General features: G+C 47.6%; 1 pseudogene; it reads right to left on the minus strand.

Annotated features, from left to right (window-relative positions):
- Positions 1-85,611: 85,611 nt before the first annotated feature.
- LOC147718122 (GTPase IMAP family member 1-like) lies at positions 85,612-243,281 on the minus strand (annotated as a pseudogene).
- Between the last annotated feature and the right edge of the window lie 512 nt (positions 243,282-243,793).

A 243,793-nucleotide genomic window follows, 5' to 3' on the forward strand; every position in this document is an offset into this window, starting at 1 on the left:
CGTCTGCAACAGCCCAATCCTACCTATTGTTAAGAAGCAAGGTGAAGGAGATGAGAAAGCGTACCGCTTCATCATCGACTTACGAGAGATCAACAAAGTGGTTGTACCCCAATATCCTGTAGTCTCCGATATCACCACCATTTTGACCCTCATCCCGTCCACTGCCACCACCTTCACTGTTATCGACCTTAAGAACGCGTTTTTCTCTATCCCCATCCATCCAGACAGCCGTTATCTCTTCGGCTTCACTTTAAAATCCCGCTCGTACCGATTTTGTAGAGCTCCCCAGGGGTACACTGAAAGTCCCAGCATTTACAGCCAGGCCCTCAAAAGGCAGCTAGATGCCTTCCGGCTACCAGATGGAGTGGTGTTGATCCAATATGTTGACGATATCCTTTTGGCGGCCGACACCACCCCACTTGCAACGACAGCCACCGTCCAACTCCTACACTTTCTTGCAGAAAATGGCCACAAGGTCTCCAAAAAGAAGTTGCAATTCTGCCAGCCACAAGTGACTTACCTAGGCCATCTCCTGTCCAAAGAAGGGAGGAAACTTACACCCGACCGAATCCAAACCATCCTAGACACCCCCATCCCAAAAACACAAAAGCAGGTCCGCTCTTTGGTTGGCCTAACCTCTTTTTGCAGACAGTGGTTGCCTAATTATAGCCTCATTGTGGAACCATTACTTGCCCTGCTGACCAAAGATGTCCCCTCCCCGCTTCCTTGGACCACTGAGTGTCAAGCCTCCTTTAAGGAATTACGGGATGCACTCTGCTCAGCGCCTGTCCTAGGAACCCCGGATTACTCCAAACCCTTCTCCCTCTTCACCCACGAAAGGGAGGGGTGTGCATTGTCTGTCCTAACTCAATCAATTGGTCCTAAGCAGCGCCCTTGTGCCTACTTCTCCGCCACTCTTGATCCTGTAGCCAGAGCCTTACCTGCCTGCCTTCGAGCGGTAGCTGCCGCTGCTGTCTCTATCCGCCAGAGCGAAGGAATCGTACTTTCAAACTCCCTCACTGTGTTAGTACCCCATGCAGTTGACACCCTCTTGAACCAGACAAAGACCCAACACCTGACTAGCGCACGACTGACAGGGTACGAGTTGACTCTGCTTGCACCCCACATCACACTAAAGAGATGCACGACTTTGAATCCCGCCACATTGTTACCCCTGCCTGAAAATGACCCCGACATACCTCCCATCCACGACTGTGTGACCCTCACGGACGAACAAACTAGGAGTAGGGTTGACCTCCGAGACACTGCTTTTACTGACCCCGATGGAGAGCTATGGGTAGACGGCTCATGCATCAAACTCGCAGATGGCACCACTTCAGCTGCCTATGCAGTAACGACAGCCCGAACAGTAGTCGAGACAGCCTGCATCACACAACGATCTGCCCAGGCAGCAGAGCTGATAGCCCTCACACGAGCATGCATCATAGCCGCAGGGACCACTGCGAACGTATATACGGACAGCCAGTATGCCTTCGGAGTGGTCCACCATTTTGGGCTTCTGTGGAGAGAGAGGGGATTCCTGACATCCCACGGCACCCCAATCCTCCACGGAGACCTAGTTTCCGCTCTGATCGAAGCAGTTCTCCTCCCCAAACGATTAGCGGTGATCAAATGTCAGGCACACAAAAGGGTGACAGACTTAGTCGGACAAGGGAATGCATTAGCCGACGTTACCGCACGAACCACTGCTGAGAATAGGACGGTGACACGCATGTACGTGACCAGGTCACAAGCAGAAACATGGAGTGACACAAGGGTAATGATCAGAGACATACAGTCGGCCAGCACCCCTCACGAGCTGACAAAGTGGGCAAGGGTGGGTTTGAAGGACGAAGAGGGCTGCTGGCGAACGAAGGATGCAAGCAAATGGCTGCTGCCCGACTCATATCTGATCCCCATACTGACAATGGCTCACTCCCCTGCACACATAGGATCTGCACCCATGATCGAACTCATTTCCAAAGTCTGGCACAACGACAAAATCCCTGACTCAGCCAGACGCCTAGTTCAGCAGTGCCTTATCTGTCTGCAACACAACCCCGGGAAAGGAACTGTAGTACCCCGGGGAGGGTTTGGGACCCCCAATCACCCCTTTGAGGTCCTTCAGATGGACTACATCCAACTAGAGAGATGCCGAAACCTGAAGTATGTACTAGTCATCGTATGTGCCTTCAGCAAATGGGTAGAGGCCTATCCAACCCGTGACAACACTGCCATGACTACTGCCAAAGTACTACTGAAGGAATTCTTCCCTCGCTATGGCCTTTGTCGAATTTTATGGAGCGACAATGGCCCCCACTTCATAGCTGAGGTTATCCAACTAATACTAAAAGGGTTGGGGGTGAAGCAACGGTTTCATGCGGTCTTCCACCCCCAATCCGCCGGTCTAGTGGAACGCCATAATGCCACACTGAAGCTGAAATTGTCAAAAATAGTGGCCACCACTGGACTTAACTGGCCGGATGCCCTCCCACTGGCCTTGTTATCGATGCGCTCCACTCCCACCAAGCACCATTTGACCCCCTACGAGGTCGTGTTTGGGCGACCGATGAATCTCTGAACTGCTCCCAAACCGACCTCCATTCATGACGTCCCAGACGTCCTACTATCTGATTATTTGTGCAAGTTAACTAAAACGTTGTCTGTCATTCATCAACAGGTGCAGCAGGCCATCCCCGATGCCTCCAGGGGCCCCGGCCACGACATCCAACCGGGAGATTTCGTGTTGATACGAAATTTCCAGCGGACCAAGAGTCTGGAACCGCGGTGGACGGGCCCCTGGCAAGTGCTGATTACCACCCGAACGGCTCTTCGAGTGGAGGGGAAGAAGCACTGGCTGCATGCACATCATTGCCGGAAGGTCTCTGCGAACTTGGCCACGACAGAAAACGTCAACACCCAAGAAGAGCTCCTGAGCAAAGATCGACCGATATTGGACTGTTATTCCGATACTGAGGCACTCGAACTTGCAAAATTCTCTGATCCCACTGTGCCATCCGGAGAAGGGTATTTCCTGCGACGAAAGGAGGGAGTTTCGGCTAAGTAGGCCACGGACTAAGTTAAATCTCAGAACGGTGACCTAAACACAATCAAGGGTTACCGGGAGAGAAGCTAAACGAAGTCTGTGGTTCTGCCCACTACCGAGCCCCTTGAAGATGATGGAAGCGCCAGACAAGAAGATGATGGAAGCAACAGGAAATACCCAGTATAGAAATCCAAAGACTGACAACCTGCACAAATCAAAGACAATCGCACTCTTCATTGTCTTCCTCTTCTGCCTCCTCCTCATGACCTCCTTCTGGATTCTGGAGGAAAGCACACCGGCCCACAAGGCACTACTACCTACTGCACAACCAACACCCCTGAAAGAGCATCACCTAATCTCCCTGTCGCCTCAGCTCCGAGAAAGGCGCAGGGAATTCTGGAACAATTCCTTCGTGCAACTGTTGCACCAACACAACCTTGCTGCAAATGCTACGAACTGTTGGATCTGCGGGTTGCTCCCGCATGCCACTGGACACTCCATCCCCTTCATCCCTTCACCCTTCTCAGTTCACGGCTCTTGCCTCGCCTGGTTGATCCTCATGCAAGAGAGCCACAAGGACAACGCCACCTCCAGCCGGACAGTGTCACACTTCTACTCTGGGTTCTGGTTGAACAAAACCGGAAAGACCCCTGCAGCCCTGTGTCCTGCGCTCGCAGGCGCCACCTTCCTCAAAGACATTCCAGCCAAAGAACGAGTCGAAGTACAGGTGCTCCACAATCCAGCCAGAACCACCTTCACTCATCTGCAAAAACAAACTACCGCCACTCTGACTGTGGCCCTGTCTGTTATCAATGTCACAGGTCTCGTGTGTCTCGAAGGCCATGGAACGCAGCTGGTGGGTCACAGCGCCTGCCGAATCACCAGAACATTGGACTCAACTGACCCCCCTTCCTTTGTTGCTTCTCCGAATATGTACTTTGTGTGTGGCACCAAAGCTTACACCTGGCTCCCGAGAGGTTGGAAAGGTACCTGCTACATTGCCTTTGTTCTTCCACCCACGTATGTAGCCCCTGCCAACCATCACCGGCAGAAGCGTGCAGACGACCTTGGACAAGCCGACTCCACCGGAACACAGGTCCTGGATGCAGCAAAGGGACTTGTTCCTCTGTGGGGCCCAATGGCAAACAGCCGTGCTATCCGACACCTGACCCAGGCAGTGGAAACAACGATCAACATCACGGCTGGCATCCTCGCCAACAACACGGCGGAGCTTCAGGCGGTCCGCCTTGTGACCCTCCAAAATCGTCTTGTCCTAGACGTGGTCCTAGCCGACCGAGGAGGAACATGCCGCATCATCGGATCCAGCTGCTGCACCTACGTGCCAGACAACTCGCCTTCAGTCTACAAAGCCATCGAACACCTCCACAGACTTTCCTCAGAGGTTCACCAAGAACAGGAAGGATGGTCGCTTGGGAACTGGTTCTGGGACACTTTGAAGAACTGGGGTTGGAAGTTGTTTTCCTTTGTGCTGATACCTGTTGTGATAATATGTGGGTGTTGCTTAGGTATCCAATGTCTGCCCCCTTTGTGCGGCCTTGTTTCTAACTGTATGTGCCCAAAGACTTTGGACTTCCGAAATGAGCACATGAGCCCCCTCTATGAAGTAGAAATACGTGGCCTTATGGGGATAAATCCAAACTGACAAGTTGGCGAGACATGTTAAAAGGGAGGACTGTGGAATTTTAGTTTGCGATCTGAACATCATCTGCGCCAACCTGTCACCTATGTATTACGTGCACGGCAGCCATTTTAGATATCATGGTCTCCCTGTCCTCGATCGATCGCCAGCGCACCCCTCCGACCCAGCAAGCATCCTCCGCGCACCCTGGCTCCCCCTCCCTCCCCCTCATGAGCATGACCCTTCTGCACGACCCTGTCCTTGGGAGTCACGCCAGCGCCTGACCAACACCTCCTCTCCTCCCATGAATGCCCCTCTGTTGACAAACCTTCCCTCCGCACTGGATTGTCCACGCGGCATGAATACCACTCCTTTGATGACCCCTTCCCCCGTGTCCAGCTGACCACACAGGTCCGAGGCCATCGCCTAAGCCGGCAGATATCATTTACTGCCCCTTATTGTATGAGGTCGCTCTCCTTCAAAGGACCCTCTATTGATCCAGGCCTCCCCACCCCCTGTGACATGATCAGGCGCACACATCCTAAGACTCGACGGAACACTCAGCTGCGTGATGACCCCCTCCTTTTATCAGCAGGTTGAGGACCTCTATTGTGAAGGTATATGGGGGTGGGATTGACACGAGGATTACGGGGATGTCTTTTCCTTGCTTTACAAAGTTCTGATTGTAATAAAGAAAGGTCACATGCCATAAACCAGTGTATAAGAGGCCAGGCCTCCGAGAGGCTGTTAGAGCACCTCGAGACGATACCTTGTTGTCTGATCTGATGTGTTCTGCTCCGTCGGAATAAAACTTCTGTTTCCTGCCTTCTGGTCTCCGGCGCCTGCCTCATTGCTTGGTAAACTTGAATGGTACCAGGGCGGTTAGCGCCGGGCAAATCTTGAGAAAGGTCCTAGCCCTACCTTTTTCCACACATGTGGCCAGAAAGGGCACTACATCAATCCCCTGACTCTGGAAAATATCTGCTTGATTTAGTATAAGATTCACTATCAGCTTGGAGTGAAACCTTACCCTGATAAATGACATGGCCCCAGTTCCTAGTATCGTTACTAAGTCAATATCATTTGATTGAAGTAGCTTCAGACACTCTATGTCCTTAAAGCATTTCAACAATAATGTTCTATTCAATACTAAATCAGGATCAAATAATGGGAGAAAATCTAGAATCAATGAATCCGTACAGATTTCAACAGAGTTATTAGAGGAATTTTGAGCAGAAACTACCCCTTCTGCCAATATATTGAAAGAGAGGGCAGTGGGGTTAAGAACGGTTGATACCACAGGAGCAGATTTTCTTATTTCCACTACAGGAAAGTGAACCAAGGGCCTTTCTTCTTCTACATCTAATTCTCCTGAAGTTGGATTAGAACAGTTGGTGGTAATTTCATTGATTTTAGCAGGATTAACCAGGGTATTGAATAACAAAATATTTGAATCATGCCTCAGAATCCCATTATCGGTCTCAACCTTAGCAGGGGGAGAGTTATGACAATCTTGGGAGTCCTCGAAAATTATTTGTCTCTGCCTCCTCTTTTTAAATCTACGGAGAGGCTTCCTCTTTTTTCCTTTAATCTTTTTTAGTTTTCCCACTTTCACCTCATCCTCCACCCCCTTGAATTCCGGCCCAAAAATGGGAAATAGTACTTTTTCGGCATTGGGATCTGGCAATTCAACACTTTTTTCATCCATTACAATGCCTAGTTCCGAATCCTTAATACAGTTATAAGCAGACATTTTATAAACTGGGCATAATTCCTTCATGACAGGAGCAACTGGCATATTCTGAGATGGCAAACAAGATAAATTCGCCGGTATTTTTTCAGGAAGTGGAGCAATACAAGGATCCGTGCAGAATTTTATTTTCCGGGGGTTTCAATAATAAAACCTTTAAAATTTGTGTAACAGATTCCAATACACAATCTGTACTGCCCACAAATTTACCCAATAGTATTAAAATAGAAAATAACAAATGTTCCAAGGAAATCAGAGATTCTGATATAGGTTTTTCAGATGCATTTGAGCTAGGAGCATTAATAGCATCAATCCCCGTTATATTTAGCATCGGGCTCTTTGACATGTTTGTCTGAAATGAAATATCTTGGGATTTGAGGGAGGGAGTACTACTATAGAGATGTAAACCAGAAGGGATAGCGCCAATTGGGGTCTTTATAACCTCTTGTAATTTCATGGACCCATCTACCAAGTAGCGTCCACACAACTCTAAGTCAATATCCAAAGGCTGCGAATCCCCGTTGATAACCTCCCTTAACTCAGGATGACCTATCGAGACATTGGGATTATAATTTTTGGACATTAATGGGGCATTAGTTTGATGCAAATTATCCAGGTTGGGAGCTGAACACTTATCATTCTCAGAGAATATTGGAGGAGATGATAAAACTCCCAAACTAGAATGTAAGCTTAAATTTAAATTATTTCCCAATTCCGTCTCCTTCTTCACCAGATCAGAAACTAAGTCATGCAAGGGAGTTGAACAAGCACCCTTATTAAAAACAGTTTTTTCCGGGACAGCCCCCTTTACTGGGTCCTTATCCACCGTTTTCTCCCACAACTGAAATATCTGGCTTTGGCCCTTCAACTGGAGATTGGAGGCATCTTTGTTTCGCAGGGGGTTGGATCTTGTCTTAGCGCATGACCTACCCCCCAACAATCTCCCAGAACGATGCTTTTTAGCCGTCATATTTCAGAGTATGCCTCAGAGGGGGTAAAACAATACACAATGCCAATAATAATAATAATAATAATAAATAAATAAAGCAAATAAAGCGTATCAAACAAATGACAAATGTTGAGGAAATTGGCAGAGTCTATAAGGGCTTGAATGGATTCTATAAGGGCTTGAATGGATTCTAAATAGTACCAATAAGAAGAAGAGTAAATGTTAATAAGTGGGCCCAGCCCAGCCTACTTCGGCCACAGAGGGTCCGCCCTTTGTCCGGGCTTCGTCCGGATATCGTCCCGCTCGCGTTCCGCTACGCGGAAATACAACCCTCGATTAAAATAGGTGAGGGAGAGGCGGGAAGAGGACCAGCTGCGGCCGATTCTCACCGCAAATCCGGCTGGTCCACGCAGTCCCGGTAGAAGCAGTGAGTGGGGTTTCAGTGGTCAGCGGCTCCTCAGTTCCCTGCAGCAGAGTCCAGGCTTCCACAAAGATTAAGGGGCGAGCGGCAACCGCGGAGCTGGTGGCGCGAGATGTAGCGTAGTGGCCCAAAAGGCTGCAAGGTCCCACCAAACAGCAGCCGTCGGTACACAAAAGACACGCAGCAGTTTGTCCTCCAGCACAAGCTTGGGTAAGTAGCAATCCACAGCAGATTGGCTCCCCGAGGACTAAATGCAGAGAGAGGCGGGGAGAGGACCAGCTGCGGCCGATTCTCACCGCAAAGCAGACTGGTCCTCGCAGTCCTGGTATAAGCAGTGGGTGGGGTTTCAGTGGTCAGCGGCTCCTCAGCTCCCCACAGCAGAGTCCAGGCTTCCACAAAGATTAAGGGGCGAGCGGCACCCGCGGAGCGGGTGGCGCGAGATGTAGCGTAGTGGCCCAAAAGGCTGCAAGGTCCCACCAAACAGCAGCCGTCGGTACACAAAAGACACGCAGCAGTTAGTCTTCCAGCACAAGCTTGGGTAAGTAGTCTGTGTTCAGCTCCTGTGTCTCGAATAGCTCCACAGGCTCCACCGGCTCCTCAGACTACTGCTACACTTAGGTCTCTCAAAGGCCCTCTGCACTGAGCCACAGCAGCCACAGAAGCCACAGCAACCACAGCAACTCTGGCAACCACGGCAACTCCTGCTGCACTCAGGCCTAACTCCTCCCCCAACCTCCCTCACTCAGCTCCGGGAGGCACCGAAACCGACCGGTAACAGGGTAGCAGGTAATAGCAAATGCCAGGAAGAGGCTACTCCCTCATTATCAGGCTTTACCAGCTCCCGGCAATTTCCTGGCGGCTCCAAGTGGTTCCTGCCACACCCACCTAGACCGCCTCCAATGCCTTCCTTAATTGTCTGAGCCAGAGCCTGAGCCTTAAGACCCCTGCCTGCTTTGAGGGGGCTCCCAAAGAGTCCAATTGGCCGTGCAGATTCCCACAGCTCAGAGGACGAAAATCACCTCCAACCCCCAGCAGCTCTGGGCATGAGACCTCCCCGGGTCCGAAGGTAAACTTTCCTCATACCTCATACCACGTCCCACGTCCCTCGTCTCTCACTCTGGCTGTCCGCCCTCGCGGCTCACGTTCGCGTTTGCGTCTCTCATTGCAGCCGTAATCACTCATGCCTCCGCCTCCAACGTCTCCAGTCTCCCAGTCACCTCGGGAGACTGTAGGTGAGTTTTACTTGCTTACTACTGCTGCTGCAGCTGCAGCTCACGGCTTACGGCTTTGGTGTATTTCGCCGTCTCTCACGTCTCTCGCGTCTCTGACACCGGAACCGGAACAATGTACTGAATGTACAGAACCTGGAACCGAGGACCTGGTCTTTTTATTTTTACTCTGAGACACAAATAATCAACAACATATCGCCAAATGAACAAACAGCAGCTGTAGCCATGTCCCCAAGATCAGTAGATGGCAACCTGCAAATGAATGGGATACAAATGACCCACAGAGTAAGGGGCGGAGTCAAAGAGGCGCCACGTCATGCACGAGCCGGAGTCCACCCAAGAGGCCATACTGGTGAGTTCATTCAGATGGATGGAGACGTCTGAAACTCTGTAATGTGGCCCAAGAAATGCTCCAGGGGTTGGTACAGTGGCCCCAGCACTTGACCAACAAATATGTGCATATTACTGCATCCACAGGGGCATCCTGCAATAAAACTGCCTCTGACTAGTTCTTCGCTGGTCCTTGGTCCTGGACCCATAGTTATGTGTTTGCAGTCTTAAAGGTAGTGTGTTAGAGCGCTCCAGATTGGGGGCTGGGTACACCCCAAAGATACACTTGTCAGTCAACTAATAAAGACATGTTATTTATTAAATCTATTATATACAAACATTAGATTTTTGCCCTGATGCTTAATGTCTGCAGAGTAGCATTTGGGGATAAAACGGAATTTGGAGATCACATCTGCAACCGTTTACTTGAACCAAAGAACGGTCTGTGAGTTCTCGCCGCTCAGAACCAGCTGTCAGAGGGCCCATCTGCACCCCCGGGCCCCTTGCATCAAGGGCCCTGGATGCCACATTTCAGGTTGGCACAGCAACATATGAGGAGAGGAAGGAATCACATTCATCTAAGAATTAAAAAATGAAGTAAAAAACAGTACAGGATACTTATTTAGGATATGATTGGGGGAGGCTGAGAATGGCCAACTGGTCTTAAATAGAAGTAAAATCAGTCCCCATCTCTAAGATGGCGCCCTTGGAGGCCCTCACCTATCCGTGCCGGCTTCTGCAGGTTCAGGCCCTTCTTGATTTTCACAAACTCCTCCAGAGCTTGGGTGAGGGCCCTTTGAGAGTCCGGTGCCAGGCAGGCCTATGCTCGGCTTCATTCCAACCTGAACCGTGTATTTAGGGCTGACGCCGGCTACAGGGTCGGCCAGGAATGGCTCCTTTGGAGCACAGCCAATTCCTAGGACTAAGGAATCTCTTGTTCCATTCAGTGTGCTCTGCCCTATGTTATATTATGTTATGTTGATTTGTATATGGAGGTGGGTGGCTCAAGGTCCTTATATGAAGAGCCAGGCCTTTAGCTTCTTGCAGCACTCAGTGAGTGAGGAGGCGGCGCGGTTGTGTTGAGGGAGGCCGTTCCATGTCTTGGGTGGTAGAGAGACAACATATCGAAATTAAAATATCGATATACAATAATATCGATGTTTTAAATTCGATGGTATAGAATATCGATGTGCAATAATATCGAAAGACAGAATATCGATATTACCAGTCTGTCGGTTACTAGGCACCAGCTCTGCTCTTGCAGCGTTTAGGATTCTTAAAACTGATACTTCCCCCTCCATCGCTATTGGTGTAGCAAAATTTGTGAGTTGGGCGTGGTCAATCCGAACCCGTAACCTTGGCAAATGACGTTTTTTATTATATAGTTTTTATGACTATTTGTTTAAAGTAGCACTGTTATTATGTAGCAAGGGGTCTTCTCGTTCATCAATGTTTAAAAATTTAATACTTTTCTTAACTTGTTTTTAAATGTAATGTATTTATTATCTTATATGCAAAATGAATCGTTTTTAAATATATATGTATTTGTCTTTTATGATGTGAATCGAATAAAGACCTCTTGACTGACTGACTGATATTAAGGTATGTATGTTACAAATATAGAAATTGTGTTTAGTGTTATGTATTTTATTATGTTGTTTATATGTTTGTTAAACATGTTTTTAATGTATGTTTAGAAATTAGTCATTTTTTTACATTTTGCGTTTTAGTATTAGAGTGGGTTGTGGGTTTATAGGGGAATAGGGTGGGAAGTAATTTAATTATAATTTAATATTTTTTTTTTTTTTAAATCATTAGTACATAATAATTAATAATTAATTGGTAATTAATTAATATTATTTAGTTAATTAAATTAATTGGAGTTAATGTAGTAATATTTATTATTTTTTGTTATTGTTAATTAATATTTATTTGGTAATTATTTATTATTAAGTGATTAAATGACAATTACATTTTTTATGTGATTTATTTATGTATAGTGGGTTGTGTGTCTATTGGGGAATAGGGTGTGACATAATTAAATTAAATTAATTAAAGAGATTGTATTTATTTATTGGTATTTATTAATTATTTGTTAAATAATTAATTGGTAATTAGTAGTTTTAATTATTTCATAATATTAATTATAAATAATGTATTAATAAATATTGTTTATTCTTGTAAATATCTTGTTAATCAATTATTAATTGATTATTATTAATTGGTAATTAATATGTGTTAATTAGTTAATTAATATTTACATCAATGTCATAATATTAATTGTTAATAATTGATTAATTGATATTTATATTAATTGTTTTTTTTTGTATGTGTAGTGTGTTGTGTGTTAAAGGGAGAGTAGTGTGGGAAGTAATTTTTACCCCCATGCTATCCAACGCTTTCCCTACTGTTGCACCCTCTGGAGTGGGAATAGTAATTTTTACCCCTATGCTATCCAACGCTTCCCTACTGTTGCACTCTCTGGAGTGGGAACAGTAATTTTTACCCCTACGCTATCCAACGCTTTCCCTAGTGCTGCACTCTCTGGAGTGTGAATAGTAATTTTTACCCCTATGCTATCCAACGCTTTCCCTACTGTTACACCCTCTGAAGTGGGAATAGTAATTTTTACCCCTACGCTATCCAACGTTTTCCCTACTGTTGCAGTAAGTATATATATTAATTTATATGTAGAGCTTTTAATTTATTTTAAATGTATATGTATTAGTTATAATTTTGTAAATATGTTTTAATGTTTATATTTATAATTTGATAAATGATATGTATTTAAAAAAAAATTTTACATTATTATTAATACATTTTAAAAAAACGATATTTTTAACTAACCCTGGGCGTAGTGTGCGTAGTGGGGCTACGCGAAGCTACGCAAAGTGGGCGAGAAAGTACGCCCACCCACGCACTTCGCGTAGCCCCACTACGCGCCGCATGCCTCCCTCCCCTACATACCTAAATTTACTAAATGGGCAATTAAAAAGAAATAAAAGGCACTTACTTTGTCCGCGGCGTCCCGGGGCTCCCTCTGCTCGTTCACACCGCAGTTTTGATAACCAATGCGCATTAGCGGCCACCCGCGCATGCGCATTTCTCTTGAGAAATGCTCATGCGCGGGCGGCCACGCATACGCATTGGTTATCAAAACTGCGGCGTTTACGAGCGGACAAGGTAAGTGCCTTTTATTTCTTTTTAATTGCCCATTTAGTAAATTTAGGTATGTTCGGGAGGGAGGCGGGTGGCGGGCAACTTCGCTACGCCCAAGGAGTGGGCGTAGTGTTGCCTGCTTCACCTACTTTGCAAAGGGCGAAGTAGGCAACACTACGCCCACTTCGTGGGCGAGGCGAAGTCCTTCGCCCAGGGTTTTTTTTAACTTCGATATTTTTGTACTCCGATATTTTTTTCCGATATTTTTGTACTTACCTTTATGTAGATAGAACTCTGATATTTTTGATGTCAATATTTTTGTGTCTATATTTTTGTATGTCTATATTCTGTCTGTCTATATTATGTCATAGATTTGTCTTGGGTGAGATGTAGGAGTCAGAGAATGATAGAAGGGCTAGAAGAGAGAGGAGAATGACAACGCGTAACAGGAAATGTCATCTCCACTACTCAGAATGTCTCCCATGCTCTTTGCTGTCCTTCGAGGAGGCATACTCTGCGGCTTTAGAATCTGTAATCCCTACTCTCGATCACCCCTCAATTACACCTGGCACAGAGAGTGCCGCAAGCACCTCAAAGTACAAGAAAGGAACATATTAGGTACAAACTTCTTTACCCATTATCTGAGGCAAACAACGACACATCAGACTCTGCTCTCTGGGCTGCTCTGCTTGTTCCTGGCTGTTCTGAACATGCTGTGTCGGCTTGCATTGTCCATGGACCCGTGGAGCCTGCTCTGTGTGTTCATGGAAGCATGCCCTATGGCAGGCCTTAACCAGCCTGTATGTACTGGCCAAGCTTGCAAATGGCGCCACTGTGCTCCTTCCATGTGCTTGGAGCGACTGAGAAGCACAATTCAGATTAGAAACTCCAAAGTATCCTGCACTATCAATGGTAATTACAATCAAGTGCAAGCCTGGAAAGGCTCCCTTGCTGCTGGGTCCAGATTTGAAAATAAAAACCCGCATATTCAACAGACATCGAAGTAGGACCACCATTTAGCATCGACCAGGAGGCCCGAAATGACGTAATTGACCAACTCCGAAAACTTCACCAACTCAGAAAACTCAGACACTGAAGCAATAAGGGGAACGAAATCCCAACTAATCCTGCAATGGAGCCAAAAGAAGCTGCTCGCCTTTGTGTCCAGTCAAACCTCCCTGACAAGCGGGACATGTGCTGAATTCAAGAGAAGAAAAAGAACAAGTCGACCTGACCATGGTCTAGTACAACCAAAACACAAGTGTAATTTATATAGTTTCTGGTGGCGCACACTTCCCGTGTCTGTTGTCCTAAGGCACAGTTCCGGTCAAATACTTTTATCAAAAGGCGGAAGGTGCACTCATTAAGATATGACAAAGACAATCTTCTTTAGTACAAAATAGTTCACTTCTTTATTTTGGTAATTATTCCAAGCGAATCGGAACTTTGTCAGGGCATGAACACCACTGCGTACAATAAGCCAGTGAAGCAATGAATATAATGGAAGTCACCGGATAATGCCTGTCGTGTTGTGCAGCCCCCAGGAAATACAGGACATGATGGTTGTTGGTAAGGCTTCTTTATTTGGTCATCGCTCTGCTTACATGTTCCCAGACCTCTTGTCCCGAGGTCCAGCTCTAGAGTGTCCCCTGTCCCCTCCTTTCCCCTCCCCTAACCGGAAGCAGTGTCCGGTGTCTTCTGGCCTCTGCCCTTTGCCCCAGGGTCCTGGTGTCTCTGGCCATGACATCGCCACCTGCTCCAACTTGCGATGAGAGAATCAGAATAAACTAGTAGAGTGTTTAATCCCAGGAAAAAAAAGGTGTGAAAAAATAGGGGTACCCCTGAAACAAGTTTCTAAATCAGGGAGAATTACTTAAGTGTGAAAATCAACAGTTAACAACGGGATAAGAGAGAGAGAGAGAGAGAGAGAGAGAGAGAGAGAGAGAGAGAGAGAGAGAGAGAGAGACACTTCACAGGCCTCCGTCTCTATACATCTCCTCAATTAGTCTTTTTGTCTTCTTGCATTCTCTTCTTGGTCGTTGTTCTCTGTAGTCTACTGGTGCTTCCTCCTCTTGTGTGTCCTCCTTTAGCCCATTTGTCAGCAACTCTTCTTCCTTTGTTTTCAGTTCTCTGAAGTGCGAGCTATTTCTGGTGATGTGGTATTGTCCTGCTGATGCAGTTATCATTGACCCTTTCACTTCGGTCACCGTCAACGGGTCTCTTGAGAATGCGCTGTCTGATTTCCGTAGTTGCCTTTGCCGTACTACCACGGTGTCCCCTTCTTTTAATTTTGTGTTTGTAGCATGCCTCCACTGATCAGCGTACGCTTTCATTTTTGTTTTCGCTTCTTTATCTTTCGCAGCTATGTCTCTTTGTTCCACGCTATCCACCTCTTTCACTTGTGGCAACCTCGTTCTGCTGGATCGCCCCAACACCAGTTCAGCGGGGCATCTTCCTGTGGAGCTGTGAGGAGTGTGTCGATAGTCTCTCAGTACCTGGCATAGTGCTTTTCCAATTGAGATCTGAGTTAGCTTAGCTCTCTGTATTGCCTTTTTAATTGTCCCCATGAACCGTTCGGCCATTCCATTTGCTTGTGGCCACAGAGGAGTTATTCTTTGATGGTGAATCCCGAGGTATCCCATGAACCTTTTGAATTCCTCACCAGAAAATGGTGGGCCATTGTCTGCCTTCAGTGTCTGTGGTGAACCCCATGCTGTGAATATGTCATCCAGGACTGGCAGCGTAGCAGTTGCTGAGGTTGACGCTACTTGTCTTACTATTGGGAACCTGGAGAATTCATCTATGACTACCAACAGGTAGTTTCCTGTCTCCAGGGGCCCATAGAAGTCAGCCGCCAGCTCTGTCCAGACCGCTTTTGGAAGTTTGGACATTTGCAGTGGCTCCGGCTTTGATGGGGGCCCTAATATTTGGCAGATGTGACAGTGCATCACAGTTTCTTCGACCATGCTGTCTAGTCCGGGAACCACACTTTTTCTCGTAGCATTTTCTTGGTCGCTACTATCCCTCGATGTGATTTGTGTGCTAGTTCTACTGTCCTTCTCCTCAGTGTTCGGGGCATCACTATTCGGGTGCCTCTCCATTCTCGCGTTCTGAGAGCTCTTCATTGATCTTTTTAAATGCCAGCAGTTTGTCTTTTATCACTCCTTCTTCCCTACTGCTGTTGTTGTCCAAATGCCTCCACCTTTGTTGTTTGGTCACTTTCATTATGGCTTGCATGGTGAGGTCTTGTTTTGTCTCCCGTTCTAGCTCCTCCATGGTTATTGTTGCCGGTATGTTGTGTTTGAGTGCGAAATTTAAATATTCCTCTGCCATGGTGGTCACTTGCAATGCTTGTGGTAGGGGGTGTCTTGATACGTAGTCAGCTGAATTGTGTTCCTTCCCTGGCTTATGTATTATTTTGAAATTGTAGTCCATTAGCCGTATCCCCCACCTCTCTATACGGGGTGGTATTTTTGCATTTGGGTTTCCGAATATTGTAATCAGTACTTGGTGGTCCGTTATTATTGTGAAGGGCTTTCCGTAGATGAACATGTGATAGTGCTCACATGCCCATACTAACGCCAAGCTCTCTTTTTCCGGCTGGGAGTATCCTTTTTCTATGTCCAATAGGCTTTTGCTCCCATAGGCTACTAAGCTGCTTGGAGAGTCTTTTCCTGGTTGGTGTTGTGCCAATATCGCCCCTAATCCCACTGGGCTGGCATCTACATTCAGTTCAGTGCACAGCCTCGGATCAAAATACACTAGGTGATCTACTGCTGTCACAGCGTGTCTGATCTCTTCAAACGCTTTGCTGCAATCTTCAGTCCATGTGAAACTCTGGCCCTGCTTTGTCAATTCTCTCAAAGGTGCGCTTACAGTGGCAAAGTCTTGAATATATCTTGCACAATCACTGGCAAGGCCGAGGAACGACCTTACTTCCGCCACGTCACTTGGTTGTTTTGCTCTTTCTAATGTTTTCACTTTGCTGCGATCTGGCCGCATGCCTTTCTTGGAGAAGATGTGGCCAAAAAAGGCTAGTTCATCCCGCTCCAGTTCACATTTTCTTCATTCAGTGTCAGACCTGCCTGCTCTAGGTGAGAGCATACCTCTCGCAATGGCTTGTCGTGTTCCGCATTCGACTTGCCAAACACCAAAATGTCATCGCTGTAATTTAAGCTATTTTTCACTGGCCTTATTACCTGTCGTATTGTTTCCTGAAATATCTCAGCAGCAGACAATATTCCAAAGCTCAAGCGTTTATACCTGAAGAGACCTAGGTGTGTGGAAAACGTTGTGATGTATTGAGACTGAGGATCGAGCTCTAACTGGTGATATCCCTTATATAAGTTTAGTTTAGAGAAACGCCTTGTGCCTGTTAGACAGCTGATCATATCATGAAGATGAGGTCAGGGGTGTCTCTCACTTTCAATTGCCTTGTTTGGTATTCTCATGTCAAGGCAGATTCTTATTTTTGACATGTCTTTCTTTGATACCGCCACTATTGGTGACACCCAAGGAGTTGGTCCTTCTGCTGGCTTTATTATGTCTTGCTTCAGTAGTGCTTCAAGCTCCTCCTCTACTTGCGGCTGGAGGTGTTTTGGCACTCTCCGATGATGTTGCACTATTTCCTCACTGTTTCATCAATGTGTAGCATTATTTGCCGTCCTTTTAACTTCCCTAGTTCTTGCAGTAGCTTGGGGTATTCCTTCAAGATGCTTCTTTTCTCTGACATGTTGTATGTCATCTCAAGGAGACCCATCATCTGGGCTGTGATGTTGCTCACTAGGCATGGTGCTGGAATGTCTCCCTTCAGCACGTGAATTTCTTCTTTTGTCTTTTGATCTTTGTAGGTTAGTTCCTCCGTACATTTTCCCATGTTTGTTACGGGTGTCTGGGACCCCCAGGTGAATAATTCAACTTGGGACAGTCTCAGTGTTGGTTTTACTTTCATTTTTTCGTATTCCGACACACACATGATGTTGCATGTTGCGCCGCTGTCTAGGACAAATTTTGCTTTGTGTGATCCTACACTTATGGTCACAGACTCATCTGAGTATTCGACAATGGCGTCCAACATGAGGTAGAGTCGTTCTGCCTTTTCTTCTTCTTCTTCTTCACCTGACTTCAGTGTGGAGCTCCTTGTTCCTGTTTCGACATGTCTGACATGCCTGCTTGGTGGCATTCATGGTCTTCCCGCTCTTCCTATGTCATTCCTGAAGTGCAGTACCTGACATACACTGGCAAAGTGGTTTCTTCCGTTGCATTTCCTGCATGTCTGGCCAAATGCTGGGCATGGGCCTCTATGTGGAAATTCAAGTGCGCACCTGTAGCATGTTACTTCCTGTTGTTTCTGTGGATTCTGTTCATTTCTGTCTTTCTTCCAGCCGCTCCTGCGGTTGTTGTTTGGTATACGATGTGCTTGGTCCACTCGTCTTTCTTTTCCTCGCTCCATCTCGTTTGCATGTGCTGTCGCTCTTGCCTCTACTCTTGCTAGTGACAGGATATTTTCTAGTGAGGTTGGTTCCTTTAGAATTCTCACATGGAACTCCGTGTCACGGCAACCCTGAATGATATGCAGTCTGATTGCTTGTTCATTATCAAATGTATCGAATTCACAGTGAGTTACGAGCTTTTGCAGTCTCGTTGCAAAGTCATCTAGCGTTTCATCCGGCTGTTGAAAAGAAATCGTGAAGGTGTATCGCTCAAAATCGACATTCCTCTGTGGGTCAAATTTGTTTGTTAGGCAAATTTTTAGTTTGTCGTACGTGGCAGTCTCCTTTTAGTTTGTCGTAGGTGGCAGTCTCCTCTTTTGTTAGTGTCACTAATAGATCTTCAACCTCATCACCTACTAAGTTTAGGAATAAACCTAGTTGTTTGACTTCAGTCACGTCGGTGGCTTCCATGTATCTCTCAAAACGCCTGACCCATTTCTCCCATCGTATGCCTACTTGTGGCTCAGATAAGTTGAATGGTAGCGGTCTTCGATATTGTGCACTTTGCCTTTCAACTTTTGGGTCTGCCATCCTTTTGACTTTGCTTGTGTTTTATTGTTTCTTTTTTTTGCTCTTTCTGGCACTCTTCTACTATTTCTTTTCTTTCTTTTGGTTTACTTTGTGCTTTTTTATTTCTTTGGTGCTCTCCCTGGCACTCTTTTGTTATTTCTTATCACTTTGCCTTGCCTTGTGCTTTATTCTTTACTTTTTGTGCTCTTTCTGGCACTCTTCCACTATTTCCATTCTTTCTTTTGCCTTTGCTTGTGCTTCTTTGCCTCTTTTGTGCTCTCTTCGGCACTCTTCGCTGTTTTTCGTTCGATTCCTGACCTCAAAAAGCCGCCACGCTGTTCTCTCTTCCTATTGGTCTATTTGCCTGACTTCAAAATGGCCGTCGGTAGTCTCGCGAGACTTTGTGACCAATGGGAGAGGTGCCTGACTTCAAAATGGCTGCCCGATTTCTCTTTGCGCTGATTGGCCCTTGCCGCCTGACTTAAAAATGGCCACCGCTCTTTTTGCAAGATCTCGCGTTTCAATTTACTCAATTCGCGCTTTCACTCCGCTTCTTCAGTCTTCTTACCTGAATGCTGCAGGACGCTTCCTTTTTCGTCAGCGACGGTCGGGGTGGGCTCCTGTGCCATTTTCCTCATGCGCACACGAGACAGGGTGGGCTCCTGGTCTCGATGATGTCGCCGCTCGTCCCTCAACGCAACACACAGCAGCTTTCCTTTTCTTTCTTCAATCCTGGGCACACGATGCACGTCCTTCGTCACCAGTTGTCGTGTTGTGCAGCCCCCAGGAAATACATGACACTGTGGTTGTTTGTAAGGCTTTTTATTTGGTCATCGCTCTGCTTACATGTTCCCTGACCTCTGGTCCTGAGGTCCAGCACTAGAGTGTCCCCTGTCCCTGCCTGTCCCCTCCCCTAACCGGAAGCGGTGTCCGGTGTCCTCTGGCCTCTGCCCTTTGCCCCAGGGTCCTAGTGTCCCTGGCCTGGGCATGACATCGCCACCTGCTCCACCTTGCGATGAGAGAATCCGAATAAACTAGTTGAGTGTTTCATCCCAGGAAAAAAGGTGTGAAAAAATAGGGGTACCCCTGAAACAAGTTTCTAAATCAGGGAGAATTACAGAGAAAATCAACAGTTAGCAACAGGATATTTGTGGTGGACCTAAACAAAAATACTAAACAATTAATACATTTGATACATGTCATCAATTACGTCTGTGTCAATCAATAGAGTTTTTTATATCTTTTTTTATTACAATTTGTAAGAATATATATAGTATACAATAAATACAGAATGATCAAAAATTAATTAACAATTCACTTTCAATAGAATACATCTATAGATATCAAGCCAAAATGGTTGGCAGTCACAATACAATTTGATTTTTTCACATTGATACAATTTTGAGCATGGCTAAGGAATACGTTCCTACACGCGTTTCGGCTCGGTGCCTTCATCAGGAAGCCATGTTTTAATAGATAAAAAAGTAACCTAGAAAAGAAATTGACAGACTCTGATGCATGTATCTTAAATTCATGTTTGATTTTAGCTAGACGGTCCTACACATTTTGTATGGGTAACATAGAGTCATACATTTAAATACTAGAAGAGGATAAAAACATTTGTCGCAAGCCTATTAAAAGGAAGCTTCAATGTGAAGCAGTGGATACCACGAGAAGTGTGACGCCACCACCAAGTCGTGTTGAAAACGAATACGGAAAAAGTGTGAGGATCAAGCCCAAAGAAGGTGTAAGGATCTAGTGGTATCTGTCATGCCTTTAGTCAGATGGAGGAAAGAAAATGGATAACCGGGTGTACCAAAATTAATAGAAAATAGCGCATATGGTAATGCAGTGGACCGATCATACCTTGTCTATAATCCTAAAATTGCTTCAATGGTAGAAGAGGACAGTGCCTATTTAAATTTCGGGTTTGAATTTAAATTATAAAAGAAATATGGCAGAATGAAGGAGCTTAAACATATGGGTCTGAATAAACTCATACGGTTGATTGCATGTTAATTCTCTTGCTATCTGTTTTATATGGCAGGATTATAAATGCTTGAATGTCTATGGCCTGTCCAAACCCCTTTAGTAAACAGCTTCTTAGGGAAGGGGTGGATTTACAGATTAAGGTTGGATGCTATCGCTGTCTATTTACGGGAGCAAAGCTGCAATTGCTACATAGTCTGTTGTCTGTCCTTCACCCTATGGTTCAATATTTCTTAGAGAAAAGGGGAAGAGGAAAAAAAGAAAAAAGAGGAACAAGGTTTACAGATTTGGGCTGTCCATATTCAGCGCAAGGAACTGAGGCTATATTGGGTGGTGGTATATTGCGGCGAGCATTACAAAGTTGATGGAACAGCAAAGGATAAAGACTTATTGTTTTATACATAGAGGCACATTAGGTGTGTCCTCATTATCTTTCTTAGTGGCGCTGTATGTATTTAAATTACCTATTTCGTGACTTGATGGGTCAAAGCGAGATGTGGACAGCCAGTATGTAAGTTTCCCGTAACTCTCTACAGGGAAGAGAATAAACACAAAGCGAGGAGTCTTAATGTGCCCCTTGTCTCACTAGTGGGTCTGAAGATGCCACATACAGAACAATGTTATCGGGGCTTACGGCTAAGTGAGCCGGGATGTATTTTGGCGCAACTCAGCCGTGCCAAGGTAGGTGTCCAGAACTCAGGGTAGAGTCTCTGGTGTGCATCTAAAAGGTTCTGCCATAAAAAACCGATGGAATAGAAATGTTAGGCATCTGGTGTTATCAGTAAACATACAGGTCAATGAAAAAGGTGCGTGTAGTTCAGCTCCTCCTTAATAATACAGGCTGTCTGGCAATAAATTATGTCCAATGATGACCATGGAACAGAGTAAGGGAAGCACTTATTTCGGCTCCTGTGTGGCAGTATCGACTTAGTCCAATACGAAGTCCCCCGGCAAGGTAACCATTTAGCATCGACCAGGAGGCCCGAAATGACGTAATTCCCCAACTCAGAAAACTCAGACGCTGAAGCACTAAGAGGAATGAAATGCAATCTTTAGATACAGAGCCCTTTGTGTCACTAAACTGCTTCCTGCCAGGCGCAGCCAACTAATCCTGCAATGGAGCCAAGAGAAAGAAGCTGCTCGCCTTTGAGTCCAGTCGATCCTCCCTGACAAGCGGGACATGGGCTGAATTCACCAAAGTTTGCTAGAACAGATGTTGAAAAACCAAGAGTGTTAGACAATCTGGGATGAAAGGCCAACCTGCTATCTGTTTGACATGGAGCCCTACTGTGCTTCCCTGTTTCTCAAAGCATTACAGGCTGCTGTGTTCTGACCTGCTCAGATGCTGCTCGTACTGCCGCAGCGTGTGCACCTCAGCAACCAGCAGGCTTACTCTGTGTGACTTACCACCCTCATTCCAAGTCCCACAAGCACAACCACTAGTGACCAATGGGAGCCTAGACTGCTGGGGGAGCTCAAAGGGCCAACTAGGGGCACAAACACAAATTGACAAACTTTCTAGAAGCATTGGTGCCCCCTAATCTCGCCTTGTCACTCAAAGGAGATAACTTTGCAGAAAGGAGGAACAAAATACTTTTGACATAATATATAACATAGAGATGTGATTTACCGTACTCACCAGTGTAATCGTGCGTTGGGTACAGCAGACAGTGGTCCGGCCGAGTGAAGATCCTTTCTGTATGTAAATCACTCTGTTGTGCGGAATGCCGAAACTCCACTCCCGCGTTGCAGTATCCCTGCCCTACGCCACACGCCTCGCCTCAGCGCCAGCAAAACCGTAAGCGACAGAGGGAACGCCTGTTCCGGCTCTGTACTAGCGCAATTGACGAGGAGGAAACAAGGAAACGACGACGAGGAGAAAAGCGTATGGGGCCCGGTTAGTAGCGGCCTGTGCGGCAGAACGCAAATGCCGCTTGGCAGCTCTGTAACCAGATACGGGCACGGGAGCAGGAAAAGCACAACAGAGATAAGTGCCGATTTGGGGGAGCCTGAGAAAACTGTACTGCCCGGAGCAAAAGGACAGGTTAAAGGCTACTGGACTTTAAAAGGGATGAAGGATTGAAGGATTGTACCCTAAAAGAACAAGAACCTAATTTGGATATTGTAGAGACTGTGAAACCTTAACCTAATTCTAGCATTAGGGATGGCCCCAAGAAATCCAAAAAGTACATGGAGCATAAACTGAGACCAACAGGGACCCTTGCTAACCAGAGTCCCTCAGAAGGAAGTGGAGAGAGCTCTGAGCCGAGCCCAGAGAAAGAGGCAAAGAAGAGAGCAAAGCGATGCATGGCCGTAAGCAAAAAACAGGGTGGAACCACCTCAAAATCGCTAAAAGAATTTGTGGGAAAACATTTTAAAAAAGTTTTCTCACCAGCAAAGGCCCCCGACAAAGAAATAATAGAGGCTTCCCGCTCAATGAGAGTGTGAGTAAAAGTGGGAACAGGATTGGGAACATCTCCCTACCGCTTGAGGATCACAAAATTGAATCATTAATTCTGGCTAATCAGTCTCTACAACTCTTAGTAGCTTCACCACGGTTGTCCTCTTCACCGTGAGGTCTTTTATTTGTGAACCGGAGTCAGGACACGGGGATAGCCTGATTTCAAAGGAGCACTCAAGGATATAAGATGATGATACACCTGGTAGAGAGCTAAGGCAAAGAAGAAATGAAAAGCAAAGCCTGCTTGAGAACTAAAAAAAACAGTGATAGAACAAAGCGTGGAATTGAATCTAACCTCTGAATTAAAGGTGGATCTTTCTGCTACACCCACTTCATCGATGCTGGACCTTATGTTAATACTACAGGCGTGGCCAAGGACGACAAGATGGCGGTCACACTTTAAGTGTGCTCCAGACCCCCATGCGTCATCCGTCCTCTCCCGCCACCAACAGCCACCTTCATCAACCTCCGCTGACACCCCTGCACTCGCCTGCCTGTGGTGTGCCCTCTGGTGCTGTTTGGGTCCCGACGGAGGCCGGAAACAATCACTGCTGGCTTTTACTTACCGGGCCGCGCGCCCGTCAAAATGGCGGTCCCCAGGTGAGGGTCGCGGCGACCCCGTGACGCGACCGGTGCAGCCTGCTTTTAGATCCTTGCCCGTCCTCCACCTCCGGCGGGCCGAGTGGACGGCGGTGGCGGTCGGCCCTGTCTGACGGCTCGCGGAGTGTCCTGAGTGTGCCTGGGCTTCCCGTCTGCCTTGAGTGTCCCTGTGCCTCCGGGGCCTGGTGGAGAGTTAGGAGGCCTCGGGGCTGACCCGCCCGGAATCCGGAGATCGGCGCAAGTTCAGCGACGGCGCTTGGGCACCCGCCGGTGGCTTGCCGACGAGCGGGACCGCCGTGGGGCTGCTGTCAGAGGGGGGCCGCTCCCTGCACCTAGGCCCCCTCGCCCGGCCCTGACAACCACTTGTAGAGGCTGGAGCCCGCGGACTGAGAGCCTCGCCTGGCAGCTGGTTCCCCTTTGTACCCTGGCGGACACGACTGGTGGGCCGTCCCTGCTGACCGGCGCTGCGGTGACCTGTTGACTGGCGCGGCTTCCTGCGGATGGGTGGCCGGGTCCAGCCCGGGGGGGGGCACTTGGGGGTGGCGATCCCTACCCCCCAGCAGTACTGTGTCCCTTCATCGTGGTTCCTGGGGATACCCTCCCCAGCGCCCCTGAGGAAACGCCCTGCCTGGCCCCCAGCACTTCCGGGCACTCCTGTCGGCCCTGCCCAACCAACTTCTGCTCTGGAGCGCACCCTGTGGGCCTATGCTGCGGACCTGGACACGAGGAGAGTGAGGCGAGGAGGGGGCAGGGAAGGGGTTGGTGCCCCTGGAGTTCTCGCCAGTGGACTGCTTCCTCGGGCTGGGAGACCGACTGTCCCTGCATCCCCCACACCGCATTGGTCGATAAGACTGCCCGCTGCGCTGTCCATTCCCGGGAGGACTGGCTTGGGACCCTCTATCTCGCGTCTCTCGGAGGCGTGACCTGGGCACCCCCGTGGTTCCCTGTTATCTCGCGCTGGAAGACCGCATGCCCTTGTGGCCCTTAACCACCAATTGACCCCTCGTTTGTCCCTGACTTGAGGCCCCCCCTGGACTGCCACCCACTGCACCCGCCCTGGTAACGTCGCTGCCCTTCCCCTGAGACGAGAGCGGCCTGCGGACTGGTGGGGGAGCCGTCCGGACTCCACTCTGCCCACCCGTGCCCGACTGGGCCGAACATCGCGGGGAATTGAGACCGAGACATCTGCTGAGGTGTTTCCCCCCCCCCCAGATTGACTCCCTCCACCTGGAACACAGCGGATCCCCCGATCTCTCCCTTCTGGCCCTTGGCCATCTGTGTTTCTTCCTCCATCGCTGGGGGAGGTCCCCGAGCCCGGCCGTGAGCCTCCATCTGTGCCGCCCCGAAAACTGGACTCCGGGGCCCACCGTGGGACTGTGCGACAACACCCATTTGACTGAGCGCTTCCAGCCACTGATGACCGCGGCGCCTCCCCCCTGGCCGAATCACCTGGAGGAGCCATGGTTAGGGGGAAAACCACACAGCCCTAGATCCCCTCCTCCCAACTGCGTATGGAACAATTCGCCAGGACGGCCCATGGCCCTGGTACCGGTCCACCTCCTCACTCTGGGGCAGAGGGAGAGGACTTATCGACCATCCTCCAGGCTATTAGCACCTCCCAGACAGGAGACCAAGATCGGGGAAGTACGGGTTGACGTCGCCCTAATCCGGCAGGACCTCAGAAATGCCACATACGGATACAGAATGAACAAGAGGCAGGTCCTGCATTAGATTTGGGGATGAAACCTGTGAGTAATTTGCTAGTTGTCTTTGAAGTGATTATTTCTAATGTTAAAAGTGAAGCAACGTCTTTGGCTATCTGCCAGCATCTTGCCACAGTGACTGTTGCGGACAATGAACGCAAGTTGCCTGTTATTACTGCTGTTGGACAGGCCACGTGAAGGGCTTGCTCCCTCCCCGCATGACAGGGCCCGAGCCCCGGCCCTCCAGGTGTTACCCACAGAAGCGACCCGCACCCCGTCCCCTACGGGACTCCTGACCCCGGACATCTTCGTATCATGGGGCCGAGCCACTACCAGCTCCATCGCCCGGCCCGGCCGCCATCTTGGATACTGCACCACGAGGCCGCGTGGCCTCAGCTCAACCCTAACCCTGGGCCTGGCCAGGCCCCGACATCCCGGCACCACCATCCACCCAGGAGGTGAACGGACCACTTGGCAGGTCAATGGGAGAAAGAAGTGTCGATGGCTCTCCCCCGCCAGGTGCCGATCGCCCCCAGCTCCCCCGGGCGCTGGCTCCACCCCCCTGCTGGGTGTCTGGACTCCCTCATCCCGGACCTCCCGACCTCCAAGTGCGAGGGTCCGGACATCAAAGGGTGCCAGACCTATAACTGGGGCAGCTTCAGAGCAGGAAGGCAGTTGTATCCTGGAGTCGAGAGACACCGTGACGAACTCATCCTTGACGGACTACTGGCGCTGCCATAGCCCTGCCTTGTGAACTATTGTCCTGCTTGCTGGTGCTGCCGCAACCTACTGCATCCTTCATCCACGTCGGGACCTGCTGGCGCTGCCGCGGACCGTTGTAACTACCACCTTCACCGGGACCTGCTGGCGCCGCCGTGGACCGTCGCTACCTACGATCATCTCGGGACCTGCCGGCGCTGCTGCAGCCCGTCCACCTAGAACGCTGAGCTCGAGGATTGTGAGCTATCCATCATATCATCGCATCTACCAGATTGGTAACAAGACTGTCCCGCTACCCCCTTTCCCGTCCAAAAGACTAGAATCGAGGGGACCCCTGAGTCCTGACCTCCTTGTACCATCCTATCATACTTAAAGATTGCTTATAAAGAACGTTAAACTTTATCTTTGTGTGGTGTACATCTGTGGGGGGGAAGTTACTCGTCTGTACGATCACTGGAGACGGCTCTCCCCGGAGACCTCTCCCCTTGTCCTCGGCCGACCCTCCCGGTCCGTCTAACATTGGTGGCCAGCGGCGCGTTCCGAATCAACGCGTAATCGTACAGAGAGTAGCTCACCCCACGACTAAACCACAATGACAACCAAAGAGAGCGGATCCACCGAGAAATTCCAGATGGAGAAATTGGAGGAGTACAACCATCGTGAGCTGAAACAATTCTGCATTGAACTAGGCATTGCTACCACCGGTCTGAGCACTAAAGACGATTTCAAGCACGCCATTGAGTCTTGGGCTGAAACCGGGGCCGCCAGACCCCCGGACCAAAACATTGCAGCATCAGAGAGGAACACCACGGCTCCCGAGGAGCGAAGAACAGGTATCTCGCAGGAGGAGATCCAAGAGAGAGAAAGAAGCAGACTACATGAGTTAGAAATGGCACGGCTCAAAATGGACGGTGAACTAAAATTAGCCGAACAAAAACTGAACCTAGAACATCTGCGGCTCCGAGAAGAACGGGAAGAAAAACAGAGGCAAAGAGAGCTCGAAGAAAAGAGATTAGCGTACGAACACGAGCGCAAACTGGCAGAATTAGACCTACGGAAGCAAAACAAAGAACTGGGGGTGCCCGAGCAACCGCGCACCCCAGGAGCAACAGAAAAAAGGGTCCACATCCCCAAGGATGTCGTCCGAGAGTATTTCCGAGATGACGACATACAACAGTGGTTCAAGGCCTACGAGATCGCCATGACCTCCCACAGGATCGACCGAAGTGACTGGGGAGCCGGTCTATGGGGGAGGTCCGTCAATGAAGGCCGCGATGCCCTGTTACAGCTCCCAGACCATCTGATGACATCCTATGACCACATGAAGGCTGCCCTCCTCACCCGATATGGGCTCACACCCGAAATTTACCGCCAGAGGTTCCGAGACTGCACCCGGATCCCGGGTACAACTTGGGTGGAATATGTGAACTATTTCAGCCGAGCCTTCGAGGGTTGGATCAAGGGGAGCCACGTAACAACCTACGAGCAACTTTTTAATCTCATGGTGTGGGAGCACCTCTCCAACAACTGCTTCGTCGAGCTCAGGCAGCACCTCCTCGACAGTAAATTGACTGACCCACGACAGCTCGCCGCCGAGGCTGACCGATGGGAGAGCACCCGAGTAGGCCGGAGTGGGCCGCACGAACAGAACAGGAACAACCAAGGTCAGCACCGTCCCCGAGGAGGAGGCCAGGGACGAGGAAGAGACACCGTCCCGGCCGCTCCCGCTGCCAGCACCCAGCCCCCGGCCAGCCGGGGCAACCCCCTGATGCGCCCGGTGTTCCGAGCCAATGTCACGTGTCACAGATGCCAGCGAGTCGGCCACTACGCCAATGACCCGAACTGTCCACAGAACCAGACTCCGAGGCCCCGCCAGGTAGCTGCCGCCGCCCTGGGGGGAGAGCAAATCTCCGAAGAACAGGAAGAATGCGAACAAGAACAACAAGAGTGGGAACCGGCCGCCATGGTTCTAGCGTGCCTAGGGGGAAGAGACATGATCCCGCGGGCTCCCCTACCCGCCAACACCAGAAAATATAGTCAGTGGGTGAACATTAATGGGCGCAGGGCCGAAGCACTACGTGACACGGGGGCCAGTGTGACGGCCCTCCGCTGTCACCTGGTGACCCCAGAACAGATCCTGCCGAACATCCTCTGCCCCGTCCGTTCAGCCGACAATTCCGAGAGTCTGTGTCGGATGGCCTGCGTCCCCTTCGAATGGGGAGGAGTCTCCGGCATGTTGAAGGTGACGGTCCGAGATGATGCCCCCGTGGACTGTCTCCTGGGGAATGATCTTGAGAGTTCCCCGTGGGCCGCCGTGGAAATAAGAGAGCACCTGGGGATATTGGGCCTCCCGGACTGGGCGTGCGTAACCACCCGGTCCATGGCCGCCCGTGCCATCCCCCGACCTGATGAACCCGAATGGCCAGCACCTCCTCCTCCGATCGCTCCAGTGGAGGACACCGACCATACCGACCCCCCAGAGCAAACCCCCGAAGGGCCCGCTCAGCTCCAGGACCTTCCCGATCTGGCTCAGTGGCGTCAGGAAGGGGGGACCACCCAGGAGCAGTTCCGTCAAGAGCAGAAGACCTGTCCCTCCCTCGAGGGACTCCGCCAGCAAGCCCTCGCCCAGAGCGCAGGGGACACCACCGGAGCCCATTGGATCTATTGGGACAACGACCTGTTGTATAGTGAACAGAGAATCGCGGAGTTAGGGGCCAGTCGAGTGTTGGTGGTGCCCCTCCGTTTTAGAGACTTCTTGTTAAATTTGGCCCACAATGTCCCCCTGGCTGGACACCTGGGACAAGACAAAACCTACAGTCGCCTGGTGACCCACTTTTTCTGGCCAAAGATGAGAAACGACGTCCTCAACCACTGCCGGTCCTGCCCCACGTGCCAGGCCAGCGGGAAGAGCGGCCGCAAACTCAAAGCACCTCTGCAACCCTTCCCAGTTGTCACCACCCCGTTCGAGAGGGTGGGAATAGACATTGTGGGACCCCTGGACCCCCGAACAGCACAAGGACATCGGTTCATCCTGGTACTGGTGGACCACGCCACCCGCTACCCCGAGGCTGTTCCCCAGCGAACTGTAACAGCCCCGGCGGTCGGCCGGGCCTTAATGGGGATCTTCTCCCGGGTGGGCTTCCCCCGAGAAGTCGTCAGCGACAGAGGCACAAACTTTATTTCAAAATATATGAAATCCCTCTGGCAACAGTGCGGGGTCACCTACCGATTCACGACCCCCTATCACCCTCAAGGAAACGGACTAGTCGAGCGGTTCAACCGCACGCTCAAGGGAATGATCGGGGGGTTGGAAGAGCCCCTCCGTCGCCAGTGGGATGTGCTACTCCCGTGCCTCCTCTTCGCATATCGAGAAGTCCCCCAGAAGTCCCTCGGCTTCAGCCCTTTCGAACTCTTGTACCGACACCCTGTTCAAGGGCCCCTCAGCCTAGTCAAGGAAGGTTGGGAGATGGCCCCCCTGAAGTCCCCTCCAGACGTCTTCAAGTACCTCCTGACCCTACGCAATCAGACCCGACGATTCAGAGAAATGGCAAAAGCGAATCTTGAGGCCAGTCAGGAGGACATGAAGAAATGGTACGATCAAAATGCCTCCTCCATCGAATTCGAACCTGGCCAACAAGTATGGGTGATGTCCCCCACCGAACCGTGTGCCTTGCAGGACAAGTGGACGGGGCCCTTCAAAGTGGTCGAGCGCAAGAGCCCCGTCACCTATCTCATCGATATGGAATCTCCCCGAAACCCCCTCCGGGTCCTCAACGCCAACAGACTCAAACCCCACTTTGTGCGCTCGGAGCTCAGCCTCCTGATGGCTACAGACAGTGGAGCGGAAGAAGACTCTGAACCTCTCCCTGATCTCCAAAAGACCCGTGAGAAAGATGGTTCCGTAGACGGGGTCCGACTCTCAGATGCCCTCACCCCGGAACAGCACCAAGACTGCCGGGACCTCCTGCTGCAATTTGCGACCCTGTTTTCCCTCACCCCAGGGGTCACCCCCTGGTGCTTGCACGACGTGGACACTGGGGACAGTCCCCCTATCAGACATCGGGCGTACCGCGTACCAGATCGGGTACGTGCCTGCATCCAAGAAGAAGTGTCAAAGATGCTCACGCTCGGGGTCATCGAGCCCTCGGACAGCCCCTGGGCCAGCCCGGTCGTGCTGGTCCCCAAAGCGGCTGCCCCCGGCACCACTCCTGAGCTTCGATTCTGCGTCGACTATCGGGGCCTGAACGCTGTCACCAGAACCGACGCTCACCCCATCCCCCGAGCAGATGAACTGATCGACCGCATGGGGGCTGCCCGCTACCTCAGCATCTTCGACCTGACAGCGGGCTACTGGCAGATCGGTCTCACACCCCGGGCTCAGGAACGATCCGCCTTTTCCACTCCCGATGGCCACTACCACTTCAAGGTCATGCCATTCGGCATGAAGAACGCTCCAGCTACTTCTCAGCGACTGGTGAACCAGGTATTGGCGGGACTCGAGGAGGTCAGCGCCGCCTACCTGGACGATATCGCTGTGTACAGCCGCCACTGGGCCGACCACCTCCACCACCTCCGAGAGGTCCTGCAGTCCCTCCAACGGGCCGGCCTCACAATCAAGGCCAGCAAGTGCCAAATTGGTCAGGGGTCCGTGACCTATCTCGGACACTAAGTGGGAAGCGGTCTGGTGGCCCCTCTTCAACTCAAGATTGCTGCCATCCAGTCCTGGCAGCCTCCAGTCACGCAAACAGAGGTCCGAGCCTTCTTGGGGCTCACCGGCTACTACCGGCGGTTTGTGAGGGACTTTGGCAGCATTGTGGGGCCCCTCACAGAACTCACATCCAAAAATCACCCGAAGAAGGTCAACTGGACCCCCGACTGTCAAGCGGCCTTCGAGAAACTGAAGGCCGCCATGTGCACTGCCCCTGTGCTCCAAGCCCCCGACTACAGCCGGGAATTCATCGTACAAACGGATGCCTCCGACCATGGCATCGGGCGGTCCTCTCCCAGTTGAACACCGAAGGACTTGACCAACCGGTGGCCTTCATCAGCAGACGCCTCCTGGCCTGAGAACAGCGCTGGAGCACCATCGAGAGGGAGGCCTTCGCCGTAGTGTGGGCCCTCAAGAAGCTCCGGCCCTATCTCTTCGGTACCCACTTCCGGGTGCAAACAGATCATCGGCCCCTGCAGTGGCTAATGCAGATGCGGGGGGAAAATTCCAAACTATTGTGATGGTCCATCTCCCTGCAGGGGATGGACTTCACTGTGGAACACCGACCTGGCCAGGACCACGCCAACGCGGATGGCCTGTCACGCTTTTTCCGCCGCGACGAGGAGAGTCCCCAAGAGGATGGGTGACTCTCCCCGCCTTCAGCTGGGGGGGACGCATGTTGGACAGGCCACGTGAAGGGCTTGCTCCCTCCCCGCATGACAGGGCCCGAGCCCCGGCCCTCCAGGTGTTACCCACAGAAGCGACCCGCACCCTGTCCCCTACGGGACTCCTGACCCCGGACATCTCCGTATCATGGGGCCGAGCCACTACCAGCTCCATCGCCCGGCCTGGCCGCCATCTTGGATACTGCACCACGAGGCCGCGTGGCCTCAGCTCGACCCTAACCCTGGGCCTGGCCAGGCCCCGACATCCCGGCACCACCATCCACCCAGGAGGTGAACGGACCACTTGGCAGGTCAATGGGAGAAAGAAGTGTCGATGGCTCTCCCCCGCCAGGTGCCGATCGCCCCCAGCTCCCCCGGGCGCTGGCTCCACCCCCCTGCTGGGTGTCTGGACTCCCTCATCCCGGACCTCCCGACCTCCAAGTGCGAGGGTCCGGACATCAAAGGGCGCCAGACCTATAACTGGGGCAGCTTCAGAGCAGGAAGGCAGTTGTATCCTGGAGTCGAGAGACACCGTGACGAACTCATCCTTGACGGACTACTGGCGCTGCCGTAGCCCTGCCTTGTGAACTATTGTCCTGCTTGCTGGCGCTGCCGCAACCTACTGCATCCTTCATCCACGTCGGGACCTGCTGGCGCTGCCGCGGACCGTTGTAACTACCACCTTCACCGGGACCTGCTGGCGCCGCCGCGGACCGTCGCGACCTACGATCATCTCGAGACCTGCCGGCGCTGCCGCGGCCCGTCCACCTGGAACGCCGAGCTCGAGGATTGTGAGCTATCCATCATATCATCGCATCTACCAGATTGGTAACAAGACTGTCCCGCTACCCCCTTTCCCGTCCAAAAGACTAGAATCGAGGGGACCCCTGAGTCCTGACCTCCTTGTACCATCCTATCGTACCTAAAGATTGCTTATAAAGAACGTTAAACCTTATCTTTGTGTGGTGTTCATCTGTGGGGGGGAAGTTACTCGTCTGTACGATCACTGGAGACGGCTCGTCCGTCTAACTGCTAATGTATATACGTCTTTAGGACATAATAATTTGCGAAACAGACCTTCAGTACCACCTCTTGGCAAACCTGGTCCAGACAATTATGCCAGCCCAGCCCGTGAGTTTCCTTAGAAACCACAGGATAAATCTAAACAACAACAGTAAGATAGACCCTGAGGAGGCTCTCCACCCCTGATGTCCTCTGAGAGAGGACACGATTTTCGTCATTGTACTAAAATTAAGATTCCTGATAGATATCAGATTCCTGATCCCCGTTGTACTTGTTCCTTCAGGACTCATCTGACCAATGTATGACAGAGAAGGGCGATCTGACCGCAGACAAGAAGAGTACGTGAAACATGAATGGGATGTGAAGATAAAGAAGGCCAATCGTCTTCCTCCAAATAAAGAAAAAGAAATTGGTGGCATTATCAGCTAATAAGGCTGCAGACCGTGACTCTCCTCGAAAGCATGGCAGAAGCCACCATAGTGTGCCGGAAACTCCACAAATTTCTAGTGGTAGAGCAACTGAAATGTTTATTACCGTTGAAACCACGTATACCCACGTAGCCCATCCAGAAAAACTATATAACTACTTCTTATGACACTATTTTGTCAGAGGTTGACTGTCCACCTTTTGTTCTTGTGGTCCCCCAAGGTGAGGATGTAATCCTCCCTTCCTTTTCACACATTGTGCCTGACTGAATTCAAACACGCATGTGCATCTGAATGAGTCTTTGTATTGGCCTCAGCACTTTATTGTAATCACAGTGGTTGGGATAAGGAGTCCCGTTACCACGTTTTTAGTATACTGTCCACTCCTCAGGTTTAACCATAATATCCAATAAATTTTCCCCAACTGGAATACCAGGGGGTAGTCGAAACATGTATCTCTCAAATGATTAATCCTCTTTTTCCTGTTCTGAAACCAGATCATTGATATTGTATAGTCTTAGATTATAGACATTTGAATAGCCATCCACACACCTTTGCAGAACAGAATACACACAGTACAGCAATCATTAATAACGTGGTCAGTAAAAAATAAAAAAACACTTTGGGTATCTCCAATGGTTTTTTCAGTCACAATTTGGGCCCAGGGAGCCATGGCTGGTCCCCATTTAGCGCCCTCGATTTTCAGATACCAACTTCCTATGGGCCTTAAGAATAGCCTGGGAGTTTTTGCAGCATAAATTGTGTCGAATCTTCATGAAACGGACTCCGGTGCACTTTCCTACATAGATGACATCTACCTAATGGACGATTAATTAAACCACCATTTGGAAAGAGTGGATCACTTAATACTGCCATTTGCTGAACTTGGTTACAAATTTAACTTTAAAAAATCTTTATAGCCTTTTTCAGTGTCTGTTTCTTTGGGTATACACTTTCAAATGAAGGCAAAAGTCTTTCCCTACATTTTTGGGGAATAATGCACAACTGCAGCCTCCCAGTACACTTGAAAAATTTCAGTCCATTCTAGGATTTCTATGAATTTTGGATGAACATACATATCTGATTATGCACAATGCATTAAACCGCCATCTGCCTTAATACGCCCTGATTTTTCCGTCTCTAGCTGGATGACAGATCACATTGAAACCCTCAGATCTTTGCAGTCTGATCTGCTGGAAACATGTAATTTACATACATGTGTCAATACTACAAATTTTGTCATCCGTGTTGTGCCGGGTGCAATTAGATTTACAGTTCACCTTAAAAGAAAGCGAAGCACTACCTAGAGCACATAAATTGCATTTACATTCGCCTGCAGAAATGCCTTATGCTTCTACTGAAAAAAGTCTGATTGCTGTGCAAATGGCCATACTCAGGGAATTAACATTTGCTCAAGGTAAATGCATTACTGCTGTTTCTCCAACGCCTTCCTTAGAGGCTGTCTTCAAAGCTAACATCCATTAGGGCTACGTCTTTAACAGCTGTGGATGAAGACTTTGTCTTTAACCCTTCTTTGAAAAATCAAGCATTTTAGCAACATGAACATGTTTATCCTGTTGCTTCTTCCATTTTACCTATTGATCTATATACATGCAATATTTATACAGGTAGTTCAGCAGGACCTGCAGTAGGTTCTTAGCACCAATATTCTGCAGCATGCTCCATTGTTATTGGCTCAATATCCGATTGCGTTTTCCACCCCCAACCTACTCATACACAGTTTTTAGGAGACTGTACAATGCAGTTGGTTGAACTAAAAGCTTTACTTCTTGCACTTAGCTATATAGATCCCAAATTCCCCACGCTTATTGTGTGTGATTTATATTACTGTGTCCAGTCCTTCAATTATGATTTACATTTTTGGTGACAACATGATTTCAGAGATATCAAGGGTAGCACAATCCAGCACAAGCAGCTTTGTGTTAAAGTGGCAAATCTTAAAGATAGATTGCCACAAACCCATGTCATACATGCCAGTCAGTCAGAATATCTTTATTCGACTTATTAAAGTCATACAAAGAAGGAAAAAACATTAAAACTACACGCTAAAAAGTATACATTACGGTCATAACATTAAAAAAGCTTATACTCAATACACATTTTAAGTACTATTTACACTTAGTTAAAAGGTATGTATATATATAAAACCATGCCTATACTACAATTTCATACATTTAATAGACTTTTTAGGGCGAAGATTGACCAGCAACTTTCGCCCTAGCGGCCGCGACTAAAAAATTTGCAAGACCAAATGCAATACATGGGTTAGTCATTAGCTGTAGATAGAGCAGTGCTGGTCTCACCTGTGTGAACCCAGCATTTTTAAGCAATGGAAGTAAGTGTTTTTTCCTCTGCTCGTGGAATAAACTACAGAACATAATGAAGTGCATGGTGTCCTGCACAGAGAAATGGTCGCAGCTGCAAGGGGCGGCTAGTTCTGGCTTCTGCCAACCTTTAAAAGAACCTAGGTGAAAATGAATAAGGTTAAACCTTAGTTTGGTTAATAAAAACCTATGATAAGGGATAGTTACGAAGCGAAGGTATGGGGCCAATTGAGAATCGCTCAACAATAGGAAGTGAGCCCTAACTGCCGGCTTCTGAAGCTCGACTGCCTCACAGCTTGCTTCCTTCCTTTCTAAAAAGGCTTTTTTAATTTGGACTATGTCGCGGGTCGTGATTTTCTCAGGGGAACGAAAAAGTTCTGGGCGACCCAGATCTGAAAATGATTTACTTAGATAGGCCAGCCAAGGAATTTTACTCTGATTGTCCAGTGATAGGACATCCCTCAAAATTTTATGGTTCAGAGGTAAATCGGCGTTTAGCCATATTTTCAGCCATAAAATCAGGGGTGCAACGCTCAACAGGTCCGATAAATATGGCAAGCCCACCTCCTTATGAATCGAGTAGGTAGGGGTTGATTGGGGGACAGAAAGGAGGGATCTTATGAATCTGTTTTCTGCTCTCTGAATGGGGTCGAGGTTTACATAACCCCACAGAGAAGATCCATAAGATGCGATGGCAACAGGCTTACTTTTGTATATCTTCAACAACGCTTCCATGGGTCTAGCACCCAATTTACCGGCAAAACCCACGAGTGCGGAGGAAGATCTAGTTACTGCCAACCTCTTTGCGTTGATCTGTGGGCCCCAAGTGCATTTTTGATCGAACAACACTCCCAAATATGGAAATGTGGTTACCTCGGACACAGCGGTCCCACTGCAAAAAAATGATTTGTGTCTTCTCTTTGCGCCCTCTATGCCCATAACCATGGTATGGGATTTAGATGCGTTGACCTTTAGGTCCAGATTTTCCATAAAGGCGCCAAAGGCATCAAGAAGAATCTGCAGGCCAACACCTGTACGGGCTATCAGCACGGCGTCGTCCGCGTACAGGAGTGCCGGAATATGGGTGTCTCCTGCGCGCGGTACGTCCGTGCCCCTGCCCCTCAGATGTGCCCCAAGGCCGTTAATATAAATGGTGAAAAGCGTAGGGGCCAGGATGCAGCCTTGGCGTACTCCTTTGAGGGATTTAAATGAGGAAGTACACCTACCATTGTTAGACACTCTAACAGCTGCGAAAAGCTCCTGGTGTAACGAGGCCATATACGTGACTAGGGCTTCGTCAATTCCCATGTCTAACAAGATCGACCATAGTTTGGACCTGTTGACGAGGTCGAAAGCCGACGAAAGATCCATAAAGGCCAGAAAAACTGAGCCCTCCTTAGCCATTGTGTACTTAGAGATGAGTAAATGCAGATTAATGCATTGCTCAATCGTGCCTTTACTCTCTCTAAAGCCATATTGTAGGTCGCACAGCCCGCCGCAACCCTCAACGTTCTCCCTTAATCTTACTAGAAGAACTTTCCCCAGAATTTTTACAGTAGAGTCCAACAAAGATATGGGCCTATAAAAGGCTGGGTCGTCCCTCTGGCCTTTATTTTTGTAAATGGGAACAATAATAGAGTTAGCCCATGAGGCGGGTGCTGTGCTGGAGTTTACTGCATTGAACACGTTAGATAGCACTCTCGACCACATCTTGGGAGAGAACATAAAAAAGTCGGCCGGGACTCCGTCCGGGCCCGGGGCCTTATGTTTGGTTGTTTCCATAAGTGCCTTTTCTACTTCTTGAGGATTAAAAACAATAGGGTTAACCATCTCAAAAGAAGGTGAATGTCTATTATTATCCTCAACGGCTGCATTGTCCCCATACACATTTTTAAAAAAGGATAGCCATTTTTCTTCAGTGATTACGCAGTCCATCGGTAAGTTATCATCTTCCATAAAAAGAGGATGCTTGATGATTGCCCAGAATCTTCTGCTGTCCTTAAGCACCGAGGCTGAGAGGAGTTCTTCCCATGTTTCGCGCTTAATAGCGTCTTTACGGCTCTTTACTGCTGATTTATAGATTTTTCTCAGCCTCGCAATTTCCTCTTTTGGTCTTGGTACAATTTTAAGAGCCACCAACAGATCTCTATGGGCCTTCGAACATGCAGCGTTGAACCAACGCTTATGAGCTTGAGTTCCCGAAAGAGGTTTAGCTATAAGATCTTTCGAGACCTGTGCACAAATTTCCTCGTAAGCAGAGACCAGTAGGCTCCCTTGGGTGTCGGAGTTCTGACACAGCTCGGTCTGCATTTTAATTTTGGGGAAGCATTTTTTATAGAAGTCTTCCGGGATTACCTTTGCCCATTTTATTCTTCTATCTTGATCTGTAGGCCTCAGAGAGGAGGCTGAGTTTACGAAAGATGGTGCTGTGCCCATCTGGCTGCCCCACGCCACTTCAAGAAGCACTGGGTTGTGGTCGCTGAAGTGGGTTTCCACCGTCCTATATGCTGTGATAAGGGATAGGATACCAAGAGAAACGAAAATATAGTCTATCACAGAACCATTCTGACTACCGTTGAAAGTTGGCGTTCTAGCGCCGAAATTGGGCTCATAAAGGTTATGATTAGCCAGTAGGTCTTCAAGCTCCTGTCCCTCTGTGGTATGTTCAAAGTGGGGCGCTTCCAAGGCGGCGTCCTCATCGTCACATACTGCTCTTCCCTTGCAGGTTAAATTGCATAAATGAATGTTAAAATCACCTAGTAAAACTAACTCAAATACAGAGGAGATATTCTGTAGGACTGAATTTAAAATGCTATCTAAGTTAGCAATATTTCGACCATTATAGGCACTGTTACTTGAATTATAGAAGTTGACGTATAAGGTCCTACTAGTTTTATTGATAGTCCTTTCAACGATCAATATGTTATCAGATTCAGACCTGATCTGTCTGTAACTTCCTTTTAAATCCGTGGAGAATAAGAGCACCAGGCCGCCTTTGGCTCTACCCATATTGCTAGGGACTGCAGGAATTGCAAAACTAGTGTATCCGTCCCACCAGAAATTGCTGGCAGTGTCCCATGTTTCTTGCAGCGCAATGATGTGATACTTAGAAATAAAGCTGCGCCATACTGGGTCCTGGCGTTTGGTGCTTAGGCCCGCCACATTCCAGCTTGCAATCCTGCATGACTCCCTGGTAGTCGTGGGTTCGCTGCCACACTCAGAGTCGCCTTCCTCGAAAACTTGCGCTAAAGTGGCACCAGTAGAATTCACGTGACAAAGAACCTGTCTCGTCCCGCTGATAGTGCCCATGTCAGGAACAGCGTCTGACCCGAAAGAAAGTATCTGCTGACCACGAGTGGTGGGTATATATGAATCTATGACTGCGTTAGACCTATAAAAGCTTTGGGGATCATTGGTGTTTAGACCCTCTTTGTGTGAGTTTGAGTTGAGTAGTCCAAAATTGACTGGGTTGGATCTTGATGCAAGTCAATCACAGGTGTTAAGGTCCGATAAAGGGCCAAACCTGTTACCTGTGGTGAAGCCCCAAGCAGAAGGGGTGGCTGGGTGAATCTGAGCGGCGTGAGCTTGATTCCACTGATGATGTGGGATGAATGGGTGGCCCATGGCCGGCTCCATACTCTGCCATCGTGTTGACCTGATGCCCCGTGCGCTAAATTCGTAACCAGGTTCGCCGTTCGACCACCCGTTAGGACCAAACCCATGTGGGTGAGCCGGGGGGATGAACCGCTCATATGGGTAAATGATTCTTCCTGGCATTTGCTGCGGTACAGGCGGGAACCGATCACTAGTGAATCCAGGGCCCTTTGCCCCTCCCCAGCTACTGTTGCTCCTATGCTTAGCTGGCCTGTTAGCATTGGCTAAGGTAGAGGATTGGGTCTCGTTGTTAAAAAATCTGAGTGTTAACGGAACTATGGATCCATTACGCCGTTGAGGCGGGAAGAGATTAATCAGGATTTCAGGAAGAACATCTGCGATGGAAAAATTTATGATGACGCAGTCTCCCTGAAATTTTTTTGGCTTATTGCCAATCCAAGGTACCCTCCTGGTCGAAACTATGACACCTGCCAATTTGTCCAACCCATCTTGCGCCATGTAAATGTTGTTAGAAAGCCAATGTAGGGCCTTATCCTTGAGATCCTGGTTGGACTCTGTTTTGTCTTGTGATAAAACTGGAACATTGGCCAGTACCAGGACTAGCGGTAACGCTTCCGCTAAAAACTGGACCGGTCTGGCCTCTTGGTTGAGTACCACTGTTGCGTCGGTGGTGATGACATGAGGACCCCCGGTTGCCGCACTCTGATTCGGGGCTATTGATGTTAAGGATGGAGGTGGGTGTGGCAGGTCTGATTGAATGGGCTGCGTGTTTCTATCCGTAGAGGGGACATCCTCATCCGTAGATATTAGGTCTGTGACGAGGTTTGAAAGATTCTCTAGTTCCTTAGCCAAATTACCGTGGACCCCTCCCAGTTTCTTAACTTCGGCAGTCAGTTTGTCCACTTTCCCGATCAAGGGCTTTATGATAGTTTTGATCTTGATATCTATCATTTCCTGGATCCTATTGAAGAGGTCATCATCAGATATGCGCCTGGACTCGAGATCTACCTCATGGTCTGTGGGATTACCCCTTCTTCTGGGAGGTGGAGTGGCTGGTTTGTTCCTCCCCTGTTGTTTCCCCCCTCTCTTAGCTGCTGTTTTCCTGCATGCTCTAACGGCACGATTGGGGGGGGACTGGAGCTGAGGGGCCTCATCTATGACGTCTGTCTGAATACTTGTCTCGATGGAGGCTTCGTCAGCTAGGTCTATCAAATCAGCACTGTCCTTAGCAGAAGTCAAATTTTCAATGGCTTCGATTTGGTTAATCATAGAGTTAGGTCCAGAGTCTGCGGCAATTAACTGTGTGTTACCTATCAGAGAATCGGACATAACTGTACTTGTAGACGGGCTATCTGCAGGCAGCACTGGTGATTGACTTAAGCCCAGAGATTGTCTTCTCTTGCTGTTAATGCTAGTTACCACTTGGACTAAATATGAGTCAAGAGTGTTCACGGCCTCTGCCGATTGGGGAGCCAGTCTTTTGACCATGTTTTGAATTAGTATTTGTAGGGTCGTAGACCCACACTGTCGGCAGAACTGTGATCGAGGGACTCGCAAGTCTTGGTAAATAATGGTGTATAAGGTGGTCAACTAAGGGGAACTGACTAAACCTGCGTTAATGACCGTATTTACTCCCGCCTAAAGGAACCAAGTAGCCGTACCTCAAGTCCGCGTGGTCGTCTTCAGGGTGGTGGCCTAGCCTGGCCTTGTCGCGCCTCGGAGGGCCTCAGAGGGCCCGCCCTTTGCCCGGGCTTAGCCCCGGGCGTCCCGCTCGCGTCCCGCGACGCTGAGGGCTGATGCTTTTCTAGAGCCCCTCCCGTCGCTTCTGCAGCGTCGGGGAACGCGCCGCCGCTGAGCCCGATGGGAAACGTAGTCCCAAGGCGGCGGCGCGACTGGTGGCGGTAACTCGGCGTGGGTGATGGTCTCTGGTCGCCTGCTCGGTCTCCTGACACAAGCGCTGTCTTACTGGGTAAGGCTCCGAATGCAAGATGCTCCGTGGGTTTGTGCAGCGTCTCCCGCCCGCTCCACCGAGGGCTGATGCTTTTCTAGAGCCCCTCCCGTCGCTTCTGCAGCGTCGGGGAACGCGCCGCCGCTGAGCCCGATGGGAAACGTAGTCCCAAGGCGGCGGCGCGACTGGTGGCGGTAACTCGGCGTGGGTGATGGTCTCTGGTCGCCTGCTCGGTCTCCTGACACAAGCGCTGTCTTACTGGGTAAGGCTCCGAATGCAAGATGCTCCGTGGGTTTGTGCAGCGTCTCCCGCCCGCTCCACCGAGGGCTGATGCTTTTCTAGAGCCCCTCCCGTCGCTTCTGCAGCGTCGGGGAACGCGCCGCCGCTGAGCCCGATGGGAAACGTAGTCCCAAGGCGGCGGCGCGACTGGTGGCGGTAACTCGGCGTGGGTGATGGTCTCTGGTCGCCTGCTCGGTCTCCTGACACAAGCGCTGTCTTACTGGGTAAGGCTCCGAATGCAAGATGCTCCGTGGGTTTGTGCAGTTGGTTGAACTAAAAGCTTTACTTCTTGCACTTAGCTATATAGATCCCAAATTCCCCACGCTTATTGTGTGTGATTTATATTACTGTGTCCAGTCCTTCAATTATGATTTACATTTTTGGTGACAACATGATTTCAGAGATATCAAGGGTAGCACAATCCAGCACAAGCAGCTTTGTGTTAAAGTGGCAAATCTTAAAGATAGATTGCCACAAACCCATGTTATACATGCATTGAGTCATCAACCTGTGGGAGCACATGCTGTAGGGAAATCTACGACAGATGAGGCAGCCAGATCTGCAGTAATCATGGCTAAAACAGCAGTAGTAACACGATCTGAAACTTGTATCGATAATTTGTATTTGTATTTGTATTGGGTATTTGTAAAGCGCATCTATTGCTCCGGAAGGAGCATCCTGGCGTTGAGAAAGTGTACAATACAATTATGGAAACTAGATAGCCGCCATTACAAAGGCATCTGGTAAATTAAAGATCCAGGTCTTTAATTGCTTCCTGAAGAGATTCTCCTGTCCCAGGAGTCTAAGGTCTATGGGTATGGCATTCCAGGCCCTAGAGGCCAAAACATCCAAGCCCCCCCCCCCCATTGGTTTTATAGTAGAATCTGGAGATGTTAATCAGATTACCACCAGATGATCTCAACTTTCTGGAAGGATTACAGCAGGTATACCGCTTAGATAGATACCTCGGACCGATGTTGTTAAGAGCTCGAAAAGTGGTCAGCCGGATCTTAAACAAAATCCTCTTATGCAGGGGTAGCCAGTGCAGCTGTTTGAGGGCCGCCGAAGCGGATGATTTCCTTGGTAATTTCCATACCAATCTGGCGGCTGCGTGTTGCACGCTCTGCAATTTTCTTAAAGTGGCCTTTTTTGCTCCAGCCAGCAGGCCGTTACAATAGTCTAAACGGAAGAGTATAAGGGCCACTGCCATGGCCTTTCTTGAGTCAGTGGGAAGGAAAACAAAAAATTTCTTCACAGATTTGATAATGCCGAAACAGCGTCCTGCCACATTCCTCACGTGCTGATCGAAGGAGAGTTCAGAGTCAAATAAGACCCCCAAGTTTCTAGCTGCTTCCACTGAGTGGGGCGGAGCGGGGGAGTCCTCTGCCCACCATTTATCAGGGCAGAAGTTGAAATTTTTCCCCATGGGCAAAATCTCCGTCTTATTAGCGTTACATTTTAAATGGTTGTTTTCTATCCACTGAAAAACAACCGTTCTTTAAGTTCGGTTCGGCATCAGTGGAGTTTTTGTTTAGGGGTACAATCATTTTTCAAACTCTTTATTTCGGCTTAAATGCCATAAAAGAACAATGCATACTTTACATTACATTTCATTAGTAAATAAAAACATATCACTACAAAAAACATAAAAGCACATTAGTTAAAAGTACAATTCAAGTTGGAAGATAATTTGAGCGGAAACATACAGTCATAAATCATAGAATGGACCGTCATGCCAATTCCAAGCAATCAGTTCAGTTATAATTGATGCCCCATTTTTTTCCTTTGATAAAAGATAGAAAGTAAAAATCTACTGACACTAAATATTATCTGTTGAGATGTGTTTGTTGTTAGGATTCTCAGAGCCTGTGAACATGACCTCAAGCCTAAAAGTAGGCATATCGGTTTTATCCATCTCTTTCTTGCCTGAACATAGAAGGGGCAGAAAAGGAGGATGTGCTGCTCGTTTTCGATCTGGTTGTGATCACACATAGGGCAAATTTCATCCATTACTGGGGATGATGAATCGCGGTTCCTAGCCCATGGAGCCAAGGTAGTTTTAATTAATAAGTTTCCATACCTAAATTTTAAAAATAAAGTTTTGGCAAGAGGGGGCTCTATTTCATCCATAAAAATCTCATAAAAGGGTTCGTCCTTAAAGTTTAGGAACTTTGCAACTAAGGTCCCACTAGTTGTGTTACTTACAGTCCTATTTAATATAAAACTCCAAAAGGCCCTTTTTAGAATTAATTTGGGATTGACGGGTAATTGCTCGGGGTTCTCCCAAAAATGTTTCAATCCTATATTATTCAACCATGTCTTGATGTGCCTTAGCCATGAGGTGGTAGTCTGACTGTCAAGTATCATAATTTCCTTCAGCCCGTCTCTGTAATCTTGAAGTTCAGGGACATGCCATAATCTAACCCACAGCATTAAAGGTCGAATCAGGACTTGGTGATCGGTTCTTTTGAAGTTTAGGTCCAGTTCCAAGGGTACTAGTGGGGTGCCTCTCGGGACCCTTACCAAACTACGCATAAAGTTATTATCTAGGACACTAAATGTCTCCCTGGACCCAGGACCCCATATTTCAGCACCATAAAGGACTGATGATTGGACCTTAAATTTAAATAGTTCCATCACTGGGGACACCGCTTTGCTGGTGCTCAGACTTTGGTTTAGCATTCTGAGCAAAGATTAATTTACTTTTATCCATTTGGGATTTCCAAGTAAAGTTTGAATCCAAGGTCACCCATAAATATGAAAAGTGAGGCACTGATTCCAGCTTTACTCCCTTTAATGTTAGGCAGCCCTTATCCGGTTTAATCGGATTTAGGGCCATACATTTGGTCTTCTTACCATTGATCTCCAACCCCTTTTGGCTACAATATTCACTAAAGGTGTCTAATAATGTCTGTAAGCCATTTTTCGTTTGGGAAATCAAAATGGTATCATCAGCAAATAGTAAGGTTGTCACCTTTTCGCCGTTCAGTTTAGGAGAGTCATTTTTACATCTCTCTAAAAAGGAAGGAATATCGTTTACAAAAAGGGAAAAGAGCGTAGGAGCCAAGACACAGCCCTGCCGGACTCCACGTTCGATGGGTATTTTTTGAGTTAATTCACCATTTGGACCCCATCTAACTCTCGCAAAATTCCCTTTGTGTAACTCTTTGATCTGAACGACAAGATTATTTGGCATGCCTGCTGCACTCAAGGTTTCCCATAGGAGATTGCGAGGCACCAGATCAAATGCTGCCCTTAAATCAACAAAGGCAACATATAGATGGCACCTTTTGATCACTACCTACTTCCAATAGAGGCAGCAGAATCTAAAGATTTGGTCTATTGTGCTGACTTTTGGTCTGAATCCGGCTTGGAATTTAGTTAGAATTGAATTTTCATCTAGCCAGTTACTCACGCGTAATAGAATGTGTCGTGAGTAGATTTTCTGTAGGATGTCCATTAGACTTATTGGCCGATAATTACATGGGTCCATCCTATCTCCTTTTTTAAAAATTAAAACAATTTCCGCTCCCTTCCAACTTTCAGGGAATTCTAAAGTGCAAGAAAATGTATTGCACAAGTAATTTATATAAGGTGCCCATACTCCTAGGTCATGCTTGTATAGGGTACAATCAATTGAGTATCATCGGCATAAGATGTTACAAGTATGCCGTATGACTCAATTAAGGCGATGAGGGGAATCATATAAACATTAAATAATAAAGGACTCGGAATAGAGCCTTGTCCATCACCACCCCCTTTTGTACCGCTTTTGGCCGCCATAAGTGTGGCAGGGTATGCTCAGACGTGAGTCCCTTGCTCACTTTGCCACTGGATTCAAGCAAGCCGGGCTGAAGACGGCTGGAATGCTGGAAACCGGTCCTCGGAAGCTTGTTTCCAGTCCAGGGAAGACATGGCTTGGCAGTTCGGGCTGGACTGTTCCCATGAGGCACAGGGTCAGACTGATTTGTATATAGCCATGTCTGAACTGGGGTGGCTGAGTGGGCTAAAGAACGGTTATGGATTAAACCCAGATCTTTTGACTGGGTGTGAGTGTTTGATTGATTCAGATGCTCCGTCCATCACCGCCCCCTTTTGTACCGCTTTTGGCCGCCATAAGTGTGGCAGGGTATGCTCAGACGTGAGTCTCTTGCTCACTTTGCCACTAGATTCAAGCAAGCCGGGCTGAAGACGGCTGGAATGCCTGAAACCGGTCCTGGGAAGCTTGTTTCCGGTCCAGGGAAGACATGGCTTGGCAGTTCGGGCTGGACTGTTCCCATGAGACACAGGGTCAGACTGATTTGCATATAGCCATGTCTGAACTGGGGTAGCAGAGTGGGCTTAAAAACGGTGATGGATTAAACCCAGAACTTTTGACTGGGTGTGAGTGTTTGATTGATTCAGATGCTCCGTCCATCACCACCCCCTTTTGTACCGCTTTTGGCCGCCATAAGTGTGGCAGGGTATGCTCAGACGTGAGTCCCTTGCTCACTTTGCCACTGAATTCAAGCAAGCCGGGCTGAAGACGGCTGGAATGCCAGAAACCGGTCCTCGAAGCTTGTTTCCGGTCCAGGGAAGACATGGCATGGCAGTTCGGGCTGGACTGTTCCCATGAGGCACAGGGTCAGACTGATTTGCATATAGCCATGTCTGAACTGGCGTGGCAGAGTGGGCTAAAGAACGGTGATGGATTAAACCCATTTTTTATGACTGGGTGTGTGTGTTTGATTGATTCCGATGCTCCGTTCATCACCACCCCCTTTTGTACAGTTATTTTGCCCAGCACTGGAAGGAGGGATATTGGTCGTAGATTGGATAAATCAGTAGTAGATTTATTGGGTTTTTTCATAAGTGGCTTGACTATTGCTTTTTTCCAGTCCGAGGGGACCACGCCTGCCCTAAGTGAGGCGTTGAGGATCCCATTAATAATGGGATTGACTACGTCGATCGTCTGATGAAGTATCGGCAGGGGACAAGAATCAGAAGGGGCCCCTGATTTGCAGGCCAGAATAACTTCCCGGGTTTGAAGCAAAGAGGCCGGTGTCAGGATCTAACTAGGCGCCTGCATTGAAAACCTGGTACATCGCTTAGAAACTACAATTCCCAGAAGCCTCGGCTGAGGCTATTTCAGGAAGAATGACATGCTTCCTGGTGCGTGTAATTCCGGCGTTTTGGGTGCTACGCGAGAGGGAAGCCTTCTCTCGCACTTTCGTTTGGTCTACGAGGATTCTCCTGCTTGGAAGAACTTTGCAAAGGTAGGAGCGGTATCCTGTTTCTGATTCCCGTCATTGAGCGGAGCGCGGTGGCGGCTGCTACGCGTTGCCGTCTTGCTCGTCGCGTGCAGTGAAGGAACTGCTCGCGTAATTGTTTTTGGATTGCTTTGCAGCCTATTGCGGAGCGTAGTGGTTCCCAGCCACACGTTGCCGTATTGACCTGGACTGGGTTTTCTGTACGATCGCTGATTGTCAGTTCTAGCCTGCTGAGGCATAGGTGGTGCACGGAGGTGATAGACGCTACGTGTCACCAGTACAAGCTGCTTGTTTTCTCTTTGGTTATGACCATTTCTGGATTCAGGTTAAAACGGAGCACCGTGGCGGTCTCAGCTACGTGTTTCCGTGAGGACAGTAATTAACTAACTGAGGTGTTGTGTACTAATAGTATTAACCAGTGGAAAATACTATCAAACAACAAATCGTTATTTCTTTTTGGATTCCTTTTGATTCTATCTGTGGAAAACTGACTGCTTGGTATTCAACAGGATCTGGCAGAGCGGAATGCTGTGGTTCTTGCTTCCCACGCATTGCCGTGTTCTGCGTTTCTATTCTCTGTGCTGCCGCTCTTTGGTTTTCCTCAGTCCTCCTCTTCAGTGTGAATAGTGGGATACTCTCCCAGGAACCCCCTTGTTTAGATATTGCATCTTCTTGTAGAAGGTATGAGAGGCATAGTGTACTAGGTCCATTGTTACTGTGGCACATGTGATTATTGGTCTCACTGTATTTATATCTCATATAGGACGAGAGTACCAAAGAGGGATAACAGAAATACATTTCCAGAACTCCTGTTTTTATATCCACAGGTATACAGTTTATATGTCTACTATATGAGTGTTCAGATCTTAGAAAGGAACAGTGTTCTTATCTCTGTGCCTTTTGTCGTTTCAGATATTCCCTTCCCCTGCAGACACCTCCCTTTCCTTCCCTGTTTATTATTTTGTATTTACCCCTCGCCTAATGGCTCAAATCCTCTGTTGACATATACTCAGAGGGTTTGTGACGTTTGGAGGTGGGCTGTATGATCATCATCCGGATCCTGTGGAGCGTACCTGACAGAATTACACGCCCACGAATTTAGCTACACCCGATCCGGGTGGAGGTCATATGGCTACTTTGGAGGACGTGCTTCAGGCCTTGGTACTGGTGCAACAAGAGCTTGTTGCCTCCAAGGCCGAGGCCACAGCTTTAAAGGAAAAGGTGGACAGATTAAGTAGGAACCCTTTCGATGCCTCTCCCTCGCAAATACAGGTGACTGTTCCACCTCCTATCCCCCTTGCTAGCCCAGAGAGATATTCAGGGGATCCTTCCAAGACTCAAGTTTTCATGACTCAAATCATGATGCACTTTTCGTGCAAACCGGCCTCCTTCCCGACCAATCATTCTCGAGTGGCTTTCGCTATCTCCTATTTGATAGGAGATGCGGCTAATTGGGCTGTGCCTTTGGTGCGTAACGATGACCCTGTGCTGAATAACTGGACGGCGTTTAGGGCTGAGTTCGAGAGGGTGTTCGATCGCCGAGCTACCTCTTTTAGTGCGGACCGGGAACTGTTAACACTTAGACAGGGGAAGAGGGATCTGATATCCTATTTAACAGATTTCAATCGTTTGATAGCTGAAACATCCTGGCCAGAGGAAAAAAGGATGTCCCTGTTTTATCAAGGGTTGAGGGATAGTCTTAAGGATGTTATCGCACAGATAGATCCCCAGCCAGTTACCTGTGCCGACATGATAAACCTGACCCTACGTCTGGATGGTCGGATAAGTGATAGAGGGAATGACAGAAGGCGATGGGAACGAGGGACCTTTGGGTCCGACTCTACACCCAGGAGAGCAGGGATGGCTACAGAACAGGGGGCTGAACCTATGGAGATAGGGGCGGTTAAGGCCCCACTGACCAAGAAAGAAAAGGAACATCGCCAAGCTCAGGGTCTGTGCCTTTACTGCGGGAAGAAGGGCCACTATGTTAGGGAGTGTCCTACTAAACCTAAGATGAGTGGTGGGTGGAATAGGAGTAAAAGACTGGCCATCACATCGATGGGAACTCCGGAGAAAGGCAGGCAGGTGGAGGTTGAAGTAGAAAAGGGTTCCCCGCCTTACCAAATCCCCTCCTTGACAGTACTGACATTGATGGAGACCGAGACACACATACTCCTTCCCATGGGCTTGGAGAGCCGGTTGCATACCCACCAGGTGAGCGTCATGATCGACTCAGGAGCCACTGGGAACTTTATTGATAGTGGGCTGGTTTCCGCTCTGTCTCTGGAGAGAGTGCCACGGGAGTTCCCTGAAGAGGTACTAGCTGGGGACGGAAAACCGTTAAAGTCAGGAAAGATTACGGAACAAACAGACACTCTTGTGTTGTCTGTGCCAATACCGGAAGGACTCCATAGAGAGGAATTAAAATTGAATATCATTGAAGCACCTCAATATGAGGTTATACTAGGAATGCCCTGGTTAAGCCGCCACAATCCGACGATTGATTGGAAAACAAAGGAGGTTCGGTTTGCTTCCGAGGATTGTAGGGAACATGTGATCATATCAGGTACAGAGAAGGCTGCAGTCTCGTATCTGGCGCTAGTAGTGGCTACAGCTGCTGAAAAGGTGGTGGTGTTGCCCTTACAATATAGGGGGTATGAGGATGTCTTTAGTGAAAGCATGGCTGAACAACTGCCTCCTCTTAGACCTGGAGTTCTGGACTTTTTGGTTCCGTCCAGAGGTGTCAGGGATAACACCCGAAGACCCCGGAGTTCTACCTGTCTCGGTGTACAAATAAACAGAAACACGGGCTTCTCGATGTTGGCGTCAAAGACCAAAGGTTTATTACTGCAGGAACACAGAAGTCACAGAAACTACACACGGGCAGTGTCTAGGAGCCTGTTCGATTTGTACAAAGAGGGTTGCTCCTTATATACTAAAAATTGGGCTTGAGGCAAATTCTTTACATGTTAGTACATTCCCAAACCTTTGTGTCCTAAACAATAAATATTTGGCGTTGCACAGGAATCGTTGACAATATCTGATGTCAAAACATTACGAACGAGGGGTTCTCACTTTTCCATCATAATCTCATGTCAACTTTTCATTCAAGACCCGGACCGCCTCATCGTAAATTTCGTTACCTCCCCCTAATAAAAGCCCAGAAGGAAAGGAGCAGAGCCAGGTGCAGAAGATAGAAAAGCAGGATAAGAGATGTTTGTGGGTCGTAAATGGGCAAGGCTACCAGCTTCGGCCGCCTAATCATGATCAGGCCAACGAACACGAGAACCAGTATAGCAGGACTAGCCTCGGGCAGAGGAGGCAGCTTCTGTCGAGTCATGCAGCCATGGCGTGTTCTGTTCTAAGGTGCACGTGTCACTAGAGATGTGAATCTCCGGCTAAAGCCTACGTGTCCTTAATCGAAATGAAGTAATCAGAGGTCATTGCGTGTCCATTGTCTATGTGAGGGCAAGAAACACAAAATGGCTGCCATAATCTAAGATGGATGCCATGGGTAGATCAGAAATGTGTTTGTAACAGGAGTACTCTTGCTCGTAGCATAGCAAAAACACCAGGATATGCTAAATGGATCATTTGCGGTTCACTGATACCAAAATTATGTATTTACGACAATGCTGAAAACACGGGTTCAAATCGTCACGGAACCTCAGACCCTACGATTGTCGGATTGATTTGGTGGAAGGGGCAACGCTTCCTTCCTGCAGAGTGTATGCCCTATCGGTTCCTGAAACCGCACACTTGAGGGAATATCTAGACCACTACGTGGCCATTGGGTTCATCCGACCCTCCAGATCCCCCGCTGCCTCCCCCTTGTTTTTTATCAAAAAAGCCAACGGTGAGTTGAGGGCATGTGTCGACTACAGAGTCCTAAATAAAAACACAGTGAGGAATAGATACCCTCTGCCCTTAATAACAGTCCTACTAGATCAGGTAAAAGATGCAAAAATCTACACCCGTCTGGATTTAAGGGGAGCCTACCACCTGGTCAGGGTTAGAGAGGGCGACGAGTGGAAAACGGCCTTTAAGACTCGTTATGGCCTATACGAGTATACTGTCATGCCGTTTGGGCTGTGTAACGCCCCTGCGGCATTTCAGTATTTTCTTAATGACGTCTTAAAGGAGTTTGTGGATGTGTGTGCGGTTGTCTACATAGACGACATTCTTATCTATTCCGACAACCCCAAACAGCATCATGTTCATGTCACTCAAGTGTTGCAAAAGTTGGGTGACAACAGACTTTTCTGCAAGCTATCCAAATGTGAGTTCAGTGTGCCTGAAGTTGAGTTTTTAGGGGTGGTGCTGAATCATTCTGGGTTGCAGATGTCAGAACGAAAGGTGAAGGCAGTGCAAGAATGGCCTGTTCCTAAAAGTGTTAAGGAAGTACAAAGCTTTTTAGGGTTTTCCAACTACTATCGCAGGTTTATAGCACAGTTTTCTCAGGTGGCAGCCCCTTTGTCCAGGTTGTTGAGAAAAGGGGTTCCCTTTCAGTGGAGTGAGGTTGCGGATGGAGCCTTTCAGTCCCTCAAAACTGCTTTTACATCAGCTCCCGTTTTGGCACACCCTAAACCAGAATACCCGTTCATTGTCGAAGCGGATGCATCGGATGAGGCTGTAGGGGCTATCTTGTCACAAAGAAATCATCTTACGGGACAATTACACCCTGTGGCCTATCTATCAAAGAAGCTTAGTCTGGCTGAAAAGAACTACACGATAGCGGAAAAAGAACTGCTTGCGATTAAAAAAGCCTTCCAGGAATGGCGACAGCACCTGTGGGGGGCGGCTTTTCCGGTTACAGTATTTTCGGACCACCGAAACTTACAGTACATGAAAACCGCCCGCAACCTCTCTAAGAGACAAATGCGGTGGATGCTGTTTTTCTCTGAATATGACTTTACTATCACCTTCCGTCCTGGGGCTGACAACAAGAAGGCTGATACCCTATCACGTCAACAACAGGGGGAGACATCCACAGAACTACCTAGACTTGAGGCCATTGTGGATCCAAAAAAGGTGGTGTGTGTATTACAGGCCGACTCTTTCTTGGATCATATCAGTCAGGCAAAGACCCCAGGGGAATGGATTGAGTGGGCAGCCCAGGGTAGTGGCCGCACGTTAAAGAAAGGACTTCCTTTCCAAAACAATAAGTTGTTTCTTCCGAAGGAACCCATGAGAAAGACCGCTTTCGAATGGTGTCATGATTCTCGGTTGGCAGGACATCAAGGAGTGTGCAAGACTATGCAGTTATTACAAAGACACTTTTGGTGGGACTCTGTCAAGAAAGACGTGGTCGCTTGGGTAAGGTCGTGCAGTGAATGTGCCATGGCAAAGACCGAGACTGGGAAAAAGAAAGGGCTGTTACTTCCTTTACCCACTCCCAAAAGACCCTGGCAGACTATAAGCCTGGACTTTGTTACCGGCTTACCCCCGGATCAAGGGAAAACCGCTATCTTAGTGGTAGTCGATTGTCTATCCAAATTGGGTCATTTTATTCCATGTGTAAACCTGCCCACGGCAAGCCAGACAGCGCAATTGCTGTTGTCCCAGGTTATCAGGCTCCATGGAGTACCCGAAGTCATTGTCTCCGATAGAGAGCCTCAGTTCGTAGCCCGGTTTTGGAAGTTTTGGTGTCAGGCTCTGGGTATTCGTTCCTCTATTTCAACCAGTTTCCATCCACAAACAGATGGACAAACGGAGAGGTTAAATCAAACCCTGAAGAAGTATCTGAGGTGTTATGCTGCAGAAGCTCAGGATTCGTGGGTTTCATTATTGTGGCTGGCTGAAGTAGCGCACAAGAACGCTTGGCACTGTTCCTTGGGGGTAACTCCATTCTGTGCTACATATGGGTACGACGCTAAAATCCTTCCCATTACCCTTCCTGAGGTGATATCCAACCAGCCTACTGTATTGGGTCAAATGCGTAAGGTACAGGCCATCCACAAAACGATCAGGTCCCATTTGATCAAAGCAAAAAGGGAGTATAAGAGATACGAGGATAGACACAGGAGACAAGGGCCATCCTATGCGGTAGGAGATAAAGTATGGCTTTCAACAAGAAACATCAGATTCAAGCTCCGCAGCATTTTCCACCCCAAATACATTGGGCCATACACGGTGGTGAAACAGATTAACCCAGTTTCCTACAAACTGAAGCTGCCTGGGTCTCTTCGTATACATCCGGTTTTTCATTGTCACCTATTGAAACCGGCATACTCGGCCAGGCGTAGGGCCCCTCCCCCTGTGTTGTGTGACGGCGGTTTCGTGGCTGTGGTACAGAGCATTAAGGATTCAAAGTTTCGTAGGGGGGTGTTATGGTACCTAGTGTCGTGGAAAGGGTATTCTGCTGAGGATGACTCTTGGGAACCTGTGACCAACATCCATGCACCTGAGGCTATACGTTCCTTCCATCGTAGGTTCCCCCTGCGGCCTGGTCCTAGTAGGCGCTGAGAAGGGGGACATACTGTCAAGATCTAACTAGGCGCCTGCATTGAAAACCTGTTACATCGCTTAGAAACTACAATTCCCAGAAGCCTCGGCTGAGGCTATTTCAGGAAGAATGACACGCTTCCTGTTGCGTGTAATTCCGGCGTTTTGGGTGCTACGCGAGAGGGAAGCCTTCTCTCGCACTTTCGTTTGGTCTACGAGGATTCTCCTGCTTGGAAGAACTTTGCAAAGGTAGGAGCGGTATCCTGTTTCTGATTCCCGTCATTGAGTGGAGCGCGGTGGCGGCTGCTACGCGTTGCCGTCTTGCTCGTCGCGTGCAGTGAAGGAACTGCTCGCGTAATTGTTTTTGGATTGCTTTGCAGCCTATTGCGGAGCGTAGTGGTTCCCAGCCACACGTTGCCGTATTGACCTGGACTGGGTTTTCTGTACGATCGCTGATTGTCAGTTCTAGCCTGCTGAGGCATAGGTGGTGCACAGTGATGATAGACGCTACGTGTCACCAGTACAAGCTGCTTGTTTTCTCTTTGGTTATGACCTTTTCTGGATTCAGGTTAAAACGGAGCACCGTGGCGGTCTCAGCTACGTGTTTCCATGAGGACAGTAATTAACTAACTGAGGTGTTGTGTACTAATAGTATTAACCAGTGGAAAATACTATCAAACAACAAATCGTTATTTCTTTTTGGATTCCTTTTGATTCTATCTGTGGAAAACTGACTGCTTGGTATTCAACAGGATCTGGCAGAGCGGAATGCTGTGGTTCTTGCTTCCCACGCATTGCCGTGTTCTGCGTTTCTATTCTCTGTGCTGCCGCTCTTTGGTTCTCCTCAGTCCTCCACTTCAGTGTGAATAGTGGGATACTCTCCCAGGAACCCCCTTGTTTAGATATTGCATCTTCTTGTAGAAGGTATGAGAGGCATAGTGTACTAGGTCCATTGTTACTGTGGCGCATGTGATTATTGGTCTCACTGTATTTATATCTCATATAGGACGAGAGTACCAAAGAGGGATAACAGAAATACATTTCCAGAACTCCTGTTTTTATATCCACAGGTATACAGTTTATATGTCTACTATATGAGTGTTCAGATCTTAGAAAGGAACAGTGTTCTTATCTCTGTGCCTTTTGTCGTTTCAGATATTCCCTTCCCCTGCAGACCCCTCCCTTTCCTTCCCTGTTTAATATTTTGTATTTACCCCTCGCCTAATGGCTCAAATCCTCTGTTGACATATACTCAGAGGGTTTGTGACGTTTGGAGGTGGGCTGTATGATCATCATCCGGATCCTGTGGAGCGTACCTGACAGCCGGTGTAAAGGCGCTGAGAGAATGGGCCTTCATCTCCATCTTATCAGGGCCATCTGACATGGGGGATGAGTGATGATCAAGGAAATTCCTCTGGAACAATTCGATTTTCTCCTCAAAGTAGTCAGCAATTTGATTGCATAGGTCTAAGGACGGCGGAATTTCTGGCTGAAGGGCTTTAGGGTGTGTGAAAGTTTTTTTGTTTTTGCTGAGCTTTTTTAATGGCTTTAGTATAGAAGTCCTTCTTCGCAATTTTAACACTAGAAACGTATAATTTTCTTTGTTGAACATAAAGGGTTTTGTCGATGTTGTCGTACGTTTTTCTCCATTTACGTTCACTTTTCCTGACCAGTAGGTGTCTTTCCGCCAGAACTTGTGAGAACCACGAGGCATTTATCTTTCCCCTTTTATCCTTTACAGGGGGACGTAAAGGAAGGACACGTTCCTTAATAACATGCTGCATTCAAGTATGAAAGAGTTTTGAGTCTTGAGCCACTTCTCCCGACATACTGGGAGTCTGTGACTGCTGAATAGGTTTAAGCTTGAGGCTATCCCCCACTGCCTTCCAATTTAAGTGAGTGGAAGGTTGTTGGCTAGCCTTTACTGGTCTCGCGGCAGGAGGAATGCATATATTAAAAGGAATAAGACAGTGATCTGTCCAAATTTGCGGGAGAGGCGTCAGAGTCACCAGAGGGGGGAAATTGGAACACACCCCGCCGAGTGTATGTCCAGCGCCATGAGTCGATTGCGATACCTTTTGGTGTAAGCCAAAAATCTCAAGAGTCTGGTGGAAATTGAGAGCTTGTACATCGATCTTGGATTCCAACTAGGTTAAAGGTATGACACTTCAGGGAGCTTCTGAGCACTACGGCCACTCCTCCTCCTCTTCCTTTTGGCCTGTCCTGTCTGAGAATGGTGAAACCTGGAGGGAGAGCGGTCGCTAAGTCCGGATTACTGGTATCATTCAACCACGTCTCGGTTATGAAGAGAAAATCAAAATCTAGATCAAGGATTAAATCCTTAATATCTTGGCTGTGGCGGCACATAGAGCGCTCATTGATCAGCCCTCCTTTAAAATGGGATTGCCAGCCGCAGTAGTATCTGGCTGATACAGAGACTCTAATGGAGACCATGATGAGGTCCATTTACAAGATCTGCATGAAAACGGGCCCCCTATCTGAGCCATGGAAATGCCACATGGACAGTTATTCGAGCGTTGAGCCTGCGGAGGTCATTTGCCTGATAGGTTTGTGTTAGGGGTATTTGTCCAGCCTGGCCCGCGCCGGTCGCGATCTTGGCGCGGACGGGTGCAGAGGGGCTTGCCTTTGGTGCACCTTCGGCGCGCTGCCGGCGGGCCCGCTGCGCCCGCCCGCTACACGGACGGGAGCCGGAAATCATTTTATAGGGCGGGAGGCAGCCGACAGCTGGTGCGCTTGCCCAATTTCCCACCTAAGATGGTGTCCAGCCCTGTCTCCAACCGTGACAGCGCCTGATCGTCTGCGCGGGGAGCAGGGTTCGAAATGCGGCGAGGGACAAGAAGGAGTTCCAATGTAAAATGCAAAAATAAAGTTTTTACAATTACACAAATTAAATTTTATAACGTTTAAAAATTACAAGCTGCCTAAACCCCTGGCTTTTCGCCTCAGGGGAGAGTACTGCACACTTAGTCTGTGCCCACGTGTCTCAGCATGCTTTAAGTACCTGGGAGAGCGGGAGGCAGCCAACAGCTGGTGCGCTCGCCTAATTTCCCACCTAAGATGGCGACCAGCCCTGTCTCCAAACGCGACAGCGCCTGATCGTCTGCACGGGGAGCAGGGTTCGAAATGCGGCGAGGGACAAGAATGAGTTCCAATGTAAAATGCAAAAATAAAGTTTTTACAAATACACAAATTAAATTTTATAACGTTTAAAAATTACAAGCTGCCTAAACCCCCGGCTTTTCACCTCAGGGGAGACTACTGCACACTTAGTCTGTGCCTGCGCGTCTCAGCGCGCTTTAAGTACCTGGGAGGGAGGGAGGCAGCCGACAGCTGGTGCGCTCGCCTAATTTCCCACCTAAGATGGCGTCCAGCCCTGTCTCCAACCGTGACAGCGCCTGATCGTCTGCGCAAGGAGCAGGGTTTGAAATGCGGCGAGGGACAAGAATGAGTTCCAATGTAAAATGCAAAAATAAAGTTTTTACAAATGCACAAATTAAATTTTATAACGTTTAAAAATTACAAGCTGCCTAAACCCCCGGCTTTTCGCCTCAGGGGAGAGTATTGCACACTTAGTCTGTGCCCGCGCGTCTCAGCGCGCTTTAAGTACCTGGGAGGGCGGGAGGCAGCCGACAGCTGGTGCGCTCGCCTAATTTCCCACCTAAGATGGCGTCCAGCCCTGTCTCCAACCGTGACAGCGCCTGATCGTCTGCGCGGGGAGCAGGGTTCGAAATGCAGCGAGGGACAAGATTGAGTTCCAATGTAAAATGCAAAAATAAAGTTTTTACAAATGCACAAATTAAATTTTATAACGTTTAAAAATTACAAGCTGCCTAAACCCCCGGCTTTTCGCCTCAGGGGAGAGTATTGCACACTTAGTCTGTGCCCGCGCGTCTCAGCGCGCTTTAAGTACCTGGGAGGGCGGGAGGCAGCCGACAGCTGGTGCGCTCGCCTAATTTCCCACCTAAGATGGCGTCCAGCCCTGTCTCCAAGAGCGACAGCGCCTGATCATCTGCGCGGGGACCAGGGTTCGAAATAATGATACCTTGACTGCCGTAAATGCATTAAAAAAAGGCACACCTTTCTGAACAGACTGTTCCTTTTGTAACTTTTCCTGGAGTTGGTGATTAAATGAGTCCCAACGTAGACTGCAGAAATGATTTAATTGTTGCCCCTCATGAAGGTTTTGCATCCGTGGGAATTGCAGCCACTATTCTGCTTTTATTGGTGGCAAGGGTTATATCAACAAACAAGAACATATGTTTTACCTTGTAACATATGCCAGCAAATCAACTTCCCCTGTGTCTCGTTCACCAAAGAGACATCTCATTAATTCTAACCAGAATTTAGGCGGCATTTACTTAGATCATTGTGGTCTCTCGATTTCGGATACTGAGTTCAAATTTATTTTGGCTGCAGTTGATTCTTGCTCTAGATTCCTCTGGGTTTGGCCACTGCACTCAGCTGAGACTCAAACTGTTCTTAAAGTCTTGCAAGTCTTCATCAGGACTTATGCCTGTTGTGCATTCCATTCGGATGAAGGACCAGCTTTCGCTTCTAAAGCATACTGCGATTCAATGAAGTCAATAAGTGTGCGATTACATTTTTCTTCTCCATATAGGGCCTGGGGCAATTCTGTTGTGGAAAGAATGAAGAATTGTGACTTAAAACAGAACTTAATAGCTAGAGTATAGGGTACAGGGCATGGTTGGTTGAACCATTTCTACGTGGATCAACAAGCATTACATAAACTCCCTGAAAGATCTCTAGGGGGTGAACGCCTTAAAAATTACTTTTTTCCCAGCAAGATGCATGCTCCAGTCCTTGATGGTCCAGATGTTGTGGCAGCCGCAACAGCTGCAACATTTGACGTAGTTAACCATTGCCCTGTCCTACAGGACCTACAAAAATTCCTGTGACATTCAATCTTGCCAATTTTTTGCTACATCTTAATCTTCGAGTCCTGTGGATCAAATTTCAATTTCAGGCTGGCTCCTCAAAATTGAAAACCTAGTTCAAGAAAAAGTGGTGCTCAAAAAGAAATTCAGCCCAACGTACCATGCTCCTCTTCCGGTCCTTGGAGTACAGGGTACACAAATTGTGATTTTGCCACCACTTCCAGGTTGTAAATACAACCAGTTTGTCTCTATTAAACATGGCAAACTAGACCATGTGGCCGATTCTCCATAGTATGCCATGGAGTAGTCAATTGTTTTAGACAAAACATAACTATGCAGCTCGTGACCAACAGCTGTGGGTCCTCCATCGATATTTAACTGACACGGTACATGTTTTACTCAGCCACAACCCAAGCAGGTAAGAGCAGTGGCTCCCAGTGGGGAGGGAGGGATTTTGACGGACGATGACGAGGGAAATTTAAATAAAAAATCAATTTTCCCTCATCATTGTCATCAATATCCCCCCTCCCGGCCCCACTGCTCTTACCAGCAGAGCCTCAGCTGTTTATACTATATTTTCTACAACGGATGTCATTCATACTTTAAATCCTTTCAAGTTGGATATTTCGAGCCTTACTGCTAAGGCACAGCTTCCTGTTTTCCAACTGAGTACTTCGGAATACTATATTGATCAAGATGATTTGTCTTCAGATAGTTATTCTGTTTTGCATCTACCTCAAGCATGGATTTGTGTTTTTATTTCTTGGTTGAAACACACATGTATAGTCCCTCCATGGCTATATATCTGGAACACACTTTCCTTGACTTTTTTGTGTATGGGGTTTGGATTTATGACAGTTTTGTGCTGCTAATCAACGGCCATTACCTTCAGCAATGTTATGCTACAGAATTGGTTGACGGAGTGTTGCTCCCCCATTCTCCCTGACAGAAACTGAAGAGAGACTTGTCCCTTGTCAACATTTCTGCTGTCCCGATGACTGATGGAATTGTTTGGAATAAATTTCCTTTCGATAAATTTGTTCCTACAGAGATCCTGCAGATACCATATGTGTTTAAAGTTTCCATGGCTGATGTAATAGTACCTGGGTTACGTTCGGATGATTGCGATTTTGACACTGTAAATTATATGCTTTCTGATAATACTGTTTTTGAATTGGATCATCTATATCTTAATTCTACTAATTATGCTGTTATGTTCAGTTACCATCATTATGGATATCCTTTTCGGCACAGAGCCAATGGTCAGCATCCCCATTTCAATTATACACAATGGAACATTGGCCGACTCCCCCACAAGGGAGTTGCAAAAAGACAAATTTACATATTTCACAGGATATGACACTTCAGACCCCATTTCATATTATTTTCAACTCGGTCCCACACCACCCAAAAAATGTATGCTAACTCCAACTAAGCTCATATATACTAATATGTTTGTGAATCAATTAGCCCTTAGGTTATAATTACTGTAAGGACTCTGTCAATTTAAAATGGATTATGGATACAAAATCCTGGGAGGTCCAAGGAACAGAGGGGCATTTGCATCAAGCATTTTTCCAGTCGCAAACGGCCAATTCGCAGAATCTGCCCGTTTGCAACTGGAAAAAGGCCTTTTCCAATGCATGTACCTTTTTCCATTCAAAATATAGGAAATCACAATTTTTTTGCAATTACCTAAATTGTGAATGCATTTAGGGAATCGCAATTTTTGATTCCCCATTTGCAGATGCATAACGCATTTCCTAAATGCAAATTTAGAAAAATACTAATTACCTTCAAGTTGATGGTAATTCGTGCATGCTTTAAAAAATGAATTTGTCAAAGTGCTGTGTAGTGCACAGATGCCCTTAATTCCCACACAAATGATTATCTTGAATGAACCGATCCAGCAGATTACCTGTCTGGGATTGACGATATTAAAAAAAATGAACGCCCCAAAACTATCTCTGCTGCCCTCTTTGATAGTTAACAAACTATACCGAAGAACAATCAAATAGCATGGTGCAGAATGGTGCATTTAATTCCTCATTTTTGAATCCGGGCAGGTGGTTATTGTGGCCAGTGGACATACATGCTTTTCATGCTTGTTTTCTTAATTCAGCAGCTGGGTTTCAATCAAACAGACCTGATCCCCGATACCCAGTCAACACACTGCAATTATTACCACCTATTTCATTCACCGCGGGTAAGGCAGCGAGCACGGAGTGAGTGCTGACTGGTGTGCCATTGCTCGTGTACGTGCCTGGCCTCATTCATGTTTTACGGCGCTTCACAAGGGTGCTGGCGATGCCGGTGTGTGGTTTACACTCCTTGCACAGTACGGCAAGGGCAGCTTAACTGACGAGCATGTTGATGGCGAGGCACCATGGTGCTGCTTCACTGGGGGGTGCGTACTTTGCTGGGAGGTCGCTCCAGATCTTGCCATCATCCGGCTGCGGCATGAGTATTGAGGAGGAGGCCCGGTCATACATGCAAGTGTCGGGCTTGCTGCCTCGATGTCTGATGATCGGTGTCGTGGGCACAGCATTCCCTTTCCTTGCGGTAGCAGCAGGTTGGGGGCCGCATCGGCTCTCAGGGCTCGTCCTGGCTTTGCGGGTCGATACTCCCACACTGAGTTGCCGGTGTGTGTGCCTCAAGCGTGGAGGGCTCGCAGTGCTGGCTGCGGTACACTGCAGGCAGATGGGCCGGTGCAAGGGCCGCAGCTGACGGGAGCCATCGGCCCAGCTCACCAGGCGGTCCTCGGCTTGTCCTGTCCTGCCACTGTGCAAGCAGGTGGAGTGGGGGTTGCCTCGGGCTAGACTCCCCCCCTGGGGCATAGCAGAGTGGCAGCCACCAGGCACGCGGGTCAGACCCTCTCGTCACCAATGTGGTGTCGGGCCTCAGGTCCACATGACGCGAATGACTGACACGGACACCAGGAGATTGGGGGCAGTAACAGGCCATGAGCACGTGCACCCGGTCCCTTTTATTGGCAGGGCTACGTCACTCATGACAGCCGTGATGGATGGGTGGGGGTGCATGTGTGTCCAGCCCTCATGGGAGTGGCTGGGAATAGAGATGGCTGCTAAACACTAGAACGTGTTCTGCAGGACACTACGGTTTTCTGTTGCTAGACCTCCTTGTTCATGCACCGACACAAAAGGTAAAGCTATCTGTTGTGTCGGGTGATGGGGGAACAGGATAGCCCTAGGGAGATCTCTCTGGGACCTACACTCAAGGGGCATCTAATCCTGACTAGGCCTAACACGTGGCCCTAGAATAAACTCAGCCAGACACTGGGAATAAAGTTGCTTGCTCGGTCGACGCGTCTCTATCTGAACGCCCTCGCACGTGCTCGACCTCTTTTTATTATAGGGCGGTCACATGACCAACTTGTCCGTCCCTCGGGACATCGGGGGCGGACCTTCAGGAACATAACATTCCTCCTAAAATAAGGAAACAAAAAAAACCAAGAACAAACTGCAAACATTAAACATATTCTAACCATAATCTTTGTCTTAGTAACATCAGGACTGAGGCCTTCAGCGTCTTTCAAATGCCAGTGCATTCAGTTCAAACATCACGTGCATATATGTAAATGAGAACAGTCTTACGTAAAGTAATCTCTCAGCCAGCCGGAGGGGGTGGGATTGTCACGTAGCTGGCGTTGGGACCCCCGATGAGTCATCAGCTCTGTTCCAACTTCCACCTCGTGTCTTGGCGCCTCGCTGTCGGCCCCCTCCGGATCTGGGGCCTCATCCAGGGCCTCCGTGTCACCGCCCACTTCTTCACTAGAAACCTGATGCTCGTCACGTGGCCGGACCTCGGGCTGAGATGTTGATTCACCAGACGGCAACGTAGTTGCAGTTTCGGTTTGTCCGCCGCCTTGCTGGCGCCTTGGCTCGCTGCTCGAAGGGTGATAGAGTTTAAAGTGAGACACGTTGCGAGTCACCCTGTCTCGTCCTCGAGTGGCTGTGATGCGGGTGCCCTTCACACCACTGACTCGCCATGGTCGTTTTTCGTAACTGAGTTTGAATTTGCCACCGGTTGCCCGATTCTTGATGAGCACTAGGTCACCTCTTTTGAAGTGGGGGGCCACAGCCCGGCGTTTCTTACTGATCTTGTCTCATGCGGAACGTCTCTTCTTCTCCACTGTATGTTCATCTATCATTTCAGGTGCCCACTGGGGGTGATGGGGAATGGAGTCAGTTATTACCCGCCCTAGGAGGAGGTGTGCGGGAGCTACCCCAGTTGTGGAGTGCGGGGTCTGTCGGTAACTTCGGAGGAACGTGAAGATGGCCATTTCCACTGACTGTCCCTTATCATGCGCAATGCGGATGACCTTGTTTAAAGTCCTCATGAACCTCTCGGCCTCCCCATTGGCTTGAGGCCACCTCGGTGTGATGCGCCTGTGACGCGTTCCTAGGGACGAGAGATATTCCGCAAAGTCTTGACCCTGGAAGGGCGGTCCATTGTCCGTTCTGAGTTCCCTCATGGCTCCATGGGTGGCAATGATTTTTTCTATCTTGGGGATCACACAGTCTGCACTGGTGCCGGTGACAATTTCGACCTCAGGATATTTAGAGTGGTCGTCAATCATTACCAGCGTGTGTCTTCCATCCGGAAGGCTACCAAAATCCATGCTGACCCTTTCCCAGGGACCTCGGGGCCTGGGTTCCACAATGATGGGGGCTTCACGGGGGCTGTCGCCCGTGGTTTGGCAGGCCGTGCATGTTCGCACCACATTCTCCACCATATCGTCCATGAGCGGGAACCACACCTTTGTCCGCAGCCGGGCCTTTGTCTTGACCATCCCCTGGTGCCCCACGTGTGCCAGTTGAACTACTCGTCCTGTCAAAGCCGTCGGGATCACCAGGCGATGCCCTCGCAGAAGGCACCCCGCCGCGTCTTCATTCAGTTCAGCCCTCACGTGGTACAGACTGTCCATGATTTTCTGGGCCTCTGGTGTGAGTACTTTCCAGCTCTCCTTGGCTTTCTGCCAGTTAGCCGTTCGGAGTAGATCCTTGGCCCGCTGTATGCAGGCATCCTGAGCCGTGGCGCTCACAACCTCTTCCAGGGATATGGGGCGCGGGCATGATCTGGCCACGACCCATTGCACATAGGCCTCCGTCTCTTCTGCTTCCTCCATCTCCTCTGGGGTGGCCGCCCTGGGGTGTCGTGACAGGTAGTCCGCAGGGTTCTTTGCCCCTGGCTGGTACTCGATTGCACAGTTGTATTCTTGCAATTGCAATATCCACTTTTCAATTCTAGGGGGTGGCTTGGAGGAGGTACCTGAAAACAGCGACAGCAGCGGCTTGTGGTCCGTCACTACTGTGAAGGGCTTGCCATATACGTACAAGTGGAAGTGCCGGCATCCCCAATGTATCGCAATGGCCTCCTTTTCGATTTGGGAATACCTTTGTTCTGTGTCCGTGAGGGACCGGCTGGCAAAAGCAACAGGGGCCCAGTCTATCGCGTCTCGGGCTCTCTGCATTAGAACAGCCCCCAATCCCGCCGGTCCGGCATCTACCGCAATGAGAGTGGAATGTCTTGGGTCAAAAAATGCCAATGTGGTGTTGCTGGACAGCGCACTCTTAATGTTTTGAAATGCCCTTTCCTGCTCAGGTCCCCAGTTCCATGGTGTGGAGTCTTTGGATAGGTCACGCAGAGGGAGGGTCAGGTTGGCTAAGTCTCTTATGAAGCGACCACAGTAATTTACCATCCCGAGAAAACTTCGGACTTCCGTGACAGTGGTAGGCGGAGGTGCATCCTTGATGTCCTTGACCTTGTCGGGATCAGGGTTGACGCCATCGGCTGAGAACACGTATCCGAAGAACCCTAGTTTGGTCTGAAGAAATTCGCATTTGTCTCGGTGCAGAGTGAGTCCAGCGCTGCGGAGCCTGTGGAACACCTGCGCCAAGCGTTGGTTGTGTTCGGGAATTGTTCTTGCATGCACCATGATGTCATCACTGACATTGATTACCCCCGGTATGCCAGTAATGAGCTCTTGGATAACATTCTGGAACACCTCGGCAGCGCTAGATATCCCAAAGCTCAACCTGGTGTACCTGCGCAGTCCGATGTGGGTGGAGAACGTCGTAATGTTCCGGGATTCTTTGTCCAGCACGAGCTGATGGTACCCTGCCCGGAGATCCAACTTGGAGAACCACCGGGCCCCGGCCATCTCTCCGATCAGGTCGTCGATCGTAGGGGTGATATGTCGTTCCCTTTTGATGGCCGCATTGGGGAGGCGCATGTCCACGCATATCCGGACCGCTCCAGGCTGTTTTGGTTTCCTTGTGACCACGATGGGTGATACCCAGGGGGTGGGTCCGGACACCTTCTCAATGATACCCGCTGCTTCCAGCTTCTGTAGTTCTTCCTCGACCAGTGGCCTCAAATGAAACGCAACCCGCCGGTGTCGCAGGGCCACCGGTTGAACAGTGGGGTCCACATGCAGGTGTATTTCCCGACCCTTGAAACAGCCAATCCCTTCAAACAGGTCAGAAAAGTCTGCAATCAGTTGTTGCACCGATTCCTCATGCACCCCAAACGCAAAAGAGACCACTCCCAAGTCTTCTGCCGTCCGACAACTCAGGAGCATGCCTTGACCTTCTTCCGACACGAAGATGTTGGCGCGCGTGATCTTGTCTCCGTGCCGGACTGCTGCTTTAAACTTTCCCCGAATGCGGAGGGGAACGTCCTGACCGTAGGCAAAAACAGTGATCGGAGTGGAGCGGAGGCTGGGAGGGGTAGCCATGTCTCCGTAGAGGGACGCACTCATGAGATTTATCGAGGCGCCCGTGTCCACAGTTGCCATGATGTCCTGATCAGCCACTTGTATTGCACACTGTGGTAGTGTCCTGGTGCGTCGGGTGGCCGTGCCGATCATGTGCACCTTGTGTACGGACCGCTCCTCCTCGTCGTCGTCCATATCACTGTTGCTGGGTCCTCCTTCCGCGCCTTCGGGCTCCACCACCGTATGTATTGTCTGGCGGGGCTTGCTGAACTTTTTGGACCGGCACACCTTTTCAAAGTGATTCATTTTTCCGCACCCGGAGCATATCTTGCCCCGTGCTGGGCATTCTGGCGCCGGGTGTCTCGGGCCTCCACAGTACCCACATGACTCCGCCGAAGCTCCGCCCTGCGGAGTTGTTGTTCGCTTCACCCATTTGGGCTGTGGGCGGACTTGTAGTTTGTTAACCGGTTCCACTTTCATGTTGGCCTGTAGAGCTGTTTCCATGTGGGCTGCCCTGGCCTTGGACAGCTCCTTTGTGCGGCCCAGCGTGAGAATGTCTGGGAGGGGTTTCCCCGACTCCTCCAGTATTCTCTCGCGTAGTTTAGCAGAGGCGCAACCCTGAATTATCTGGCCTCTGATTTCCTCCGTGACATCCTGAAATCCACACGTTAGTGCCAGTTTCTTTAGCCGGGAGTGGTAAGCGTCCAGTTATTCATCTGGCAGTTGCCGCGCTTGTCTGAAAATGAACCGTTCATAGTCTTGGTTGGCCATTGGTTCGAAGTGCGCATTGAGTGCGTTTATTAGTGTGTGGTGGGTTTTGGGAGTTGCCTCCGTAAGGGTGCGGGCAATGGAATGAATGTCCTTGCCACCAAGATGGAGAATCATGGCACGCTTCTGCTCCTTATGGACCTTGGTGGCCTCGAAGAATATGAAGAGCCTGTCCACCCATTCTTTCCACTTCGGTGCGAGAGTGGAGGGCGCACCCTCCACCACAAACGGCTCAATGGGCGGAATGTTAGCCATCGCTTTAGACGCCCGGGAGGATGTCCGTGGGCAGCCGGGAGATGATCCGGCGGCAACCGGAGCGCCTGGCCAGGCGTACCTTGGTGCGGTTTACACCCGTGCAGCCCAGCGCGGTGTGGCACTAGGCGTGGAGGGTCCACGGAGGGAGCACCTCGCGCGACCAATCAGACTCCTGTGCGCCGCAGGAAGATGCAAGCCAGCGCCGCTCACCTGATGAGAGCCAGGGATCAGAGTTTTTCCACCAGGCAAGCAGAGTGGGGGGGTGTGTGGTGGCAAGGCACGAGCACCGCGGACACGTGGGAGTGCCCGCAGCCGCCTCACCCCAAGAGGGACACACACACGCACCCCGAGCGGGGGATCGACAACCACCCTCGTCGCCAATTGTTGTGTCGGGTGATGGGGGAACAGGATAGCCCTAGGGAGATCTCTCTGGGACCTACACTCAAGGGGCATCTAATCCTGACTAGGCCTAACACGTGGCCCTAGAATAAACTCAGCCAGACACTGGGAATAAAGTTGCTTGCTCGGTCGGCGCGTCTCTATCTGAACGCCCTCGCACGTGCTCGACCTCTTTTTATTATAGGGCGGTCACATGACCAACTTGTCCGTCCCTCGGGACATCGGGGGCGGACCTTCAGGAACATAACACTATCCTTTGGTGTTTTTTGGGGGCTTGCAATTTGGGCAGAAGAGTTATGTATGTATCTGTCTTCGGTTTATTGAGAGTGGTTAGGTTTTACATATTAATTTAAGTGAATGCGACAGTAGATGGCGCTGTTGTCGCATATTATGACAAATTGTAAGTTAATCATCAGGTGAAATTTACTTTTTATGCGAGTTTGTTCTCCTCGAGATAACAGGCAGGGCTTCTAGTGGGCCAGGTGCTTCAAAGCAGACGGGCAGCTATCCGGTGCTCCATTTTTGCCTTCAGGGTGAAATGAATATATATCAACTCGGCAGCAGCACTACTGCTCAGAAGGCCTTTGTCAGTTCAAATCGACTGTTTTCATTCTTTCAGTCTCATCATTTCAGACCTGAAGCATTTTCAGTATTATAATTTATATACAACAAAGCCATAGTTGTTGCTTATTTATCTTATGCAACTAACAACTATTGGCAAAGCCAATAGTCCTGATTTGTTGCGGGTATAATGTTTCTGGCTGTAACTGATATATCTGGTCCAATGACAAACAGCAAAATACCAGTGGGGTGGCACACTATGCTAAGCACAGATTTTTGTTTACATGTTTTAAGCCATGCCCTACATGTCAGTAGATGCCCTACATTTTATCAGTCATGGCCCTTTGAGAGAACATCCGGGTTTTTCATCCCACTTACCAGGCGATCTGTTATGTGTATTTATTGCCGTAGTTCTATCTATAAATCTATTTTTAGGTTCTGTTGCATGTCTGCTTATAGTAGAGAAATACTGCTATTTAAAGAGAGAGAGACTGACTGACTGAGAGAGAGACTGACTGAGAGAGACTGGCTGACTGACAGAAAGAGAGACTGACTGAGACAGAGACTGACTGATTGACAGAGAGATTGACTGACTGAGAGAGTGACTGACTGAGAGAGTGACTGACTAAGAGAGATTGTCTGACTGAGAGACTGTCTGACAGAGAGAGATAGACTGACTGAGAGAGAGTGACGAGGAGAGAAAGACTGACTGAGAGAGAGAGACTGAGAGAGAGAGAGAGACTAAGACAGAGACTGACTGACTGAGAGAGAGAGGGAGTGAGAGAGAGAGAGAGAGAGACTGACTGACGGAAAAAGTGGCTGAGAGAGAGAGACTGACTGACTGAGAGAGAGAGAGAGAGAGACACTGTGATGGAATTGGCTCAACGTGTGTGTGAAGCTATCAATGCCTCTTAAGCTTGCTATTGTCTGCTAATAAAAATGTATTGTCAAAATGTGCTCTTTGTAGTTACATCTGCTTTTGAAATACAGCATTGTCGCATTGTCTAATGTTTTGGAACATGTTTGATTTTTTTTTGTTTACTCTAGCCCCCCACTGACCCCGCCCCACTGACTCGCCCCTACTGGTGTGGCCCTCGGCCAAAAACCACACTGTAATTTTGGCCTCCGACAGTAAGTTTGTGAGTCCCCATGGTCTACAGAATAGCATAATCCTCACACAGATGAGTGAAGGGTATCACCCCCTCCTCATCGAACTGATGCCCTGCGAGCGGCAGGGTGTTTTGCGCCATTTGGGGAATGCTCCAGGGCTGTTGCCTGGCTGGAAATCTGGGATATCTTGTAGGGGTGTCAGAGGAGAGGGGAAGGAGGTTAAGTCACATTTGATGCTGCAGCAGTCCCAAGCCTCCAATGTCACCTTCACGATCGTGGATCTGTCTAGACTCCGGGGTCTATGCTCATTTTTTAGAAAGAGAATCTTCCATGGGGAAGTGCCGTAACCACGCGGTCCTGGAAGAGCCAATGTAGTTCTGACTCAGTCTTGTTCCATTCAAAAATATACAGCTGTTAGGTGGCTAGGTAGTAGAGGTGTAAATTTGGCATTCCAAGACCCTCATAAGCCAGGGGGGAGATAACTTATCTCTGTCCTCAACCGAGGGCTCTTCCCAGCCTAGATAAAGTGGTGTCATTCTGATTCTTTCTGGGATCTAGTGGAAGCGTACTATAAAGATATAAAACCCCGTGCTGAATAGTCATTTTGAGAGCTGCGACTCTTCCTAACCACGAGATCCCATGCGATCTCCAGCATGTTAACTCAGTTTTAATGTGGCTCTGTAATGCTTGATAGTTGATGAGTGAGGTAGTTTTAAGGGTCAATGCCAGTTTGATCCACAAATAGGGAACCAATTAAGTTGCTCACTGAATGGGGTTTAGCTCAGCAAGATGGGTTTCAAGTCAACTCTATAGCAGGCCTTTGCAATCCTGAACTCAGGGTGCTTGTTTCTAAGTGTAAGGGTGCCCCCAGCATGAGCAGGACACCACTACAGCCTACGGAGTCTATTCTCCCGGGTTGTAAGTGAAGCAGCCCTATACCATTTAGAGGGGCATTGCGTAATTACGCGATGACCATCTTGAAACTGGCTGCAACCAATTATATCATGTTTAGTATCAAACATGTTGGAATCATTCCCCTACACCATAAACGGTAACTCAGTTTGTGGCTCTGTAGTGCTTGGTAGTTGATGAGTGAGGTAGTTTGAAGGGTGGATGCCAGTTTGATCCGCAAATAGGCAAATAGGGAACCAATCAAGTTGCACACTGAATGGGGTTTAGCTCAGCAAGATGGGATTCAAGTGCCAGGGGGGATCAATAGATTTATAGCCTTGGACTTTGTTATATTCGCTCTAAATACCGATACGAGGCCAAATGATTCTAATTCGGTCAAGAAAGTGGTAAGAGACACTGCTGGCTGGTCTAAAGAGGACAATACGTCATCTGCGTATAGACTGATCTTATGAGATTCCCTCCGAAACTAGTTCTGATGATGTTACGACTATCCCGGACCCTATGAGCTAAAGGCTCCAAGTACAAGGTGCTCCGCAAAGGGGACAGGGGGCACTAAAAATACTTAAGATATAGGTTTCCTATATCTAGGGTCACTGCACTTAAAATCTATAAGTCACCCCTATAGCAGGCTTTGCAATCCTGAACTCAGGGTGCTTGTTTCTAAGAGTAAGGGTGCCCCCAGCATGAGCAGAACATCAATCCAGCCTATGGAGTCTATTCTCCCGGGTTGTAAGTGAAGCAGCCATATACCATATAGAGGGGCATTGCGTAATTATGCGATGACCATCTTGAAACTGGCTGCAACCAATTCTATCATGTTTAGTCCCATACCATAAACGGTGTGGGAGGTATGATTCCAAGCACTGGAAGAGCTGTCTGTTAGGCTCTCCATGTCCCCGGTACCAGTCTTCCAGACCCCGACAGCACAAAATGTTTGCTGCCGACCAGAGACACGATTCTGCCCTCCTGCTGCTGAGCCAAGCTCGAGCAGAGGAAAGCAGGAATAGGCATCCTGTCACAGGGAGATGTGACCACTTCCCAGACAAGATTTAGTGTACTGGGGCAGGGTAGGTGTGCTTGCCAGTGCCAGTCAGTCTTCATGAGGGGCACTGTTAGAACCGGGTAGCGTGGTGCAGAGCGGGTGGGCCAAACTCTGGAGGAAATGTGTAAAGCATCCGCGCAGCACACACAGGTGAAACACAAGGCACACTACAAAAAGAGACTCCTCGGGCCGCTGCCAGAACCATCACTAGGTACCAAGAATAGGGTACAGAACAAATGCAAAGTCCATCAGCTTTAGAACACAGCAGCATCAGACCTGGAAGGAAAACATGCTTGCAGGCCAGGAGGCCTCACTTCCAGCATAAAGACGTCATCAGGCCTTGGGTAAAAAGCAGTGTCAATATTGAATACAAAACCTTTAGCAGTCAGCCTTAGGGGAAAAACATTAGCATGAACATAGAGCAGTAGGCCGGAACATCTGCAAAAGACACTGACCTGTGAACACCACATCAAACATGCACATTAGCATTGGTATAATCATACGCATAGATTCAACACCAGGCAGAACTCCAACAAGGTAAGCCTGCGGGGAAAACATTATCATTAGCATAAATGCCGTCGGCTGGATGAAAAAAGCAGCCCTTACATAACCTTAGGCCCACATCCTGTGCCTGGGCATAAAACATGTGAACATAGGGCATAGAAACACATTTAGCATAAAGGCCCTACCTCCAATAAGCATTAATCACATGATGCATAGCACCTCAACACAGGCATAACCTTAACACAGGAATAACACGACCAGGGGACTAATTCTATTAGCAGAAATCACCCTCGCATTTGGCAGAGGAGGCACCATCAACCCCATACTAATACACCCAGGCGGGGTGGGCACCCGCCAGACCCAGGCTCTCCTATCCACTGCATGGCCACCCGCGGGGCTCTCCGCTGCTCACGAGAGCATCGCCACCAGCAACACCGTTCTGGACTTCACCCAGGCCCTCTCCTGGGACCCAGGGCTTCAGGACCTCGGTGTGGAGCCTGCCGGCTCCGGACTTCCCGCTCTTCCTGCTTCTGCTCCGCAATCAGGCTTCAGGAGGCCTGACTTCCTTTCTGGCGGTGCTCCTTCCTAGCTGTATAGGCAGTGGCGGTGATTCCCGGCGGGAATGAGGGGTAGGCTCCCTCTCACTCTGAAGTAGACGGCGGGGTGGGCACCAGCTATAGTTTGAAAATAGTCTTCAACCATTACTTTCACTAGAATCGAATATATCAATACATGCTAGAAAATTCACATAATTATGGGATATGTCTCACAGATCAACCCTGTACATTCAATGTATTGTAGTGCATACGGAATCAAGAAAGAGCAACAGCAATCATTACAAATTCAGGAGCAATTTTAATTCATTGCATTTATCACTGTCGCTATATAGGAGAATTTGCAGATTGCCCAAAGCGAGCGTGCATAAGATAAGGAAAATAAAGTGCTTAATAGAAAGGAAGAAGGAAAAAGGACATACAAATCTATTTACAAGTTTATATTCACAATCCGTCAATTGACACAAAACAGTGTTTTTAGTGTGACCTGGCCTGTGATAAAGGGTCTATTCACAATTTTCATTAAATGAAGACATTGCTTCCAAAATTATATTGCACCAGAAAATGTGTTACACAATCCAGGTAATCAAAAGAGCGTCGACGTTTCGACTCGTCTTAGAGCCTAAAGGTAAGTTGGACCGTGGCCATGCGAGTCTTCATCAGGACTAAAACATTGGGCAACCAAAGGAGATAGTGAGCTCTGAAATGGAGTAAATATATACGTCAGGCTGTTGCAATAAACTTGCGACCAAAAGCAATGTCGCAATGAACTAGGGCAAGGAAAGATTGCTTACCCAGTAGAAATGGTGGACCAAGTGGAATTCTTCACTCTTTGTCCCAAGGTTACTGAATAACACCTAAAACATAATATGGTGGTCATTTGACTCACTCTCTATTGATTCATAAATAATGCTACAACCAAAGAGAAACTGGATGTGTCATTACCTTTGTCCAGAGGACGGAGATGTAGAACTAAGTTATCTTGATGTAGCAGGCTTACAGTCTCTGCATACTCAATATCCATAGGTTTTGGTGGGTGATCCTATAATCAAATAAAGGACGCTTTTATATTGGTATTATTTCTCCAATTGCAAAAGGAACTGACATTCCATGATACAAGGGCTACTCAATGACCCCTATTTCATATTAAAAACTGAGAACCATGTCCCAGCATCTAAAATATATACATAAGCATGTCTCTTACCCGATTATTTAGTGGTAGAAAATCGTAATTGATTCAGCCCAAGGAATTTGTAAACCGGAATGAATCCGCTGTAAAGATTTAGAAAATGCAAGTAAGTCCGAGTTAGGACGGACTGTAGATGACTAAACCTCTACAGAAAATAACCGGGGACTCACCAAAATACGGCGTGTCTATTCTACAAGGATCGGCGTTCTGCAGCGGCCGATGCGTGTTCGCCATACAAGTGTCCGTATACATGGACATAGAAAGCGGACTGCATGGAGTTTACCCATATCGAGTACTAAATCATGGAGGCCCAATTTGATTGAAAGTAAATATCAACGGATTGTAAAAAATCCGAAATGATTCAAATGATTCACCGAAGTGGATTGCAATGTTTTTGGGCACATTACGGGATTTCCAAGAAGACGCTCGAACTTTAGAGAACCGCCATCTTAGATTGGGTGTTTACAGTTCTTTTAAAGGGGCCATGTCCAATATTATTAACATCGTTGGTGATATGCATTCACTTCTGCAAACGTAAGCCCTTGTCTAGAGGAGGTTGCCAAATAGATGGAGCTCTCCTGTTTAAAGCTGAATGGAGACAAGATGGAGCTCATGTTCCTTGGCAACTCTTTGACCCCCAACACAGAACTACACTTGACAAATTGCCTTGGCCCCGCCCCTCCAGCATAAAGCCAGATTAGTATTCTTGGCATATGGCAAGATCAGTCACCGACCAAACAGCAAAACTGTCTGCAAATTGCTACAGCCTCATGAGGATGCTTTGGAATGTTCTCCCTCTCCGCCCTTTCCTGGCAAGGAGGATCATGGTCCAGGCATTGATGTTTTCACGCATGGACTATGGAAATGTACTTTATTTAGGAGCCCCAAAAACCACAACCGCCAGACTTCAGATTATCCAGAATTGTGCAGCCTGTTTGCTACTAGAGGTTCCTTTTTGGCAATCAGCAAAGCCGGCATCGAAACCCCTACACTGGCTTCCAATATTGGAGAGAGTCAAATTCAAAGCACTTTGTATCACCCATAAAACTTTCTGGGGAAAGGGGCCGACAATCAATCGCTCTCTGATAATCACTTATCGCCCGACTAGAAGCCTCTGCTCAGCGAACATGCGACTCGCCACAGTGCCAAAAATAAAGAAAGCAAGAAGAGGAGGCCGCCCTTTATCTTATAATGCGGCTAGGCTATGGAATGCCATTCCACACCAAATTCACCAGGAATCGAATCATCTGTCCTTCTGTAAACTACTCAAAATATGTCTCTTCAAGATTGCTGAGTTGTAAAGTAAGTCTTGAGTCTGCATCCGCAAAAAGCTGGGATGCCTCAGGGTAGCTATGTCCTATATAAATGTTTCTTTCATTCATTCATTCAACTCAGTCAGTGTACCAAACTGAATCGGGAAACTGCCTTTACAACATGAGCTGAGCCACGCATGCCATTTCCCCGCAAGCAGAACAACGTTTGCCAGAATCCCGCATCTGCCTTAACCACACAAATGGAAGCTCCGGATGCCGACAGTTAAGTGGTGCTGGGTTTGTGGGGGTAGTTTTTAGGTCGAGCCTAGAGTCAGTGCACAAGTGCTGCTCTAGGGAAGATCTGTGGTAGTTCACTATGTGAGGAAAGCCCCGCCCACTGCCCCACCTATTTTTTCATTGGCTTGTGTCTTTGTCCTTCGACATGCTGTCTTCTGATTGATTATGAAGCTTTTTAGTCCCTCCTTATTATGGCCATGTCGTCATTTGTACCCTACTGGGCCCCTTTACTTCGAGTGTTACACAGTACGTAGTTGTTATTTAGACTGTGAGCACTTTTGTTTCCGTGCGTTCTCACCCCTGCCAGCACTCCTGTTGTCTTGCCTTCTTGCCCTCTTCTCTCCCCTCCCCCAAACGCACTCCCGTTGTCCGTGCTCCCACCTCCCGTTGTCCGTGATGCAATGCAATAGGTCTCTCGTAATTACGAATCCTATTGCATTTCAAATGCTTATTTCTATTTATGAAGCTTCGCTGAGCATGAACATTTCAGGCTGTGTTTATACTGTGTGGGATGGTTCGTCACCGGGTGATAGGCCAGGCTTCTTGGGATGTTTGCCCAGCCCAGTGGGCAGAGGCTCGGGGGGCCTTGTGGGGGTCACGTCGCCTCTAAGGTGCTGTTTCTGAAAATGTAACAACAGGGACTGCGTCTCCCACCATAGAGCAAAGTAAACCTTTAAAAAACAGGAGTTACTTATATTAGCTCCGAATCTATTCAATTAATGTACTTTGTTTCTTAGTACAGATTTCCATTTTTTGAAATAAACCATGCAGCTTAAATAGATAGTATCAAGTTTTTCTTTATGCCATAACCTTTAGGCTCTGTCAAACAATTTGTTTCTTAAAGAATGCGATGAGAATGAAGCAACGCACATATACATCGTACACAAAGCTCATTATTATGTGTTTAAATCAAAACTGTGGCATTTACAATCAACAAGTTTATCACTACAAACACCTATTAAACATTACAAAAAAAGACAAATAACTGGTAAGTCCTACTAGACTTCTGAGTGGCGGACAGAAATATTTTTAGCTCCACAACCCTTTTTAATTATGTGGTCCTGATATGAGGTCAGAGTACACGTATAAAACTCTTGGTCTATGACTATTTAATATGGCCCAGCCTGTTCGTTATTTTGTTTGATATTTCAAGCTGGTTGCTCTTGGCCTCAAGGGGGAGATGCCAACACGTTTCAACCTTTGTGGTGGGGCCTTAACATCTTTGTTTGAAGGTCTTCATCAGAGCGGAAAAGGTTTTTTGTAGGACACAGTTGATAGTAGACTGAGAGGGGATAGTGTGTACTGGCTAGAGGCTGTCAATGTAACTGATGCAACTCGTCACATACGTATTTTCTTTGGCTTCTTTTCACTTTATTTCTCAGAAAATCTTCTTCCTCATGGGGACTCGTCCTTTTTGAAGGGTTAGAATACAACAGCGGGCTCCAGTCTCCTCCGTCAGCGGTGCTGTCAACCAAATGCAAGCTCTTCGTGAATGCCAGCTAGGGGCAGCGGCGTACCCCCAACTCCGGTCATTACCCTGTGCCGTGTCAACAGCGGAAGTGACGGCTGTTCATGAATAGCCCCTGATGGCTGGAATCTTGGGGAACGCGGATTTTGGGAAAGAGCTACCAAAACGGCCATAGATGAGATAGCCCCCTTAAAACAATTTAGACCTCGACCAGCCAAAAAGCAAGAGATCTGGTTCTCTGAAGAGCTCAGGAATCTAAAGCAAATAGCTAGAAAATTAGAAAAGAAATGGAGGACCACCCATCTTGTAACTGACAGGAGACATTACTGGGATGCATTAAGCATTTACCATAAAGCAATTAGAACTGCGCGGAAAGCCCATATTACCTCCCTTATCACGGCTGCAGACAATTCCCCTAGGGTTTTATACCAGGTCTTGCAGTCCTTTACCAATCCTGCAGCATGTGAAAGTTCTGACACTTCTTCACAAATACTTTGTGATAAAATATCTCTATTCTTTTCTAACAAAATAGATATCATCTATGCAAAAATAGTCAACTCCAACAATACGTTGACTACCAATGCAGCATCCATCTTTCATGATTCAGAGTTTATCAGTGGCCCCCACACCTTATATATCTTTCCCCCTATTACTCCTAAAGATGTGTCTCTACTCACTAAGCAGATTAAAAGCGGAAGTCCTGATGACATCATCCCAGCAAGACTCATGCCCACCTTGTTGGAAATTCTATGCCCCACTTTTGAAAAACTTATCAACCTATCCCTGAGTACAGGCTCTGTTCCCAAACAGTGGAAACAGGCCTTAGTTAGGCCTATTAGGAAGAACACCGCCATTCCCTGGACCGATCTATCAAACCTTAGACCAATCTCTCTGTTACCATTTTTAGGAAAGCTCACAGAGAAATATGTCAATCGTCACTTATCCAGCTACATTGAGATAGCTGGCAGCCTAGACTACTCTCAATCTGGGTTTAGGCCGAAACACAGTACAGAGTCTACCCTCCTGTCTGTTACTGACGACCTGCATATGTTCCAGGACAAAGGCTACTCGGTAATTCTTGTGTTATTAGACCTGTCGGCAGCGTTCGACACCGTGTCACACAACATCTTTATTGACCGGTTGTTGAACGTAGGGATTAAGAACAAGGCCCTTGCCTGGCTAAGAAGTTTTCTTACCGATCGCACCCAGACTGTCACCATGGGTGAATATCGATCAACAGAGGTAGAGATTACAAAAGGGGTGCCACAGGGCTCCTGTTTGAGCCCAACACTCTTTAACATCTACGTGGCACCCCTGGCAAGAGTGATGCGCAAATTTGGTTTCATCCCCGTGTCATATGCGGATGACACGCAGCTCCTCTTTCCCTTTCAAAAACTCACCACTGAAATAAGAAACTCCTTCTCCGCTGGCATGAAAGCCGTCGCACAGTGGATGTCCACCAACTACCTACAGTGCAATGTCAACAAGACGGAAGTAATGCTGTTTGGAGATGCCAAATTACTGTGGACCCCAGATTGGTGGCCGTCTGATCTTGGTACTGTCCCAGAGCCCAAACAGGTCGTCAAAAACCTGGGGATTCGTCTTGACCACGACCTTTCACTCAAACAGCATACTAACCTGGTAGCTGTCTCATGCTTTCACACCATTAGCATGATGCGCAGAATCTTTCCCCTGTTACCAGATTCTTTTAGAAAAACCCTAGTGCAAGCCCTCATACTGAGTCGTATCGACTATTGCAACGGATTGCTCCTCTCCGCTAATGAAGGAGTCCTGGACAGACTCCAGGTGGTCCAGAATACGGCAGCTCGCCTTGTCCTAAATGCCCCTCCCAGAACAGCATCAAAACCTCTCCTTGACAAACTGCATTGGTTGAGTATTCGACAAAGGGCCAAATTTAAGATATGCTGCATTATCCACAAATGCTTAAATGGACATGGCCCGACCTACCTGGAACAGAAATTCACCCCCTACACTCCCTCCAGATCACTGAGATCTAGCAAAAATCTTCTGTTGGCAGTACCTCGTGTCAAAAAAACCAGACACGGAGGGAAAGCACTATCTGTTGCAGGGCCCACACTGTTGAACAAACTTCCTCTGGCCCTCAAGCTATGCACAGATCATTTAAAATTCAGAAAACAACTGAAAACTTTGCTTTTTACCAATAAGATCTAGTTCCATGCCTCTTCTTCTGCTTATCTGTTGTAATCTTATCCAGTACCAAAGCGCAGAGATACTCCAGTTGGAGTCGATTCCAGCGCTATATAAACTCATAAATAAATAAATAAATAAATAAATAAAATAAATGCCAGCTCGGGGCAGCGGCGTACCCCCAACTCCGGTCATTACCCTGTGCCGTGTCGACAGCGGAAGTGACGGCTGTTCCTGAATAGCCCCTGATGGCTGGAATCTTGGGGAGCCCGGCTTTTGGGAAAGAGGGTGTCGAGTAAAGAGAGGAGGGGTACGTTCGGCAGCGTTGTCGGTAAGTCTAGTTGTCCTAACTGCGAGCTCCTTAAAAAGACATGGTATGTTGTAGTGTTGATAACAAATGAGGGCGCTAAGGATACAACACGTACAGATGAGTTTTAATGTAAATGTAAAAATAAAACAAAACAAAGTCTTGGTTCTGGTTTCAAAGATCAAAATAAGTTTTAAAACCTTTTTTAGAAGCAGGCTAACTAGACCTGTTGACTGTAGATTTTTTAAATGTCTTTAGAGCACATCGCAAATAAGCTTTATGCACAGTAATAAGTACACTAGTTAAGCGAAAGATGTTTTTATGTTCGTCAAAGCTGAATAAGAAGGAATATCTCCGAATCCTGTAGTCAGTGAGTCCTCGAGTAAAAATTCTTTACTTCTACCTACAACGTGCAATGACTCTGCATTTCAACATGGAATTATAAACTCATACATTTGCCTAATACATTGTAAGATGCAGCGTTTACATATACAGCCAAATTTACAAGACAGTTATGTTTGAAACGATACAAAAGAAGATTTTTGCAATATTACTGTTCGGTTCTTAAAATAGAATATTTTTGTTTTAGTACGATTACATTTTTTTCTTTAGGATTTTGCTGCTCCTTCACAAATACATTGCGTGGCTGTCGAGTCGTGCAGCAATTTTCTCACGTATTGACCTATAGGTCTACAACACATGCGTCATTTTCTGCATTAATTAGAAAAAATATAAAACGCATATATTCGTTAAGGTTCTGTGTCTCGGACCAAAAAAGTGACAGGCTGGTAGCAGGACGCCACTGATGGATGGCACAGCGGGAGGTCGCTGTATCAGCGCTGACGTCATTACGTTGAAACCAATCAGTACCCTACAACAGGTCTTTACAGCACACTATTAAAAGGCATTCAACATGATTCCATGGAAATGCCTCTCAGTGCCTTCTTCACATTGAGGGGCATATTTACAAGCCCCTTGCGCCACCCGTACGTCACTTTTCCCATGTTAAAAATGACGCAAAAGTGGTTCCTGGGGATTGTATATAAGCCCCTCGGTGTTCATCAAGTAGCAATCGTTTCTGTGTTTCTCTTTTTTTTGTGGGGACCTTCATTTCTTCTCACTTAGGCCTTCAAATGTTGTATTTTATTTGCATTTGGATAGTTCAGATTTAGGATCGTTAATCTGAATAAAAAGTCGCAGGAATCGAACGTAAACAGGTAGCAGTGTGGTACGACTAGAATTAGGAAAGCAAGAGCAACGAGGAGAGAAAGCCCAATGAAAAGAACAAGGGGGCTTATTTACAAGGCCCTTGCGCCAGTCCTACGTCACTTCACCAATGATAAAAATGACACGAAAGTGTCGCAAGAGGCTTGTGAATAAGCACCAAGATGCTTATCCAGGTGACTTGCATTGTTTATGAGTGGTGGCGCCCTGGTCAGTTGAGGTGCGTGCCGCAGTTAATTGTATTCACAGGTCCCGACCTTGTGAATTGCTGCAATACCTTCGTCCTTGGACAAATAAAAAAAAATGCATAATGCAAATGCAGTGTGGTCGAAGAAAAAAGAAATGGCGGCCTCCAGAGCCACATCAACTGACTATGATGTAATCCAGAACTTTGGCTGAGTGATTTGTTCTATGAGTGGCTGATGCTGAGAGATCTGGTTTGAAGCAGCCATTTAGATTTAACAGGCCCAGGTCAAACATTTGAATACAAAAACTTTTACTTTTGCCAAAATGCTTCAAGGACTCAAATGTCACAGGTGGAGAGTGATACAAATTGCTTAGTTTGTGGAGTACCACTGATTGTAATACTTCCGGGCTAAAAAACTCATTCAGAACCCCAGTGACGAGCACTTCATAGCCCGGAACTTTAGATCGACTGTCTCCAAGATGCTAGATGTACTAGTGTATTCTGAGGGATTCTTGTTCTTAAAGGGTCTGGGTGAATGGAAACATTGTAGAAGAGTATTCCAACATTATTGTGAAAGAATTTCAGAAGCCAAGATGCAATTTGATGGAATCAAGGGGAGCAGGTGAATTTCAGCTTTGACGATTTGTAAGTGGCCAGTCCTCCTGCTAGACGTCCGCGCACTGATAGTCGTGTTGCTGCCTTTGCCACTGAGATGAAACCAGGTAGAGCAGTCTCTTCCATGACCCAGGTAACTTGCAGGCAGATGACTGAGAAACTTTTAACCAGCCTAGCAGATTTGTATCTTTTGGAAGTTTACACGCCCCTGCGAGTTCCAGGAAACCAGAGGCGTTGTGGTGTTCATTTTCAATATTAGTCTGAAAGAAATCCGGGCAGCCAGCTCCAGTCCTTCAAGGCCCCCTTGGGATTCCTGATAGAACCATCAGCAGGCTCGTTTAATGTTGTGGTTCCCAGAAATTATATACTTGCCCGCGATGCAGGATCTCTAGATGGACCCTGGGCGCGTCACGGAATGGGTACAGGTCTGAATGTTATCACCAGAGAGGGGCAGACTCATTTGAGACTCAACCGCACTGATAGTCGTATTGCTGAATGTTATCACCAGAGAGGGGCGGACTCATTTGAGACTCAACCGCACTAATAGTCGTATTGCTGAATGTTATCACCAGAGAGGGGCGGACTCATTTGAGACTCAACCGCACTGATAGTCGTATTGCTGAATGTTACCACCAGAGAGGGGCGGACTCATTTGAGACTCAACCGCACTGATAGTCATATTGCTGAATGTTATCACCAGAGAGGGGCGGACTCATTTGAGACTCAACCGCTTGAGGAGCAATGAGTGCTTTGCCTCAGTTTCTTGTTGAATATCAATACCTCACTCAAGGAATATTGATGGAAGAGCTTTAAGAAGGGTGACAATGTCCTTCTTGTGGCAAGTGCTTTCTGTTAAGCGTCAGTCCAGCTTTTTGACTTTGTTTTCTCCTCCAAAAAGGCAAGATAGTCCTTTTTACCGCCTTCATATATTTTTCCATGGCGAGTTCTAGTAAAAAACAAATATTTGCTATGCACTAGGTCTCTCACTTGCAAGAGTTTAAGCTATTGCATTGCCAATAGCTTAAACTCTCATTAATTGCAAGACCTATTGCATTGCAAATACTTGTTAGGAGTGGGGGTCAGTTTAGGGGCTCACGGGGGGGGGTCAGGGTAGTTTTTGGAAGGTAGGCAGAGTTGTAAGGCTCACAGCTCTGGGTGGCTTGAGGTAGTTTTAAGGGCTGGGTTTGGAGGGAGTTGTTTTTAGGGGTGGGGCAGTTTTAGAGTTTAGGGCGAGGGAGTTGGAGCAGTCTTAAAAGGGGGTAGGGTTTTAGGGCTCAGGGCAGGGGAAGGGGGTTGGGGTAGTTTTAAGGTTTAGGGCCGGGTTAGGGGGGAGTTTTTAGGGTTGGAGGTTGATTGTAGGGCTTAGGGCAGGGGATGCAGTGTCCTTTTTTAAATGGGGTCAGGGTTTTAGGACTTAGGGTGGGGGAAAGGGTAGAGATAGTATTAAGGGCAGCGCGGTTTATGTTTTAGGGCTCAGGGCAGAGGGGACGGCATAGTGGTAATTTACCACATATATCGCTTTAGCAACCCTGTCTTTAAAACAAAATTCATTATAAAGACACGCATGGTAAAGGATTGGGTGGTTAAGACACATTCTTTGTTGGGACCGCGTTGCAGAGGCACTCGTGGTTCAGCCATGCGTGTTTCCGTCATAGAACCAAGTGAATCGGAAAACCCTTCGGACTTCAATTAATGCACAACCCACTGAGGAATGTTTTGAACAAATTGTGTTTCAGGTCATGATCAATCCCATGAGACTAGACAGGGCCAATTAGTGGAACCCCAAACTCTCTTCCATTAATGAATAACACACCCAAAGATCACTAGTGAACGAAACATGCATTTTAAAATGTTTATTTTAAAATCATCATCTTGTGCACAAGGGATGAATTGTAAGAACCCAGAAGATAAAGTTTATAAACAGTGTAAACACACAAACAATTCTAACATGGATATTATAATTCAAATCACCAACAGCCTCATTTTCTACTCTTAGGCGCTATGTTAACTATCTGGTGTGAAGTCCTTTCCAGCTTCTACCTCACTGCATTCAGTTTTATCCTGTTTAATCAGAGGCTTGTGAAACAAAGCTGTTAGAGTAAACACTCAATAGGAAGCAGCTTAAAGCCATTTCAGCTTTTGAGAATTGTTAACAAAACTAAACCCTCAATCACTAAATCTTCTACAAACCCTGTGTGTTAATGAGGGAGAACCATGATTCACTCAGCAGAAATCAATTAATAACATCTAAGTTTGATTACCATATTTGCATAAACATTTCCAGAACTAATCAGCATGGTAAGAATGTGCTTGGCTAACAGCAGAGGTATCCACTTCGTAATTATATGAATAACACACATTGCATCCCAAAGCAAGATGTTCCTAAAGGGGAAAAACAGACAGTTTACAACTCAATGTAGGGTTCCAGAGGGCTTTCTATACGCACATGAAAAGTAAAGGTCTGTGAGTAAAGTACAGATGTTTGATGTAACTCACTGATGTGGAAGACAGGACATTATGTGGCATAAGATGCAGAGTGTTGTGGCTTTTGGAGGGATATGACAATTTGAGTGCTGAGGGGTTTCATGTACAGAGTGGGTTCACCTCAGTGTCTTATAAGCAGTTCACTACATTCATGTTGTTCACTGTGGTGTGTGGGAAGTGTGTGCACCGGTGATCTGTGATGTTCAGTAAGTCACGTTGTTCACTGTGGTGCGTGAGAAGTGTACACACTGGTGATCTGTCATGTTCAGTAAGTCAAGTTGTTCACTGTGGTGTGTGAGAAGTGGAAGCACCCGTGATCTGTCATGTTCAGTAAGTCAAGTTGTTCACTGTGGTGTGTGAGAAGTGTGTGCACCAGTGATCTGTGATGTTTAGTAAGTCAAGTTGTTGATTGTGGTTTGTGAGTAGTGTGTGCACCGGTGATCTGTGATGTTTAGTAAGTCAAGTTGTTCACTGTGGTGTGTGAGAAGCGTGTTCAGTGTTGATGTGTGATGCCCAGTAAGTCAAGTTGTTCACTGTGGTGTGTGAGAAGTGTGTGCAATGGAGATCTGTGATGTTCAGCAAGTCAAGTTGTTCACTGTGGTGTGTGAGAAGTGTGTGCACCGGTGATGTGTGATGTCCAGTAAGTCAAGTTGTTCACTGTGGTGTGTGAGAAGTGTGTGCACCGGTGATCTGTGATGTTCAGCAATCAAGTTGTTCACTGTGGTGTGTGAGTAGTGTGTGCACCAGTGATCTGTGATGTTTAGTAAGTCAGGTTGTTCAATGTGGTGTGTGAGAAGTGTGTGCACCGGTGATCTGTGATGTTCAGCAAGTCAAGTTGTTCACTGTGGTGTGTGAGTGTGTGCACCAGTGATCTGTGATGTTTAGTAAGTCAGGTTGTTCAATGTGGTGTGTGAGAAGTGTGTGCACCGGTGATCTGTGATGTTCATCAAGTCAAGTTGTTCACTGTGGTGTGTGAGTGTGTGCACCAGTGATCTGTGATGTTTAGTAAGTCAGGTTGTTCAATGTGGTGTGTGAGAAGTGTGTGCGCTGGTGATCTGTGATGTTTAGTAAATCAAGTTGTTCACTGTGGTGTGTGAGTAGTGTGTGCACCAGTGATCTGTGATGTTCAGTAAGTCAGGTTGTTCTCTGTGGTGTGTGAGAAGTTTGTGCACCGGTGATCTGTGATGTCCAGTAAGTCAAGTTCACTGTGGTGTGTGAGAAGTGAGTGCACTGGAGATCTGTGATGTTCAGCAAGTCAAGTTGTTCACTGTGGTGTGTGAGAAGTGTGTGCACTGGAGATCTGTGATGTTCAGCAAGTCTAGTTGTTCACTGTGGTGTGTGAGAAGTGGCGCGCCGGTGGTCTGTGATGTTCAGTAAGTCACGTTGTTCACTGTGGTGCGTGAGAAGTGTGCGCGCCTGTGATCTGCGATGTCCAGTAAGTCAGGTTGTTCACTGTGGTGTGTGAGAAGTGGAAGCACCTGTGATCTGTCATGTTCAGTAAGTCAAGTTGTTCACTGTGATGTGTGAGTAGTGTGTGCACCGGTGATCTGTGATGTTTAGTAAGTCAAGTTGTTCACTGTGGTGTGTGAGAAGCGTGTTCAGTGTTGATGTGTGATGCCCAGTAAGTCAAGTTGTTCACTGTGGTGTGTGAGAAGTGTGTGCACTGGAGATCTGTGATGTTCAGCAAGTCAAGTTGTTCACTGTGGTGTGTGAGAAGTGTGTGCACCGGTGATGTGTGATGTCCAGTAAGTCAAGTTGTTCACTGTGGTGTGTGAGAAGTGTGTGCACCGGTGATCTGTGATGTTCAGCAAGTCAAGTTGTTCACTGTGGTGTGTGAGTAGTGTGTGCACCAGTGATCTGTGATGTTTAGTAAGTCAGGTTGTTCAATGTGGTGTGTGAGAAGTGTGTGCACCGGTGATCTGTGATGTTCAGTAAGTCAAGTTGTTCACTGTGGTGTGTGAGTGTGTGCACCAGTGATCTGTGATGTTTAGTAAGTCAGGTTGTTCAATGTGGTGTGTGAGAAGTGTGTGCACCGGTGATCTGTGATGTTCAGCAAGTCAAGTTGTTCACTGTGGTGTGTGAGTGTGTGCACCAGTGGTCTGTGATGTTTAGTAAGTCAGGTTGTTCAATGTGGTGTGTGAGAAGTGTGTGCGCTGGTGATCTGTGATGTTTAGTAAGTCAAGTTGTTCACTGTGGTGTGTGAGTAGTGTGTGCACCAGTGATCTGTGATGTTCAGTAAGTCAGGTTGTTCTCTGTGGTGTGTGAGAAGTGTGTGCACCGGTGGTCTGTGATGTCCAGTAAGTCAAGTTCACTGTGGTGTGTGAGAAGTGTGTGCACTGGAGATCTGTGATGTTCAGCAAGTCAAGTTGTTCACTGTGGTGTGTGAGAAGTGTGTGCACTGGAGATCTGTGATGTTCAGCAAGTCATGTTGTTCACTGTGGTGTGTGAGAAGTGTGTGCACCGGTGGTCTGTGATGTCCAGTAAGTCAAGTTCACTGTGGTGTGTGAGAAGTTTGTGCACTCGAGATCTGTGATGTTCAGCAAGTCAAGTTGTTCACTGTGGTGTGTGAGAAGAGTGTGCGCCGGTGATCTGTGATGTTTAGTAAGTCAAGTTGTTCACTGTGGTGTGTGAGAAGTGTACACACCGGTGATCTGCGATGTCCAGTGAGTCAGGGAATCACAGCAGCAGTGATATCACAGGCTGGCGTCTGATTTTGCGATGTAACTCCTTGGACCCACAGGCTGGGGTGGGAAGCATTGGTGCTGCTGGGTCTCTGGGGGTGGATGGGTCACAAACCTCACATGCAGGGGGGGAGACAGGTTTGAGGTCTCGGCTCAGTAGGAAGATGACACATGATACAAGTGTTATGCGGTTTGGGAGCCTGGGCTGTGTTGTTCACACTGGTCCGTGTACACTCGGTGCAGAGCAGAATCTGACACTGGACCTGGCAGGAGCAGAGAATCCCCTGCCAAAGCTGGTCGGACGGCCTGCTGGGGTGGAAGACTGGGTTTGAGTTAAGAGTGACTCAGTATCATAGCCACTGTTGTGGTGTTTTCTGTCCAACTACGGATTTGCCGCATTTGCCACATAATCCTTAATCAGCCGCATAGTCTGCATATGTTTACAAACATAATTATTTGTAGCTCAAGCAGATCAAAAATCACTAAAAGGGTGGAGTATATGTTCCTGAGCAGGGGAAAGCTGTTCCCAAACTGGTCATGTTTCACTTGTTTATCGCTGTGATCGGGTGTTAAACTGGTACTAAAGAGGTGACATATTTGCATAGATAGATTATAGAGTAATAGTATCAGAAAATATACCACAAACGGTCACAAAACGTGCCTCTTCTTGCCACATATTTAGTTGTCCCCGGCTGCACAATCCAGTGGCCCCGCCCATAATACTCCCAACCCTCTCACATCTGGAGGGGAGACAGGTGGCACTTCCCTCTCTAGCCTATTCTTTCCTCTCTGTGAGGGAGGGCGCCTGCCTGGGGGTCGGTAGCTTGTTTATGCTCCAGAGCTGGGGAAGAGGCTGGTGTTAGTGGCCCGGGCTCTGCACTGGGTCCACCCTCTGGAGTCCAGGCCACTAATTCAGTTTGGATTTGAAGATTGTGAAACGGCTAACGATTGAAAGGAAGAATGAGTGAGTGGGGGAGAGTATTTGACATTGAGAGTGATTATGACTGAGTGGAGGAGAGAGAGAGACAGTGAGAGTTGGTCTCACAGCAGTTGAGAAAGAATCACTAAATACGAAATGAACGTGTTCCTAACAGGTATATGTGATCTATAGCAGATTGGATGAGTGTTCTTCCGCAGGTGTCCAGTGTTCAGTGGTTCCTGGGCCCTGGTGGGGGTTGCGTCGGTCAACTTGAAGTGACGTCATTTCCGATTACCTCTAAACCCCGAGGGTGATATTAGCCTCGACTCCCCCCCCCAGCCCTATAGGGCCTTGAATCTTCAATCCTGCCCCAGCCTGAGATAGCTGCCCCCATTCCCTTCCACCATCTTGTCTATCACCTGCATGAGCCCCCGCACCTGCCCCTCCTTCTCCGCCCCCGTCGCGCGGTTGTTGAGGGCGCAGATCCGCCCCCCGCAGAGCTGCACCAGAGCTTTAAGAGCCTCGTCCCTGGAGTCACGGACAAAGGTGTCTATAGTTCCCCCCCCCCCCTCCGCAGCTGCTCCGTCCCTGTAAACACGAGCACCGTGCTCTGTAGCGCCTCCGCCCCGAAGAGGCACCGGATCCTCTGCGCGGTTCCCCGCTCCCTCAGGGTGAACCACCAGAGCCGGATCACCAGGAGGAGGGCGTGGGGGCCGGGGGCGGAGAGCCATGCGCACCGCTCCATCTCCGAGGAGAGCCGCTCTGAGGGGAACCAGGGGGAGAGGAGGAGGCCCGGGGTGTCCACCAGCACCAGGGGCCGGCCCCCCCACTGCCCCTCCCCCCTCTGGCACTGGCTGGTCCCTCGTGGGCCTCCGGTCTTAAACTCCTCTCTCCCCAGGAGGCTGTTCCCGGTGCTGCTCTTCCCGACTCCGTCGCCGCCGACGAGGACCAGACGCAGCTCAAGACCTGTGGAGAGAAAAGGGGGAGAGAATCAATAACTGACAGAACAAACAATGTCGCCCCTCCCCCCTGGAGCCCCCTCTAGTGGAGGAGGCGAGAACAGGTCGGAAGAGCAGCTCCCGCGGGTCTGGAGCTTCACTGCACTCACTGACCCCCCCCCCCCCCCCCCCCCAATGGTGACCTTAAAGGACCCCGCAGTGATGAGACCCCCCTGTCTCGCCCTCACACTGAGACCTTGGATTGCGGTGACCACAATCTCAAAACAAGCATTTGCAATGCAATAATAATAATAAAGAGCTTATAGAGCGCTCAGTAACGCCATCACGGCATGTCCCCGCGCTGAAGCTAACATTGAAACAGCATAGGAGCCCAGGATCTATGCAGTGTATAGATGTGTTTTAAGCATGGCCCTAAACCGCAATTCACTGCTCTCCAGTCTCAGAGCAGGGGGAAGTTTGTTCCATTGTTGAGCTGCTTGGAGCGCAAAGGAGCGTCCACCCATTCAGTAACGGTCTCGCCTTTGGTATCTTAGCTAAAAATGGCGACCTAGCCGCCAGGAGGCAGGACTAACCAGCCAAAACCAATCAAAAAGCAAAATTTATCATTGAAGCCAATCAAAATTATGGACAGAAAGTGGGCGGAGCTTCCTCCTACTATAGTGTATCCTGCATGCCTCAGCAAAGCGAGAAACACTTACGCTGCAACTCTATGCAAAACCTAACAAGCATTGGCATAGCCAATAGGTCTCGCCTTTGGGACCTTATAAGTGTTCAGTCATGCAGCACCATATCCTTGGTGCAATAACATCAAGTGTTGCATGACTAAACACATATAAGGTCTCAAAGGCGAGTGCTATTGGCTGAGCCTCTGTATTTGTCCTGTGTTGCTCAACGTTATCTGAGGGATATGCACATTTTGAACATTTAGTTTGCCTCTGACTAGCCCCTCTGGTCATTTTGTAATGGATTTATGCTGTAGTGTATATCCAGTGTATTCAGCATCTATTCCCCGTCATATTGTGAGTTATAACGAGGGGCTAGAGTTGCTAATGTATTGATAGCCGGTGTCGTGGCTACCTACAGTACATTCTAGAAGTGTAGGTTTATATTCTTGTGGCCACTGTCAGTTACTGGCCATTATTCTAAGGTGTTATAATATTTATCTTAATTTCACTTTTACTATCTATGTATATGTAAATATTACTTTCTGTGTAAGTCACTTGCACAACTCTAAACAACTGCTTGTTGGTGGATATACCTGTGCGAGAGTGTGTGGGTCCTCACTGGGTGAGTGGCTGTGACTAGGGGTTTAGGGACCTTTCTAAGCTGTTGCTTTTCACTGGATGGTCACATTGAGAACAGCTGTGGTTAGTTCCTTTCTTGGTTTTCTTTGCATTTAATGTTGCCTGATTTGTCTTTGCTAATACTGCTGTACGCACTGAAATATCTAGCGATGTGCAATGGGTTGCAAAGAGGATATATTCCCGCTGTGCTGTGGGTACCAACTCCCTTGGGTCATGTTCTCAGTGGGCAGATTGAGTAAAGCAAGACCTTTGCTTTGCGTCTGTAGGAAACACCTTTAAGAAAATAGGGTTGGTGAGGGGCCTGGGGAAAGAAAGGGCAGGCACAGTGTTTACTAGCGCTGCGATGCGCTGATGGGGCAGAACAGGCACCGTGAGAGGGGAAAGTGACCAAGTCGGAGCACAGAGGGGACAAAAAGAGGGGGCACTAGTGGGTGGGGGGTTTAAGAGTCATTGGGAGAGACGGGACAAAGGTGGCACAAGGAGAGGGCAAAAGGCATAGGGAGAAACGTGCATGCTAAGGGAGCGAGAGAGGGTAAAAGGAGCACAGACAGCAACAGAGCATTGAGAAGAGAGCAAGGGGCGTAGACAAAGGCCAGGGGGCATACGACAGACGTGGGGGGAGGGGGAGAGAGAAAGGCATCTTGGGAAAACAAGGGACACATAGGCCAAATAAGGCACAGGGAGAGGACGTAGAGACTAAGAATGAGACAAGATAAAGAAGGCACAGACAGAATCAGGAGCATAGACAAGAACACAGAGGCAGAGAGAAAGGATGAGGGGCCTAAGAGAGAATGGGGGTATGGGGGGTGTAGGGAAAAGGAAGATACAGGGTAACTGGGCCCAAGAAACAAAGGGAACACAAGGAGATGGAACGGAGCCTAAGAGAACAAGAGGGCAAGGAAAGACAGCCAGCTGAAGGGGCACAAGGAGAGAACAGGGGCTGTGGGCAAAGGGGCCAAAATAAAGGAGCAATGGAAGAGCCCAGGCTAGGGGCTACCTGGTGAAGGGGCTCAGGAAGGTGGCAAGTGGTCACAGGGAGAGGGCACAGGAATATTGAAAGAGAGGCCAAAGGACCAGAGAGATGGTAAGGATGGAGAGGGAGACAGGGCAAAGATGGCACAGGTTAGGCAGGCAAAGGGACAGACGGAAAGACTGGAGACAGAGAGAGAGTGGGCTGAGTGGGCATAGGCATTGAAAGGGAAACATGGGGAGGAGAGGAAAGTTAAGGATACCGGGCAAATGGGGCACAGGGAACAATGTACTAGGGCATGGGGAGAGAGGGAAAAGGGTCACAGGAAGAGAGTTAGGGAGCCCAGAACAGAGAGATTAAAGAGGACCAAATGGAGACGGACAGGAGATACAGTCCAACGGGGCCACGGTGAAGGGGTGGTGCAGAGGAATATGGGACATAGAGAATGGCAGGTAACGGGCAGAAAACACCAGAGACAATATATAAAGGAAACAGACGGCCGACTGGGGAGTAGTTAGTTGGAGTGAAGGCAGAAAAGGTGTTTTTTGGTAGATTCACATTTGGTGCACACTGCTGATTGCACATAAAACTTGATGCCAAATAGGGCACTTACTTGCTGCACTTTTTAGGGTGACTAACCGTCCGTAAATTTCACGGAGCGTCCGTAATTGGGACCTCACGTCATTTGTCCGTGAGGATCCCTTTTACTGACGCATTTTGTCCGTAATTTTGGCCATCACAGGGAGCAGAACTGCTCCCCTGCGAGAAGCCTCACCTCCCTGATGGGGCCGCCTCGCACTCCTCCTGGAGCACAAGAGCACCCCCACCCGCCCACTGTCATTCTGTCTGCCTGCTAATTGCGGCTGCCCGAGGCCGCCGCATGAGGCCACTCAAGATGGCAGCCCTCTAGTGCCATCGGGCATTCCACCCCCCCTTTCCTCCTAAAGGGGTAAGGGACTCTCGGGGAGTCCCCTCCTGGGCGCGGGCAGTGCCGCATCATGTCCGGTGCGCGAGGGGGGGTGAGGGGTATATATGTTCCCATCACCCCGCTGACGACCTCTTTGTCATTGCACCGGACACACGCGGCCGCTACCTCGCGGGACACGCCATCTGATTGTCGTGGCATGGTTGTGCCTGGCGATTTGAAGCAAGGTTAGTGCTCCCCCCCTTTTATCAACCTCTGCCCCGCATTCCATCTGTTGGCGTTATCCCGACCACTTGATGCCCTCGGCGTTATTCAAGCCAGCATGTTGGCTGTGAGGGACCTCAATGGAGGCAGAGGTGAGATGGGTTTTCAGGCTACTCGGCGATTTGCTCGGGAGCCGGATGTCTAGCCAGGGAGCTTCCGAGCCCCGCTGGCTTCCAGCCTGGTCAAGCTCAGCACCGGCCGGCACCCGTATAGCACCTTGGCCGGGCATAGGCACAGGGTGTGTTAGGTGAGGATGGCCAGCGATCCTAGCGAGGCTCCCCTACTTCCCGCTGCGGTTGACCGGCTGAGCCAGGTCCAGAGTTGCTGCCTGCTTTAGGTTTGATAGCCTCGCTTGCTCCCCCGAGTTAGTGCCAGTGGAAGAAGCCAGCACCGGGGAACCGACCCGCACGGATCGTGTTAGGTGGGGGGGCAGTGAGTGTGGAAAATGACAATGTATATGTACATAAGCGGCGTTCATTCGTGTTCACTATACCCCTCGCTGTAAGCAGAACGGATACCGCGAAGCATTGACCGCATCATCCTGCCAGCGTAGGCCCCTGCATGCATGTACACGACAGCCATTTTAGGCACCATGGCCTCCCTGCCCGTTTGTTAAATCCCAGGCCATAAAACCCTCTCACTCTGCGCGACCCTGCTCTAAAAGTGACACCCCTGCCTGACCCACACCCCCTGCATTCCTCCCAGGAACACCCTTCCCCTCTTCTGACGATTCCCCCTGGCCACACCTGGCCTCTCGACCCGGTTCCAAGTCATAAAACCAAGCCTCGTGGATGTCCCCCCCCCCTCTTTTGGCCCAGTGTAGCAAAACGTGATACACCAACCGACGAAGTGCCCGATCTTATTGCCTGCCCAGCCTTTGATCTGACCATCCCCTCTTGCCCTCGTGTCCTGTTGGAATGTCCGGATGCAAGATTACAATCACTTGTTACATTTGGGAGGGGGAGCGACATCTGAGCGACGGGTATGGGAATAGGCCTGAAGCTGGGATTCCAAACATGCCTTTTCGTACTTCAAAGTGTCTTTATTGCAATAAGGAATGTTTGTGCATCGTAAATCTGTGTATAAAAGACGAAGCCTCAGAGAAACTTGTTAGAGCACCTCTTGAAGACACTGTGTGTGTGTCCGAAATGACAGGCTCTCCTCATGAGAAATAAAACCCTGTTCTTGCGCCCCTGCTGCCAGCGCCCGTCTCTTTATTTGGTAACAGTTCAAGATGGGAACAAAGAGGCGTCTTGTGCCAGCAGCCTGGGCATCGGTTGCAATTTGAGCTGCTTTTCCTCAATTGGCGTCCCAACGCGGGGTCCATCAGCGACATAAGGTCCGGTAAGAGAGGTCCAGATGATGGGGTGAACATCTAAACGATTGGAGTATACCTGCCTTGAGAGGACCCTCGTCCGGTTGCCGATTGAATGAACTTCACCGATTCCGAACGGACCTCTCTCAAGCGACCTACTGTCCTGACTGGAATCCCACAGGAATGCTGCGGTAAAAACATGGAGTAAGAGAACGATCGGGCGCTGGAAAGGGGAAGGTGAAGAATTGCCCACACGGTCCGGTCCGGGTAAGGTTAAGTAGGACGTCTTTACGTCTGATTGGTAGGATGGCTTTATCCATCTGATTGATTGATTGATTGTTTGTATTGGAATCGGTATTTAAATACTGGTATTGTTCATTGATTGGTTCATTTAGCCTTGGTTGCTACTTGAAGTATTGGTTCTCTTTGAGACATTCTCTGTTTGCAAACAGCGACGAATAGGAACGTTCCTCTCTCTTTGCAAATAGTGAAGGATAGGTAATGCGGACTTTTGTCCCCCGTTGTAATCCGTCATGCCTATTTTTCTCCCCACTGATTGATTGGTTGCTCTGTTGCTCTTTGAGATATTCGCTGTCTACAAACGGGGAAGAATAGGAATATTCTGTCTCCCTTTGCAGATAGTGAAGGGTAGGTAATGCAGACTTTTGTCCCCCGTTGTAATCCGTCATGCCTATCTTTTTCCTCGCTGATTGTTTGTTATCAATTTTTATCGATTATCGCTCTTTTGAGATATTCCCTGTCTACAAACAGAGAAGAATAGGAATATTCTGTCTCCCTTTGCAGATAGCGAAGGATAGGTAATGCGGACTTTTGTCCCCCGTTGTAATCCGTCATGCCTCTTTTTCTCCCCACTGATTGATTGATTGTCTGGACATTTATTGTTCAAGGAATAGTTCTTTTGAGGTATTCTCTGTTTGCAAATAACGTGTGTTAGACGGACCGGGAGGGTCGGCCGAGGTTACGGGGAGAGGTCTCCAGGGAGAGCCGTCTCCAACGACTGTACAGATAAGTAACTTCCCCCCCACAGACGGACACCACACAAGGTTGAAGGTTAACGAGACTTTATATGCAATTCTTAGGTTACGAGGATGGATACAAGGAGGTCTGGACTCAGGGGTCCCCTCGGTTCTAGTCTCTGGTTTAGGAAAGGGGTAGCGGGACAGTCTTAGTTACCAATGAGTACAAAATAGCTCTCAATCCTCGAGCTCGGCGTTCTAGATGATCGGGCCGTGGAGGAGCCAAGCAGGTCCCGAGATGGATGAAGGAAGGACGACGGTCCGCGGCGGAGCCTGCAGGTCCCGGTGGAAGATGACGGTTACAACGGTCCGCGGCCACGCCAGCAGATCCCGACGACGATGAAGGATGAAGGTTACGACGGCTGTGGCAGCGCCAACAGGCAGGACGATGGTGCACAGGACAGAGCTATGGCAGCGCCAGTAGTCCGTCCAGGATGAGTTCCTCTTTACGTCTCTCGACTCCAAGATACAACTGCCTTCCTGCTCTGGAGCTGCCCCAGTTATAGGGCTGGCGTGCTTTGATGTCCGGACCCTCGCACTTGGAGGTCGGGAGGTCCGGGATGGGGGAGTCCAGACACCCAGCAGGGGGGTGGAGCCAGCGCCCGGGGAGGCGATGGGCGAGCGGCACTTGGTGGGGGAGAGCCATCGGCACCTCTTTCTCCCATTGACTTGCCAAGTAGCCCGCTCACCTCCTGGGTGGAGGGTGGTGCCGGAATGTCTGAGGCCGGGCCAGGCCCAGGGTTGAGGTCGATCGGGGGCCAGGCGGCCTCGTGGTGGAGTGTCCAAGATGGCGCCCCAGGCTGGGCGCGTGGGCCGGCAGTGGATCGGACCCTCGAGGTCGGCAGGCTCGAGGGCAGGGGTCCCTGAGGGGACGGAGGACGTGCAATGGTGGTGTGTGGTACTTGCGGGACTGGGCTCAGGCCTGGTTGGGCCGGGGGAGAGCGGCCCTTCATGTGGCCTGTCCAACATGCGTCCCCCCCAGCTGAAGGCGGGGAGAGTTACCCATCCTCTTGGGGACTCTCCTCGTCGAGGCGGAAAAACCGGGACAGGCCATCCGCGTTGGCGTGATCTGGCCCAGGCCGGTGTTCGACTGTGAAGTCCATACCTTGCAAGGAGATGGACCAGCGTAGCAACTTTGGGTTCTCCCCCCGCATATGCATCAGCCATTGCAGGGGTCGGTGGTCGGTCTGCACCCGAAAGTGGGTGCCGAAAAGGTAGGGCCGGAGCTTCTTGAGGGCCCATACCACAGCGAAGGCTTCCCTCTCTAGGGTGCTCCAGCGTTGCTCCCGTGGTAGGAGTCTCCGGCTGATGAAGGCCACCGGTTGATCAAGGCCTTCGGTGTTCACTTGAGACAGGACTGCCCCAATGCCCTGGTCGGAGGCGTCCGTCTGGACGACGAACTCCCGGCTGTAGTCTGGGGCCTGGAGCACAGGGGCGGAACACATGGCGGCCTTTAATTGTTCAAATGCAGTTTGACACTCTGGGGTCCAGGTGACTTTCTTGGGCTGGTTCTTTGACGTGAGTTCTGTGAGGGGCCCCACTATGGTACCATAGTCTTTTACGAACCTTCGGTAGTAGCCCGTGAGGCCCAGGAAGGCTCGTACCTCGGTTTGGGTGATGGGGGGCTGCCAGGCCTGGATGGCGGCAATTTTCAGCTGTAGCGGGGCCACTAGGCCGCTTCCCACCTGGTGTCCGAGGTAGGTTACAGACCCTTGCCCAATTTGACACTTGCTGGCCTTGATCGTGAGGCCAGCTCGCTGAAGGGCTTGCAGCACTGCTCGGAGGTGGTGGAGGTGCTCGGTCCAATGGTGGCTGTATACAGCGATGTCGTCTAGGTAGGCGGCGCTGAATCCTTCGAGCCCCGCCAGGACCTGATTGACGAGCCGTTGGAATGTTGCTGGGGCATTCTTCATGCCGAAGGGCATGACCGTGAAATGGTAATGGCCATCGGGGGTGGAGAAGGCAGAACGTTCTTGCGCCCGGGGTGTGAGGCCGATCTGCCAATAGCCTGCTGTCAAGTCGAAGATGCTGAGGTAGCGGGCAGCTCCCATTCGGTCGACTAGTTCATCTGCCCGGGGGATGGGGTGCGCGTCTGTTCTGGTGACCGCATTCAAGCCCCGGTAGTCGACGCAGAACCGGAGTTCGGGTGTGGTGCCGGGGGCAGCTGCTTTGGGGACCAGTACGACAGGGCTGGCCCAGGGACTGTCTGAGGGCTCGATGACCCCGATCGTGAGCATCTTGGCTATTTCTTCCTGGATGCAGGCCCGTACCCGGTCTGGCACGCGGTAGGCCCGGTGGCGGATAGGGGGGCTGTCCCCGGTATCCACATCGTGCACACACCAGGAAGTGACACCCGGGGTGAGGGAGAACAGGCTGGCGAACTGTGATAGGAGGGCTTGACACTCCTGGCGTTGTTCTCTGGTGAGGGCCTCTGAGAGCCGGACCCCATCCACGGAGCCGTCTTGCTCTTGAGTCCGTAGGAGGTCAGGGAGAGGCTCGGAGTCTTCTTCAACCCCAGTGTCTGTGGCCATCAGGAGGCTGAGCTCTGTTCGCACAAAGTGGGGCTTTAGTCTGTTAGCGTGGAGGACCCGGAGAGGGTTCCGGGAGGATTCCATGTCGATGAGATAAGTGGCAGGCCCCTTGCGCTCTATTACTTTGAAGGGCCCCGTCCATTTGTCTTGCAGGGCGCATGGCTCAGTGGGGGACATCACCCATACCTGTTGGCCCGGTTCGAATTCAATGGATGAGGCATTCTGGTCATACCATTTTTTCATGTCCTCTTGACTGGCCTCTAGGTTGGCCTTCGCTAGTTCTCTGAACCGCCGGGTCTGGTTGCGGAGGGTGAGGAGGTACCGGAAGACATCTGGAGGGTTCTTTAGCGGAGGCATCTCCCAGCCTTCTTTGACGAGACTGAGCGGCCCTCGCACTGGGTGTCCATATAGCAGTTCAAATGGGCTGAAGCCCAGGGATTTCTGGGGGACTTCTCGATATGCGAAGAGGAGGCACGGCAGCAGCACATCCCACTGGCGACGGAGGGGCTCTTCCAACCCCCCGATCATTCCCTTTAGCGTGCGGTTGAACCGCTCAACGAGTCCGTTCCCTTGAGGGTGATAGGGGGTTGTGAATCTGTAGGTGACCCCGCACTGTTGCCAGAGGGACTTCATGTATTTGGAAATAAAGTTCGTGCCTCTGTCGCTGACGACTTCTCGGGGGAAGCCCACACGGGAGAAGATCCCCATCAGGGCCCGGCCGACCACCGGGGCTGTCACAGTTCGCAGAGGAACAGCCTCAGGGTAGCGGGTGGCGTGGTCCACTAGCACCAGGATGAATCGATGGCCTTGTTTTGTGCGTGGGTCCAAGGGCCCCACAATGTCTATTCTGACTCTCTCAAACGGGGTAGTGACCACGGGAAAAGGTTGCAGGGGAGCCTTTAGTTTGCGGCCGCTCTTCCCACTGGCTTGGCACGTGGGGCAAGATCGGCAATGCTGGTGCACATCGTTTCTCATTTTGGGCCAGAAGAAGTGGGTCACTAGGCGACTGTAGGTTTTATCTTGTCCCAGATGTCCTGCCAGGGGGACATCGTGGGCCAGGTTTAACAGGAAGTCTCTGAAACGGAGGGGTACCACTAGTACTCGGTTGCTCCCCAGCTCGGCGATTCTTTGCTCGCTGTACAGCAGATCATTGTCCCAGTAGACCCAATGAGTTCCGGGGGTATCCCCTGCGCTTTGGGCGAGCGCTTGCTGGCGGAGTCCCTCGAGGGAGGGACAGGTCTTCTGTTCTTTGCGAAATTGTTCTTGCGTGGGCCCCCCTTCTTGAGGCCACTGGTCGAGGTTAGCGAGGTCGGTGGGTTGAGCTGGTTCGGCGGGAATGTTACGGTCGGTGTTTTCGGCCGGGGCGACCGGAGGCGGTGGCGCCGGCCATTCGGGTTCTTCTGGCTGGTGGTTGGCACGGGCGGCCATGGAACGGGTGGTGACGCACGCCCAGTCGGGGACGCCCAACATCCCCAGGTGTTCCTTTCGCTCCACGGCGGCCCACGGAGAGCTTTCCAGGTCATTGCCCAGGAGGCAGTCTACGGGGGCATCGTCTCGGACCGTCACTTTCAACATGCCGGAGACCCCCCCCCATTCGAAGGGGACGCAGGCCATCCGACACAGGCTCTCCGAGTTATCGGCTGATCGTACAGGGCAGAGAATGTTCGGTAGATACTGTTCTGGGGCCACCAGGTGACAGCGGACGGCTGTTACACTGGCCCCGGTGTCACGAAGGGCTTCGGCCTGGTGTCCATTGATGCTCACCCATTGGCTGTACTTCTGGGTGTTAGCGGGTAGGGGGACCCGCGGGACCATGTCTTTCCCCCCTAAGCAGGCTAGAGTCATGGCGGCTGGCTCCCACTCTTGATGCTCTTGTTCGTACTCTTCCTGTTCCTCGGAGATCTGTTCTTCCCCTAGGGCTGCAGCGGCCACTTGGCGGGGTCTTGGGCTCTGGTACTGCGGGCAGTTTGGGTCGTTCGCATAGTGGCCGACTCGTTGACATCGGTGACACGTGACATTGGCTCTGTACCCCGGTCGCGCTGGGGTGCTGCCCCGGTTGGCCGGGGGGGTGGTGTTGGTAGCGGGGGCGACCGGGGCGTTGTCTCTTCCTCGCCCTTGGCCCCCTCCTCCTCCTCTGGGTCGGTGCTGACCATTGTTGTTCCGGTTCTGTTCGTAGGACCCATTCCGGCCCACTCTGGTGATCTCCCACCGGTCAGCTTCGGCTGCGAGCTGCCGGGGATCCGTTAACTTGCTGTCGAGGAGGTGTTGGCGGAGTTCAATGAAGCAATTGTTCGACAGATGCTCCCATACCATCAGGTTAAATAGTTGCTCGTAGGTCGTGACGTTGCTTCCTCGGATCCAGCCCTCGAAGGCTCGGCTAAAGTATGTTACATAGTCCACCCAAGTTGTACCCGGGATGCGGGTGCAGTCTCGGAACCTCTGACGGTACATCTCGGGTGTGAGACCATAGCGGGTGAGGAGGGCCGCTTTCATATGGTCGTAGGAGGTCATCTGGTGGTCCGGGAGCTGTAGTAGGGTGTCGCGGCCCTCATTGAGGAATCTTCCCCAGAGACCGGCTCCCCAGTCGCTTCTATCGATCCGGTGTGCAGTCATAGCGATTTCATAGGCTTTAAACCATTGCTGGATGTCGTCCTCTCTGAAGTATTCTCGGACAACATCCTTGGGGATGTGTACCTTTTTGTCTGTGGCCCCTGAGGTGGGGGGTCGCTCGGGTACCCCTGCTTCTTTATTCTGCTTGCGTAGGTTGATCTCGGCTAGGTTTCGTTCGTGTTCGTACGCTAGTTTTTTTTCCTCGAGCTCCCTTTGTCTCTGTTTCTCCTCTCTTTCTTCTCGGAGACGCAGGTGCTCTAAGTTGATTTTTTGTTCGGCCAACTTAAGTTCAACGTCCATTTTAAGTCGGGCCATTTCTAGTTCGTGTAGTCGGGTCCTTTCTCTTTCCTGGATCTCGCCTTGCGAGAGACCCGTTCTTTGCCCTTCCGGGGCCGTGGTCGTTTTTTCTACGGTGCTTTGATCAGGGGTTCCGGCAGCCCCGGTTTCTGCCCAAGATTCTAGGGCATGCTTAAAATCGTCCTTGGTACTCAGTCCGGTGGTAGCGATACCCAGTTCGATGCAGAATTGTTTAAGTTCACGATGGTTGTACTCCTCCAATTTCTCCATTTGGAATTTCTCGGTTGATCCGCTCTCTTTCGTGGTCATTGTGACTTCGTCGTGGGGTGAGCTACTCTCTGTACGTTTATGCGGTGATTCGGATCGCGCCGCTGGCCACCAATGTTAGACGGACCGGGAGGGTCGGCCGAGGTTACGGGGAGAGGTCTCCAGGGAGAGCCGTCTCCAACGACTGTACAGATAAGTAACTTCCCCCCCACAGACGGACACCACACAAGGTTGAAGGTTAACGAGACTTTATATGCAATTCTTAGGTTACGAGGATGGATACAAGGAGGTCTGGACTCAGGGGTCCCCTCGGTTCTAGTCTCTGGTTTAGGAAAGGGGTAGCGGGACAGTCTTAGTTACCAATGAGTACAAAATAGCTCTCAATCCTCGAGCTCGGCGTTCTAGATGATCGGGCCGTGGAGGAGCCAAGCAGGTCCCGAGATGGATGAAGGAAGGACGACGGTCCGCGGCGGAGCCTGCAGGTCCCGGTGGAAGATGACGGTTACAACGGTCCGCGGCCACGCCAGCAGATCCCGACGACGATGAAGGATGAAGGTTACGACGGCTGTGGCAGCGCCAACAGGCAGGACGATGGTGCACAGGACAGAGCTATGGCAGCGCCAGTAGTCCGTCCAGGATGAGTTCCTCTTTACGTCTCTCGACTCCAAGATACAACTGCCTTCCTGCTCTGGAGCTGCCCCAGTTATAGGGCTGGCGTGCTTTGATGTCCGGACCCTCGCACTTGGAGGTCGGGAGGTCCGGGATGGGGGAGTCCAGACACCCAGCAGGGGGGTGGAGCCAGCGCCCGGGGAGGCGATGGGCGAGCGGCACTTGGTGGGGGAGAGCCATCGGCACCTCTTTCTCCCATTGACTTGCCAAGTAGCCCGCTCACCTCCTGGGTGGAGGGTGGTGCCGGAATGTCTGAGGCCGGGCCAGGCCCAGGGTTGAGGTCGATCGGGGGCCAGGCGGCCTCGTGGTGGAGTGTCCAAGATGGCGCCCCAGGCTGGGCGCGTGGGCCGGCAGTGGATCGGACCCTCGAGGTCGGCAGGCTCGAGGGCAGGGGTCCCTGAGGGGACGGAGGACGTGCAATGGTGGTGTGTGGTACTTGCGGGACTGGGCTCAGGCCTGGTTGGGCCGGGGGAGAGCGGCCCTTCATGTGGCCTGTCCAACAACGTGGAATAGAAATATTCTGTCTAGTCTTTGCAAGTAGTGAAGGGTAGGTAATGCGGACCTTTGTCCCCCGTTGTAATCTGTCATACCTATCTATTCCCCACTGATTGGTAAACTAGTCCCACCCGGACCATTTATTAGAGGTAGATCATCTGGCTCAACCGGAGGGCACTCCTAATAAAAAGGACATATGAAAAATGCGAAGTAATCACTGTATCCTGTTAACAGAAACTTTAGCATGAAACACACTAGAAAAGGAAGGAAAAAGAAATCGAGCAAAATCAGCAGGCCACTGATGAGTTTTCGACTTCGCTAGAAATAAGAAATGTTAGAAATAGCCCGCAATAAGAAACATGAAAGTGGTGAGAGAAGCCAAGCTTGACATCACGGCAGCCACGAGGTAGCTAGGCTCCGCCGCCCCTCACTGCTCCAAACATGTCTGTCCCACCACCCGCCACGCCCAATAACGGTAAGATGAGATAGATACAAGTCAGCAGATACCTACCCCCATTCCGAAACTCCCAAAGTGCAACAGGTCCACGGTTACGCCCATCCGGAAGACGAGGCCTTGACACGTGTAGGGCGTCTCCCGGCTGGCCGCCATCGGCCGGAGAAGTTGTGGGATGGTCGGCCCGGAATGTACTGGTCCTCCCATCCTCTTCTGGCGCCCTGCAGGCCACGGGGGGGATGTCTTGCTTATGCCTCCGGCCCCCCAACCCCCCTCTCTTATCGCCTGGTCCGGCCATCACGAATGTCTGCGCCGGGAGACGGCGTGGGGTGCACTGGGAGGGAGAGGCGGCGCGAACGAGCCTCTCCCACCTCCCCAGGTGGAGGCCCCCAGCTGCACCCCCAACGCTCCACTCACCCAACAAGGGCTCGTCCACTCTTGCGGTGCAGCGGCGCTCCACTCACCTAGCGGGGCCTCGTCCACTGTTGCGATACAGCGACGCTTCGCCCAAACAAGCCAAGTTCATGAAATGGGCGGTCGACCCTGCAGGAGCGGGCCTGGCGCGGAAGGTTGGCCCGGTCGCTTGTCAGCTAGAAAATGAGTCCCACGTCCAGAAGCGTTCGCCTCGACTTTGAAGATTCTACGAGAGCCGCGGGGGCCCCCGACCCCCGCGGGCGCCCCCCCCGATGGGGAATGACTGCCATGATCGCCCACGGAACGACCACGACGTAGCCACGAGACGTTGGTGCTCTCATGCCGGCGCCAGCCTCAGTTTGAATGACCAAAACCCTGCAGACTACCAATTTGATCAGTTCCGGTGGGACACCAGTATGACCCGGTAGGAAAGATTGTGCCTCCCTCCCCCCTTTGACTGATGGTTCATATCGCCAGTCCCTTCTGTTGCCCTTTTACGAAAACTATTTGGACTGCCGAAAGAGGTTCTGGTCCAACCACGAGTTGGTGGAGACATTTTGACTATACTTGGATACGCCTGACCTCACCCAAAATGGCGCCGGTACAAATGAAACCCGCAACTCCTTTTTGTGTTCCGGTTGCTCAGCCTTGATGTCATGAGATATGTATGTAGTTTTTTTAAGCACATGGCGGGAGGGGATGGGTACTGATTAAACGTTCGGACAATGAATTGATAGTAAGTTCTGACGCATCATTGATTACTGTATTATTGAGAGTTCGAATTTTCAACACTTATGGTACTTGCCCACAATGAATTTTCGATATGATTTTATTGCAATAGTCGCACTACTTGTCGTACTTTTATTATGAAATCAACGACCACCGACTCCGTTACCTTTTCCACAAATAAATATCCCCTCATGTACAGTTCCAGTCTGCTCCGTGGCCGGCCCACGTGGTTGTAGGCCCGTATTTGTGCGCCAACATTTTTAATTAAAGGTTTTTGAAAAGCAAACATAGTTGTAGCGCTTAGATTGGTAAGTTTCGAATAAATGGACACTGTTTCCGATATAAGTACAATACAGGTGAAATGAAGCAGCTCGATTAGTTAAAGGTTAAAAAGTATAGTACACAGAAATATTGCAAATGTGAATGGTCCAGGTTTGTTGTACGTGTTTTTCATTTTGTACAGCGTAAAGCAATCGATAAAGATCCCGGTATTTAGCCTCTATTTTGTATACCACATGTATCAGGGAAGTTGTTTTAGATGCCCCTAAGCCACTTCGAAGGAATGCCACCTAGCCCCTCTAGTTTCCGTGCCTGACGGACAAAAACGACCCTGTACCACTGTAGACCACCCCTCTTCCTCGGAGGAGAGCACGAGCTCACCCCCCACTTTACACCGACTGCCCTCTGTTCTGACCCTTCCCTACACACGATCCGTAATGCCACACTTGGACGATCTATGCAATACACAGTCCATCAATAATTATCTCTCCCGCACTACCGGTCCCTCTGGGCTTAAACGCCGAGATGGTAGGGACTGCATCCCGCGGAGATATGTCGAGTATGTGGTAAGTAAAAGCATTTCCGGGTTTATGCGCGCTGATGTGTTTTAAAACGCTGCCCCCACCCCTTCTTTTTCCCTTCTTTCTGCAGGTCACATCGGAACGTCGACTAAAGACCTAAGCACCACGTCATGGTCCCGCGCGGAAGCCAGGCTAGCACTGTGGAAATTGTATATTATCTATGGGGACTGCCCCTGAGAACGTGACAGATTTGAGTGATGTGAATGCGCGCATGCATGCCCTGATGTGTATAGCTCGCCCGAATATACGTTGCACACGTTTGGATTGATGAGAGAAATGTTTTATGTATAAACTTAAGTGATGATCGAACGGCCGATGGAATGGGGAAAAGGGGTCTGAACATGGTGCCTATACAAGACGAACAAACACAGATATAGCCCTCCCTTACTTAGAAGTGACTATTTCTCTCTCTGAACCCAGCGACTGGGAGGGTGGCCTGAAGCCGAAACCTGACGGGTTATTACAGTATGACAAAATATGACTCCAACCGGCACCCCAAATAATGCAACCAAGAATGACGTGCACCAATGAGTAAATTCATACGTTAACTAAATAGGGAAAGGTTAAGGAATATTCCGGGGTGAGGTTTACCGGAGTACCCTCCGCCTGGAGGACTAGGAATGTTGTCAATGTTTAAGATTTACCACCTCCTTCTTGTACCCTCATAGACATGAAACTCAAAGCTGCCCCATTGTTCTCCCGACTGACACCCTCCGTTGCCTCATCCTGGAAACCCATTCACTAAAAATGATTCGAAAATCCCACCGTGAGTATTAGCCCGACCAGGTTAGTTCCCGACCTATTGACAAAGGTGTAAGTATTTGCAACCAAAGCCACCAGCAAAGGCAGCCAACGATAAGAAAGAAGAAAAAAGGTAAAAAGCTCAGCCCCCAGATGAATTATGTAGGATACTAAGGATGCGCAGCATGCAGGTAGAAATCTTTTTGGCCAGAAACTGTTCTATGTTTTGTCTTGGATTTTTGCATGTAATACATGTACTATCTCCCCCGCCTGAATTCGTGTGTACGTAATGTATGGATCTACGTCGTCCCTCAGCTTGTGTTTCTATATAGCTTGACCCCTGCTGTTCTGTGTTGTGTGCGCACTAAATGGCCTATTGTTGTACACGTCTCTCTCTCTCTCTCTCTCTCTCCATGTCGTACGTGTACCGAATAGTCCGTTTAGAATGCGGACGACTCTCTTTCTTTGAGGGTCCCCCTGTTCCCTCTTCCTTTGTGTGGTAGCGTTGTGCCCCGCTGGCACAAGCCTAATTGGTTTTTGAACACAAAGATCTTCGGCAAAATTGACAGAAACTAAAACGATTGTAATTTGCCATATTACTACCTCTCCTTTCTGCAAAATGATGGAACTTAAATTGGCTAAGAAGGAAAGGACAGGTAAGACGACTGATGTCCCCTAATCTTGCCTTTTTATAGGGGGACTATATGTCAGTGGCCTTCTGTTTTCAGTTCGTTAGAAACACAATCCCCAATGCCCAGATTGCCCCACCTCTCTGCACCCAAGTACAGATGTCCAAAGCGTCCTCGCTTCTCCCGACTGACCCCGGCTCCATATCAGCTGTCCCCGAAGTATAACCGATGACCCTGATTAACCGTTACTCTCCGAGAAAAGAATGTTTAGTCTCTGTCCCTCTCTCATGATGATAGCACTTCCCCCTGCTTGCAAGAGTTAGCCGACCCTGAAGGAGAATGTAAGACTGTCAGGACTCGGGTTAGAAAGGCGAGTCTCTACCGAAGGGTCCGATTTCGAGTTTGATAGAACACACAGTCGATAGGAGTCTGACTTCTCTCCATATACATCATGAATGAACACCAAATAGACTTAATACAAACTCAGTAGAAATGCCCACCTACATACTCCATAGTGATGACTTCTGACCGTGACCGATGAACGTATCCCCAACTACTTAGGATTGGGGGCGGAATTGAAATGTATAAATGTCTTTTCCTGCCAGTTCTCTAAAGCTTGTTTTGTACCCATTCAAAGATGCAAAATCACCGGAGGAGAGGGACCGGACGTGACGCTCAGCCTGGCCACAGATCATGAAGCACATGTGACCTCGACCAAAGGTGGAGCCGCAGAGCAACGAGACGTGGGACGAGGCACCACTCTCAAACACAGAAAATGAAAGAATGAAGGGCTGCCTTGAAACCCTCTGTTTGCTGACCCACTCGTGCCAGAAGTCCCCCGCCCCTTTTAGCCCGATTAATGGGCCTTCCTGCTCGTTATCCTTTGCTCCCTTGGTTTGTTTCAAAGATCTGATCCCACTCCGCCCTCTCTTCCCTCGACTATCCGACAACACCCCCCTTTTTCCGCATGGATTTTGACTCGGAAAAGAAGAACAGCATTTAGGTAGAATAGGGTTTTGCCACGGAAGGAGAAAGAAATGCAGGTGCCCAGCATGAGGCACCCCTAAAAAGATTAGTTAGGAAACAGGACTGTGATCTAACAGCAGAGGACAGATCGCACCCTGCGACGCGTAAGGTTGGATCCGAGCTGGACCTATAGCTCCACCGCCGGTGCTCAACAGTGCCAACAAAAGAAGACGGACTACTAGAGCCTACCAGTGATGGCTCGCTGCTAAAAAGACACCGTGACGAAGACCCCCCCCCCTCTTTTTACTAATTGCTTGTATTGAACTGAATTCCTCCCTCAACCACTTTGTATTGTTTTCAAAATGTTTATCGGTCACTTTTAACTGTACATTGATACCACCGGAGAGAGAGTCAGAACATGGTTCTATAATGTGTTGGAACATTTCCTTGATTGACCCCGACTGAGTAGTATACCGATCCCTAGACTTGTATGTATAACCCAACAAATGTAAATTCATATGTACTGTATCCCGCCTATCGCATCGACTGCACATGGTTATACGCAATCCGCCAGTATTGACAAACGCTATTTCATTGACCACACACAGCTATATGTACACCCCGTCAGTTATGATAAACACGGAAATGAACTAACTTATGTTAAAAAGCGGCGACTGTGGAAAATGACAATGTATATGTACATAAGCGGCGTTCATTCGTGTTCACTATACCCCTCACTGTAAGCAGAACGGATACTGCGAAGCATTGATAGCATCATCCTGCCAGCGTAGGCCCCTGCATGCATGTACACGACAGCCATTTTAGGCACCATGGCCTCCCTGCCCATTTGTTAAATCCCAGGCCATAAAACCCTCTCCCTCTGCGCAACCCTGCTCTAAAAGTGACACCCCTGCCTGACCCACACCCCCTGCATTCCTCCCAGGAACACCCTTCCCCTCTTCTGACGATTCCCCCTGGCCACACCTGGCCTCTCGACCCGGTCCCAAGTCATAAAACCAAGCCTCGTGGATGTCCCCCCCCCTCTTTTGGCCCCGTGTAGCAAAACGTGATACACCAACCGACGAAGTGCCCGATCTTATTGCCTGCCCAGCCTTTGATCTGACCATCCCCTCTTGCCCTCGTGTCCTGTTGGAATGTCCGGATGCAAGATTACAATCACTTGTTACATTTGGGAGGGGGAGCGACATCCGAGCGACGGGTTTGGGAATAGGCCTGAAGCTGGGATTCCAAACATGCCTTTTCGTACTTCAAAGTGTCTTTATTGCAATAAGGAATGTTTGTGCATCGTAAATCTGTGTATAAAAGACGAAGCCTCAGAGAAACTTGTTAGAGCACCTCTTGAAGACACTGTGTGCGTGTCCGAAATGACAGGCTCTCCTCATGAGAAATAAAACCCTGTTCTTGCGCCCCTGCTGCCAGCGCCCGTCTCTTTATTTGGTAACTGTTCAAGATGGGAACTAAGAGGCGTCTTGTGCCAGCAGCCTGGGCATCGGTTGCAATTTGAGCTGCTTTTCCTCATGAGTGCAAGGCAACTTCCCCCCCCCCCCTCCACTGCTATAAATAGGACAGTACGGAAAGTGGCAGCAGCGCCAGCCTGCACGACCTTTGGCGACCAAGGCCGCCTAGGTGGGGGAGTTTTCTCCTCCAAGCACGACCACCTCTTTCGCTTGCACGCGGCAGTAAGGCTACGGGCCCGTACTTGGGGGCACCAAGCAGCGTCGGGGGTAGAGGTCTGGTGTGCCCCCGTCTCTTGTTCTGGGCCAGAGACTAACCCCCCCCTCAGCCCTTTCTCGTGGGCAGGCCTCAAGAGCCGGCTGGGTTGAGTGGAGGGAGGGTCATCTCGTCAGTGCTACAGTCACCCTTGTGCAGCCTGGATCTTAACTGCGCTTGCCTCCATTGCGCTGTCTACCCCTGCACAAGTGACCCAACCCGTCGCATGGCCAGGCCTGGCACTGTGGTTTAGCTGGGGGGCCGAGTGAGGGTATACATTTGTATGTCTTTAGCCCCGCTAGATGCCCCTCATTGCTGGTGACTGCTTCGGGCTTATTCCATGGTCAGCGAGGCTCGCTGCGGATGCCCGCCTGAAACAGTAGGGTCGGGCCCCCGGGTGACAAGGGAGGTGCCACAAGCACGAAGTCAGAGAGTGTTTGGGCCCGATCACCCAGCGAGAGCTGGTGCTGCGCCGTGTGCCATCAATTTTAAAATGCTGGGGTGGCACACAGGGTTGAACGAGGGGCTGGGTTGCGGTCCATGTTGGGAGACCATCTGGCACCATACCCGCTGGGGCATAGTTCTCCCCTATGCTGCCCATGACATGCACATATTTTGCATGTCCGACTGATTACAAAACTGTTCGACGTGCGGCATTTCGGCCGGGCCGCTTTGAAAGTATGTCTAATCTAGAGTAGGTTTTTGAAGCCGTACGGCAGATATACGTTCGCCCTTATACCCATGGCTTCCTGCAAGCTGCGCAATGCCGTTTGGGAGCGATATGCTAGGTTCGAGCGCGGCGCCCACTTACATCTTAAATGCATCCATCTCTCAGCCCCCCGGGAGGCTCTGAGTTTTGGAGCTCGGAAGGCGCTTGTGGCGAGCCAGTCCCTGGTTATTCCGGGCATAATTATTAATTTTGGTACATTATATATTGTGTGCGTCGGGGTCGCGTTCACACACAGTGATTCTGGGCAAATCACTTAACTTGCACATGCCTTGAATGTGTAATGAAGAAACTGCTCATGTAAATCGCTTCATAATCTTGGGTCGAGTTTGCGCTGCCGACCTTGGGGGTTCAAGCCTCAAAGTCACTTTCACATACATTGACTCTGGGCAAATCACTTAACTCGCATTTGCCTTGAATGTGTAATAAATAAATAATTTTTAAGGTAAGCGCTCCACTTCTGGGCCGAGTCCCGCTGCCGACTTTGGTGCTGGAACCAGGGTCGATCCTCGGGGTCGCGTTCACTTCGATGATTCAGGGCAATTCTCTTACGCTCCCGTGCCTAAATGTGTATTGGATAAATTGGGCTCAGGATTGCGCTCAATACTTTTGGGGCAAATCTCTTAAAGGGGGTTTAACTTAAATAATTCACACCGGGTCCCAGTGGAAGCTTCAAACACCAGTAGCCAGGTGCTGGCCAAATGCAAGCTGGGATGTGGGGGCGGCATTTGAGGACGTATTATTGACACCAATTTGGGCAGCAAGGGATCACCCATGGCAGCACATGATGGTCTTGTTCCCATGCTGCCGCCGAACACCAGATGGTGATGCCTCCGTGCCAGCTGTATCATACAGCGGGTACCGAGTTACCTTTGCACTACTCACTGGATTTTGTGGAAGGTGCCAATGAGGTAGCACACTGCAATTCATACTAAAACAATCCAAACGCCACCCAGGGGGATAAGGTACTGTGCTTAGTGCATTCGCCATGCTGTGCAAGTTTAGCTGTGCAAAGTTTAGGGCAAACCGCACTAGGAGTATAGTGGGGTACCTTAATGACTACGCTGGTATGTTGGTGACTCATTATAGCTCCTGCACAGACACATTGTTGGCCCATGAGCCAGACTTAAGCACTGAAGTCATTTACATGCATTAACGACCAGGGGCAAAGTCAATGGTCCTGGCATGCGGTAGGTTTAATTTTACAGGTAGATTACATAGCTGTTTGCATGACCGAAGACGCAGGACTACGCGAACAAATATTTCAGCTTTCATTTGGCCTGTCAAATGGGGAGGATCTGCCCAATAGATGAACATGCTAGTTTTAATTAAATACTTGTTGCAGGTAGAAGGGGCGATCACCATGATAGGTGCTTGTCAAATATTTTTGGAGGATGAACCGTAGGGCTGAAGCATGCTCCTGGTCATGTGCACCAGAAGAAATGTGTCTTCTCCATTAAACAGCCACATGGCGGCTTGCTGCTTGCATGTTCGGGTGTCCTTCATATAAAATGTTTTGTCCTATAAATGCTGCAATGGCCTACATTATCAAGTCTACCTGTGCTAAATTTGACCAAGCGATTTCTAGTCCGTGGCACAGTTACTTTATTGTACCCCCAGTGCTTGGGACAGCCCGCCACGGGTTGGCGCTGTCTATGTGAGAGATGACCACAACAGGCACTGAATAATTTCAAATACCTTAACATTATCATTGGATGCACTAGACATTCGGACAATTTTGGGGACCTGGAATAGCTTGAATTGCCACACTGGTACAACTGAGGGTTAGTAGATTGGCAGCAGGAGCAAAGTGTGGTGTAGAACTAAGTGGCCGCATGTCGGGATCCCTGGCATATAGTTGCACAAGGGTCAGGGTTAGTAGTGTGATCTTATGAGTGGCAGCATGGCAGGAGCAATGGGTGTTCTAAAACAGAGTGGCCGCCTGACAGGACCCCGGGCAGATAGCTGCACAAGTGTCATGGTTAGTAGTTGTGATGTATGATTGGCAGCATGGTAGGAGCAACATGGGGTGCGAAATGCACTGATGTCTGCCTGGCATGGATCCCCATTCTAGCACTCAACATGTGGAACCAGTGAGGTCCTGGGACACTGCAGGGACTCAGCACTGCATCCTTCTGAGGTCAATGATACTGACCATTGAATTGAGCAACAATAACCATGTTGTTCAGCGCCAATGTTCAATGGGATGAACATATCCACAATTAGTCGGGGATGGAAATTCTATAGGAATGTTGGGAATGCTATAGGCTCACTCAGCAGTGTAGGAAGGGGGAGTCTTGCCCAATTTCCATCGGCCATAAGGAGGGCAGGCAACGGGTTATACCCAGCCGAAACAGCAGGGCCCCCTGTGTCGGATGCACAGTAGACATACTTATTGGAAAGATTTTTATATTTGAAAGGTTTTATACTTGAATTGTTTTATATAGCGCTGGCTAGAACCGGATGCATCAGAGCGTTTACATGAGTAGCAGACCATAGTTACAGGTTACATTGTTACAAAGGAGACAGTATTAGAGCATAGCTACATGTTCGGTGCTAAAGGGAAAATAGCCATGGCAAGCGAGTCAGGGGGATACATACAGATATGCGCGAACCAGATTGACACCATTCAACTGCTGCCGTACTTTAGCTTCAAAATGTCTGGTCGAGGCCGCTAAGCATGGGCATGTGGCTTCAGTTAAGCTACAAGCACCTGCCCTTTAGCCTTGGCAGCATGGCGAGTGTGGGAGTTGTCACCATTAAAAGTGCGCCGTACTTAAGAGCTTGGGGGAAACACTGGTTTAGATCACTAGGGGCAACAGTGTAGTAAGGAACACCAGGCATTCCCAGTATCCAAGAATGGTCAGGTAGCGGTCATACTGTTCACCCTCTTTCGTTCCCACTGACTTGTCTGCTCCCTGGTATACAGTAGCATGAGTTTGGGAGACCCAGCCCTCACCCAGGGGTGCTTGGTCTAACGTTGAGGGACCGGTCCAAATATATCACAATTACTGAACGTGTAGGAGTTTTCCATTGTCTCTGCATAGTTACAGGCAAAAGAATGGCGGCATGGCCGCTGGGTTTCGTGGGCGGTTTGATTGTTTGTCAAGCTTCTCGATGTTTTCGCAAGCTTGCGCGGGCTGTTATGGCTGCAGAGTTTGGGGCAGGTTAGCATCCCCTCTTTACATTTAGCATTCCAACAGCATAGTAGTTCACAGAACATGGGAAACACTTTCCCAAAAATTGCACCAGAACTCAGGGTTAGGCAGGGCCAACCTCCACAGAGCAGGATCCTTTAGCGTAGTATATGCCGGCTGCATCACCTACACCAAGGAAGCAAGCATGCCATCAAGTGTTGGGCAAGACCCATGCTCTGCAGGATAGGAGGGATATGGAACTGATTGCCCCCCTTAGCAGCTGACTATTGCACAGGAGGATGGAGGGTGATTGAGGAAACACAGGTTGGGTGATGGCAACGCTAGACTGGGTAGGAAGTTTCGCATCACCACCCAGAAGGGTGCCATGGGCAAGAACTAGTAAATAGGTTAATTCATGGGTACCTCTGGCGTTCCGGTTTATATCTTTTCAAAGGGAAGAGATAAGTTAGGTACCTAATTGCTTACAACATAGCACATTAAGGCAGGCAGTGTTGGATGGTGATGTAGCAAGGGGTAACATATACCGTCTATTCAGCGGCTGAGGGTCCTGGGGGCACGCGCGCTTCACTAAAACGCAGTGCTGCAACCGGAAAAGTGCCAAGTGGCAACAACCAGTAAATAGGTAAGAGGTAGCACTATGGCCTCACAGCTGTGGGAAGCCATCCTCAAGCTTGAGGTACGCCCAGGTGGGAATTGGGTGTCTTTCAAGGTCCTCTTGACCCATGTGGCTGACCGTGGCACACCAAGCGGACTGTCCAAGGTCTCCCTGTGCTGCGGTCCCAAGAAATGGGGAAACAAGGTGTCAACCACGAAAGACTATGTAATAGAGCATGTGGCTTGTCCAGTGTGCTACAAGAATTTAAATGCAGCAGGGCAGGTGATATTCCACCCCGGGGCTGCTCAGTGTGTACATGTGAAGCCCCCCAGACCCCCTATTCGTGAATATGCTAAAGAGGGAGTAAGCAGGACTTAGTCAGTCCTTAAAGGTAGGCACCATATGACAGGGAGTGGGTACAGCATAGTTCAGACATTCTGTGAGTCGGTAGGCCCAGGGGGTTCCACCACAGAAGATGAATTGGCGATCCCTTACTCTTTGTCACATACTTATAGTTATGGACAACCAGGTGCGGCATGATTTAGAAAGCAGAATGACTGTGCAAATGCTAAAGTATATTCCTTTTTCACCCTAACAGCCTAAGTGGGCAGGTGGGTGTGGGAGCGGTCAGCTAACAAGTGGGCTGCTGCCCCTTAGATATGGGGCACAGGTGTGCAAGACACACGGTGTAGCCTGGTGTGACCAGCACATCCAGGGGGCCATGTGAACTATAGTGCCTGAATCCACCCGCCCGAGTGGCACAGGGCAGAGTCATGCAAAGCGATGGAACTTACCCATGGGAGAATTAGTTCTTGGCACAAGTTCACTTGCCAGAAAGGCCTTCGTCATGAGACTCTGGCGGTCTAACGTCAAGGGTCACAGGGACATCGATGGGGTCTCCTGCCCATGTTGGCAGGGGGCCTGTATATGAGAAGTTGCAGATGAGAACAAGAGCTGTTTTGGTGGGGGGCTCTGTCAGCGACGGTGGCCGCCGCCAGAGCTGTGGCAGAGTTACAGGGCGATCTGGAAGCAAATGGGTACAGAAGGGTACCTCTGCACGGCACATAGGGGTGCCAGAGCCCAGGAGCCTCATGGGAAGTTCCTGGAAACCGTGTCGGCGCCCCGTTTGTCCTTTGGGCGGTTGTGGGCCTGAACAACCAGGTGCTTGCCTTGCTACGCTCCGCCCTGAAAGGGGCGTAAGTATAAGTGTCACGTGATCTGGGAGGAGGATCACCAGAAGGGGCAGCACTGATGGGGTTCGCCCCAGTGCTGCTTGGCTCATCAGGCGGGCAGGTGGCGAGAATGCTGCCTGCCCTTGGATCGCCCATAAGATAACCCACGATATTACATAACATTGTATGTAATAAACCTGCAGCAGTTTTTCCCAATAACAACATTTGTGTGGTGTGTATTTATTTGCATGCATGCTATGTGCTTGGGGTGGAGAGTGTCACCATGATGGTACTATGCGGCTGCCCAAGGCCGCCGCAGGAGGCCACTAAAGAGGACGGCCCTCTAGTGCCATCGGGCATTCCACACCCCTTTCCTCCTAAAGGGGCATGGACTCTTGGGGAGTCCCCTCCTGGTCACGGGCAGTGCCGCGTCATGTCGGGTGTGTGAGGCGGGGTGAGGGTTATATATGTCACCCTCACCACGCTTACGACATCTTTGTCATCGTACGGGACACACGCGGCCGCTGCCTTGCAGAACGCGCCATCTCCCACCCTACCGCTTACCCGTCTTGGTCGGTGATAGGAAGCATGGTGAGAATGTTGTAATCTTGTACTTTGTTCATTGCAGGCAGAGTTACAGGGCGATCTGCAAGCAAATGGGTACAGAAGGGTTCCTCTGCACGGCACATAGGGATGCCCGAGCCAGAGCCCAGGAGCCTCATGGGAGGTTCCTGGAAACCGTGTCAGCGCCCCGTTTGTCCTTCGGGCGGTTGTGGGCCTGAACAACCAGGGGCTTTCCTTGCTATGCTCCGCCCTGCAAGGGGCATGAGTATAAGTGTCACGTGATCTGGGAGGAGGATCACCAGAAGGGGCAGCACAGATGAGGTTTGCACCAGTGCTGCTTGGCTCTTCAGGCGGGCAGGTGGCGAGAATGCTGCCTGCCCTTGGATTGCCCATAAGATAACCCACCATATTACATAACATTGTATGTAATAAACCTACAGCAGTTTTTCTCAATAACAAAATTTGTGTGGTGTGTATTTATTTGCATGCATGCTATGTGCTTGGGGGTGGGGAGTGTTGCCATGATGGTATAATGCTACATACAGAATATCAATGGCAAAACCCGGCATGCCTGAAAATCATATTCAAAGGCACAACAAGATACTTTAATAGCGAAGTACAGGCAGAAGACTATTTACGAGAAATCTCAGGGACTGGATCACTAAACTCAGGGAAATAACGCAAAACCACATAAAGGGACTTATACAAGGAATAGATAAGCTGAATTAACTATTCCAATATGTATTAATTAGGAACCATCCCCTACTGAAGCGTTAAGAATTAAATAGAATGAATAAGCAGGCTGGAAAATATATTTAGTTTATAAAGTTAAGTGTGAAATGTTATCATATTATTTAGGTTTCTGTTAAGTGGGGATTAGATGAGTATATAATACATATTATTAAACTAGCCCAGCCCGCGGGGCCCGCTTTCACGGATGTCACACCCCTGGTCCAGCAAGGGTCAGGTAACCTTCAAAGGTGGTGGAGGGTGGGGGGAGGGAATGAGGGTGGGGGGTCTAGGGGGAAGGTCAGACAGAAATTGTACAAACCACAGAGAAAAAGATAAGTATATAATTATAGTTAATACATTACTTATGGGTAAACATCTTTATAAAATACTTAGTACAAATAAATGGGGGCAGTAAAGATTATGTCACTTAATATCTGCGGCCTAAATGATATTAAGAAGAGACAGGCTGTAGCGGTAGGCCTACAAACCTCGGGTCCCAATATAGTATGTATTCAGGAGACGCATATCGAAGGTTCACAGCTACATCTTTTAAAAACATTGGGATACAAATTAATCTGCGCTACTACTCAGGGAGCTCGTGTTAGGGGGGTGGCAATCTTAGCTAGAGGCGGGGGCCTAAGTTTCAACCGATGCAAAACAGATAAATTCGGCAGGTGGGCAATCACGGAATGTCAACTTGAACAATCACAATTAATTACTATATGTTCAATCTATGGGAGCAATTGTGATGATCCCACCCTGATAAATGAGATTTCTACTGAACTTGCACATTGGCCACTACCAGTACTCATCTGTGGGGATCTCAATATTAATTTACCCTCCGACTGGTCAATGAATGATAATTGGGTATATCATGGGAGGAAACCTAAAGTGTTTAAGGCCCTAAAACATTTATGTCATATGCATGGACTTCTGGATGGGTGGCAGATCTCTAACTCTGAGGATCCTGGCTACACCTTTTTTTCAAATCCACACCGGGTTCATGCAAGGCTTGACTGTTTTCTTTTATCACAAACATTAAGCCATATTATACAAATAGAAAAGCTGCCCCGAGTACTCTCTGACCACAATCCTCTAATATGCACCCTAGAGCAGAGACAATGGGGCCAGAAGCCAAGAAATTGGACCTTCGAGAAATCCCTGCTCCTTGAAGAAGACTATTGCAATCACATGCGAGCATGGATTCCCAATTTTCTGGAAAAGAATGTAGGGAGTACCTCTATAGAGATAGTATGGGACGCACTAAAAGCCGGAATCCGAGGAGAAACTACACAATACTCAATAAGGGTCAATAAATTTGCAAGGGACCAATATAAAGCGCTATTAGGGAAATTACAGGACTCAGAAGAAGAACTCATTAGGGCAACACGCGATTCTTTAACGGTAGAAGAACTCACCAAAATTCAATATCAAGTGACAATAGATAAGGCTGCTATCATGAACACATTTATCACCAAAGCGGTGAAAAAAGCCACAGCTCATAGTGAAAAAACTTATGAAGTAAGTGAATCAGTTGGCCATCAATTAGCCGTACGTATGAGGCAACAAACCTCTCAGAATCTCATACGGGAAATATCAGACCCAGTGGAAGGCTTAATCACAGAAAGTGATAAAATTAGAGAGGCTTTCTGGCACTTTTATAGTATTTTATACTCAGAGGAAACAGGGGCCGATACAGACAGTATGAGAGAATACCTAAATCAGGGACCATCTAGTAGACTTACCGAAGAAGATCAGGATGATCTAGAAGAGATACCAGATATGGAAGAAATTTTAGAGGCAGTGAAGGCTTTGCCTAGAGGAAAGGCAACTGGCCTGGACTCTATCCCTCTAGAGTTTTATATTACTTTCCTAGATCAAATCAAAGAGATTTTTTTAAATCTATGTGTTCATATATTTAACAAGGGACAACCACCAAAGTCCTGGTCAAAAGCCAAAATAGTCATATTCTTGAAGAAAGATAAACCACCAGATCAGATGGGCTCCTACCGCCCTATCACTTTAATCAACGTGGACTCAAAAATATATTCCAAATTAATAGCGAATCGAATAGCACCATTAATACATAAACTTATCTCAAATTCCCAGCACGGGTTTGTACCAGGAAGAGGAACTACAGACCACATTCATAGAGTGATTACCCTGTTTGACAGTACAGAAGTGACGGGAGACCCAATGGCGCTTATCCTTTTAGACGCTGAAAAAGCATTTGATCGGGTCTCCTGGTCATTTCTGTGGCTGGCAATGGGTCATCTGGGCTTTAAACACCGATTCATTCAGGCTGTACAAAAACTATATACTGACCCTAAAGCTGTAGTGATGGTAAATGGCAATCTCTCTAAAGAATTTAAAATATCAAGGGGAACTCGCCAGGGATGCCCATGCTCCCCATTGCTATTTGCTATCTACATTGATCCCTTTATTCGCAGTCTAGAATCTAATGTTGGGATTATCCCTATTCTGACCCAAGGTTATATGACTAAAACTCTTGCCTATGCCGATGACATCGCCATAGTGACATCAGATCCGGCATTAGCCTTAGCTATAATTGAAACTGAGGCAAAAAACTTTGGCAAAATGGCCGGCTATGCCCTCAACCAGAACAAAACCCAAGTAATCCTAAACGACAAATGCACTATGGTGGATCCTCGTGTGACAACAAAAGCGACCTACTTAGGGGTATGTATCTCCTCTAAACTCGATACAGTGGTCAAATTAAACTTCAGCCCCCTGCTAGATAAAATGCAGAAAGATCTTCACTGTTTGAATAACCTGCATCTATCTCTGATTGGCCGTGTAAATGCACTAAAAATGGTTTACTTCCCTAAATTGCTCTATATGTTCAGAGCAATTAATCTGGAAATTTCTGAATATTGGTTTAAACTGATGGAGCGTACTTTCTCCAGTTTTATTTGGTCTTATTCACAACCTCGAAGAGCCTACAAGCTCTTGACTCTCCCTAAAGAAAAAGGAGGCTTAGCCCTTCCTAACCTTAAGCTATATTATTGGGCTTGTATGCTTTCATATAATCATGAACTCTTCTTTCTATTAGATGATAATGAGATAGTCTCAGGGGAAGACCAACCATCGATTCACCAGCTGGTATTAGGTAATAAGAGCAAAGGCTATATGTGGCGATTTCTCTACGATAGCTACCACAAAAAGGTCCGCCTAAAAACCTTATTGGGAGGATTTAAAGCATGGAAAGCTGTGAGGAAATTACTGGGTATAGGACGACTCTCGCTTTACTCTCCTCTAAGCAACAATCCGGCCCTCCCCGAAATATTCAGAGATGCCTGTATTGATAGATGGAATATGGCAGGAATTACACATTTTGGATGTCTTATTTCAAATGAAGGGTTATACTCTTTTGAAACCTTGAGGGAAATATATCACTTGGAATGGAGGGATTTTTTTAAATATCTGCAAATCAGAGATTTTTTAACACGAAGGATTAGAGAAAATACCCCATTTGATAAAATACCGACAGCAGAAACCTTAAAAAGAACCAAAAAATTCACAATTGGTGAGATATATTCTCACCTGCTATTCCTCCTTCCAAACAATCTTGAGAAAACAGCACAGAAGTGGCAGGGGAAATTAGCAATCAGCATAGAAGAATTTAATTATGCATATGATTTATCTCAAACTATCCTCATGTCAACTAAACTGCAAACTCAGTTTTATAAAACCTGCTTTTTTATGTATTATACCCCTGATAGAATCGCCAAATGGGGAAGTGGGAGGGGTACATGTTGTTTTAGATGTACTTTATCTAATGCAGACAGCATACATATATTTTCCTCCTGTGCAAACTTATCCTCTTTAAAATTGAACATTGAACGGTTTCTAACTGATGTTCTAAAAACAGAAATAACCCTTTCTAATGAAATGATTTTGCTTGGGGCGACTAGTCTTGCAGAACTATCTCCTGGACACGAATTAATATTTATCGCAATGGCGGTCTTAAGAATCTGTATCGCCACCGCCTGGCTAGACCCTAACCCACCATCTTTTCAACAGTGGTTTTCTAGATTGTTAGCTATATTTAACTTAGAAATGGCTATATATAAAAGAAAAGGCAGAAGACGGAGGGTCCGGGGATTAAAAATCTGGAATCCCTTAATTGAGTGGTCTCAATCCCAAGGCAATTCTCTGTAACATAAGGCCATAACCAGCGTGATCTAAGAACTGCCAAAATTGAATTTGTTATGGCTGTAATTTTTTTTTTTTGTAAATAATAATTATTTAGATGCTGTTTGTATCTACCCAAACAGACTGAAATGTTTTGGCTGGTTGATTAACCTATTTACCTATTTAGCTATTAATGTATGATTTATGAACTTACCTAAAATTCATAATTTCTCTGTGTTTATATTTGAAATATTATTGTTGAACTTGTCTGACTGGGGGGGGGGGAAGAGAGGGGTTTGTAAATTTGGGAAAAAACCTAATAAAAAAAGAAAAAAAAAAAAAACAGAATATCAATGGGGCAGTCTGGGGTGTTAAAACATGTAGTGGCCTCCTCCTGCCTCAATGCACAGCAGGGCATTCTGTTAGAAAAAAGGTAAAATGCCCATGCTGCAACGTAAAAAAACAGTTTATTTAAAGAAACCTGAAAAACAAGTTAAAAAGAACGGGTTATGTTATTTTACTGTCCCATCATTTTAGAACTGAAGTATTTTCAATATTATATTCAACAAAGCCCTGGTTACTGCTTTTATATTTTAAGCAACTAACACCCATTGACAAAGCCAATAGTCCTGGCTTCTTGTTGGTGTAATGACACTTGCTTTATTATACATCTGGATGCAATAACCGAAACAACATAATACCAGTCGGGCGGACCCTATGCTAAGCGCAGATTTTTTGCCTAGGTGTTTTAAACGACACCCTTTATTACATCGAACACCCCCTTTGAAGAGTCCCCCCCCAGTTTTTTTACATAACTTAAAGCCCTGGAAACAACACCATGTCACAGTCACCTCACATCCTGGCACTGTGCATCATACATGAATAATGACTTCTACATTTTCAGACTCCCTATGTGCAGGGGCATAGTGAACTCTACCCTGCCGCATCCCACCCCTTGCTTTAGAAACTTTTGCAAGGTGAAGTTCTTGATAGGCCTCTTCTGTCTGCAACTCTGCAGACAAAGGCTCAGTTCATAATGTGAAAAGGTGGGTGAGTAATAAGTAAAGGAATGTGTGAATGGCTGGGTGGATTACTGAAAGGATGAATGGATGAATGAAAGGGTGAATGGATAGATAATGAAAGAAAGGATGGATGGATGAGTGAATGAGTGGAAGTATGGTTGAGAGAAAATGTAAATAGATGGATGTATGGGTGGAAGGGTGGGTGGAAGGGTAGATGGATGGTAAAAGGGTGGATGGATGGGTGAAAGAAAGGATGGAAGGATGAGTGAAAGAGTAGATGATGGGCAAGTGAATGAGTGGATGGATGAGTGAAAGGACGGATGGATTGGTGAATTGATAAGTGAAAGGGTGAATGGATGGATGGATGAGTGAAAAGGTGGATGTAAGGATTGATTAGGGAATGAAGGGGGTAGATGGTCAAAAGGATGGATAGATGAGTGAAGAAGTGGAAGGGTGGATGGATGAGAAATCAGATGGATGTATGAGTGAAAGGATGGATGAGTAATGGGATCAATGGATGGATTCATGAATGGATGAGTAGATGGATGGGTGGGTGGATAGATAGATGGATAAGTGAAAGGGGGATGGAGAGAAAAAGGGAGGATGAATGACTGAAAGGGTGAATGGGTGAAAGGATAAGTGACTGGATGGATGAGTAAGTGAATGGATGGCTGGATGGGTGAAAGTGTAAATGGCTGGATGGGTGAGTGAATAGATGGATGGATGGATAACTGGACAGATGGATGGAGTGAAAGGGGGGGATGACTAATGGATGGATGAGTGAAAGGGTGGATGAAGGGATGTATGAGTGAAATGATGGATGGAAGGATATATGATGGATAGGTTTGCAAATCGTTGACTATGTTTGGATATAGATGGGCACACAGATGGATGGACAGAATGAATGCTAAAAGACTGAATTATGGATGAAAGAATGATTACACTTTGTAGCACCCATTATCTTAAGTAACATTTCCTATACATTGACTTTTACGTTAATATGAGTCATTGTCTCTATATAATGTGTAAGTGATGTAACATACTCCGACACCCTGCCCTACATACTTGGGATGACTAACACTATAAAAGAAATTAAATACACATGAGAGAGGGTCTATGTGAAAATTAGGGGCACGATTGGAGGGTGGTAGCAAGGCCGGACCAGGCATCGGGTGTTTCCCTGGGAGGCTGGAAAGGGGGGGGGGCGGTTTTGTTACTGGGGGCTGGCACTGCAAAGTTCCTTGTATATCCAGTAGTTTTCAATCAACCACAAAAGCGGCCTCACTTATATTCAGGTGTGTAATGAAAATGCGCTCGACAGTGGATCCCTCTAATCAACAGCACCTGAATTACTATCCCTCTGTTATTCTCACCTCATCTATGCTTGTGAGGATGTGTGTTCACACTGTATCAAACCCACTGTCACAATGCTATTCCTTACGGAACTCAACAGTTTTAACAAAAAGCACAGGTGCATCACTTATTACTATTCAACATGGCTTCCGAAGAGCTCACAGCACCGAATCCGCCCTAACGGTGGTCATTAATAACATCCGCTCGAAGGTCGACAGGGGCCATACCACTCTTTTGGTCCTGCTCGACCTTACGGCAGCCTTCGATACCCTGTCTCCCTCCATTTTGGTCGCACGTCTTAGGGAGATTGGAGTTGGAGGCTCAGCTTTAAGCCTTTTGGCCTCTTTTCTTAATCAAATAGAACAAAGGGTGAAGCTGGGCGATTTCCTCTCCCCCTCCAAACCTGTGCAGTGTGGGGTCCCTCAGGGATCGTCCCTGAGACCCACACTTTTTAACATCTATGTGGCCCCACTTGCCAGGTGAGTGAGATCTTTTGGACTAGAGGTGCTGTCATATGCTGACGACACCCAAATTATGGTCTCCCTCACTCAATCTGTGAGCCTTAACTTCAGGAACTGCATGGAAGCAGTTTCACAATAGATGATTCAGAACTCCCTGAAGTTAAACGGAGAGAAGACTGAGGTTCTGATCTTCGGGGGCAACCAGGCCATCTGGTCGAGTGACTGGTGGCCTCCGTCCCTCGGGGAGTGTCCCCTTCCCTCTCAATCTGCCAGGGATCTGGGGGTCCTGATAGATACCTTTGACTGTCAGGTTGTCAGGTTAGTAGGACTGTTTATACCTGATGTGGTATCATCAGGATCTTGAGAAAGATCTCACACTACCTCTCTCCTGATGCCCGGAAGCATTTCACTGTGGCTTTCGTCTCTTCGAGACTAAATTGCTGCAATGCGCTTTACTCAGGCATTAATAAGAATCTTATCCAGCGCTTGCAGATAGTGCAAAATGCTGCGGCCAAGATGGTTCTTAATCTCCCTAGACTCTCCTCAGCTTTCTTGGCCAGGAAGAACCTGCATTGGCTGCCCATTCAGTCTAGGATCTCATTTAAGATCCTTTGTCTTGCCCACGGGGCCCTGTATGGCTCAGGCTCAGAGGGTATTAGGTCCCTTTTACACTCTTATTCCCCCAATAGAGCTCTCCGCTCCTCCAATAAAAACCTTCTTTCAGTTCCTAGATTTTTAAAAGCCTGGTGGGGAGGGAGAGCCTTTTCCACCCTGGTCCCTAGGCTTTGGAACACCCTTACTCCTGGATTGGCAGGACAATCCTCTATTGTGCTTTTTCGTAACGCATTAAAAACGTGGCTCTTTGTAGAGGCTTATTCGTAATTATGCACTAGGAGAACTCTAAGCTGTACGATCTTTTGGTGCCTTGATGCCCTTGGGCTAAGTTGCGCGTTACAAGTCTCCCCTCATTCATTCATTCATTCATAATGTATATGGCCTTCATGGATCTCAACTTGGTCTTTGACAGGGTGTAAATATCTAAGCTCTGGGATGAACTGGGCTCCATGGGGGTCGACCGGGCTCTTCTTTTGCTTCTGAGGGATCTCCACGACGGCCTATTAGCATCTGTAAGGTACGGACCGCATGGAGAATGCATGCAGTGCTTTAAATTAAATGGATTTAGAAAAGGGGGGGGTGTAAGAATTGGCTTTTGTAGTTTGGTTTGCCCTGTTCCCATCATGCACTGGGACAGGAACAGACTAATTTGCATACAGCCAGGTTCTGAAACTGGGATGGTGCAGTGAGCTAAAAAACGGTGTTGGATCTAGCCCTGATCTCTTGACTGGGTGAGAGCTTTCTGCTTAATTCAGAGACTCTGTCCCTCACCACCCCTTGTTGTAAATATTAAATTAAATGGAGGCATGTGCCAAGGCTGCGTCTTGGCTCCTTTTATTTTAATTCTGTATATTCATCATTTGCAACAAGTTTTATGTGAACCAAGGTGTGATGTTCTGTAGGTAGGTGTCAGATTGCTCCCTGCTTTTTTAGATGTTGATGACAGTTTTAATTGTATTCACGGCCCAAAGGCTCGAACACCTTTTAGATTATTTTATGGACAGCATGGATCTGGCAACCAACTTTAAAAAGTCACTCATCATGGTTGTTGGCTCCCGGACCACTAGATCCCACGGGGTTTCAGCCAGCAGCCACCGCTTGAGCAAAGTGGGTCATTTTTCCTACTTGTGAATTCTATTAGATTCCAGTGGGAGCTGGCATGGCTCGCGTGTGACGGGAGAGGTGCAAGGGGTCGCGGGGTAGGTCAAGCAAGGGAAATAACAAAAAACATACCTTCAGGCCTGTCTTGCATCTCTGCTCCTGCTCTCCCGAGTTCAGGCTCCCTCCCTTAAGCCAATCACAACGCTGCAATGCAATAGTCACAGGGGTTCCCAGGGGAGACCAATCCATATACCAATATAGTGGAAATCGAACCATGACAGTAGTAGAGACAGCACCCAGGAGACAACATCACCCCAGGTGAGAATCTGTGCACCCGAAGACAGTCGTAAGCAAAGAGGATGTACTCAATACTATTAAACGGGTACATCGCGGTTGAAGTCTTGGCGAGAGAACACCCTTCCCAGTGGACCCGAAAGATACTCCATGGAGGACAGAAGGTTGAGGAGCCACCCCACCTGTGGACACCCTCAGAATCAGGATACCTACAACAACTGTCAAGCATTATCGAGGACTGTTGCAGAAGGATGAAAAGGTCTGTTGGAACCAAGAGGTGGGTTCATGTTGAAAAGTACCTGAAAGCAGAGGAGACAGAGTCTATGCAGCTCTGGGGTGACCAGGAGGCAAGGAAGACGAAGGCAACTCGAGTTCAAGGAAACAGGTCAGTTGATGAAGAGCTTCAAGGATGGGTACACCGAATCGGTAGCTCTGCCCGAGCCACCATGATGCTGAAGACAACATAATCCATCTGTTCCGACCAACCGCGTCGGCACGGTTCAGTTATAGTGGGGACAGACTCACTGGCAGAACCTTTTGATGCGTCCGACTTTAATGATAAGAGTCAGTAGAAGTAACCAATGCGGTTACTGTAAGATGAAGCAATACAACGAAGCGGTGCACAGGGCTTCGGCTGTAGGGAATTCTACAAGGGATGCTGTCCTCAAATTGATGAGAGGACAACTCGGGCTTCAAGGAAATGAAGAACCACCACCTGTGATGCTGAGCCTTTTGGATTCCGTGGGAGCCCAGATGTGGCAGGCGGGTCGATTGTGTTGCCGTGCCTGTAGATGTAGGGGAGTGACTCCTTCACTCTGAGGGGGATTCCTTTGGATGTCTTAAGATGTCCACAGGCCCAGGACGGAACCTGTATGGAGCATAGACACTGACAGTGCAGCAGGTTTGCAGGACAACAAGGTCACGAGTAGACAGAGTCTTCCTGGTTGCCGTCTCGGTCTCCAAATAATGGTCGATGCGATCAGTCTGACGAGGTCAGCATGACTTGGCCAGGATGTTCAGGCAGTCAAAGAAGAAGTGGAGTTGCATCAGAATCGAATCCCACGACAAATCTAGGGTCCCACCCACAGGTAAGCCCTTAAGTACCCTCGGGAAAGAGTTGGGCTGATTCAGGTCTCCCTTCCAGAGGAGGGGCTAGACAGTGTGGCGGATACACCCATGTCCTTTGTCCAGCTTTGCGCCAGAGCAGGAGTCAACGGCTCCTTGAGCTGCTTTGAACTGGAGTATGCTAGGAACGCACTAAATGTGCCCGTCCAGAAGACTACGTGGTGCTGGCAAGCGTTTCCACCCTGGCCTAATACACTACATCGTGTCTGGGAGGTGGTCACACCTCCCCGTGACAGGAAACCTATTGTCCTACCTTCCCCTGCTCGGGCTTGGCCAAACAGCACGAGGGCAGAATCGTGTCTGTGGTCGGCTGCAGCCCCAAGTTGCTGTCAGGCTCTGTAAGGCCGGTCCCAGGAGCAAGAAGGGCTCCCCGGAGGGGCCCTACCGTGGATGGAACCATACCTCCAGCACCAGATACAGTGTTGAGGTATGATTCCAACAGGTTTGATACCAAACATGCCCAGCTTCATTCCAACCAGTTTAGAGATGGTCATTGCATAATGACATATGGCCTCTCTATATCGTAACGGCTGATTCACCTACAAAGTCTGGAGAATGGACTCCGTGGTTTGTAGAGGTGGTCTTGTCATGCAGGGCCACTCTCACACTCGGAATTGAACACCTTGCCTTTGGGACTAAAAGGCCTGCTAGAGGGGTGAATTATAGGTTTCAAATGTGTTGCTCGATATAAGGAAACATATCTTTCATGAGCGGTGCTAGTCCCACTCACACAGTCTGCAATGGCAGGCCTGTAGTCAGAGTTTGGAGGGTCCCTTAAGGGTTACATACTATATGCTGCAGCCCATAGGGGACACCTGGTGTACCTAGGCCCTAGGTATCTTAGTACGATATACTAGGAACTTACTAGGATACATCAGCAGCCAATTTGGAATGTACCAAGGTACTCACCATAGCCAATGTAGGCAGGAAGCACAGTGACTGGGTTCCTGGTGACCAGGCTAGGAGGGCTGGGGAGCAGAGGGATTTGGTTGGCTGGGTGCGCAATGATGCACCTCCGATTCAGAGACAAATATCTCAGGTAGGCCTTGGAGTCTCAGAGACCCCTCTGAGAGAGTCAACTGCATAAAGGGAGCCTTGCGCAGCGAAGATGTGGGAATGATACCACTTCCCATGGGATCAGAGCTTACCGGACCTTGGGCGAAGTTTTTACCTGTTTACCGGTTTGTGCCCCCTTCACCCTCCCCCTCCCCATTTCATGCTCTCTCACCCTCTCCTACCGCTTTCCCGCTTTCATTCTTTGTCTACTTCCTCTGTCCCTATCCCCTCTCCCCTTAATCTCTCCGCTTGCCTGCTACGCCGCCTAGCCCCCTGTCCCTTGTGCCCTTTAACTAAGCACTCCTTCTCCCCTTGTTGGGGAAAGATCCAATTACTTATACTCTGGAGTCTCAGCAATCTCTCTGAGAGAGTCCACTGCGCCAAGAGAGTCACTCACAGTTGTATGGCGCCCCTTTCCAAAGCACTCCCTCTCCCCTTTTTGGGGAAGGATCCAGTAGGTAGGCCTTGGAGTCTCAGAGACCCCTCTGAGAGAGTCCACTGCGTAAAGGGAGCCTCTCTCAATGGAGTTGGGGGAATGATACCACTTCCCCTGGGATCACAGCTCACTGGACTTTGGACGCAGCTATTACTCGTCTAGCGGTTTGTGCCCCGGTCACCCTACCCCTCTTTGTTCATGCTGTGTCTCTCACCCTCCCCCTCCTCTTTCCCTCCTTCATTCGCAGTCTACTTCCCCTGCTCTCACCCCTTCTCCAATGAATCTCTCCCCTTGCCTGCTTTTTCCCTTACGCATATTATCCTTAATGCTTGTCTCGACCTAATATGTAACTATGTAGCCATGCTCTAATAACTGTGTAACCTTTGTAACAATGTAACCTGTAACTATGGTCCGATACTCATGTAAAGCACTCTGATACCTCTGGGTCTAGCCAGCGCTATATAAAACCTTTCAAATAAATAAATAAAGGCCTCTGGGCCACTCTCGAAGTGGCAATCAGTGACTGACATTCATTGATGGCTGCCAGGTGTTTGTTCTGCACGGGTAAGGTTGGTCCTGGTATCTTCACACTCGGTGGGAGACAGTTATGACCTTACAGAGCATGAGTACCTTCTACTGGTTGTCTGTGGTGTCAGTCGGGCCGGGGGGCTGCAAGGTGGTGGACTGAACTCTGCTTGTCAGTGCCTGCTGACTGCAGGGGAGTAGCTCCTCTACGCTAAGGGAGACTTTTCATTTTTGCCGAAGTGCTAGCAGGCTACCCAAGGCGTCGGTAGGAATCCAGTTTGGAGGATGAGTCACTCTGTTGCGATTGTCAAGATAGGGCTGAGGATGTCAGTGTTTTGTGCCAAAGTCCTAAGTCCTGCTGCAGTTCTCGCCAGGCAGTGACACGTCTTCATCCTTCTTCTGTAGATACATCAATCTGTTTATTGGGTTCAGGAGGGTCACCTAAATACTCAGTTTAGGGGGCATGTACAGGGAATGACGGGTAGTAGCCAATGGGCTACCTACCTTTAGGATGTCTGCACCCTCTATATGACCACTTCCTGTGGGAAGTGGGTATAACCATGAGTCTAGATTACTAATTATGTTCAAAACAACTTGGAGGACTCTGAAAAGTGGGACCCACATCAGCTGGCCCACCCTGGAGTAGGTGCTAGCTGAATGTGGGCACACCTCCTAATATTACTAATTACTAATTTTCCTGCCTGCCACCAAAATGTGGGGTCAGGACAGGGGGGTGGGCACCTCCGACATCTGGAGAGGCCTGATGATGCATATCAAAGGTGGCAGGGCCTTTGAAGCTTCTCGCCCTGGAATGCCCATCCTGCTTGGACGAGGTGTGAATGCCTCCACCCAGAGCAGGCTTTGTTCCCGACCTCCAAGAGCAGAGGCTCTCACCTCAGGAGTTCAGAAACCTGCTCAAGACCAGTCAGTCAACACACTAGTAGTCGGTAGGTTTACAGAGGCACCTCTGGGTGCATTTAAAAATAAATCCAGCAGTTGCATCAGTGTGGGTTTATTAAAACGAGGTGTTGGTACCAAACACCTTAGGGTACAGTGAAGACATCATGTAGCTGGAGAACTCGTAATCACAATTGTCCAGCCCATGGGCTTGTCACTGCTTTTCTGTGGACTCGTAATATCTAAGGGTGAACTTAGATATCACAGGAACACATCCAGTCAGGAAGATATGCCCACACATGGATAGAGTGCATCCTTCCTTCACGCTGTAAGGCCTGCCATAGGGGTCACTTACCTATACCACATGCAGTGTTGTGCTGGCATGGCACACAGAGGTGTGGCCCATGTCGCCTTTTCGGTTTACTCTGCACCAAGACACACAGGCTGCAGTAGCATTCTGCATGAGCTTGTAGAGTGGTCCCTTAGGGTGGCACAATGTGTGCTGCAACCCTTAGGGCCGTTCTTTGGTTCCAAAGCCCTATGTACCAGGGGTACCACTTACTAGGGACTTACAAGGATCCTAAAGAGGTGCCAATTGTGGACAATTGTACAGTATAGGGAAAGAACACTGGAGATGGAGACCTGGCTAGCAGGAACCCAATACACCCTCAGTTAAAGTTGCACAAAGTACCAGACACAAAGTGTGTGTGTGGGGGGGACTGCAACAAGTTCTGAAGTTCCTACAACATTCATTAAAATAAGCCTTTGAGATTACGTAAAACATCTTAAGATCATGATGAATAAAATAATAAGTAAAAATTAAACTAAAAGATAAACAGCGCAGAGAGGTGTGATAGGGAATTTTGGATTTTTCACACATGTTTATTTCAACCCCCCTGAGGGTTGGTATCTTTGGAGGGGTGGAAGCCTTGTACAAGAAGAGTAAAATCCACAACAATGGCATAAAAACAAAACAAGTATGTGGCCGGTTATCAGGAGAAGACACTTACACATTACAAAAGGGCAATTGAAAGCGCTTTCAAAGACTTTACGCATTTCTCCTGCGTTTCCTCATGGACATAGGCCTATCTATGTAAATGTAACCCTTCTTCTATCCTACAATCCAAAGTGTACTGACTCTTTGCTTGTCACTGTTGGTAATTATCCTTCACTATGGAGGGGGTCCTCCCTAATGGTTTCCTGTTCCTGCCCCTTGCTAACCGTTTTAGCTTATCCTCCTTCCCCTAGTGGGGGTTGGTTCTTGTTTGAGGGACTGAATTTGGGGTGACAGATGCTTCCTGTTTTGAAGTGTAGGGTGGGGGGAGTTGGGGGGTGTGGGTGGGTAGGGAGTCCGTTGACTCCTCTTGGTTGGTTGTTTTTGGCTGCCTACGGGCCGCCCTTTGCCTTAACTTTGACTAGCCGCTCCTCGGCCTGTGTTGTCGCCACTCGCGAGTGGCTGGTTGCAGCTCTCCTCCTATGTGCACTGCAGTGGAAGGGTCTCTGTCTGACTCCTAGTCCCTATGACCCATTCAGATTTCCCGCCGCTGCCTGCCTGCGGCCCCGCCCCCCCGCGAGCCGATTGGCTCCCACGCTCCCGCCTCCCAGCGAACCCTCCCTCCCGGCTCCCTTCTTATGACGCCCCCAGAGCGACCGCGCAGCGGACGCGCGCAGCGGGAGCACCGATTGAGCGCCGAAGGTGCGCCAAAGGTAAGCAGGTCTGCGCCCGTCCGCGCCTGGACCGGGCCCAGCGCCAGGACCCCTGGCCCCCGCAGACCCAAGCCCACCCGCCGGAGGTACGACGCCGCCACCCTCAACGCACTCAACGCCGGCCGATTCCCGGGATGCTACCGAGCCACCCCGAGACGCACCCACGGACCCTTCAGCTGCAACTCCTGCAAGTTCACCTGCATCCGGACCAGCACCACTCCAGCAGTGCCCAAGACCTCGACGCGCAACAGCAGCAGCCACCTGAAGTGCATCTTGCTCAACACCCGCTCCATCCACAGACACGCCGTCGAGCTCTGAAACCTGCTCGACACCACAGCCCCAGACGTCGCCTTCCTCACGGAAACCTGGATGACCGCCTCCTCAGCGCCCGACTTCGCCATCACCATCCCGGATGGCTACAAGATCATCAGGAGGGACCGCGTCAACCAGCAAGATTAGTGCTAGGAGCCACAGCTGTGGATGGGCAACATTCTGCACTGGCTGCCCATCCACAAAAGGGTGCTCTTTAAAATATTATTGATCACCTTCAGGGCTTTCAATGGAAATGGACCAATCTACATAAAGAAAATGTTCAAGCACTATAGCCCCACACGATGCCTCAGGTCCCAAGGGGCCAACTTTCTCACTATTCCGAAATTTAGACTCAAAACGAAAGGAGGAAAATCCCTGGTGGTACTAGGCTCCAAGGCCTTGAACCTTCTCCCCTCTCATCTCCGCCAAATCCCCACAGAAACAATTTTCAGAAAGACTCTCAAAACCTGGATTTTCACTCTCTCCGAACAACAATGTAAAAGCCTAGTCTAGATACCCCTCTATCTCCCCAATTACCAGGATCACTAAATCTCTTCTACAGCGCAAAGATTCTCCTTGGAGTGCAACCTGCGCTTTATAAAAAATCCATGCATCCATCCATCCATCCAACCAGACAGGAGGAGGCATCGCCATATTCCACAGGAACTCCATCCGCATCACAACCAACACCGACGACACCCTCGCACCCGCCGAGCACCTGCACTTCCAGATCCACACCAACCCCAAGACCACCCTCAGAGGCACCCTCATCTACAGACCCCCGGGACCACGCACACAATTCAGCAAGGACATCGCCGACTTCGTCAGCCCGCACGCCCTCCCCTCCACTGACTACATCCTCCTCGGGGACCTCAACTTCCACCTGGAGAACAACAACGACCGCAACACCACCACCTTACTGGACAACCTCGCCAACCTTGGACTCAAGCAACTGGTGACCACCCCCACCCACACGCCGGACTCACACTCGACCCCGTCTTCTCATCCAGCAAAGACATCGCCTTCAGCCACGCCACCGGACTCCACTGGACGGACCACAGCTGCGTCCACTTCAGCTTCAAAAGGACCACGATCCACCACCAACAGCAACAGGCTGCATGCAGAAGCTGGAACAAGATCACAGCCGACCAGCTCGCGACCTCCCTGAGCAAGAACCCACCCACCAGCGCAACAAACCCCAGCCAAGCGGCCACCAACCTCACGAAGTGGATCAGCGACTGCGCAGACGACCTCGCCCCTCTGAGGACCCCGCCTAGCAGACCCGGCAGCAAAAAAGCCCCATGGTTCACCGACGAACTCAAGAGCTCCAAGAAGAACTGCAGAGCCCTTGAGAAAGCCTGGCGCAGAGACCCAACACCGGACAACATGACTGCCCTCAAGCTCGCCACCCGAAAACACCACCAACTCATCCACGCCACCAAGAAAACTGCATTCAAGGAACGACTGGACAGCAACGCACACAACAGCAAGGAACTCTTCAACATCGTTAAAGAGCTCTCCAACCCCAATGCCGGAAACAACGACATCACCCCTTCGCAAGACCTCTGCAACTCCCTCGCCTCCTACTTTCACAACAAGATCACGGACATACACAACAGCTTCAGCACTCAACCGACGCATGCCACGACCGAACCACCACCCCCCACCACCACCCTCCGCGCCTGGACCCCGATCAGCACCGAAGACACCGCCCGCACCATGAACTCCATCCACTCGGGATCTCCGACCGACCTTTGCCCTCACCACATCTTCAACAAAGCCGACGCTGTCATCGCACCCCACCTGCGGGACATCATCAACACCTCCTTCGACACCGCTACCTTCCCGGAGAGCTGGAAGCACGCCAAACTCAGCGCTCTACTCAAGAAGCCATCAGCCGACCCCACCGACCTCAAGAACTACCGACCCATCTCACTGCTCCCGTTTCCCGCAAAAGTCATCTAGAAGACCGTCAACAAGCAGCTGGCTGCCTTCCTCGAGACGAACGGATCCCTCGACCCCTCGCAGTCTGGCTTCCGGGCCAACCACAGCACCGAGACCGCCCTGATCGCAGCAACCGATGACATACGAGCCCTGCTCGACAACGGAGAAACAGCGGCCCTCATCCTCCTAGACCTCTCCGCGGCCTTCGACACTGTCTGCCACCGTACCCTAGTACAGCGCCTCAGCAACGTCGGAATCCAGGAGAAGGCACTGGAGTGGATCATCTCCTTCCTCGCCGGAAGGACACAGAGAGTCCGCGTCCCCCCCGTTCAGATCAGAAGCCACCGAAGTCATCTGCGGCGTTCCTCAAGGCTCCTCGCTCAGCCCAACCCTCTTCAACGTCTACGTGAGTCCCCTCGCAGCCATCGCATGCCAGCACAACCTCAACATCATCTCTCTACGCCGACGACACCCAGCTGATCCTCTCCCTCACCAACGACCCCACCACCGCCAGAGCCAACCTACACGAAGGGATGAAAGAGGTAGCCAAATGGATGAAGAACAGCCGCCTGAAACAAGACAAGACGGAAGTCCTCATCCTGGGATCCTCACCCTCCGCCTGGGACGACTCCTGGTGGCCCCCCGCCCTAGGCAGCGCACCCAAACCAACAGACCACGCACGCAACCTGGGCTTCATCCTGGACTCCTCCCTCTCCATGACCAGACAAGTCAACGCCGTCTCCTCGTCGTGCTTCAACATCCTGCGCATGCTACGTAAGATCTTCCGGTGGATCCCCCCGAGACCAGGAAGACGGTCACCCAGGCCCTCGTCACCAGCCGTCTGGACTACGGCAACTCCCTCTACGCCGGAACCACCGCCAAACTCCAGAAGAGACTCCAGCGAATCCAGAACGCCTCAGCACGACTCATCCTGGACATCCCCCGTCGCAGCCACATCTCAGGACACCTGAGAGACCTGCACTGGCTCCCGGTCAACAAGAGAACCACCTTCCGACTCCTCACCCACGCACACAAAGCCCTACACAACCAAGGCCCAGGATACCTCAACAGCCGCCTCAACTTCTACGCTCCCAAACGCCAGCTTCGATCGATCGGCCACTCCCTCGCCGCCCTCCGCCTCGCATCCGAAGAGCCACCACAGGGGGACGGTCCTTCTCCTACCTCGCCGCCAAGACATGGAACTCCCTCCCGACCCACCTCCGCCTGACCCAGGACCACCTCGCCTTCAGGAAGCAACTCAAGACCTGGCTGTTCGAGCAGTAGCGGACCCCCCTCCCCTAGCGCCTTGAGACCCTCTGGGTGAGTAGTGCGCTATATAAATGCTTTGATTGATTGATTGATTGGTTTGTTATTTTTGGCCGCCTACGGGCCACCACGGGAGGCAGCCATCCCATCCTTCCCCCATGGGCCCCTAGCGCCTCTGGTCCGCTGAGAGGCCTGACTTGGCTCCCCTTGACCCTGCGCGGCACTGCTTCTCCCCTCTTCCTGGGCTTTCCCCCAGGGACCCTCCCTCTCCCCACACCTTCCTGTGGGAGGCTGGTAAGGCTGTGATTCGTGGAGTGGCGCGAAGGCTTGTGCACGCCAAACGGGCGGACCAATTGGCCCGACTTGTGGAATTGGAGTCTCGGCGGCTTGGATGAAGGCGGAGCACGCACTCACCGGACGCACGGACCCCACCCGACAGTTAGCACTGATTCTGGAGGAAATCCGGCAGATCTCGTTGAACTCGGCCCAGATGCTCTGGCGCTCTTCAGTATCGCAGGTATACGGATGGGGCGACAAAAATGGCAAGCTCCTTCACAACCTGGTCTCCTACCCCAAAGTTCATCGTATCATTCCAGAGATCCAGGTGCAAGACGGCACCCTCCAAATGACCTCGGAGGCCATAGCATGCGTCTTTGCACACTTCTACACGAACCTTTACGCATCACGACCGGCTGAAGACTCCTTGGCTGCCCTGCTGGAAAAGACAGGAGTTCTGGTTCCCTCTCTGCCGCGGGACTCCATGGAGGCCTTAGATCGCCCCTACACCTTGGAGGAGGTGCTGGGGGCTATTTCCCTCCTGCATCCAGGCAAGACGCCTGGCCCTGATGGGTTCCTGCAGGAATACTATGCCACCTTCCGGGCCGCCCTAGCCCCCCAGCTGTTGGCCCTTTTCCGCCATGTGGCAGACACCGGTTCCTACCCCCCTGAATCCAATCAACCACGATAGTGGTCATCCCCAAGACCCGTCCACACTCAACGAGCTGCATGGAATACCGTCCAATTTCGCTTATCAACACAGAGATCAAGCTCTACGCCACCATACTAGCCCAGAGGCTTAAGCCTCTCTTGTCGGAACTGGTCGATCCAGACCAGTGCGGGTTCATGCCTGCTAGGGGCACTCGTCACTGCATCCGGCGCCTCCATCTGGCCTTGGCTCATCGTGCTCGGCTCTCCCCTTATCTGGCCCTCCTCTTTCTGGACTTTGAAAAGGCATTTGACACAGTGACCTGGAACTACCTGCAGAATGTGCTGGAGATGATGGGCTTTGGTCCCGTCTTCCGCCGCCTTATCGGGGTCCTCTTTGCCAACCCCCGGGCCCGAGTGCTGGTCAATGGAGTGCTCTCTGAGGCCTTCCCCATCAGGAGAGGTACACGCCAGGGGTGTCCCCTCTCACCTCTTCTTTTCACATTAGCGATGGAGCCCCTGGCAGCGCTCATTCGGCAGGATCCCCTTGTCCAAGGGTGGGCCTGGAACGAGAGCCACATAGATAAAATTGCCCTCTATGCTGATGATGTGGTCTTGTATCTGGCAGACCCAGCGACCTCGGGCCCCAGGTGTTTGCTTTCCCTTGCGGCCTTTGAAAAGGTCTCCGGCTCAACGCGGCTAAATCCACGTTGGTTCCACTACACCCCACTAGGGAGTGCTAGGACTGGCAGTCGGATATCCCTTTACGACGCCAATCGGTCAAATACTTGGGGATACGGGTGACCCTCCTGCCGGAGCTTGAATGGACGATGAACATCGCCCCCCGGGCTGCCCGAATGAAGGCTGATCTTAAGAAGTGGCAGTCACTCCCCCTCAACCCCTCAGGGAGAAGCGCCCTCTTTAAAATGATGGTCCTCCTGCGCTTTCTTTATGATTTGCAAAACACTTCCATCCCTCTCTCCCGCGCCTGGTTCTGCGAACTGGATGGACTTCTGTCCCGCTTCCTCTGGGGGAGTGGTCGCCCGCGTATATCCTTGGTGCACACCCGTATCCCCCCCTATGACTGAGGATTGGGGTTACTCATCTCTTCCTTTACTATCTTGCCTCTAAACTGATAGTCCTCCACGACTGGTATGCGGGCGGCTGGACCGACCCAGCATACCGGGTGGAACTTGAGGAGACAGATTTTCCCCGGATCCAAGCGTTCTTATATGGCAGCCCTGTGCCACAAAACATGGCACCTATTACCAGAACGGTCTTCATGGCTTGGCGAGCGGCTCTGCGCCACACGGGCTGGAATCACAAACTCACCAGACAGACACGGCTGTGGCATGGCACCTGGCTCCGGGAGGTGGCGGCCTTGGACGGATTCCGCAGTTGGAATCTAGTTGGTGTATCGGTCCTGGGAGATGTCTGGGTCGGGGACCACATCCGGGCCTTCGCGGACCTACAGCGGAACCACGCTTTTTCCCATACCCAGCACTTCCAGTACCTGCAGCTGCGCCATGCGCTCCATACACATCTTCCACTGCCGACACCCCATCCGGAGTTCAGTCCACTAGAAGCCCAGGTGATGATGGGGAACCTGGGTAGGAGGAGGTGTCCCGCATTTATCGCTCCCTAGTTAATAATGGCCCGGCGTCCCTGGACACGCTGCACGCTCGGTGGGAGGGGTGGGTGGGTCCCCTGGAGGTGGCGGACTGGAGGAATGCTCTTATGGCGCCTAGAACCCTAACCACATCAGCCAAACTACGTCTGGTGCAAATCTATTACCTGCATGCGGCCTATCTCTCCCCTGAACGACTCTTCCGCGCCTGCCTGCGACCCTCCCCAGACTGCCCGAGGTGCGGCACGGCACCCGTGGATTTCTACCACATAGTGTGGCTTTGCCCCGAACTGGCGAGGTTTTGGAGGGGGGTAGAGCGGGAGCTCACGCGAGCCCTGGGCCATTGCGGATACTGCTGGGGGTCTTCGACTGGCTGGATGGATCCAGGTCGGATAGGCGCCTACTGGGGACGGCGATAGCAGTGGCCAAAAGGGACATAGCAAGATACTGGTCCCGTGCCGCGCCTCCTACTGTGGGGGGATGGAGGAGGGGGGTTTATTGGTGCGGGACTTAGTAAGAGGCCCTATTTGAAGCTCGGGGGGCAACAGAACTGTTCCATAGGATTTGGGGGAAATGGTTTAATCTACTTCCACCGTGATTTAAGATGTACTGCGCAAACTATGCTTATATTTCTGGTAATACAAGATGTACATATGGACTGGAGACGAATGACCCGGCCGCTACAAACTGCTGATTGTATTCTGCTGTATGTATTGATTGAGCTGCAACCAATGAATTTTCCTTGCTGTCTTAAATACCCAATAAAGTTGATTATCAAAAAAAAAAAAAGACTTCATGCAGTGGATAATAACGGTGAGAAAATTATATTATGATACTAGATGTGCTGCCAAAGTATCGCTTTGTGGTCAGTTTGAAGGAAGAATCTGATTCTTGGTCTCGATTACAATTGCAGCCAACGAAAAATCTTTAAAAAGTTACAAACAAATAGAGGTCAAGAGTTTGAAGGCCATATATTAAGATTTACTAAGAATTTGCATTGGGGATGTGTCACTTTTGTCACGTCCTGACACAAAACCTTTTTGGGAATTGATAAAGCCACGCAAATGTCAATTTGTGTGCTTTTGTGTGGCTGTGTAAGACAAAATAATGAAACACAGCAAATAGGGGCATATTTACAAAAACATAACGCTCATTAGCATCAAATTTGTTATGTTACGGCAGCTCTTTTTTTATCGCCGTATATACAAGTTGCCGCTAACTGCGGATAGCGGTACTTTTCCAGTATAATTGGATATTTATAGGATCACCACTTCTGTTAGCAGGACTTAACGAAAATTAGATGAAAGGTAGGAATTACCATGAAAAAAATGCCTCCAACCACCACGCGATATTTACAATGAAATACCCGTATGGCGATAACCCCCCAAAACTGCTGCTAAGTCCACTTAGAGGCAGTTTTTTAAAACCAAAAAATAGTTGGTCTTAAAATTAGTGCAAACACTTGGGTCCACATATAAGATGTGTGGGTGCTGGACAGCGCTGCAAGGAACATTGCTGCACTGTCCTGCGCCCAAACAAAAGGTCAGGGATGCGCCCTATCAATAAGATAGAGCACATTCCTGGGCCCCATTCATGAAAAGTGTTGCATCACTGCAACAAAAGAGTGTTGCAACACTTTTCACTGTGCCCTCCTTGCAACACCATGGATGCGCCATATTCAATATACGTCGCTCTATGTCGCAATCAATGACAGATACGCCAGAAATCCTGATGGATCTGTCAGCGCTAAAATCACGCATTACTGCATTTGTATTGCAAGCATGATGCAACTCCAGCAATGCATGGGGCTAGCCTATCCTATGGCACAGCTTTAGCGTTACGCCTGCCATGAGCCAGGCCTAAGCGTTTGATACAGTGGCGTACTAGAATTGTTGCAGTGAAATTTGAGAGATTTCACTGCGCCACTCCCATGAGGCTATGTTGTGGGGGGATGCCCAACCTGCACACATCATACCTGAGGCATGTATAATGTGGCACAGGGCTTCACAAGGTCACGCATATTCCTAGTTGCGTCATTTTGTAAATACGGCGCGACGTGGTGCAAGATTCACGCTGCAAATACATCAAGAAAATGACGCACCGGCGGTGTTAAATTGTCGGAAGGGGCTCGTGAATAAGCCGCCCTATCTTTTTCCCATACGATAGTGCACTATGGCGGCCATGTGCCAGCGCAGGCACCCTTGCTCTATGGTGCAAGGGTGACTGTGTTGCGGAGTTGATTGATATTGTGGCTCCATCTTGTCTCGAGACGTCTGCAGGTGTGACTGGACTAGTGGAGGGCAGGAGTGAACCAGTTGGCCTTCTTGGAGTGTTGTTTGCCCGATTTCTCTTTGAGAGGTGACAGGATGTCATCACAGTTAGTGATCCATTGGTGGAGGTTGTGCGGTGCAGTGTTGGTGTCTGTAAGCATTGGGGGAGTGGTGGTGCTTAGGGAGTTGATGAGAAGTTCTTTTGTGACCTTGATCCAGCTGCAACAGGGAGGGGGCAATTTTGTAGATGATGGCAATGCCTCCTCCTGGGCAATCGGGGGTGTCCTTGCGGGTGATGCTGTAGCGGGCGGACATAGCTTTGGCAAAGTCTGGTCTGGAGCAGAGGTTGGTCCAGGTTTACTGAAGAAGGTGATGTCTGAAGAGTTGTCATCGAGGAGGTCCCAGATTTCTGTGCCGTGTTTGCTGAGGGAACACACGTTGAGGAAGATGTAGGTGAGCTTGGTGGGTGCGCTGTTGGTCGGCTGGGCGGCGAGAGGCGCTGGTGTGTTGATGTGGCAGAAGGTATGTTTTCAGTTACTGCAGGCGAAGGGTGTAAGGGTATTCTTCTCGGATGTTAGATGGCAGGCGGCGTCACGGCCAGGGTTGTGAGTGAGGAGGGTGCTGCATAATAGCGGTGGAGTATCCGGGAGGCAGGGTCCCCTGAAATAGACGCTGTCCATATGCAGACAACGAGGGCAGCCTTGGCTTTGGCGCACATTTAGCACACCAGTGGCACACCTGCTGCACATGGCCACACTACGGCCGCCATTAAGTATTGTTGCAGCGGGGCTGGACAGCTGTGAGGTGGGAAACGCAGGAAAGGACACTGGAGGGGCCGGGGCGGCGGTGTATTGCGGCGTCAATGAGGGAGAGGACCGGGAAAAAGGAACTGTACAAAAGCACAGGGAAAATCAAAGCCAAACACAGCAAAGAAAAAAATACAAATCCAAAGGTAGAATTCAACGGAGAAGAGCAGGAATAGGGACATGAGGGCAGTCAAGCAGCAGAGCAGTGACGCAAATGATGAGGCACAAGCAGGATCTGCGGGAGGAAGAGGGGCTCGAACATCTAACCTCTGGGTCAGAGGAACCAGTAGCAGCAGATGGGGACAGCAGCAGCAGCTAACAGATGGTGCTGCGCTGTGGGAAGAGGAAGCCCACTAAAGGATAGTCCCCCATACACCCAAGAGCTCACTACCAGGGGGCAAGAAAAGGCAGCACAACCCAGTTGCCTCTTCCAGTCTAACTGTGGTGACCAGATTCTGTGTTCCCTAGTTCCCTAGCGAGTAACGGCAGAACAAGCTGCATTCCCAAAGGCCAGGGCCTAGACCGCCCCCCGGGCCCCTGGCACCCGCTGCCAACAATAGCTGGTCTCAGCAACTTGGGCCAGTTATTGGATCCCCCCACCAGTCTTGTGCAGTGTATTCAGCAATGTGCCCTTTGTAGTGCAGGGATTGCTCAGGACACAGTGTGTGCTACCCACCGGTGCTAGGCCTGGGCCCGTCACGATCCCCCGCCCTCCTCCGCTCCCCGTCCCGCCTTCTCCTCACTTGGGACTTCGACACCTGTGCTCAATCCGCCTCGCTCTCTCTGAATCTTTTACTCAGCCAGCAGGAGCCTCAGCCAGGTGGAGTTTCACAAGCCTGGGAACAGCAGTCACCACCAAGTTGGCTGGGGAGCCTCCTGATGCGGGTGATGGAACAGGGCCCCCTTATATGTGAGGTGGCAGTGCTCCTGCCACACATGTTTGGTGCAGGTTCAGCCTCACCCTCCACAGCATCCGGGCAGTGCCACATCCTCCGGCCTGTGGTGCAGAGAGGCGTGGCCCACCATTGACAATCTCCTCCGTGCACATCGGTGTAGTAGTGGCACATTATGCAATGCACACCTCCCTACGTTGGTGCGCATGAGTGCCTCTAATGATCACAGCTCTTAAGGGCTCCAGGTGGTCTTCTCACACAGGTCAGCAACGTGTCGCCATGCAACCTGCCAGACTTCACCACCAGGTAAGGGCTATTGCAAATATCTAATTTTCTACTGCCATGGCCCAAGGACTTGGTCCCAATGCGCCCCGCCTCCACCGTCAGGCCGCAGCAACACCACAGCACCTTTGCTTCCCACTCTGGGTCTCAGACGCAGGCCCAGAGAGGCCTCCAGGGCCCGGGATTGTCCATGGCTCCAGGCTTCAGTTGCCATGATGTCGCAGGAGAAGTATAAAAAGTGATGCATTTGGGAGGTACGCGCCAGTAAGAAAATTGACGCTAACTAACGCTAGTTGGCGGCAATTCTTGTACATATACCCCATAGTGCTGCCTTATGTTACCTTGCGTCCATGGCTGGTGCATGGTTTTACCACTGTATCTACCCATGGATTGTGACAAAACTCATATGTACAAAGAAATGCAAACGTGGGTTTGTGTTAAAATGGTGGTGTACCTGCCTGAGGCTGGAATCACAAGGGGAAATATGTTTATTTCTCCTCATTACTTTATTTTTTGCATGCATGCATCCTGCAGCTCACATACAAAGGGGAAATAGCTGCAAAAGATTTTGTTTTTGCAAGAAATTATCCCTTCCTGCACAAAAACTATCCTGACTACAAAACAGGTACCCTTGCCCTATGACGGATGGGTGCCGGCTTTGGCGATAGCCTGTCCAAAGTGAGCCTCTGCATTGAGACGAGAGGACTGTGACATATCTGAAAACATGCTGCAATTCTGCTCCCTCTCATTCATGTGAATCAGTGAAGCAACTTGACGTGCCGGGCTGAGTGAACTCCTTGTAAATATGGACCCAAGAGCTCAGTTGCACAAACAACATAGTTAGGGCAGCAGTTGTAGAGAGGTTCAATATAACTCTAAAGACTCCAATTTGGAGATATTTTACCTCTAATACTTTTTTTCATTTAGACCGCTAACAAGGCTGCAGCAGCAAATCCTTTTCAGAGGGGCACACAGGGGTGGTATCTGGCTTCGTGAAGTTCTGCTCGACTCCTCCTGCGGTGCCGCCCAGCGCTCAGAACAATTAAAATTCAGAAAAAGAGACAGCGTACGAATGTAGAAATCTTCACCGGGTGAAGCCGCCAAAGGTATCTTACAGATGCAGGGTCATTCCTGGCAGTAAAATTCAAAGTTTCCCACTTTGAGCTCGCTTGCCTAAAACAACAGTTTATCGGAACTGTGTCTGATGGCTAACCAACATCACAAAGCCCTCCTCAGCCTCAGCCTGCTGCCTTGCACCCCACAGGAAGTAGTCCCTTAGAGGGGGTAGACTCCCTAAAGGTAGGTATCCCATTAGCTACTTACAATTTCACTCCCTTTAACCCCCTATATGAAAACAAGTTACTTACCTGTAACTGTAGTTCTCCAGTTTTAGAAGCTTTCATAGATTCACATACCTGAATCATTTACCCGTCGTCGAGACGGGAGTCTCCGGTATATAAAAAAGCAATGGTTAGCAGTATAGCTAACTGAAAAAGGCCTAGGCCCATTTCCCTTTTGCATCCCATAACCGTTGTTATGTAAAAAAGGACCACTTTTTTCTCTTAGCCAATCAGAGCCACTCACCCTCTAGAACCCTCCTGAGAGAACCTTTTGCCCCTCAGATTTTCGGGCACTTGTGCCAAATCCGAGGTGAGCCTCTCAGGGGAGGAGGGTGGGCGTATGTGAATCTATGAAAGCTTCCAATACTGGAGAACTACAGTTACAGGTAAATAACTTGTTTTCTTACTTCAGTATTGGAGCTTTCATAGATTCACATCCCTGAATCAGAACAGCGAGCAGTAAATTATAGCACATTTTGTTTTCGGCACCTGCTTTTCTCCAATAGGCAACACATGATACTTGCACCTAGTAGTAACCGTATCAATATATACATAGACATATTGCTCCTTAATGACATATCCAATATCAAACAACAATAAAAGGTGCTTTTCTTACCAACCAAAGGAAGGCGGGATGAGAAGGAGGCTGACCGTTATTGGAAAAGGTTCCGCAGTACTGCTTGTCCCACTGCTACATCACTTCTTGCATGAGCATCTAGGCAGTAATGCCTGGTGAAGGTATGTGTACTCCTCCACGTGGCTGCTCTGCAGATGTCCTGAATAGAGACGCCTGAAAATAGAGCAGTCGAGGTTGATACTGCTCTTGTGGAATGTGCACGAACACGTGCTGTCAATGGCTTTCCCGCGGCTTGATGACAGAACTGAATGGCACTTGAGATCCATCTTGCGATTCCTCGTTTTGATAAAGGGAAACCCTTCCTGGGGGCACTAAAAGCCACAAACAAATATGTAGATTTTCTAAAAGGTCTTGTCCTTTGCAAATAAAACTTAAGGCAATGCTGGACATCCAGAGTATGGAGAGTCCTTTCCGCCACCGCCGATGGTTGAGAAGATAATCCTTTCAGGATTAATGGCTCATTTAAATGGAAATCCGTTGGTACTTTTGGAATAGATCTTGGATTCATTCTGAGCACCAATCTGTCTTCCCTGAATTGCAGAAAAGGCTCTTGTGTCGTAAGGGCTTGTATTTCTCCCACCCTTCTGGCTGATGTTAGAGCTATTAATAGAGCCACCTTCCAGGATAGGAATTTTAGATCCGCTTTGTGAATGGGCTCAAATTGTGGTTTCATCAGTTGTGATAAGACAATGTTCAGTTGCCATAGGGGTGGTGGAGGCCTGACGGGTGAGTAAACTCAAAACAACCACTTCATGAATTGTTTCACAATTCTTTCCGACCACAGAGAAGGACGTGCTGAGTTTCTCCTGTATCTAGAAATCGCCGCCAAATGCACTTTTTTTTTAAACTTTATTTTTTCAGTTTTGTAAAAGATACAAAAAAAACTTAATTGGCATCGATACAACACATATACACAGATCGACCTTCTCATTATGGCATTTGGGGATATAGGCTTCACCTGGATAGGCACGGACACATAAAGAATAATGTAAATGTAAATGTACATGTATTTATATAGCGCAAATTACCCACATCGCAGGCATCTAAGCGCTTGCTTAGGGAACCCGTCCCGGTATTCCCCTGTGAGATGACCCCGGCAGGGTATCCACAAGGTGAAAGCCAGGCATCCTGCCGCGAGGGGCCGTTGTGGAGATTAAGCAAGCTATTGCCCAGAGTCGCAGAGTGTGAACCCGTGAGTCGAGTAGGCACCGGAGCGAGAATTATCGAGTCCGTGGAATTATTGAGCAAATAAATAACAACGTGAGGAAGCAGCCAGGCCTCGCACAACTCCCTGTAATAGATAAACACTAGGAATCCACCCGACCCTCTCCATCAGATCCCGACCCCCTTGGCGAGAACAATTCGTCACTTGCTCCATCAGACTTACTCTGGGAAGACTGCCCTCTCTCTGCCAGTCCCGAGGTACACATGCTTCACCAGGCAAGCAAGTCCTCCTGCAGTTTCTCATCCCTCCGAGTGAGGTGCATATGAGTTTCCTCGGCCAGGGACCACTCTCTCACATCTCTAAGCCAGGTGGGCACCTCCGGGGCCCTCTGTCCCATTCAAGTCATCGCCACCCTACGCCTGGCAAGCACCAACATCTGTTGCAATAGTATATAGGAGAGTTTCCGTTTCTTGGGCTTGGGAACTAACGCCAGTAAACAATGCAAGGGATTCATTGCTATCTGAAGGCCTGTAGTGGTGACTATGTGATCTACCACGCCCACCCAAAAACTCCTGATCAAAGGGCAGTCCCAGGCTAAATGCAGGAAGCCCGACCCCCTGTACTACATCTGAGGCAGCTGTCCCCCCTGTCTCCAGACAAACACCTCAACGAGATCAGAGTTAGGTAGGTACGGTGCAGGAAGTTAAAGTGTATCAATTTGAATTGTGCATTGCTCGAAACCTTATGCGTGAGGGACCCTATTTGCTTCCGTTGCCCCTGTTCCAATGGAGCACCAAGATCCGCCTCCCATGCCATCCTGGCTGGCGGCACCGGTGGGGTGGAGTCCTGTTTCATAGCCGCATGTAGCAGAGAGATTAGTCTATGCCCCCTGCCGCAGGACAGAAGAATGTGCGAGGTGTGAGTCATCAGTGGTGCATCCGGGCACTGAGGCCAGGTCACCCTCACCACATCCTGCAGTCCCCAATAGTGCAGGTACTGTCCTCTTCCTTGGCCAAAGGTCTCCTCTGCCTGCTCATAAGACAAGAAGGACTCTGGGTATAGATCGGCCAGAACTTCACATCCCCCCTCCCGCCAGTTGTGAAAGGACATATGTTTGTCCATTGCCACGAAAGGGGCTAATATCCAGACCGGTAGTTCCCTATGGAAGGGATCCCGCTGCAAGACTCTCTCTACAAACCACTGACCAAATGCACTTTAATAGAGGCATGGGCTAATCCAGACTTTACCAGCCTTAGTAAATATGGTATGATCTGATGCGACTCTGCACGCAGAGGATGCAATGCGTTCTCCTGACACCAGAAGCAGAATCATTTCCATTTCATCCTGTATGTCTTTTTAGTGCTTTTTGGTCTTGCCGTTGCCAGGATTTCTCTGCATTCTGCTGGAATATTCAAATGATGAAATTCTCCGTAGTCAGGAGCCAGGCCGTTAATTGCAATGCTGTCGGGTCTGGATGCCGCACTTGTCCCTTTTCCACAGTCAGTAGTGCTGGTATTGGCCGAAGACGTATTGGCTCAGTCTCTGATAAAAGGAGCAGCTCTGTGAACCAATTCTGCCTGGGCCACCAAGGGGCTATTACTATTATCCTGCACGGTTCTATTTTCATTTTCGTGAGTACTCGTGGCAGGAGGGGAATCGGCGGAAAGGCGTAGGCAAAGACGCCTGACCATGCCATCGGAAATGCATTCCCCCATGATCCCCTTTGGTGACGCCAGATTGCAAAGAATCGGCATTTCTTGTTCTGGGCTGTGGCAAACAGATCCACCGTTGGTTTTCCCCATTTGGCAAAGATGGTCATCAGCGTGTCCTGATCTAGCTCCCGCTCGTGACAGGTCATCTTCTGCCTGCTGAGGGTGTCCGCTGTTGTATTTTAATCTCCTGGAAGATGTATGGTCTTCAGAGTCACTCCGTGATCTATCGCCCATTTCCATATTTTCTGAGCTTCTCTTGACAGAGAGAGAGAGAGATCTTGTGCCCCCCTGTTTGTTTATGTAGTGCATTGCCGTTGTGTTGTCTGTCTGCACTAACACTGATCTCCCTTGTATTCTTGGCAGGAAGGCCAACAATGCCAATCCTATTGTCCTTAATTCCAATAGGTTTATGTGAAGGTGTTGTTCCTGTTTGTTCTGTCGTCCACTGACCTGTAACTCCTGTAGGATTGCTCCCCATCCTTCGAGAGAGGCATCCGTGGTAACTACTAACGGAGCTGGTTCTGTCAGGAAGGAGAGACCCACCGATATGATGTTCTTGCGAGTCCACCACTTTGCTGCCTGCAACATTGGATGCGTGATTTTGATCTCCTCCTCGAAGGATCCCTTTGCTTGGCACCACTGAAGGTCTAGCTCTTCTTGTAACGGCTGCATTCGTAAGCGACAGAGGGTAATGAGTGGTATGCATGAGGACATTGTCCCCAGAAGTGATTTGTATCTTCAGACTGAAAGAGACTTTCTTTTGCTGAATTCCTTGGCTAGAGATATGAGTCTCAATTGTCTCTCTATGGATGAAAATGCCTTGTTTTGTGATAGGATTGCAACTAGAAACTTGATCGTCCTGGGTGGCTGTAGAGATGGTTTTTCCACATTTAAGGTCAGGCCCAGGTCCGCAAACAACTCCATGCCTCCCTCTGTCTCCCCAACTGCCTCTCTCTGTCTCCCTCTCTCTGTCAACCTCTGTCTCCCTCATCTCCTCCCTCTCTCTCCCTCTCCCTCTCCTTCACTCTCCTCCCCTCCCTTTCCCTCTGTGTGTGTCAGCCCTCAGCCTAGCCTGGGCTGACAGAGCTTCCCAGGTCAATCAATCAATCAATCAATCAATCAATCATAACACTTGTATAGCGCACTACTCACCCGGAAGGGCTTCAAGGCGCTTGGGGGAAGGGGTCCGCTACTGCTCGAACAGCCAGGTCTTGAGTTGTCCCCTGAAGGCGAGATGGTCCTGGGTCAGCCGAAGGTGGATGGGGAGGGAGTTCCATGTCTTGGCTGCCAGGTAGGAGAAGGATCTGCCTCCGGCGGTGGCTCTTCGGATGAGTGTTACGGCGGTGAAGGCGAGGCTAGTAGACCGTAGCTGGCGGGTGGGCATGTAGAAGGTCAGGCGGTCGTTGAGGTACTTGGGGCCCAGGTCGTGGAGAGACTTGTGTGCGTGGGTGACTGCACCTAGTACTTCACACAGGTCTTTAAAAGACCATTTACATGTTAATTAAGCTTTGTTGTACTTTACCTCTTAGCGCCCCTGCATCTCCACTCTGACAATCACTGGAATCCCCCGGCCCCCACAGAGCAGAGTCTCTGAAAGTCCGGGCTGCTACAACCGGCAGAGTTTGCTAAAACAATTAAAAACATTTTTTTAAACACAGGTACGGTGTATGCAAGGTCTGTGGGCCACCAAGGGAGCCTGCGGGCCGCTGGCGGCCCTCCGTCCGTACTATCAGTCCACGTGTGCTAGAGGAACAGAAGCCTCACGAGACAAAGAAATAGAGCTACTACAACAAAATATCATTCTGTGAATACCGAAAGTCTCAAAATTAGGATTTTTCTCAGATTAGTAGTAGTAAAGTTGAGAAAAATCCTAATTTTAAGACTTTCGTTTTCACAGAAGGAATTTAGGAGTCCTAAAGTTGGGAGTCCTAACTTTACTACTACTAAATTGAGAAAAATCCTAATGTTAAGACTTTCGGTATTCACAGGAGGCATTTAGGAGTCCTAAAGTTAGGAGTACTAACTTTACTACTACTAAATTGAGAAAAATCCTAATTTTAAGACTTTCTGTATTCACAGATGGTATTTAGGAGTCCTAAAGTTAGGAGTCCTAACTTTACCACTACTAATTTGAGAAAAATCCTAATTTTAAGACTTTCGGTATTCACAGAAGGCATTTAGGAGTCCTAAAGTTAGGACTCCTAACTTCTGTGAATACCAAAATGATTAAGTGCCTTCCGTGAATACCAAAATGGTAGTAAGTTTAGGATTTTGTCTTAAGTTAGTTCTGTGAATAGGGTCCATAGGGTCCATGTACGCCCCAAATGAAAGACAGGAGCAATTCATGCAAGAAGCAATAGGCGATGTGATGGCCAGACTAGACAAATGGGTGATAATTGGAGGGGACCTAAATTTAGTTTTCCATAACTTACTGGACCGTTCGACTCAAAGACAGGGGATAACAGGGGAGATTAGCTCTGGGGGTGCTAAGAGACTTATGGTGCGGAAGCCATCCCACCTAAAGGGACTACACCTTTTACTACGACGCACATAGATCTTACGCATGACTGGACTACTTTCTGGGGTCCAGGGAAATACAAGCAGCAATGCGTTCCATAGATATCAAGCCAAGAACCAGATCTTTTAGACCTTGCCCACCCACTCCAAACGAGAAGCCCGCAGGTGGTGATTGACAGATTTGCTACTTCGCCGCCCTGAAATTATACAGCAAGTAGTGAAGGCGGTTATGGACTATCTAGCAGTCAATGAAGTCCCCGAGACTTCGCCCGCTATGGTCTGGGATGCCCTGAAAGCAGTTATTAGGGGGAAATTGATAGCAATATCCGCAGCAGACAATAAAACTAGGAGAGATAAACGGATACAACTACAGCAACAGGCCTGGGAACTTGACCACAACCATCACCGCACTTGGGCCCCACGGGTATGGTGACAGCTGGAGACAGCAAGGAAGCAGCTAACAGGCTTGGGCCTAGACTATGAGGAATACTCAATCCTTTGCCTTAAACGCACTTGTTACTTGGGAGGGAATAAAAGTGGCTGACTATTAGCTACCAAACTCAAGGGACAATGTCAAACCAATACCATGGAGTCCCTTGCATCGGAAATGGGAGAATTCATAGTGGGCGATGAGGCCATAGCCTCCAAATTCAGATCCTTTTATAAAGACATATAATTGGCACAGGACTTTCCCCGTCAGTCAATCACTCGATATTTGGAAAAAGCCATGGTAACCAGCTTGCCAGTGGATCGAAGAGGTGATCTCTGCCATTCTCGAAACTAAAACAGTTTCCTGGCAATCTTTTATAAAGCTTACTGCAATTTGGTTGTCTCCCTCCTCACCAAAGTCTTTAATGCAATCATGAGCGCAGAGACACTCCCACCATCAATTCTGGAAGCTTCCATTACAGTCGTAGCACAACTGGGCGAAGATAAACAGCTACGTGGATCTTATCGCCCTATTTTGCTTTGAAATGTGAATGCTAAATTATTTACAGAAATGTTAGTGATTCGCCTGGCCCCATACATGTCAGGACTGGTCGCTCTAGACCAATCAGGATTTATCTCAAACAACTCCTCCACTTAATAGATAAGGCATCCTGTTCCCAACGTTAGATGATGCTCTTCTCCACAGACGCAGAAAAAGCGTTCAACAGGGTGCACCGGCTGTACCTGGCAAAATTCCTCAGGTATTTTGGACTAGGAGACATATTTTGCTCGTGAGTATTGAGTGAATACGAAAAACCAGAGGTTTCAGTCAGAGTAAAAGGTAAGGACTCTGAGAGCTTTTCAATTCAACATGCCAAGTGCCAGGCGTGCCCCTCTCCCTTCTATTATTAGCGTTCTATTATGGAGCCATTTGCAAGACCACCCGGACATGAGAGGCATACGCGTTGGGGGCGAGGAACACCTTATCACACTTTATGCAGATGACGCCATTGTCTCCCTAGACAATCCACAAGAGTCACTCCCAGGTTTCCTGAGAGAGGTCGAGAGGTTCGGGGCAGTTTCAGGTTTTAGAATTAATATGTCCAAATCACAAGCATTAAACTTAACAGTACCCCATTCGACCCAGGAACTCCTTACTCGACCACATTCAATTAGCCGGTGACCCACTGTTTTGTACTTAGGGATTCACCTCGCTTCGATAGTCCAAGAGACTTGACACCTAATTATCTGGAATTAGTAGATAGGGTTACATCAGACTCAGCTCGCTGGCAACCATGCGCTCTGTCATCACAAGGATGAGTAGCAGCATTAAAAATGAGTCCTTCCTAAGATTCTCTCTATATTTTTGACTCTGCCCCTCTGGCCTCCAAAAGGGCCACACCTGACATTGCAGACAGCTTTCCAGTCCTTTGTGTGGGCAAATTTTCACCCTCGCATGAGATGCGATCAGTGCTGGTGCAGCCCGGGGGAGAAAGGCCTAGTCGTTGCATCTCGGTACAAAAGGGGGTGGTGATGGACGGAGCCCCTGAATCAATCAAACACTCACACCCAGTTAAAAGATCTGGGTTTAATCCATCACCGTTCTGTAGCCCACTGCAAATCAGTCTGATCCTGTGCCTCATGGGAACAGTCCAGCCCGAACTGCGAAGCCATGTCTTCCCTGGACCGGAAACTAGCTTCCGAGGACCGGTTTCTGGCATTCCAGCCGTTGCATCTAACATGGGCTATTTTCAAGCAACCCTGCTTAACTACCTTGTAGAAAGGTCCCGCCCAAATTCAGAGAAGTGCTGGCTATTTATGGACAGGGCTCTGGCAGGCATATCTATGTGGATGGTCCCCTTTCTGAAGAGAACTAATCACTCACCTAGCCCTTACCTTACGGCAATCACGGTGCCCACACTTAAAATATGGGACGCAGTGTTATGTTACAAATTATTTATACAGCACACGTACAACTAGGGGTTTCATGGCGCTACTAGAAACATACCACAGTCAGAGGGAAGCTAAGCGTGCGCATTTGTAAACAGCTGAGTTTTAAGTAGTTTCCTGAACCTGAGTAGGTCTACACAGGAACATATCTCCAGAGGAATAGAATTCCAAAGTCTGGGAGATAAATACGCAAACCGTCGTCCACCTTGTCGCTTCCGTTTGCAAGCAGGCAAGTTCAGTAACTGAAGGTGCATTGAGCGCAAAGCGCGAGCGGGAGTGTACCTGTTTACAAGAGTATTAATAAAAATAGGAGCAAAGTCAGCGGGCATGGAACTTCCTTTCCATACCTGCTGACTCCAATAGTGGGGAACCCAGATGTTACACCGGGGATGAACCGACCAGAGTTTAGAGCTTGGCAGAAGCCAGATTGTAGATCAATTGGCCAGAAATGAAAGCACACTCACTGAAGGCGAAAGATTCCATTACACTCAAATTAGACATTGGGCGAAGAGACAGGAGATGAAGGCAGCGGTGCAGCGCCATTTAACCAACTGTGAGAGATGGCTCTTGGGTAGGGAATCGGACAAATGGTTGGTCTCAGAACTATGCAAAATTTTGATGGGCCCTAAACAGGAGACAAAATCGACTGTCTAGCTGCGGTCGGAACGGAAAATAGGGTGACAACTGACACAGAAGGAATGGAGGCATATCCACTACAGGGCCAGACACTCTGCCCCCAACACAGCTAGTGCAGAGACAGCGACAAAGATCATTTCATATTGGTATCTGACCCATAAGCGCATGCACAGCATCAACCCAACACGGGATGACAAATGTTGTGGATGCAGGGAATTTACTGGGACGCTAACTCATATCCTCTGGGAAGGCTCTAAACTGACACGCTTTTGGGAGGAGGTCCTCATTGAGTTTGACACCTAGCTATCACCCAGCTTCCCAGATTTCCCGCCAATATTATTGTGGGTCTCCCCAACCCTCTCACCCACCCTCACAGATCTATGAGAGGTAGACACGTTACTATAGCAGCGCAACAATCAATAGTGGCTCTATGGGGTACATATAAGACACTGATGAGATTAGCTTGGCTGCACCATATATGGCACACGCTGGGGATGGAGAGGCTCACTTTAGCTCTTAAGTCAAAGGTGGACTCATTCCGGGAGATCTGGCGTCCGTTTATAACACTTCTATCACAGGAATTCACTGAGCTTACTTGTCCTAGGTACCTTAGTCTGCTGAGACTGGCAGAACACCCAAATACCTGTGCCACATCAGATTAAATTAAATTGAGCCAAAAGCTGCAGACATATAAAGTACTAGGATATGAATCACTGGCATCCAAGGGGGGTGGAAGAGGGAGGGAGGGTAGTTGGTTTTCCTGTTTTATGTAATAAGTTGCATTATAGCTGATGCTGGCTGAATGTTGATGCCGAGTCAGCAACAATCTGATACATTTTTCAAATGATTATCCTGGTAACAATATAACAAATTTAAACATAAAACTCAACACACAGTGGGAAAGGCGATTATTTTAGGGTCCCCCCCCAACTTAAGGTGAGGACCCAGAAGATGACCTGGGAAGGAAAAGTATGTCATTTGGAATGCTTTTGTGGATTCCCGTCGTACTAGGACAGGCTGAGTTATGGGCAAAAATGTGTTTTGAATAAAGGGCTTCGCAAAGCATTATAGGGCGAGGTTCCATAGTGCAGTCATTATTATAGAATCGGCTTCCCCGCTGAGCCTGGGAGAGCCCAGTAAAATTTTCCTTGCTTTTTTTTTCCTTATTGCGGCCTTGCAACATTTTTCCTTTTTTTTTAATGGGTGCTCCCCAAAAAAAATTGTTTGTCAAGTTGCCAAAGAAATGCTTTTTTTGCAAAAGCGCCACTTGACACGCTTTCTGCCTGCGGCCCTGCCCCCCGCCAGCTCATTGGCTCCCATGCTCCCGCCTCCCAGCTGACCCGCCCTCCCGGCTCCCTTCTTATGACGCCCCTAAAGCGACCGTGCAGCGCACGCGCGCAGCGGGAGCGCCGACTGAACGCCGAAGGTGCGCCAAAGGTAAGCCCGTCTGCGCCCCCGTCCGCGCCCAGTTCCAGGACCCCTGGCCCCCGCAGATACCAGTCCACCCGCCGGACCTACCACGCCACCGAACTCTACGCACTGAACGCCGGTAGAATCCCAGGCTGCCATCGAGCCACCCCGAGACGCGCCCACTGACCCTTCTGCTGCCACTCCTGCAAGTTCACCTGCATTTGGACCTGCACCACACCAGCACCGACCAAGCCGAACTCCAGCAGCAACCACCTCAAGTGCATCCTGCTCAACACCCGCTCCGTCCACAGACACGCCGTCGAGCTCTGGAACCTGCTCGACACCACAGCCCCAGACGTCGCCTTCCTCACGGAAACCTGGATGAACGCCTCCTCAGCGCCTGTCATCGCCATCGGCATCCCGGACGGCTACAAGATCATCCGGAGGGACCGCGTCAACCAGACAGGAGGAGGCATCGCCATCATCCACAGGAACTCCATCCGCATCACGACCAACACCGACGACAACCTCGCACCCGCCGAACACCTGCACTTCCAGATCCACATCAACCCCAAGACCACCCTCAGAGACACCCTCATCTACAGACCCCCGGGACCACGCACACAATTCTGCGAAGACATCGCCGACTTCATCAGCCCGCACGCCCTCCCCTCCGCTGACTACATCCTCCTCGGGGACCTCAACTTCCACCTGGAGAACAACAACAACCGCAACACCACCACCCTGCTGGACAACCTCGCCAACCTCGGTCTCAAGCAGCTGGTGACCACCCCCACCCACTACGCCGGACACACACTCAACGCCATCTTCTCATCCAGCAAGGACATCACCTTCAGCCACGCCACCGGACTCCACTGGATGGACCACAGCTGTGTCCGCTTCAGAAGGACCACGATCCACCACCACCAGCAACAGGTTGCACACAGAAGCTGGAACAAGATCACAGCCGACTTCCCTGAGCATGAACCCTCCCACCAGCGCAACGAACCCAAGCCAGGCGGCCACCAACCTCGCGAAGTGGATCAGCAACTGCGCAGACGACCTCGCCCCTCTGAAGACCCCGCCTAGCAGACCCGGCAGCAAGAAAGCCCCATGGTTCACCAATGAACTCAAGAGCTCCAAGAAGAACTGCCGAGCCCTCGAGAAAGCCTGGCACAGAGACCCAACACCGAACAACATGACTGCCCTCAAGCTCGCCACCCGAAAACACCACCAACTGATCCACGCCACCAAGAAAACTGCAATCAAGGAACGACTGGACAACAACGCCCACAACAGCAAGGAACTCTTCAACATCGTTAAAGAGCTCTCCAACCCCAACGCCGGAAACAACGACATCACCCCTTCGCAAGACCTCTGCAACTCCCTCGCCTCCTACTTCCACAACTAGATCGTGGACATACACAACAGCTTCAGCTCTCAACCGACGCACGCCACGACTGAACCACCGCCCCCCACCACCACCCTCCGCGCCTGGACCCCGATCAGCACCGAAGACACCATCCGCACGATGAACTCCATCCAATCCGGATCTCCGACCGATCCCTGCCCTCACCACGTCTTCAACAAGGCCGACGCTGTCATCGCACCCCACCTGCGGGACATCATCAACACCTCCTTCGACACCGCTACCTTCCCGGAGAGCTGGAAGCATGCCGAACTCAGCGCTCTACTAAAGAAGCCATCAGCCGACCCCACCGACCTCAAGAACTACCGCCCCATCTCGCTGCTCCCGTTTCCTGCAAAAGTCATCGAGAAGACCGTCAACAAGCAGCTGGCCGCCTTCCTCGAGACAAACGGATCCCTCGACCTCTCGCAGTCTGGCTTCCGGGCCAACCACAGCACCGAGACCGCCCTGATCGCAGCTACCGATGACATCCGAGCCCTGCTCGACAACGGAGAAACAGCGGCCCTCATCCTCCTAGACCTCTCCGCGGCCTTCGACACGGTCTGCCACCGCACCCTAGTGCAGCGCCTCAGCAACGTCGGAATCCAGGAGAAGGCACTGGAATGGATCACCTTGTTCCTCGCCGGAAGGACACAGAGAGTCCGCCTCCCCCCGTTCAGATCAGAAGCCACCGAAGTCATCTGCGGCGTTCCTCAAGGCTCCTCGCTCAGCCCAACCCTCTTCAACGTCTACATGAGCCCCCTCGCAGCCATTGCACGCCAACACAACCTCAACATCATCTCCTACGCCGACGACACCCAGCTGATCTTCTCCCTCACCAACGACCCTGCCACCGCCAGAGCCAACCTACACGAAGGGATGACAGACGTAGCCAACTGGATGATGAGCAGCCCCCTGAAACTGAACTCGGACAAGACGGAAGTCCTCATCCTGGGATCTTCACCCTCCGCCTGGGACAACTCCTGGTCACCCCCCGCCCTGGGCAGCGCACCCAAACCAACAGACCACGCACGCAACCTGGGCTTCATCCTGGACTCCTCCCTCTCCATGACCAGACAAGTCAACGCCGTCTCCTCGTCATGCTTCAACATCTTGCGCATGCTACGTAAGATCTTCCAGTGGATCCCCACTGAGACCAGGAAGACGGTCACCCAGGCCCTCGTCACCAGCCGTCTGGACTACGGCAACTCCCTCTACCCCGGAACCACCACCAAACCCCAGAAGAGACTCCAGCGGATCCAGAACGCCTCAGCACGACTCACCCTGGACATCCCCCGTCGCAGCCACATCTCCGGACACCTGAGAGATCTGCACTGGCTCCCGGTCAACAAGAGAATCACCTTCCGTCTCCTCACCCACGCACACAAGGCCCTACACAACCAAGGCCCAGGATACCTCATCAGCCATGTCAACTTCTACGCTCCCACACGCCAACTTCGATCGACCGGCCACGCCCTCGCCGCCGTCCCCCACATCCGAAGAGCCACCACAGGAGGAAGGTCCTTCTCCTACCTGGCCGCCAAGACTTGGAACTCCCTCCCGACCCACCTCCGCCTGACCCAGGACCACATCTCCTTCAGGAAGCAGCTCAAGACCTGGCTGTTCGAGCAGTAGCGGACCCCCCCTCCCCTAGCGCCTTGAGACCCTCCGGGTGAGTAGTGCGCTATATAAATGCTGTGATTGATTGATTGATTTCAATGTAATGCTTTCTTTACACAAGCCGCATTAGAACGGGGGTGGCCGCCATAAAATACGAACAAAAAAAAGTGTTTGGAGGGAGCGTGTCCTGCCTGCTGCAGGGGAAAAGCATTTACCCAAAAGTGGATGGACATAGTATTTTAGAAAGTGTTGGGAGGGAGCTTGTCCTGCTTGCTGCAGGAGAAAACCATTTACCCAATCAATCAATATGAATCTTTATTCTGTAAGTAAAATCCCCATAAAAGAATACAGATCAAACACACTAAAATCTATTTCATGGGTAATAAAACACAGTCAACGAAATTGCTCATAAGAACAACAAACATATAAAACAATTAATCAAGTCTTGTTTTCCTGGATCCCCATACAGCTTGTAAAAAAGATAAAACAGTAAAAGTCACATACACAGTAGGGAAGATACAAGTAGGCAAACCTGACTTGATTAAACTGCAGTGATTTCAGCAAGGGGATTAAAAAACTCTTCCTAGACCAACTGAAATAGGAGCAAAACATTATAAAGTGGAGCAAGTCCTGCGGAGACACATTGTGATGCAACATCAATATGTATTGAACTTGATGACCTCAATAGAGGGAGAGGTGTTTGCCAAGATCGGTGCGTACTGTTGCACGTTCATCCCAGTATGACATGGATAACAGGTCACTCACTCTTGCCATTCAAACACAGCATCAATTGCAAACAGACCTGCATATTTAGGAAGGTTTCCACAAACCGAAATGGTATGAAGGCTGGTTTTCCTGGCTTCCCCTATCTGAAAATGAGTCCCTACTAAACAGACTGCAGATTGTAGAAAATGTGACTTACCTGCTATGATAGTGCAGAGATACCCCTAAAGGGGTGATTCTTGCGCTTTACCAATCCCAATTCATACAATACATACATTCCCCATTGGTTTGTGGGACTGTGTAAGTCATTGCTGCAGGTTTCAATTCTTGTGCTGTTTTTGTTTGGTTTTCTACAATTTTTTTTTTTCCTGAAAAAGACATTCCTCTAGTTGGGTAGAATGCAAGTAACTAGAAAGGGAGTAATAGATAAAACTGAAACAAGAGAAGCCCCTAATAATATGACTGTGATAAAGTGTGGGGCAAATGATGTAGTTGAAACTTCAACTAGAGGGGGTAATGTTAATATTGAAGCTGATATACGCAATGGTACGTGTATGTTCAAAAACACTGTTGTTGAAATCTCCAGAGATGACCTCTCCAACATCCTGAGTAAGAAATACATGGTCAGGCAGGCCCTGGAGCCTAAGCCTGAGGCTACTGATTGACAGATCACAGGTGGGGTAACCAGCAGGACAAATGTGTGAACAGGGAAAACCCAGATTAGTCCCTCAGACAGGCATCAACCCTACAATGTTACACAGGAGATTGTCTCCAATAGAGCACACATGGCTGGAAGTGTGTGCGCATTCCCAAAACACCATAAAGTTAGATGCCACATGAAGTTAGGAAAACTCAGCCAATCTGAACACAGCAAATACAATACAATACATGTAGTGATCACGCTGTTATCATGCAGGACATCTGGACACTTCACCCACTGGCCCTCATTGTATCCACGCAACGTTGAGACCCACAAGCCTTCACTATCAAGTGAGATGATTTATGGCTCCATGACTAGGCCCACATTCTTTTCCTTAAAATAGGATCTCTAGATTATGTAATGATGCTCCAAAGACAGTATAAAAGGATGCTCAGAACAAATGTATTTTGAGAGTCTTCATACCCACTTTCTGTAACTGTGCTCCCGACTCTAGCGTTTAAATAAACCAACTGTTCCTTCTTGGTCAAATGCCTTTTGTCTTTTGTTTTTTCAAGGTAAATTCACATTCCAGCGATAGCATCAGACTGCATGCAGTGCACACAGTGCAAAACACCCCCTGCAACTGTACTAGAATGAGTATCAGACCTCACACTGTATTAAACAATGCACTGCACTAGAGGTTGCCTGTACTACATTGCAAACTTTAGTGGATGGGGTAGAGCAGGACTGCTTCTGATTATAGGTTCACGCTATCCAGTGCCTCCCAGTGAGAAGACTGTATTTCAGCATAAACAGGCTCCAGGATCAAGCACACAGGGGCCAAGGGTCTAATAACCCTATCACGATAGTAGATGCAATAGGCAGTATAACTGTACTGCAGTCTATACAGATGTTTGGCTCAGACACATGTTAGTTTGATTGTGATCATAATTGAATTGTTAGTAACTTTCATCGACTACTATTCTGAGCCACAGCAAGAAGTTCTAGACTTAGAATGAATCTTTTCACAGGTCTGCGTGAGAGTAAAATTGGTACCGGTCACCCCTGTTGTAGACTGTGGAGGCCCGCTAAAGGTATCAGTTTGAGTTTCAAAATATAATTCCATTCAGTTCAATTCTTACCTTCATATTTTTTAATCTTCTCTTCAGGTTTAGGAGTTTTTACAAATTGGATATTTGTTTCTTTTTCTTTCCTTTCTAGCCCTGGATTCTGAAACTTCACTTCCGTACATCTGCAAAGACACACACACACACATCATTTTAGTGTTACAGACCACTTAAAGGTTACAGGATCTGAAAAGAAACAGCACATAAATCAATCTGCAGGACATCACGTGACAGCACGAATGCCTACACACACACGGTCCCACTCACACACACCCACATATACTCACACTCCCTTTCTCACTAATGCTCTTGGTTTGTTTGTCTCTTTCTTTCATAGTTCTTGGGAAATCAAAGGCAAATATGAATAATCACACAGACTCTATCTCTCTCACATCCTCTTTTACTCTCTATATACTTCCCAATCTTCTACTCACTCTCACAATCTTCTGCATATGTCTGTCTCTCTGTGTCTCTTTTTTGCTCATTCTGTCTCTCGCTTTCTTCCTCCTAGACATTCTGAACATGAATATGTCATAAGTGCTAATCATAAGTGCCTATGAAATTCTGCATTCTGCCCCCTCCTTGTCTGTGAAAGGCTTCAACCTGGAATTATTACATTCCCAGAAACTTTGAATAATTTAGCCCCTCCAACTTGGTATCCTTGAAATCCACTACAGTGGAATCACTGGTTCCATGCAACGTAGACTCTCTCTACGCCAGAGATCTTGTAACTTGGAAACCTTGAAGTCCTACACCTTAGAATCTCTGGAGTCTTGATCCTTGGAAACGCTGAGGTTCTTGGAATTTCTGGATTTCTGTACTGTTAGATCTGGGGGTCTCTAGTTGGCAATGGTTATCAACCTTGTCCAAACAAGGACCTTTACTTCTAAGTCAGGATAAGGGGATTACACTCCTTAATAACCCCTGCTCAACCCCTTGGAAGCTTGGCACAAGCAGACAGGCTTATCTCAGAGGCAGTGTGTTAAGTATTTGTGAATATACACAGTAATACAGTGATAACACTACAGATGGACACAACCCTTGTTACAGAGATCTTGTAACTTGGAAACCTTGAAGTCCTACACCTTAGAATCTCTGGAGTCTTGATCCTTGGAAACGCTTAGGTTCTTGGAATTTCTGGATTTCTGTACTGTTAGATCTGGGGGTCTCTAGTTGGCAATGGTTATCAACCTTGTCCAAACAAGGACCTTTACTTCTAAGTCAGGATAAGGGGATTACACTCCTTAATAACCCCTGCTCAACCCCTTGGAAGCTTGGCACAAGCAGACAGGCTTATCTCAGAGGCAGTGTGTTAAGTATTTGTGAATATACACAGTAATACAGTGATAACACTACAGATGGACACAACCCAGGTTTTATAAAAATAAGTATTCTTTATAAAGACTTAAACACAAGACCACAAACGACAAAAATCCATAATACTAGGCTTAAGATTACTTAAAAGATAATTAAAGTCTCTTAGTTCAAGTTGATGGTAGATGCAACAAAGTTCTCAACAAAGTACCTGGATGCGTGACGCAAAGTAAACAAAAGGACTCGCAGAAGGGGAGATGCGTCCGTTCCATGACCCGGGGGAACGGTTGCGTCCTTCCTCAATGCTTGCGCAGAGTAGGGGACTCGTCGTGAGCCTTACCGGTGCGGAGGTGATGAGTAGATTCTAGACTTGTTGCGGTGTGCGCAAGATGGCGCCTTGATGAGATGCGATGACGATGCGATGATCCAGTTGCGATGCGAGAAGATGGCGCCCTTGATGTGGCGATGCGATGATGATGCGATGACGCCCTGGCAGCCTTGCGATGACTCTGTACTTTGGAGCCGCGACAGGCCCTGCGACGCGTTTCTACGGCGATGCGATGGCGACTCTCTCGATGGCATCACGCTTCTCCGGTGATGCGACAGCAGGCAGCTTCGATGAACACACGCTTCCAGCGAGATGTGACGAAGGCTCGCTTCTCCGGCGTTGCGACATTTCAGCTGCAGCAGCGACACGCTTCTTCTCGATGCGTCGTGCTTCCAGCTCCCAGCGGCACGCAAGTGACTGGAGTCAGAATTCCCAGCAAGGAAATTCAGGAGGGAGCTGGAGGTGAAGTCTTTTGGCCCTGAGTCTTCAGCAGGATGCAAGCACAGTTCAAGCCCTTGGAGAATATTGTGTAGTTGAAAGTCCTTACAAAGTTACTTCTCCTTACCCTTGGCAATGAAGCAACCACTGCAGGCCAACCCAGCAAACAGCACACTGGCAGAGGGGCAGTCCAATCTCCTGAAGCTTCCTTAGTTCTTCTCCTTGGCAGAAAGGTTTCTGCTTCCAGAAGTGATCTAAAGTCTGTGGGACTGGGTCCCAATATTTATACCCCAAAATCCTTTGTTCTCTGAAGGCAGAGAGGCCTCTTCCTAGTTCAAACCAGTTCCTGAGCACTTTGTTGACATGACTCTCCTCTTCCTTTCACTGTGCAGGGCAGAGACATCAGCCGCCCCACAAGAGGTAGAGCCAGCACAAGGGAAGGAAGAACAGCTCTGGAGCACTCTGTTGACAGGATTCCTCTTCTCCTTTCACTGTGCAGGGCAGACAAGCCACGGGGGGTGGAGCCAGCATTGTAGAGGGAAGTCCCAGCCCTATTCTAGTCCCAGGTGCACTCTCCCCCTCCCATCTGGATGTAAATCTCTCTATTCACCACTGGGCTGTCCCAGACTGTCTCCTGGAATTTCCCCAGCCCTGTCACACACAAACCCAGACAAGAAATACACAACTCAGCAGAGGCGGGTTCAAATGGTTAGGCACGCAAATACCTACTTTCTAAAAGTGGTATTTGCAAACACAGAATATTAAAATAAACTTTACTAAAAGATGTATTTTATTATTCTGAGTTCAGGCATACTAAATTCGAATTTCTATCTTGTTCCCTGAGTCAGTTAGGATTATAAGAATGTGATAATCTTCACTGCCCATTCTGGCCTATGAGAACAGGTAGCCTTCAATAGTGAAAAACGAAAATCGCTGTAATTCACTATTAGAACATGCTACACACATCAGAGCATGCACTACCTTATACTTACACTGCACCCTGCCCTTGGGCCTACCATAGGGGTGTCTAATATGAAGCAAAGGGAAGGTTTAGGGACTGGCAAGTGGGTGCACTTGGCCAAGTCGACATGGCAGTGCTAGACTGCACACAGCCTTGCAATGGCAGGCCTGAGACATACTTTACCAGCTGCTTCTGTGGGTGGCACAACCAGTGCTGCAAGCTTACCAGCAAACAAAACAGGTGATGGACAGAATGTGGATCAATGTCACACATTGACCCCAGTCCGAAGATCTTGGCCCAAATCCATCATTTTTTTGCACTCCACACCACCCTGGGTTAGACAATGGCGATATGCAAATAAGCTCTGACCCTGTGCCCCATGGGAACAGTCCAGTCCGAACTACAAAAGCCATGTCCTTCCCAGAACGGAATCAAGCATCCGAGGACCGGACCGGTTTCGAGGTAACACCTCTCATCAGCCCGGCTAGCTTGACTCCAGTGGTGTGGAGTGCCTGGGACCCACGTCTGAGCATCCCCAGCGCACTTATGGCGGCAATTGCAAACAAAACAGGTGATGGACAGAATGTGGATCAATGTCCAACATTCACCCCAGTCCGAAAATCTGGGCCCAAATCCATCATTTTTTTGCACTCCACACCACCCTGGGTTAGACAATGGCGATATACAAATCAGCTCTGACCCTGTGCCCCATGAGAACAGTCCAGTCCGAACTACAAAAGCCATGTCCTTCCCAGAACGGAATCAAGCATCCGAGGACCGGACCGGTTTCGAGGTAACACCTCTCATCAGCCCGGCTAGCTTAACTCCAGTGGTGTGGAGTGCCTGGGACCCACGTCTGAGCATCCCCAGGGCACATACGGCGGCAATTGCAAACAAAACAGGTGATGGACAGAATGTGGATCAATGTCACACATTCACCCCAGTCCGAAGATCTGGGCCCAAATCCATCGTTTTTTTGCACTCCACACCACCCTGGGTTAGACAATGGCGATATGCAAATCAGCTCTGACCCTGTGCCCCATGGGAACAGTCCAGTCCGAACTACAAAAGCCATGTCCTTCCCAGAACGGAATCAAGCATCCGAGGACCGGACCGGTTTCGAGGTAACACCTCTCATCAGCCCGGCTAGCTTGACTCCAGTGGTGTGGAGTGCCTGGGACCCACGTCTGAGCAGTCCCAGGCACTCCACACCACTGGAGTCAAGCTAGCCGGGCTGATGAGAGGTTGATTCCGTTCTGGGAAGGACATGGCTTTTGTAGTTCGGACTGGACTGTTCCCATGGGGCACAGGGTCAGAGCTGATTTGCATATCGCCATTGTCTAACCCAGGGTGGTGTGGAGTGCAAAAAAACGATGGATTTGGGCCCAGATCTTTGGACTGGGGCGAATGTGTGACATTGATCCACATTCTGTCCATCACCTGTTTTGTTTGCAAATTCCGCCCTAAGTGTGCTGGGGATGCTCAGACGTGGGTCCCAGGCACTCCACACCACTGGAGTCAAGCTAGCCGGGCTGATGAGAGGTGTTACCTCGAAACCGGTCCGGTCCTCGGATGCTTGATTCCGTTCTGGGAAGGACATGGCTTTTGTAGTTCGTACTGGACTGTTCCCATGGGGCACAGGGTCAGAGCTGATTTGCATATCGCCATTGTCTAACCCAGGGTGGTGTGGAGTGCAAAAAAACGATGGATTTGGGCCCAGATCTTTGGACTGGGGTGAATGTGTGACATTGATCTACATTCTGTCCATCACCTGTTTTGTTTGCAAATTCCGCCCTAAGTGCGCTGGGGATGCTCAGACGTGGGTCCCAGGCATTCCACACCACTGGAGTCAAGCTAGCCGGGCTGATGAGAGGTGTTACCTCGAAACCGGTCCGGTCCTCGGATGCTTGATTCCGTTCTGGGAAGGACATGGCTTTTGTAGTTCCGACTGGACTGTTCCCATGGGGCACAGGGTCAGAGCTGATTTCCATATCGCCATTGTCTAACCCAGGGTGGTGTGGAGTGCAAAAAAACGATGGATTTGGGCCCAGATCTTTGGACTGGGGTGAATGTGTGACATTGATCCACATTCTGTCCATCACCTGTTTTGTTTGAAAGCTTACCAGCAGCATTTGATTTACAAGCCCTGGGCACACATGGTGCACTGTACTAGGGGCTGACAGTAAATCAAATTACCCAATTGTGAAGTGAGTCCCAAACAAGTATGATCTCAACTTCTTCAGTGCCCAGACCACAGCAAATGCCTCTCACGCAATTGCACTCCACCTCTGTTCCCGTGGAAGTAACCTCCTACTGATGAAGGCTACAGGTTGGTCAAAGCACTCTTCAGTAATCTGTGAAAGAACAGCCCCCACACCATGCTCTGAAGCGTCTGTCTGTACAATGAATTATTTTGAGAAGTTGGGCGCCTGAAGCACGGGTGCTGTGCACATGGCAGTCTTCAGGGCATCAAAAGCTTTCTGACAGGTGTCAGTCCAGTTCACTTTCTTGGGCTGCTTCCTGGAAGTCTGCTCAGTCAAGGGTGCAACAATGTTGCCATACCCCTTGACAAACCTCCTGTAGTACCCTGTGAGTCCTAAAAAGACCCTCATCTCTGTCGGGGTTTAGGGGGTTCCCATGCCAGGATGGTATCAATCTTGGGTTATAGGGGCGCCATCTGGCCACTTCCTACCTGGTGACCCAAGTACACAACGGAGCCCTGCCCGATCTGACACTTACTTGCCTTGATTGTGAGGCCTGCCTTGCGCAGCCCCATCAACACTTCCCACAGGTGCTGCAAGTGTTCTTCCCAACTCGTGCTGAACACTGCAATGTCATCCAGGTAGGCAGCACTGAAATCCTCCAGCCCAGCCAACACCTGCTTGACCAACCTCTGAAAGGTGGCAGGGGCATTCATCATCCCAACGGGCATAACCCAGAATTCGTAGTGCCCATCTTGTGTTAAGAATGCTGACCTCTCCTTAGCCCCATTGTCAAGGCGATCTGCCAGTACCCAGATGTCAAATCAAACGCGCTGAGGTACCGTGCAGCCGCTAACCGATCAATGAGCTCATCAGCTTTGGGGATGGGGTGTGCATCAGTCCTGGTGACTGAATTGAGCCCTCTGTAGTCCACACAGAACCGGAGTTCAGGTGTGGCACCCGGCGAGGCAGCCTTTGGGACCAAGACCACTGGGCTGGCCCAAGGATTGTTTGAGGACTCAATGACCCCTAAAGCAAACATCTTGGAGATTTCCTCCTTAATGTAAGCCCTAACATTGTCAGTCACTCTGTTAGCCTTGTGCTTCACAGGAGGACTGTTTCAAGTGTCCACATCATGGATGCACCACTTTGTGACACTGGGAACCAAGGAAAATAGATCAGAGAATTTCCCCAACAGTTGGCGACAATCTTGCTGCTGATCAGGGGTCAGTGTGGCAGAGAGGCTGACACCATCCACTGACCCATCTTCTTCTGCTGCAGACAGGAGGCCAGGAAGCGGCTCAGTCTCCTCCTCCATTCCATCATCTGTCGCTAGGAGCATGACCATTTCGGACCTTTCTAAGTGTGGCTTCAGGCGGTTAACATGGAGGACCCTCAAAGGGTTCCTTGGAGACCACAAGTTCACCAGATAGGTGACATCACTCTTGTGCTCCACCACCTCGTATGGACCGGTCCACCTGTCCTGGAGCGTACAAAACTCCACAGGGGTCATGACCCAAACTTTCTGTCCAGGTTCAAGCTCAATCAGAGTGGCATTCTGATCATATCACCGCTTCATCTATTCCTGGCTGGCTTCCAGATTCGCCTGAGCGAGATCCTTGAAATGCCGAGTCTTGTTCCTGACGGCCAGCATGTAGCTATATACATCCTGGGAAGGTTTCCTGGGAGATAGCTCCCAGCCTTCCTTGACCAGACTCAAAGGTCCTCTTACCGGGTGACCATACAAAAGCTCAAAGGGGCTGAACCCTAGAGACTTTTGTGGTACCTCACGGTAGGCAAACAGAAGGCTTGGCAAGAGGACGTCCCACCTATGCCTCATTGTTTCTTCAAGACCCATGATCATGCCTTTAAGGGTCCGGTTGAATCTTTCAACCAGCCCATTTCCTTGAGGGTGGCAAGGAGTGGTGAACTTGTACGTAACCCCACACTGTTTCCACAGAGACGTCATATAATTGGAAATGAAGTTTGTACCTCGGTCAGACAAAACCTCTCTGGAGAACCCCACACGGGAGAAGATCCCCATTAGTGCACGTCCCACCACGGGGGCTGTCACTGACCTGAGCTGAATGGCTTCCGGGTACCGGGTAGCATGGTCCACCAAGACCGAGATAAACCTGTTGCCCATGGCTGTCTTGGGGTCCAGTGGCCCAACAATGTCAATGCCCACCCGTTCAAAGGGGTACCTCAGCACGTTTAATTTGACGTCTGGGTCCCTGTAGCCAGTAACCCCTTGGAGAGGGGCCTTGTGCCTCCTTCCACTTTTCCCACTTGCCTGGCAAGTTTGACAGGTCCTACAATTGTCGTAATTTGACAATGGCCGAGTTAGCGCTTAGCTGTGCTACACGTTTTCCCCCTTAACTTGACTATACTTGGAAACGCCATTTTGTAAATTGCGGCGGCCATTTTAGAGAATGAGCGGCCTCGTGGTCAGCATGCCCTTTAGTCCGTTGTCCGTGCAACTGACCACTCGACTCTGCCCAGCAACAGGCTATTTTTAGCCACGGTCAAGCCCGCTCATGCGCAGTTCCAACTGACCAGTCACCCCTCAGGAATGTGCCGCCAAACTGACCAGTGGGGTTGTAACCCCTCCCATGAGTTGGCTGTGTTCCAAATATGACCATATATGTACATAAAGCTCTGTAACTTTGTACCGCCTATCTTTTTATTACCTGTAAATCGTATAAAAGACCGGATCACACCAACGTTCGGTGTGATACTTCTTGCATTACCGAAGGGTGCTGTAGGAATGTACCACCACCCCATGGGGTCTTAATAAACTTGTTCTTTGTACTTTTCAGTTTCCGTGCCAACAGTTCTTTCAGTGTAAGTGGGTTATCTACGGAGCATGTAGGCCTTGGGAACCCGATACTACAAATTGGCGACCACGAAGGGACTCATCGGCGACTTGGATGCCCGAAGGAGAGGTCGTGACGAAGGTTTGGAAACTCGCCATGGACGCGTACGCTGCCACCGAGTGACCCGAGTCTTGGCACCCACGGTGTTTCTTCCCTTCCTTCCGATCTGACCTTCCAGGTGGCACCGGTCTCCGACTGAGTTCTTGATCGTCTGCGTTGCTGGATAAGTGCCGTTTGGCTGATTCGATTAAAGACCTTGGCAGTTGGAATCTGGACCTTTGAGATTTGGGTAAGATTTGTGATCGGTAAGGTAGTCTGCGGACGCTTACTGAAGTTCTATGATTTGTGATCGGTAAGGTAGTCCTCGGACGCTTGCCGAAGTTCTATGACTTGTGTCTATGATTTGAGTTAGCTAACATTTGTGACTTGTGACTTTTGTGATCTTTGAATTATATGTGTAGTGCACTTCACATAGGCAGGCATGTAGAGATGTTTCTCTAATTTTGTTTTTTTTCCTTTGAGCGGCACATTTGTGTGAAGTATTGTAAGTGCCAGTTTATACGGTATCACGCTTTCGTGATACTTTTCGAACATGCCTGTTTTAAGCACACTCCGAGGGATGTGCTGTCTTGGAAATGGTACCACAATTAGGTTAGCGGAATCACAGCCGGCTCCCCCAGAAGGAACTCCAAATCGTGAAATGTACATAAAATTTGGCCTTCCCCCTATAATGTATAGCAAATTATGGCATAAATATACAAAAACCGATCCTGAATTGCAATGGCCACTACATGGGTCGTTCGATTTGCGAAAGGTTCAATTTGTGGAGCAGTGTTTGTTTCAACGTAGGTCTAGACAGAATATGTTTGATTGTGTACGAATGTGGGAGAAAGCGGTGCGTGAACGTATGAAACATGAAATTGCCTTGGCGGACAAAGAGCAGCGCAAGGCTGCTCGAGATAAGGCTTTACAGCTTGAGGAAAACGAAGCGCAGGAGAAGAAAGAGAGGGAGGAACGGGAACGTAACTTGCAAACGGCCGGTCAATTTCCTATTCGTCGTCCACTTTATCCTGTCCTTAATAATGAAATTGATGATTTTTCGTTACTAGATCACTCTCCGCCTCCGTATGTCCACCCCACGGCTCCGTCCGAGGATTCCGGTGATGAAGGTCGGGATAAGTCGGATGGAAAGGACAATTCGAGTGTCAGGTTATCTGCGGAAAGAGCCGCGGACTTGCGTGGTCTTGCTAGGAAATTAAATTTGGATCATGTAACTGTAGCAACGATTTTAGCCGAAAGGAAATTGTGGTCAGAACGAGAATTAATGTGTTTCATAAATACTTTAGAGCATGAAGTTGTTACTCGCTTCCGTAAATATTCGGAGACTTTAGAACCCAAAGCTGTGTCAGTTTATTGTGAGAATTTGGATAAAGGTTTATTTGCTCTTTCAGATACTGACGACCTTTTCAAACGACTACTTCATCTGCGGGATGAGGCGACCAGACTGCGGGATGAAAGGAAAAATGCTACAGGGTCCGTGCCGGGGTCGACGGAGGAATCCAAAGAGTGTCCTCTTCGGGGTTCAGATAAGAATACCAAAATGCATGTTATGCCTATGCGTGAAGCCGCGCCTTTGTATGTTCCTCCAAAGGGAGAGGGTACAGATGACGATAAAATGTCGAAGGATGCGAAGGGGTACTTTATATATAATTGGGTATATACGCCTTGGAATAGAGCAGATGTTATGGCATTAAAGAACTCCCTGCCTGATCTTCGTAAAAATCCAGCTGCGTTCTATGAAGGGGTTGAGGGGGCCATTTCCTCTTGTGTTATGACCCTTGTTGATATAGATCTCTTCTTTGGGTTAATTCTTCCCCCTGATATGTGGAGGTTGATTCGTAAAACTAATGATCAAACGACTTTTGGGGCTGCTTGGAAGGACTTAGAGCAGGCTGACTTACAAAGGGAACCTGCATGTAAACCGTGTGCTTTGATTCTAGATCACCCGACGGCTATTTTGACTAAATTAAAAACTCTGGTGCCTCCTAAAAAGATTGATTGGACCATGTTGGCTTCATGTAAACAGAAGCCAGATGAATCGGTATCTGATTTCTTTACACGCTTTGAAGAAGCTTTTCATGATTATAGTGGGCAATCATTAACAGACGATACGGGTAGGCATCTGTTTGTTGATAAGTATGTGGCTAATCTCCTACCGGAGATTGCGAAGCGATTGAAAACGAGCAAAAGTTCCTGGACCACGGCGACCCCTGTGTCTTTGTTAACCATGGCTCAGTATTATGAGCGGCAGGAATTGGAGGCTAAAGAAAGTGTTGATAAGAAGGCGAAGGAATTGAAAACGAAGGTGATGTTGGCACAGGTTCGTGGAACGCAATCTAGAGGGAATGATAGAGGCAGACGAGGAGGGGGTAATGCGTCGTACGGGCGTTCGGATATAGCGGAGGATCAATGTGCCTATTGTAAGGAGTTTGGGCATTGGGCTGATGATTGTCCGGTACTTCGTGAGCAACGTAGTCAGCGTGGTCGAGGAGGTGGAAGGTCAAGGAACAGTTATTGTGGGGCGAGAGGTGGCGGAGGTGATCGTGGTAGGTTTGAAGAGAGGGGCCGTGGCCAGGATGACCGTAATACATTTGATAGACGGAACCAGTATCAGAAATCGGAGGGTGATAATGTGGAGCATCAGGATTACGTGCATGCATAGGACTGCGTAGGATGGGGTACGGAATGAGTTGAAGTGCCAGTAGATCAGAGTGGTCCATATGTATCAGCGGGCATCTTGGGTTCTACTGATCAGTTTCTAGTCGACACAGGGGCTACTCGTAGCGCTTTGTCTAAAAACTTGGTTCCGAGGGCTCCCCTGTCTGGCGATATGATTACATGTATTGGGTTTGACGGCACACCCACTCCCAGCCCATTATCGAAACCTCTTGCACTTTGTCTCGATAAATTTTTTAGTTTTGGCCAATTTTTGTTGTCACCTTATACCCCAGATAATATTCTGGGCATTGATTTGCTCAAATATTTTCGAGCAACGATACGTTGTGCTCCGGAGGGAGTGCGAGTCATTTTGAATGATAATAATCCCGATTCTGACAGGTTTTGTACTATACAAGAATGTGAAGCATTAGCTTCTCTCCCTCACACGTTATGGGCAACCTCAGATACGGATGTGGGACAGATGCTTATTCCACCTATTCGCATTACTGTAAAGGAGGGAGTGCTTTTGCCACGTGTACCACAGTATAAGATCTCCAGGGAAGGTGAAATTGCTCTGACACACATTGTTCAAGATTTGATCAATGCAGGGGTAGTGGAGGAAGTCCCCTATAATATTTGCAATAGCCCTATTCTACCAATCCTTAAGAAAGATACTGACGACAAGGTCTATCGATTTATTATTGATTTGAGTGAAATTAACAAAATTGTCATTCCCCAATATCCGGTGGTGTCTGATATCACGACATTGCTTACATTGGTCCCCCCAACGGCGACGACCTTTAGTGTCATCGACTTGAAAAATGCGTTCTTTTCCATTCCCATCCATCCCGATAGCAGATACTTATTTGGTTTTACGTTAAATAATAAATCGTATAGATATTGTCGTGTTCCTCAAGGTTACACTGAGAGTCCGAGTATCTACAGCCAGGCTCTGAAGAGACAGCTTGATTCTTTTCACTTGCAATCTGGAGTTGCCCTTATTCAGTATGTCGATGATCTTTTGTTGGCTGCTGACACTTATGCTCAATGCGAGGAGACTACGCTTGCTTTACTTTCCTTTTTGGCTCAGAACAATCATAAAGTTTCGAAGAAAAAGCTCCAATATTGTAGACCCAAGGTGACCTACCTCGGTCATCTTTTGTCTAAGGAGGGGCGTGCGTTAACATCAGATCGAATTCAGGCGATTTTAGATACACCAGTCCCCCGCACACAGAGAGATGTACGTGCCTTCATAGGATTAACGTCTTTTTGTAGACAGTGGATCATGGGGTTTTCACACATTATCAAACCGTTGTTGGCGTTGCTGTCCAAAACTACACCTATGCCCCTTGAATGGACAGATGAATGTCAAAATGCTTTCGAACAATTGCGACAGGCCCTTTGCTCTGCACCTGTGTTAGGTACACCAGACTATTCAAAGATTTTCACATTGTACGTACACGAGAAAGATGGGTGCGCGTTATCAGTGTTAGTGCAAGCACATGGGGACAAACAAAGGCCATGCGCATACTTTTCGGCGGTTCTTGACCCTGTAGCACGAGGGTTACCTGGGTGTTTTCGAGCAGTTGCAGCAACAGCGGTAGCTGTACGACAGAGTGAGGGAATAGTTTTATCGCACAAATTGTTGGTGTTAGTTCCCCATGCAGTTGATGCCCTGTTGAATCAGATGAAAACCCAGTATCTCACGAGTGCACGTTTGACAGGATATGAGCTTACACTTCTGGCGCCACATATCACACTGAAAAGATGCGCTACCCTGAACCCTGCCACTTTATTGCCCTATCCGGTTGAGGAGGGTCAGGAAGAAAAACATCATGACTGTGTTTTCCTGACCGAGGAACAGACAAAGGGTCGTGTCGACTTACAGGATATGCCACTTCCAGATGTGGATGGGGAGCTGTGGGTTGATGGATCGTGTTTGAGGCTGCCAGATGGCACGACTTCCGCAGCATATGCGATCACGACCCTTAAGACAGCGGTAGAAACAGCACGAATACCACAAAAATCAGCTCAGGCAGCAGAGCTGATAGCTTTGACGAGAGCTTGCGAATTGAGTGCTGGCCTATGTGTGAACATATACACAGACAGCCGGTACGCCTTCGGAGTAGCACATGACTTCGGGCTACTCTGGAGAGAACGTGGGTTTTTAACTTCTCATGGAGTACACATTATGCACGGAGAATTGGTGCGTGATCTCCTAAACGCGTTGCTTTGTCCAAAGAAAGTAGCGATTATTAAATGTAGTGCCCATAAAAAGATCACTGATAAAGTGGGTCAAGGGAATGCTTTTGCAGACAGCATAGCGAGACAAACAGCTATGTCCCGAACTGACTCCCCCATGTATGTAACAAAATCACAAGCTGAGCGATGGTACGATGCTAGAGCGGAGATACTAGATATCCAAAAATCAGCGACTGAAGCAGAACTTGCGGCATGGGCAGTAGATGGGGTACTGGATGATGAGGGCTGTTGGAGAAGCAAAGACATGGAAAAATGGAAATTGCCTGCAGCTTACTTGCAAGCGATGGTTCAGATGACACACGGATTAGCACATGTGGGAGCTCTTGCGATCACTCGATTGTTATCACGAGTTTGGGAGCATCCCGAGATCGCCAATACAGCCAAGAGAGTAGTGCAGACCTGCCTGATATGTTTACAGCACAATCCTACGAAAGGGACCCATACTCCGAAAGGAGGGTTCATTCCACCATCTGCACCATTTGAGGTACTCCAAATGGATTACATTCAGCTTGAGCGCTGCAATAACCTTAAGTATGTCCTAGTGGTGGTATGCGCTTTTAGCAAATGGGTTGAGGCCTTCCCCACGAAAGATAATACAGCTTTAACAACAGCTAAGGTGTTGCTCAAGGAGTATTTTCTTCGCTTTGGAGTTTGCAAATTTTTGTGGAGCGATAATGGGCCTCATTTTGTTGGGAAAATTGTGGAGTATGTGCTGAAGGGGTTGGGGATCCAGCAGAAGTTTCATGCTGTGTTCCACCCTCAGTCAGCAGGTCTTTTTGAACGGTACAATGCCACGTTGAAACTAAAACTGGCTAAGATTGTAGCATCTACGTCATTGAAGTGGCCGGATGCTTTACCGTTAGCATTGCTCTCTCTCAAGTCAGTGCCCCACTCTCGAACTGGCCTCACACCGTATGAAGTGGTGTTTGTAAGGCCTATGAATATATGGGGAGTGCCTAAGCCACGATTGATGCATGATGTGCCTTGTATAATGATGAATGACTATTTGGCACGATTAACAAATGATTTGCTTTCTATTCATCAACAGGTTCGAGAAGCGCTCCCTGACAATTCTACTGGAGAGGCTCATAATCTCCTTCCTGGGGATTTCGTTATGGTCAGATCGTTTGAGAGGGCGAACAGCTTGGAACCGAGGTGGCGTGGCCCCGAGCAGGTCCTCTTGGCTACTCGAATAGCTGTACGAGTGACCAACAGAAAGCGGTGGATACACTCAACTCACTGCCGGCGTGTCTCTCCGGACCTGGTGAATCCTGCCGTGCTGATTGACTACAAGGAGATTCTGGAAAAAGAAAAGAGCCCAGCTGTGACATCGGCCGAAGTCGAGGGAGCCTTCCCGGACCACACTGTTTCTGGACGACAGCGGTACGATCTGCGGCCACGATAAGGAGAAGAATTTTTTTTTGTTGGTTTTCGAGACTGGTTGGTTACCGCTCTGGGGTTTGCGAAACGGAAACCGGGAATCTCAAGGGGGGGGGATCAGTTCTGCCAAGAGTAGTGACACCCGTCTTGACCCCGGAGAAGAAAACAACGGCTACCTCGGAGCTCAGCACCGTATTTTTCATTTTTAGGTATATATACATATATATGTACATTTGAGACTTTGTGAACTTTTTGAACTATTTGAGACATTGAGAACTCTTTGAACTATGGCGTCTTCTGCATCACGAGACAAAAGAATACTTGGTGCCATCCTTTTTGTCTTGACAATTGTGGTAATAGCAGTGATAGCTTGGGTAGTTGAACTCGTGGTGCCTGCACGTGAACATTTGCTGCCGACTACCCCGGCTCCATCTGAACATTTTCACTTCACCTTGCCCTACCATGAAGAACGGCACCGGCAGACCTATTTGAACAATAGCTTTATTCAGATCCTGCATCATACTCATAACATGACAAATACTTCCAATTGTTGAGTGTGTGGGATGTTGCCTGGTCATCAGAAGAAAGGGGGCACTCCACTCATTCCACTCCCGTTTTCACATAATGGGTCCTGCAATGCCTGGTACACTCTTCTATTCACTTTGCGATGGCCAACGAAAGGAGGGGTGCTTTTCCGTTTGAATAAGATTTGCTACCATGACCGGGATGGGTACCCACGAGCTGAGGGTACTCGATTTGAATGGGAAGAATACCGCCCCGACAATGCATCTGCACCCCGTATTTACAGCAACCAAAGGAACATTAATGTATCCAGTTCGCATGTTATTAATGTTATTGCAACTAAAGCTGATTTGTGCATACGTAATAAAGGTACAATCCCGGTTGGAAAAAGTGAATGCAAAACTACACTTACGTTCGACAACCCGAATGGCATATCGTTTGTGGCATCTCGTAATACTTATTTTATTTGTGGAACTAAGGGCTATCATCAGCTTCCGTTGGGATGGTTAGGCACTTGCTATGTATCCTTTGTATTGCCCCCTGTATTCATTGCCCCACCAATGTATCATAATGACTATGTACTTCACCACGATTTCATGTTAAACCGTGTTAAACGTACTGTTGTTCTGGACGATATCGACCAGACGGATACCGCACTGCAGCAATATGTGGACTTTAATTTGGGACTGTTCTCCTTTGTGGGGGCTGCTTTGAATAGTAGGAAAATACGACGATTGACCCGTGTTGTTGAGGCTGTAGCCAATGATACTGCTATTGCATTAGGAAATATTACCGAAGAACTTCAGATTTCTAGGATTGTTACACTTCAGAACAGAATGGTTCTAGATGTGGTTCTAGCTGATCGGGGGGGGCATGTAGAATCATCGGAAGTAGCTGCTGTGTATAGGTACCTGATAATTCGCCATCTGTTTATGATGCCATTTCTAAATTGCACAAAATAGCAGCTGAAATACACCCGGACAATGGAACTTGGACTCTTTCAGGGTGGTTCTGGTCAATGCTTACCACTTGGGGTTGGAAACTGCTAACGATTTTATGTATCATTGTTGGGATATTGTTTCTTGTATGTTTATGTATACAATGTGGCCCAGCTTTATGTTCCATGTGTTTATCGGCTTGTATACCATCAAGGCGAGCTCTTACTCAAAACAAAATGATGCTTCATAAAGAAGTAGCCCAAATAATGCTAATTGATATTGAAGATGAACATCCTGATTATGTCCACTATGAGGTAGCTTCAGCTAAACGCTAAAAGGGTCGTCTGTCGTAATTTGACAATGGCCGAGTTAGCGCTTAGCTGTGCTACACGTTTTCCCCCTTAACTTGACTATACTTGGAAACGCCATTTTGTAAATTGCGGCGGCCATTTTAGAGAATGAGTGGCCTCGTGGTCAGCATGCCCTTTAGTCCGTTGTCCGTGCAACTGACCACTCGACTCTGCCCAGCAACAGGCTATTTTTAGCCACGGTCAAGCCCGCTCATGCGCAGTTCCAACTGACCAGTCACCCCTCAGGAATGTGCCGCCAAACTGACCAGTGGGGTTGTAACCCCTCCCATGAGTTGGCTGTGTTCCAAAAATGACCATATATGTACATAAAGCTCTGTAACTTTGTACCGCCTATCTTTTTATTACCTGTAAATCGTATAAAAGACCGGATCACACCAACGTTCGGTGTGATACTTCTTGCATTACCGAAGGGTGCTGTAGGAATGTACCACCACCCCATGGGGTCTTAATAAACTTGTTCTTTGTACTTTTCAGTTTCCGTGCCAACAGTTCTTTCAGTGTAAGTGGGTTATCTACGGAGCATGTAGGCCTTGGGAACCCGATACTACACAATGAGTATCTGAACTCTTCCGCATCTGGGGCAAATAAAAGTGGGAGACAAGCCTTTCAAAGGTCTTGTTCTGCCCCAGATGACCAGCTAAAGAAACATCATGAGCCAAACCCAGTAGGAAGGCTCTGAGGCGCTGGGCTACCACCAGCACACTGGCTGACCCAGGCTCAGCAACCTTAGGCTCGCTATACAGGAGAAAGAACCTAGGAGGTCTATAAGCCAATTTATTTTGGCCCAACTGACTTGTGATTACACTATGTCAGTAGGTGCTACAGTCACCATTGGGTTAAATTCTAAGGAACAAGAAAAGGAGGAAAAGTGCAGTGAACTAAGAACACAAAGCAAAAAGCTAGTTCAAAAGATGGACATAGTGTAATCACAAGTCAGTTGGGCCAAAATAAATTGGCTTTTAGACCTCCTAGGTTCTTTGTGTTGCTCATATTGTGTAGCTGGGGGAGTGAACCAGTAGTTGGACTTTAAACTCTGTTTCCCTATGACCCTCCTCTCTCTGTTTGTTGTGTTGTTTTTTCGCTATACAGCAGACCATTCTCCCAGTAGATCCAATGTGATCCAGACTGATCACCTGCTGCCTGGTTTGTGGCCTGTTGCCTCAAACCCACAAGAGAAGGGCACTTCTGCTGCTCTTCACAAAATCCCTCCCTGGAGGGACCCTCTTCTTGCTGCCAAAGGGTCAGCTCAGGTAGGTTCCCCAGTTCAGAAACTTGCTCACCAGTGTGTTCCAGGTCATCCCCCTCAAAGTCTACCTCCTCCTGGACCGTGGGGACAATAGAGGCTGGTTTCCCACACCCCTTACCTCTTCTCTTTAAGGCAGGTGCCTAGGCCATATTTTCAGGCTCCAGGGTCTCTTGAACACCCTTAGCTGCCATAGACCGAGTGGTCACACACGCCCACTCAGGCAGACCCAACATCTCCAAATGCGCCTTCCTCTCCACCTTCATCCAGGGGGAGTTTTCTAAATCATTGCCTAACAGACAACCAACAGGCATGGGTGGCCTCACAGCCATTTGAAAAAGGGAACTTGAGCCACCTTGCAATGGCTCTCTGTGTTGTCAGTGGCAACAACTGGGAAAAATGCATTTGAGACTACCTGCTCTTCAGAGACCAAATGACACTTGGCAGCTGTTACACTTGCTCCTGTGTCTGAGAGCCTCCACGCTATGGCCATTGATGGTCACCCACTGCCTGTATTTTTAGTGTTCTCAGGCAGATGAGTTTTAGGGACCATCTCAAAGTCTCCTAATGAGACAAGGGACATTTCTGCGGGACCCCACCCACCTTGGGCACCCATCTCCCCCCCACCCAGGGCTACACTGGCCATCTGATGGGGTGGTACACGGTGTGGCACATACTGTCCTTTCTGAGGACACTGGGGATCATACCAACTGTGTCCCACCTGCTTACACTGAAAGCAGGTAACAGGCCCCCTATGAACAGGTTTACCTGTCGGGGTCCTAACTTCTTTTCAGGGGGAGGCTGGGAACCCTTACCTTGATTCCAGTGGGAATTACTTTGGGGACCTTTTTGGAACTCCCTCTGTTTACCCTTGTCACCCCCACTCTTCTGCTGGGGACCCTGCCCACCTTTGTCAGAGTCTCCCACAAGACCCTTGTGGACCCTGGTACTGACCCAGCGGTCCGCCTCTTCAGCAAGCTTTCCGGACTTAGTCAAGTGTAAATCAATAAGGTTCTGGCGTAGCTCTGGAAAACAATTAGCAGACAAGTGCTCCCTAGCAATCAAATCATAGAGCGCTTGAAAATTATCAACATTGCTACCCCTCACCCAACCATCCATAGCTCTGCAAATGAAAGACACATATTCTACCCAAGTGGTTCCCTCCAGTTTCTTACAATTTCTGAACCTCTGTCTATAGAGCTCTGGAGTTAACCCATACCTTGTCATCAGTGCTTCCTTCATGTGGTGGTAAGGCATCCTATTCTCACTGGGTAAGCCTAACAAAGTATCCCTACCTTCAGTAACAAGGTGGCCCCACAACCCCGCTCCCCAATTCTGCTCAGGGATCCGGTGGGCCAACATTGCTATCTCATAGGCTGCAAACCACTGACCAATATCCTCACCTTTGTGAAAATCTTTGAGGACAAACTTGGGAATATGTACCCTGCCTTCCGAAGGCACAGATGGTGCGCTGCCACCAGAGGGATTTCTAAGCCTTTGGCCTTGATCTCTAACTCCCCCTACATTCTCTCATGCTCCATTCTCATTCTCTCTCTTTCCAAAGACAACCTCTGATCCTCTGACCCTCCATCTTAAGCTTAGCCAACTCCAGCTTGAGTGCCCTATTTCTCTCCCTGTCTTCCAGCTGCCTGGGGGACAGGTCTTTGGAAGAGATGCTGCTGCCAGGTAGGAATTGCACCCCTCCCCTGGCTGGAAATTCTTGCCCATCAATTTGCCCATTTGCATCCCTAACAGGCTCCACCACAAGATCAGGGGCATTTCTTGCTTCTACCCAGGCCCTAAGCGCCTTTTGGTAGTCTTTCTTTTTAGAAATGCCTGCTGTAGCAACTTTCAAGTTCCTGCAGAGATACTTGAGCTGTTTCACAGTGTAGGTTTCCAACCTCTCTTCCTCAAAATCAAGATCCATAGATGCAACAGATGCTGGTTTACTCATGGTAGTAATAATTGGGAGTCTTCAGGAAAAGCTAACAGTCAAAGGAAAAAGGATTCTAAAAAAATATATGTGGTCATGTTTGGTCTGCACTCACTAGTAGTGTACACCAATCACTGTGTATGAAACACAAATGCAAAGTACAAATCCTCATCGCTGACCATCAATGTTAGATCTGGGGGTCTTTGGTTGGCAATGGTTATTACCCTTGTCCAAATAGGGACCCTTACTTCTAAGTCAGGATAAGGGGAATTCACTCCTTAATAACCCTTGCTCATCCCCTTGGTAGCTTTGCACGAGCAGACAGGCTTATCTCAGAGGCAGTGTGTTAAGCAATTGTGAATATACACAGTAATACAGTGATAACACCACAGATGGACACAACACAGGTTTCATAAAAATAAGTATTCTTTATATAGACTTAAACACAAGACCACAAACAACAAAAATCCACAATAATACGCTTAAGATTACTTGAAAGATGATTAAAGTCTCTTAGTTCAAGTTGATGGTAGATGCGACAAAGTTCTCAACAAAGTACCTGGATGCGTGACGCAAAGTAAACAAAAAGACTCGCAGAAGGGGAGATGCGTCGGTTCTGTGACCCGGGGGAACGGTTGCGTCCTTCCTCAATGCTTGCACAGAGTAGGGGACTCCTCATGAGCCTTACCGGTGCAGAGGTGATGCGTAGATTCTCGACCTGTTGCGGTGCACAATATGGCATCTTGATGCGAGGCGATGCGATGATCCAGTTGCGATGCGAGAAGATGGCGCCCTTGATGCGGCGATGCGATGACGATGCGATAACGCCCTGGCAGCCTTACGACGGCTCTGTACTTTCGAGTTGTGACAGGCCCTGCAACGTGCTTCTCCGGTGATGGTGACTCTCTCGATGGCGTCACTCTTCTCTGGTGATGCGACAGCAGGCTGCTTCGATGAACACACGCTTCCAGGGAGATGCGACGAAGGCTCGCTTCTCCGGCGTTGCGACAATTTCAGCTGTGGCGGCAACACGCTTCTTCTCGATGCGTTGCGCTTCCAGCTCCCAGTGGCACGCAGGTGACTGAAGTCAAAATTCCCAGCAAGGAAATTCAGGAGGGAGCTGCAGGTGAAGTCTTTTGGCCCTGAGACTTCAGCAGGAGGCAGGCACAGTTCAAGCCATTGGAGAATAATCAGTAGTTGAAAGTCCTTACAAAGTTCCTTCTCCTTTCTCTTGGCAATGAAGCAACCACTGCAGGCCAACCCAGCAAACAGCACACTGGCATAGGGGCAGTCCAAACTCCTGAAGCTTCCTTGGTTCTTCTCCTTGGCAGAAAGGTTTCTTGTTCCAGAAGTGATCTAAAGTCTGTGGGACTGGGTCCCAATATTTATCCCCCAAAATCCTTTGTTCTCTGAAGGCAGAGAGGCCTCTGCCTAGTTCAAACCAGTTCCTGAGCACTTTGTTGACATGACTCTCCTCTTCCTTTCACTGTGCAGGGCAGAGACATCAGCCGCCCCACCGGAGGTGGAGCCAGAACAGGGGAGGGAAGATACAGCTCTGGAGCACTCTCCTCTTCTCCTTTCACTGTGAAGGGCAGATACATCAGGCAAGCCACAGGGGGTGGAGCCAGCATTGTAGAGGGAAGTCCCAGCCCTATTTAGGTCCCAGGTGCACTCTCCCCCTCCCATCTCGATGTAAATCTCTCTATTCACCACTGGGCTGTCCCAGACTGTCTCCTGGAATTACCCCAGCCCTGTCACACACAAACCCAGACAAGGAATACACAACTCAGCAGAGGCATGCTCAAATGGTTAGGCAAGCAAATACCTACTTTCTAAAAGTGGTATTTGCAAACACAGAATATTAAAATAAACTTTACTAAAAAATGTATTTCATTATTCTGAGTTCAGGCATACTAAATTCGAATTGTTACCATGTTTCCTGAGTCAGTTAGGATTATAAGAATGTAATAATCTTCACTGCCCATTCTGGCCTATGAGAACAGGTAGCCTTCAATAGTGAAACACAAACATGTCTGTAATTCACTATTAGAACATGCTACACACATCAGAGCATGTCCTACCTTACACTTACAATGCACCCTGCCCATGGGCCTACCATATGGGTGTCTAATATGAAGCAAAGGGAAGGTTTAGGGACTGGCAACTGGGTGCACTTGGCCAAGTCGACATGGCAGTACTAGACTGCACACAGGCCTTGCAATGGCAGACCTTAAACATACTTTACAAGCTGCTTCTGTGGGTGGCACAACCAGTGCTGCAAGCCCACCAGCAGCATTTGATTTACAAGCCCTGGGCACGCATGGTGCACTGTACTAGGGGCTGACAGTAAATCAAATAACCCAATTGTGGAATAACCAATCAGCACATCAATTTAACATAGAGAAAACCTTGCACTGTGACACTGATTAGCAGTGGCACAGTGCCCAAAGCATAAATCCAGCACAAAAAATCAAAACAGAGGAGGCAATCCGTCAAAAAATGGAAGGGAGACTCACACCAATGATGTCAGGTCTAACATGTACCTTGGAATCACTGAAGACCTGTACCTTGAAATCTCAAAATGCTACACATTGGACTCATTTAAGTCCTGCATCGTAAAGTATCTGGGATTATGCACATGTATGGATCCTATACCTTTGAATCGCTAGAACCCTGAACACTGGACTCACTGAAGTTCTGCACCTTGAAATTTATCAAAACAACCACATTGAAGGCTTTCAACTCCTGCACCGTGGAGGTTCTGAAGTCCTGCACCTTGAAATGTTTGAGCTCTTGCACCTTGGAGGTTCAGAGCTGCTGCACCTTGGAGGGTCAGAGGTCCTGCACATTGGAGGCTCTGAGGTCCTGTACCTTGGAGTCTGTGAGCTCCTGCAACTTTGGTATTCCCAGGTCCTGCACCTTTGAGACTTTATGGTCCTGCACCTTGGATTATCTGAGATTCTGCATCTTAGAGTATTTAGGGTCTGCAAGTTGAACTCTCTGATGTCCTTGACCTGCAGTCTATGAGGTCCTGCACCTAGTAGTCTCTGAAGTCCTGAACCTTAGAGCTCTTACCTCCTGTATCTTGGAGATGCTAAGGTCTTGCAGTTTTGATATTCTGAGGGCCTGCACCTTAGAGTCTCTGAGATCCTCCACAATGGATATTCTGGGGTCCTGAAGGTAGGGTTTTCTGAGGTCCTCCAACTTAGAAACTCTTAGTGCCTGCACTTTGGAGTCTCTGAGGTCCTGGTAGACCAGGGCACTGCATATTGAAATCTCTGAGGCCCTGCAACTTGGAGGTTCTTAGCTCCTGCACCTTGGGTATTCTTAAGGTCCTGCACATTCCAGGCTCTGAGGTCCTGCAATGTAGAGGCTCTTAGCTTATGCACCTCCAAGAATCTGAGGTCCTACATCTTCGGTATACTGGAGTTCTGCTCCATTTAGTTTCTAAGGCCCGGCAACATGGGGTCTCTTATGTCCTGCAACTCAGAGGCTCTTAGCTCCTGCACCTTGAAGTCACTAAGGTCCTTTACCTTGGGCATTCTGGAGTCCTGCACCTTGGAGTCCCAGAGATGCTGTACCTTACAATGTCAGAGCTCATGCACCTCGGAGGCTCTGGAGTTCTCCACCTTAGCATCTACTGTGTCCCACACAATGGGTTTTCTGGGGTCCTCCACATTAGGATCTCTGAGGTCCTGCACCTTCCAGTCTCTGAGATCCAGCAACATAGAGGCACCTAGCTACCGCATCTCAAAGACTCCGATGTCCTGCACCTTGAGTATTTTGGGGTCCTGCACCATTTAGTTTCTCAGATCCTGCAACATGGGGTCTCTGAGGTCATGCACCTTAGACTCTCTTAGCTCCTGGACCTTGAAGTCTCTGAGGTCCATCACCGTGGGCATTCTGGAGCCCTGCCACTCGGAGGTCTGGAGATATTGCACCTTGCAATGTCAGCGCTCCTGCACCTTGGAGGCTCTGGAGTCCTTCACCTTGGAGTCTCTGTGCTCTGGCATCTTGGAGTCTTTGAGGTCCAGTACTATGGAGAATCTGAAATCCTGCTCCTTGGAGAGTCTGGGATCCTGCACCTTGGACACTGATGTCCTGAACCTTGGAAATACAGAGCCCCTGCACCTTGGAGTGTCTGGAGTCCTGCACCTTAGGGATTATGAGCTCCTTTTCCTTGGAGTTATTTGAGCTCCTGCACTTTGTATTGTCTGAGGTCCTTCAATTTGGAGTCAATGAGGTCCTGCACTTTTGGAGTCACTGAGATTGTGCATCCTGGAGTCTTTGAAGTTCTGCACCTTAGAATCTCTAAGGGCTGGCACTTTGGAGTCTCTGAGGTACTGCACTTTGAATACTTTGAGGCCCTGCTCCTTGGAGTTTCTGAATTTCTATACTTTGAAGCCTCTGAGGTCCTGCACCGTATAGTATTTGAGGTCTGGCTCCTTGGAGTGTCTGAGGTCCTGAAACTTAGATGTTCATAGCTCCTGCACCTTGGGAATTCTGAGGTCCTGCACCTTGAAACCTCTGATGTCCTGCACTTTGGGTATTTTGGGGCCCTGCATTTTAGGGTCTCTGAGGTCCTACACATTATAAACTCTTAGCTCTTGCACCGTGGTTGCTCTGAGGTCCTGCACCTTAGAGTTTGTGAGCTCCTGTACCTTGGGCTCTCTGAGGTCCTGTACATTGGATGTTCCTGGGTCCTGCACCTTGGAGACTTTGTGTCCCTGTACCTTGGAATTTCTGAGATCCTGCATCTCAGAGTCTCTAAGGTTCTGCAGCATGGAATATCTGAGGTCTTGCACCTTAGAGGCTCTTACCTCCTGCACATATGAGTTTCTGAGGTCTTACAGTTTCGGTATTCTGGGGCCGGCACTTTGAAATATCTGTGGTCCTGCACAATGGGTATTCAGAGGTCCTGAATCTAGGTGTTTCTGAGGCCCTCCAACTTGGGGGCTCTGAGGTCCTGCACCTTGGGTATTCTAGGGCCTGCATAATTGAGTCGCCAAGGTCCTACACCTTGGAGTCTCTGATGTTCTGCACCTAGGAGATTCTTAGCTGATGCACCTTGGAGTGTCTGAAGTTAAGCACCTTGGTTATTCTGAGGTCCTGCACCTTGGGGTTTCTGAGGCACTGCCCTTTAGAGACTTTTAGCTTCTGCACCTTGAAGTCTCTGAAGTCATTCACCTTCGGTATTCAGGGGTCTTGCACTTTAGAATACCAACGATCTGACACCTTGGAATGTCAGAACTCCTATACCTTGGAGGGCGTAGAGTCCTGCACCTTGGAGGCTCTGGAGTTCTGCGACTTGGAGTCTATGAGCTCATGCACTTTGGAGTCCCTGAGGTCCTACATATTGGCTAGTCTTGGGTCCTGCACCTTGAAGTCCCTGAAGCCCAGCACCATGGAGATTCTGTGGTCCTGCACCTTGAAAACTCTGAGGTCCTGTACCTTAAGATCTCTGAGGTCCTGCCCCTTGCGTGTTCTGGGGTGCTGAACCTTGAAGTCTTAGATGTCTGGCACATTGGAGACTCTGTTTTGCTGCACCTTGGACTATCTGGGGTTCTACATCTTTGAGTCTCTGAGGCCCTGCACCTTGAAGTCTCTGAGGACCTACTATTTGTAGTTTCTGAGGTCCTGCTCCTTAGTCGGTCCTACCTCATGTACCTTGGAGTCTCTGATGTCCTGCACCTTGGGCATTCTGAGGTCCTGCACCTTGGTATCTCAGAGCACCTGCATAATAGAGGCTTTTAGCACCTGCACCTTGGAGTCTCTGAGGTTCTTGGGTACTCTGGGGTCCTGCACCTCGGACTTTCTGAGGTCCTTGGAATGTCTGAATTGTTGCACCTTGGAATCTCTGAGGCCCGGCACCTTGGAGTCTGTGAGATACTGTACTTTGAAGTCTCTGATGTCCTACAACTGGGAGCTTCTGAGGTCCTGAACCTTGAGTACTCTGGGGTCCTGTACCTTAAAGGCTCTAAGCTTGTGCTCCGTGGAGTCTCTAGAGTCCTGCACCTTTGGTATTTTAGGGTCCTGCACTTTGGAGTCTCTGAAGTCCTGTACCCTGGGTATTCCAGGGCACTGTACCTTGGAGTCTCTGAGGCCCTGTACCTTACAGACTCTTAACTCTGCTGCTTTGGGTATCTGAGTCCCTGCATCTTTGGTATTCTGTTGTCCTGCACCTTAGAGGCTCTTAGATCATGCACCTTAAAGTCTTTGAGATCCTGCACCCTGGGTGTTCTGGAGTACTGCACCTTGTAGACTATGAGCGCCTGCACCTTGGAATGTGTGAGGTCCTGCACTTTGGATGTTTTGGGATCCTGCCCGATGGAGTCTCTAAGGTCCTGCAACTTTAAGTATCTGAGGACTTGCATTTGGGTATGCTTGGGTACTGCACCATGCACTTACTGAGGTCCTGCACCTTGGAAAATCTTGGGCTCTGCACCTTGGCATCTCTGAGGCACTGCAACTTAGAGTCTCTTTGCTCAAGTACCTTGAGGTCTCTGAGATTGTGAAGTTGGGCATTCTGGGGCCCTGCACCTTGAAGTGTCTGAGGTTCTGCACCTTGGATTTTATGGGGTCTTGCACCATGGATTCTCTAGGCCCTGTACCTTAGAGGCCCTTTGCACCTGCACATTGGAGTCTCTAAGGACCTGCACCTTGGAGAATGTGAGGTTCTAAGCCATGAATGTTCTGAGGTCTTGCACCTTGTGTATTCGTGGATCATGCACCTTGGAGTCTCTGAGGTCCTGCACCTTGGGGTTCCTGTGGTCCTGTTCCTTAGGGTCTCTGAGATCCTATATCTTAGAGGCTTTGGGATGCTGCCCCTTTGGTTTTCCAAGGCCCTGCCCTTTGGGTCCCTGAGGTCCTGCATCTTGGAGTCTCTGCGATCCTCCATCTTAGAGAATTTTAGTGCAATTACCTTAACATCTCTGAAGTCCTACACTTTGAGTATTTGCATGTCCTGCACCTTGGAGTATCTGAGTTCCTGAACATCGGAATGTCTGAGATCCTGCACATTGGAGGCTCTGGGGTCCTGCACCTTGGGTCCATGAGGTCCTGTACTTCGGTCTTTGAGGCCTTGCTACAAACATGCTGTTAACTCTTTTACTTTGGAATCTCTGCGGTCCAACACATTCAAGTCTCTGAGGTGTCCTGTTCCCTGTGAGATCAGAGGTCTGCACCACAGACTCTTGGGTATTCTGGGGTCCAGCAGCTTGAAGTCCCGGAGGTACTGCACCTTGTGTATTTTGAGGTCCTGCACCTCGGAGTCGCAGAGATCCTGCACTTGTAATGTCAGAGCTCATGTCCCTTGGAAGCTCTCTAGTCCTACACTTTGTAGACTACGAGTTCATGTACGTCGTAGTCCCCGAGGTCCTGCACCTTGGATTGTCTGAGGTTCAGCACCTCAGGGTCTCGGTTGGCCTGCATATTGTGTATTATGGGGTCCTGCACCCCAGGGTCTTGGTGGTCCTGCATATTTGGTATTAGGGGATCCTGCACCTAGGAGGCTCTGAAGTCCTGCACTTTGAAGACTCTGAGGTCCTGCACTTTGAAGACTCTGTGGACCTGCACTTGAGGGTCACTGAGGCGCTGCACCTTAGGGTCTCTGAGGTCCGGCACCTTGGTTGTTCTGGGATCATGAAGTTTGTAGTTTGTGAGGCGTTGCACCTTGGAGATGCTGCAGTCCTGCACCCTGGAATATCTAATGTCCTATATCTTATAGTCTCTGAGGTTCTCCACCTTGGAAAGACTGAGCTCCTGCACCTTGGGGCCGCAGACTCCTTTTACCTAAGTATCTCTTAGCTCCTGCACCTTGAAGTATCTAAAGTCCTGCACCTTGGGTATTCTGAGGTCCTGCATCTTTAAATCTCTGAGTTCCTGCATCATGGGTGTTCTGTGGTACTGAATCCTGGAGATTCAGAGGTCCTGCACCTTGGAGACTCTGCTGTTCTGAACCTTGGTATATCTTGGGGTCCTACACCTTAGAGTCTTTGAGGATCTCTTCCTTGGAATTCTGAGCTCCTGCACTTATGGGTCTCCGAGGCCATGCTCCTCAGCAGCCATTAGTTTTTTCACCTTGGAGTAACTGAGGTTGTGCACATTTAAATCTATGCAGTCTTTCCCCATGGTAATTCTGGGGTCCTACACCATGGAGTGGGAGACTACACCATGGAGTCTCTGAGGTCCGCCACCTTGGTGTGTCTGGGGTCCTACATCATGGAGTCTCTGAGGTCCTGCACCTTGGGGTCTCTGAGGTCCTGCACCTTGGTTATACGGGGGTCCTGCACCTTGGCGTGTTTAGGGTCCTACATCATAGGGTCTCTGAGGTCCGTGCACCTTGGTTATACTGGGGTCCTGCACTATGGAATGTCTTAGGTCTTACATGTCCTTGGTGTCTCTGGGGTCCTGCACCTTGGTGTCTCCGAGGTCCTACAGCATGGAGTCTCTAAGGTCCTGCACCTTGGTGTCTCTGAGGTCCTGCATCTTGGTTATACTGGGGTCCTGCACCTTTGAATATCTGTGGTCCTACACCTCCTTGGTGTCTTTGGTGTCCTGTGCCTTGGGTATTCTGGGGTCCTGCATCTTGGAATGTCTTAGTTCTTACACCTTCTTGGTGTCTTTGGTGTCCTGTACCTTGGGTATTCTGGGGCCCTGCACCTTGGGGTGTCTGAGGTACTGCACCTTTAAATATCTGAGGTCCTGCATCTGGAGGTTTCTGAGGCCCTGCATCTTAGAGGCTATGAGCATCTGCGACGTGGGTCTATGTGATTCTGCACCTTGGTATCTTTGAGGTCCTGCCCTTTGGAAACAGAAGCAAATTCTTTTTGTGGGCATCAAATCTCAATGCTAGGACCTTTGGTTTGACTACTTCCAAATGGCTGCTTCTAACACCTCCTTAAGATGGATCCTCAACTTTGTTTCCTTTTCATGTTTTGCACTTTTCCAATGTGCCATTCAGTAAAGTATTGGTGGATTAGGACCCAGACTGCTTTCAGATTATTCAAAACCATATGCAGTGGATACTCACTTCAGGGCAGCTCCGCAGTGAAATGGTGCCACCAGCAAGCAGATACACCCCTCTCCAATCCATGCCTGTCTCTTCCACCGGCCTCTTTTCTACCACACTCTGCATTTCTCCCTCAGTCTAATTCCCTCACTGTTCAACTGCCTTCCTCTCTTCTACCCCTCTTTCTCCTTTCACCTCCTCTCTCTGAGAATTTTAGTCTCATCTCTCCCCCCGTCTCTGTTGCGAGAAGTGAGGGTTTTGAAACACTTTCATAGGTTCAACGATTGATTTGATGCTGACCCCTGAGGATGCTCTGGGCTGAACAGAAGTCATTGAGGGAAGAAGAAAGGTTTCTTACACCAAATGCAGATCTGAGGAACAGAGTTGGGTTTATGAGGACTGAGGAGCTCTTTGAGGACCACAGAGATATTATGAGAATGAGTGAAAATAAAAGTAGGCATGAATTCAGAAACTATTCAGAGGAATTAATATCCACATTACAGGGCCTAAATCTAACAGTGAGTGGAACAGAAGAGAAAGCACAAAAGTGTATTTTTTATAGAATGACCACTGGATTTATTAATACCTGGATTTTGCAAAATACATGACATTGTGACTCAGAGACAGGTACACTCCCATTCCTGTGCTTACTAGGCTAGTGCAAGCAGGACATCTTAATGGAACTGATATTTTCACTAGCCCAGAACAATGAGCCCAATTCACAAAAGTATTCTGGGAAAAAAGTCTAAGTTTAGACCAAAAGTCTAACTTTACTACCACTAAAGTTTGACTTTTGGTTTAAGTTTAGACCAAAAGTCTAACTTTACTACCACTAAAGTTTGACTTTTGGTTTAAGTTTAGACCAAAAGTCTTACTTAGACCAAAAGTCTAACTTTAGTAGTAGTAAAGTTAGACTTTAGGTCCAAAACTAGACTTTTGGTCCACGTTTACCTTTGTGAATCAGGCCAATATATTTAAGTCTAATACCTTCATGCGCATCTTCTTGATACGGAATGACGGTGATATAATCCATGCCCATTTTATGTTGTTGCTTTTTTCAACGAGAGCTGCACTCCACACACTCCTCGTTTTTAGGAATGTTGATGCTCTCACTGGGGCTGAAATTTATGTCTTGATGTGTGATGCATTACACATGTGTTAGGTGAACATATCACCATAAAAGTAGAGGTTTGCTTTACATTTTAATAACTGCTCTAAAACATTCCCCTTGGCGAAGTCTTGGTGTTAATCACGAGTGGGTGAAACATGTTTCAGCACAGCTGTCTGAACATACAACATCTGTGTGTCATGTTTCTCATTCAGAGGTTTATTCATATTGGTATATTAGACCTGAACACCAAATGTATTATAAGATCGTACTTTAGCAGCTGCTTAAAGTTGCCTCAGTTTGAACAACTGAAGTATTCGTCTCTTTTCCATGTTCGTCATTGTCTCAGAATTAGTTACTAATTCCCCAGAACATTTTTTAAACTTGCCCCCACTTTCATTTGTATCAATAATTTAACTATGGTTACTGGGGCTACTCACAGTCAGACAGGCACAAACAATAACTTATGTATGTTTCTTAAACTAGAGCATAAAACAAGGGTTCTATTTATTTATTTATTTTTAGCATTTATTGAGCGCGAACAAATGCCCGCAGGCGTCTCGGCGCTAAAGCCGAAGCTTCTAGCCCTCTAAAGTCCTACGCAGCCTCCTAACTAAATGATGAAACATGTTTGAAAGAGGATTTCTTTTAGGCAATTCAAATGCTGTTAAAAACACTAGAGAGATATTTGAGGATTGGCAGTGGCGTCGGACACTACTGAAAGAGGTTTAGAGCACTCTAGGGTTGTGGAAAACTTGAGGAAGTTTCTGTGGGCAAAGGTGCTTTTTCTGGACACATGAGAGTTTCCCAGGGCTCAGCGGACATTTTCATCAGAGTAGTATTTTGAGAAATCTCAGGGTTATGTTTTTTGAGAACTGAACTAATGTTTCTCAGAAGGGAAAAGAGTTTTTAAGGACTATGGATGTTTTGAGAACAAGCGGGGGCCTCAACACTGTTTGGAGCTGTTGAAAAACAGAAGAGTAGCCACAAGGTGACCTCGATATGATAATTGTATGAGGTACAGTTGCTTTGGCAGCAGAGGGGATTTGTGTGATTTCAGTGCTGACATTTGCAAACAGCAGCCGGACTTGCTCCTTACACACTGAGAGGAGGACAATAAACCAACCTTACCTGTCCAGGGTGCTTCTAACATCCTGCAAAAGAGAAAAAAGGTAGAAGGACATCAGTTTTTATAAAATATTTGACATTCTGGCAGCAGTTTAGGTTTCATATAAGTTGTGAAATTCAAGTTAAGTTGAAAACATGCAAGTATCTCATCTAAAGAGACACTGAGGTGCCGCTCCCACACCTCAACACACACAGTCTGTGATATTCTAGATAGGGTTACATGACAAAGCACAGTTTGTGATGTCCCAAATGGGCCAACGTGACAGCAGAGCTTTTAAAATATGATTGTGGGCAGATGATAGTATGGACTGATTTTCTGAATCCACACTGTATTATCGTCTCAAATTCCTGTGATCAGACCGCAAAGTTTGCTAAACCTCATACATCACTAGAAATAAGCGAGGATATATCAGAAAAAGAACCAACTTCTATACTTGAAGTTTACTACTCCAAAATACCTCTAACTCTCTCAATGGAATTTAATTTACTGCAGTAGATAAACGATGATTTTTGGATAAAGCACAGGGTTACCCCTTGGTGGCATGCTTCACATTGGTTTCTTCCTGTTTCCCTACATAACGGGGCGTGCTGCAACCAATGCAACAGGTAAGATGCAATCTTGCCAGATTGGTATGAACGAAGGGAACCATGTGGTATTCAGATCTCTCTAACACGAAATTTGGAAAAATGCCTAGAACTGCTTCAAAGGGTGCTAACAGTCCCGAAAAAATTGTCTTAAATACATGTGCCATACCACTGGTATCAGAAATGTTTAATATGCGACCTAACATTTCTGCAAAATGTATGGGGCAGTTCGTTGATAATAGCGAATGTATCTCCGCAGAGGACCTTGCAACTTGTAGATCATACGTCTCTTTGGACAAGGTCAGTGGCACAGTTTTTTGTAAAAGAATGGCTTTCATTCTGCTTAAAGTATCAATTCTAATAGAATAGATGTTCAGTGAAGGCCATAGCGGCGACTCCCCATCTGTCTTGCTTTTAGGAAACAATGCTTGCATATAACAAGTGACCCTGGCTGACACACTAAATAGATAGGCTATTCCTGGCTTCATTCCACAACAGCTGTGTTCATTCAACATTATGTAGCTACCATTGGATAGCTACCTAAAAACTGCATCTATCACTGCTGCCGGGGAACCCTGCAGGTGCCAGAAAAGGTTATTTGAAGAACCCTCCCAAGCTCCTTTTAAATTAATACCTTGACACAACAGTGTCCTGCTTAGTGAATGTTTACAATTGTATCACTAATAAATATTTCCTTTCCCCCACTCCAACATGTGTGTGTGTGTATGGTAAATCCAAGGTCGACTTAATGTATTTTTTACCCAACCTTTCATACAGGTCTGCTGGTATGTGATGCAAGCAATACTGAAACTGGAAAATCGTCACTGGTATCATGATGGTGCCATGTATTAGCCATTCTATGGCTGGTTTCTCAGAAACAGTTAATGTTAATCTTTCCAGTTTTTCTATGCTCAGCACGTTTAGTTTGCTCCCCTCTGTGCCAAAGAGATTTGTTTATCTGTAAGGTTAAATGCAGGAAACAATGACTTGGTGTTGATTAGACTCCAAGGCACATAGCCTGAACGAAGATTTTGTAACATCCAGCCTAGCAGCATTATAGAACGCAATTGAGACTGGCCATGTTGTAACACGAGCAAGTCTTGTTTCATTATATCTATGGCAGAGGATACTATGCTGTCCAAAGAATACATTCTGGATGACAGAGTCGTTAACCCACTGACAACTACAGAGAGTGCTTCCTCTAAATTAACACAATCCATTTCTAGTATTCATTCTGCAGTTTCTATTTGCGTGATTTTCCATGCTTCATTATAAGCAGCGTATATACCGGCGTATATGAAACGTTTATGACGTAGTTTACGAGGTCCTAGTAAGAGTCTCTCAAATCAACGCCATCTTTAAGTAAAATTAAGTGTTGTTTTATTTCTGGAAGTGGGGATTTTTGTAGCCATTCAAGGCACAGTGTTCCTACACTGTATGTTGATATTATCCCTGGATGTTGTCTCTGGACATATCTTGAATCTGGCCTAGTTACTGTAAACCCTTGTGTCTTTTCAGGAATCTATCTTGACAGTTATTAGTGTCTGTGGGCCAGATTAACCATTTTTTTTCAAATCAGGATCAGTTATGTTCTATTGTAAAATATAGTTTACTTCCACTTCCTCATCTGTAGTTCTATTACTGTCAGTTGTGGGTTTAGGTATAGACAGTTTGTTTAAATCTTTTATCTTTGCTAGGCCAAGACAAGATGTCTGGTGAACAGTGTCATTTAAAAACATAATTTGTTCTGGGATGATGCAGGCTCTAAATAAGGCTTCTACACCTTGCACCTGCCAGTCTTTTGTGCCCCAGACAGTTTTTGTCTCAATGTTGTCTTTCCAAAAGTCAAAACCTAATGTAGACAGCTGAGCATAAAAGGTTGCAGAGTAAATTTGCTTAGTATTTGTCAACATACTCTTCATCCCTGTCTTATTAACATTTGTGAAGTACAAAGTTTCTGGATTTGTGACATTGAAGCCTGAAAAGTAAGGACATTTTGCATAAAATGTTTTTGAGCTGCCCTTTGGCGGCGTTGGACAATGTTCCCATTGATTATAAGTATAAACCTTTCTAGTATTTGCAGATTTGTGCAATTAATGATGACCATAATGATTAAAACAATACATTTGTTCATAATCTGATGAACCTTCTCAGTATTCATGTTTTGTAAATTTTGCTGACATTTCTATGTCTGCCATCATGTTATTAACAGTCTCAAAGTCCCAATCATCAGAAAATGTGTTTGGTGGAACAAAGTCACTCAAAGAAACCTTAAATTGATGTAGAATCTTGAACAGCTCTACAGGACCATAGATGCCATATTCAGTTCTGTCCCATCCCATGCTATACCTCTAGTTATAGGAACGGCTGTGATGTTCACTGATGATAGGTGTCTTTTTTCACAATCAGATGATTTGTGTGCCTTTAGCTGTAAGTTGACGTTCTTACTTGCTGTGTCCGTTGTTTATATGTTCCATCTGTCAGCTTTCCCAAACTTAAAACAAGAATGAGCCAAAGTAGGAGAAAAAGTACACCTAACACAATCCAAAATTCAACCCAAGGCGAAACTAGATATGTATTTTCATGTTGATGAAAGAGTTCAGTTATTTTTTTCTTTGAAAGTTTTATCTGCTGGCATCGTTTTGGGCTCACTGGGATCCTCAGAAAACGTATCAAAGTTAATGAAATAGCCAGAGGCAGTTCTGTCAATTGTTGGTATTGCATCCGGATTACTTGAAATCGCTGGAGCTGCTTGTTCCCTTGTCATATTAGTATAGTCAGATGCTATACCATTGTAGATAGGAGTGTCTTGACGAACTGTTATTTGGGTTTCAAGAGGCACAAGTTCCATGGCTTTATTGCATAGTCTGTTGTTCTTTGCTGCAGAGTCTTCAAATGTGATGATTTTCTCAGTATGAACCTCTTGGATGGTAGCCAGATTTGGTCATCTGCTACATCTTTGGAGTCCACTGGGTCTACTACTTATTATCGGCCACATGATGTAGTTTGACCAGGTCGATGGACACAACTCTGTTCTCCCTTCTTCCAGCAAGAAGCGGCAGTAACACTGATCTTGTTCCGTGGATTGCTAAGACAGGTACTGGTTTTCTGTAAGAAGGCCCAAATTCCTTCTTGACCGCAATTTTTTCTCTGACTAGATCCCCAATCTTTGGAATCCAGATAGCCTTGCTGGGACAGGTGTTTTTTCTTCAGTGGTCATTGGCTTCTGTATTGTGTTGCTCAGACTTCTTCGTGTTTTATTTAAGTCCTGTAAAACAGCCAAACGGTCTTTGATATCAGAGGGTTTTTATTCCACAACTGAAGTGGGACGATCATGGTCCTGGAATAGCATTCTAGTACAAAAAAGTATTTCATATGGAGTGATTCCACCCAGAGAATGTCTTGGCAGATTATTTAAACTTCGTTGGACACTTATTAGATGTTTGACCAACCCGTCACCCGAGCCTAATACCCTAGCTTGTATACATTGCTTTATGTCATGTTTTTTTCTTTCCACTACCGCATTTCCCTCAGGATGGAATGGACTTGAGTACGGCAATGCAACACCCAAACTGGCCATGGCCTCTTTGTAAGCCCTAGAGCTAAACGCAGGACCCTGGTCAGAATGTAGCATGCCGATTACGTATGTGCCGATAAAGACTCGCAAATATTTTATAACAGTTCGTGCATCAGATGTGCGCTTAGGCCACATCCAAATGAATCCGTTCTAGTAGTTGTGGGACCACATTCGTCCATAGTGACGTCTGCATGTAGAAAGTCTGCATGTAGAAAGTCTAATGCTGTTTAACAATGGTGTCTGTACTGGGCTGGCTACACTGTAGTCAGTTATCTGGTGGTGTTCAAAGATATGATCTCTGTAACAGACATCGCAATTGATTCCAAATTCATAAATGTGGAGACTCATCCCTGGCCACCAGTATATCTCTTCTAGTTCTAATAGTGATTTTGAGATTCCTTGATGTGTCAGACCCTCTCCCATATGTGATTCTTGAATCAAAGCACCTTGTTTAGAATGACTCTATCCCACACTCCAGGGATTCGAGCAAAAAGGAATAGTTTGAGTTAATAATGAATGCATATTCGAGTTGATAGTTTAGTGGTAATGCTGCACTGCTGCCTTTCATTGTGGCATTGACAGCTAGCATTGTTTCACCGTCTATTTTTGTTTTTGAACAAGTGATTGCAACTACGGAAGCCGTTTGCACAGCTGCCTTCGCAGCTTCATCAGCCAATGAATTCCCTGCAACGTGAACGCCATCACCCTGATGACTCAGCGTTTTGAACCCAGTTCTGAAAGTATTCATTGTAAGATTGCATGCAGTAATACGAATCGCACACTATGAGTGTGGGGAATTTGCAATCGGTATTTTCAAACACCATCTTGAAAGCCTGTAGTTCAGCTCGCTGAGCTGTACAATCTCCTAGAGATTGAGTTTTTGTGACCATAGGTCGGATTTTACCTTTGCGCCAGCGACCTTTATCAATCGCACATGCAGCACTTTAAGCTTGTTTACCCCCAATTGCGGGCTGTGCTGATCCGTCTGTATAAATTATACATCCGTAATGTTCTAGAGGCAGGATTTCAATGGGCAGAGGACATTTTTGTTCGTATTGTAGAAATTCTTGAGTTTTCAAAAGGGGTCAAAAACGTATTCAACGTCTGTTGCAGCAAGAGAGTTAAACCATTGTATCCATCTCAGATGTAAAGCCTTAGCATTTGGAATGCTTGCTTTTGTCACTGCCTCCAAGGCAGGTACAGGCATAACGACCATTATGTGTTTACCCTGCGCAAGAGCTCTCTCTTTTGCCACTACAGTTTAAACCGCTGTCAACATTTTTTCTTTTGAAGTAAATTTCATTTCAGCTTGTACAACAGTGAATTGTACGGTATTGGTACCTTTTCACCTTCATTAAAGGTTAGGTATGTGAATCCGCATCTCCCTGGGATGATTCGGATTACAAGATTGCGTACGTTATCGCGTGTTTGCAACTGTGATTTTGCTAATATGTCTGTTTGCACTGAAAGCAACATTTCTGTGTGTTTTTGAGTCCAATTAGTTTGTTTGAAATCAGGTTTGATTAGTTCGTAGAGAGGTTTAACCCTTTCTGTGTAATTTAGAATTTAAGTTCTTCCTAAATTTAGGAAGCCTAGAATTGACAGTAAGTTTTTCAGCGTTTCTGTAGGTTGGAGCAGAGCACATTTTTCTAAACAGTTTGCTGCCAGGCTTTTGCCTTCACTTGATAACTTGTATCCTAAGAATAGGACGTTGAAGTGGGCAATTCATGATTTTTTAAAATTGAATTTGTACCCTTCAGATACGAACCCAAGTATTATGGTGTTCACTCTTTTCAAGTGCCTATCCAAGTCATCATCTGTTAGATAGATGTCATCGACATAAGATAATGCCTCATTATCTTACGTTTGTAGTAACTCTGTTACTCTGGCTGAAAATAACCTAGGACGTTGAAGTGGGCAATTCATGATTTTTTAAAATTGAATTTGTACCCTTCAGATACGAACCCAAGTATTATGGTGTTCACTCTTTTCAAGTGCCTATCCAAGTCATCATCTGTTAGATAGATGTCATCGACATAAGATAATGCCTCATTATCTTACGTTTGTAGTAACTCTGTTACTCTGGCTGAAAATAACCCAGGACTATTCTTGAATCCCTGGGGGAGACAGCAAAAATGACGTTGTGTCCCCATAATTGAGAAAGCGGTCAAGCACCTGCTTTCAGGTGCAATATTTTGACAGAAGAAACCGTTAGAAATATCTAACGTGTTTAATACTTTTTGCGCAAGATGTTATTTTTCAGTGCTGCACTATGTGCATTTTGTACTGCAAAGGTTTTGCAACAAGAGTTTAAGTTTCTGTAGTCCAAAACTAGACGATATATGTTGTTTGGTTTGGAGACAGGAAACAAAGGATTGTTCATGGACGAGGTGCATGTTTCAATCACCCCTTCAAGTATTCAAGTTGACCTAAGATCTCCCTGACCTGTTTTTTAGCTTCTTGCGTTAACTGGATACTGCCTCTGAGCTGTAGGTTGATTTTTTAACTGGATTTTATGGTGAGGAGAGTCCTCATCCCATCCTACATGATTTTTATATAATGCTGCCCATATATAATGCGGCTACTGCCCATTTTCTGGCATAGGTGTATTTTTTATGAATTTGAATATGAGTTGAGAAGGCTGGCATAATGATGTCTTCGCCATGTGGGCACTCCTTGACGAACTCTGGTGACCTGTCTTTTTTCAGCTAGAAGAATGTCATAACACTTAGAGAGCTTCCCCCAAAAGAGTGCTCTTATTTTCCTGGGTATGTCCCCCTCCATCCAGAGCGTTACTTCATATCACTTATGGGGCACACTAACCCTGGTGTCGGCAGTTTCAACTTGAATGCATTCATTCAAGTCCACTGTCTCCAGAAGATCCTTCAGGATCTTGCGAGCTATGGTAACCTCTGCTGCGCTGTCCAGCATTGTCTGGGCCCACTCCCCGTTCTTGAGTTGTGTCCTCAAGATCCTCAGCATGTCTGATTTTTAGACTTGCTACCTTCTTTTTGGTGAATTGAGTTTTCTTATTTTTCTGAATGTGCTGATCGTCTTTGGACTTCACGCGTTCTTCCTTGTGTTCTGACTGTCCTCTTCTTTTGGATTTCTGCAAGGAAGTCTGAAAGGTACGAGAGGAACGTGTATCAGTATCTTGATATCTATCAGGTTTTCTCAAATTATCCCTATTTCTGAGGTTATACCTCTTTTCAGAGGGCTCCTGTTGAGGAGACCTTCCTCTGAAGCGAGAACGCTCTCTTTGGGAAGTGTCTGTTTAGTAATTTCCCACTTCTTTTTAGGAGTAGTGAGATATTTTCTAAGAAAGACCATTTCAGGATTTTCTGTTAGTTGGGGCTTTACTGGTTTCCCACCCAAACTATCTCTACCTAGTTGTTCATAGGATATTTCTGGCAAGTTCATATGGTTGTTTAGTAATATCAAGTTCTTTTAGCTTTCGGCAGAACACCATGGATGCTGCTTCACCTTTAAATTTAGCTAATAATATAGCCAAGACCTGTTTGTAATCTTTTAGTAATTTCATACCAAGATTCAAGGCAGGTTCTGGTCTGTATTAATTCTGAATCTATTTCAGGACGTCTGGTATTACCGCCATAGACGGAACACCATGTGTTTTTGTGTAGATTGAAGCAAAGACTGTACCCCAAATGTCACATTACTCCACGTGTGGTGCTATCCCCATTGGTAAACAGATTGTTAGAATCCTGTGTTTCTCATGAGGTGTACTATCGGGAAATACTGCCTCTATTTGAGTCATTTTTATGAGCTAACCAGAATAGAATGTGTTCCCGTTTTGCGGGTAATTTACCAATGACTGATTGTATAGTCTGTGGTGTAATTTTGTTTGTGTTCTCCTGTTGAGGGTTGTGCTGTGGAATTCTTATAGCAGGTTGAACTGCTAGAGTCCGCATGACCTATTGAACCAATTGTCTATGTATATTTATTAATTGTTTTAGCTGAGCTAATAGTTATACATCTGTCATTTGTTCAATGGCAGGATGTGGTGTATAGCTGGATAGTACCGGCCATGTTGCTCATGGTCTACCTAGTGGACCGAGCCTGGTAATGTGATTATGATGTTATAGGGCGCCTTTAAACCAGAGCTCATGCTCTTGGTAAGTTAGTGGAATTTCAATGTTCTCGAAAGGAACGTATTCCGCTGTAGGTTCCTCTACCTTGTAGTAGTGGAACTAGTGTGTTACTGGATTTGCTGCTGGAAACAGAATCCATGAATAGAATACCTCTGTCTTCCGATAATTATGTGCCTCTATAACAAATATTACCCAACCACCTCTCGATAATACGCCATTTGTTATGAGCTTTATAGTGATTATTTTCCTCACATTTTCTGGGATGATTATAGCATCCACGTCATCTTCATTAAAGCATGTGGTGTCAAAGCCTGGCCGGGATGCTGCTGCAGCTCCACCGGTTGCGTTGTCAATCATTTTGTTGACTGAAAGTTTGCAGAGCAAGTTTTATGGAAACAAAGATAAGGTGCACAATGTTTTGGAACACTGTATCCTTCAATGTTGAACAAACCAAAAACGAATACATAGGATTGTCGACCTACTCAGTTATGGCGGATATTATCCTTTCACCCACTCCAGACGTCTATTGGAATTTTTACGGGGAAAAAAGGGGTCTGTGTGAGAAGCACGACTGAGTTACTCTAGTATCTAGCGTTAAATTAATGCCTTACCAGACGTTGGGCGCCATGTGGTATAGTTCCTATATTCCCAATAGGCTCTGCGTATTGGAATAATATATCCTATAGATTAGACATAGGATTTAGGTTGACTAGGTCTCTATCAAATATATTAGACTTAATTGTGAGTGCCAGCTACCTCAGAGGCCACTAGAAACTTTCTCGAATAAACAAGAAGGGATTAGTTTATGGCAACCGCATAAACATGACAACTTTGTTTCCCAAGAATAAGAAATGTATCTCTAGAGTCGTGGAAACATTAGATAGATATTTCACTCAGTCAATCGTACATGCTTCATTTCACCAGATGTGCAGAGAAATACAGAGACAGGCATTTTCAATAAAAGTATTTATTGAACAGTCTTCTTTCTCGTGCAGAAGAAATGAACTGCTACAATCGTAATACTGGTTGCAAAGTACAATGCGTACAGTATGAAGTGTATTATGAAATAATACTGTAACAGCATGGTATGGTTTCTAAACCATAAAATACATAGAATACATACATAAATAGTAAATACTAAAAGTACTCCACTGGTGTTTCTAAAATACGCCTACCCCGATGTACCTAACCGAGGTCTAGTATGAGGGAAGAAGTAAGTGTGGTATAGTTTAAGGTTTAGTATTCTTTTGCCAAGAATCTATCCAAGATTTCTCTTATGGTCTAATAAGCTCCGTACCTTGGCTTAGAATGAAGGAGGTCTGGTATCAGGACTCGATTTCCCAACAACTCGCAAGGGTAGCTTGGAAACACTGGAGCTGGATTTCTCGGCCAGAGAAAAAGACAGAGTCTCTCTCAGTGCGTCTGCTGGATGGTCAGATTCCTTCGGCACTTGCTGCAGCGAGATGCGTCGGGCAAGTAGATAGTCGAACTGCTCCAAACCACTGTGTGTTTGCTAGGGCAAGTGTGGGCATATTTATACCTTGAAGGTGCCGAGTTTGACATAAGGTTGGACATAATAACGTCATCAAAGAGTCTCAGTTCTTTGAAAACTCCCATGAGTTCTTGGATAAATCAATATTCAATCAGGGGGAAGTTCCTGACAGCAGAAGGCGGGTTTTTCCAAGAAATCGTTGTAGATTTTCAGAACTAGTGGAAGTAACTATGCCGTATTTGGACTGCATGAGCTATATCTTAATATGGTTATGATTTCTAGGCCTATATAAGGATATGGTGATTTTTATCTATATAAGGGCATGTATCGGGAAAATTACACTAGGGCCCTAAAATGCTATACAACAATGGTGCACATCCACGATCTGTGTTTGTCAATGACAAAAAAAATCAACATTAGTGATACAGTTGGGCACTAAGGCAGGGGTACACGATCTTTACCATGCAGAGAACTTTTCTGGCCCAACAGCCATACTCTGCCTCCAACAAAATGTTGTTAGTCTCTGGCCATTCAGAGAGCCTGTTCAAGCGAATGCTCCCCACCACCTTAACCACTGAGTCAAGCAGCGATATGGGCCTGTAGCAATGGGTACTGTCCCTGTCTCCCTTTTAAAAACCGGTACAATAATATACTTTACCCAAGACTCTAGAGGGGCCAGCAGCGTTAATAAGAGAGGTCAGGGCGGGGACCCAAACATCCACATCCTGTATGTAAAGACCCGGGGAGTCCCATCAGGGCCCGGGGCTATGTTCTTAAAGCACCCCAATGTGCCTTTCTTGACCTCCTCTGATGAAAATATTAAGCCGGCGTTTCTTTCTATCCTACCTGTTCCCCCTATTGAATGCAGGGAATGGGGAGTTATACATTTCCTCCAAATGTTCCACACAGATGTCTTCGGTTACAAGAGATTGTTGATAATTCTCCAGAATTTGGAGCTACTCCTCAAGGCACTAGCCTCTATCAGTTCTGTCCAGGTCTCCTCCTTTATGATTTTCTCTCATCTAGCAAGTTCTTTTTGTTGCAGACTACGGATATAGCTAACTAAGCAGGGATCTCTTGATTTGGCTCTCAAAACTCTCTTCAGGGTTCTCAACATTCAGGTACAGCCTGACTCAAACCGTTTCGGCCCCATACCATGTTGCCATGGGGCTAGTGCCCTCTGTTGTTCCGAAATGGTATTAAAATTCTCAGAGAAGGCCTACAGGATACTAGAAGGGTTGTTCTTTTTGAACGCGTTCTTACGCTAAGTGTAAAGATCTTGTATAAAAACAATCTGGAATTATCTGGGACCACTTTAGCCTCCTACCTCCATCAATGGCCTTATAGGTCCCTCTCACCCCGGCCCTGAGAGAATGAGCCAACATGGACCCACAGATAGTAGCACACTCTGGGTTATGATCTCTACAGGGGCTTAAGGAAATTACAAGTTACAAATTCCGAAATAAAAGAGAAGAAGGATGCAGAAACAAAGATAAAGTCAATGTATGACTAATGGATAAAGTCAATAAAGGTCCCAGGGACCACTACATGCCCTTAAAAAATGAAAACGTTTATTATTATTTTTTTAATGCATCCCGTTTTCCCTTAAGGAAAATGGTAAGCATTTAAAAAAACCTGCTTTATTGACAAGCAGTCCCAGACAAGGAGGTCTGCTGAGCCCAGCAGGCCACCATCCCTGGGATAGCCAACCAATACCAATGGGATCGCTAATTGCGAGTGGGTCATGAATATTCATGAGCCTCATATTTTGTGATCCCATTGGGAATCACAATACGTGTCTCTGACACTGTTTTACATTCTAAATTGCAATTTGTGACTCGCAATCGAGTGCAAATTGCGAGTCACAATTTGGAATGTTCTTACATCTAGACCTCATCATTAGATTAGGTTTTGTGTAAAAATTGGACTTCACTCTGAATTGTTTCAGTTTGAAGAACAAATTCTGAAATAAATGGACTGTCCTAATGCAGGGTAAAAACTCTTTAAAACCAAGAGCCACAAAGCAGTGGGTGATAAAAGAGTGCTGTGACAGATAAGGATGAGGGTGATGGCAGTGGGTGATGAAGAGGGCTGTGACAGATAAGGATGAGGGTGATGGCAGTTGGTGATAAAAGAGGGCTGTGACAGATCAAAATGAGGGTGATGACAGTGGGTGATGAAGAGGGCTGTGACAGATAAGGATGAGGGTGATGGCAGTTGGTGATGAAGAGGGCTGTGACAGATAAGGATGAGGGTGATGGCAGTTGGTGATAAAAGAGGGCTGTTACAGATACGGATGAGGGTGATGGCAGTGGGTGATGAAGAGGGCTGTGACAGATAAGGATGAGGGTGATGGCAGTGGGTGATGAAAGAGGGCGGTGATAGATAAGGTTGAGGGTGTTGGCAGTGGGTGATGAAAGAGGGCTGTGACAGATAAGGATGAGGGTGATGGCATTGGGTGATGAAAGAGGGCTGTGACAGAGAAGGATGAGGGTGATGGCAGTGGGTGTAAAGAAAGAGAGCTGTGACAGATAAGGATGAGGGTGATGGCATTGGGTGATGAAAGAGGGCTGTGATAGATAAGGATGAGGGTGATAGCAGTGGGTGTGATGAAAGAGGGCTGTGACAGATGAGGATGAGGGTGATGGCAGTGGGTGATGAAAGAGGGCAGTGACGGATAAGGATGAGGGTGATGGCAGTGGGTGATGAAAGAGGGCTGTGACAGATAAGGATGAGGGTGATGGCAGTGGGTGATGAAAGAGGGCTGTGACAGATGAGGATGAGGGTGATGGCAGTGGGTGATGAAAGAGGGCAGTGACGGATAAGGATGAGGGTGATGGCAGTGGGTGATGAAAGAGGGCTGTGACAGATAAGGATGAGGGTGATGGCAGTGGGTGATGAAAGAGGGCTGTGACAGATGAGGATGAGGGTGATGGCAGTGGGTGATGAAAGAGGGCAGTGACGGATAAGGATGAGGGTGATGGCAGTGGGTGTGATGAAAGAGGGCTGTGACAGATGAGGATGATGGTGATAGCAGTGGGTGTGATGAAAGAGGGCTGTGACAGATGAGGATGAGGGTGATGCAGCAGATGATGAAAGTGGGGTGTGACAGATAAAGATCATGGTGATGGCAGTGGGTGATGAAAGTGGGGTGTGACAGATAAGGATGAGGATGATGGCAGTGGGTGATGGAAGAGGGCTGTGACAGATGAGGATGGGGTGGGGTGATGGCTGTGGGTGATGAAAGAGGGCTGTGACAGATAAGGATGAGGGTGATGACAGGGGGTAATGAAATAGGGCTGTGACAGATGAGGATGAGGATGATGACAGTGGGTGTGATGAAAGAGGGCTGTGACAGATAAGGATGAGGGTGATGGCAGTGGGTGTGATGAAAGAGGGCTATGACAGATGAGGATGAGGGTGATGGCAGTGGATGATGAAAGAGGGCTGTGACAGATAAGGATGAGGGTGATGACAGTGGGTATGATGAAAGAGGGCTGTGACAGATAAGGATGAGGGTGATGGCAGTGTGTGTGATGAAAGAGGTCTGTGACAGATGAGGATGAGGGTGATGGCAGCGGGTGTGATGAAAGAGGGCTGTGACAGATAAGGATGAGGGTGATGGCAGGGGGTGATGAAAGAGGGCTGTGACAGATAAGGATGAGGGTGATGGCAGTGGGTGATGAAAGATGGCTGTGAAAGATAAGGATGAGGGAGATGGCAGCGGGTGTGATGAAAGAGGGCTGTGACAGATAAGGATGAGGGTGATGGCAGGGGGTGATGAAAGAGGGCTGTGACAGATAAGGATGAGGGTGATGGCAGTGGGTGATGAAAGATGGCTGTGACAGATAAGGATGAGGGTGATGGCAGTGTGTGTGATGAAAGAGGTCTGTGACAGATGAGGATGAGGGTGATGGCAGCAGGTGTGATGAAAGAGGGCTGTGACAGATAAGGATGAGGGTGATGGCAGGGGGTGATGAAAGAGGGCTGTGACAGATAAGGATGAGGGTGATGGCAGTGGGTGATGAAAGAGGGCTGTGACAGATGAGGATGAGGGAGATGGCAATGGGAGATGAAAGAGGGCTGTGACAGACAAGGATGAGGGTGATAACAGTGGGTGTAATGGAAGAGAGCTGTGACAGATGAGGATAAGGGTGATGGCAGTGAGTGTGATAAAAGTGGAGTGTGACAAATAAGGATCATGGGGATGGCAGTGGGTGATGAAAGAAGGCTATGACAGATAAGAAGGAGAGTGATGGCAGTGGTGATGGAAGAGGGCTGTGACAGATAAGGATGAGGGTGATGGCAGTGGTGATGGAAGAGGGCTGTGACAGATAAGGATGAGGGTGATGGCCGTGGGTGTGATGAGAAAGGACCGTGACAGATAAGGATGAGGGTGATGGCAGGGGTGATGAAAGAGGGCTGTGACAGATAAGGATGAGGGTGATGGCAGTGGTGATGGAAGAGGGCTGTGACAGATAAGGATGAGGGTGATGGCCGTGGGTGTGATGAGAAAGGACCGTGACAGATAAGGATGAGGGTGATGGCAGGGGTGATGAAAGAGGGCTGTGACAGATAAGGATGAGGGTGATGGCAGGGGTGATGAAAGAGGGCTGTGACAGATGAGGAGGAGGGTGATGGCAGTGGGTGATGAAAGAGGGCTGTGACAGATGAGGATGAGGGTGATGGCAGAAGGAGATGAAAGGGGGCTGTGACACAAGGATAAGGGTGATGGCAGGGGGTGTGATGAGAGAGGACCGTGACAGATAAGGATGAAGGTGATGGCATTGGGTGATAAAAGAGGGCTGAGACAGATAAGGATGAGGATTAGGGGGATTGCAGTGGGTGATGAAAGAGGGCTGTGACAGATAAGGATGAGGGTGATGGCAGCAGGTAATGAAAGAGGGCTGTGACAGATAAGGATGAGGGTGATGGCAGCAGGTAATGAAAGAGGGCTATGACAGATGAGGGTGAGGGTGATGACAGTGGGTATGATGAAAGAGGGCTGTGAAAGATAAGGATGAGGGTGATGGCAGAGGGTGATGAAAGAGGGCTGTGACAGATAAGGATGAATGTGATGGCAGTGAGTGTGATGAAAGATGTCTGTGACAGAGAAGGATGAGGGTGATGGCAGTGGGTGATAAAAGAGAGCTGTGACCGATAAGGATGAGGGTGACAGCAGTGGGTGTGATGAAAGAGGGCTGTGACAGATAAGGATGGGGTGATGGCAGTGAGTGTGATAAAAGAGGACTGTGACAGATAAGGATGAGAGTGATGGCAGTGGGTGTGATGAAAGAGGCCTGTCACAGATACGGATGAGAGTGATGGCAGTGGGTGTGATGAAAGAGGCCTGTCACAGATAAGGATGAGAGTGATGGCAGTGGGTGTGATGAAAGAGGCCTGTCACAGATACGGATGAGAGTGATGGCAGTGGGTGTGATGAAAGAGGGCTGTGACAGACAAGGATGGGGTGATGGCAGTGGGTGTGATGAAAGAGGGCTGTGACAGACAAGGATGGGGTGATGGCAGTGTGTGATAAAAGAGGGCTGTCACAGCTACGGATGAGAGTGATGGCAGTGGGTGTGATGAAAGAGGGCTGTCACAGATAAGGATGAGGGTGATGGCAGTGGGTGATGAAAGAGGGCTGTGATAGATAAGGATGACGGTGTTGGCAGTGGGTGATGAAAGAGGGCTTTGACAGATAAGGATGAGGGTGATGGCATTGGGTGATGGCATTGGGTGATGAAGAGGGCTGTGACAGATAAGGATGAGGGTGATGGCAGTGGGTGATGAGAGAGGGCTGTGACAGATAAGGATGAATGTGATGGCAGTGAGTGTGATGAAAGAGGGCTGTGACAGATAAGGATGAATGTGATGGCAGTGGGTGATGAAAGTGGGGTGTGACAGATAAGGATGAGGGTTATGGCACTGGTGATGGAAGAGGGCTGTGACAGATAAGGATGGGGTGGGGTGATGGCTGTGGGTGTGATGAAAGAGGGCTGTGACAGACAAGGATGGGGTGATGACAGTGGGTGATGAAAGAGGGCTGTGACAGATAAGGATGAGGGTGATGACAGGGGGTGATGAAAGAGGGCTGTGACAGATGAGGATGATGACAGTGGGTGTGATGAAAGAGGGCTGTGGCAGATAAGGATGAGGGTGATGGCAGTGGGTGTGATGAAAGAGGGCTGTGACAGATAAGGATGATGGTTATGGCAGTAGGTGATAAAAGATGAGGGTGAGGGTGATGACAGTGGGTGTGATGAAAGAGAGCTGTGACACATAAGGATGAAGCTGATAGCAGTGAGTGTGATGAAAGAGGGCTGTGACAGATAAGGATGAGGGTGATGGCAGCGGGTGTGATGAAAGAGGGCTGTGACAGATAAGGATGAGGGTGATGGCAGTGGGTGATGAAAGAGGGCTGTGACACAAGGATAAGGGTGATGGCAGGGGGTGATAAAAGTGGGGTGTGACAGATAAGGATCATGGGGATGGCAGTGGGTGATGAAAAAGGGCTGTGACAGAAAAGGATGAGGGTGATGAAAGAAGGCTGTGACGGATAAGCATGAGGGTGATTGTAGTGGGTGATAAAAGAGGGCTGTGACAGATAAGGATGAGGGAGATGGCAGTGGGTGTGATGAAAGAGGTCTGTGACAGATGAGGATGAGTTTGATTGCAGCGGATGTGCTGAAAGAGGGCTGTGACAGACAAGGATGGGGTGATGGCAGTGGGTGATGAAAGAGGGCTGTCACAGCTTAGGATGAGGGTGATGGGAGTGGGTGATGAAAGAGGGCTGTGAGAGATAAGGATGAGGGTAATGGCAGTGGGTGATGAAAGACGGAAGTGACACATAAGGATGAGGGTGATAGCAGTGAGTGTGATGAAAGAGGGCAGTGACAGATAAGGATGAGGGTAATGGCAGTGGGTGTAATGGAGGCGGCTGTGACAGGTAAGGATGAGGGTGATGGCAGTGGGTGATGAAAGACGGAAGTGACAGATAAGAATGAGTGTGATGGCAGTGGTGATGAAAGAGGGCTGTGACAGTTAAGGATGAGGGTGATGGCAGTGGGTGTGATGAAAGAGGGCTGTGACAGATGAGGATGAGTGTGATGGCAGCGGGTGTGATGAAAGAGGGCTGTGACAGATGAGGATGAGGGTGATGGCAGTGGGTGATGAAAGAGGGCTGTGACAGATGAGGATGAGTATGATGGCAGCGGGTGTGATGAAAGAGGGCTGTGACAGATGAGGAGGAGGGTGATGGCAGTGGGTGATGAAAGAGGGCTGTGACAGATGAGGATGAGGGTGATGGCAGAAGGAGATGAAAGAGGGCTGTGACACAAGGATAAGGGTGATGGCAGGGGGTGTGATGAGAGAGGACCGTGACAGTTAAGTATGAGGTTGATGGCAGTGGATGATAAAAGAGGGCTGTCACACATAAGGATGAGGGTGATAGCAGTGAGTGTGATGAAAGAGGGCTATGACAGATGAGGATGAGGGTAATGGCAGTGGGTGATGAAAGAGGGCTGTGATAGATAAGGATGAGGGTGATGGAAGTGGGTGATGAAAGAGGGCTGTGGCAGATAAGGATGAGGGCGATGGCAGTGGGTGATGAAAGAGGGGTGTGACAGATAAGAATGAGGGTGATGGCAGTGGGTGTGATGAAAGAGGGCTGTGAGAGATAAGGATGAGGGTGATAGCAGTGGGTGATGAAAGAGGGGTGTGACAGATAAGAATGAGGGTGATGGCAGTGGGTGTGATGAAAGAGGGCTCTGACAGATAAGGATGAGGGTGATGGCAGTGGGTGATGAAAGAGGGTTGTGACAGATAAGGATGAGGGTTATGGCAGTGGGTGTGATGAAAGAGGGCTCTGACAGATAAGGATGAGGGTGATGAAAGAGGGTGATGAAAGAGGGCTGTGGCAGATAAGGATGAGGGCGATGGCAGTGGGTGATGAAAGAGGGGTGTGACAGATAAGGATGAGGGTGATGGCAGTGGGAGATGAAAGAGGGCTGTTACAGATAAGGATGAGGGTGATGGCAGTGGGTGATAAAAGAGGGCTGTGACAGATAAGGATGAGGGTGATGGCAGTGGGAGATGAAAGAGGGCTGTTACAGATAAGGATGAGGGTGATGGCAGTGGGTGATGAAAGAGGGCTGAGACAGATAAGAATGAGGGTGATGGCAGTGGGTGTGATGAAAGAGGGCTGTGACACATAAGGATGAGGGTGATAGCAGTGAGTGATGAAAGAGGGCTGTGATAGATAAGGATGACGGTGTTGGCAGTGGGTGATGAAAGAGGGCTTTGACAGATAAGGATGAGGGTGATGGCATTGGGTGATGGCATTGGGTGATGAAGAGGGCTGTGACAGATAAGGATGAGGGTGATGGCAGTGGGTGATGAGAGAGGGCTGTGACAGATAAGGATGAATGTGATGGCAGTGAGTGTGATGAAAGAGGGCTGTGACAGATAAGGATGAATGTGATGGCAGTGGGTGATGAAAGTGGGGTGTGACAGATAAGGATGAGGGTTATGGCACTGGTGATGGAAGAGGGCTGTGACAGATAAGGATGGGGTGGGGTGATGGCTGTGGGTGTGATGAAAGAGGGCTGTGACAGACAAGGATGGGGTGATGACAGTGGGTGATGAAAGAGGGCTGTGACAGATAAGGATGAGGGTGATGACAGGGGGTGATGAAAGAGGGCTGTGACAGATGAGGATGATGACAGTGGGTGTGATGAAAGAGGGCTGTGGCAGATAAGGATGAGGGTGATGGCAGTGGGTGTGATGAAAGAGGGCTGTGACAGATAAGGATGATGGTTATGGCAGTAGGTGATAAAAGATGAGGGTGAGGGTGATGACAGTGGGTGTGATGAAAGAGAGCTGTGACACATAAGGATGAAGCTGATAGCAGTGAGTGTGATGAAAGAGGGCTGTGACAGATAAGGATGAGGGTGATGGCAGCGGGTGTGATGAAAGAGGGCTGTGACAGATAAGGATGAGGGTGATGGCAGTGGGTGATGAAAGAGGGCTGTGACACAAGGATAAGGGTGATGGCAGGGGGTGATAAAAGTGGGGTGTGACAGATAAGGATCATGGGGATGGCAGTGGGTGATGAAAAAGGGCTGTGACAGAAAAGGATGAGGGTGATGAAAGAAGGCTGTGACGGATAAGCATGAGGGTGATTGTAGTGGGTGATAAAAGAGGGCTGTGACAGATAAGGATGAGGGAGATGGCAGTGGGTGATGAAAGAGGTCTGTGACAGATGAGGATGAGTTTGATTGCAGCGGATGTGCTGAAAGAGGGCTGTGACAGACAAGGATGGGGTGATGGCAGTGGGTGATGAAAGAGGGCTGTCACAGCTTAGGATGAGGGTGATGGGAGTGGGTGATGAAAGAGGGCTGTGAGAGATAAGGATGAGGGTAATGGCAGTGGGTGATGAAAGACGGAAGTGACACATAAGGATGAGGGTGATAGCAGTGAGTGTGATGAAAGAGGGCAGTGACAGATAAGGATGAGGGTAATGGCAGTGGGTGTAATGGAGGAGGCTGTGACAGGTAAGGATGAGGGTGATGGCAGTGGGTGATGAAAGACGGAAGTGACAGATAAGAATGAGTGTGATGGCAGTGGTGATGAAAGAGGGCTGTGACAGTTAAGGATGAGGGTAATGGCAGTGGGTGTGATGAAAGAGGGCTGTGACAGATGAGGATGAGTGTGATGGCAGCGGGTGTGATGAAAGAGGGCTGTGACAGATGAGGATGAGGGTGATGGCAGTGGGTAATGAAAGAGGGCTGTGACAGATGAGGATGAGTGTGATGGCAGCAGGTGTGATGAAAGAGGGCTGTGACAGATGAGGAGGAGGGTGATGGCAGTGGGAGATGAAAGAGGGCTGTGACAGATGAGGATGAGGGTGATGGCAGAAGGAGATGAAAGAGGGCTGTGACACAAGGATAAGGGTGATGGCAGGGGGTGTGATGAGAGAGGACCGTGACAGTTAAGTATGAGGTTGATGGCAGTGGATGATAAAAGAGGGCTGTCACACATAAGGATGAGGGTGATAGCAGTGAGTGTGATGAAAGAGGGCTATGACAGATGAGGATGAGGGTAATGGCAGTGGGTGATGAAAGAGGGCTGTGATAGATAAGGATGAGGGTGATGGAAGTGGGTGATGAAAGAGGGCTGTGGCAGATAAGGATGAGGGCGATGGCAGTGGGTGATGAAAGAGGGGTGTGACAGATAAGAATGAGGGTGATGGCAGTGGGTGTGATGAAAGAGGGCTGTGAGAGATAAGGATGAGGGTGATAGCAGTGGGTGATGAAAGAGGGGTGTGACAGATAAGAATGAGGGTGATGGCAGTGGGTGTGATGAAAGAGGGCTCTGACAGATAAGGATGAGGGTGATGGCAGTGGGTGATGAAAGAGGGTTGTGACAGATAAGGATGAGGGTTATGGCAGTGGGTGTGATGAAAGAGGGCTCTGACAGATAAGGATGAGGGTGATGAAAGAGGGTGATGAAAGAGGGCTGTGGCAGATAAGGATGAGGGCGATGGCAGTGGGTGATGAAAGAGGGGTGTGACAGATAAGGATGAGGGTGATGGCAGTGGGAGATGAAAGAGGGCTGTTACAGATAAGGATGAGGGTGATGGCAGTGGGTGATAAAAGAGGGCTGTGACAGATAAGGATGAGGGTGATGGCAGTGGGAGATGAAAGAGGGCTGTTACAGATAAGGATGAGGGTGATGGCAGTGGGTGATGAAAGAGGGCTGAGACAGATACGAATGAGGGTGATGGCAGTGGGTGTGATGAAAGAGGGCTGTGACACATAAGGATGAGGGTGATAGCAGTGAGTGTAATGAAAGAGGGCTGTGAGAGATAAGGATGAGGGTGATAGCAGTGGGTGATGAAAGAGGGGTGTGACAGATAAGGATGAGGGTGATGGCAGTGGGTGATGAAAGAGGGCTGTGACAGTTGAGGATGAGGGTGATGGCAGTGGGTGATGAAAGAGGGCTGTGACAGTTGAGGATGAGGGTGATGGCAGCGGGTGATGAAAGAGGGGTGTGACAGATAAGAATGAGGGTGATGGCAGTGGGTGTGATGAAAGAGGGCTCTGACAGATAAGGATGAGGGTGATAGCAGTGGGTGTGATGAAAGAGGGCTGTGACAGATGAGGATGAGTGTGATGGCAGCGGGTGTGATGAAAGAGGGCTGTGACAGATGAGGATGAGGGTGATGGCAGTGGGTGATGAAAGAGGGCTGTGACAGATGAGGATGAGTGTGATGGCTGCGGGTGTGATGAAAGAGGGCTGTGACAGATGAGGAGGAGGGTGATGGCAGTGGGTGATGAAAGAGGGCTGTGACAGATGAGGATGAGGGTGATGGCAGAAGGAGATGAAAGAGGGCTGTGACACAAGGATAAGGGTGATGGCAGGGGGTGTGATGAGAGAGGACCGTGACAGATAAGGATGAAGGTGATGGCATTGGGTGTGATGAGAGAGGACCGTGACAGTTAAGTATGAGGTTGATGGCAGTGGATGATAAAAGAGGGCTGTCACACATAAGGATGAGGGTGATAGCAGTGAGTGTGATGAAAGAGGGCTATGACAGATGAGGATGAGGGTAATGGCAGTGGGTGATGAAAGAGGGCTGTGATAGATAAGGATGAGGGTGATGGAAGTGGGTGATGAAAGAGGGCTGGTGCAGATAAGGATGAAGGCGATGGCAGTGGGTGATGAAAGAGGGCCGTGACAGATAAGAATGAGGGTGATGGCAGTGGGTGTGATGAAAGAGGGCTGTGAGAGATAAGGATGAGGGTGATGGCAGTGGGTGATGAAAGAGGGCTGTGAGAGATAAGGATGAGGGTGATAGCAGTGGGTGATGAAAGAGGGGTGTGACAGATAAGAATGAGGGTGATGGCAGTGGGTGTGATGAAAGAGGGCTCTGACAGATAAGGATGAGGGTGATGGCAGTGGGTGATGAAAGAGGGCTGTGACCGTTGAGGATGAGGGTGATGGCAGCGGGTGATGAAAGAGGGGTGTGACAGATAAGAATGAGGGTGATGGCAGTGGGTGTGATGAAAGAGGGCTCTGACAGATAAGGATGAGGGTGATGAAAGAGGGTGATGAAAGAGGGCTGTGGCAGATAAGGATGAGGGCGATGGCAGTGGGTGATGAAAGAGGGGTGTGACAGATAAGAATGAGGGTGATGGCAGTGGGTGTGATGAAAGAGGGCTGTGACACATAAGGATGAGGGTGATGAAAGAGGGTGATGAAAGAGGGCTGTGGCAGATAAGGATGAGGGCGATGGCAGTGGGTGATGAAAGAGGGGTGTGACAGATAAGAATGAGGGTGATGGCAGTGAGTGTAATGAAAGAGGGCTGTGAGAGATAAGGATGAGGGTGATAGCAGTGGGTGATGAAAGAGGGGTGTGACCGATAAGGATGAGGGTGATGGCAGTGGGTGATGAAAGAGGGCTGTGACAGTTGAGGATGAGGGTGATGGCAGTGGGTGATAAAAGAGGGGTGTGACAGATAAGAATGAGGGTGATGGCAGTGGGTGTGATGAAAGAGGGCTGTGACAGATAAGGATGAGGGTGATAGCAGTGGGTGATGAAAGAGGGCTGTGACAGATGAGGAGGAGGGTGATGGCAGTGGGTGATGAAAGAGGGCTGTGACAGATAAGGATGAGGGTGATGGCAGTGGGTGATGAAAGAGGGCTGTGACAAGCAAGGATGAGGGTGATAGCAGTGGGTGATGAAAGAGGGCTGTGCCAGATAAGGATGAGGGTGATGGCAGTGGGTGTGATGAAAGAGGGCTGTGACACATAAGGATGAGGGTGATAGCAGTGAGTGTGATGAAAGAGGGCTGTGACAGATAAGGATGAGGGTGACGGCAGTGGGTGTGATGAAAGAGGGCTGTGACAGATAAGGATGAGGGTGATGGCAGTGGGTGATGAAAGAGGGCTGTGACAGATAAGGATGAGGGTGATGGCAGTGGGTGTGATGAAAGAGGGCTCTGACAGATATGGATGAATGTGATGGCAGTGGGTGATGAGAGAGGGCTGTGACAGATAAGGATGAATGTGATGGCAGTGAGTGTGATGAAAGAGGGCTGTGCCAGATAAGGATGAGGGTGATGGCAGTGGGTGTGATGAAAGAGGGCTGTGACACATAAGGATGAGGGTGATAGCAGTGAGTGTGATGAAAGAGGGCTGTGACAGATAAGGATGAGGGTGATGGCAGTGGGTGATTAAAGAGGGCTGTGACAGATAAGGATGAGGGCGATGGCAGTGGGTGATGAACGAGGGCTGTGACAGATAAGGATGAGGGTGATGGCAGCAGGTGATGAAAGAAGGCTGCAATGGATAAAGATGAGGGTGACAGCAGTGGGTGTGATGAAAGAGGGCTGTGGCAGACAAGGATGGGGTGATGGCATTGTGTGATGAAAGAGGGCTGTGACAGATAAGGATGAGGGTGATGGCATTGTGTGATGAAAGAGGGCTATGACAGATAAGGATGAGGGTGATGGCAGTGTGTGATGAAAGAGGGCTGTGGCAGACAAGGATGGGGTGATGGCAGGGGGTGTGATTAAAGAGGGCTCTGAAAGATAAGGATGAGAGTGATTGCAGTGGGTTTGATGAAAGAGGGCTGTGACAGATAAGGTTGAGGGTGATGGCAGGGGGTGTGAATAAAGAGGGCTCTGATAGATAAGGTTTAGGGTGATGACAGTGGGTGTGATTAAAGAGGGCTCAGATAGATAAGGGTGAGGGTGATGGCAGTGGGTTTGACGAAAGAGGGCGGTGACAGATAAGGATGATGGTGATGGCACGGGGTGATGAAAGAGGGCTGTGATAGATAAGGATGAGGGTGATGGCAGTGGGTGTTCTGAAAGAGGGCTGTGGCAGATAAGGATGAGGGTGATGGCAGTGGGTGATGAAAGAGGGCTTTGATAGATAAGGATGAGGGTGATGGCAGGGGGTGATGAAAGATGGCTGTGACAGATAAGGATGATGGTGATGGCACGGGGTGATGGAAGAGGGCTGTGACAGATAAGGATGAGGGTGATGGCAGTGGGTGATTAAAGAGGGCTGTGACAGATAAGGATGAGGGCGATGGCAGTGGGTGATGAACGAGGGCTGTGACAGATAAGGATGAGGGTGATGGCAGCAGGTGATGAAAGAAGGCTGCAATGGATAAAGATGAGGGTGACAGCAGTGGGTGTGATGAAAGAGGGCTGTGGCAGACAAGGATGGGGTGATGGCATTGTGTGATGAAAGAGGGCTGTGACAGATAAGGATGAGGGTGATGGCATTGTGTGATGAAAGAGGGCTATGACAGATAAGGATGAGGGTGATGGCAGTGTGTGATGAAAGATGGCTGTGGCAGACAAGGATGGGGTGATGGCAGGGGGTGTGATTAAAGAGGGCTCTGAAAGATAAGGATGAGAGTGATTGCAGTGGGTTTGATGAAAGAGGGCTGTGACAGATAAGGTTGAGGGTGATGGCAGGGGGTGTGAATAAAGAGGGCTCTGATAGATAAGGTTTAGGGTGATGACAGTGGGTGTGATTAAAGAGGGCTCAGATAGATAAGGGTGAGGGTGATGGCAGTGGGTTTGACGAAAGAGGGCGGTGACAGATAAGGATGATGGTGATGGCACGGGGTGATGAAAGAGGGCTGTGATAGATAAGGATGAGGGTGATGGCAGTGGGTGTTCTGAAAGAGGGCTGTGGCAGATAAGGATGAGGGTGATGGCAGTGGGTGATGAAAGAGGGCTTTGATAGATAAGGATGAGGGTGATGGCAGGGGGTGATGAAAGATGGCTGTGACAGATAAGGATGATGGTGATGGCACGGGGTGATGGAAGAGGGCTGTGACAGATAAGGATGAATGTGATGGCAGTGAGTGTGATGAAAGAGGGATGTGACAGATAAGGATGAGGGTGATGGCAGTGGGTGATGAAAGAGGGCTGTGACTGATAAGGATGAGGGTGATGGCAGTGGGTGATGAAAGAGGGCTGTGACAGATAAGGATTAGGGTGATGGCAGTGGGTGATGAAAGAGGGCTTTGACAGATAAGGATGAGGGTGATGGCAGTGGGTGATGAAAGAGGGCTGTGACAGATATGGATGAATGTGATGGCAGTGGGTGATGAAAGAGGGCTGTGACAGATACGGATGAGAGTCATGGCAGTGGATGATGAAACAGGGCTGTGACAGATAAGGATGAGGGTGATGGCAGTGGGTGATGAAAGAGGGCTGTGACAGATAAGGATGAGGGTGATGGCAGTGGGTGTGATGAAAGAGGCTGTGGCAGATACGGATGAGGGTGATGGCAGTGGATGATGAAAAAGGGCTGTGACAGATAAGGATGAGGGTGATGGCAGTGGGTGTGATGTCAGAGGGCTGTGACAGATAAGGATGATGGTGATTGCTTTGGGTGTGAGGAAAGAAAGCTGTGAAAGATGAGGGTGATGTGAGATAGGGGAGATGGGAGAGGAGGATATGTTAGTTGCAGTCGGGTGATGGAAATGGATGGGGTAGTGGCAGGCAGGTTTGATGGAAGGTGACAGTGGAGTAGTGGCAGAGGGGTGATGATGGGAGGGTTAGGAGGCTGGTAGAGGATAGTTATGACAGTAGAGTGATGAGGTGAGTCTGATGTCAAAGGCGACTGATGATTGAAGTATTATTTGTGCGTAGGGTGATGGATTGTAACAGAGGCCGAGAAGGATGACAACAGATAAGGGGAACATGTGTCAGAGTGATCAAATAAATGTTGATGCAAGGAATGTTGAAGGGTGGGGAGATGACAGAGGAGGGTGATGTCATTGTAGGAGTAAGTCAGGATAGTATAATGGCAGCAGATGGTGAGGTTTTGGGGCTTTAAGATATATTATAACCTATGGAATGTCAGTAAATGTAAAAGAAGCAACTTTGCTGGACAAAATACAACTTTTTGGCAGAAAATTTCCGATTTTAATACCATAACATTTTTAATATGGTGCTACTGATAGAGCAGGGGTGAGACAAAAGTTTTTTTGTACCCCCTGTGAAGTTACACTCGAATAACTATAATCAAATTATTAGTTTGAAGCATGAATAATTAACCAACAAAATTGCATTTAGACATCAATATTACACATGGGTATTAATCGCTGTCTGCAAAGACTAATTTATTAATAATTGTGAATGGGTCATATTAATATATAGTGCTAAAATACAAAACAGCATGTTTGTTTTGCTTTTATAAAATGTGTATGTCTTATTGTGGCAAAAAGAAAATAAATGCCTTTGGTAAGTAAACAAAGCTATACGTATGCTTCTGCTAGGTAACTTACTAATAGGGAATATTTGAGTGGTGGGAGGTTAACAGAAAAAACTATAATTCTAAAATTCTAACATTTACTGTGTTTGTTTTCGCACTAGTACTCATTGAGGCCTATGTCGCTTGGGAACTGTAAATGGCTGCTGACTGCAGTGTTAGCAATTGTCCTGAAAGAAAGAGCCTCTATGCATGCGCACAAAAGAAATGGTTCAATCAGCAGTGCGCCTGCTACACTGAGCAACCGATGTCAAGGTCAGCTTGGCCTAAAGTGTAAGAGGATGCAAAAAAGTTGTTTGCATCTGAGACTGTGGGACACGGAAGAATCAGAAGATAACATTTCAAAAGAAATAAGTGACAAGTTTAAACGGTGATGACATCCATGGGAAAGTGTGAAAACAGGTTCTGCCAAGAATGGATGAGGTGATTGTTGTCACCCCACTAATGGACCAATCAGAACGAACTATGGACCCTAGAAGTTTCAATTTTAGTTAGATAGTTAGTGAAAAAGGGTATAAAAGATCTTGTTTGACAAGGGTAAAAAAGCTTGCTCCTTGTAATAAATTTGCACCACGACATGCTGTCAGTTTGAACTATTTTATGGTGCTAGAGACTTCAAAATATTTTTGGACTTTCATTTTTGGAGCAATGAAGATGGCTGAATGCAGATATTTTGTTATCAGTTGTTGAAGAGAATAGAGAAGAAGATTGGGGGTGTGCAACTTGTTATTTCTTTGTAACAGAGCTAGGTAATATGATTTCTAATTTCATTTTTTTCTTTTAACATGAAGTAAATAAATGCTAAATTCTCGCTGGTCTAAATAAACTAAATTTCTGTTTCCTAAATTAATACATAAAGCTAAATATTAAAGTTTAAATTCGAGTTGTGTTTAATTTTATTTTAAATGTCATGACAGAATAAAAATGTTAATGTTATAGGAATTACTATGATTAAGCTGGTCTTGATCTCCATCAACTTACTTCTACTAGATGATCTATTGACCAAATAGTGGAGTGCCTTGGGGTAGGGTTTTTCCAGGTAACATGTTAGCATATATAGAATAAAGCAAATGTATATAATGTATATAATATTAATCCTAGGTTCTATGCTAACCAGCAGCTCTACCTCTCTGTCACTGATTCAGATGTAATGTGTGTGCGTGTGTGACTCGCGGTGTTATGGGCCCCACCAATGATTAAATAGTAGTTGCATCTGGGTTAAGTGAATTGAGTATTGAAGGTTGCTAGAGAGCCGCCCTGGATCAGATTTCTTGGTAGCAGAGTTATGGTTTCTATAGGTTAGTTTGGAGATTTATTGATTATTGGTGTTATATGTTCTAACACTATATGTTGAGTTTGTATTCCGTTATATGTAGTCAGAATTGAAAACTTCTGGGATGTAGCAAGTTGGTCACTCTGTCTGCAGGCAGAGGAAGTGTGGCAAGTGAAGTCACACATGACATAGTATGTTTCAAAGTAGTAACATCATCGTGTGTTACAAGTTAGGGACATTTTCTGTGCGAAAGGGGTGGATGTATAGCGAAGGCAACCTATAAATTCTTGGCCTTAAGCAAAGGAATCATTGGGGTATTCCGACTAAAACTTAACGAGAGAGTAATAGGTTTTCACCGAAGCTAAAGAGAAGGGTAAGGTAGAGGGAAGTGCTACATTATCGACAAAACTAAAATTCTGTGGTAGAGAAGAGGTAAGCACTATCTACTGGAAATACAGAACACTTGCGAGTTTTGACAAATCTATTACTTTGTTTTAGCGAAACAGATAATTGGAAATGTTTTGTGTTGCTACTAACTGATCTTAGTTCTATAAAGTATAAATAAAATGTGCCAATAAATTTTGTAAAGGAGGGGTCAGTAGAAGCAGGAGTAGAAGCTGACGTAATAGGAGTCGCACTGGGATTGGTCCACGTGAAAGTGACATTTAAAGCTCTGATTGGAGTGTTAGTGTGAAGCCGTGTTAGGATTGGTCAGAAATTCTGTGACAAAGGTTTTCCTGATTTGTGTGCTGGTTTGAGACGCGCTAGGATTGGAGAGAATAGCGGTATGGATCGAAAAGAAAAGAAACAATCGTATTTGACACAAAATTCATAGAAATTGAATATTATTATGAGAAAGACAGAGAGAAACCTTCATGGTTCAAGAGAATAAAGGATTTTTTTTTAAAATTACAAGAAAACTGTGACAAGAGTAGGAAAATTACTTCCTCCACCAAAAACGCCTGCATTGTACATGATGACAAGATATGGCTATCATACTTGTATATGTTTGCAGAATTGTCCAAATATACTAAAAACTTATGGAGTGTTGGCATTTCTAGAAACAGGTTCATTTAGTTCAGCTGTGTGGAGGAATCTGAGGGAGAAAATGATAAGACTCAAACCAAGACCTAGACCTACTCAGTTTGAGGTTTTATTGGAATAGGAAGATGAAGTGCATGCTAGAGAGGAAGAAAGATTTAGAAGCATGAATGGTAAATGTGGGAATTTTAAAGGATATTGGGTATCTACGCACAAGATTAGAATGAAAAGATGAACCTTTGCCCCTCAGATTTTCGGGCACTTGTGCTATAACACTCTTTGTGCCTAATCCGAGGTAAGCCTCTCAGGAGAGGAGGGTGGGCGTATGCGAATCTATGAAAGCTTCCAATACTGGAGAACTGGAGTAATGCTGGTCATCAATTGTGATAAAACAATATTCAGTTGCCATAGCAGAGGTGGCGGCCTGACAGGTGGGTAGACTCAAAACAACCCCTTCATGAACTGCTTTACAATCCTCTCCGACCATAGAGATGGAACCGTTGAACTTCTCCAGTATCTAGAGATCGCCACCAAATGCACTTTATTAGAGGCATGGGCCAATCCAGACTTTGTCAGTCTTTGTAAATATGGGATGATTTGATGTGCCTCTGCTTGCAGAGGATGCAAGTCGTTCTCTTGACATCAGAAACAAAATCTTTTCCATTTTACCTATATGTCTTATTAGTGCTTTCAGCCCTTGCCTTTGACAGGATTTCTCTACATTCTGTCAGAATGTTTAATCAATGAAATTCTCTGTACTCAAGAGCCAGGCTGCTAATTGTAGTGATGTCGGGTCTGGGTGCCACACTTGTCCCTGAGCCATAGGCAATAGTTCTGGTATTGGCTGTAGACGTATGGGCTCTGTTTCTTGTAAAAGAAGCAGTTCCGTGAACCAGTGCTGCCTCAGCCACCAAGGGGCTATTAGTAATATCCTGCACGGTTTCTTCTTCATCTTCGTGCGTACTTGCAGCAGTAGGGGAATCGGCAGAAAAGCGTAGGCAAAGACGCCTGACCATGCCATCAAAAACACATTCCCCCACAATCCCCTTTGGTGATGCCAGCTTGCAAAAAAAATTGGCATTTCTTGTTCTGTGCTGTGGCAAACAGATCCACTGTTGGTACTCCCCATTTGGCAAAGATTGTCAGTAGTGTTTTCTGATCGAGTTCCCACTCATGACAGGTTGTCTTTTGCCTGCTGAGAGTGTCCGCTGTCGTGTTCTGATCCCCTGGAAGATGTACAACTTTCAGAGTTACCTCGTGATTTATAGCCCATTTCCACATTTTTTGAGCTTCTCTTGCTTATATAGTGCATTGCGGTTGTGTTGTCTGTCCGCACTAACACTGATCTTCCTTTTATTCTTGACTGGAAAGCCAACAATGCCAATCCTATTGTCCTTAACTCCAACAGGTTTATGTGAAGATGTTGTTCCTTTTGTTTCCATCGGCCAATGAATTGTAACTCTTAAAGGACTGCTCCCCATCCTTCGAGAGAGGCATCCGTGGTAACCACTAGTGGAGCTGGTTCGGTCAGGAAGAAAAGACCCACTGAGATGTTGCTTCTGTGAGTCCACCACATTACCGCCTGCAACATTGGTTGCGTGACTTTGACCTTGTCCTTGAAGGATCCCTTTGCTTGGCACCACTGTAGATCTAGCGCCTCTTGTAACGGATGTATTCTTAATCGACACAGGGGAATGAGGGGTATGCATGAAGACATTGTCCCAAGAAGTGATTTATATTTTCGGACTGAAAGACATTTTCTTCTCCTGAACTCTTTGGCCAGAGAGACAAGTCCCAACTGTCTTTCTATTGATGGGACTGCCTTGTTTTGAGACATATCTAGGATTGCACCCAGAAACGTGATCCTTCTGGATGATCCTTCTGGATGGTTGAAGAGACGATTTTTCTACATTTAAAGTCAGACCCAGATCTGCAAACAAGTCCATGCAAGCTAAGGTTGAAGCATGAGCCTCCTTCTGTGATGGTGCCTTTATCAACCAGTCGTCAGGTATGGGAATATTTGGTGTTTTTGTCTTTGGAGATACTCTGCCACAGGTACTAGACATTTTGTAAAAATTCTCTAGGCAGATTTGAGGCCTAATGGCAGCACTTTGAACTGGCAATGTTTTTTGCCCACTGTAAATCGAAGGTATTTTCTGTGGGAAGGATGGATGGTGATATGAAAGAATGCATCCTGTAAATCTAGGTAGGTCATATGAACTCCTGGGTTTAAGAGTAGCAGAGTATCTTGGAGGGTCACCATTCTGAATGATAGGTCTAGGATCGGACGCCACTTGAGAGCATTCTTCCAGATCAAGAAGAAACAGGAATACAATCGTTTTCCTCTTTGGGAGTTCGGTACCGGTTCTATTGCTCCCTTTCGGAGCACTGCCCGAATCTCCCGACATATTTTAGGTAGGTGTTTGACTTCTTGATACGTAGGTGGCGTGAGAGGAGGGAAGTGTAGAAATTCTAGAGTATGTCCGAGTTTTATTATGTGGAGGACCCATTTGGCCGATGTTATTCTCTGCCACTGATGTAAATAATAAGTTACTCTTTCACCCAGGGGAAGATTTGACGGGCTAGGAGGATTTAAATCCAGAGTTTGAACGCTGTCATTGTCGTTTGTTGTTGTCTTTACCTGGACGACCTCCTTGTCCTCTCGGAGCGGACTTAGAGTAGTTTCCAGACTGCTTCTGGCCGTATTGCTGCAGGTAGTGCTGCGATGAGGAAGAATAGGAGGTGTATCTTCCTTGTTGGTATCCACCTCTATAAGATGGTTGTCCTCTTTCACGGGTGCCTCAAAAGGGCACCTTCCGATATTGCAATGTACCCAAGGCCTTCGCCGTATCTGTGTCCTTTTTAATACTCTGCAGGGTCTCATCTATCAGACGTCCAAATAAATTCTCCCCATCAAAAGGTAGATCAAGAGTCTAAAGGCAGTGGCCCTCAGCCAACCCTGGCGCCGTAAAACTGCTGCTCCTCCTAGGGAACAAAAGGCTGTTGTAGCTATGTCCATGGCACACTCGATGACTTCAGCTGAAGTCCTCTCACCTTCCTGCAGAATCTTCTTTGGCTCCTGTTTACTGTCTTCCGGAAGGAGGTCAACATATGGTGCTATATCGCACCACATCTGCCTGTCATATCTGCCCAGGATGGCAAGGGCATTAGCTTCCCGGACTAAGAGAGCTGACATTGAGGATAATCATTTGCCTGCATTGTCCAAACGCCATCCCTCCCTGTCCGGAGGTGCAGAAATAGGCGCTGACGGGTTCTTCGATTTTTGTTGCGCTGCCTGTGAAATGATAGAGTCCGGTTCAGGATGGCCCAGCAAACACGCAGGAGCGTCCGAAGTCGCCTTATACTCCTTGTCCAACCTAGCAAGCACAGGTGTAACCGTCGCTGAGGTTGTCATCACTTGTAAACCTTCCTTCCAGACATGGTCGATTATTGGTATGGACCTGGCTGATTGTTGATAGGGCTCTTCAAAGTCATAACGAAAACATTCTGCCTGAGTTGTCTTCATAGGCAGCTAAAATCTTTTTGCTGCTCTTTCCATCAAGTTGTGGAATCCACCAATATCCAGTGGTGGAGAATCCGCTGGTCTTTGAGTGGGTGATGGTGGAGATGGGATTAGGTGGTCATCCTATTCTTTGTGGGTTTCCGTTAGCTCCCTCTCCTCATGGTCCTCATCATCCGAGGTAACCGGATCCCAATGCTGTTGGACTTGAGGCATTTGTGGAGTGGTGTCCAGTAGCGATTCTCTGCTGCAGACTGCAGTAGCTGGAATAGAATGGGGACGTGAAAGAGGAACTTCCTGGGGGACTACTGATGGAGGAGACCTCTTCTTATAATCTTCCAACATGAACTGCAAGTCCATCATCATTGAGGATTGCATAGCGACCATCTCCTCTTGAGGTCCCTGCTGGTAACGATGATGTGAGAGGCTGTGATATTCTTCATAACCATCTACATCATCATCCTCCTGACATTTTACATGGAGTTGTGATGGGCTACTGGCGTACCTGATGGGTCCGTCATCCTCCTCCTCATCCGACTCTTCCTCCTCAAAAAGGTGTCATGGAACCAGCTGAGTAATCTTGCTCGGGAAAGTCACAGCTGGTGTGATCTTCTTTTTCTGTTTCTCTGGAGTTTTTCTCTTCGACGAGCCTGTCGACCAGATCGCCGTCGACACTACCGTCAACGGTGTTGTTGTTGTCGTCGATACTGCACTGGAACCATTCCTCGCCAACAACACAGTAATCATCCCCGTTGTCATCACCGTCAACAACGATCCCATAGTCGACATGGTCGTCGTCATCACTGTTGACAATGTCGTCGTCAATGTTATCGGCATCGATGTTACTGCCATCGACGCTCCCGTCAACACTAACACAATCAATGGTAGCTTCTGTACCTCTGTGGTCGTCGCCGTAGATGATGACTTCTTCGTCGACACTCTCATCGACGATCCCGTCGAGAATGTTGATTTTTGGCTTTTCTCCTCAGGAATACTAGAGGATGGCTTCTTGAATGACTCTTGAACCAAATGTGGTGTATTTGAACGCTCAGAAGAGGCTCTTTTGGATACTTTTTCCTTAGAAGTGTGTCCTTTGCTCTCCCTTTCTCTTGGTTGAGGAGATTTGCCTACGCCCTGAAGACCCATGAGTTGTCTTTTTCAGGGCCTTCTCAGGATGTTCCCCTGAGGAATGAGCCTGAGGAGATCTTGTTCTCTTTTGAGATCTCCTAGACGAGGAGGAGGATTCTTGGTCACTATCACTAGAAACCACCTCCTTTCTGGCCTTGATCTTCTGAAGCCAAATTTAAAGATGTGCCTCACGATCTCTAAGGGTATTGCTAGAGAAAGTGTGACATACCTTGCAATCCTTTGTTTGGTGGTCCAGATAAAGACAATAAATGCAGTCTTCATGTGGGTCATCAGTGTAGAGTCTCTTTTTAGAGCAGGTGCCACAGGCTCTAAAAAGACCCTTTTTTTCCAGACATTCTACAGGATGTAGATGAGAAACAGGTCACAAGATTCTTAAATCCACAAGAAAATAGAATGGAATCAAGCTTCAACACATTTGGAAATCCAGAGTTTGAGCAGAGCTCAAAGGAGACTCCCTAGCACAACCTGCCGGTAGAAAATCTGAGGGGCAAAAGGTTCTCTCAGGAGGGTTCTAGAGGGTGAGGAGCTCTGATTTGCTATGGGAAAATTTTGGTCCTTTTTTACATAACAAAGGTTATGGGTTGCAAAAGGGAAATGGGCCTAGGCCTTTTTTTCAGTTAGCTATACTGCTAAGCATTGCTGTTTATGTACCGGAGACTCCCGTCTCGACTACAGGGAAATGATTCAGGTATGTGAATCTATGAAAGCTCCAATACTGGAGTAACAGGTGCACCAGCTCCAGAAGTTATCAGAAAATATGATCAAGTTATTACCTTTAAAAAAAATAAAATTCCACCAAAAGAAACTGATTGGCTAAAGATTGATAGGACTACTCAAGAGCCAAAAGAATCAGTACATGCATTTAATGAAAGATTGTTGTTAGTATTCAAACAATACAGCGGATTTGAGAACCTGAGTGAAAAGGATATGAGTCATTTTGTATACAGATTTGTGTTTGGTTTAAGACCAGAAATAGGTGAAATGATTAGACATCATATGATGTGCTGGCAATCTAGTTCAGTGGATGAGGTCCTGAGATATGCAAAATTTTGTAGTGATGACATTGAAGCTAGACAGCGAAAGCTAAAAGAAAAAGCAATGTGGGCACAGATGAAAGTTGCAGAACAACAAGAAGCACAAATTACTAATAATGGGAGTCAAATAAAATGTAAAAATAATTTGAATAAAGGAGAGGGGCAAATGAACCTTGATGAGGCTAAAAAGAAATGGCCATGTCATAATTGCGGAAAGATAGGGCATTGAAGAAACGAGTGTAAATTGCCACCAAGGGTTGACCAAGAAAATAAATCATTGAATCCGTAGGTGCAGAATGAGGTAAATCAGCAAATTCCACCACAACAGCAGGTAGTCACTCAACTGAATCAGGTGCAATTGCCACCTCTTCCACAGAGTGCTAATCATCAAAGATACAGTGCAGATACAGGATTCTATGTAGGAGAAAAGGTCAAAAGATCACCACATGTGACTGCTGTTCTGCAGTTCTGGTTAAGATCGGGTGGAAATGAATCTGATGAAAGTTTCTGATGGTGCCTAGGAGAGGAAGTGGAGTGCGTGCTTGGCGCAACTCTGGAGGTAGATTAATCTGGTCCTTTTGTGAATGGTAATGTGGATGGTGTAAATGTTACCTTTCTAGTGGACACAGGTGCTACCCGTTCTAGAGGTGGATCAGTATAAATTCAAAACCGTCCTCCCTCTGGTGAAGTAATCCAAGTTGTAGGTGTGGCAAATAGACAAATGACAGTTCCACTAACACAACCACTAGAAGCACATATTGGTAATTTTAAAGACATGCATTGTTTTGTAGTATGTAACAGCAGTCCTGTAAACTTGGAAGAGGCATACTGTGTACAATGAACTGTGCTATTTATTGTTCCACAGATGGCAAAGCTTTCCAAACAGCAGATGATGATAGTATGTATAAAATGACAATGTCCATAATTGATTCAGAAAAGAGTGAAACCTTTCCATTGTTTAATAAATAAGATATTCCAAGTGAGTTAAAATAAACAGTTAAAGAAGAGGTGTGGGATTTCACTGGAGAAAAAATAGGGCTAATGAAAGATTTAAATCCTGTAAAAATCACTGTAAAGGAAGATGCTGTATATACAAACATTCCACAGTATAAATTGACACCAGCAATAATTTAAGGGGTAACTCCAGTGATCACTAAGGAATTCTGAGAGGAATAATGAGCAGTCCATGTAATTCACCTATTAGCAGACTGAAAAAGCCAAATTGTACATTTAGAATTGTACAAGATTTGAGAAAGGTAAATAAATAAATAAAATAGTTGTTCCATGTTGTCCAATTGTGCCAAATACACCAGTGATATTACATCAAATTCTACATGATGCAGAATAGTATACTGTTATTGATTTATGCAATGCATTCTTTACAGTTCCGTTACACCCAGATTGCTAATCAATTTTCACATTCCGGTTTGGAGAGCGTATTTTAGCTTGGTGTCAAATTCCACAAGAGTATACTGAAAGCCCCTCAATTTTCAATCAGTTATTAAAAAAGTAATTGGAGGATCTAAACATGCATCGAAGACCAAAGAAAATTGCATTTCTGATACTATTGAACTGCTGAATCATTTTGCAGAAGGACATAAGGTGTCTCCATCAAAACTGCAGTTTTGTAAACAAGAAGTACAAGATTGGAAAGGGAGTAAGGAAAGTGACCTCAGAAAGAATAAAAATCATAAGGGGAATTAGTCCACCTAAAACACAAACACAAGTAAGAATGTTTTTGGGCATGGTTGGTTATTGTCGTCAATGGATTAGTGGATTTTCACTAATTGCGAAACCATTACAGAGGTTGACAAAAAGTGATGTGAAAGATCCTATAGTGCTAAATGATGAAGAAATGGAAGCATTTGAAAAATTGAAAATGAGTCTATGTGAAGCACCAGCATTAGGCATGCCTCATATGAAAAATAATTTGAACTGTATTGCAGCGAAAGAGAAGGATGTGCATTATCAGTTTTGATTCAGAGTCATGGGAGAATGAGAAGACCCATTGCATATTTCTCAGCGGTATTAGATCCAGTAGCAATAGCATTGCCTGGGTGTCTGAAAGCTGTTGCAGCCACAAGGATACTTTTGACCCAAACCAAAACACAATACATGACAAATAATCACCTAACCAGGTATGAAAAAGTGATTTTGGGTGCAGACAATGTGACAATTGCAAGGTGTGAAAATGTGAATCCTTCAACCTTTTTACCAGATGCTTTGGATGTGGAAGTGAAATATGAGGTTGATCACAAATGTTTGGATATGTTTGAGTACTGTACCAAACCAAGAACCAATATTAATGATGAACCTTTGGAAGAATCAGATTATGTCTAGTTTGTTGATGGTTCCTGTTTAAGAACAGATGAAGGAACTTTGAGTGCTGCACATTTTGTATATACACTAGCAGATGTTGTGGAAGTAGCTGAATTGATTCCTTTGATTCAAGCATGCAAGTGGGTGAAAATGTCCGAGTTACCATTGTGACGGATAGTCAATATGGGTTCGGAGTGGTCCATGATTATGGGCCCCTGTGGTCACAGAGAGGGTATATGACCTCTGCTGGATCACCTACACGGAATGGTGAATTTGTGAAAATGTTGCTTGAAGTGATACAGCTGCCTCAAAGTGTTCCAGTGGTAAAGTGTGCCGCACAAAGAATGATTATGTGATTGAGGGCAATCGATTTGCGGACGCAATTGCTCAGTATTGGACCCAAAACAATGCATCAATCAATCGGGACAGGGAAAAAGAACATGTTTCAAGTCCTTTAATGCTTACTAACATTGTTGAAACTTGGCAGGAAGTAAAACAAATTCAGGATGAGGCAGGTGATGAGGAAAAAGATAGATGGATAAAATCAGGTTGCAGACAAAGAGAAGAAGATGAAGTTTGGGTTTAAAAAGATGAAAGACCAGTAATGCCTGATGGCATGATTTCAAATGTGGCCCGAATGTACTGTGGTAGGGAGAGATGCTATGGTCTGAATGTTCAAGTGTCGTGTTCTATCTAGGACCCCGATCAATATTGTGAGCTTATGCCCCAATATGGCTGTGATCCATCCATACCCCTATAATGGCATAAACAATAAGAGCCATATTTCAGAGGTACAGTGTTGACTAAACCCTTAGAGAGAATTCTTGAAGCAAACTCTTGGCAAAACCAACTTAACTTAAACTGCTACTTACTTACTCCCTTCCATGTATTAGGCTTAGGTCAGGTACACTGGGGTAGGCGTAGTTACCCCAGCGTAGTTAGAAGCACCAGTTGAGGACGTTAGCTAAATGTATATTTGAATGTATATATTTTATTCATTTTAAACATTGTATGGCTAAGAACCCATATCAATGCTTTTACAGTATTATTTCGCGTTCCTCCTTTTACTGTACGCACTTTTTATAATAACAAGTCTTGCAATTGTGGCAATTCATTTCTCTTGTATGAGAAGAAAGACTGTTCAATAAATAATACCTTTTATTGAAAACGCCCGTCTCTCTATTCTCTGCATCCTGGTAAAAGTAATCTGCACAACTGACTGAGTGAAATAGCTGTCTATTGTTTCACACGACTCTAGAGAATGACTCTTATTCTAAGGAGCAAAGTTGTCATGTTTATGCGGTTGTTGGAAAACTGAATCCTTTCTTGTCTGAGCCAGGGGAGCTGATCACTTACTATTCAGTCAAGAAAGTTTCCAGTGACCTCTGAGCTAGTTGGTACAAACCCAATTAAGTTTAGCATAGTTAGTAGAGACCTGGAAGACCGCACTTCTACGTCTACACTGCTGTTTATGTTATTCCAATGCGCAGGGCCTATAGGGAAAATAGGAACTACACTACATGGCGCCCAACGTTTGGTAAGGCGATAAAACTAACTCAAGACGTTAGAGTAACTCAGTTGTGCTTTTTCACACAGACCCTTTCTACCGTAAATACTCAAATAGACGTCTGGAGTGGGTGAAAGGTTAAAATCCGCCCGAACTTAGTAGGAAGAGATTCCTATGTAAAGCTCTGGTTTATTCAACGTTGAAGGATACAGTGTTCCAAAATATTGTGCATCTAATCTTTGTCTCCTTGGAGACCAGCTCTGAAAAACTTTCATTTATACAATGTCAGTACTAGACAACGGGACCGCTGAAGCCGCAGTAGATGCGAATCAACGGGACGCCGGTGTTAATGAACCGGGTGCGATAATCATCCCGGTCAACATAAGAAAAACTATAACATTAAAACTTATAGAAAATGGACTGACCACACAAGGTGGCACAGTCGTCTTCGTGATAGAGGCACACGAATATCGGCAGACAGAGGTATTCTATTCTTGGATAAAATTTCCAGCGGCAAACGCTGCAACACACGAGTTCCACTATTACAAAATAGAGGATCCACCGGAAGAGTACGCTCCTTTCAAGGAGATTGAAATCCCATTAAAATTCCAAGAGCATCTGCTCTGGTGTAAAGGCGCCCTAAAACACAATGATCATATTACCAGGCTCGGTCCACGAGGTAGACCAGGAGCAATGGGGCCGGTTCTAGCCAGCTACACACCACATCCGGACATTGCAAAAATGTCGAAAGAAGAACTTTTAGCACAGCTAAAAACATTAATCAAAATATATAGACAATTAGTCCAATATGTAATGCGGACTGCAACAGTCCAAACAGCTGTTAATGTCCCACAGCTGACCCCTCATCAGGGGAACACAAATAAAATTACACCACAGACCATACAATCATGTCTTGGTAAAACACCCATAAAACGGGAACAAATTCCTTTCTGGTTAGCGCAAAAAATTACTCAGATAGAGGCAGTATTTCCGAATACTACCCCTATTGAGAAACACAGAATTCTGACCATCTGCCTTCAATGGGGGTCGCACCACATGTGGAGGACTGTGACACTTGGGGTACAGTCTTTGCTTCCATTTACACGAAAACACATGGTGTTCCGTCCATGGCAGTAATACCAGATGTGCTAAAACAGATTCAGAATGAATACGGTCCAGAACCTGCTTTAACTCTTGGTATGAAATTACTGAAAGACTTCAAGCAGGTCTCGGCTATATTACTAGCCAATATAAAAGGAGAAGCAGCATCTGTGGCGATCCGCCAGAAATTAAAGGAAACAGATATAATAGATCAACCAATTGAGCTTGCCAGAATTATAGAAAAATGTTATGAAGAATTAGGTAGAGACAGCTTGGGTGGGAAACCAGTAAAACCCCAACTACTCGAAAATCCTGAAAAATTATTTATTAAAAATAATTCAAACACTCCTAAAAAGAACTGGGATGGAAATAAACAATCCACTCCCAAGGAAAAAGTTTTCCAGTCCAGAGGAAGGTCTCCTCGACAGAGGGAAATAACTCTGACTCGAGAACACCAGTCTCCCCAGAGGGAGCCCTCTGAGAAAATATATAACCTTAGAAATAGGGATAACTTGAAGAAGCCTGATAGATATCAAAGTATTGATACACGTCCCTCTCGATCTTTTTCGCAGAAATCGGAAAGAAGAGGACGGTCAGACCCAGGAGAGCACACCAAGTCCAAAGACAAGGAACCTGCTCAAAGTAAAAAATCACAATTTCCAAAGAAGAAGGTAGCCAGTATTAGAGTAATCGAACATGCCGAGAATACTGAGGACACAGCTGAAAAACGGGGAGTGGGCACAGACAATGCTAGACAGTGCAGCAGAAATCACCATAGCTCGCAAGATCCTGATGAGTCATCTGGAGACAGTGTACACAAATGAATACATTCAAGTAGAAACTGCTGACACCAGAGTTAGCGAACCTCATAAGATATACGAAATAACATTGCGTATAGAGGGAGATAAGACTAGGAAAATAAGGGGTCTATTTTGGGATAAACTCTCAAAAGGCTATGACATCCTGTTAGCTGAAAAAGATTGGCCCCCGGAGTTTGTCAAGGAGTGCCCTTGTGGCGAAGAAATGATTATGCCTGCCTTCTCGAATCACATTCCGATTCACACTAAATATATATATGCAAGGAAATGGGCAGTGGCCCAGGCACCAGCATTATATAAAAATCATGTAGGATGGGATGAGGACTCTCCTCCTCACAAAATCCAGTTAAAAAGTCAACCGACTGCACAAAGGCAGTATCCAATTAAGCAAGAAGCTAAAAAACAGGTCAGGGAGATTTTAGATCAACATGAATACCAGGGGGTGATTGAAACATGCACCTCTCAAATGAACAATCCTAAGTTTCCTGTCTCGTCTAGTCTTGGACTACAGACACCTAAACTCATGTTGCAAAACATTTTGCAGTACAAAATTCTCATAGTGCTGCACTAATGAATAACATAGTTTGTAAAAAATATAAAACAACATTAGACATATCTAATGGTTTCTTTTGTCAAAATATTGCACCAAAAAGCAGATACTTGACCGCTTTCTCAGTAATGGGGTCACAGAAAAATGTCTGTAGGCTCCCACAGGGATTCAAGAACAGCTCAGGAATATTCTCAGCCAGAGTAACAGAGTTACTACAAATATATGATGATGAGACATTATCTTAGGTCGATGACATCTATCTAACAGAAGACGACTTGGAGACTCACTTGAAAAGGGTGAACACCATAATACATGGGTTCGCTGCAGAGGGTTACAAATTCAACTCTAAAAAGTCTCGAATTGCACATCTGACAGTATTATTTTTAGGATACGAATTATCAAGTGAAGGAAAAAGCCTAGCGGACAACTTCTTAGAGAAGTGCGCTGTACTCCAAGCTCCAAAAACGCTGAAGAACTTACAAGCAATTTTAGGTTTCCTGATTTTCGGAAGAACTTACATTCTAAATTATGCGGAGAGGGTTAAACCTCTCTACAAACTAATTAAACCTGATTTAAAACCAATCAACTGGACTCAAAAACACACAGAAATTTTGAGATCATTGCAAACAGACATGTTAGAAAAAACAAAATTAGATACACGTGACAATACACGAATCCTTGTAATCCGAGTCATCCCAGGAAGATGCGGATTCACGTACCTGACCTCTAATGAGGGAGAAAAGGTACCAATTGCTTACAAATCTCACTTGTACACACAAGCAGAAAAAACATTCAGTCTCACAGAAAATACTGGGAATGCAGTGCAAACTGTTATAGCTAAAGAACGAGAACTAGCACATGGCAAAAGGATCAATGTCCTCACAGCGGAATCCGCCTTCGAGGCGCTATTCAGCCCAGTAAACCTGCCTACAGTGTCACTGGATCCGAAATGGATACAGTGGGAAAATTCTCTTACTGTGGATGACGTGAAATACTATTTTGCCCCGCACATGAAAAAACTGAATGATTTAACTTACGAAAAAGAATATCGTCCGCCAATCGAAATTCTTCCTCTACAAGAATACTCCTGTATAATCTACACAGACAGATTTGTACAGCACTACAATGTAGAAAATAAATCCTACGATGCAGCCTGCGCTATTGTTAAAGGTCGCTGGCTGTGCGGTAAATTCAGACCGAAAATAACAAAAACTGAATCACTGAGAAAATGTTCGGCTCAGCGAGCTGAAATCAGATCTTTAAAGATGGCGCTTGAAAATGCCGAACGTGAATTCCAGACACTAATCGTGTGCGATTCGCATTTTTGCGTCAACTCATACAATAATGATTTACCGAGCTGGATTCAAAATGATTTCAAAGATGACACAGGTGTCACAATCAAGCATAAAATGCTTTGGAAACAGGTAGTTCTTTTACAGAAAGAACTACAAAAGACTCATGAGATACACACTCTGAGTCATCAACGTGATGGCGTTCACGTTGCAGGGAATTAATTGGCTATTACAGCCACAGCGGAAGCAACTAAACTGGCTTCCGTAGCCACAAAAAAGCGTTCAGAAAAATACATAGACGGGGAAACCATGCTGGTAATTCCAAACACGAACCGGAGAAAGTTATTAATAGCAGACGCACACATGGGTGAAGGTCCAAGGCACAAACAGATGAAGGAATCTCTGACTGAATTACAATCAGTATACTGGTGGCCGGGGATGAACGTGCAACATCAAATATATGTAAAGAACTGTCCCGAATGTGACAGAGATCGAAGTAATGAACCGGTCCAGTCTGTTGCCCAATTACCATTTATAGACAGGGTAATGCTGTCTATATGCAAACCAGCATCCTATTAATTGTTTAAGACTAGATTCACTTAAAAAAATGTGGCCCCAGCGCTCGGCTGACGCCAAAACTGTTATAAAAGATCTGCGAGTCTTTATCGGCACATACGCAATTGCCATGTTCCATTCTGACCAGGGTCCTGCTTTCAGCTCTCGAGCTTATAAGAAGGCCATGGCCAGTATGGGCGTTGGGTTGCGATACTCTTGTCCATCAGACCCTGAGGGGAACAGTGTAGTGGAAAGAAAAAACCGAGACATAAAGCAATCTATAACAGCGAAGGTATTAGGTTCGGGTGATGGGTGGGTCAAACATTTAATAAGTGTCCAACTTAGTCTAAATAATTTGCCAAGAAATTCTCTAAAAGGTTTCAGCCCGTACAAACTATTGTTCGGAAATAGAATGCATGTTCAGGACCTCGATAATCAGGTTTCAGTGGTAAAAGATAAGAATAAAGACTTTGACATCAAAGATCGTTTGGCTGTTTTACAGGACTTGAATGAAACAAGAAAATCCTTAAGCAACATAAAGTTAAAGCAACAGCCAACTACCACTGAAGACACACCACCTGTCCCAACAAGACCTGTCTGGATTCAAAAGATTGGGGATCTAGTCAGAGAGAAAATAGCGGCGAAGAAGGAATTTGGGCCTTCTTACAGAAAAGCTGTACCTGTCTTGGCAATCATCGGAACAAGATCAGTAGTACTACTGCCTCTTTCTGGTAAAAAGCAGAACCGAGTTGTATCAATCGACCTGGTTAAACCACATCATGTGGCCTATAATCAACAGTGGACTCCCAAGAAACAACAGAATACCCAAATTTGCAACAATCCAAGAGGTTCAAACTGAAAGACTAATCACATTTGATAAACCTGCAGTGCACAGAGAGGGACAATGCAATAATGCCATCAAACTCGTGCCTCTTGAAACACAGATTGAAACAGTTCGTCATGAAACACCAGTCTACAATGATGTGGCATCAGAATGTGCTACCGAAAGACAAATTGAGAAAACAATTCCAACAATTGACAGAACTGCCTCTGGCTACTTTATCAACTTCGATACCTTTTCTGAAGATCAAAACGACCCTGAAGTGATGCCAGAAACAAAGACTTTTAAAGAAAAAGCAACAGAACTCTTTCGTCAACTCAAGGAAACTTACCTTATTTCAACATGGTTAGAGTTTTGGTTTGGGCTAGGTGTATTTTTCCTCCTGCTTTGGCTCATCATGATACTTTGTTTGGGAAAATTCATTGAAGGGAAATACAGTTCAATGGACACAGCAAGTCAGAACATCAACTTAGTTCTGAAACCACACAAATCATCTCACATGAAGAAAAGAGGACTATCATCAGTAAATGTCACAGCCATTCCAATACCCGGCAGGGTAGTGTGGGACAAAACTGACTATGAAGTATATGGCCCAGTCGAGATCTTGAAATATCCTCACCAGTTCAAGGTTTCGTTAAGTGACTTTGTTAAACCAAGTACATTTCTGATGATTGGGATTTTGAAAGTATAAATAATATGATGTCTAATTTAGTGTTGTCAGCAAGATTTACAGAACATGATTATTTACAAGGTTCGTCTAATTATGAACAGATGTACTGCTTCTCACATTACGCTGACCATTACTTACATAAATCTGCACAACCTAGAAATATTTTTAAATATAACCAATGGGAACATTGTGCTACTCCACCTAAAAGCAGTTCGAAAACATTCTATGAGAAATTCCAGTACATCTCAGGGTTTAACACAAGTGATGCAGAAACGTTTTATTATAAACTGTTGGATAAAACAGGGTTGAAAACTATGCTGACAAATACTAAATTGATGTATTCAGAAGCATTTTATGAAAAAATTATGACATTTGGTTTTGATTTTTGGAAAAATAATATTGAAACAAAAACCATCTGAGGTACAAAAGATTGGCAGGTACAAGGCCTAGAAGCATTATTTCGAGCCTGCATGATCCTCAAGATTCTGCCCCTCAAGATTCGCTCAGAGCCCAAGATCCTACCATTCAGGAAACTTCTTAAGACCCACTTGTTTCCATAGTAGTGATTAGCTGAGTCTCTCCTTCTGGTCTGTTGCGCCGGGATGCCCCCGGGTAAGATGAGCGCATTATAAATTTCATATTATTATTATTATTATTATTATTATTATCCCAGAACAAATATTGTTCTTAAATGACACAATTCACCAAACAACCTGTCTTGGCCTAGCTAAGATCAAAGACCTTAACAAACCGTCTATTCCAAAGCCAATACCTGATAATGCAACAACAGAAGTTGAAATAGACGTATCAAAATTTTTAAATCTAAACAGAACACATCCTGATTGGAAAAAGTGGTTAATCTGGCCTACTGACAAGAATAACTGTCAAGATAGATTCCTGAACAAAACACAGGGGTTAAAAATGACCAGACCAGACCCTAGATACTCCCAGAGACAACATCCAGGGATAGTAACAACATACAGTGTAGGGAAACGGTGCTTTGAATGGCTAAAATCATCCACACTGGCAGAAATTAAGCAACACTTATCTATACTTAAGGATGGTGCTGATTTGCGCGATTTCATTCTGGGACCACGCAAACAGCGTCAAAAACGCTTCATAGCGGCCAGCATATATGCGGCATACAACGAGGCTTGGAAAGTAACACAAATTCAAACAGCTGAAAAAATACGAGAGATTGATCGTATTAATTTGGAAAAATCACTTTCTGTTGTGGACAATGGGTTAATGACTCTTTCCTCCAGAATATATTCACTGGACAGTATTGTATCATCTGCCATCGATATAATAGACAAAGACTTGCTAATGTTACAGCATGGCCAGTCGCAATTGCGTTCTATTGTACAGCTAGGCTGGACACTGCAAAATCTTCATTCAGGCTATGTGCCATGGCGTTTAATCAACACAACGTCATTGTTTTCCATCTTTAACCTTACTGATAAACAAATCAACTTAGTACAGAAAGGAGCAGACTATACAATCCTGAGCATCGAAAAACTTGAGAGATTACCATTGACAATGACAGAAAGACCTGTCATTGAATGGATATTACACGGGATTATCACAATTCCGATAACAACTTTCCAATTTAAAAATTGCCTTAAATATATACCGACTGGCCAGTATGAACGATTGGGTAAAGGGTACATTAAGTCAGCAAGGAAATTACCATATACACACACATGCTATAGTGACAGCAACAAAAATGTATTTCTTAGTGGTGAAAATTGCAAACATTCACTAAGCGGTATACTTTTATGCCAGGGTATTAATTTACACGGTGCCTGTGAAGGAACTTCAAACAACCTTTCATGCCACCAACATGTCACACCTGCAATGTAATGTAATGTAATGTAAAATTTTATTTATATCGCGCAGCAATCGCTCCAATGGAGCATCTAGGCGCTACCTCCGGCAAATTACCAGATGACAAAGTGACTCAGAGTTGGACCAAAAACAGAGGCAAGCATCAAACTAGAGTTCTGGCCATGCTATCTTGCAGTTTAAATATCCAAGTTTTTAATTCTTTGCGGAACTCTGTTTCTTTATCCAGAGTTCTCAGGGCAAGAGGCAGAGTATTCCAAGCCTTTGCACCCAGTACTGCCAGGGACTTTCCTCCACGGGTTTTTAAACGAAACCTAGGAATCACCAGAGTATTGGAATTTGATGATCGTAGGTTTCTGGTTGGGCAGTATCTCTTGAATTTTTTCTGTAGATATAATGGTCCTGTTTTGTGCATTGCTCGAAATGTTATAATCAAAACCTTGAACAGGATCCTTTTTACAATGGGAAGCCAATGAAGAGCTTTTAATGCCCCTGAGGCTGACGATCTTTTTGGCCATTTTAGCACCAATCTGGCAGCAGCGCTTTGCACTAGCTGAAGCCTGTAAGTTACTTCTTTATTTGTGCCAGCATACAAACTGTTGCAATAATCTAAGCGCGACGTTACCAACGCTACTGCAACAGTTTTCCTCGCCTCCAAAGGGAGTAAATCAAAGAATTTCCTCAGGCTTTTGATTAAGCCAAAGCACATTCCTGCCACTTTTATTGCCTGCTGCTTGAAGGCGAGATTGGAATCAAACGTGACCCCCAGGTTCCGAGCAACTATGGTTGTATGAGGCGGTATTTCTGCCCTTTCTGGCCACCATTGCCTGGGAATAAAGTCATTATTTGGGCCTAGCGGAATGATCTCTGTTTTTCCTGTATTACATTTTAGGTGATTCTTCCGCATCCAATCAAAGGTGGCAGTTAAACATTCCTTGAATGTTTCTTCCCATGACTGGTTGTCCCTATCCGTAACCAGTATTAACTGCGTATCATCGGCATATGCTACTACCTCTATGCCAAAAGATGATATTAGTTTAATCAGAGGCGCAGTGTAGACATTGAATAATGTCGGGCTGAGGCTGGACCCCTGGGGTACTCCCATCGTCTGATGTTTTTCCGTGGAGGTAAATTCCCCCAGGGTTATCACCTGTCTCCTGTCCCTTAGGTAGTTTTCCAACCACTCTAGTACCGTCCCCTTCACGCCCGATGTTTTTAGCCGATCTAATAGGATGGCATGAGAGACCGTGTCGAAGGCCGCTGACAGGTCTAAAAAAATCAGGACGGCCTTCTTTCCTTGGTCTAGGGCAGTACGAATGGTGTCTGTCGTGTACAGTAGAGCCGATTCTGTTGAATGCTGGGCTCTAAACCCCGCCTGATTGGGATGCCATATTTCGTTAACTTCTAAGAACATGGTCAGCTGTTTGTTAACCAGTGATTCAGTGATCTTACATAATGCTGGAAGAAGTGAGATAGGTCGCAGATTGGAAAGAGTCGCAGGGTCAGGAAGGGGTTTTTTCTGTAAGGGTTTCACTGCCGCAAGTTTCCATTCCAGTGGCACATTGGCCGTGGAAAGTGAATGATTTACGATTTCGTTAATCATAGGGTTTACTTCATCTACCATGAGATGCAGGAGTCTTATGGGACAGGGGTCAAATGGGGACCCAGATTTTGTGGTTAGGATTGACTGCCTTGTTTCTTCCAGGCTAATTGGGCGGAATGTTGCTAACTGGTTCACAATTTCATCAGCACTTCCACTTTCTCTACTGGGTTCCAGAGAAGGAATTTCAAAATCTTTGGTTAGACCCTGTACTTTGTCCTCAAAATAATCAGCTATATTTTCGCAGAGGTCTTTTGAGGGTGGAATTTCCTGTGTTAAAAATGTGGGTTTATTAAAATCATTTACAATGTTAAAAATACATTTTTGTTTGTTTTTTGCAGCAACTATGGCAGATTCGTAGAATTTCCTTTTTGTTGATTTAATTCGCGCATGGTAGGTGCTTATAGCCCTTTTATATTTACCCCGCTCTTCCGTGCTATAGTTTTTTCTCCATCTGCGTTCTGCTCTACGGAGCTCCCCCTGTGCTATTTTTAATTCTTGATTGTACCATGGAGCTGATTTTTTCTTAGTATTCTGTTTTCGAGTCCTGTTTGGCCGCCCTGTCATATTTTTTAATTCAACCATCCATTCTCTGAAAGTGCTGGGGTCTGAAAACCCTGAGCCTGACCCGGTAGGCTTACAAACTCTAGCCATCTCAATGAGATTTGGATTTGCCATTAAGGCCCTCCATTCTTGTAGGTCAGCCTGGTCGTACTTAACCTTATTGTTACATTCCTTAGGGCTCTGAAAGGGGAACATGAATGGTACTAGAGCATGGTCTGTCCATGTTTGGGGTATTGGGAAGTTTGTCTTAAGCGATTGCAGATTGGTAGCTATGCAGTCAAGGGCATGACCTGCGTCATGGGTAGCTTGAACTGTCCCAATCTCTAGTCCGAGGACTTCCATTAATTCTTTAAAAGAGACAGCTGCGGTATCGGTGGTAGACTCCAAGTGTATATTCACATCTCCCAATAGTGTAAAGTTGGAGTATCTGAGCACCAGAGGACTCAGTGCCTCTCCTATATTTTCCAGGAAGTCTTTACATGTACCAGGTGGTCGGTAAATGAGGGCCCCCGCAAATGTCATGGTCTCGCTGATTTTAATGCAAAAACCCATCCCCTCCGCCTCCTTTAATTCAGGGAGTTCAATCACCGAACATATATATGCCTCCTTGTGAATTATAGCTATTCCTCCTCCTCGTTTATCTCCTCCTCTGTCTCTCCTTTGCATACTGAAACCTGGTGGCAAGGAGTGTACCATATCTGGGACACAGCACAGATTTAGCCATGTCTCCGTAATAAATAAACAGTCCAAGTTGTCCTCAACCAATAGATCGAAGACATGCTGGGCGTGTCTAGGTAGAGACCTAGCATTAAGAAGACCTCCTTTAAAAGTATCATTTAAAGCAGGTCTGGGAATAATCTGTGGCCAAAGGAAAGTATGGCCACAGTGTAGGCAGGACTCTGGGCCAGTCCCTGAGGCGGGGTCTAATCTGTGACAATCATTGTAAGCTGGCCGTAGGGCGAGTAGTGCCTCTCTGCTATAATTTTCTATCCTGTCCTCACCTGCTGCGGTCCAGCCCGACGGCCCGTCCGAGGCACGGACGGGCGCAGACGGGCTGGACTCAGGCGTGACTCCGGCGTAGGTCCGGCGAGTCCGCTGCACGCGTCCTGCAACACAGATAGAGCCTTTCTTTAAGCAACTCTCTAACGGGAGTTACATTCTAATAACGGATCACAGCTGTTGTGGCTTGATGCCAGGGAAAGCATATCTCGTAGGCGTAACTTCCATGGTCACTTGCTGTATGCAAGCATTGTTTCCAAACAGCCCTTAAGATTCCGAGACACCGATTTGGCCACCTTTGAATGTCTCTTCTATACGAATTGATACTTTAAGCAGAATGAAGTCTGTGCTTTTACAGAGAACTGTGCCCATAACGTCATCAAAAGAGACGTATGATCTCCAAGTTGCAAGGACAATATCGGAGATAGATGACCTTTTATCAACAAATTGCCCCGTGCATTTCACATAAATGCTTAGCCAAATTCTAAATATGTCAGATGCCGTAGGTATCTCAGGCGTATTTAAGACGATTTTTTTGGGACTGTTAACACCATTCAAAGCAATCCTAGGAATTATTCCTAATTTTGCCCATTCAGTCTTTGGCGACATACCCCTAACTTTGGGACTTGTAGCAGGCATTTTATTTTTGACCCTCCTGCTCCGATATGGCAAGCCAAAACAAAGACATGACTCCGGCAAGGATGGAAGGAACGATCCTAGCAGTACGCTACCGGGACCGCATAACTAGAGTCCTTGGATTGGCCAGGCTGAGAGATCTGAACATGACCTGGTTTCTTTCATTCAGACCTATATGGCAGACCTGCATCTTACCTGTGCTTCGATGTATGCTATGCGGCGAAGAATGCGTGTTAGACACCTGTCTTGCACTACCATCAGCGGTACCAATGGATATCGAAACTTTGCTAAGTCCTGTAACGGCTCACGCATCGTCTTGTCCCCAGCGGCTACCCATCCTGATACGGCATTCATTGAGACTCCTGTGCTACGACTAGGTGGCGGCAGTGAAGCGATACATGAAAGCAACATCACCCAGGTATGGCCTTCTGTGAGCATTGCTGATCCAAACATCGATGATAGCAATCATTCTCACACCTGCCAAGTTACAGCATTATCGACCTTGGTCGAACTGTCTCCCCTGAACAACAACAATGATTTTTTGGAAAATGCATTCCGGCGCACAGCGTTCCCCTGAACTCTGAATTCGGCTTTGAGTTTTGATCAACAAAAACTACTAAAAAGCGTTTGGAACTCTATTCCCCGTTCACCATGAATTTTTTTGGGGGGGGAATTGAACACTTTTTCAAAATATTTACCTTTTTCTGGCACGAAAACCTTTGCTTAAAGTAGAACTATTCATAAAGAGCAGAACTTCTATTTTTAGTAAATCTAGGGACAAAATACCTTTACCTCAGCCTCTAGCAACATTTTACAGCAAATGCATTTATATGTGATGAAATAATCTCGCCCTTCTTTTCTGTATAAAGATATATTTCATGTGTAATTTTTTCGCAAAATCGTTCAACTGATTACATATGCTATAATTTTTGAATGATTTCTATGCTTAAAGACGTACAGTACCTATATTTTCATGTATTTCAAATACACCATTTCAAATGCAATATGTATTTTGGGGTGGGAAGTATTACACGCGCATCTTATTGATTTAGTTTTTAGTAATTTGATGGACATAAATTCGTGGAGTGGGTGTCGAGTTCTATCTAGGACCCCGATCAATATTGTGACCTTATGCCCCAATACAGCTATAATCCATCCATACCCCTATAATGGCATAAACGATCAGAGCCATATTTAAGAAACTCGCCTCTGCAGCTCATTACAGTATATGACACACCAGAAGCCACTATCTTAGACTCCTAGATAACACACCGAGTTCTTTCAACAGATAAAACCCCCAGCAACATGGGAAAGCCCAGCTTGCTATGTTTTGATTAGTAATAGAACTCTAATGAGCACTGTAAGAACGACCGGTTCTTAGTGACATCTTTATTGACGTCTTATGTCCAAAAACTTACGTCAAACAAGGCACCTTCCAGGTATAAATATTACCAACGTTGCCTTAAGCAAACACAGCGGTGGTGGTGAATATAGGAGCAGAAAAGCTGTCCCTTGCAGAGCCCAGCAGATGCGAGAAGCCCACGGATGCTGCCCCTCCTCCTCCTTGACGCGCTGAGAAAGACGCTGTCTTTTCTCCTGCCGAGAAAATCCAGCTCCGGCGTTTCCAGCCTTCCCTTGCGGGTAACTGGGATATCGAGTCCTGAGAGGAGATACCAGACCTCCAACATTCTATTCCAGAGGTACAGTGTTGACTAAACCCTTAGAGAGAATTCTTAAAGCAAACTCTTGGCAAAACCAACTTAACTTAAACTGCTACTTACTTACTCCCTTCCATGTTATTAGGCTTAGGTCAGGTACACTGGGGTAGGCGTAGTTAGAAGCACCAGTTGAGGACGTTAGCTAAATGTACATATGAATGTTTATTCATTTTAACCATTGTATGGCTAAGAAACCATATCAATGCTTTTACAGTATTATTTTGCAATCCTCCTTTTACTGTACGCACTTTTTATAATAACAAGTCTTGCAATTGTGGCAATTCATTTCTTTTGTATGAGATTAAAGACTGTTCAATAAATAATACCTTTTATTGAAAACGCCCGTCTCTCTATTCTCTGCATCCTTGTGAAACTAATCTGCACAACTGACTGAGTGAAATAGCTGTCTATTGTTTCACACAACTCTTGAGATTGACTCTTATTCTAAGGAGCAAAGTTGTCATGTTTATGCGGTTGTTGGAAAACTGAATCCCTTCTTGTCTGAGCCAGGGGAGCTGATCACTTCCTATTCAGTCAAGAAAGTTTCCAGTGACCTCTGAGCTAGTTGGTACAAACCCAATTAAGTTTAGCATAGTCAGTAGAGACCTGGAAGACCGCACTTCTACGTCTTCACTGCTCTTTATGTTATTCCAATGCGCAGGGCCTATAGGGAAAATAGGAACTACACTACACAAGCAAACTTGGTAGAATCCGTAGTTTTGAATAATAGCTGAAAGTTTGTGCCAATGTTGTTTGGTTTGTCAACAATTGAATCCAGGAAGAAAAACTGTTGTGAGCTCGGAAACCATAGGACGGGATAGTGGTCCTTTTACACGAATGCAATTGGATTTTATTGAGATGCCTCCATGCAATAAGTTGAGTTATGTGATAGCGATCATCTGTCTATTCTCAAGATGTGTTGAGGCTTTCCCCATACGATGAAGTAATGCAGTGACTGTTGCAAAACTTTTATTACGAGAAGTGATTCAGAGAATTGGATTTCTCGTAACAATTGAATCAGATAGAGGAAGACACTTCCAGAATGAATTAATACAATTAATCTGTGAGGCATTGGATATTCAACAGAAATTGCATTAAAAACAGACTTGGGAAAATGTGTCTAGCAACTGAATTGAAATGGCCTGATGCTTTGCCACTTGTTTTAATGACCTTAAAAAGCATTCGAGACAGAAAGACTGGTTTACATCCACATGAAATACTGATGGGAAGAGTAATGAGACAAGCATTTGTACCCGTCAACAAATTGCTAACCATAAATGATGATATCATACTGGATTCATGTCGAGGACTTTCTGACACAGTTGATTATGTGTTTCACCAGGTTGGAAGTGATGCATGTACAAAAGAGAAAAATCCAACTTATGATTTATGTCCTGGAGATTGGATACAAATAAATGTACACTGTTTGGTTCTTAGGTGGGATAAGCCGAGGCAAGTGATTCTGGTCAGCACAACAGCAGTGAAATGTGCTAGTGTTAAGAGGTGGGTGCACGCCAGCCATACAATACGTGTGCCAGGGCGTGAGAATCCACAATTGCAAGAAGCAGAGTCTACTTCAGATTCTGATGCAGAGGAAACTGTTAAAAAAGTTCCAGATAAGAAAGATCGACCTGTGATGCAACATCTGGAAATATCAGATATAAGTTCAGCATCAGAAGCAAAGACAAACATAATTGAAATTCTAGATTCTGAAGATCGACCGGTAAGTCGATATCTGGAAAAAGGAGAAACCAGTTTGGACATTGAAAAAGGACAGAGCAAAACTGGTAAAAGAAAAAGTTCTAAAAGTCAAGAAGAAAGTCCCGAAAAGAGGAATATTGATCTTGAAACTGGAGAAAAAGAAATAACTTGCGATGAGGGTGAAATTTTAAGTACCTGTTATAAAGAAATTCCTTGCAAAAGAGCTGAATTGACTGAGAAAGAACTATATTCAAAAACTGAATTTGAAACAATAAAGTTTAAAATAAGAGGAAGTAAAGATAAATCTGGAACAGAGTCTGATGAAAGTGATGGAGAAAGCATTTTATTAAAAAGTTCAAAAAAAGGGGCTTGGAAAAACAAATAAACCAGTGAGCAAAAGGTTAAACAACATTAAAGCCTAAAATAAGATTTAAATAACACTTACCTTATCTTCTTGAAACTGCGAATGAGTGGGAGTCTTCACATGCGCATTCCTGGCAAGGAATGCTCCCGGAATGCGCATGCGCACGCTCTTGCGCATGTGCAGTTTCAAGAAGAAGGCTAGATGGAGAAGGAAGATGATCCCGCAATAAGGTACGTTTTTAAAATCATATTTTAGGCATTAATATTGTTTAATATTGCGGGCAGGAGGCGGGCCGGAGGCGGGCAGGCGTCAGGCATCGGGCGGGCGTCACGTAACGGAAATATGCAGAGAGACACGGAGATTGGTTCAATCTCTGTGCCTCTCCGCGTATGTTCCTTTACCGACTTCTGCCCACCACTAAAGAATTGGCCAATTGGAATAACAGAGAAAATACTTTTTAAAGCATACATATTTCAAATGGACACATATTTTTGTGTGGGAGCGTGGTAAAGAGACATTGTAAGTAGCAAAGAGACATTGCTAGTGGTAAAAAAAAATAATGCCTACTAATAATTCATTCAAGTGTGGGATAATATGTAGATGGTGTAGAGTGTGAGATAATATGTAGATGGTGTAGAATGTGTTTAACCTCATCGATGCGGCGCATATTTCCGCTGTGCGCTAACCGCAAACGGAAACCTATGCGTTCATGACGAGCTCAGCTCGTCATGAGCGTAGGAGAGGTGTACCTCATGACGTGCTTCCCTCGAGCCCTGAGCCGTTGCCAGGCGGGGTGGAGCCATCTACTCCTACTATCATGGTAAGAGGGAGTTATTGAACGACATATTTTTATGTCCTAATTTGTAATATCAATGAGACCAATGTGTGAACTTCACACTTGTTCATTAGCTCAATGTGCAACATACCATGATGCTTTATCCGTATGTAAGTGGTCATTATTCATGTATTAGTCTGTGTCTTTCTCTTCTCTCCCTCATAGTGACGAACATACTCTCTACAAACTAAAGAATACACCTCACAGATCAGGTGATCTTTTTTCATGTTGTAAGAAATATAAGTATTGAGTCACTATTAATTCATTTTATCACTTCACTTCACTTTTTGCAGTAGCATCTATACGTTTACCGGTCCTGATGAAAGCAATGGACTCGATAGTCCCTAGTAGTTTGCTGAAACATGTTGACCAATCTAATATCAGGGTAGATATTTGTTAAAACTACCTATGCTGCTTTTTAATGTTGGCGGAGCGAGCATAGAACCTAATAAAGTTTTCTTATTTCTGCTCACTCACCCAATTTTATATATCTTCACTCACCCTTTCCACACACCCCTTTTCACAGCACTGCAAATCAGTCACCCACCAAACGAATTGATGGGTAGTTTGTGACACTCTACCACTGTTTGGCCGCCACTTGGCTCTCGGGAGGTTATACCATCTGACCTCTCCTTGTCTGAGCCAGTGACGTACCAATGATTGTGAACAACAGGAATGCCAAATGATGAAGGGCGGTTCCGTGTGGTGACTGATGGATAACCTGTAAGTGATCACTGGTATCCAACAATTCTTCTTTTTATTATGGTTAGATGAGTTGACATTGTTCTGTTAGTTTAATGACCCATACATAGACTAGTTATACCCTCTGACACTCCTTTGTATTAGAAGAAACAGAGCTAAAATAAGATTAAAAGGAAATACAGAAAAACAAATTTAGAGAGAACGTTGAATGGGTGAAATTGAACTTGATGAATTAGATCATAAATTACAAGCTTGTTTCCGGGCCATGAAAGACATGGCATGGCAGTTCAGGCTGGACTGTTCCCATGAGGCACAGGGTCAGACTGATTTGCATATAGCCATGTCTGAACTGGGGTGGCAGAGTGGGCTAAAGAACGGTGATGGATTAAACCCAGATCTTTTGACTGGGTGTGAGTGTTTGATTGATTCAGATGCTCCGTCCATCACCACCCCTTTTGGACCGTTTTTGGCCGCCTTAAGTGTGGCAGGGTATGCTCAGATGTGAGTCCCTTGCTCACTTTGCCACTGGATTCAAGCAAGCCGGGCTGAAGACGGCTGGAATACCAGAAACCGGTCCTTGAAAGCTTGTTTCCGGTCCAGGGAAGACATGGTTTGTAGTTCGGGCTGGACTGTTCCCATGAGGCACAGAGTCAGACTGATTTGCATATAGCCATGTCTGAACTTGGGTGACAGAGTGGGCTAAGAACGGTGATGGATTAAACCCAGATCTTTTGACTGGCTGTGAGTGTTTGTTTGATTTAGATGCTTCGTCCATCACCACCCCCTTTTGTACCATAATACAAAAACAGCATGTTTGTTTTGCTTTTATAAAATGTGTATGTCTTATCGTGGAAAAAAGAAAATAAATGCCTTTGGTAAGTAAATAAAGCTATATGTATACTTCTGCTATGTAACTTACTAATAGGGAATATTAGAGTGGTGGGAGGTTAACAGAAAAAACTATAATTCTAAAATTCTAACATTTACTGTGTTTGTTTTCGCACTAGTTCTCATTGAGGCCTACGTGGCTTGGGCGCTGAAAATGGCTGCTGACTGCAGTGTTAGCATTGGCCTGAAAGAAAGAGCCTCTACGCATGCGCACAAAAGAAATGGTTGAATCAGCAGTGTGCCTCCTACACTGAGCAAACAATGTCAAGGTCAGCTTGGCCTAAAGTGTAAGAGGATGCCAAAAAGTTATTTGCATCTGAGACTGTGGGAAACAGAAGAATCAGAAGATAACATTTCAAAAGCAATAAGTGACAAGTTTAAACGGTGATGACATCCATGGGAAAGTGTGAAAACCGGCTCTGCCAAAAATGGATGAGGGGATTGTTGTCACCCCACTAATGGACCAATCAGACCTAACTATGGACCCTAAAAGTTTCAATTTTAGTCAGATAGTTAGTGAAAAAGGGTATAAAAGATCTTGTTTGACAAGGGTAAAAAAGCTTGCTACTTGGAATTAATTTGCACCACGACATGCTGTCAGATTGAACTATTTTATGGTGCTAGAGACTTCGAAATATTTTTGGACTTTCATTTTTGGAGCAATGAAGATGGCTGAATGCAGATATTTTGTTATGAGGTGTTGAGGAGAATAGAGAGGCCGATTGAGAGCGTGCAACTTGTTATTTCTTTGTAACGGAGCTAGGTAATATGATTTCTAATTTCATTTTTTTCTTTCAACATGAATTAAATAAATGCTAAATTCTCGCTGGTCTAAATAAACTAAAATTCAGTTTCCTAAATGAATAGATAAAGCTAAATATTAAAGTTTAAATTCGAGTTGTGTTTTATTTTATTTTAAATGTCATGACAGAATAAAAATGTTAATGTTATAGAAATTATTATGATTAAGCTAGTCTTGATCTCCATCAACTAACTTCTACTAGATGATCTATTCACCAAATAGCGGAGTGCCTTGGTGTAGGGTTTTTCCAGGTAACATGTTAGTATATATAGAATACAGCAAATGTGTATAATGTATATAATATAAATCCTAGGTACTTGTTAACCAGCAGCTCTACCTCTTTGTCACTGATTCAGATGTAATGTGTGTGCGTGTGTGACTCGCAATGTCATGGGTGCCACCGATGAGTAAATAGTGGTTGCATCTGGGTTAAGTGAATTGAGTATTAAAGGTTTTTAGAGAGCCGCGCTGGTTCACTACAAAATACCCAAAATTCACGGGGCCTGCTCCATGCTTATTTACAGTTTGTTCCAAGTGAAATGCTATATAAATTCAGCAGTTAAAGTTCCAACAAAATGTTGCCAGAAACACCTTACTTATATCCTGATTACAGAATGTTATCTCTCTAGCATTTCATTAGAGCTCTCTGTTGAAGCTGCAGTAGATCACTTGGGAGTGAGTTATGCTGGTGCCAGAAATACGCCCCAGAGAACACCATCTGAGTCTGACACAAGATTCTCGAGAAAAAGGCTACACTAATGGCTTTGTTGAGTGTACTTCAGAATGAGGTGACTTTTTTTGAGGTGACATTTTTTAGGATGTTTGAGCTAAGCTGTGTCATGTACAATACTGGATAGGTAAATAGCAGTGCATTTAAAATATGTGTGACAGTGAATTGCTAATTCTTTAGTGAACATTAAGCAAGTGTGCAAAAAGGACCACAACTTTATGTTATGTGTATTAGTAAAGCACACAACCCCCCGAGTGTTTCCAAATGCTCTTACCTTGCACTCCTGCTCTTCTTTCTTCACAAGGGTCACACGGTGCTCACTGTGTGCCCCGGACCCCATACAGAGCACACACAGGCGCTCCCCATCGGTTTCACAGAAGAGCTGCAGCCTCTCCCCGTGCTCCTCACACAGACTTTCTGGTGGTATCTGCAGTTTCTTCAGTGCCTCCACTATGTTTGCTAATCTCTTATTTGGTTTCATTTCCTTTTCGAGGTCAAAGCGCTGCTTGCATTCCGGGCAGGCTTTCTCCAGGTCCTCCTTACTCTTAAATGTGTTAAAGCAGGAGAGGCAGAAGTTGTGTCCGCAGTCCAAGGTCACAGGGTCAGTGTACAGGTCCTTACAGATGGAGCAGGTGGCTTCTTCTAACAGCACGGCCCTGGGGTCTGCAGCCGCCATGACTGCAACAAGTGGTGCTGGGCTCCGTTCAGCAATATTACTCCAAGTAGTGCAGAGCGGTGTGAGCTGCGCATGACTGGAATGTAGTAGAACTGGATAAACAAAAACCAGCACTTGCAGATACGAACTACTAGCGGAGAGAGGAAACCACATGGATAGTTCTGAGCCTAGCCACTCTGACTATGGACAAAGAGGGTTGTCCCTGTGTGTGGTGCAGTGTTCCAGGGTCCACCCTTTGTCTGGCGTTTGTGGTATTGGCCCTGGTTGTGGTGCAGTGTTCCAGGACCCTGCCTCTGGCTGAGATTTGTGGTGTTGCCCCTGTGGGTTGGTCAGTGTTCCAGGGCCCAAACACTCGCTGGGGTTTGTGGTGTTGGCCCTGTGTGTAGTGCAGTGTTCCAGGGGCCAGCCTCTTTGTGAGGGGTTGTGGTGTTGGCCCTGTGTGTAGTGCAGTGTTCCAGGGGCCTAGCCTTGGGAAGCGTTTTGTGATATTGGCCCTGTTTGTGGAGCAGTGT

The sequence above is a fragment of the Lissotriton vulgaris genome, chromosome 4_2 (assembly GCF_964263255.1).
Source record: "Lissotriton vulgaris chromosome 4_2, aLisVul1.2, whole genome shotgun sequence".
Taxonomy (NCBI): Eukaryota; Metazoa; Chordata; class Amphibia; order Caudata; family Salamandridae; genus Lissotriton; species Lissotriton vulgaris.